A 243,793-nucleotide genomic window follows, 5' to 3' on the forward strand; every position below is an offset into this window, starting at 1 on the left:
TGCTACGATAGGCTAAGAAAGATGAGAACGGGGAAATAAACACGGGATTTGGCAATATGGTGTTAGTGTGACTTTGACAAGAAAGATTTTGTGAAGGTATGGGAGCAAAAGTCAGCTTATGTTGGGCTCATGAATGAATGAGATAAAGAGAAAGGAGATGGCAAGCACAGACAAGACAGACAAAGGGAAATTTTCCATTAAGGGAAGCAGGGGGTGGAAGGGATCAAAGGAGCGCAATTTACAATAGATGATTGTAGTGTGTTTATAAAAGAAGAAGAATTAGCCAGTAGAGTGAGAATACTGATGATGCAGGAGTATAGACAACTGCAGGAGCAATGTCCTTGACAGGCAGAGGGGATGATCTAGGTTTCACCTGGAGAGGCTGGAATGTGGGCAGTCATCCAGGTAAGAAGAGAGAAGACAAACTGTAAGGGCACACATGTAGGTAGGTTGGTAGGTATGACTGGGAGGTACAAGTTCTCTTTGATTCATTCATTTATTTTTTCTTTGAAATGGAGTCTTGCTCTATTGCCCAGGCTGGAGTGCAGTGGCACACGGCTTACTGCAACCTCTGCCTCCCGCGTCCAAGCAATTCTCATGCCTCAGCCACCTGAGTAGCTGGGATTACAGGCATGCACTACCACGCCAGGCTAATTTTTGTGTTTTTAGTAGAAATGGGGTTTCACCATGTTGGCCACGCTGGTCTCGAACTCCTGACCTCAGGTGATCTGCCCACCTTTGCCTCCCAAAGTGCTAGGATTACAAGCGTGAGCCACAGGACTTGGCCAAGTTCAATGGTTTTTTGTTGTTTGTTTTTGTTTTTGTTTTGTTTTGTTTTTTTGAGACAGAGTCTCGTTCTGTCACCCAGGCTGGAGTGCAGTGGCACGATCTTGGCTCACTGCAAGCTCTGCCTCCTGGGTTCACGCCATTCTCGTGCCTCAGCCTCCCAAGTAGCTGGGACTACGGGCACCCGCCACCACGCCCAGCTAATTTTTTTGTATTTTTTAGTAGAGACGGGGTTTCACCTTGTTAGCCAGGATGGTCTCGATCTCCTGACCTTGTGATCTGCCCGCCTCGGCCTCCCAAAGTGCTGAGATTACAGGCGTGAGCCCCCGTGCCAGGACTTTTTTTTTCTTTTTTTGGAGACATATTTTCACTCTTTCGCCCAGGCTGGCGTGCAGTGGAGCAATCTCAGCTCACTACGGCCTCCACCTCCCGGGTTGCAGCGATTCTCATGCCTCAGCCTCTGAAGTATAGGCATGTGTCACCATGGCGGCTAATTTTTGTATATATATATATTTTTTAAGTAGAGATGGGGTTTCACCATGTTGGCCAGGCTGGTCTTGATCTCCTGACCTCGTGATCTGCCCGCCTTGGCCTCCCAAAGAGCTGGGATTACAGGCGTAAGCCACCACTCCCGGCCTTGTTTCAATTTTTAAATGAAATCAGTAGTCCTTAAGCGAGAGTGAGGATGGCAAAGGTAAGGAAGGTTCTGCAAGTTCTGCAAGGTTTTGCATGTTCTGGCTTCTCCCTGCCACCTCCCTGAGCTCATGTCCTACCACTCTCCCATTTATTTTCTCCACACTAGCTGTACTTTCTTCCTTGCACTTCCTTGATCATATCAAGCACACTTCTGCCTCGGGACCTTTTTGCACATGCAGTTCCCTCTGCCCAGGATAATCTTCCTTCAAATGTCCACATGGCACATTCCCTTACATCCTCTTGTTCTCATTCAAATGCCATCTTATCAAAGAAACCTCCGAGACTGGCCCATCAAAAATACTGCCCCCTCCTCACCTCTGTCACTATCTCTTTTTCTACTGTATTCTATGTCATTATATTTATCACCTATCTGAAAAGTATATTTACTTGCTTATTTATTTTCAACTGCACCCAGAATTTAAACTTCAAGAGTACCAGAAATACGTGTTTTGAAGAGGGAGAACGAGATCTAAAATAAAAGTCTTGGAGTATGGGAGCAAAAAGGGAAATGGAGCAGGAATACCAGGCAGCTCTTAAGGCCCTACCAAGGCCAGAGACTTAAAATGCTGTATCATTTTTAAATGAGCCAATATTTAGATTTATTTATTTATTTATTTATTTATTTATTTATTTTTTAATTTTTTGTTTAGACAGAGTCTCACTCTGTCGCCCAGGCTGCAGTGCAGTGGTGCAATCTCGGCTCACTGCAAGCTCTGCCTCCCGGGTTCATGCCATTCTCCTGCCTCAGCCTCCTGAGTAGCTGGGACTACAGGCGCCCACCACCACGCCCGGCTAATTTTTTGTATTTTTAGTAGAGACAGGGTTTCACCATGTTAGCCAGGATGGTCTCGATCTCCTGACCCCAGAGTGCTGGGATTACAGGCGTGAGCCACCGCGCCTGGCCCTAGAATTATTTTTTTTTACCTGGAAGAAAGAAAATCAGCTTTATAAACAAACAGGAGAGGTTTTCTTAGGAAAAAAAAAAGCTATAAGATGCCTGATGAAATGCTTTAGGTTGTCACCCAAATGGAGTTGCAGAATATGTCCCGAAAGCCCCAAAGCCTGATATCTCAGCTAACTTCTTTGCTCCCAAGATACCTTTTCACACCCATCTCATTCACCTCCTATTAGACGCTGGTGTTTTCTTTTTAAGAAATTCAAAGGAGCAGTCTGGAACAAGGAAGAGACTTTTCTACTCTCACTGCGAAAAGCTAAACAACCTTAAAAATTTTTTTAAAGCTGCCATTACTTATAGCTTTTTGGGTCTGTCTACGTAAAGCTGAGGGTTTGCTTTATCTTTTTTAGAATGGGACACTCTTTGCTTATAATATGTCTTATTATATATAAGTTTAGTTCTATCATAGTTGTAACTAGCCTAAAAGGGTAACAAGACAGAAATTGTCTCACTTGCTGAGGGAGAAAATGTATTCTCTGGAACAAAGAGTCCCTGGTCTAGTTGGGGTGACAGTCATCTAAACAATTATAATATCTTCTGTTATAATAGCAGCTTGCAAAAAGTTCCAGAGGTGTAAGGTAATGTTCCCTTCTTCCCAGGACCTATCTTGAGTTTCCTTGCCCATGAAAGATATGCTTTTGGTGATCCTGGCCAACCCCCCTCTAATAGTTTATTAAATTAAGGCCTTGCATTTCTTTGTATGGAAGATTCAGCCTAACATTACTGATCAGCCCTCAAAGGTATACAATGTGAACAGGTTCCCAAATCTCAGGGGCCTGTAACAGCTTGAATTTTGCTCATACTATAAGTCCAGCATGGCTGGCCGCCACTCTGCTTCATGTCATCTTCTTAGAGACTCAGGATAAGCCAGCACAAACTTCCTGGGATGGGGCTGGTCAGTGACAGGGGGAAAGCAATTCAGCAAAGCACAAACTGCCCTTCAACTCTTGCGTAGATGTGATCCACATCACTTCTCATATTCCACTGGCAAAAGCAATTCTCATGCCAAGCCTGACTTGAATGGACTGGGAAAGTAGACTCTTCTCCCAGGGAGGACAAACAAGCAGACATTGGTAAACAGTAATACAGCCTACCAAAGAAACTTCCCCTGCTCTCCCCAGAAAGTTCATCACTGCTTTTTTTACATTTCTATAACTTTTGCATGACTCTATGATAACAGAGGATATTATAATTGTTTACATCACTATTGTAAGGGATAATTGGAAGGACAGTCGAGAAAGGAATGAGGTCAATAGACCCAAGTTCAGGCAAGCTGATTTATTGTCAGTCCTGCCAGGCTACCTTTGACAAAAGCAGAGGAGGCAGCCCCACTTACAGGCTATAGCAGGGTTTTATAGGGTGTAGAACTGGGTCAGGGTGAAGAAAAAATTAAAAAAGTGTGGGGGGGTCCTATGTGCCAGGTGTCTGGCCGCTTCCTGGAGATGTTTTTCTTGCCAGTTCTGTTATGCAAGGTAGACGTCTTAACTGCGTCCTGAAACAGCTGGCCTCTGGTCAAACAGTTACAGGCGGATTTGGGATGGGGGTTTTACTTTTTGGCCTTTGGGGCTTAGGTCTATGGGAGGGGTAAACAGTTCATCTGGGTAGACCCTAACATTCCAGCCTTTTAATAGATGATAGAGAAGGGGCGTTGATTTCATCAGACTGCTTCAAGTTGAGAGGGGGCGGTGACTAGGGGAAAGGCTGGAAAGTAGGGGTTGGCTTTGGTTTTGAAATTGTTGATACTCCTGGAGTAACATCATGCCCTGTATGGTTCCGTGGGCAAAAGCTCAGATACAGTTCTGTAAAAACTGGGTGAGGAGGCGTATTAAGCAAGGCCCGAAGATTAGGAGAAGAAAAAGGATTATATCCGGTACAAGGAGAGGGAGTAGCCAGGGGGCCCAGGTGCTGACAGACCAAGAGGCCCAAGAGGGCCAGGTAGAGGGGCTGCTTTCCCTGATCTTTTGGGCTCGATCTTTGAGTTTTTTAGTGCATCTTGAACTAAGCCTAACTGATTAAAATAAAAGCAGCATTCTTTGTCTAGGAAAATAGAGTCCTCCTTTGTCAGCAGTCAGTAGGTCGAGACCTCTGTGATTTTGTAAGGCGACTGCCACTAGAGAGTCTAGCTGAGCTTGTAAGGTGGATATGGAAGTTGCAAGGTCATCTATACCATCTGAAAGGCCTTTTGATAAGGTTTTATGGTAATAAGAGGAAGCTGTGACTCCTGCTACTCCTGTGCCCATGGCTGCTGTGATGCCCAGGCCTATGAGTAATGGGATAAGCTGTATGGCCCGGTGCCTGTGGTGTGGGATTTGAGTATTTAGGGTTTGGAGGGGCAGGTTTTCTCCTGGAGCTATGCCCATTTTAGGGCTGAGGAAGACCAGTGTACAGGGGCCTGTCCGGTTGGTGGGAAGACAGAGGTAGATGGAGGTGCCGCATAGAAAGAATGCACCTTGTCTAGGGAGGCAGAATTGGAAATGTATGGCAAAAAGGAAGTGTAAAATGTTGTTCTCTGAGCGCCAGGCGTGGAGGGAGGAGGCTAGAGCCGCTCCGGTTAGGGGTTGAAGGGGGTGTGTTGAGTTGAGCTGGCTAGCTCCTACTGTTGAGTTTTCTAAGTGTAGAATGAAACATTCTGTATCAATAAGTAGTCTGTTTGAAGGTGTGTTAGGCAGTGGGATTTCCATGCATTCGGAAGCGGGGACGGGGTCTAGACAAGTGCTCCACCCTGCGATTTCTATGCAGGGCCTGTGTCAGTTATTGCAGAATCCTGATGTTTCTCCCGTGACTCAGGTCTGAGGGGGGTTGGAGATTTTGAGAGTTTGTGTGGGGTTTGTTACTGTTACTGTTTGGATGCCTGTCGGGGGAGTGAGTGTCAGGGTATAGTTGCATAAGCTAGAGGAGAGGGTGCCTAGGGGGACTCCTGAGGAAAGTTCACGCTTTATGCATAGGGATGCTTGTTGGCTTAGTTTTGAGTCTGAGGTAAGTGCTCCTAAGATAACCTTGTGTTGTGAAGTATGTACGCTAAGATTAAGTTTGTAAATTTTGAGTGCATTTACTCCTCCGAAACTTTGGTAGCGGGGGTGGAGGGTTATACTGGTGAGAACCCAGTCTTTGAGGGGAACTGGGAAGGCATCCTTTGATATGGTTTCTGAGGGGTGTACACAGAACCAGCAGGCCTTGGCCAGGGAGGGGTTAGTTTGAGTATCGTATGTGCCTGTTGAATGGTGCGCTGAAGGTGAAGCTGTAGTGAGGATGAGGAGGAGGAGGGAAGAAGAAGTAAATAGATAGACAGCAAGTGTAAAGGTAAAGAATTCGGCTTCATCTGGAGTGAATTCCTGTAAATCCCCTTGAAATATAAGATCAGTGATCCAGTCAAGGAATGCCGTGAGGGTGGGATGTTCTGGGTAGGACCATGAAATGTTTTCTGTGATGCAGTGAAGGAAGAGGGTGAAACAGCAGGACGGGCAAAGACAGGACATTAAGGAGGGGCAACTACTTGTTGGTGGCTGTTATACCTGCTATAAGGAGGATTATGAGGCAAAAGTTTGCAGATACTGAGATTTTTTGTTTGAAATCCCACCCAGGAAGTGAGACAGTATATAGTCCTATGGCAAAGAGTAGAGTAAGTACGCTGATTCCTGCAAGGGCAGCGTAATAGATGATTTCCATTAATAAGGGTTTGGATACTTAATGGTAGGGGGTGACAACTTATCTGTTACGGTTCATGGGGGAAGAGTGAGGTCTTCTGGGATGGGTGTTAGGCGGAATCAAGTTGGTCCGAGAAGAGTGCTGGAGTATTTGCAGGGAACAGCTGGTTGGTTAGTTGGTGGCGGGTCAGCTGCAGGGGCCCTTTTTAACCTGGAAAGATGGTATCAAGAGTTGTGTCCTGAAAGTTTGGCTGCGGTGGGGGTAGTGAGAAGGACTTGGAAAGGGCCTTGTCACTTTGGTTTGAGACTCGTTGGAGTAAGGGTTTTTAGAAAGACATATTCTCCAGGAAGGAGTGCCTGGTCGGTGGGGCCTTGGTGGGGTTTTGGGAGGGCCTAGTCAGCTTGTTTGCGGAGAATATGACACATGAGGGAGAGTGTTGGAAGGTGCTCTCCTAATTGAGAGTTAGGAGGGGGTCTGTTTTGTGAGAGGAAAGGGCATCCATACATTAACTCAAATGGACTGAGGAAGGAGGGGGCTTTTGGACTGGCTCCGATGCGAGCCAGTGCTATGGATAAAAGGGAGGTCCAAGGTTTTTTGACCTCAAGTGTGAGTTGGGTTAACTGAGTTTGAGAATTCCGTTTGCCCGCTCGATTTCTGCGGATGACTGGGGCTGGTATGGGATATGGAGGCACCACTGAACACCAAGGGATGGGGACACCTGTTGGGTAATTTGGGAGATGAAACTAGGCCCATTGTCTGATTATATGGAGAGAGGGAGACCAAATCTAGGGAAGATTTCTGATATGAGAATTTGAGAGACTTCTGCAGCTTTTTTTGAAGGGGTAGGAAATGCTTCTACCTAACCTGAAAAAGTGTCTACGGGGGTAAGAAGATATTTAGTTTTTTTTGATGGGAGGCATGTGGGTGAAGTTTACTTGCCAGTGCTCCCTGGGAGTGTTCCTCTGAGCTGGCGTGTAGGGATGAGGAGAGGGCAAAGAGCCCCTTGGGAGGAAGTAACGAGCATATACGACAGTTTGAGGTTATGTCCTTTAGTGAGGCGAATAGATTGGGGGACGAGAAACAAGGGCGAAGGAGTAGGTACTGCCGGCGTGCATCAATATGGAAGGATTGGTGAAGAGGTGTTAGAATTTCCTTGGTTTGCTCTTGGGGAAGAATGAGCTTTTGATCTTTTATTATCCAGTCCCCTTGAAGGGAGGTTCCTTGCTGTAGTAGCAAAGCCTTTTTGGTGGGAGGGTATCTGGGTGGGACTGCTGGGGTGACAAGGACGATGGGGGCAAGGAGAGGAGAAAGGGAGGCCGTTTTCCTGCCTCATCGGCCTTTTTATTTCCTCTTGAGATTTTATCTGATCCTGTTTGATGTTCTCAACAGCGTATGACTCCTGCTTCAGTTGGGAGGTGTGTGGCCTGAAAGAGTTGTTAAGTAAGGGGGCCATTAGTAATGGGGGTTCTTTTGGTGATAAGGAATCCTCTCTTGCCAGATGGTAGCATGGGAATGAAGAATGTGATAGGCATACTTGGAGTCTGTGTATGTGTTGACCCGTTTGTCTTTGGAGAGGGTTAGGGCTCTGGTGAGAGCTATGAGTTCTGCATTCTGGGAGGAGGTTCCTGGGGGTAGGGTTTAGCCTCAATTACATGGTTTAAGGTAACTACTACGTACCCAGCAATTTTGGGAGAGCCGGGGGCTCCAGAAGAGGAGCCATCTATGAATAGTGGCCATCTGGGTTAGTGAGAGGCTCGAAGGAGATGTTAGGGAAGTGTGGCTGCAGGTGATCCAGAATGTCAGTGCAAGAATGAGTAGGAGGGGAAGAGGATATGGGGAGTAGGGATGCTGGGTTGAGGGGGGTGCTTTTGGCAAGGCTGAATTTGGGATTTTCGATAAAGAGGGCATGCAGTAACTGAATTCGGGAAGGAGAGAGGGAGCTTAACGCCTGAGAGGAGAGGAGATCCTGTAAGTTGTGAGGGCTGTGGACGGTGGTGCTTTGGCCAAATGTTACTTTCCAGAGCCAAAACGGCCGCTGCTGCTAATGCTCTAAGACAGGTTGGCCACGCTCTGACAGTGTTGTTTAATTGTTTAGAGAGGTATGCCACAGGGGCAAAGGAAGGAGGATTTCCCTTTTGTTGCCCTAAGACCCTGAGAGCTATTCCTTGGTTTTCGGTGGTATAAAAAACGAAGGGTTGGAAGATGTCAGGTAAGGACAGGGCAGGTGCAGTGACGAGAGCAGTTTGGAGTTTACAGAAACCGGGAAGTATGTTGTGTGAGGGGCTTAGGGGTTCACTGAGGGGGCCTTTGGCTGCTTCGTAGAGGGGCCGAGCCAGGAGAGCAAAGTTGGGAATCCATATTCTAAAGAAACCTGCTAGTCCTAAGAAAGAGAGAATTTCATTTTTTGAGGAAGACGGAGGCAAGGTGTTTATTAAGGTTGCTCAGGCCGGCGTCATGGCTTGGGCACCAGGGGGAGAGTTGGCCTCCTAAGTATGTTACTGTTGGGGCGGATAGTTGGGCTTTGGAGGGGGAGACCCTATATTCTTTGCTAGCAAGAAAGTTTAGAAGGGTGATGGTGTGAGTTTGAGAGTCCTCTAGGGAGGGGCTGCAAAGAAGGAGATCGTCAATGTATTAGAGAAGGTGGCTGGGGGAACAGTTTAAGGAGGTGAGGTCTTGGGCTAGAGCTTGTCCAAAGAAGTGAGGGCTGTCTCTGAAGCCTTGAGGGAGGACAGTCCATGTGAGTTGTTGTGACTGAAAAGTGTCAGAATCAGTCCAGGTGAAGGCGAAGAGGTCTTGGGAATCAGAGTGTAAGGGAATGGTGTAAGGGAATGGTGTAAGAAAGCATCCTTTAGGTCGATTGCTGTATAGTGGGTGGTGTTGGAGGGGATGAGGGTGAGAAGTGTATAGGGGTTAGGGACCACAGGGTAAATAGGGAGGACAGCCTGAATGATGGCTCAGAGGTCCTGAACGAGTCGGTATGAGCCGTCAGATTTTCTAACGGGAAGGATGGGGGTGTTATATGGAGAATGTGTTGGTCTAAGAAGACCACATGAGTAGAGCTTGTTTATAACAGGTTGGAGGCCCTTTTGGTGGGTTAGGGAGACGGGGTATTGGGGAATGTTAGGAAATTTGAAGGGATCCTTTAACAGGATTTTGATGGGGTTATGGTGTGCAGCTTCGGAAGGGGTGGTGGTATCCTACACCACTGGGTTAACGAGGGAGGAGGGAAGCAGGTACTAGGGAGAAGGGTCAGGGGCTGGACTAGTGGAGAGGAGCAGAAGGGACTCTGGTTGAGAGAGGCAGGAAAAAGTGATGGAAGCTTTGAATTTAGTTAAAAGGTCTTGGCCTAGAATGGGGGTGGGACAACCAGGCATGGTAAGGAAGGAGTGTGTAAAAACAGTATTAAACTAGAAACAAGTAAGGGACTCAGTGGTGTGTGGATGTGAGATGAATCCATCAACCCCCACGACAGAGACCTGGGAGGGATGAGTGGGTCCTGAAAATTCAGGCAAAGCCAAGTAGGTGACCCCAGTATCGATTAAAAAGGAGACTGGCTTTTACCTGCTACTAGCAGAGTTACCTGCTACTAGCAGAGTTACCCTTGGCTCTGATGCAGTGATGGCAGATGGGGCCAGGGGCCCTGGGCTCCATCAGTCTTCAGTGGCCAGGCCAAGGAGCTGCAGGAAGGTGAGTGGTTTTTCACTCTCTGCCTTGCCAGGGCTTTGAGGAGTTGGTCTGTTAGCCTGGTTGTTAAGTGGACAATCAGACTTCCAGTGGCCAGTCTGTTGGCAGGCTGGGCAAGGAGTTTTTGGTGTCCTTGGGTGAAGACATGCCCGTGCCCAGTGACCTTCTTTGCCGCACTTAAAACAAGGACTGGGGAGGTTACTGCCATTGGGTTTTTTGTGCCCTTGGGTACTATGGCTAGGCTGACAGATAGCTGCTGCCAGAAGCTGGTATTTAGCACGATCTCTTTGGGTCTTGTCTAATTTAATCTGCTCATCCCTGTTTATTGAAGACTTTGAAAACCAGGGTAAGGAGGTCTTATTGTGGGGTTTGGGGGCCATCTTCAGCTGTTTTAAGTTTGCATTGTATGTCAGGAGCAGACTGAGAGATGAAATGGGTATTAAGAACAATAGTTCCTTCCTGGGAGGTGGGGTCAATGTGGGTATATATTTGGAGGGCCTCTGTAAGGCGGGAAAGAAATTCGGCAGGGTTTTTGTTGGCTCTTTGGGAGATTTCTTTGAGCTTTTCAAAATTTACAGCTTTATGGGCTGCTTTGTTAAGGCCTATGATGAGGCAAATAATCATATGGTTACAAGATGCCCGGTCGGGGTCTGTGGGTTGGTACTTCCAGGGGGGTTCCTCCTGGGGAGCTGCAGCAGCCCCTGTGGACTTAGTAGGGTCTTGCCGATGAAGATCATCTGCATGCGCCTGTGCTGCAAGCCACACTCTTTCCTTTTCTTCTGAAAGGAGAGTAGAAGAGAGGATAATGTAGAGATCATGCCAAGTAAGTTCATAAGATTGGGTGAGATATTTAAATTCTTTGATGTAAGTGTTGGGATCAGAGGAAAAGAACCCGAGACATTTTTCAATTTGGGAGAGGTCAGAGAGGGAGAAAGGAACGTGGACGCAAATGATGCCTTCGGCTGTGGCCACCTCTTGGAGGGGAAGTATGGGGGCTGGTTGTTGGGCATGCTGAGTTTGAGAGCGGGTATGACGTGGAGATGGGGATGAATCAGAGTCAGAAGCTGGGTGGTTGGAGCCGGGGGGAAAGACAGAGGGCAGGAGCATGGGGTGGAAGGTCATGATGATGGGGCGGAGGATTATTATGTTGAAGGGGCAGGGGGAAGTCGGCAGGGTCAAAGAAGAAGGAATTGTCAGAAGGAAAGGAAGCTGAGGATGAGTCTGGCCTGGAGTGGGCAAGGAGGATTTGGAAAGCAGAACAGGACTGACAAAGGGAGGGGAGGCTACAGAGGGCAAAAAAAGGCCTGAATGTAAGGGATTTCAGACCACTTTCCATTCTGATGGCAAAAGTTGTCTAGGTCCCTGAGGAGGTTAAAATCGAATGTGCCATTTTCAGGCCATTGAGAGCCATCGTCCAATTTATACTGAGACCAGGCTGTGTTACAATAAAAGATGAGCCTTTTTGGCCAAATTTCAGAATGGAGGCCAAGGGCATTAAGGTTGTGGAGGAGACATCCGAGGGGGCCCGTCTTTGAGGGAGTGGACTCAGAGGCTCCCATGGTAGAATGAGTGAGGGAGAGGTGGAGATGGGAGACTTCGCCAGAGACTAGAACGATGGGAGAACATGTCCTCTATCCCACAGTTCAAGTCGGAGAGGTGCGATAATCCCCCGTTCAGGTGTCCCTGAAAGGGAGATACTGAGGGCCTGGAGGCCAGGAGGAGGAAACCCTTGGCCTAGCACTGGGTCTTTCAGGAAAGGAGAAGCAGACAAGGGTTCCGATGGAAGGCAGAAGTCTCCTTTACTCACCCCTGAGGCGGTCTTGGTGTCGGATGTGTTTGCCAGCAATGGAGAAGAGTAGAAGATCCCATGGATCTTTGGGCAGGTTCAGGAAGGGGGAGTTCGACCGGGGGAAGGGAGGGAAAGAAAGGGAGGTCGAATTCTACCACCTTCCCAGGTTTCGGCACCAAGATGTAAGGGATAATTGGAAGGACAGCCGAAAAAGGAATGAGGCCAATAGACCCAAGTTCAGGCAAGCTGATTTATTGTCAGTCCTGCTGGGCTACCTCTTGACAAAAGCAGAGGAGGCAGACCCACTTACAGGCTATAGCAGGGTTTTATAGGGCATAGAACTGGGTCAGGGTGAAGGAAAAAGAAAAAGGTGGGGGGTCCTTTGTGCCAGGTGTCTGACCGCTTCCTGGAGATGTTTTTCTTGCCAGTTCTGTTATGCAAGGTAGACGTCTTAACTGCATCCTGGAACAGCTGGCCTCCAGTCAAAGAGTTACAGGCAGATTTGGGGTAGGGGATTTTACTTTTTGGCCTTTGGGGCTTAGGTCTATGGGATAGGGAAACAGTCCAGTTGGGTGGACCCTAATAACTATCACCCCAACTACACCAGGGACACACTTTAAGGATGAGGACTGCCTTTTATTGTTTTGTCACTTACACAGTACCTAGGACATAGCAGATGCACTGTTGAATTAAATAGGATTGGATGGATTGATTAGGACTGGATGAATTGAATAGGATTAGGTGGATTGTATTGGACTGGACTGGAGTAAAACAGAGAATCTGGGCTGGGTGTGGTGGTTCATGCCTGTAATCCTAGCACTTTGGGAGGCCAAGGCAGGCAGATCACTTGAAGCCAGGAGTTCGAGACCAGCCTGGTCAACATGGCAAAACCCTGTCTCTACTAAAAATACAAAAATTAGCTGGGCGTGGTGGCACATGCTTGCAATCCCAGCTACTTGGGAGGCTGAGGTGGGAGAATTGCTTGAGCCCAGGAGGCAGAGATTGCAGTGAGACAAGATTGCACCACTGCACTCCAGCCTGGCGACAGAGTGAGCCTCCATCTCAAAAACAAAAACAAAAACAAAAACAAAACAACAGGGCTGGGCATGGTGGCTCACGCCTGTAATCCCAGCACTTTGGGAAGCTGAGGTGAGTGGATCACGAGGTCAGGTGGTCAAGACCAGCCTGGCCAACATGGCAAAACCCTGTCTCTACTAAAAATACAAAAATTAGCTGGGCATGGTGGTGCATGCCTGTAATCCCACCTACTTGGGAGGCTGAGAGAGAATTGCTTGAGCCTAGGAGGCGGAAGTTGTAGTGAGCCAAGATCATGCCACCGCACTCCAGCCTGGGAGACAGAGCGAGATTCCATCTCAAAAAATAAAAAATTAACAGAGTATCTTAATCCATCTGTTGGCGTGCTGTATGAATATAAGCCCGGATAGAATATAGCATAAGGCAAAATTAGTCTAGATGGGACTTAGAATGTAGAGATCTGCTTGTCCAATGATGATGCTTTACTGATGAGAAAATTAAAGCCTAGATAGAAGTGATGGCTGGTCTGACACCACATGCGGAGTCAGTAAAGAACCAGGCCTCCAGTTCCCTGGTTTCATTCTCTTTCCATCATAGCCTGAAGCCTCTTTTGTAACAACAACAACACAATCACCACCTGATGTTTATGTACTTATCCACTTATAAAATATATATTCTAAGTAAAAATATAAATTTTAAAAAATGATAAGCAAAAGCCACCCTCCCCATATCTTGCCTCCACCCCAGCTCTGGACAAATAACCACTGCTGGGCCGGGCACAGTGGCTCACGCCTATAATCCCAGCACTTTGGGAGGCTGAGACAGGTGGATCACCTGAGGTCAGGAGTTCAAGACCAGCCTGACCAACATGGAGAAATCCCCATCTCTACTAAAAATACAAATTAACCGGGTGTGGTGGCGCATGCCTGTAATCCTAGCTACTCAGGAGGCTGAGGCAGGAGAATTGCTTGAATCCGGGAGGCGGAGGTTGTGGTGAGCTGAGATCACGCCACTGCACTCCAGCCTGGGCAAAAAGAGCAAAACTCTGTCTCAAAAAAAACAAAACAAAACAAAAAACAACCATTATTGGCACCTGCTTGTGTGTCTTACAGGAATTTTCCATTCATGCACAGCATATATATATGTTGTTATTATTATTATTTTTGAGACAGTCTCGCTCTGTCACCCAGGCTGGAGTGCAGCAGCACAATTTCGGCTCACTACAACCTCCGCCTCCTGGGTTCAAGCAATTCTCCTGCCTCAGCCTCCCGAGTAGCTGGGATTACAGGTGCGAGTCACCACGCCTGGCTAATTTTTGTATTTTTAGTAGAGATGGAGTTTCACCATGTTGGTCAGGCTGGTCTCGAACTCCTGACTTCGTGATCCACCTGCCTCAGCCTCCCAAAGTGCTGGGATTACAGGCATGAGTCACCATGCCCGACCTGTGGTTATTTTTCATACAAATCATATAATACATGTGGTTATGCCCTTTGATTTTTTTACCCAGCAATATATCCTGAACACTTTTAATAGAATCCAGAGTCTACACCCTTGTTTAATGGCTGCATGATATTCCATTATAAGCACCATAATTTATATAGCTAGTTATTAGTATACATTTAAACATTTCTTGTCTTTTAATATCACAAAGGAGGCTGGGCACAGTGACTCAAGCCTATAATCCCAACACTTTGGGAGGCCAAGGTGGGCAGATCACTTGAGCCCAGGAAATCAGCCTGGGCAATATAGTGAAACCCCGTTACAAAAAAAAAAAAAAAAAAAAAAGCCAGGTATGGTGACTCGAACCTGTAGTCCCTGCTACAAGGGAAACAGGTGAGAAGATTGCTTGAGCCCCGGGAGGTCGAGGCTGCAGTGAGCCGTCATTGCACCATTGCACTCCAGCCTGGGCAACAGACTCAGTCCCTGTTTTAGAAAAATACGTATCACAAAGGATGGAAATATGTCACCAATGTATTCGAGACTCCCTCATTTATATCTCAAGCCTTCACCTCTCCCCTAGATTCTTATAGGCCCTAACTACTTGGTATCTTCACTTTTAATATCTAATAGACATCAAAAACTTACCCAGAAGAGTAGAAGATAATTCTTTTTTTTTATTATTTTTATTTTTGAGACAGAATCTCGCTCTGTCACCCAGGCTGGAGTGCAGTGGCATGATTTCGGCTCACTGCAACCTCTGCATCCCAGGTTCAAGCAACTCTCCTACCCTCAACCTCCTGAGTTAGCTGGGACTACAGGTGCGTGCCACCGCACCCAGCTAATTTTTGTATTTTTAGTAGAGACAGGGTTTCGCCATGTTGGCCAGGCTGGTCTCGAACTCCTGACTTCAGGTAATCCACCCACCTCAGCCTCCCAAAGTGCTGAGATTACAGGTGTGAGTCACTGCACTTGGCCCAGAAGAGAATTCTTGTCTATCCCCATCAAATCTTTCCTTTCTTAATATCCCTCTTTTCAATTAATGGCACCTCCATCCATCCAGTAATACAGACTAAAATATTAATATTAGCAGTCATTATTATTGCCTATCTTTTCCTCTACTCACATATCCAATTTCTCATTGGCTTCACAGTATGTCCTAAATTCCCCTACTTTCTCTGATCTGCACTGCTCTCTCCCTAGGCTAAGCTCTTCCCATGCTTCCCCTGGTCTACTGCTATCATCTCCTGGCTGGTTTGTTTCTCTGCTTCTGCTTTTAACCCTGCAGCTCCATTCACTACCAAGTAGCTAGAGTGCTCTGTTGCTTCTTTATCGTATGTACACAAGTGTATCCAATATATAAATTCTAGGTTAAGAAATTATAAAAACAAACACCAAACACCCATCATCCAGTTTAGCAAAGAGACTATCACCAATACATAATCTTTTTTTTTTTTTTTTTTGAGATGGAGTCTGTCGCCAGGCTGGAGTGCAATGGCGTGGTCTTAGCTCACTGCAACCTCCACCTCCAAGGTTCAAGTGATTCTCCTGCCTCAGTTTCCCGAGTATGGGGGATGACAGGCGCCCGCCACCATGCCTGGCTAATTTTTGTAGTTTTAGTAGAGACGGGGGTTTCATCATGTTGGCCAAGCTGGTCTTGAACTCCTGACCTTGTGATCCACCCGACTTGGCCTCCCAAAGTGCTGGGATTACAGGCGTGAGCCACTGTGCCTGGTCACCAATACATAATCTTGAAGCTCCCCTACCCCTTCACGAATGCCCTTCTTCAATCATATACCTGCCCTCCCCACAAAGGTAGCCACTTTATTGACTTTTATGCTCCTAACTCACTGTGTTTTTTACTGTTTTTACCACCTGTGTAATTTTCCCTACAACAGTAAAGTAACTAATCCTTAGTAAGATTTCTGGTTCTCAGCTCCTTCTGGACATCCACAAATTTGCTATTAGGCATAATCATCTGAATTAAGTAATGAAATGTAAGGAGAAGTGACACATATGAAAATGTAGGCTGGGCATGGTGGCTCACACCTGTAATCGCAACACTTTGGGAGGCCGAGGTGGGAGAATTGTTACTGAAACATCAGAAGTTTGGTCTGGGTCCTGCTGTTGGCTGCACAGTAAGGCAGTCACTGAGATGACGAATATTGCCAAGGAAGAAGGCTTTAATCAGGTGCAGCAGAGGCGATGGGAGCTCATCTCAAATCCACCTCCCTTAGCTACTAAAACTAGGGATTTACATAGCAGGGAAGAAATGTAACAATGTATAAGAAAACAGGAACTAGGGAGAGGCAAGGAAGCAATCATGATGAATGAGGGGTCTGGCATCTCATTGTCTGGATGTGGTCGTCTGGTGAGTTTCAGTTCTATACTTTTTGGAGAGGCCTGAAGGTCCTTTCCTGAGGAAGGAACTCAGATAAAACAAATGTAAGCTTCAAGCTTTAAGACCAGAGTCAATATCTATCTTTGTCCAAAAAACAAACAAAAAACAAAAACAAACAAAAAAACTGTTTTGGGACTATTGGGTCGGTTTCAGAATCACTTGAGGCCAAGAGTTAAAGACCAGCCTGGGCAACATAGCAATACCCTCTCTCTACAAAAAAAGACAAAAAAAAAAAATCAGTGGTGGTGTTTGTTTGCCTGTAATCCCAGCTACTGAGGAGGCTGAGGCAGGAGGATCACCTGAGCTCAGGAGATTGAGGCTGCAGTGAGCTGTGATTGTGCCACTGCACTACAGCCTGGGACACAAGAGCTAGACTCTGTCTCAAAAACAGAAAATAAAAATAAAATGTAATGATTTTAAATTAAGTTTTGAATATAGTTTCATAAAGTATATTATTCTAAATTTACAATTGAGCTTTTCTAAAAACATTCATGATACTTTTCTTTTTTCTTTTTTTTTTGAGACGGAGTCTTGCTCTGTTGTCCAGGCTGGAGTGCGGTGGCACAATCTCAGCTCACTGCAAGCTCCGCCTCCTGGGTTCACGCCATTCTCCTGCCTCAGCCTCCTGATTAACTGGGACTGCAGAAGCCCACCACCACACCCGGCTAATCTTTTGTGTTTTTAGTAGAGACGGGGTTTCATCCTGTTAGCCAGGATGGTCTCGATCTCCTGACCTCGTGATCTGCCCGCCTCCGCATCCCAAAGTGCTGGGATTGCAGGCTTGAGCCACCGCACCTGGCCACATTCAAGATACTTTTCTCTTGTCTCCTGGCTTCTAATGTTGCAGTGAAGAAGTCAGCTACAAATCTAATTGCCGTTTCTTTATGGTGAGTCATCTTTTCTCTCTGGCTGCTTTTAAAATATTCTTTTATTTTTGGTTCCCTGCAGTTTTACTTAGTTATAGTGAGGTGTGTATTTTTTTTTTTTTTTTTTTTTTTTGAGACGGAGTCTCGCTCTGTTGCCCAAGCTGGAGTGCAATGGCTCAATCTCTGCGCACTGCAAGCTCCGCTTCCCGGGTTCACGCCATTTTCCTGCCTCAGCCTCTCGAGTAGCTGGGACGACTACAGGTGCCTGCCACCATGCCCGGCTAAATTTTTTTTTGTATTTTTAGTAGAGACGGGGTTTCACAATGTTAGCCAGGATGGTCTGGATCTCCTGACCTCATGATCCGCCCACCTTGGACTCCCAAAGTGCTGGGATTACAGGCGTGGGCAACCGCGCCCGGTCGAGGTGTGGATTTTTAAAAAAAATTATCCTGCTTGAAATTTTATAGGAGTCCTTAGTCTAAGAATTGTTATCTTTTAGTAATTCTGTTCTCAGCTCTGAACATTCGTCTCTCAAAATATTTCCTCCTCCCATTCTCTCTCTGTCTTTCAAAACTCTGATTTGAGGCATGTTGGACCTCCCTTTCTATCTTCCTTGACTCTTCTTTTTTTTGAGACGTAGTTTCGCTCTTGTTGCCCAGGCTGGAGTGCAATGGCGCAGTCTCGGCTTAGTGCAACCTCTGCCTCCCGGGTTCAAGCTCCTGCCTCAGCCTCCCGAGTGGCTGGGATTACAGGCGCCCGACACCACACCCAGCTAGTTTTTTGTATTTTTAGTAGAGACGGGGTTTCGCCATGTTGGCCAGGCTGGTTCGAGCTCCTGACCTCAGGTGATCCACCCGCCTCGGCCTCCCAAAGTGCTGGGATTACAGGGGTGAGCCACCGCACCTGCCCTCTTCCTTGATTCTTTTATTTATTTATTTATTTATTTATTTATTTATTTATTTATTTATTTTTGAGACGGACTCTCACTTTGTCGCCCAGGTTGGAGTGCAGTGGCGCGATCTCGGCTCACTGCAAGCTCCGCCTCCCAGGTTCACGCCATTTTCCTGCCTCAGCCTCTCGAGTAGCTGGGACTACAGGCACCTGCCACCACGCCCAGCTATTTTTTTTTTTTTTTTGTATTTTTTAGTGGAGACGTGGTTTCACCATGTTAGTCAGGATGGTCTCCATCTCCTGACCTGGTGATCTGCCCGCCTAGGCCTCCCAAGGTGCTGGGATTACAGGCGTGAGCTACCGCACCCGGCCCTTCTTCCTTGACTCTTAACCTCTTCCTATGGTGTCTATCTCAGCCTCTCTGAGCTTCAGTTTGAATATCTTCTAGTTAACTAATAACTCTCTTCAGTTTCTAATCTGCTTGCTCATCATCGACTGAGTTTTAAACTTATATTACTCTATTATGCTTATTATGTATTTATTCATTCAATATTTATTTACTGATTTATTTACTTTTAGAGACAAGGTCTTACTCTCGTCTCCCAGGCTGGAGAGCAGTGGCATGATCAAAGCTCACTGTAACTTCGAACTTCTGACCTCACGCAATTCTCCTGCCTCAGCCTCTGGAGTAGCCGGTACCACAGGCGTGCAACACCATGTCTGGTTAATTTTTGAATTTTTTGTAGAGGTGAGATCTCACCGTGTTGCCCAGGCTGGTCTCGAACTCCTGGCTTCAAGCCATCCGCCCACCTTGGCCTCACTAATTGCTGGGGTTACAGATGTGAGCCACAGCTCCTGGCCATAAAATTTTTAATTCTAGATGACTTTTTAATCTAATCTGCTTCATAAAATTTTAGTCTTTATTTCTTAGGATGATAAGTCTTTCATATTTATTTAAACACATTAAACATATGCTGTCTGATGATTCAAATACCTGAGGTCAGCTGGGCGTGTGACTCATGCCTGTAATCCCAGGATTTTGGAGGCCAAAGTGGGTGGATCGCTTGGGGTCAGGAGTTCGAGACCAGCCTGGCCGACATGGGAGAACCCCGTCTCTTACTAAAAATACAAACAAAAAATTAGCCAGAAGTCATACCACACACATGTAATCAGAGCTACTTGGGAGGGGGAGGCAGGAGAATCGCTTGAACCCAGGAAGTGGAGGTTGTGGTGAGCGAAGATTGTGCCACTGCACTCCAGCCTGGGTGAGAGTGAGACTCTGTCTCAAAAAAAACAACAACAACAAAACAAAAAAACAAAACAAAAAAAACCTGAGGTCTTTGTGTGTTTTTTCAATTCATTGTTTCCGCTGGCTCCCATTTATGGCCACTTTTTTCCTTATATTCTGAGGGATTTGTGCTTGTGAGCTCCTTCTCCTCTGAGAATCCTTTAAGAGGATCCTTTGGGCCTTGGGTTGAACCAGCATTCTTCTTGCACTTGTTTATCCCAGTTGCCTTATAGGCACTAATAACCGAGGACGATTTAAATTAAATGTTTCCTTTGGGGTAATATGAATTAGTTTTTGCCTTCCATTGACTTCTATCAAAATTAAGACTGGCACATTTCCATACCTTCTTTTCTTCCATTAATTTATCATGAAAACTTTTATTTTTTCTCACCTATGTATTCATCCCTCTATTCATCCATCACTCCATTATGTTTTTTGGTGCATTTGAAAACACAAGTGACCCCTAAGCCCTTCAGCATACATATAATTAATCGAGTTAATATTTGTTTACAGTTTTTTTCTTTTGGGAGTATAAAATGTAAATGCAATGAAATGCAGTCTCTTTTTTTTTTTTTTTTTGATACAGTGTCTTACTCTGTCACCCAGGCTAGAGTGCAATGCCATGATCTCCGCTCACTGCAACCTCCACCTCCTGGGTTCAAGCAATTCTCCTGCCTAAGCTTCCAGAGTAGCTGGAATTACAAGTGCCCAGCACCATGCCCAGCTAATTTTTGTATTTTGTATTTTTCGTCATGTTGGCCAGGTGGGTCTCAAACTCCTGACCTCAGGTGATCTGCCCTCCTCAGCCTCCAAAGTGCTGAGATTACAGGCCTGAGCCACTGTGCCCAGACTGTTTTTTTTTTCTTGAGACAGAGTTTTATTCTGTCACCCAGGTTGAAGTGCAGTGGCATGATCTCAGCTCATTGCCACCTCCGCCTCCCAGGTTCAAGCGATTCTCCTGCCTCAGCTTCCCAAGTAGCTGGGACTACAGGTGTGCGCCACCATGCTCAGCTAATTTTTGTATTTTTTTTAGCAGAGACAGGGTTTCACCATGTTGGCCAGGCTGGTCTCAAACTCCTGACCTCAAGTGATCCGTCCACCTCAGCCTCCCGAAGTGTTGGAATTACAAGTGTAAGCCACAGCGCCCAGCCAGAATGCCCAAATCTTTTTACCTTGTAAAAGTTTGTCCTATGAAGATAATAGAACATCGACATAACCCCAGAAAGTCTTCTCATGCCCCCTCCCAGAGTCAGTCCCATGTCCCCTGCCTCCAACAACTAGAGGCATCAATTGTTCTGATGTTTTTTTGTTTTTTTTTTTTTTTGAGACGGAGTCTCTCTCTGTCGCCCAGGCTGGAGTGCAGTGGTGCGATCTCGGCTCACTGCAAGCTCCGCCTCCCGGGTTCACGCCATTCTTCTGTCTCAGCCTCCCAAGTAGCTGAGACTGCAGGCACCTGCCACCATGCCTGGCTAATTTTTTTTTTTTTTTTTTTTGGTATTTTTAGTAGAGATGGGGTTTCACCGTTTTAGCCAGGATGGTCTCAGTCTCCTCACCTTGTCACCCGCCTGCCTCAGCCTCCCAAAGTGCTGGGATTACAGGCGTGAGCCACCGTGCCTGGCAGCCTGTTCTGATTTTTTTCCTTCTTACTTTAGCTTGTTCTAGAATTTCATATAAATACAATCATACAGTCTGTGTTCTTTTGTGTGAGGTTTCTTTCATTCAGCATAATTTTTAAAAATTTGTCCATGTTGTTGTATGTATCAGTATCTCATTCCTTTTTATTGCTGGCTAGTATTCTATTGTGTATATATATACCACAGTTTGTTTATCCATTCTTGTGTTGATGAACACTTGGGCCCACTTCCAGTTTAGGGTTATTATAAACAAAGCGGCTGTGAACATTTCCATACAAGTCATTTTTTGAACATATGTTTTCATTTTTCTTGGGTAAAGACCTCAGAGTAGAGTTGCTGGGTCATAGGGTAGGATTATGTTTAATTTTATGGGAAACTGCCAGACCATCTTCCAAAGTGGTTATACTATTTTATACTTTTGTCAACACTGTATGGGAACGTCTGCTTTCTCTTTCTGCACTGTAGCTTTATTTCTCATTCACTCCTTCAGATGCATGCCTTTGAGAGCTGAGCTTTATATGGGGAGTTTCTAATCGACTCCCACATTGGGTGGGCCTGAGACTTCATTCCCTTCTTGTGTGCCCTAGGTGTCAATCAACATTTTGCTACAGTTCACTGTAATTGAGAAAATACCCTTAGGATAAAAGCCAGTTTCAGGAATATGCCTCCTAGGATTCCTGTTTTTATTTCATTTTGGCATTTGCAAATTCTTCACGTGTTTGCCAGATCTTTGAAATGTTAAAAATATATAATTATTCATAATTTTTCGTTGTTTTCCATGAAAGAGTCATTTGAGAAATCTAGTCTGCCATGCTGTCATAATGGGAAGTCTGAAGAATATACTTTTGAAAAGTAGATCAGGCCAGGCACAGTGGCCCATGCCTGCAATCCCAGCACTTTGGGAGGCCGAGGTGGGCAGATCACTTGAGGCCAGGAGTTCGAGACCAGCCTGGCCAACATGGCGAAACCCCATCTCCACTAAAATACAAAAATTAGTGGGCATGGTGGCGGGCACCTGTAATCCCAGCTACTCGGGAGGCTAAGGCAGGAGGATCACCTGAACCAGGGAGGTGGAGGTTGCAGTGAGCTGAGATCACTCCACTGCACTTCAGCCTGAGCAACAGAGCAAGACTCCGTCTCAAAAAAAAAAAAATAGATAAGATCATCTCCTACCTCTGATTAAAGTTTTCTGATGGTTTCATCTGGCACTTAGAACAAAACTTCAGCTTCCTGGCAGGGTGTGGTGGCTGACACCTGTAATCCCAGCACTTTGGGAAGCCTGGGGGGGTGGATCACCCGAGATCGGGAGTTCGAGACCAGCCTGACCAACATGGTGAAACCGCATCTCTACTAAAGATACAAAAAATTAGCCAGGAGTGGGGGCACGCGCCTCTATTCCCAGCTACTTGGGAGGCTGAGGCAGGAGAATTGCTTGAACCCAAGAGGCAGAGATTGCAGTGAGCCGAGATCATGCCATTGCACTCTAGCCTGGGTGATAGGGTGAGACTCCATCTCAAGAAAAAAACAAAACAAACAAAAAAACACAAAAAAACCTCAGCTTCCTATTTTGACCTTTATGATATGACTTATGCTTACTTCTAGGTCATCTTAAAACATTGCCCTCTTGCTACGTTCTTCTTGCTGATCCGCAAACACACTTACCTTCTCTCCATCTTGGGGCAATAATTCCTCCATGAAGCTGCCTCTGTTTCATCTTTAATGCTTCAGAGAGACTTTTACTGACTTTGCCACCAAAAGTAGACCTCCCCCGATACCACTCCTTATCCCAATAGTCTGTATTCTCATAGCTCTTATGACCATAAGAAATTGTGTTACTATTTACCTATTTATTTGTTTGTTGTCTGTCTTGCTCTCTAAGAGAATGTAAATTCTATGAGAGCAGACACTGTTTCTTTCATTTCACTGCTGTTTCCCCAGTACCTAAAATTGCACTTGTAACTTAGAAGGGACTCGATGAACAGTTGTTAAATGAATGAATTCTGTAGCGACTAACCTTGCACACATATATAACATATATTTATGAACTGTAAGTGTAGTCATGCCTGAATATGTAAATATTAATTTTTTTTTTTTTTGAGACAGTCTTGCTCTGTCACCCAGGCTGGAGTGCAGTGGTGCAATCTCAGCTCACTGCGAGCTCTGCCTCCTGGGTTCATGCCATTCTCCTGCCTCAGCCTCCCAAGTAGCTGGGACTACAGGTGCCCGCCACCACGGCTGGCTAATTTTTTTTCTTTTTTTAAGTAGAGATGGGGTTTCACCGTGTTAGCCAGGATGGTCTTGATCTCCTGATCTCATGATCCGCCTGCCTCGGCCTCCCAAAGTGCTGGGATTACAGGCATGAGCCACCGCGCCCAGCCTAAATTTTTATTTTAAAGAATAAATTGCTCTGTGTTTATGTGTCCTTTACATGGTATTATTGGAATTCTTAAAGAATTTATATGTGTATAGGCGTACCTCGAAGATGTTGCAGGCTCAGTTCCAGACCTCTGCAATAAAGATACCGCAATAAAGGGAATATTGCAATAAAGCAAGAGTCACACACATTTTTTCTTTTCCAATGCATATAAGAGTTATGTTTACACTATACCATAGTCTATTAAGTGTGTAATAGTATTATGTCTAAAAAAAACCAATATGGGCCAGGCACGGTGGCTCACGCCTGTAATCTCAGCACTCTGGGAGGCCGAGGCCTGTGGATCACCTGAGGTCAGAAGTTCAAGACCAGCCTGGTCAAACGGTGAAACCCCGTCTGTACTAAATGTGCAAAAATTAGCCAGGCATGGTGCTGGGCACCTGTAATCCCAGCTACTTGGGAGGCTGAGGCAGGAGAATGGTGTGAACCCGGGAGGCAGAGGTTGCAGTGAGCCGAGATTGCGCCATTTGCGCTTCAGCCTGGGCAACAAGACCGAAACTTCGTCTCAAAAAAACAAAACAAAGAACAATGTACAAACCTTAATTTAATAATGCTTTGTTGCTAGAAAAAATTCTGGCACAGAGACATAAAATGAGCACATGCTGTTGGAAAAATAGCATTGATAGGCTTGCTCAACACAGGTTTTCCACAGTCCTTCAATTTGTAAAAAGTGCAGTATCGCAAAGCACAATAAAGCGAAGAGCAATAAAACAAAGGTGTGGCTGCATATTACCTATGCATTGCAGAAGTTATACTAAGTATTTATTTTAAAAGGAAATGCTGGTTTTCAAAGGGTTGAGAACCACTGTCCTAAGTGTTGATGATTCTCTATCCTCCAAGCACCAACCCATATTTGTCTGACATTCTACTGGACAGCCTACCCTCAGCTATTGCATGGCATTCTAAGTTCAACATCTCCAAAACAAAACTCATGATCTGACTCCACAAAACTTCCTCCTTGTGCTTGGCTCCCAGGTGTTATGCTTTTGCCTACTATCCTCATGCCCACCATCATTTAATCAGTTGTCAAATACTATCCTTATACCTGCTTGACACCACTTGCAATTGTCTATTCCTTTTCTTCTCCATTACCATGTTGTAGTTTACATGCTCATCATCTTGCCCCTGGTACCTTGCAACATTTTCCTCTGGAGTCTTCTGCTGCCCTTATGCCACTCTTATTTACTCTGTAAATAGCATTTATAGTATGTATATCAAATAACGCACAGCCTGTTGTGGGACTTTTCAGCCTCAATAGTCGCATGAGCCAATTCCCCTAATAAATCTGTCATCTATCTATCTATCTATCTATCTATCTATCTATCTATCTATCATCTCTCTCTCCATCCATCTTTCTATTTATGTCCTACTAGTTCCGTCTCTCGAAAGGCCCATTACTAATACAGGTTTTGTTACCAGGAGTGGTACTAGATGAACAGAATTTTCTTTTTTTTGAGATGGAGTTTCACTCTTCCTGCCCAGGCTGGAGTGCAATGGCGCAATCTCTGCTCACTGCAACCTCCGCCTCCCAGCTTCAAGCGATTCTCCTGCCTCAGCCTCCCAGCTAGCTGGGATTACAGACTGCACCACTGCACCTGACTAATTTTGTATTTTTAGTGGAGATGGGGTTTCTCCATGTTGGTCAGGTTGGTCTCAAACTCTCGACCTCAGGTGATCCACTCGCCTTGGCCTCCCAAAGTGCTGGGATTACAAGCGTGAGCCACTGTGCCCCGCCGAGGAACAGAATTTTAAGGATAAGTTTCCTTAATTGGTCCGGGGGTTTCTGGAAGCGGCTCTTTAGTTTGAGTAGACCTAAAAATGCTAGGGACTCTACTTCTACTTGTACAGAGGGCACTGATAGTCCATGGCATGAACAGTTTTAGAGATACGCAAAATAAATGCATTTGATACTCATAATTTACTACTTATAAGAGGCAAAGAATTTAATGACTCTATACATAATATTCTCAAACATTTGTGGAAACACCAAGGAATATAATTGTGTCCGGAATTGGTTCCTGCCGGTGGGTTCTTGGTCTTGCTGACTTCAAGAATGAAGCTGCGGACCCTCGCGGTGAGTTTTACAGTTCTTAAAGATGGGTGTCCAGAGTTTTTTCCTTCAGATGTTCAGATGTGTCTGGAGTTTCTTCCTTTTGGTGGGTTCATGGTCTTGCTGACTTCAGGAGTGAAGCTGCAGACCTTCACAGTGAGCGTTACAATTCTTAAAAAGGGCGCATCAGAAGTTGTTCGTTCCTCCTGGTTGGTTTGTGGTCTCACCAGCTTCAGGAGTGAAGCTGCAAAGCTTTGTGGTGAGTGTTACAGCTCATAAAGGTAGTGTGGACCCAAAGAGTGAGCCGCAACCAGATTTATTGTTAAGAGCGAAAGAACAAAGAGCAAAAGAACAAAGCATCCCAAGCCTGGAAGGGGAGCAAAGCAGGAGCAGTTGCTACTGCTGGCTCAAGTGGCCAGCTTTTATTCCCTTATTTGGCCCCACCCACATCCTGCTGGTTGGTCCGTTTTTACAGAGTGCTGATTGGTGCGTTTACAAACCTTTAGCTAGACACGGAGTGCTGATTGGTGCGTTTTTACAGAGTGCTGATTGGTGTGTTTACAAACCTTTAGCTAGACACAGAGCACTGATTGGTGCATTTACAATCCTTTAGCTAGACAGAAAAGTTCTCCAAGTCACAACCCCACCCAGAAGCCCAGCCGGCTTCACCTCTCATAATGATGTTGGTTGGTTGCTCCTAGTGTCACTGGATAGAATGATGAAGGAATTGGATGATCTCCTGGAATGGATTTCCTGACTCCCAGTCCACATAAGTGACTTAAGAGTTTCTAGGTGTGTCCTGAGTCAGAATCTTCTCTCCTGTGACTACAGGTCTGAAATTGCCAAAAATCAAACACAAACCCTCATCACATGACTGGTTGAATTGCAAGGAAAGCTGAACTCTCAGCCTCACAGACTACCTACTGTTAAAGTGAGGGCATTGATTAGGAAACAGTGGAATTCTGCAAATTGTGATGAAGACCTGTAGGAAGACCCTGATGAACCTCATGAGTCTCATTGGCCAGAAGTGACCTCCCCATTTCTACTCCCACCCTCAGAGGCAGCAGTGTCCCCACACACAGTGGTATCAACCTTTCTGCTCCCTTTGAGGGGATTAACCGGAAATAGTAATGGCTTCCCCTGAAGCAGTAGCCATACAAGATAATGCTGATTCTCCTCAGGACCCAACCCCACCACCCTTTTTTGCTTCTAGAACTGTAACTAGATTCAAGTTTCATCAGGACCCTAAAGGCGAAATACCAAGTGTGAGTCAGGAGGAGGTGTGATACATTCCAAAAGGGCTACTTGAGTTTTCTAATTTATAAAGCAGAAATATGGAGAACACGTGGGGGAATGGATATTAAGGGTGTGGAATAATGGTGGAGGGAACCCACAGTTGGATCAGTCTGAAATTTATTAATATGAACCCACTAAGTAGAGATTCTGCATTTAATGTTGCAGCTCAGGAGTAAGAAAGGTGCTAACAGTTTGCTTGGCTGAAACATGGATCAAAAGACGTCCCATCAACAGCAAGTTAGAAATGGCTGATGTCCTGTGGTTTACCGTAGAGGAAGGGATTCAAAGGTTGATAATGCTAGAGTGAATTTGCCACGTGAAACCTCACCCACACTAGGAGGGCCCAGAAGACATACCTTTCACCAATGCCTTGAGAAATAGATTTGTAAGGAGAGCCCCTGAATCCCTGAAGAGCTCTGTGACTGCTCTTCTCTGTAGACCATACCTTACAGTGGGAACCGTAGTCACTTAATTGAAAAACATAAATGCAATGGTAATAATTAGATTCCAAGATGGTAGGTCCCAAGTGCTGGCACTCAATGGTCAAAGGCAATGTAGGGGTAGTTACTGTAAAAACAACAGAGGCAAGGCAACAATTGCCACCCTACCTACCTTTCTCTTTCTTAGATGGACAGAGATGACTCATGTAGTTCCTTTTATAAAAGAATCCACAGCCGGGCGTGGTGGCTCATGCCTGTAATCCCAGCACTTTGGGAGGCCGAGGCAGGCGGATCACGAGGTCAGGAGATCGAGACCATCCTGGTTAACTGGGTGAAACTCCATCTCTACTAAAAATACAAAAAAAATTAGCCGAGCATGGTGGCAGGCGCCTACAGTCCCAGCTACTTGGGAGGCTGAGGCAGGAGAATGATGTAAACCTGGGAGGCAGAGCTTGCAGTGAGCCAAGATCAAGCACTGCACTCCAGCCTGGGCGACAGAGCGAGACTCCATCTCCAAAAAAAAACAAAAAAGAATCCACGATCCCACTTCACTCTACCATCATAAACTAATCACCCTCTCATTAGGCCCTACCTCCCAACACTGTTGCATTGGAGATTAAGTTTCTAACACATGCTTTTGGAGGGACATTCAAACCTTAGCTCAGACTTAATGGAATCACTGAGTATCTGTCATGGGCCAAGTAATTTAAGCTTGGAAAACCCCCCAAAACACTACAATCCCTACTTAGTGTTGTGAAGCTCACAATCTTGTGAGAAAATGATGGTATCACAGAACGTTAGAGGTGGAAGAGACTTTTGAACTTTAATCCAGTCCAGCATTTTACAGAAGAGGAAACAGAGTAGAGGACACACCCTGAAGGCAAGTTGTAGTAGAACGGGACTAGAACCTAAATTCCCTGGTAGGAACACTAGGACACACACACACAAACACACACACTTGTGCCTGCACACACACAGAGAGTAAGAGAGTGCAATAAGTGCATACAGCCTTACTGGTTAGCCAGTAAATGAAACCCTATTTAAAAACTGGGAAATACAGCTGGGTGCAGTGGCTCACGCCTGTAATCCCAGCACATCGGGAGGCTGAGGCGGGCAGATCTCTTGAGGTCAGGAGTTCGAGACCAGCCTGGCCAACATGGTGAAAACCCATCTCTACTAAAAATACAAAAGTTAGCTGGGTGTGGTGGTGCGCACCTGTGGTCCCAGCTAATCGGGAGGGTGAGGCAGGATAATTGCTTGAACCCAGGAAGTGGAGGCTGTGGTGAGGTGAGATTGCACTCCAGCCTGGGCGACACAGTGAGACTTCGTCTCAAGACAAATAAATAAATAAATAAAATAATAAAAACTGGGAAATACCAGTGAAGTGATTGAGATCAATGTGCAACCTTGGATAAGTAACTTAAATTCTTTCTGCCTCTGTTTCCTCACTTATAGGGATGATAATGGCTACCTTTCAGGGTGTTCTGGGAAAGATCAATGATGTATGTAAAACACCCTATCAGCTAGGGATGCTTTTGGCTGCAAGGAACACAAAATCCAACTGATAGTGTTCTAAACAAATAAGGGTTGATTTTTGTCCTATTAAGAGCATGGAGGGGCTAGGCACGGTGGCTCACGCCTGTAATCCCAGCACTTTGGGAGGCCGAGTCGGGCGGATCATGAGGTCAGGAGATTGAGACCAGCCTGGCTAACAGAGTGAAACCTGGTCTCTACTAAAAATACAAAAAATTTAGCCAGGCATGGTGGCAGGCACCTGTAGTCCCAGCTATTCAGGAGGCTGAGGCAGAAGAATGGCGTGAACCTGGGAGGCAGAGCTTGTAGTGAGCTGAGATTGCGCCACTGCACTCCAGCCTAGGCGACAAAGTGAGACTCTGTCTCAAAAAAAAAAAAAAAAAAAAAAAGAGCATGGAGGTAGGTGGCTGCTGGCATTTATTAGTCCAGTGGCATGGGTCCCTGAAAGTTTCTTGGCCTTTCCTTTATGCTTGTGGCTTCATGATGTCCAAATAATGTAAAAGTTCCAGATGTCACGTTTGCATTCAAAGTAGGAATAAGAGGAAACGAAGAAAGACTCTCTAGGCACATCTATCCCTTGTCCTGGGGACAGTAGTTTCACCTAGACATGCCCCAGCAGGATTCTGCTTATGTCTCATGGACCCAGTGTCATCATGTCATTTCCCCTAGCTAGATGAAAAGCTATAGGAAGCTAAATATTTGGCTGTTAAGCCTCCGGAGTGGGGATGGCAAGGGAAAGGGGGTTGGGAATAGCTTTTTAGTAGCCAATGAATGGGACCTGCCATAAGAAACTATAATATAAGAGGCCTATTAAAGGGCAGTTTTTGGAATTTTAAGTAAACCTTTGAGGCTTGCCATGAACCTATCCAGACATTTTGACTTTCAACAATGAACTTTCATTGCAAAGAGTTAATAAGAAAGCATGAGCTTGTTTTGGTGTGCAGTTTGTAGCTCTTATCACTTACTTTTCACATTTTATGGATTTCTTGAAATTGCCCTGGGATTATGGGAATTTGGTGACTCAGGTCATGAACTCCATTATTTTGGCTTTAGCCTTCAAGGTAAAGATCTGATACTAAGCTGGTCTTTACATCTATTTTTAACATCTTGGATTTGGAGGTAAAGGCGATTGTATGGAACCCCAAAACACATTCAAGGTTGTGAAATAATGAAAATGTAAGTGGAGGCATGAAGATTCAATGTGTTCTTTATCATCCTTCGCAGCTTAAGTAAATGACTGACTATTCTCAGAGTCAAAAATAATTCAGGATTTAATTGGCAAAGGTATTTTAAGGTTCTGTCTTTTTCTATTTTTCTCCTGCCTTGGTAAAGCTATGAGTTATGTTGTAAGCACTGAGCATCTTGAAATAGTAGTTACTAAGACAACGTATTAAATTAAGAATTAATTGGATTTTTAAAAATTCTCCTGTGTGTACATACAAACATATTGGTATTATGGTTCTCATTTTACCTTGGCATAATATCCTCCTAAAGAGAAGCCCATATATCTTTGGATTCTGAAAATTATCATTTTCACACCTCCATAAGCAAATAGAATCCTTTTAACATATAAAGGATCTCCTTCCTAGGGAAAAGTTGCTTATTATATACTCGTTAGTAGGTCTCCAGGCTGGCTTCCACCAAATTTTAATAAATCATTGCATTTTCTATAAGTTGATTCCCCAGTTCCCATGATTATTTGCCAATAATGTCCAGGCATGTTTTCCGTATGCTTTCCTTAATTCATTATGAGCACATGAGATTCCTCTAAAGTGGTAAATTACGCATCTCAAATCTGAGCTCTGTAAGGGCTGGCAAGTGCTACTGATGATATGAACTACATAGTCCAGTATATTGTTGCAGTTGTCTATGGAAACAAATGTAAGCTTTCCTGTCAATGCAGAAGGTTAGGGCCAGAAGGCATCTTAAAGAGCACACAACACATCCTATTTATGTTACAAAGAATCAAAAGCATAGATTTTTGTGGGGTTTTTGTTTTGTTTTTTGTTTGTTTGGGGGACAAGGTCTCACTCCATCACCCAGGCTGGAGTGTATGATCTCAGCTCATTGCAGTCTCAACCTCCCCAGCTCAAGCAATCCTCCTACCTCAGCCTCTGGAGTAGCTGGGACCACAGGCACAGGCTACTACACCTGACTGATTTTTGTACTTTTTGTAGACATGGAGTTTCACCTTGTTGCCCAGGCTGGTCTTGAACTCCTGGGCTCAAGCAATCTGCCCACCTTGGCCTCCCAAAGTGCTGGGATTACAGGCATAAGCCACCGTGCGCCCAGCCTGCATATCTTTCAGTAGAGATAGTATGGAAATATGCTTTTCCCCATAGGCTTCATTCCCTACCTCTGCTGGATGTGAGGCACTATGCTAGATCTTAGGGATACAAAAAGGACTCCGATACGACCTTTCCCTAAAGAGCTCATGATCTTAGGAACCTGCAAGAGGAATGAGAAAGGTGAAGGGCCCTGATTTAGGTAGATGTCAACTCTGCCCATCTAAGGGAGAGAAAGGTAGGGAGGGTGGTGATTTAAATTAAATGAAGCCTCTCCTCTTGTTCATTCTGTCTTCTCTAAACAATCTTTAGCAGAAGGCAAAGTGATAGCTTTATGTTCAGAAGACTGAGAAAACAAATTTTGACTCAGCTATTTACCCATTTGCATCTCAATTTCTTTATCTGTAAAAAGGATGATAGTAATACCCATCCTCTAGAATTATGACAAGGTACATAGTAAAATAGAGCCCCTAACATGTGCGTTTTAGGGGGAGGAGAATGTACTATTCTCCAGGTGGACTTCAGTGAATTTGATTTTCCTTATGTTTATCCAGCCTAGTTTTTCTCCCTCAAACAATTTGTCCTTCAAGGCTAAGATAAAACTTCCATCAACACCCTTCCTCTTGTGCCTCTCAGATCTGGTGGCTTCCAGGGCTGCTGGCAACACAAACCCCTTAGAAATCACAAGAGTGAAGCATAGGTTAGGGGAGTGGGGTTGGGGTGGCTCAGTAGGGTGTGTGGAGTAGGGAGATGGAAAGAAGGTTGTATCTGCAATCACTGCAGGCTCCTCAGCTGTGATTGGGATGTGGCTTCCAGCTCTTCTGTCTATAAAACAGACGACTAATACAGAGCCTTCAGACTCAGCACTCGGTTTTCACTCCATCCTCACTTCTCATCTCCCACTATGAGGGCACAAACCAGGGCTTCTTTAGCATGGTTTAAGCAAGTGCCATGCCCTCCACTTAGAATAATTGGACACTTCATAATTCTTTTTTATTATAAATAATGATGATTCTCTTCATTATAGAAAGAATACATGTTATTTTTAATCAAAAAAATTGAAATACACTTTTTATTATTTTGAAGCTTCACCATCTTCTAAATGCAAGCACGTAAGTGAATTGTTGAAAGAAGTTTTGATTTTTTTTTTTTTTTTGAGACGGAGTCTCGCTCTGTTGCCAGGCTGGAGTGCAGTGGTGCAATCTCGGCTCACTGCAACCCCCACCTCCCAGGTTCAAGCAATTCTCCTGCCTCAACCTCCTGGGTAGCTAGGACTACAGGTGCCTGCCACCACACCCAGCTAACTTTTTGTATTTTTAGTAGAGACGGGGTTTTACCATGTTGGCCAGGATGGCCTTGATCTCTTGACCTCGTGATCAGCCTGCTTTGGCCTCCCAAAGTGCTGGGATTACAGGCATGAGCCAACGCGCCCGGCCGAAATATATATTTTTTTAATTAGCTTAGTGCAGTGGTGCGTGCCTGTAGTCCCAGCTACTTGGGAGCCTGAGGCAGGAGGATTGCTTGAGCCCAGTCGTTCGAGGCTACAATGAACTATGTTCTTGCCACTGTACTCTAGACTGGACAACAAACTGAGACCCTGTCTCTGAAAATAAAACATAAAAATAAATAAAGAAAAAATTAACAAAAAAGCAAAAAGTTTCTAGTTTAATGATTTGCTAAAATTAAATAGATAAATATCAATATTTCATCACCACTGTCTCATGAAAACTTTTTTTTTTTGGCTTAAGCTTTTAAGCATCACAATAATAATAGTTGTATTCGGAAGATTCATTTGCATCATGTCAGGTATGTTGGTTGGATATATATATTGTGTATATTTAGTGTGACATTATTTTTAATACCCACAAAGTTGGGAAACAGTGAATAAACATTATGTCAAGAACATTATTATTTTTTTTTTTTTGAGACGGAGTCTCCCTCTGTTGCCCAGGCTAGAGTGCAGTGGTGGGATCTCGACTCACTGCAACCTCCACCTCCCGGATTCAAGGGATTCTACTGCCTCAGCCTCCCGAGTAGCTGGGAATGTAGGTGCTTGCTACCACGCCTGGCTAATATTTTATATTTTTAGTAGAGACGGGGTTTCACTGTGTTAGCCAGGATGGTCTCAATCTCCTGACGTTGTGATCCACCCGCCTTGGCCTCCCATAGTGCTGGGATAACAGGCGTGAGCAACCATGCCGGGCAGGTCCAAGATTATTTTTAAAAGACATCTTGGGCCAGGTGCGGTGGCTCATGCCTATAATCACAGCACTTTGAGAGGCTGAGGTAGGCGGATGACGAGGTCAGGAGTTCAAGACCAGCCTGGTCAACATAGTGAAACCCCATCTCTACTAAAAATACAAAAATTAGCTGGGCATTGTGGCACATGCCTGTAGTCCCAGCTACTTGGGAGGCTGAGGCGGGAGAATGGTGTGAACCCGGGAGGCAGAGCTTACAGTGAGTGGAGATCGTGCCACTGCACTCCAGCCTGGGTGACAGAGCGAGACTCTGTCTCAAAAAAAAAAGACATCTTGGCCTGGCACGGGGGCTCATGCCTCTAATCTCAGCACTTTGGGAGGCCGAGGCAGGAGGATTGCTTGAAGCCAGGAGTTTGAGACCAGCCTAGGCAACACAGTGAGACTCAGTCTCTAAAAAAATTAAAAAATTAGCTGGGCATGCTGGCACACACCCATGGCCCCAGCGACTCAGGAGGCTGAGGAGGGAGGATCGCTTTAGCCTGGGAGGTCAAAGCTGCAGTAAGCTATGATCACACCAGTGCACTCCAGCGGGGGTGACAGAGTGAGACTCGTCTCAAAAAAAAAAAAAAAAAAAAGACATCTGAACTCACAAATCAACTCCATTGTGGAGGTGATCAAATTATAGAAGAAACATTTGCACACTTACCACTAGTTCTGTGGTCTTCTTTGTCTGTCTCTGGTGCTCCACCATATATCACTTTCTCAAGGATAAATGTGCACAGCTGAGACTTTGTCCTGCTCACACACTGAGATGTAGAATAGAGGAAATTATTCACGTGGGTCAGCTATTTGGGGCTTTTAAATGATCAGATTACTTATCTATAGAAAATTTTACCCTGAATTACCTAAATATCTGCCTTGGTGCTTTGATTCATTTTATAAGTGTACCCACAAGGGAAGATTGAGTCATAGTTAAAAGAATGTTTGTTTATCTGCTTATGTGGTACACTAAAACAGGGTGGCATCTTTATCCAAATCTGAGTTGCTTGGCAACTGAATCAGCTTTCCATTTCTAGTTAACCAGCTGTGAATGGAACCTTACAGAGTCCAAGAATCACACTAATACTCACGTATTCATGGGAGGCCTAGAACCAAGGTCAGTAACTGAGCTACAATCTCAATAGAATCTATATTTCCCGCATTTATTATTTAGAATTCATAGGCTCCCAGATTTGAAAGAGGTCTTACATGTATTGGAAAAGGCCTTACTTTTTTTTGAGATGGAGTATTGCTCTTTCGCCCAGGCTGGAGTGCGGTTGCGCGATCTTGGCTCACTGCAACCTCCGCCTCCCGAGTTCAAGTGATTTTCCTGCCTCAGCCTCCCAAGTAGCTGAGATTACAGGTGCCCACTACCACGCCTGGCTAATTCTTGTATTTTTAGTAAAGATGGGGTTTCACCATGTTGGCCAGGCTGGTCTCGAACTCCTGACCTCGTGATCTGCCCGCTTTGGCCTCCCAAAGTGCTGGGATTACAGGGGTGAGCCACCGTGCCCGGCCAGAAGAGGCCTTACATATTAATCTAAGTGCCATCCTGTAGTTAACTTCACTGTGGAGTTATGGGCCAACCTCGGCATGGACATCTGCCAATTTTAGTTCTAGCATACTCGAATTTTAACAGATGATGATGTTTCAAACTATTAACCATGTGCCTATTTCAACATTTTTTTGTTTTCTGATTTTTTAAAAGGACATCCATTATGTTTTCAGTGAAGAAAATCACTATTGCTTATTCCATCTTTGGACAGTTTTTACTCATAACAGTTATTCCTTATAATGGGACAAAATCTGTCTATTAATTCTCCCAGACAATCATAGTTTATCTCTTGGTGCCTTGTAGATCAAATGTAATACCCTTCCCATAAGACAGGTTAGCAATATGTTATCCTCATCTAAGTTTTTCATTCAGGCTAAATTTTCCCAATTTCTTCAATCAAACCTCATACATAGTGTCAAGTCCCTTCACTACTCTGATCAGTCATCTCTCAACTCAAATTCATTTTTGTGTGTTGTTTTTGAACCAGGACTCTGGAAGTAGAATGCAACCTTCCAGAAATGACAGAGTGAATTGGGACCATGTCCTAACTTGAAGAATACCATTCTCTTATGAATGCAACTCAAGATTGCATGACCTGCTTGATACAAACAATCTCTAAAGTTGATAGGTATTGGGTTTATTGAAGATGAAAACCTCTGTCACTTAAACATAGTCTCCTCCACCGTGTTCATACACTTTGGGATTTTTCTGGACCCAAAACAAGACCTTAAATTTATCCTGCTAAATTCCATTCTATTTAATTCTGTCCCTCGTATCAATATATCAAAATCTCTAGATTCTTTCCTACATATATCCTTTCTTTCAGCTTGGTGTCTTGCAAATATATGATGTGCCACACCTTTTATACATTTACCCAAGTAGATGACAAAAAAATTTAAGTAGATAACAAGGATAGTCTTATGCTAAGCCTTGAAACTTAATGCTAGTGATCCATTAATCTACCCCTTGATTATTGCCATTGAATCGGTTACTCATCCTTATGTCTAGCCCATAATCCTCTACTTCATGAGGAACAAACTATGAAGAACCTTATCAAATACCTTGCAGGAACCAGAAAAAGAGAAATAAAATATATTGGCTACCTCTTGCATTCAGTTATCTTTATATCACCTCATTTAATTAATTTGTGTTTTTTTAAACAAAGATCTAGTGAGTACTTATTATATGTCAGGTGCTATTCTAGGCTCTGGGTATATGCAGCAAAACTTCTTTTTTTTGGTATTATCATACATTCAAGTATCCTCATTTTGCAGAGTAAGAAAATGAGACTCAGAAATGTGAACTACCTCACAAAGTGAATATATACTGTAATAGCATCAGAGCCAGGATCCACACTTAACCATGTAAATTTCTTTTTCACTGATGGATTTCATCTCTGAGGTACACACCCACTGTAGCTACCTAATCCTCAACCACTTCAGTTTTTCAGCTTTTGCCTTCTATGCATAATACTTTTTTCTTTTTTCTTTTTTTTTGAGATGGAGTCTCACTCTGCCACCCAGGCTGGAGTGCAGTGGTGCGATCTCGGCTCGCTGCAAGCTCCACCTCCTGGGTTCAAGCAATTCTCCTGCCTCATCCTCCCAAGTAGCTGGGACTATAGGTGCATGCCACTGCGCCCAGCTAATTTTTGTATTTTTAGTGGAGACGGGGTTTCACCATGTTGGCCAGGCTGGGTCTCGAACTCCTGACCTCGTGATCTGTCTGCCTGGGCCTCCCAAAGTGCTGGGATTACAGGCGTGAGCCACCGCGCTCGGCCCAATTTTGTCTTTATTATAATCTTTGTCCACAAAGTTTATATCTTAACCCTAAGTAGTGAATAATGTTGGGAATTACATGCATTACAGTAAATTGATAGGAAAAATATTTGGGACAACCAGGCTACTAGTTTATAAGGAATCACTAGTCTTCCGTGTTTTCCTTGATGCAACTCATTTTCTGGTTCTATTGTTATCCCCTTACCGTGCATCCACCTCCCTCAAAATGAACAAAATCTCCCAAGGTGGGGACAGGTAAGGCAAAGCATATTCAATTTCATATCTATAAGTAATAAAATGTGCCTCAATTATAGTGAGTTATTGTCTATATCATAATCCAAAGTCATGCCTTGGAGAAGAGGATGAAGGTTAAGGATTTCCAGGGCTAGCTTTTAGTTCCCAAAGAAACATTAAAGTTGTGTTTAATGCAAAAGATACCAGCAAAGCAGTTCAGAATCTCATATATCTCTTTATTCTTTTATAAAAAATTGCTGAGACAGGATCTCACTCTGTTGTCCAGGCTGGAATGCAGTGGTGTCATCATGACTCACTGCAGCTTCAAACTCCTGGGCTCAAGTGATCTGCCCACCTCAGCCTCCCTGGGACTGCAGGCACATGCCACCAAGTCCAGCTAATTTTATTTATTTAAACTTTTTCCAGAGATGGTGGTCTCACTAGGTTGTTCAGGCTATTCTCATACTGTTGATCTCAAGCAATCCTCCTGCCTCAGCCTCCCAAAGTGCTGGGATTATAGGTGTGAGCCACCTTATGTAGCCTTATTTGTCTTTATTCTTTTAGGTGTCAAAATTCAGTTTATGTCCTTCATCTTTCTCAATTATTCTTTTTTCCCTAACAAAAATCATAATTAACTGGATTTTTTTTTTTGTTTGATGGAGTCTTGCTGTGTCACCAGGCTGGAGTGCAATGGTGTGATCTCGGCTCACTGCAACCTCTGCCTCCCGGGTTCAAGCGATTCTCCTGCCTCAGCCTCCCAAGTAGCTGGGACTACAGGCGCCCACCGCCACACCCAGCTAATTTTTGTATTTTTAGTAGAGACGGGGGTTTCACCATGTTGGCCAGGATGGTCTTGATCTCTTGGCCCACCTTGGCCTCCCAAAGTGCTGGGATTACAGGTGCCCAGCCTAACTGGATTTTTTAAAAGTAACTAAAATTTGGGTCATTTTTTTTTAGTAAAAGTAAAAGGCATAACAAAAAGGGAGCCTCCCGACCTTTTGAGTCTCTTTGTGCCTCTCAGAAACAATTGTAGATAATAGTTACCTGCATGCTCTCCACACCTAATTCTCTATGCACATATGTATATGTATGTGTATATTTTTTGGACAACTTTACATATTAGGGCAACTTGTCACATTCTTTTTAATATGTGCATTATATACTCCTGTACAAATGTAGTACTATATTTGATTTAACCAGATTCCTACTGATGGATATTTAGCTCTTTTCCAAATGTTCACAATGAAAAGCAATTATTTTAACTTAACTGATCAAAGCATACTTATAAGGCACATACTAAATGCCAAGCTGTGTTCTAAGCACTTTATAAAAGTGCGCTCATTTAATCTCTAAAATAACCCATTGAGGTAGGTTTTAATATTATCATCCCTGTTATACAGATGAGAACACCGAGGATAGAGTGAAGTAACTTGTCACTGGTCACACTGCTAGTGAAAGTCAGAATCCAACCTTGTTCTGGCTCAAGACTCCATGCCAACCTTTGGTAGGCTTTGATGCCTCTCTGTTGCTGCAACTCAGTTGTCTATTCCCAAAGTAGATCAGCTGCTAGGCATAAGGAATGAAAAATGCTTTTAGTAGCCAGCATTAGCAATGCTGTGAAAAAAACTAGGAAAGAAGATTTAAAAATTGACAGAATCGATCAAGACAGCCACTCCTATTCCACCCTACCACACCCATTCCAACAACCTCTGCAAAGATTTTTAAAAGGTAGACAGACCAAATTCCCCTGCAAATGTGACAAACTTCCCTGCAAACATGAAATTGCTTCTACCAGACACATTGAGGGAGTGGAGGTGGCAGCTCAAAGAGCTCTGGTTTTTAAATTGTGCAGAAAGACAGTACAGACACGAATGCAATTTTGTACAAAGCTTCACTGGAGTCCATGATTTTAAGTTAAGGGTAAACACAATCTAATCAAAGCCTTTTAAAATAATTTGTCTCAAGAAACCTTTTTATCAGGGCTATTTTCAGTCAGAGGAGAAACAGTTTTGTTGCTGAAAAGCTCAAAAGCCAAATGCATTAAATCCTTTTTCCCAGATGCAAAGCAATTGGTTCTCTGGTGCCAATTTTTATATTTCTTAAGAACGGTGGCCGGGCGCGGTGGCTCATGCTTGTAATCCCAGCACTTTGGGAGGCCGAGGCGGGCAGACCATGAGGTCAGGAGATCGAGACCATCCTGGCTAACATGGTGAAACCCCGTCTGTACTGAAAATACAAAAAATTAGCCGGGCGTGGTGGCGGACGCCTGTAGTCCCAGCTACTCGGGAGGCTGAGACAGGAGAATGGCGTGAACCCGGGAGGCGGAGTTTGCAGTGAGCTTAGATTGCACCACTGCACTCCAGCCTGGGTGACAGAGCGAGACTCTGTCTCAAAAACAAAAACAAACAAACAAACAAAAAACAAGAATGGCATTGCATGCTGCCAGTGATAACACTGAATACTGTTTGAATCTCAATACTGGCAATACTGTTTGAATCTCGAAAGACTTGAGAACCCTGCCAATGTTTTGGGTTTTAAACTTGAGAAAGCCCACCCTCCCATTCCCAAGGGTAAATATGAAACATAACTTTCAGTTCCTCTTTGTACATTCAATGCTAATTAGCTCAGTGCTCTAATTTTATTTCTGGACTTTGGTACAGCTGAAGCTTTGCTGGTGTATTAGTAACGACATAAATGTTTGCACATTTCTGAGAGTCTGCGGATATGAATCACCTTGAGAGAAATAGCTTTGATCACAGCGTGAGAGCTACATTTCAACAATTTCTTTACTGTGTTGATGTTATTGGTGGTAAAAAGGGAATTTGAACTTTAGAATGAAAAAACTAGAAGATAAATAAAAGAGAGGGAGCTCCTGCAAAGTATATGTAACTCTTAGATCAGGCAGTCCAAAGAGAAAAAAATCAGAAAATTAATGGCTCATTTGGGAGACACAAATTAATTTGATGATATGATAAAAGAAAAAAATAACATTTTCCTAGGTTTAGAAGAATTTACAAATAAATTTTCAGAAATGTCGAAAATCTTTGAAATGTTTCTTGACATTTCATTTGACAACCCCAGAGGTCAGACCCACTGAGGGTTCAAAGGCTGTTGGCCTCCCACTTCCATCTGATGGTCCCTCATATCTGATATGTCCCTTCCCATCTAGTGTGCTCTCATTATACCACATGAGACACACACTCCAGGAGGGGATTTGAGCTCTCAATAGCCATTTTGTTCTGCTCTTGCAAGTGAAAGATGAATCTTCACATCCAAAAATTAAATATACATCATTGCTCTGTTTGGAACGACATTTCATAAGTCTACATCTACATCACAAATACAAACTAAGAGAATAATTACCAAGGCCTGGGAAGAGTGGTGGGGTGGAGATGAAGAGAGTTTGATTAATGGGTACAAACATACAGTTAGATAGAAAGAATAAGTTCCAGTGTTCGACAGCACAGTAGGATGACTATAGTTAATAATTCATTGTGTATTTCAAAATAGCTAGAAGAGAAGATGTGAAATGTTTTCAACACAAAGAAATGATAAATGTTTCAGGCAAGATATCCTGAATACTCTGATTTGATCATTACACATTGTATGCATGTATCAAAATATCACATTTACCCATAAATATGCACAATTATATATCAATGAAAATTTTTTTTTGCCTGGGGGTAGTGGTTCACACCTGTAAGCCCAGCACTTTGTAAGCCAAGGTGGGAGGATCGCTTGAGCTTAGGAGTTCGAGACCACCCTGGGCAAAATGGCAAAATCCCATCTCTACAAAAAATACGAAAATTAACCAGGCTTGGTGGCATGTGCCTGTAGTTTGAGCTAATCAAGAGGTTGATGTGGGAGGATCATGGGTCACCTGAGCCCAGGAGGTCGAGGCTGGAGTGAGCCATGGTGGCGCCACTGCAGCCAAGCCTGGGTGACAGAGCCAGACCCTGTCTTAAAAAAAAGACAAAAGAAGCATTTGTTTTTTCTTGGTTTTATATCATCTATGTAGAAAACATGTGTGAAAGACTTTGAAATGTACCAAAAGATTACTGAGTGACTTCAATGGAAAACAGTGTTCTGCTTATGGTGTGCCCTTGGGTTATCTGGTTCTATGGAGCATGTGTCTTTCATTGTCTTTGAGCTATCTTACAACTCTGCAAGTTATAGCTAAAAGATTTTGCAAACATTTTTGTCAATAGACCTGCAAATAAGTTCCACCTGGTGGAGACACAATTGATTTATCCACCCTGCAGAAATAGCCAGTTTTGCATCTATTTGCAAATTTGTTTCATGGCTTATGTATATATCTCCTCTTTTCAAATTCCCCTTGGAATCAGTTATAAAAAAATCTTATTTTTCATTGAATTGATTTCATTTTGAGGGTTCTTTTAAAATTTCCATCAGTACATCCTTGAAGTAAGCAGAAACATTTGTGTCATCATTGTAATATTTGAATATCCAGAACAGACAGAAGACCAGAAGTTTATAGGAATAGAATTTGTTAACTTCTTACAGAACCTACAGCTAATGGAAATAGAAGGGAGAGACTCAGGGAGAAGGATGAAGGTTTGTTCAGTCTAATGGTGAACCACAGCATACCCTGCCTCCACAGCAATCTCTTTACCTCTGACTTTTATAACAGAAAAAAAAAAAGACATTTCATTAAATTTTCAAACAACGTGCAGCTAGAAAAAAATAGTTAATTGTTTGGATGATAAAACTGGGCATTCAAAAATATTTTGACTGTCTGGAAACATTGAATCACATCTCAAAGAATGAATATCACTTGGCATAGATGTAAAGTCCTACCTTTATGTTTAAAAATCCAATTACATGAGTAAAAAATGGGGGAAAATATGGTTTTTTTGCTTGTTTATTTTTTGTTTTGTATTTTTGCTTTTTTTTTGTTTTGTTTTTTTTGAGACCAAGTCTTGCTCTGTCGCCAGGCTGGAGTGCAGGGACGCGATCTCGGCTCACTGCAACCTCTAACTCCTGGGTTCAAGCAATTCTCCTGCCTCAGGCTCCTGAGTAGCTGGGACTACAGGTGCGCGCCAGCACGCCCAGCTAATTTTTGTATTTTTAGTAGAGACAGGGTGGTTTCACCATGTTGGCCAGGATGGTCTCGATCTCTTGACCTCGTGATCTGCCCTCCTCAGCCTCCCAAAGTGCTGGGATTACAGGCATGAGCCACTGCGTCCGGCCGAAAATATGGCTTAATAAAATCCCATTTGATAAGATAGAGATTTTAGCTGAATGACACTCCAAATGATCTAATATAATTTGGTTGCCATAGACTTTTTTTTTTTTTTATGGAAATGGAGTATCACTCTTGCCCAGTCTTGCCCAGGCTAGTCTCGAACTCCTGAGCTCAGGCAATCCGCTCGCCTCGGCTTCCCAAAGTGCTAGGATTAAAGGTGTGAGCCACAATGCCCAACCCTTTTTTTTTTTTTTTCTGAGACGGAGTCTCTCTGTTGCCCAGGCTGGAGTGCAGTGGTGCCATCTTTGCTCACTGCAACCTCTACCTCCCGGGTTCAAGCAATTCTCCTGCCTCAGCCTCCTACAGGCACCTGCTACCACGCCTGACTAATTTTTATATTTTTAGTAGAGACGGGGTTTCGTCATGTTGGCCAGGCTGGTCTCGAACTCCTGATCTCATATGATCCGCCCTCCTCGGCCTCCCAAAGTGCTGGGATTACAAGTATGAGTCACCGCGCCCAGCCACCGAAGATATTTGATGACAAACTCCATCCAAGCACAGCATTAGCTCCTGGTCAATCAAAACCCATGTGTTTTTTGCATTCTGTACTGAACAATTTAAGGATATACTGGCAAATACAGAACATCCAGATAAGTGCAACCAAGATATGGAAAGGGTTTTATAAACCATATCATATGAGAGTCATTGTGGAAGAAATTTTGAGTTACTGGGTTGCAAGAGATTTAGGGGAGAGAGGTAGGATGCCAGTTGAAAGAAGATTCCTACAGATCTAAACTAGGACCAAACAGTGGAATTTGCATAAAAACAAATTTTAGGTCAATATAAGGAAAAATATGGAGTTGGATCCCCTGCAGAGAGTCCCCACCAGGGCACTGCCTAGTAGAGCTGTGGGAACAGGGATAGTGCTCTCCATACCCCAGAATTATAGAGCAACCAGCAGCGTTTAATCTCCGCCTGTAAAAAACACAGGCATTGGACTCTAATCACGAGAGAAGCCAATGGGCTGTGCCCAGCAAAACCATGGGAACTGGGCTGCCCAAAACCTTGGGAGCCTACCTCTCGTACAAGTGTGCCCAGGATGTGGAGTGTGGAGTCAAGCTAGATCATCTTGCAGCTTTAAGATTTAATGTCTACCCTGCTGAGTTTCAGACTTGCATGGGGCCTGTGTTACCTCTTTCTTTTGGCTGATTTCTCCCTTTGGAATAGGAATGGTTACCCAATGCCTGTATAATCATTGTATCTTAGAAGTAAATAACTTGTTTTTTATTTTACAGGCTCACAGCTGTAAGAAACTTGGCCTTGAGTCTCAGATGAGACTTTGGACTTCAGACTTTGGGTTGATGCTGGAACAAGTTGACTTTTGGGGACTATCAAGATGGAATGATTGTATTTTGCAATGAGAGAAGAGTATGAGTTTTGGGAGGGCCAGGGGTGAAATGCTATGGTTTGAGGCTTCCAAATCTCATGTTGAAATTTGATCTCCAGTGTTGGAGGTGGGGCCTAATAGGGTGTGTTTGGGTCATGGGGGCAGATATCTCTGAATGGCTTGGTGCAGTCCTTGTGGTAATGAGTTGAGTTCTTGCTCTATCAGTTCCCATGGGAGCCTATTGTTAAAAAGTCCATCACTTCCCTCTCTTTCTCTCTCACCATGTGATCTCTGCACACATGCCAGCTCCCCTTCTCTTTCCACCATGAGTGGAACCAGCCTGAGGTCCTCACCAGAAGCTGATGCTGGTGCCATGCTTCTTGTACAGCCTGCAGAACCGTAGGCCAAATAAACCTCTTTTCTTATAAATTACCAGCCTCAGATATTCCTTTATAGCAACACAAATGGACTAAGACAAATATGTATATTTGTATAACATGAGTTCATAATTTACTTGTGATTTTTAATGTTTAAAACCCATATATGATATCATTTCTTTAATAAATTATTTTAGTTATTTGAATAATTCAACCAAGAATGATAGTCTTTTGTTAGGCACAGGAGGTATGATAGGTGGCCCAAGGGTTTTCTGCCTCACTGAACATGGTACATGTATCTTTATTAAAGGTACCTCCCCAAATTCCAAACCTGAAAAAGATGATGAACTTCTAGTCAAGAATAATCTGATTGAAGATAAAATAGAATTGTATACCTGAAGACGATCGGATTCTTGTGTCCAACCTCACTCTCAATCTAGTGGGGACTCATTCTACTCAATCTACTCTGCACTCATTCACATTTCTACCTTTGCCACAATTATTCTAGGGTACCTAGTGTCAGGATGACTGATACCATTTGGGATACTGATAATAGTGGTGTAGCAATTCCTCTACAACACTTATATACCCTGACAGTAATTTTTGGTACTGTTCAGGAAATAAAAGTCCTCACCTCCTAGGCAGTAAGGACTGGAGCTGTAGAAACATTTTCTGCCCTGGACCTTACCCCACAGTGAAGGCCTTTACTTTGCCCTATACCAGCCACTAATGTCAATGGGAGCTTTTCTGCCAAAGAGTTTCTTCTATGTAGCCCTGGCTCCAAAGTACTGTGCCAAGAATTTATTCTTGTTTTGTTTTGTTTTGTTTTTGAGACAGAGTTTCACTCTCACCCAGACTGAAGTGCAGTGGTGTGATCTTGTCTCACTGCAAGCTCCGCCTCTCAGGTTCAAGTGATTCTCCTGCCTCAGCCTCCTAAGTAGCTGGGACTACAGGTGCCCGCCACCACGCCCAGCTAATTTTTTGTACTTTTTAGTAGAGACGGGGTTTCACTGTGTTAGCCAGGATGGTCTTGATCTCCTGACCTCGTGATCCGCCTGCATTGGCCTCCCATAGTGCTGAGATTACAGGCGTGAGCCACTGTGCACAGCCAAGTATATTCTTAACCCCTCCATCAGATTACTCATGCCAATATTTTCACAGCTTAATTTTTTTAAGCCATAAAAATTGCTACTGGCTACCTTGATTTTGTTGTTGTTGGTGTTGGTGGTGGTGGTGGTTGTGGTGGTGTTATGTTAGGGAGAAAAATGACATGCAAGTGAAAAAGCAAATGGATCCATTGCAGCCTTCATGTTGAGTATGAAATGGGGGAAATTTGTTTCTAGGTGTGTAATGTAGTCAACTCTAAAAATTAATGCAAGTGGTCAGAAGTACGCTAGTAGTTATTTAAGTACTCTCCAGAAAAAAAAATAACTGATTTGCAACCTTGGTGCCCATCAACAGAGGATTAGATAAAGAAAATGTACATATACATCACGGAATACTAAGCAACCGTAAGCAAGAATGAAATCATGCCCTTTACAGCAATATGGATGCAGCTGAAGGCCATTACCCTAAGCAAATTAACACAGGAACAGAAACCAAATACCACATGTTCTCACTCGTAAGTGAGAGTTGAACACTGGGCATACACAGACACAGAGATGGGAACAACAGACACTGGGGACTACTAGACAGGGAGGGAGGGAAGTGGGGACTGAAAAACTACCTACTGGGTACTATGCTCACTCCCTAGGTGATGGGATCAGTCGTGCCTCAAACATCAGCATCACTCAATGTACCAGTGTAACAAACATGCACGTGTACCACTTGAATCTAAAATAAAATTTGCCATTTTTAAAAACTAAGAAAATAAGTGATTTGTAACATTTTCCAATTTCTGTGGTAAAAATACTTCCACGGTGGTCAATTTCAAGCTACTAAAATGAACATCGTTGAACTTGGGGTTGAGAAGAGACATGCTAATAGGCCCTTATGAGTCAAGTGAGCCCCCTCAGTTGGAAGTGGGGGCACCAATTTTGGCCGGTACTTAGGGGAAAAAATGCCTATGACATTTGACTCCTGGAGTGAATCATTTTTCATAAAAGATTCTGTAGAGTTATTTAAGGCTGGTTTGGACCTGGCACATTAAAATAAAGCAGTATTTGTTTATTTTTCCTGTCTTCTTGCCAACTATTTTGATCAGCTGTCCAAATTTACTTTCTTTCTAAAAAGTATCTTAAGAATGAGAATTGTATCTATTCTAATATTTATCTTGAAGTGCTTCCCATCATTGTGAAGTTTAATCTGTATTTTTATATCAGGAAGAAACTTTAATAACAAAGCCATGTGGTTGTAAGAAGAAATATAATTTTATATCTTTTTTTTATTTTTTGAGACGGAGTCTTGCTCTTTCACCCAGGCTGGAGTGCAAAATGGCATGATCTAGGCTCACTGCAACCTCCACCTCCCAGGTTCATGCCATTCTCCTGCCTCAGCCTCCCGAGTAGCTGGGATTACAGGCCTGCGCCACCACGTCCCACTAGTTTTTGTCTTTTTAGTAGAGACAGGGTTTCACCATGTTGGTCAGGCTGGTCTCAAACTCCTACCCTCAGGTGATTTGCCCACCTCAGCCTCCCAAAGTGCTGGGATTACAGGTGTGAGCCACCGTGCCCGGCCAATTTTGACTTTAGAATTATTCAAATACCAGTGATACTCCTTCCTCCGTAAATACACACATAGTTTGATCCCATTTAATATAATGACATCTGTTGTTTAAGGTTGATAATAATTTGGAGGTAAAGAAAAGAGTGGCAAAATCTCTTGGCTCAATATTCCATTCCCAACCCCTTCTTCCTTGCCTTCCTGAAAAGAAGCTGGAAAATTAAATTTTCCAAGAATCCTCTGTAGCTAGACTGGACAATTCCATGTTTAACAGGCCTGTCCAATACCATGCAAGTTGAAGCCTACTTAGGGATTATGAGAATGTTTTCCTGGCAAAAAGGAACCGATACAACTGTCAGCATCTTCTCTTTACCTTCTCCTTTTTTTCTGAGTTCAATGTGAGGATAATGCCTAGATCAGTGTCAGCTTAGATCATGGGGCAACTAGCATGATGATAAAAGCTAACACCATAAGATGGCAAATTAGAAAGAGAGATTAGTTGAATCCCGATAACACTGTCAAATCATTGACCATAATAGAGTGTCTACATCTAGACATTTCATTATGTGAAAAAACACCCCTCTTTCCCCTATGTTTTAAACTTTCATTGAAGTATAATTTTTATTTATTTATTTATTTGTTCTGAGACAGATTCTTGCTCTGTTGCCCAGGCTGGAGTGCAATGGCGGGATCTCGGCTTACTGCAACCTCCACCTCCCGGGTTCACGCCATTCTCCTGCCTCAGCCTCTCGATTAGCTGGGACTACAGGGGCTCGCCACCAGGCCCAGCTAATTTTTCTTATTTTTAGTAGAGACAGGGTTTCACCGTGTTAACCAGGATGATCTCAATCTCCTGACCTGCTGATCCGCCCTCCTCAGCCTCCCAAAGTGCTGGGATTACAGGTGTGAGCCACCGCGCCCGACCAATTTACATTTCATAAAATTCACCTATTGTTAAGTATACAAAGTCAGTGAGGTTTTTTGTTGTGGTGGTGGTTTTTTTTTTTCTTTTTCTTTTTCTTTTTCTTTTTTGAGAGAGTCTTGCTCTGCCGCCCAGGCTGGAGTGCAGTGGCTCAATGTCGGCTCACTGCAAGCTCCACCTCCCGGATTCATGCCATTCTCCTGCCTCAGCCTCCCGAGTAGCTGGGATTATAGGCGCCCGCCACCACGCCCGGCTAATTTTTTTGTATTTTTTTGGTAAAGACGGGGTTTCACCGTGTTAACCAGGATGGTCGCGATCTCCTGACCTCGTGATCCACCCGCCTCGGCCTCCCAAAGTGCTGGGATTACAAGCATGAGCCACCGCACCCGACCACAAAGTCAATGAGATTTATAATTTTTTTTTTTTTTTTTTTTTTTTTGAAATGGAGTCTCACTCTGTCGCCCGGGCTGGAGTGCAGTGACATGATCTTGGCGCACTGCAACCTCTGCCTCCCGGGGTCAAGCAATTGTCCCACCTCAGCCTTCCGAGTAGCTAAGACCACAGGCGTGAGCCACCACACCCGGCTAACTTTTGCATTTTTTGTGGAGACAAGGTTTCACCATGTTGGCCAGGCTGGTCTTGGACTCCTGGCCTCAAGTGATCCGCCCACCTTGGCCTCCCAAAGTGCTGGGATTACAGGTGTAAGCCACCGTGCCTGGTTAAGTTGCATAAATTTATAAAGTTGTGCAACCATCATAATCCACTTTTTCCTTCAAGTTAATTTTCAGTCAAGCCCCGTTACCACCACTGGCCCTTGGCAAACACTGATCAGCTTTGTGCCTCTAAACTTGCCTTTTCTGGAGATTCCATATAAATAGAATCATACAGCATTTAGTCTCACATCTGGTTTCTTTCATTTACAGTAATGCTTTTGAGGTTTACCTATGCTGTGACATGTACCAGTATTTTACTCCTTTTTAATATGGAATACTATTTTATTTGTATAGATATGGCTTAATATTTTTTATCCATTTGTCTATTAATTGATAATTGTGTTGTTTTCAGCTTGAGTCTATTACCAAAAATGCTGATATAAACATTCATGTATAAGTCTTGATGTGAACTTATGTTTGCATTTCTCTTGGAGAGATTCCTAGGAGTAAAATAGGGGGATCAAGTGGTACATTTATGTCTAACTTTTACAGAAATTGACAAACTTTTCCAAAATGACTGTAGTATTTTATATTCCCACCAGCAATGTATGAGAGTTGCAGTCTTTCTACATATTTGCCAATATTTCATATTATTTGTCTTTTTAAATATAGCCATTCTTAGTAAGTATATAGTGGCTTTTTTTTTTCTTTTTTTTGAGACAGAGCCTCTATCGCCCAGGTTGGAGTGCAGTGGCACAATCTTGGCTCACTGCAACCTCCGCCTCCTGGGTTCAAGTGATCCTCCCAACTCAGCCTCCCAAGTATCTGGGGCCACAGATGTGCACCACCACACCTGACTAATTTTTTGTGTTTTTGGTAAAGAGGGGCATCTGCCACGTTGCCCAGGCTGGTCCTAAGCTCCTGAGGTCAAGCGATCCGCCTGCCTTGGCCTCCCAAAGTGCTAAGATTACAGGCATGAGCCATGGCCCCAGCCTAGTGGCATCTTACTATACTTTCAATTTTAATTTCCCTAATAACTAATGATGTTAAACACTTTTCCATGTGCTTATTAGCCATTCAAATGTCTTCTTCGGTAAAATGTCTGTTCAAGTCTTTTGTCCATTTTTACTTTAAAAATTTTGTATTGATTTTTATTTTTTGAGATTGGGTATCACTCTATCACCCAGACTGGAGTCTAGTGGCGTGATCACTGCTCACTTCAGCCCTGACCTTCCAGACTCAAGTGATCCTCCCACCCTCGGCCTCCCGAGTATCTGCAACTACAGGCATGGACCACACATGCCCAGCTAATTTTTTTAAAAATGTTTTGTAGAGACAGGGTTTCCCTATGATGCCCAGGATGGTCTCAGACACTCTTGGACTCATGCACTCCTCCTGCCTTGGACTCCCAAAGTGTTGGGATTACAGATGTGAGCCACCATGCCTTGCCCAGTCCATTTTTAATTGAGTTGTTTGTCGTATTTTTGAGCTGTAAGAGGTTTTTGTTTGTTTTTGACACAAAGTCTTGCACTGTCGCCCAGGCTGGAGTGCCATGGCGCAATCTCGGCTCACTGCAACCTCTGCCTCTTGGGTTCAAGTGATTCTCCTGCTTCAGCCTCCCAAGAGGCTGGGATTACAGGTGCCCGCCACCACGCCTGGCTAATTTTTTGTATTTTTAGTAGAGACGGGGTTTCACTATGTTGGCCAGGCTGGTCTTGAACTCCTGACCTCGTGATCCGCCCACCTCAGCCTCCCAAAGTGTTGGGATTACAGGTGTGAGCCACTGCGCCTGGCCACTGTATGAGTTTTTATAGATTGTAGGTACATGTCCATGAGATATATGATTTGCAAATGTTTCTCTGTGGCTTATCTTTTTATTTTCTTAATGTTGTTTTGGAGGCACAAGTTTTTTATTTTAATGAAATCCAATTTATTGATTTATTATTTTATGGCTTGGGCTCTGTGTCATATCTGAACTCTTTGCTAACCCAAGGACATGGAGATTTACCCCCCTTTTTTTTTTTTTTTTTTTGAGATGGAGTTTACTCTGTCACCTAGGCTGGAGTGCAGTGGTACGATCTTGGCTCACTGCAACCTCTGCCTCCCAGGTTCAAGAGATTCTTCTGCCTCAGCCTCCTGAGTAGCTGGGATTACTGGTGCCCACCACCATGCCTAGCTAATTTTTGGATTTTTAGTAGAGACGGGGTTTTGCTATGTTGGCCAGGATAGTCTCGAACTCCTGACCTCAAGAGATCCACCCACCTCAGCCTCCCAAAGTGCTGGGAATACAGGCGTGAGCCACCACGCCTGGCCCCCTAGGTGTTTTCATAAAGGTTGTACCACTTCAATTCTTTTAAGGCTATGATGTCTTTTGAGCTCATTTTTGAGTATAGTGTGAGATAAGATTCCATGTTTGTTGATTTATATGTATATATATAATCTATTGAGGTATTGCTATTTTTTTGTAGTGGATATCCAGTAAGCCTCATCACTATTTGACAAAAAGACTTTCCTTTCTCCATTTGTCGTGACACCTTTGTTGACACCTTCATTTCTGCATTCTCAATTCTATTTCACTGGTCTATGGCAGAGAACACAAAATATGGCCAGTGGCCTAAATCCAGCCTACTACCTTTTTTTTTTTTTTGTAACATTTTACTAACATAGCCATTCCCATGTGTTTCCATGTGTCTGGGCTGCTTTTGCACTCTAATGGCAGAGTTAAGAAATTGTAGCAGAGACCACAATGCCTCAAATATTTACTCTACAGCCCTTTATAAAAACAGTGTGCCAACTCCTGATTTATGAACTTATCATTATGTCAATACCATACTGTCTTTATTACTGTAGTTTTATAAGTCATGACATCAGATAATGTAAATCCTCCAACTTTGTTTTTAATCAAAAGTGTTTTGGCCATCCTAGATAATACTTTGTATTGCCACATAAATTTGAAGATCAGCCTGTCAGTGTCTACAAAATAGCATGCTAGGATTTTGATAGGGATTGTGTAGAATCTATAGATTAATTAGAGGAGAATGACTATCTTGACAATACTGCTGCCCCTCTGTATTCGTGGGGGATTGGTTCCACAACAACACCCACCCCCCACTCGGCAACCCCTGAAACCCCCACATCCCCCAGCTTTTTTCCCCTGCTACCAAAATCCATGGATGCTCAAGTCCATATAAAATGCCATACTATTTGCATATAACCTCTGCAATCCTCCCCTATAGTTTAGATCATCTCTAGATTACTTATAATACTAATAAAATCTAAATGCTATGTAAATAGTTGCTATACTGTGTTGAGGGTTTTTTGTTTTGTTTTGTTTTATTTGTTTGTTTGTTTGTATTTTAAGAGATGGTGTCTTGCTTTGTTGCCCAGGCTGGAGTGCAGTGGTGAGATCATAGCTTACTGCAGCCTCAAACTCCTGGACTCAAACAGTCCTCCCACCTCAGCCTCCCAAAGTGCTGGGATACAGGTGTGACCCACTGTGCCCAGTTATTATTTTTTATTTGTATTATTTTACTGTTGTATTATTTTTAATTATTTTTTCTGAATATTTTCCATCTATAGTTGGTTGAATCATGGATGTGGAACAGGCAAATATGGAGGGCTAACTGTATTGCATCTTCCAGTTCATGAGTATGCAGTCTCTCTGTTTATTTAAAGTTTTAGTTTTTCTCAACCATGTTTACTTTTCAGTATACAAGACTTTGACGTTTTTTGTTAAATGTATTTGTAAGTATTTTATTATTTGTGATGTTATTTAAAAAGAAATTGTTGACTGGGCACAGTGGCTCACGCCTGTAATCCCAGCACTTTGGGAGGCTGAGGCGGGCAGATCACGAGGTCAGGAGATCAAGACCATCCTGGCTAACATGGTAAAACCCCGTCTCTACTAAAAATAGAAAAAAATTAGCCAGGCGTGGTGGCGAGTGCCTGTAGTCCCAGCTACTCGGGAGGCTGAGGCAGGAGAATGGTGTGAACCTGGGAGGCGGAGCTTGCAGTGAGCTGAGATCGTGCCACTGCATTCCAGCCTGCGTGACAGAGCGAGACTCTGTCAAAAAAATAAATAAAATTTAAAAAAAGAAGAAGAAATTATTTTCTTAATTTCATTTTCAGGTTTTTTATTTATTTCTACTATATGGATACATGATTGATTTTTGTATATTGATCATGTATCCTGCAAACTAGCTAACATAGTTTATTATTTCTCTTTTTTTGTGGATTTTAAAGGATTTTCTACATAGATAAATAAACACACATAAACAGTTTTACTTCTTTCTTTTCAACCTAGACTGGATGCATTTTTTGTTTTTGTTTGTTTGTTTGCTTTTTAACTTGCTGCAGTGACTAGAGAATGTATTGAAGAATATATTGTTGAACAAAAGCAGTGAGAGTGGACATCCCTGCTTTCCCCCTGATTTTAGGGGGAATGTTTTCAGTCTTTCACTATTTAATATGATTTTAGCTATAGGTTTATCCTAGATCCCTGTTATCATGTTGAGGAAATTCCCTTCTATTTCTAGTTTGTTGAGATTTTTTAATTCATATATAGGTATTGGATATTTTTCACATGTTTTTCTTCATCAGTTGAGATAGTCATGTGATTTTTGCTACTTACTATTCTATTAATATGGTATATTACATTAATTGATTTTTTTAGGTGTTGAACCAACCTTGCATTCCTGAAATACATCACACTTGTTCATGATGTATAACCTTTTTAATACACTTGAATTCTGTTCTTGAATTCATTTTTCTAATATTTTGTGAATTTTTTTTGTGTGTATGTACATGATACTGGCTATCATCTTTTCTTGTGATTGCGCTATCTGGCTTTGCTCTCAGGGTAATATTGGTCTCCTGGCATGAGTTTAAAGGTGTTCCCTCCCCTCTATTTTCTAATAGTTTGGTGAAAATTGGTATTACTTTAAGTATTTAATAAAATTCACCAATAAAGCCACTTGGACCTGAGCATTTTTTTTGTGGTAATACAGTATTTCTAATTGCTAATTAGATTTCTACTAGAAATTACTGGCACAATTTCTCTTTTTGTTTTAGGTATATTCAGATTTTCTATTTCTTCCTCAATTAGTTTTTGGAATTTGTGTCTTTCTGCAACTCTCTCCCCACCTGCCCAATTTCAAAGTTTGTCTTATTAGTTAGCATAATATTGCTTATAATATTCTTTATACCCTTTCAAATTTTGATAGAATCATTAGTGATAGCCTCTCTTTTGTTCTTAATTTTGGTAATTTGTGTTTTCTCTCTTATTTTCTTTGTCAATCTACCTAAGGGTTTGTTAGTTTTATTGTATTTTTGATTTTATCTATTTTCTCTATTTTGTAGGGGGTGGTTTCTCTGTCAGTGATTTTCATTCTAATCTTTATTATTTCCTTCTTACGCTTGCTCTGGGTTTAGTTTTCTCTTATTTTTCTAGTTTTTTAAGTTGGAATCTTAAGTTATAGATTTGTGAACTTTCTTCTTTCCTGATACTAGCTTTGCTGCAGATTTGATGATATTTCTTAATGAATTCAATTTAAAACTACCAGGTAAAACAGTGCTTATATGTAAAGTTTATACCATGGTAAGATCATTTTGACAGCTAATGTTTAAATTACAAATAATATCAAAATGCTTTGCATATCTTCTGTGCTGGCAAAAGCTAAAATAAGAAGGAAGATCTGCATTAATATGCTAATTTTCAGCAGATGTATTTTCTGATCTTAAACTCTGAGATAAGACTCTGATAGGATTCTAAAAATGCCTTTCAAGCAATGAATATGGTCTGTGTTTGTTATTTGATACCAATATTTGGCAGTACCTGTCTGTGTAAAAAGCCATTTTCAAACATGAAATACAGAAAGTCTCATTACAGATCAGCATAAACATAAGAACATTTGCAGTTGACTGATGTTAGGGAATACTAAATTTGAACGCTAATTAAGCAAAATGTCATCTCAGAAAAAGAATTGCATTCTTTTGATTAGACCTGTATTACAAAAAGTTCTTAATTATTATGATTATATTTTGAATTTCATCAATGAAAAATGCATGAAAATTTATTTTCTCATGTTATATAGATAACATCATACATAAGATCCTTGATTGCTTCTTGACCTATAAAACCTAAAATATTTATGATTTGGCACCTGACAACAAGAGTTTGCCAGCCCCTGTCTAAGATAATATCTGCCTAACAAATTAAAGGGTTACCTGATCTGGGAAATGATAACATCTCTAGCACCTCTAGAATTTTTCATACACAATGTCTGGCATTCAAAGAAAAATTACTAAGTATTTTTAGCAATAAAATCAAATTACTAAAAGCCAAGAGAAAAAAATAGACAATAGGAACAGAAAGATATGTATTATAGATACTGGAGTTATCCAATAAAAATTTTATTCAGGCAAGTATATATATATTATATATAACATATTTATACTAATATATATTATATAATAATATATAATATAACATTTATAATACTACTTATTAATTTATAATATAATTTATATTTATTAATTTATAATATAATTTATATTTATTAATTTATAATGCAATTTATATGTATTAATTTATAATACAATACAAATTATATCCCAATTTATACAATAATTTATAATGTAATTTATTAATATAAATATAACAATTATAATATAATAATATATAATGTATATTATATATATTAGCAGAATCTTTTAAAGTTTATTTCAATAATTTTGGAGAACAAGTGGTTTTTGGTTACATAAATAAATTCTTTGGTGGTGATTTCTGAGAGATTTTGGTGCACCCATCATGCAGGCAGTGTACACTGTACCTACTATGTAGTCTTTTTTTTTTTGAGACAGAGTCTCCTTCTGTTGCCCAGGCTGGAGTGCAGTGGCGCAATCTCGGCTCACTGCAATCTCCACCTCCCGGGTTCAAGCGATTCTCCTGCCTCAGCCTCCTGAGTAGCTGGGACTACAGGTGCCTGCCACCATGCCCTGCTAATTTTTTTGTATTTTTAGTAGAGGTGGGGTTTCACCGTGTTAGCCAGGCTGGTCTCGATCTCCTGACCTCATGATCCACCTGCCTCAGCCTCCCAAAGTGCTGGGATTACAGGAGTGAGCCACCGTGCCTGGCATATGTAGTCTTTTATTCCTCATCCCCATCCCACCCTTCCCCCTGAGTCCCCAAAGTCCATTATATCATTCTTATGCCTTTGCTTTTTCATAGCTTAGCTCCCACTTACAAGTGAGAATGTATGATATTTGGTATTCCATTCCTGAGTTATTACACTTAGAATAATGGGCTCCAGCTCCATCCAATTTGCTATGAATGTCATTATTTCATTCCTTTTCATGGTTGAGTAGTATTCCATGGTGTATATATACCACATTTTTTTTTTTTTTTTTGAGACAGAGTTTCGCTCTTGTTGCCCAGGCTGGAGTGCAATGGCATGATCTTGGCTCACTGCAACATCCACCTCCCAGGTTCAAGCAATTCTCCTGCCTCTGCCTCCCAAGTAGCTAGGATTACAGGCACCTGCCACCATGCCTGGCTAATTTTTGTATTTTTAGTAGAGGTGGGATTTCACCACGTTGGCCAGGCTGGTCTTGAACTTCTGACTTCAGGCGACCTGCCCACCTTGGCCTCCCAAAGTGCTGGGATTATAGGCGTGAGCCACCGCCCCTGGCCTATACCACATTTTTTTAATCCCCTCATTGGTTAATGGGCATTAGGCTGGTTCCATATTTTTGTAATTGTGAATTGTGCTGCTATAAACATGCATGTGCAAGTGTCTTTTTCAAACAAGTCATATAATGACTTGTTTCCTGTGGGTAGATACCCAGTGGTGGGATTGCTGAATCGAATGGTAGTTCTACTTTAAGTTCTTTAAGGAATCTTCATACTATTTTTCATAGTGGTTGTACTAGTTCACAGTGCCACCAGCAGGGTAAAAATGTTCCCTTTTCGCCCCATCCATGCCAACATCTATTATTTTTTAAATTTCTTAATTATAGCCATTGCTGAAGGAGTAAGGTGCTATCTCATTGTGGTTTTAATTTGCATTTCCCTGATAATTGGTGATGTTGAGCATTTTTTCTTATGTTTGTTGGCCTTCTGTGTACCTTCTTTTGAGAATTGTCTGTTCATGTCCTTTGCCTACTTTTTGATGGGATTATTTGTTTTTTTCTTGCTGATCTGTTTGAGTTCCTTGTAGATTCTGGATATTAGTTCTTTGCTGAATGCATAGTTAGTGAATATTTTTTCCCATAAGAATATATTTTTGAAAAACAGTCAAAAATAGAGAATTTTTTTCAGATAATTGGAATATATGAGAAAATTTCCCAACCATCACAAAATCTAGAAGAAAGAATAATACTTCTATTAGTAATTTGTGAAATAACACCATAATGCTCTTTTCCAACTTTTTGGTCTGCTTACCCTTTCATTATTTCTTTGCATGAGAATAATTGATAATATTATTATATATGTAGACAATAGTTGGATTATTCAGTCTTTCCTCTAATATGATTGTTCATTTCCCACATTAATAGTAATTTTGGGTGCCATTTCCTCAGAAAGCATCAGACTTTGTCAGGGTAAACTGTGTAAAATACATTAAGATACAATTGAGTACAGGGGCCGGGTGCAGTGGCTCACACCTGTAATCCCAGCACTTTGGGAGGCCAAGACGGGTGGATCACCTGAGGTCAGGAGTTCGAGACCAGCCTGACCAAGGTGGTGAAACCCCGTCTCTACTAAAAATACAAAAATTAGTCGGCCGTGGTTTTACGTGCCTGTAGTCCCCGCTACTCAGGAGGCTGAGGCAGGAGAATTGCTTGAACCCAGGAGGAGGAGGAGGTTGCAGTGAGCCAAGATTGCACCATTGCCCTCCAGCCTGGGCGGCAGAGCAAGACTCTGTCTCAACAAAAAAAAAAAAAGAAAGAAAAAAATACAGTTGAGTACATTGGGATACATAAAAATTTGTGACTTCTTACACAGACATACTCACTCTTTATGGCACTGCTATTGGTTTGTGTTCTACAAATGCAGAAATTCTTGATAAATTTTATTTTACACAATTTCCATCAGAGAAAAAAATCCATAGTTGTATGCACTGTGTAACTGAGTATATGCATGACAGGAGAGAACTTTAGTATGGATTAGATGTTCATGGGAACCAAATCTTCCATTTATAATTTTTATTTTATTTATTTTATTTAATTTTATTTTGAGACAGGGTCTCACTCTATCACCAGGCTGGAGTACAGTGGCATGATCATGGCTCACTGCAGCCTTGACCTCCTGGGCTCAGGTGATGCTCCCACCTCAGCCTCCCACGTAGCTGAGACTACAGGTGCACACCACCACACCCAGCTAATTTTTTTTTTCATTTTTTGTAAAGACAAGCTTTCGCCACGTTGCCTAGTCCAGCGTCGAACACCTGAACTCAAGCAATCTACCCACCTTGACATCCCAAAGTGTTAGGATTACAGGAGTGAGCCACCATGCCTGGCCTCATTTATAATTTTTAAATGTTTGATATTTGGAAGAATTTTCCACAGACTGTTTTTGCCTCTCTACATTTCAATCTTTATTTTTCCTCCACTATACATTTGCTCCCAGTGTTGTCTAAACTATGATATGTTCATGTAGTGATACAATCTCTGGCTCCGCACCTACGTGTCATGAGGAAGGATGATTTAGCACAGTGAACAGTAGAAATACTCCTAAAATCTACTCCCACATCAGAACAGCTACCAATAATTTATATATAAATGAAAGTGACTATAAATCACATAAATATATCCTTCTAAACCTAAATTTAATGTATCCGTAGGTCAACTTCTTCTTGGCTAGATCCCAAAATTGAATATCACCACCTTTCCTTCCTTGATAAAGCTGGCACAGGTGTGTCAAGTGATGATTTCATCAGTCCTACAAACTAGAAAAGTAGAGGAAATGTGCCTTTAGAGCAGCATTGTCAAAGAGAAATGTAATGTGAGCCATGTCAAAGAGAAATGTAATGTGAGCCACATATGTACATTTAATTTTGAAGTAGTAACATTTTAAATAAAACAGGAAAAAGACAGAAATTAATTTTAATATGCTTTATTTAGCTTAGTACATTCTAAATATTATTTCAACATGTAATCAAATTAATTTTTTGTGAAATTGATTTTTGAGATGACTTTTTTGTACAAAACCTTTGAAGGAAGTTGTAATGGAGAGAAAGTTGGAATGGAAAGAGACAATGGCCTTAACTTATTGTTGTTGAAAATATCTTATTTTTAAAAGGTTACAAAAATACATTTCTTTGCGAGTACATTGCCTGGAACCCCAGCCAGGGACTTGGAAGGAACTGAGGCAAATGAAATGTCCTGAAGCTTAAGCTTCATTAGCTAGAAGGATAAAGGAGAAACAAATATTATTGGCAAAACCGTAATTACTTTTGCACCAACCTAATAACAATCGGTATGCACTGGAGACTAGGGAGCTGAGAAGACAGAGGACAAGGATAAAAAAGAAACACTCTGCCATTTGCATTTTATCTTTCTGATGTTTGTGTTGCCTATTAAAAATTAAATTTGGGCTGGGTGTGGTGGCTCATATTTGGGAGGCTGAGGCAGGTGGATCATCTGAGGTCAAAAGTTCGAGACCAGTCTGGCCAACGTGGTGAAACCCCATCTCTACTAAAATACAATGATTAGCTGGGCATGGTGATGGGTGCCCGTAACCCCAGCTACTTGGGAGGCTGAGGCAGGAGAATCACTTGAACCCGGGATGCAGAAGTTGCAGTGAGTGGAGATTGTGCCATTGCACCCCAGCCTGGGTGACAAGAGCGAAACTCAGTCTCAAAAGATAAAAAATATAGGCCGGGCGTGGTGGCTCACTACTGTAATCCCAGCACTTAAGAAGGTCAAGGTGAGTGGATCACGAGGTCGGGAGTTCGAGACCAGTCTGGCCAGCATGGTGAAACCTCATCTGTACTAAAAATTTAAAAAAAGAAATTAGCTGGGCATGGTGGGGTGCACCTGTAATCCCTGCTACTCAGGAGGCTGAGGCAGTAGAATTGTTTGAACCCAGGAGGCGGAGGTTGCAGTGAGCAGAGATCACGCCACTGCACTCCAGCCTGGGCAACAGAGCAAGACTCTGTCTCAAAAATAATAATAATAATAATAATAAAAGTAAACGTTTTAATTGAGGCCAAATATTACAAATTGGAAATGAGTGGCGAATACATTAGGCACTAAGTGAACACTGCTAGAAGCCTAACTAAAAAAAAAGTTGACAACCAGTGAATAAAGCATCTATCCAAGAATTCTGAGGGTTATCCATAGACCCTAAATACCAAACAACTAGTAGGATAATCATTCCATTTATCATCAACCGTCAGTCTCTCTCTCCTTCACAAATATTACACTGAAATATATCTAAGTATTGCATAATTCAATTCTTAATTTAATTACATGGATACAAAAATTCTGCTAATATTAATTCAGAAAGTGGAGAACTTGAAAGTTGCGCTATGGCCCTAGCCTCATTTGTCTACTAAGCACGTAAAACGTGCCTAGTACAAATTGAGATGTGCTATAGGTGTAAAATACCTACCGTATTCAAAGATTTTGTAAAAAATTGATCTCAAAAATTAATTTCACAAAAAATTAATTTGATTACATGTTGATATAATGTTTAGAATGTACTAGGCTAAATAAAGTATATTAAAATTAATTTTATTCTTTTTCCTGGTTTTTTTTTTTTTTTTTGGAGACAGAGTCTCGCTCTGTCACCAGACTAGAGTGCAGTGGTGCAATCTCGGCTCACTACAACCTCCGTCTCCCTAGTTCAAGTAATCAAGTAATTCTCCTGCCTCACCCTCCCGAGTAGCTGAGACTACAGGTGCACGCCACCACGCCCAGCTAATTTTTGTATTTTTAGTAGAGACGAGGTTTCACCATATTGGCAAGGCTGGTCTCAAACTCCTGACCTCAGCTAATCTGCCCTTCTCGGCCTCCCAAAGTGCTGGGATTGCAGGCGTGAGCCACCGCGCTCAGCCTCTTTTTCCTGTTTTATTTAAAACGTGGCTACTTCAAAAATTAAAGGTACATGCATGGCTCACGTTACATTTCTATTTGACAATGCTGCTCTAAAGGCACATTTCCTCTGCTTTTCTAGTTTGTAGGACTGATGAAGATATCACTTGACACACCTGTGCCAGCTTTATCACTTTTCAAGAGAAAGTTAAATTCCAAAATACCAAGAGCAAAAAAACCTCCCAGAATGAGAAAATTACATATCTATCACTATAATTGAATAGATCTATTAAAGTGTTATATAATTACATTGTTTCACAAGTTTGAAATCATCTCAAGAATTCTCTTTAAAGTAATAAGTAGTTTCTCCAAATAGTTCATTCTAGTTTTTTTATTACCAACACATTTTATGCCTCTCTTAAATATCTTAAATTATATAAAATGAGAATGATGAATTTTTATAATCTTTAGAAAATAATCTTATAAGGAAAAATTTATAAGCAAGCAAAAAACAGACATACAAAATCTGATTTTTTTTAAGGAGTCAAATTCATTTATAACAGTAAGTAGTGTACTGGCTTACCCTTCAATATCAGTCTACAGATAAAAAACTTGGCTGGGTGCAGTGGCTCACACCTGTAATCCCAGCACTTTGGGAGGCCGAGGCGGGTGGATCACGAGGTCAGGAGTTCGAAACCAGCCTGACCAACATGGTGAAACTCCGTCTCTACTAAAAATACAAAAATTAGCCGGGCGTGATGGCGTGTGCCTGAATTCCAGCTACTCAGGAGGCTGAGGCAGGAGAATTGCTTGAACCTGGGAGTTGGAGATTGCAGTGAGCTGAGATCGCACCACTGCACTCCAGCCTGGGTGACAAAGCGAGACTCCATCTCAAAGACACACAAACCCTTAAGGCAAGGTGCTTCAACATATAAAAATTATGATAATATACTACATTAACAGAATGAAGGGAAAAAAGCTACATGGTCATCTCAATTGATGTAGCAAAAGAATTCTCGACAAATTCAGCACCCTTTCATGACAAAAATACACTCAACAAATTAGAAGTAGAAGAAAATGGCCAAGCGCGTTGGCTCACGCCTGTAATCCCAGCACTTTGGGAGGCTGAGGCGGGCAGATCACGAGGTCAGGTGATCGAGACCATCCTGGCTAACACGGTGAAACCCTGTATCTACTAAAAATACAAAAAAAAAAAATTAGCTGGGCCTGGTGGCGGGCGCCTGTAGTCCCAGTTACTCGGGAGGCTGAGGCAGGAGAATGGTGGGAACCCGGGAGGCAGAGATTGCAGTGAGCCGAGATCGTGCCACTGCATTCTAGCCTGGGTGACAGAGCGAGACTCCGTTTGGAAAAAAATAAAATAAAATAAAATAAATAAATAAGTAGAAGAAAACTAGATGCTGGGCATGGAGGCTTATACCTGTAATGGTAGCACTTTGGGAGGCTAATGAGGGAGGGTCACTTGAGCCCAGGAGTCTGAGACTAGCCTAGGCAACACAGTGAGACCCCATCTCTACAAAAAGTACAAAAAAAAAAAAAATCAACCCCATTTGGTGATGTGCACCTGTAGTCCCAGCTACTTGGAAAGCTGAAGCGGGAGGATCTCTTGAGCCTGGGAGGTCGAGGCTGCAGTGAGCAATGATGTTGCCACTGCACTCCAGCCTGGGCGACAGAGCTAGACCCTGTTTCAAAAACAAACCAACCAAACAAAAAAAAACAAAGAAAACTACTTCAAAATAATAAAGCCTATATATAAAAAACCAACAGCCAACATCACACACAATGAGGAAAGTCTGAAAACTTTAAGATCAGGAAAAAGACAAGTTATTTCACATCTTCTCCAGCAGTTACTATTTTCAGTTTTTTATTTATTTTTATTTTTTATTTCATTTTATTTATTTATTTATTTATTTTTTTGAGACGGAATCTCGCTCTGTCGCCCAGGCTGGAGTGCAGTGGCGCCATCTTTGCTCACTGCAAGCTCCGCCTCCCAGGTTCACGCCATTCTCCTACCTCAAACTCCCGAGTAGCTGGGACTACAGGCGCCCGCAACCACGCCCGGCTAATTTTTTGTATTTTTAGTAGAGACGGGCTTTCACCGTGTTAGCCAGGATGGTCTCGATCTCCTGACCTCGTGATCTGCCCGCCTCGGCCTCCCAAAGTGCTGGGATTACAGGCGTGAGCCACCGCGCCCGGGCTTTTTTTTTTTTTTTTTTTTTTTTTTTTTAATTTCAGCCATTCTAAAGGGTGACGTCGCACTGTGGTTGTAATTTACATTTCCCTAATGGCAGATGTGGAGCATCTTTACTTGTGCTTCATTTATGCATAGGCATCCTTAAGACACACACACAGACACACACACACACACACACAATTATGATTGTGTACAGTGTCACCATGGGAAGTATTTGCAGTCGCTGGGGATGGAAGACTTTTACGTTGTACCTTCTACTCTTCTTTATGTGCCATTGAAATTTTGTCAAAAGCATGTTAATTTTGAATTTTTAAAACAAGTTAACTTTAAAAAAAATTTCCTCCTATAGATAAAACCATCTCTATGCTTTATGAATTCTCTAATAGGGCTTCATATGCAAAATATAAGTAGAGTAGATTACTCCGATAACCACAGGGTAATCTAGGATTCAAAGGCCATTGTGTTCAATTCTAGAAAAAGTTCTCTCCTATCCATCTCTTCTTTGTAACTCCCCTAGTTCAGACGTCATCATAAGATAAGACAATGTTATTTATTTCACCTATTTCAAAACTCCATAACCCACCACTTTGATCACTTTAATAAAAAAAATGTCTGGGCGCGGTGGCTCACGCCTGTAATCCCAGCACTTTGGGAGGCCAAGGTGGGCAGATCCCCTGAAGTCAGGAGTTCCAGACCAGCTTGGCCAACAAGGCAAAACCTCTTCTCTATTAAAGATACAAAAATTATCCGGGTATGGTGGCACTTGCCTGTGGTTCCAGCCACTTGGGAGGGTGAAGCAGGAGAATTGGTTGGACCTGGGAGGTGGAGGTTGCAGTGAGACAAGATGGTGCTATTGCACTCCAGCCTAGGTAACAGCACAAGATTCTGTCTCAAAAGAAAAAAAAAAAACCTTAGAAGGGGAGCAATATAAACTTTTAATTTTAATTTCAAAATTCAACCCTCACCACAAAGGGATACCGTAACACACCTATTAGAATGCCTGACATTGGAACACTTGAACATACCAAGCGTGGGTGAGGATACAGAACAACTGGAACTCACATACAAGACTGGTGGGAATCCAAAATTGTACAACCAATTTGGAAAGCTTTTTGGCAGCTTCTTTAAAAGTTTCAGCCAGGTGCAGTGTCTCACACCTGTAATCACGGCTACTCAGGAGGCTAAGACAGGAGGATCACTTGAACCTGGGAGGTGGAAGTTGCAGTGAGCCGAGATCACACCATTGCACTCCAGCCTGGGTGACAGAGCGAGATTCTGTCTCGAAGGAAAAAAAAAAAAAAACAGTTTCAAAATACTCCTACCATATGACCCAGTTATTCCACTCCTAGGTATTTACTTGAGAGAAAGAAAAGCATACGTGCAAATACTTGTACACAAAAGTTGATAGCAGCCTTATCTGTAGTAGCTCCAGACTGGAACAATTCGCCATCAACATGTGGATGAATAAACAATATGAGATACAGCCATAAAATGGAATACTACTCAGCAACTTAAAATAATCAATATGGATAAATCTCGAAATAATAATGTGGAGTGAAAGAAATCAGCCAAAATATGAATACAAACAGTATGGTTCCCCATATATAAAATTAGAGAATGTGAAAACTAATCTATAATGACAGAAAGTGCATCAGTGGGTGCCTGGGGATGGGAGAGGGGCCACAAAGGGCATGGGAACAGGATTACAAAGAGGCTCAAGGAAACTTTTGGGGACAATGGATGTATTCATTATCGTGATGCTGGTGATGGTTTCCTAGGTGCATACAGATGTCAACACTTAAATTATCTAATTTAAATATGTACAGGTTATTATATGACAATTGTGCTTTAATAAAACCTGCTATCAAATTATGCTTTACTCATGCCTGTAATCCCAGCACTTTGGGAGGCCGAGACGGGCGGATCATGAGGTCAGGTGATCGAGACCATCCTATCTAACACGGTGAAACCCCATCTCTACTAAAAATAAAAAAAATTAGCTGGGCGTGGTGGCGGGTACCTGTGGTCCCAGCTACTCGTGAGGCTGAGGCAGGAGAATGGCGTGAACCAGGGAGGCGGAGCTTGCAGTGAGCCGAGATCGCGCCACTGCACTCCAGCCTGGGCGACAGAGTGAGACTCTGTCTCAAAAAAAAAAAAAAATTATGCTTTAATAAAACCTGAACCTTAACAATATCTGCCAAGTGTTTGACTTCCTTATATAAAATTAATAAACAAGAAGCCCTCCTAATGGCTTCAGACTATAGGACTGTGGGGTTTTTTTGTTGCTTTTGTTGTTTGAGACAGAATCTTGCCCTGTCACCCAGGCTAAAGTGCAGTGGCATGAACATGGCTTACTGCAGCCTTGACCTCCCAGACTCAAGGGCTCCTCCCACCACCGCCTCCCAGGTAGCTGGGACTACAGGCGTGTGCCACCACTCCTGGCTAATTTTTATATTTTTTGTAGAAAAAGTTTTTCTCCATACTGTCCAGGCTAGTCTCAAACTCCTAGGCTCAAGTGATCTACCCGCTTTGGTCTCCCAAAGTGCTGGGATTATAGGCATGAGCCACTGTGCCTGGACCAGGCCTGTGTTTTTTAAAATCTCTGAAGCATGAGATAATGGTGATGAGGAAGAAGTGCTGGAGATGCATGGACTGGCAGAACCCTTTTCTCCTCTCAACTGTTTCTCCTACAACCTATTGGTCAGCTAAATGCTGTAGTGTCCAAAACAGAAGCCATTAGCCACATGTGTCCGTTGAGCACTTGGAATGTGGCTAGTGAGGAGTTAAATATTTTATTTTATTTTACTCAATTCATTAATTGAACTAATTTAAAATTTAATGATAATAGCAACATGTCTAGTGGCTGCCACGTTGAACAGAACGACTATAAAGCACTTCTTGCTAGAAGTTTCTTTATCATTGTTCTGTCCCTGTCCAATTGCTATTTTATTTTATTTATTTATTTTTGGGGGCAGGGTCTGGCGATGTTGACAGACTGAAGTGCAGTGGTGCAATCATAGCTCACTACAGCCTCAACCTCCCAGGCGCAAGCAATCCTCCTCCCTCAGCCTCCCAAGTAGCTGGGATTACAGGTGTATGCTACCACACTCAGCTAATTTTTGTATTTTTTGTAGAGACAGGGTCTCACCATGTCTCCCAGGTTGATCTCAAACTTCTAACATCAAGCGATCCATCCACCTCAGCCTCCCAAAGTGCCTGGATTACAGGCGTGAGCCACACACCTGGCCCTGCTATTTTAGTTTTTTGTGTCCTCACAAAGATGTAGAGGAGACTTCTTCTATGAGGGACAAAGTGGGGGGACAGAGGGAAAAGCACACCTGAACTCCTCCACCAACTTGGACATAAACCCCTCCATCATCACGAAAGTTCTTTTGGTGGCTGGGCGCGGTAGCTCACGCCTGTAATCCCAGCACTTTGGGAGGCCGAGGCGGGTGGATCACCTGAGGTCAGGAGTTCCAGACCAGCCTGGCCAACATGGCGAAACCCCATCTCTACTAAAAATACAAAAATTAGCCAGGTGTGGTGGCTCACTCTTGTAATCCCAGCTACGTGGGAGGCTGAGGCAGGAGAATCACTTGAACCCGGGAGGCGGAAGTTGCAGTGAGCCGAGATTGCACCTCTGCACTCCAGCTTGGGTGACAGAGCAAGACTCCGTCTCAAAAAAAGAAGAAGAAGAAAAAAGAAAGTTATCTTGGCCCCTGCTGCTCTTGGTTTGCTGACCATGTTTGAACATGATAAATTTGAACCAACGTGAGAAATGAAATTTGCTGTCTGCTTACTTCCAAAGCCAAGAACTGAAGAGTGATTGAACTGCACTGACTGCCTGTCTTAAAATACACAAAGCAAATGCTACCATGAGTCAGCCAAGATCAAGCCCCGCTCCAGAATGCAGACTGTTCATCACTGCTCCAGAAACCAGGGAAAGACATCTGGGACTTCAGGCACTAGGGCTAGATTGTATGTGGAGAGTTGAAAAACTACAGAATGTACTCTTACATAATGGCTAAGGTTCCTCCACCGATAAATGCCAACTTTCCAGTGGACCACGGGAAATTGTCTATTTTGGGCCACTCCGTGGGAGGCCATGGAGCTCTTACTCATGTTGTGAAGAATCCTGGAAAGTGCAAATCTATGGCAGCATTTGCTCCAATTTGCAACCAGTTCTCTCTTTTTGGAGGGTGGAGGTGGGGATGGGGCAAAAATCTCTCAATGGATATTTGAAATCAGATCACAAAAATAAAAGGCTTATGATGCTGCCATTCTTAGAAAGTTCTATTCAGGTTCTGGTTAGACGTAATCAAGGAAATGATGATGAAACATTTCAGCAAGATAGCTACTTCCTTACACCAACTGTTTTTAGATTTCAAGAGGCTTATAATTAGTTACTTTTCTTTGCAATCTTCATTAACGACCACATCAGACTTCATGCAAAATACCTGAACGCAGGAAATATCAGACACTGAAGTCTCTTCTGAATTATATGTTAGAATAAAGGAAAATGCAGTTATTGTATTTCAAAATATGAGTTTTTATGACCCTAAAAGATCTTCATTCATAATAGAATCATCTTCAAAATAAATGTACATAATACAAACAACACAAAAAGTTCAAATATATACTCATGGTTTTAGAAAGTGTATCAACCTTCAAAATGTTTGAATGGTCCCGTCCAGTTACTTAGACTTTTCCATAGTTCCTTTATTCGTTTATTTATTTATTTATTATTTATTGAGGTGGAATTTTGCTCTTGTTGCCCAGGCTGGAGTGCAATGGTGCGTTCTTAGCTCACTGTAACCTCTGTCTCCCAGGTTCAAGCGATTCTCCAGCCTCAGTCTCCCAAGTAGCTGGGATTACAGGCATATGCCACCACACCCAGCTAATTTTTAAAAATATTTTTAGTAGAGATGGGTTTTCACCATGTTGGCCAGGCTGGTTTCAAACTCTGGACCTCAAGTGATCCGCCCGCCTTGGCCTCCCAAAGTGCTAGGATTACAGGCATGAGCCACCTCGCCCAGCCTGCTTGCTTTCTTTTCTTTTCTTTTCTTTTTTCTTTTCTTTTCTTTTCTTTTCTTTTCTTTTCTTTTCTTTTCTTTTCTTTTCTTTTCTTTTCTTTTCTTTCTTTCTTTCCGTCTCTCTCTCTCTTTCTTTCTTTCTTTATTTTTAGATACAGAGTCTCTCTCTGCCACCCAGGTTGGAGTGCAGTGGTGCGATCATAGCTCACTGTAGCCTCAACCTATAGAGCATAAGTGATCCTCCCACCTCAGCCTCCTGAGTAGCCGGGGCGACAGACACTGTGCCATTGCACCTTGCTATTTTTTTTTTTTAATTTTCTGTGGGGACAGAATCTCCCTCTGTTGCCCAGGCCAGTCTTGAACTCCTGGGTCCAAGCAATCCTCCCTCTTGGCCTCCCAAAGTGCTGGGATTATAGGGATGAGCCAACTCGCCCAGCCAATTGCTTTTTTAAAAATGTGGAGCAGATAGGTCTTACTTTACAGATTTCTTTGACGCTTTTTATAAAGTTGTAGTAAATTATTCAAGATTTGGCTGAAGATGAGTTTTGTTGCATAAAGAATGAATTTTCACTGCTGCATATGTGAGAAGTAAGAAATTAATCACTTTTTTTTTTTTTTTGAGACAGAGTCTAGCTCTGTCACCAGGCTGGAGTGCAGTTGCGTGATCTTGGCTCACTAAAACCTCCGCCTCCCAGGTTCAAGTGATTCTCCTGCCTCAGCCTCCTGAGTGGCTGGGACTACAGGCACGCCACCACACCCAGCTAATTTTTGTATTTTTAGTAGAAACGGGGTTTCACTGTGTTGGCCAGGATAGTCTCGAGCTCCTGACCTCTTGATCTGCCCGCCTCAGCCTCCCAAAGTGCTGGGATTACAGGCGTGAGCCACCGTGCCCTGCCCATCACTCTTTTTTTTTTTTAGAATCAACTTAGATTCAAGACCCTGGAATTTTTCTTCTTCATTAGGTCAGAAACCGGAAATACCAACTTTATTCCATTCTGTGCCATAGAATTATCTCTTCCCAGATACTGCCCCTCTTCCCAGGCATTTTGCAGAGGTGCCATTGAATTTGTTTCGTCACTACTAGGAGAAATCCACAGAATTGTAGTTAGGTGGCTACTGAAGTTTCAAAAATGCAGAATTTCACCCATTAATGTTTTTATTATTCTTAAAACGTGAAATTAAAAAGGTAGCCTCACCAGACTCTTTCAATTTCAATTCAAGATTACTTTCAGCGAGACCTGCCACGTGGTCATGGAAAGTCGACTTGAAAGATTTTGTTCCAGCCAGGCCCTGGTTCCATGGGCCAGTGATGCCCGCAGCCCAGCCAGCCATGCTCGCCATCCTGGCACCGTGGGCTGTCTTGGTTCTGTCTGTCCTCACTGGCCGCATAGTGCATTCTGCCTTTCCTGCTGCCTGCTCCTGGGCCTGCCTGCATGTGCACATTGCTGTGGGGCCCCCATGGGAATCCTCACCTCTTTTGTCTCAGTCACTGCGCCTCCAGTTTGCCAAGTGTCCAGCTCTTATGAATCCCTGGAAAGTAGAAGCCTGGGGAAAGAGCCAACACCAAGGAGGCCCCCAGCTCCCTTCTTCACACCACCGTTCCACTCACTATTAACAGATTTGATGGGGCCCATAGAACTTCTGAAATGCTATGAGTGAACATATGCTGTCTCTAAAGCATAGAAAACCCAGCTGCTTCTAGTACCATATGAAATCTTATTCAAAAGAACAGAAGTGGCTGGGCATGGTGGCTCATGCCTGTAATTCCAACACTTTGGAAGGTTGAGGCAGCAGGATCACTTGAGGCCAGGAGTTTGAGACCAGCCTGGGCAAAAGAGTGAGACCTCATCACTACAAAAATTAAAAAATTAGCATAGTGCATGCCAGTAGTCCTAGCTACTTGGGAGGCTGAAGTAAGAGGATTGCTTGGGCCCAGGAGTTCGAGGCTACTGTGAGGTATGATCCCACCACTGCCCTCTACCCTGGGTTACAGCATGAAACCCCATTTAAAAAAAAAAAAAGAAAAGGAAGAAAGGGAGGAAGAGAAGGAAGGAAGGAAGGAAGGCCAGGTGTGGTGGCTCATGCTTGTAATCCCAGCACTTTGAGAAGCCAAGACAGGTGGATCACTTGAGCCCAGCAGTTTGAGACTAGCCTGGCCAACATGGCAAAACTCCATCTCCACAAAAAATACAAAATTTAGCTGGGAGTGATGGCACACACTTGTAGTCCCAGTTACTCAGGAGGCTGAGGAAGGAGGATTGCTTGAGCCTAGGAGGTAGAAGCTGCAGTGAGCAAAAATTGCACCACTGCACTCCAGCCTGGGTGACAGAGTGAGACCTCATCTCAAAAATAAAATAAAATAAAAATTTAAAGGCTTTAATAAATTTTAAGAGAAAGGAAGGGAGGAAAGAGGGAGGGAGGGAATGAGAGAAGAAAGGAAGGGAAGGAAGGAAAGAAGCAAGGAAGGAAGGAAGGAGGGAAGGGAGGGAGGGATGGGGGAAGGAGGGAGGGCAGGATGGCAGAAGCTAATTAAGATATAGTTGACAAATAAAAATTGTATACAGATGCTCCTTGACTTACAGTAGGGCTATGTCCCAATAAACCCATGGTAAGTTGAAAATATTGTGAATGGAAAATGCACTTAATACCCCAGATAAACCCATGGTGAAGTCAAACATCCTAAGTCAGGACTGTCTGTGTATTTACCCAAGGTGTACAATGTGATGTTTCTATATACGTATACACTGTGAAATGGTTACATCAAGCTGGTGAACATACCCATACCTCACATACTTACTTTTTGTTGTGGAGACATTGAAGATCCAGCCTCTCAGCAATTTGCAAGTACATAATACATTATTATTAACTGTGGTCACCATGCTACACAATAGATCTCCAGGACTTGCTCCTCCTCTCTAACTGAAACTTTGTACCCTTTGACCAACATCTCTCCATGCCCCACCCTAGCCCCTGGCAACCACCATTCTACTCTCTGCTTCCCAGTTCAACCTTTTGAGATTCCATAAGCTGAGTCTTTATTGTAGACTCAGATATTCTTGTGCGAGCACTGATGAGATGACTACCCCAAAGCCGACATGGTGTAATCAAAGTGTGCATGCTGATACATTTCCTTAGTTCAGGAATTTCCCCGGTGTGATCAAGTTCTCATGTCGGCAGCTGAGAAAGCCACTGACAGCTGGGGAGCTATTTTCTCCTTTAGTCACATGATGATAGAGATAATCCTGGATGGGAAGTGTGGGGGAGAGAAGGAGGAGAATGTTCGTTGTTCTGTCCAGAATTGGTAAGGGGGCTCCTAGAGCTTCCTTTCCTGTAGACTCAGCATCTAAATAACTCGTGATGTTATCTTGTACGTTCAATGAGAAACAACTGGATCAGATCAACAAAACACTTGAGGTATCAGAAAGAAGCCTCAGGTTTTAAAAAATCAGCCTTATTTTTCTTTTGTTGTTTTTTTGTTTTTTTGAGACGGAGTCTCACTCTGTCACCCAGGCTGGAGTGCAGTGGCACGATCTCGGCTCACTGCAACCTCCGCCTCCTGGGTTCACGCCATTCTCCTGCCTCAGCCTCCCGAGTAGCTGGGACTACAGGTGCCCGCCACCATGCCCGGCTAATTTTTTGTATTTTTAGTAGAGACAGGGTTTCACCATGTTGGCCAGGATGGTCTCGACCGCCTGACCTCGTGATCTGCCTGCCTCGGCCTCCCAAAGTGCTGGGATTACAGGTGTGAGCCACCGCGCCCAGCCAGCCTTATTGTTATTTTTAAGGATCATTGCAAAAAATATTTCATCCAGATTGCATTGTTGCCAAAAACTGAGGAACCCATAACACTCAATAGAATATTGTTTTCCAAGCGTGAGGTCTGGCCAGGACAATTATTCAAAGTTAATCCCTCTTGTTTTGGTCATTAACAAAACAATGATGATGGAACTAAAACAGGCAGAAACTTGGATATCTAGAGTTGGTCTTTGTAAAACGTTTGTATGTACCCTGACTAGGAATCTCCCTGACTGGAGGGAGAGTTACTGTTTTGGAATTTTCCACTGGCTGTCTTAGAGATTCCATGGAATTTACAGGTTAATCCACTCTTTATTTTGTATATATTAAACATTATAAATATTCTGTATTTAATGCTGCTAGGTATATAATATGCACAGTATATACAATATTAAATTCATAATACACCACTGGCTTTCATTTATTGTTTAAGATTGCTTTTGGACAATCAAAGTTTCTTCTAGGCAATGCATATTTTCCCTATTTTGTCCTAAGTGTTATGTGTCACAATATTTACTTCAAGTGATATTTATTGAGAGCCGTCTATGTGCCAGGTGTGTGATATTTGGGCATTTGTTTCACTTCAGAGGGGGTTGTTAATTTCGGCTAAGTTCTGGGTAGACTTCTCCACACCTCTCAGTTTTCTTTCTTTGCCCTTGCCTGATGCCCCATTTCTAGCAATAGTGTAAAAACTTACTTCTGCCATGATTAAATGAGAGGGGCAGGATTCTACTCAATACTCACAATTTTATCTTTAAAACTGAAATCTAATGCTTTTTTTTTTTTTTTTAACGGAGTCTTGCTCTGTAGCCCAGGCCCAGGCCAGAGTGCAATGGCATGATATCTGCTCACTGCAACCTCTGCCTCCTGGGATCATGGAATTCTCCTGCCTCAGCCTCCCAAGTAGCTGTGATTACAGGCACCTGCCACCACGCCTAGCTAATTTTTGTATTTTTAGTAGAGACAGGGTTTAGCCATGTTGGCCAGGCTGGTCTCGAACTCCTGGCCTCAGGTGATCCACCCGCCTCGGCCTCCCAAAGTGCTGGGATTACAGGCATGAGCCACCACGCCCGGCCTGAAATCTAATTCTTGATTTCAACTATAGATTATGGCTTCTCTTTTAACTTACAACTACAAAATATACCACATAGAAGAGATATGAAGAGAAATGAAAGAATACACAAATACATGCTGTTAGGATGATGTGATATTTTTATCTGTTCTATATTTTCATTACTTTTAAGATTCTATATTAAAATGGAAAATAAATAAACTTGCTTTCTTACTAATAAAACCTAACCATTGGCCTTAGGCAATTTCACCCTCTGAAGCCTTCTTTATACTCAGAGTACAAGTGTTAAATATCATATTGGTAGCTTTTTCTGGATTCAAATTGGCCTACAGGTCTCTTACATTCTCTCGAATAATTTCTCTTCCTCAGACTGTCTCTAAATTTTGATGTCTGGCCTTTCTCTTATTAATTTTGCTATCAAAACCATTACCATATTTCTTCTCAATAATTGGAATTTTTATAAAAACATGTTAAATGCTTTTGGCAATCGTTTTATTTCCTACATTGTTTAAGATAAACTTGCCGGCTGGGCACGGTAGTTCACGTCTGTAATCCCAGCACTTTGGGAGGCCAAGGCGGGCAGATCATGAAGTCAGGAGATCGAGACCGTCCTGGCGAACACGGTGAAACCCTGTCTCTACTAAAAATACAAAAAATTAGCAGGGCATGGTGGCGGGTGCCTGTAGTTCCAGCTACTCGGGAGGCTGAGGCAGGAGAATGGCATAAACCCAGGAGGCAGAGCTTGCAGTGAGCTGAGATCGTGCCACTGCACTCCAGCCTGGGCGACAGAGTGAGACTGTCTCAAAACAAAACAAAACAAAAAGATAAACTTGCCTATTTCTCTATAAGTCCCGACTTTACATCTGGATTTGTTTCATTAAGCAAACTAATAAAACTATAGACTCACCACTGATTGCATATCATGAACTGTCCTTGTTCAGGAACACTATGTATAGCTGTGCGGGTGGCTTACGGATGAATGGAGGATATTTGCTAACAGGTGACAAGAGGAAGAGACACCACATGGGCTGGTAGCAGCCCTTTCCTTAGGATTGTGAAATAACATAAAAGACATTTGAGATATCTATGGCCTTGCTTTTAGGCACTTATGGGTTGATAGGGGACACTTAAAAAACAGAAAACAGAAGAAGTTTAGGATAGTACTTTCTTTCTAATTTAATGAATAAACTGTAAATTTCAAAGGTATTTAAGGAAGGAAGAGATGCAAGTGGACTGAAGCATTCAGGTACAGTTCTAAAAGTCAGTGACATTGCCGGGCGCGGTGGCTCACGCCTGTAATCCCAGCACTTTGGGAGGCCGAGGCGGGCGGATCACGAGGTCAGGAGATCGAGACCATCCCGGCTAAAACGGTGAAACCCCGTCTCTACTAAAAATACAAAAAATTAGCCGGGCGTAGTGGCGGGCGCCTGTAGTCCCAGCTACTTGGGAGGCTGAGGCAGGAGAATGGTGTGAACCCGGGAGGCGGAGCTTGCAGTGAGCCGAGATCCCGCCACTGCACTCCAGCCTGGGCGACAGAGCGAGACTCTGTCTCAAAAAAAAAAAAAAAAAAAAAGTCAGTGACATTTAAAAAAGATGATTATGTTAGTTAAGATCAGTGGTCTTATCTATTTTTAGTTACATAAATTTTATGTGGGGACAATTTTATCCACAAGGTAGATTATTAGAGACACACACAGTGGTTTGAGTGGTGTCAGGCACCTCCTTCCTCTTCTCAAATACCTTCTTCTAACCCACCCCGACTTCAATACCTGGAATCTGAGTTAAGGTACGGCCATCATAAATGGTCTTTTAAAAAAGAAGATATTTCCAAAAGGCTAAACCTACCAAACATGATCTACCCAGATGATTCTGATGAATGAGGCTGTTTGTGTCTCAGGTCAAACAGGCCCTCAGGAGAAGATCTGGAGAAGAGACCATAGAAGCCGGGATGCCATCTGATACAGCAGCCTGTGGTTTTGTTTAGTTTGGTTCAGTTATCCATGGTCATCTGTAGCCTGAAGATATTATATGGAACATTCCATAAATACACAATTTTAAATTTCAAACTGTGCTCCATTCTGAGTAGGGTGATGAAATCTCAAGCCATCCTGTTCCATCCTGTCCATTTGTGAATCATCCCTTTGCCCAGTATATTTATGCTGTCTAACAAGCTTGTCCAGCTTGGGGCCTGTGAGCCACACATAGCCTAGGATGCCTTTGAATGTGGCCCAACACAAATTCGTAAACTTTCTTAAAGTATTATGACACTTATATATATATATATAATTTTTTTTTAGCTCATCAGCTATCATTAGTATTTTATGTGTGGCCCAAGACAATTCTCCTTCTTCCACTGTGGCCCAGGGAAACCAAAAGATTGGATACCCCTGCAGTCCAAGCTATCTGCGTGTTGACATCATCGGCTCCTGCGTCCAACCATAGCCATGGTAATGACTCCATGATCCAGTGTCACTGATATGGTTTGGATCTGTGTCCCTACCCAAATCTCATGTTGAATTGTTATCCCCAGTGCTGGAGGTGGGGTTTGGTGGGAGGTAATTGGAGCATGAGGGCAGTTTCACATGGTTTGGCACCATCCTCCCTTGGTGCTGTCCTGCGATAGTGAGTTTTCGTGAGATCTGGTTGTTTAAAAGTGTGTGGCCCCTCCCTCCTCCCCTTGCTCCTGCCACTTAAGATGCCTCACTCTCCCTTTGCCTTCCACCATGATTGAAAGCTCCCTGAGGCCTCACTGGAAGCAGAAGCCGCTATGCTTCCTGTACAGCCTGTAGAACCATGAGACAATTAAACATCATTTCTTTATAAATTACCCAGTCTTGGGCATTTGTTTATAGCAATGCAAGAACAAACTGATAAAATCACTCAAAGCAGGTGACTTGTCTTCTGACATAATCATCAGAAGATGAATAGTAGCCTGACACGCCATCACAATGCCTACGTCATTCACCTCAGCTCATTAAATCCCACAGGCATTTTATCATCTCACATCACCACAAGAAGAAGAAGGGCAAGTATACTACAATGAGATATTTTAAGAGAGGGAGAAGGACTACATTTACATAACTTTTACAACAGTATATTGTTATAATTGTTCTATTTTATTATTAATTGTTATCACTGATCTCTTACTGTACTTAATTTATAAATTAAACATAATAGGTACATATGTATAGGAAAAAAAATACTGTATAGAAGCCTCAATACGAATCTGTGGTTTCAGGAATCCATTGGGGGTCTTTGAACGTATCCTTCGTGGATACGGGGGGACTACTGTACTGTATAAGCTTTATAGAATGTTGAGGTCCTGGGTCACCTCCTCTGTTGAGATTCTAGCAAAGCCCCTTACATAAAAGAGTTCATAAAAAGTTTTATTTCATATAAACAAAGGTAAAAGAGCAGTAGAATCATTCTAACCATAGGTTAAATAGGGAAAAAAGGATTTTTCCCCTGAGTCTACTGTGTTATCAGCCCTTGAGTTCAGCCTTCGCTGTTGCAATTGGAGTGTAATCCATGGGGACAAACTCAGTACAGAGGAGGTGGCTCAGAATGCAAGGACAAGGGCACAAGGTGGAAGAAGAGACCAGAATACTTTTAGCAATGACAAGGAAGGAGACATCAACTCAAAAGAAATATGCAGGACAAAGGAGATGACGGGAGAAATTTTGAGGTAGAGGGGAGAAAAGTTGAAGGAGTAGAAGTTAACACAGTTATCAGCCTCCTTGTCTGGCACATCATGAGATCATGGGCTAAGGAGAAAGGCAGGTTTGGGCTGGAATCTCAAGGGGAACTGAAAAGATTTAGAAAAGCCCAGCTACTGTCCTCTTCTTTCCAATTCCACTATTTTCTGACCTAATCCTGTACAAGAAAATGTTATCAACAAATACGTAGTCAGTGATCTTCATGTGTCTGGCCTGAGAAAATAGCAATTAACCAAACAGACCTAATCCCCATTTTCCTGGAATGTATAGGTCCAATTGGAAAATATGGACAATAAGTATCAAAGAGTTGTGAGGAAGAAGTGTTCACTGGGGGCTAGCCCTTTTGGGGAGACATCATATAGCAGACAGATGCTATGACAGGGCTAGTTAAGGGAAGAGTTCAGGCTTCAAGTTGAGGCTCGTTACTTTCCCCTCCAGACTAGCTAGTTATTTCTTAGTGGATTTCCCTGCCTCCTATCTCTTTCCAGTCCTATATACCACCACCAAACTAACCATTGCTATCATGATTATGCTCAAAAATGGTCAATAGTCCCCCAGTGCCTACTACTTAGGCTTCAAACATTTTAGGCTGAGATTGAAGGCCTCTACCAGCCAGGGCCTAACCTTCCTTCCATACCTGGCTTCCACAGCCCTCCAATCCAGCTAAACTCACAGACTGTCCTTCATACATGCCATCCTTTATTACCTCTCCACTTTTGTCCCTGCCCATCATCTTGAGGGTTTTTCCTCCACAATCCACTCTTAATGTCTCATTTCCGCATGAAGACTCAACTTTCATGTCCATCAGAAAGTGTTCTCTAATCCCCAGTCTAGAAGCAACCTTCCTTTCTTCTGAACATCCATGGAAATTTGTTCATACTTCTTTTAGAATGTTTTTTACGACATTCCTAGAACTGTGGTTATTTTTATACTCTTCACATCTTCCTACTATATTATCAACCTAAAGACAGGATTTGTGGCTCATCCACTCTTAGACTCCATAATACTTTATACTCCAATAAAAAACAGATGTAGCTAAGGAAATACTGTGCTAATGTTTGTTGAAGTTAGTGCTAAAAAAAAGTCATATGAATGGATGCTTGGAACTTCCCTGTGATCCTGCACACATTGATTCTTATGGATATATATTTTTTCTGCATTTCTGGAACACAAATGTTCTAAATGCATACATACTTCATCCATCCATCCATTCATTCATTATTTAATACAAACATATTGAATGCCCGCCATATGCAAGGTATCCACAGGATAGGGAGGGTGCTGGCTCTGGCTTTATGCAATGTACGCACTCATTGATCAATGTTTATGTCATTTTGTTTCCCTTCTTTCCAGACAAAGGGAAGCAAAGACTCACTGCACCTCATTACTGTCAGCAGAGAGCAATGTGTAATTGGAATGACCTTTGTATAAGTGCTGACCTATGGGGTCAGAATAAGCCTTATAATGTACAGAACCAACTTATGTGCAATTTTAACATCGACAGAGAATATTGGCCTTTAAGAAATTCATCTCATATTTATTGTTTGGAGATTTTACTTTCAGAAGATATCAGTTACATTTCCCCTCTTTTTTTCTCTTTTCTGCAATTATTTTCCTGGCATTCATTCAATAAAGAGCTTCAAGTCACTTTTTTAGACTGAAATAAACTTTGATGAAAATTGAAAATCAATGCTTTCCTTCTAATGACGTTAAGAGAAAAGCCTCCAATTTTGCAATTATAATCAATATATAAAGGGGAAGTGGCCACAAATATGCTGCACATCTTAAGAAGCCAAGTGGGTTTGGTTACTTTAATTTTTAAATAATCAGGACATTTAAAAAGTTGCTGTTTATAAAATACTTTTTAAAAATGTCATCACACGCACTATGAGTGCACTCAGTCTTGATGTCTCGCTAAAGCATTAGCTGTCTAGCTCCTTCTCCTCCCAGAGCCTTTATCCTCATATTGGGTCTGGGGACACACATGCCGTCTCTTGATTCCTAAGGATCCATTACCCATTTCTCTGCACAGATCTTCGGGTATCCAACCTATCTGTGCCTCCTTCAGCCAGGAGCCTCCGGATCTTTCCAGACTTCTTTGCAATACTGCCTCATGCACTGAATCCATTTCTCGCATAGCCTGGCGCTTGGCAGGCAGGCTGGCGTTCCCTGGCTCTGCCTTCCCCATCTCCCTGTCTTTTCTCCCACGGCCCATCTGCCCCTCCTTTCCTCCACCCCCTTCTCCTCTCTGCTCCCCTTTATTTCCACTCCCCACCCGCGTGGCTTTGCTCTCCCTCTCCCCCCTCAGCTCGTCTGTATTTGGAGCTCCGGAAGCTGCCGGCGACTCTCCCCTGGAGCAGCGTGACTGACACCGGCTCCTATTCAGCTGGGAGGAGGGAGAGGGGAGGAGAAGGGGAGGGCCGCGGGAGGAGGGTACGAGTGGCCGACCACGGATTTGCATTGCCGAGGACGGGACCCCAGGGCAGCGAAGCAGGTAATCCTGCAGCGGTCGGGGCCCGGCGAGGCGGGGAGGGGTCGGGGTGCAGGTGCGGGGGGCGCCTGGCGGCGGGCGCTGGCAAGTTGAGCCCGATGGGTGGGGTAGGGAAGCGGCCGGGACGCTGCGGCTGTGGCAGCAGCGCGAGGGGAATAAAGGCGGCGCGGGCGCGGGGGCCGGGGCGCGGCGACCCGGGCGCGGGGCGCGGGCGCGGGCGGACTCCCATCTGGGTCAGCGGAGCGGCGCGCCCTGCCCCCGCCTCCCCAGCTCCGGCGTCCTGGCCGCTCGGAAGGCGGGGTGCGGGCAGGAGCTGCCCGGGGTTGGCGGGCGGCCGCGGCCTCCCCACCCCAGCGCCGCCGCCCGCCCGGCCGCTCTAACTTTGGGGGGTCTCGTCCACCGGGCTGTGAGTCTTCCAGGGGGGTGGGGGTGGGAGTCATTGCGCCGGCTCTGACCAGAGCCACCTCGATCAGAAAGTGCTGGAAAGAAACAGACCTGGCTTCCCCTCTGCAGAACCTGACTTGAGGCGATGAGTCACTTCTAAAAAATGCAGAGGCAACTGAGACTGGGGGAACGGCTCGGAAAAACGGCACCCGCCGCTGGCTCTCTGACTGCTTTGGGTAGAGGGGTGTTCGTGGAAGTAGCCGCCGTATCATCACTTTTAGGGCCAAAAATCAACCTGCAGATGGCCTTTTCTTTATTCTCATCAGAGTGGTGTTCGCTGCAAGTTGTAGCAATATTTGAATGGATGCATTCTTAAAAATGAGTATGTATGGGTGACTGCATTTAGGAAGTTGAACCGGGACTAGGTCCAAACAGCCAGAGTGGAGATGAACACTTGGTAAAAACATCTAGGACCTTTGGTTTTATAGTTATGGAAATGCAGAAGCTTCTGGGACTTGAGCACTGTAGTTTACTGAGTACTCCTATTTCCTTACTGCTTCTGTAGATTTCATTGAAGCTATGTTCCTTAGAATTCTTGGTAAACTATCTAAGCCCACTTAGTGTAAAATTACAACGGTAGAGTGAACTTTAGAGAATTGGATTTATAGTTACTAGAGTCTAATTAGACTGCAAGCCTCTTGAAAGCAAGGATGGGTTGTTTGGTAGTTCCTACGGCACCAAACAGTATTTGGCTCACAGCATGTAATGGATAGACAATAAAAGTGTGTGAAATAGTTAATTCAGTACCTTAAGTGTAGATGGAGCATGACTTCTTGAATATACTGCATATTTTGCAAGGAAAGGCGACTTCTCCATGAATCCCGAAATTTAAAAAATTCTTAATAACATTACAATCAAAGTGTCATATAAATACTTCTTAAGGATAAAGAGAAAAAGAAGTTGACTATGAGAAATCAGGAAGGTGATTATCAAGGTGGTCTTTGCTAGTAGGAAGTAAGTTTTTGTTCCCCATCGTTAATGTGAGAAGTAATTTAATTTGTTGATACAGGGTAGGGTTTGGTAAACCTTTGAGTTAAGAGCTAGATAGTAAACATGTAGGTTTTGCAGGCCATATGGTCTCCTTAGCAACTACTCAGTTCCACAGTTATAGTTTGAAAGCAGCTAAAGACAATACCTAAAGGAATGGTATGTTTGTGTTTTACTTTATTTACAGACATTGAACCTTGAACTTTTCACCAGTAACAAAATATTCTTCTGTTTTTTTCCAGGCATTAAAAAATGTAAAAACTATTCTTAGCTTGAGGGAGGAGCAGAAAACACAAAAGTAAGAGAGAAGGGAATGGATTTGTCCTTCTAGTAGTAGTTTGCTACTCCCACTGATTGATTCTGTGCTAGAATCTGGAGAGGAGCCTATTGAAAGGATTAATGGGCCACATTCTCTTGAGTGCCTGTTATACCTTGGCAGTTAAGTTAAATACCCTCCAGAAAAGCATTAACTTATTTTGAGCATTATGGAGTTTTGTTTTGTTTTGAATATTTCCTAACATCTTTATTCATGAGGTTTTGTTTTGTTTTTAATTTATTATGTAACATTTTATATGTAAAAATAATACGCTAAGTCTAGGTGAGTTATGAACATTATGTTCAACTGAACACCTGTGAACCCATCACTAGGTTTATAAACTAGGGCTTAAGAACTAGATAGTTGTGAAAAGATAGCTCATAGAATGGGAGGAAATATTTAGGAATCATGTATCTGATAAGGGTCTTGTATCCACAACATATAAAGAGTTCTTACAACTCAATAATAAAAAGAAAAATAATCCAATTTAAAAATGGGCAAAGGATCTGAATAGCTATCTCCAAAGAAGATATACAAATGGCCAATAAACCCATGAAAAGATACTCAACATCATTATTCATCAGAGAAATGCAAATCAAAACCACGATGGGATACCACTTTATACTCACTAGCATGGCTATAATCAAAAAGTCAGATAATAACAAATACTGGTGAGGATGTGGAGGAATTGGAACCTTTGTACACCACCGATGGGAATATAAGATGGTGCCCTCACTTTGGAAAAGTTTGGCAGTTCTTCAAATTAAACATAAAGTTACCATATGACCTAGCAATTCCATTGTAAATATATGTCCAAGAGAAATTAAAACATATGCTCACAAAAAAACCTGTACACAGATGTTGACAGCAACACCATTTATAATAACCAAGAGGTGGAAACAAACCAAATGACTATCAGTTGATGAGTGGATAAATAAAAGGTGGTATATCCATACAGCGAGATATTATTTGGCCATAAAAAAGAGTGGAGTACTGATACATGCTACAACATCGATGAATCTTGAAAACATTATGCTAAGTGAAAGAAGCCAGTCAAAATATCACGTACTGTATGATCTATTCATTTGAAAATGTCCAGACCAAGGAAATGTATACAGCTAGAAAGTAGATTTTTTGTTGCTTAGGGCTGAAGGGGCTGGAGGTGGGTTGAGTAGGGAAGTGATAGATAAAGGTCACAGGGTTTCTTTTTGAGGTGAAACATGAAAATATCCTCTAATCGACTATAGTGATAGTCGCACGTATCTGTGAATATACTAAAAACCATTGAGTTGTACACCTTTAATGGGTGAATTGTGTGGTATGTGAATTACATCTCAATAAAATTGTTAAAGAAAATAAACAGAAAACTAGGGGAAAAAGTACTAGATTGTTAGTATCCAGTTGCATCTTTGTGTTTTTCCTCTGTGCCTGCTCTCATGTCCCTCCCAACCCTGAATTTTGTGTTAATCATTCCCTGGTTTATTGTAAAACAGTTTTATCACATGTGTATGTATTCCAAAACAATAGTGTTTAGGTTTGTTTTTTTGGTTTATGAAAAAAGGTATTTATAATCTCGCATTCTCTTTTGAGATGGAGTCTCTCTCTGTCGCCCAGGCTGGAATGGAGTGGCACAGTCTCAGCTCACTACAACCTCCGCCTCTCAGGTTCAAGAGATGCTCCCGCCTCAGCCTCCTGAGTAGCTGGGATTACAGACGCGGGCCACCATGCCTGGCTAATTTTTGCATTTTTAGTAGAGAAGGGGTTTCACCATGTTGCCCAGGCTGGTCTCAAACTCCTGACCTCAGGTAATCTGCCGTTCTCGGCCTCCCAAAGTACTGGGATTACAGGCCTGAGCCACCGCACCCAGCCTAATCTTGCATTCTTAAAATTCAACATTAGGTCATTAAGAATTACCCACATTGGGCTGGGCGTGGTGGCTCACGCCTGTAATCCCAACATTTTGGGAGGCCGAGGCGGGCGCATCACGAGGTCAGGAGATCGAGACCATCCTGGCTAACGTGGTGAAACCCCATCTCTACTAAAAAATACAAAAAATTAGCCGGGCGTGGTGGCGGGCACCTATAGTGCCAGCTACTCGGGAGGCCGAGGCAGGAGAATGGCGTGAACCCGGGAGGCGGGGCTTGCAGTGAGCCGAGATCGCGCCACTGCACTCCAGCCTGGGCGACAGAGCGAGACTCCATATCAAAAAAAAAAAAAAAAAAAAAAAGAATTACCCACGTTGTTGCATGTAGGTATGTAATATTTCTTGGCAAATATTCCATGATTTATTTCACCATTCTTGTTGACAGGCATTTGGGTTGGTTCCCATGTTTTGCTATTACAAAGAATGCTGCTTTGAAGACTTTTTTTCCATGTGTCTTGGCACACATGTGCAAGAGTTCTTCACTGTGAATGTGCCATGTATTTTAATGGGAAAAAAAAAAAAAGAAAACCTGATTCTCCTTTGACTTACACATTGATGGCATGTAACCACTTACTCATTTCCCCAAACCAAGATAAAATGATTAGATCTGACATTCTGACTTCTCATCCTATTTACATTCTAGTTGTAAAAGTATTTCCCAACGTTTTAAGAAGTGTGGAAAATCTAAAATTTCACAACTCAATTTCACAGCAGAGCCTTTTAACCCGGTCACTCACGGACATCTTCATCTCCTTATATCACCTGGGTTTAGGATGAGAGGGAGGACAACTTTATTATTACATCAAAGGAACATTACTTTAATCAAAGTACATGAATAGTTACTAAACCTCATTAAAAGTTGCCTCGTATTGTATATCCTGCGGAGTGGTCTAGTATTTCCGATGTGATTTAGTTAGGTAAGTCTGATAACAATGAGCCTTGGGCAGATCTAGATCTGTCGTTGAGTTAGGCAGTGAGTTTTGCCATTCATTCAGGATATTTCTCCTTGAACTTAGAAGGAGGAAAGCACCTTAAAGTCAGAACAAACCATTATGAGGAATTTTAAAATTACTTTTACTATTTTAAGATATATATAAAATTTACGATTTTAAACTTTTTTTTTTTTTTGAGACAGAGTCTTGCTCTGTCGCCCAGGCTGGAGTGCAGTGGCACGATCTCCTCTCACTGCAAGCTCTGCCTCCTGGGTTCAGGCCATTCTCCTGCCTCAGCCTCCCAAGTAGCTGGGACTACAGGTGCCCACCACCACGCCCGGCTAATTTTTTGTATTTTTAGTAGAGACGGGATTTCACCGTGTTAGCCAGGATGGTCTCAATCTCCTGACCTCATGATCTGCCCACCTCAGCCTCCCAAAGTGCTGGAATTACATGCGTGAGCCACCGTGCCCGGTCCGATTTTAAACATTTTTAAGCATACTATTCAGTGGCATTAAGCTCATTCTCACTGTTGTGCAACCATTATTATTGTCCATCTCCAGAACTTTTTCATCATCTGAAACTGAAACTTTGTACCCACTAAATATAACTCTGGATTCTCCTCTTCCACAATCCATGGCAACCACCATTCTACTTTCTGTCCCTGAATGTGCCTATTCTAAGTACCTTATACAATATTTGTCCTTTTGCTACATGAGCTTTGTTTGTTTGTTTTTGAGACAGTCTCGCTTTGTCACCCAGGCTGGAGTGCAGTGGCACCATCTCGGCTCGCTGCAACCTCCGCCTCCCAGGTTCAAGTGATTCTCGTGCCTCAGCCTTCCCAGTGCTGGGATTACAGGCGCTTGCCACCCCACCCAGCTAATTTTTATACTTTTAGTAGAGACAGGGTTTTGTCATGTTGGCCAGGCTGGTCTTGAACTCCTGACCTCAGGTAATGCACCTGCCTAGGTCTCCCAAAGTGCTGGGATTATAGGGATGAGCCACCACGCCCGGCCTACATGAGCTTTTATATCCAGGGGAATTCCATCTTGTTTTGTTTCTGTCTTTAGTAGACACTTTTCCCACTTTAGGAAAATAATGGCTTCTTTCACTGAGAAATTATGTGAAGGGATTGTTTCCCTTTCAGTATACAGCCCTATACAGAAAGGGACATAGGACATTGTCTGAAACCAGAAGAAGAAATTATGACTATTATGAATGGGGTCTTCATCTGCCCTGTCTAGTTAATTAGGCATCTAATAATCCTGGCTTCTCATTGAACACTTAGCCACCTGCAGAAGGTGCACTAGCCCCTAATTCTTAAAATTTCACATTTACCTGATACATGGAGGAAGTAAATAACCTTTGATGTTCCTGTTAGCCCTCAGCTTTTCAGAATGTAAAGGCCATTCTGCAATATAGAAGTCTGATCTAAAATCTCTTTTGTTTTGATGGGAAGGGGTATTCTGAGAGGCTGAAGGAGGGTTCCAAGAGGCTGAACATAGAAGGGAGGTAACCTAAATGGCAGTTCTGAAGAGGAAGATGGTTCCTGGGGAAGTTAGATGCTGGAGACACCAAAGACAGACCTGTAGTGGCCGGGCATGGTGGCTCACGCCTCTAATCCCAGCACTTTGGGAGGCCAAGGCGGGTGATCACAAGGTCAGGAGATTGAGACCATGCTGGCTAACACGGTGAAACCCCATCTCTATTAAAAATACAAAAAAAAAAAATTAGCTGGGCATGGTGGCACGTGCCTGTAGTCCCAGCTACTTGGGAGGCTGAGGCAGGAGAATCGCTTGAACCCGGGAGGCGGAGGTTGCAGTGAGCCAAGATCATGCCACTGCATTCCAGTGTGGGCAACAGAATGAGACTCCATCTCAAAACACACACACACATACACACACAAAACAGACCTGTAGTACATAGACAGCTTTGTTGTCCTATTATTATGCACAGTTTAATGAGAAAATAACCTCTGTTACTTTGCATCATTCCATTTGGAGATCCAGAGAAATTCTGGGATCCATTGGTTGACTTACTCCCCCTATGTTGAGTGACTGCTATATCCCTAGCATCTGGGGATGCAAAAATGAAGATCAGTGAAGGAAGATAGAATGAATAGAAGATGACACTTAAGCTGTAAACATAAGTCACAAAGGATCTATTCGGATGATTGTCATCATTTCCTACTTTGTTTCTATTTAGTTTTAGTCAGAGAAGAATCACTGGATTCTTGGCCGGGCACAGTGGCTCATGCCTCTAATCCCAGCACTTTGGGAGGCTGAGGCGGGCAGATCACAAGGTCAGGAGATCAAGACCATCCTAGCTAACATGGTGAAACCCCGTCTGTACTAAAAATACAAAAAAAATTAGCCAGGCGTGGTGGCAGGTGCCTGTAGTCCCAGCTACTCGGGAGGCTGAGGCAGGAGAATGGCGTGAACCCAGGAGGCAGAGCTTGCAGTGAGCCGAGATCGCGCCATTGCATTCCAGCCTGGGCAACAGAGTGAGACTCCGTCTCAAAAAAAAAAAAAAAAGAATCACTGGATTCTTATGAAAATGAATTATTTTATCCTAAGGCAACAAGAACAGTTAAATTGGACCACACTAAGAAAATGAGATGATCAGATTTTTCAGAACCAGGTAAAATAGGCTTCCAAGTGTTGCATGTATAGTTCAGTCTGGTTATAGTGTGATATACTGGAGTTGGAGGCATCCATTTGTAATCTTAGCTTCGAAGCTGCTGTGGTCTGAATGTTTATGTCCTCCCAAAATTCTTATGTTGAAATCCTCACTGCCATTGTGATGGTATTAGGAGTGGAAGGCCTTGGGAGGTGAATAGGTCATGGGGTAGAGCACTCATGAATGGATTAGTGCCCTTATGAAAGAGAACCAAGGGAGACCCTTTGCTCCTTTCGCCAAGTAAGGACACAGCAAGAAAGTGCCATCTATGAGCCAGAAAGTGGGCCTTGATCTGCATTGATCTTGGACTTCCCAACCTCCAGAACTGTGAGAAATAAATTTCTATTGTTTATAAGCTATCCAGTCTGTGGTGTTTTGTTACAGCAGCCTGAAAGAAACTAACATAGTAACCTGTGTATTACCCAAACTGTGCAAGTGATAGATCAATATGATATAAGTGTGATCTTTCCATCGAATGTATACTGTCCTGGTATTGCTACTCACCCCTCTCCAGTGGCAGGAAAACCAAATGTCTGGCCTAATGAGTTAGGTTGATTGATGGACAGTTTCAACTGATTGGTTACTTGACATGAGGTAGGCTAAATGCAGATAGTCTATCTCTCGGCAGTCATGCTAGAAGCTGTGGCTAGAGATTTTCAGGGTACAATGCAGATCCACAATTATTTAGGCAATTTTTTTTAAGTTTACATTTTTATTTCTCCTCCATTTGAATTTCTTCTCTGTTTCTTAGTACTCCTCTCTGTGTTCAAAGTTCTCACTGTAGACAACCCTTCACTCCCCCTCCTTCCATCTTGCTTCAGAACAGCCTCTCTCTTCCTTAGGAATTCACTCCCCTCAATGCCTCTTTCTGAATGGAAGGTGGACAATTATCAATTGAAAGTCTTCAGTAATTGAAAATTTTAAAAAGAGACTTGTTAATAGTGTGAGTCTCTATATAATATATAATTGGGGATGGAACTCATTTTTATGCTTCTTATTTTGGTTCAGCAATCTTTAAACTGTGTGCATTTACTATATGCAAAGGTTTGCCAAAGGTACATGTGCACAGGTGCTTTGAGAATATAAAGGTCCAAATCCTCCTCTTCCATATGTGCTTTTTTCCTAAGACTAATCTTGATGAGAATGGACCTGTAATGGAGACGCAAGTTCTCTTTCCCATCTGCTTTTCCATAATCACCTTCCTCTTGCTTTCCTTGTGAAAAGCGTATGTCTACCCCATTTTCCTAATCCATTTTACTAAATGGTTTATGTCTAACCCATTTTAGTAAATTGCTTTGCCCAAGGATGTAAAACTCTAGGGGATGGGGAGGACAAAAAAGGGGGAAATTTCTGAGTATAAATTTCGTTTCAGGGGTGAGAAAGCAAATGACTGTAATGCCTGAGCAGAGACCCTTTTGCAAATCATGTGTTTTCTAAATCTATCTTAAAAAACAAAAAGTGAAGGCCAGTCTAATCAAATAGTAAACCGATATTAAAGGATAAACTCTAAAAAAGAATGAAATTTTGACTCTCATACAAATAAAAAATAGACATTTTCAAACTTATTTAAAAAATGAGAGAGCCAGAAAGGTTTTGCAGTCAGTTCAAAGGAGATCATTTATAAGAATGCTGGAATGAATTTGCTTAATACATGTAAAACTGGCTTCTTCCACAATGGGAGAGGGAAGGTGATTGGACTTCTACAGCATAAAGTTTATTTGCATGTCTGTATGACTTGCTTTACTATCAGTTTTCTGCAACTTAACTTATATCTCTACAGGGTTGTAAAATAGCTTAGTCAAACACAATGAATGACTGAGATGACCCAGATGAATAAGTATTAGGGTACTCATGAAATTTGTCTTCTCAATTTTTCCTTACATTGACAATTAAAATAAGTTTTGATATTTCACTACCATGTGATGTTGGAGTTCAAAAAATTAAGTGACATTTCTATAACAAAATTCCTCCCATTTCCATCTCCTCATTATGTTTCCCAGCATTACATTGATAAAAACAAAAAATAAGAATTAAATTGATGCTCAACATTGACCCATTTTATTTATTTTTATTTTATTATTATTATTTTTTATTGAGATGGAGTCTTGCTCTGTCACCCAGGCTGGAGTGCAGTGGCACGATCTTGGCTCACTGCAACCTCTGCCTCCTGGGTTTAAGTGATTCTCATGCATCAGCCTCCTGGCTAGCTGGGACTACAGGCGCGAGCCACCATGCCCGGCTAATTTTTTGTACTTTTAGTAGAGATGGGGTTTTACCATGTTGGCCAGGCTGGTCTCAAACTCCTGACCTCAGGTGATCCGCCTGCCTTGGCCTCCCAAAGTGCGGGGATTACTGGCGTGAGCCACAGCGCCCAGCCACCTGGACTCATTTTAATAAGTATACACATCCACATATCCATAAAGTTATGGAAAGTAAAAGTGTTCAAAAGAGAGAGATTTCCAATAAAGTTGCTTTTTATTTACTTTTAGTAATTATTTGTCAAAATTTGTAATATTTGTGTTGTTTTCTAAGTCACATCCTACTAATAGTAACAATGGTATCAGAATAGCTTTTTTTAAAAAATGTTTTGACCATTGAATTAGAATTTAAATTTAAATAATGTTTTTGATGCAGAAAAGTATGGTAGGCTAATGAGTAAAATAGGCTAAAGCATAAAATATGTAAAATTAAGATAAACTTCTGTAGGGCAAGAAGCGTGGAAATATAAGTTCAAGGAGAAAATGGAATTATGCAAAATTTGTGACTATTAAAGACCAGCCTGTTCCAGTATTCTTTTAAAATGAGTAAGAATGAATTTCACTGGACATATAAGATAGTTTTATATGGCCATATTTACACAGTGTTGGAAGTTACATTCTTTGCAACTATTCACATTTTGGTGACAGTTGCTATATGCCAATCTAAAAATGTGCAAGAGGCTTTTACAAAATTCTTTTAGGGTATATACAAGTAAAAAAATTGAAGACTCCTGTTGTAGCTCACCCTGCTGCTATTTTCTGACCAAAAACCAAGGGTCAGTAATTGTGGCAAAACCTTTCTAGCTCAGTATTGGTAAATGAACCAATTCATTAATTGACATAGTTCTAGTGACTCCTTGTTTTACTGGATGTCCCTAAGGAAGCCATTCAAGAATTAAAGGTCTTGGCCAGGCATGGTGGCTCACGCCTGTAATCCCCACCACTTTGAGAGGCCGAGGTGGGTGGATCACGAGGTCAGGCGTTCGAGACCAGCCTGGCCAACATAGTAAAACTCTATCTCTATTAAAAATACAAAAAATGGCTGGGTGCGGTGGCTCATGCCTGTAATCCCAGCACTTTGGGAGGCCAAGGCGGGCAGATCACGAGGTCAGGAGATGGAGACCATCCTGGCTAACACGGTGAAACCCCGTCTCTACTGAAAATACAAAAAAATAGCTGGGCGTGGTGGCGAGTGCCTGTAGTCCCAGCTACTCGGGAGGCTGAGGCAGGAGAATGGTGTGAACCCAGGAGGCCGAGCTTGCAGTGAGCCCAGATGGCGCCACTGCACTCCAGCCTGGGTGACAGAGCAAGACTCCATCTCAAAAAAAAAAAAAAAATTTAGCTGGACTTGGTGGCACGCACCTGTAATCCCAGTTACTTGGGAGGCTGAGGCAGGAGAATTGCTTGAACCTGGGAGGTGGAGGTTGCAGTGAGCCAAGATCGCGCCACTGCACTCCAGCCTGGGTGACAGTGTGAGACTCCATCTCAAAAAAAAAAAAAAAAAAATTAAAAGTCTAAGTACTTATGACACGTCTCAAAAGAGGATAACAGCCATTACATTTTATTTATTTCTTTGTAGGCAGTTATATCTTTACTTTATTCATCGTTATTGTTCTCCTCTTTGGAGGCACTCACCAGAAGGTATTGTATGAGTGTATATGTATAACAGACAGACAGCACTACAGTATTCCCCACTTATCCATGGGGGATACGTTCTAAGACCCCCTGTTGATGCCTGAAAGCATGGATAGTACCAAATCCTACATATACCACGTTTTTTCCTATACATAGCTACCGTGATAAAGTTTAATATATAAGGCCGGGTGTAGTGGGGCACGCCTATAACCCCAGCACTTTGGGAGGCCGAGGCGGGTGGATCACCTGAGGTCAGGATTCGAGATCAGCCTGGCCAACATGGTGAAACCCCAACTCTACTAAAAATACAAAAATTAGCCAGGTGTGGTATAGACGCTTGTTAATCCCAGCCACTCGGGAGGCTGAGGCAGGAGAATCGTGTGAACCCAGGAGGCAAAGGTTGCAGTGAGCTGAGATTGCACCACTGCATTCCAGCCTGGGCGACAGAGTGAGACCCCATCTCAAAATTTAAAAAAGTTTAATGTATAAATTAGGCATAGTAAGAGATTAACAATAATAACTAATAATAAACTAGAACTTCATTGCAATATACCATAATAAAGGTTATGTGAATGTGGAGTCTCTCTCTCTCTCTCTCTCTCTCTCTCTCTCAAAATATCTTATTGTACTGTGCTCACCTATATTTGGACCATTGTTGACCATGGGTAACTGAAACTACAGAAAGTGAAACTGGGCAAAGGGCAACTACTCTATTTGGATCTGTAAATGTGTAGCTTTCACCAAGTTTGGAAGTTTTTGGTCATGATTTCTTCTTTTGTTTTGTTTATTTATTATTTTTATTTTTATTTAAAGCACAAAAGCATAATGTTTTGTTTTTTTGAAACAGGGTCTCACTCTGTCACTCAGGCTGGAAGGCAGTGACACAATCTTGGCTCGCTACAGCCTCGACCTCCTGGGCTCAAGTGATCCTCCTGTCTCAGCTTCCCAAGTAGCTGGGACTATAGGCTCAGGCCACCACACTCAGCTAATTTTTAAGTTTTTTGTAGAGGCGGGGTCTACCTATGTTGCCCAGGCTGGTCGTGAACTCCTGGGCTCAAGCGATCTCCCTACCCCAGCCTCTGAAAGTGCTGGGATTACAGGTGTGAGCGACCGCGCCCAGCCTGAGCAGTGGTTTATATCTACTTCAGTTTGCAAAGCCTTTGGGACCGTCCCACACATACACAGTTCAGGGACTTGTGCTGGTTCATACACAGAGCCAGGGCATCCCCTTCTTTAGCTCTCGTCTCTCTGGGATTCTCGCCACACACCTCTACCCCAAGATCCCTTTTTCCTGTTCTTCTGGAAAGACTAGATTTCTTTTAAAGTTTAAGGTGCTTATGCTGCTGTAGAGTTCTCCAAGACTTGGGGCCATCCTCAGGACAGAGTAGCGAGAGGAATAAAATACCAGGAATTCTCCCCATACTCTGTGGACCACAAGGTCCCCTGTTCCCCTACTTTTCTGTCAGTAAGCCCAGATTTCTTTTTTTTTTTTTTTGAGGCAGTCTCACTCTGTCGCCCAGGCTGGAGTGCAAGGGTGCAATCTCGGCTCACTGCAACCTCCGCCTCCTGGATTCAAGCAATTCTCCTGCCTCAGCCTCCTGCATAGCTGGGATTACAGGCCCATGCCACCACGCCTGGCTAATTTTTGTATTTTTAGTAGAGACAAGGTTTCACCATATTGGTCAGGTTGGTCTGGAACTCCTGACTTCATGATGTGCCTGCCTCGGCCTCCCAAAGTGCTGGGATTACAGGTGTGAGCAACCTCGCCCTGCCCAGGTTTCTTTAGAAAAAAAGTTTCAGGTGCCTGTGCTGCTGCTTACTGTTCTGCCACACAGTTCTGTGACTACGGCCACGCTTGGGAGAGAAAAATGCAAACAAAACCCAAAACCTGGGCTTGCCTCACACTCTTCTATTAGCCAGGGCCCCCTTTCCAGTTCCTCTGGCCAAAAAGAGGAGCTTCTGTTGGAGTGTTTGCTACCTGCACCCCCACCCAATTCTGATTTAAGGTCGACCCTGAAGAAAAAAATGAGAAAAAAACCAGCATTTTACTCCCAAATGGGTTCCCTTTTCAATTTTGATTCTTCTCAATTCATGTACTATTGTTTTGTCTTTTGGAATCAGATAGTTGCCTTTTGTATTTTGAACACAGTTTGGAGAGAGGCTGAAGTGGGCTTCTTCCTTCTTGAGTGTCCCTGGTAGCCCCTTCCTCTTTTTGAAGCTTTCTCTTGTTTCCTTTTTCTCCTCTGTTTCTTCCACACCATTCTTTTCTTTCCACTTTACCCACTTTCTCTGTTTCCCCTTTTACTTTGGGCTCCCAGGTTCAAAGAGCAAAAAAAGGAAGAACCTGTAGTTTTTTAGTGGTCAACAGCATGAGTTGAAACCCCTGATTGATTGTGTTGAAGTAATAAATTGAAGCTGGGTGTGGTGGCTCATGTCTGTAATCCCAGCACTTCGGGAGACCGAGTCAGGAGGACCGCTTGAGCCCAGGAGCTCAAGGTTGCAGTGAGCTATGATTGTGCCACTGCACTCCAGCCTGGGCAGCTGAGTGAGAACCTGTCTTGAAAAAAAAAAAAAATGGCCAGGCGCATTGCCTCACGCCTGTAATCCCAGCACTTTTGGAGGCCAAGGCAGGTGGATCACTTGAGGTCAGGAGTTCAAGACCAACCTGGCCAACATGGTGAAACCCCGTCTTTACCAAAAAATATAAAAATTTAGCTGAGTGTGGTGATGCACGCCTGTAATCCCAGCAACTCAGGAGGCTGAGGCAGGAGAATCCCTTGAACCTGGGAGGTGGAGGTTGCAGTCAGCTGAGATCCTGCCACTGCACTCCAGCCTAGGTGACAGAGCAAGACTCGGTCTCAAAAAAAAAAAAAAAAAAAAAAAATCAAAGTCAAGTGTGAAAGTAGACCCAGGAAGCTAGAGACACATGAAGAAGCAAAAGGGGGCTGGAGGAATGCTTGGGCCAAACTGATCACCTGGCTATTCCATCACACTTGGATTTGTTGGTAATTTCTATTCATAAAACTGGCCCAACACTTAAGAACTGATCTTTAGGGCTTTTCTTTTTTCATTTTCTTTTAAGAGAGTTGCTGAATCTTTTATTTAATTGCATATAATTACAATGAATGCTGGTAAATTTTGAGATTACAAGGAATTTCAACAAACCTTATTACTCGTTATCTAAGTCCATTAGTATTGCTATAAAGGATACCTGAGACTCATTTACAAAGATTAGAGGTTTGTTTGGCTGACAGTTCTGCAGGCTGTACAAGAAACATCTGTTTCTGGTAAAGGCCTCAGGCTGCTTCCATTTGTGGCAAGAGTTGAAGGGAAGCTGGAATGTGCAGATTACACGGCGAGAGAAGAAGCAGGAGGAGAGGAGAGGTGCCAGGCTCATTTTTTCCTTGCCACTCTACAGCTCACAAATGGATGCCAGCCTCTTTTTAACAACCAGCTCTCCTGGGAACGAATAGAGCAAGAATTCACTCTTGTGAGAATGGCACCAAGCCATTCATGAGGGATCTGCCCTCATGACCCAAACACCTTCCACCTCCCACCTCCCATTAGGCTCTACCTGGGGATCAGATTTCAACATAAGTTTTGCAGGGGGTCAAACAAACCAGACCATAGCACTCATCATTCCAGAGAGACAAGGCATTCTTCACATTGAAATGACAGAATTTGATAAAGTAAAACATTCCTAGTCATGAGAAGTAACTGACTATATGAAATGATAGCCTCCTTTTTTTTTTTTTTTTTTTGAGACGGAGTCTCACTCTGTCGCCACACTGGAGTGCAGTGGCATGATCTCTACTCACTGCAAGCTCTGCCTCCTGGGTTCATGCCATTCTCCTGCCTCAGCCTCCCGAGTAGCTCGAGTAGCTTGGACTGCAGGCGCCCGCCACCATGCCCAGCTAATTTTTTGTATTTTTAATAGAGACGGGGTTTCACCATGTTAGCCAGGATGGTCTTGATCTCCTGACCTTGTGATCCGCCAGCCTCGGCCTCCCCAAGTGCTGGGATTACAGGCGTGAGCAACCACGCTCAGCCCTATGATGATAGCCTCTTATGCTTTCAGTCCATGGTGCTTTTGATATCCCCCTGCTTGCAGTCTGCGGTGATTTTGCAGTGTGCTTGTTCTGTGGCCTGGTTTGAGAAGTGTGGTGTGTGAGGCTGGGCGTGGTGGCTCACGCCTGTAATCCCAGCACTTTAGGAGGCTGAGGCAGGCGAGTCACCTGAGGTCAGGCATTCGAGACCAGCCTGGCCAACATGGTGAAACCCCATCTCTACTAAAAATACAAAAATTCACCAGGTGTGGTGGCAGGCACCTATAATCCCAGCTACTCGGGAGGCTGGGGCAGAAGAATCACCTGCGCCCAGGAAGCGGATGTTGCGGTGAGCCGAGATCACGCCACTGCACTCCAGCCTGGGTGACAGAGTGAGACTCTGTCTCAAAAAAAAAGGAAGTGTGGTGTGTGAGATGTTACCATCATTGTGTCTGGAAGATAGAGGAGGTAGTAACACTTACCATGATAATTCAGGGATTGAGCACTCACTGGGTACAGAGCACAGTGATGAGTGCTGTGGACCATTCAGAGGGAAATTATAATAATGACATGTAGGCATCACTTTGTAGTTGCAAAGTTCACTTCATGGTCTCCTTTCACCTTCCCAAGAATCCTGAGGCATGTATTATTATTGGGTAGATAATACTTATGACATATTTCCAGAAGGCCCCTGAGCTTTAGGTCCCTACTCGTAACTGCCAACTGTAGGCACTTCAAATGCAGATCCTCTAACTCTGAACTCCTCTGACCTGGGCACCTCCGCTCCCTAACTCTATTTTGATTGGCACCACCTTCCCTGAAGCAAAACATCTAAGATATCCTAGCTTCTCCCTTTCCCTCCAAACCTCCAACCATTTAATCTTTTCTCAAATCTTGCCTAATCTAAACTTCCCTTAGATCTTCTTCAACCCGCTGTCACTTTATTCCCAACTCCCCTCCCGGCCCTGACTACCACCCCTTCTAACTACTCATCAGTCCCTTGTTTCTCATGCTCTGTTAGATAGCTCCTGGCGCATAATGAATGTTCCATCAATATTTACTCGTCATTCATGCTTCCATGCGTTTGCATATGGAGGCATAGGCGGTGGGATGCCTTTACTTATTTTTCTTCTTCTGAATACCATACTCTCATCTTTGAGACTTAATTTGGTTCTTATCATAACTTTGGTAGCCTCTCTACTTCCCAGGGCTCAGTTGCATGTCTACCTTTCTTGAGCTGCCTGTCCCACATGCTCCCACCACATCCCTGCACACCTCTGTTACAGTAATTCTCAAAGTGTGGGCCCTTGTACTCTGAAGAGTGCTTCTTAAAAAGGCAGATTCCTGGGAATACCCAGAACTACTGCATCAGTATTGCTGAGAGTGGGGCCCAGGAGCCTGCATTTAAGAAGGCTCACCTCTCCCCCAGTGATTCTTACGCAGATGAAAAAGAGTGGTGAGAATCAATGTTTTATTCTCTCACCTGCCTTGGCCTGTACAACTAGTTCCAGGAGTGGGGAGTATGGCCACTTGGAGCAGTATCTGGGTAGGTTTCACCACCACTTCTGACCACTGGGAGATGAGAACAGCAAAGTTACTCAGATTTAATTTTTTTTTTTTTTTGAGACGGAGTCCAGAGCTGGAGTGCAGTGGCATGATCTCGGCTCACTGCAAGGTCTGCCTTCCAGGTTCACGCCATTTTCCTGCCTCAACCTCCCGAGTAGCTGGGACTACAGGTGACCGCCACCACGCCTGGTCAACTTTTTTGTATTTTTTTGTAGAGATGGGGTTTCACTGTGTTAGCCAGGATGGTCTTGATCTCCTGACCTCGTGATCTGCCCGCTTCGGCCTCCCAAAGTGCTGGGACTACAGGCGTGAGCCACCATGCCTGGCCAGATTTAATGGTTTTTAACTGTATCTTTACAAAGAGGCACAATCCTTTTTCATTTGTTTGTTTTTAAACCTTTTTTGAGTTATAATTTTATATGCCATAAAATTGACCCAATTTAAATGTCCTAACCTACTTTCTGTCTCTATAGATTAGCCTTTCCTGGATATTTCTTATAAATGGAATCATACAATACACAGTCTTCTTGTCTGACTTTCATTTAGTGTAATGCTTTTGAAGTTCACTTGTTTTGTTTTGTAGCATGTATCAGTATTTCACTCTTTTTTATGGCTGAATAATACTCCATTATAATACATATGCCATATTTTGCTTAGGCATTCACAGGTTAATGGACATTTGGATTGTTTCCATTTTTTGGCTATTATGAACAGTGCTGCTATGACATTTGTGCACAAGTCTGTGTGTGAACATATATTTTTATTTCTCTTGAGTAAAATAGAGTGGAATGACTGGTTCATATGGCAAATATGTGCTTAACTTCTGAAGAAACTTCCAAACAGTTTAAACCAACTGTCCCATTTTCCATATTCACCAGCAATGTCTGAGGGTTCCAATTCCTTCATATTCTCACCAGCACTTTTTATTATCTGTCTTTTAGGTTATAACCATACTAGTGTGTGTGAAGTGGTATCTGATTGGAGTCTTGATTTGCATTTTCCTAATGATTACTGATGTTGAGCCCTTTCACATGTGCTCTTGGCCATTTGCCTGTCTTCTCTGGGAAGATGTCTATTTAGATATTTTGCTGACTATTAAACTGGCATATTTGCCTTCTTATTGAGTGTAAAAGTTTTTTTATATATTCTGGATACAAGGGGAGTAACACATTTACTTGATGGAGGGAGAATGGTTCACGACCCTCCTGCCCAGTCTGTAGTGGCCTGGCCAGCAGGTTCTCCATGGCTCTTCTTTTCTCAGTGCCAGCGTGTGGCCCTTAGGGGACTCCTAGAAGCAGTTCTTTGAACTCTACCTCCTCCATGGTGTAAACAAGCGCAAAGGGGCAACGTGGGGACACAGAAATAGAAAGAGCTTCCTCAACTGCATAGGTGCTTAGAAAGGGCTATAGAGGGGCCTGGGGAATGAGCTCCTCTTCAGTGAAGGGTTTCTATCTCGTGTTTAGCTAAGCGAGCTTCCACTCCATGACAGGGGAGTAGTATATGGTTTATCCTGGCCCTGGTCAGCATTCAGAGTCCTTTATTTTATGGCTCTGCCTTACTCAGCCCCATCACCCCAAGTCAGTGCACAGAGCCAGGATTCGAGATGTACTTAGCCTTCCCCATGGCCTCAGTTCTCACTGGGCTCCCTCCTGCCTCAGTAGCCCAGTTCCCTGTGGCCCAGTGCCATGGACAGCTGGCCAGCCCCCAGTGGCTGAACTGTCTACTCCTCAAGGAGATTGTGCCTTGAGGACGCAGTCTGTGTCTCATCCACCTGTGTAGCCCCAAGCCAGTACCGAATGTAGCTCAAAACACCTTTGCAGACAATTTTCTTAAGCCACTGAATGAGGAAGAAGGAATGAGTTCGTATATTGGAAATAGGAAAACTGAGACTCAGACAGATTAAGTAGTCTGTCTACTAGAAGACTCAAGACCTCCAGAATCACGTGGGTTGTCAGTGAAGGGGCTGGATCTCAAATTAAGATTCTCTAATCCCCAGAGTTCTTTTTCCACTACATTAAGTTATGAGTCCTAGCCTTTTATCTTCAGACATTTCAACTTAGAGGACAAATGCTTAAACTACGAGGCAGATCAGAGATGGTTCTGAGGGGTGATACCTCCAGAGTGGAGGGGGCAAATGGGATGGTGAGGTAATTGTACATGTGGTTTAGATGGAAATGTCAGGGAGTAAGTATTTCTTATTTCAACTTAGAGGAGGAATATTTATATATAAGGCAAATTAGGGATGGTTCTGAGGGGTGAAACCACCACAGTGGAGGGGGCAAATGGGATGGCGAGGAAATTGTATATGTGGTTTCGATAGTCGATGGAGATGTCAGGGAGTAAAGACCTCTCCAGAGATTACTCTGATTTGTGAGACACTGCAAGATCTCTTGGAGGAGCTGGGATTTGAGGATTGAAAATTAACAGTGCTAGGAAGAACCTTAGAGGCAGCAGAATCATGGCATAGGAGAGGGATAGGGTAGGACACGTTTGGGACTTGGGGAGTTGTCCCTGTGGCATGTGGGTATCTCAGGAGCATGGGGAATTGTAGCTAGAGAGCTGGGGTGAGATCTTTCTGAAGGTCAAGCTGAAGCATTTTTCTCCTGCAGTGAGACCTGATTAGAGGCCCTAGAGGAGTCAGTTGGCTAACCAGGATCTCATACATGTTTTCTCCAGTTTCATGAAACATTGAGAGTGTTCTTTTTCTTATATAACTTTCTGGTCTCAGCTATTCTGATTACACCATCTCAAAAATCAGAGACTCTTGAAACATCTTTGCAATAAAAAGAAAATGGTGCTTTTTGTTTGCTGTTTGGCGAGAAGCTGGCTCCAGAAATGCTCTATAGGAGAGTAAGCAAAAGATACGAAGGCGGGCACCTTGGCAACGTGAATGTATCTCTTAGTTAAACAGCTTCCTGGCTTGACTGAGCAGGGTTTGCTTTCAGCCCCCTCACACTACAGTAGGGCAGGAAATGTTTTTTAATCAGCCTTAGTTTTCTAGATATGAGCATTGTGCCTAGTAGACAGTGGGAACTGACTGATTGAGTGAATGAAACAAACATATTCAATGAGCCAGTTAAAAAATGAATGAATGAATACTGTGATGGTTTGTTTCTCCTATACATACCATTACCCAATTAGTAATAGTGAATCACAGGGTTACTTCTCCCAGTGCTTGGTAGTTTCCTGGGAAATAAAAGAAAGTCACTGATACGGTTACTGTAAAGAGAATTTAACAATTGGCCAGACGCAGTGGCTCACGTCTGTAATCCCAGCACTTTGGGAGACCAAGGCAGGTGGATCACATGAGGTCAGGAGTTCGAGACCACCCTGGCCAACATGGCGAAACCCTGTCTCTGCTAAAAATACAAACATTAGCCTGGCATGGTGGAGGGCGCCTGTAATTCCAGCTACTTGGGAGGCTGAGGCAGGAGAATCACTTGAACCCAGGAGGCGGAGATTGCAGTGAGCCAAGATTGTGCCATTGCACTCCAGCTTGGGTGACAGAGTGAGACTCTGTCTCAAAAAAAAAAAAAAAGAGTTTAACAATCTAGGACAGTCTGATTTGATGGTAGTTTACCAAATATTTTAAATTTTGATGGACTTACAGAGAAATTAGTCCATTGTAACTTTATTTTTTGCAGAGAGTTCACATATAAACCAGTTGCCCAGCCTCACTATGAGAAAAGGTTTGAAAGTCTCCAGTTTCCTGTCACTTCAAGTCTATTTCCTTTTTTTTTTCTTTATTTCTTCTTAAAAAAAACACTTTAAAAAATGGGATACATGTGCAGAACATGCAGGTTCGTTACATAGGTATACTTGTGTCATGGTAGTTTGCTGCACCTATTGACCCGTCCTCCAAGTTCCTCCCCTCAGTCCCCATCCCCCAATAGGCCCTGGTGTGTGTTGTTTCTCTCTTTGTGTCCATGTATTCTCAATGTTCAGCCCCTACCTATGAGTGAGAACATGGGGTATTTGGTTTTCTGTTCCTGTGTTAGTTTGCTGAGGATGATGGCTTCTAGTTTCTTCCATGTCCCTGCAAAGGACATGATCTCATTCCTTTTTACGGCTGCATAGTATTCCATGGTGTATATGTACCACATTTTCTTTATCCAGTCTATCATTGATGGGCATTTGGGTTGGTTCCATGTCTTTGTTATTGTAAATAGTGCTGCAATAAACATATGTATGCATGTGTCTTTATAGCAGAATGATTTATAATCCTTTGGGTCTATACCCAGTAATGGGATTGCTGGGTCAAATGGTATTTCTGGTTCTAGATCCTTGAGGAATCGCCATACTGTCTTCCGCAGTGGTTGAACTAATTTACCTTCCCACCAACAGCGTAAAAGTGTTCCTGTTTCTCCACAGCCTCACCAGCATCTATTGTTTCCTGACTTTTTAATAATCACCATTCTGACTAGCATGAGATGGTATCTCATTGTGGTTTTGATTAGCTTTTCTCTGATGATCAGTGATGTTGAGCTTTTTTCTTATGTTTCTTGGCCACGTAAATGTCTTCTTTTGAGAAAAGTCTATTTCCTATTTAATCTTAGATTCATGATCTTCAGAAGCCCTTGGATCTGGGTCTCTCTTGCAGAATTGGAAGAGAAACACTCACTACCATTATTTCTGTATTTTTGGCCTAGTGAGGAGAACTTTCAGCTAGCAATCAGGAAACCTGAAAGACCCACCTCTTTTATTAACATGAAAATGTTATCCAAGTAGCATTATCTCTTACTTGTTTTGTGAACTTGTTGTGAGGAATTTACAAAACCCTTTAGACAATGTGGAGTTTTAACACAATTTGAAATCCTGAAGAAAAAGGAGCCATGGAAGAGACCCAAAGGCTTACATTAGAGGGAGCAAGTGTGCTCTTTCAAGTCATGGGAGGGAGCCACTGTGGTTCCAAGTAGGAAAAACTAATCTAGCATCTTCTTTTAAATGAAAATTTCTCCTATGAAAATCTGGCTTTCAGCCTGATCTGGAATGGTGCCAGTGAGTGGGCAGGCAAAGAAAAGACAGTGAGTGGTAGCTAATTAATTAGTCAATCAAAAAGTATTTATAGTTCTCTAGGTATAGGGCACCATGCTGGACTCAGTGGGAGATGCAAAGAAGAGTAAGACCCAACCTCAGCCCCTGAAAAGCTTGCAGCCGGTCTCCTTGGGAGGCGAGGTGTACAGGTGCTGACAGGAAAGAAAGCACAAGGCAGGTTTTTAATTGGGCCGTATGTCTCACAGATGCAAAATAGGTAATCCAGGCACATAGGTTGTTATTCTAGGCTTATCACCATTGACATTGCGCCATGGAGTGTCAACATTCAGAGCATCTGTGAAAGCTGCTTTTATAACTGGTTAGAGTGAGCTAGTTAAGGGCTTAACAGACCCTTCACCAATGAGCACAAGATGGGTTGGGTGAAGAAAATATGAGGGATGAAGGAGTGCTGCTAGTTTCCAAAAATGACCCCAAAGAGATTGGGCCTTCATCCTTTGCTGTTTAGAAGCAAAAGAGTCATTGTAAAAATGTTCAGAGGGAAAATATGTGTAAATATGTTCAGAGGGAAAAATAACGAATTACATACCACAATTTTCATTTTATGGTAACCGCACATACACGTAGACTTGAGAAAACTCTTTTAAACATGTTGGAGGAATAAGTACATGGGCAGAGGAAAATGAAATGTTGGGGACAAAAATAAGGCTATACTGACCTGAAGTTTTCTGTTAGTCATTTCCATTGACCAGATCTTCTAGATGACTGCTTGACATTTCAAATATAACTATTCCCACTGACAGCAAAATGAGATGGGATGACTTAATAGCTGCAGCGAACGTTCATTATGACCATGTTCCAGACTTTCTCTACCTTTATACTTAATGGCAACCCTGTGTATAGTATACCTCCTGGCTCAGATGCAAATAGTCATAACTGTGTTAACACTGGATATCGATCACAGAAAAACTGTGATATAACACTATTGGGAGGACAAGACAAAAGGCAATACGCATGCAGGTGGTAGTGAGGACTGGGCAAGCAAAAAGTAAACCCGTGTATTTTTGGTGGCAACTCAGTAGATAATGCCCCAAACTGAAGAAAACCAAATAATACACAGAGATAGAGTCATGTTATTTAGACATAAGGGGGAAGGGAGGGTGTGATTATCAAAGAAACAGTTAAAATTATTGAAAATGGTTAGCACTTATGACACAGAATGGAAGAGGGTAGAACTATTGATTCTTTAAATTATGTGCATGTCTAGCTTTGATAAAAATAAAAATTAGCCTGGATGCCATGGCTCATGCCTATAATCCCTTTATTTTGGGAAACTGAAATGGGAGAATTGCTTGAGCCCAAGAGTTCAAGACCAGCTTGGACAACATACAGAGACACTGTCCCTGCAAAAAATGAATTTAAAAAATTAACCAGATGTAGTGGCATGCACTGTAATCCTAGTTACTAGGGAGGATCTTTGGTGGGAGGCTCCCTTGAGACCAGGAGGTGGAGGCTGCAGTGAGCTGTGATTGTGCCACTGCACTCCAGCCTGAGAAACAGTGAGACTCTGTCTCAAAACAAAAAACAAACAACCTTGAAAAGTGAGGGGAAAATTCAGATAAGAAAAAAAAAAATGACCCAAAAGGAGGATGGGTGCACTTCTCATTATAATGAAACTCAAAAGAGAATACAAAAAAATTAATTCAAAACAAGGAATTAACATTAATCTCAAGTACAGTTTTTTAAAACTGATTTTTTTTTTTTTTTTTCTGAGACAGGGTCTCATTTTTTCACTCAGGCTGGAGTGCAGTGGGGTGAACACGGCTCACTGCAGCCTCGACCTCCCAGGCTCAAGAGATCCTCCTGCCTCAGTCCTCCAAATAGCTGGGATTGTAGGCGTGTGCCACCACACCCAGCTAATTTTTCCATTTTATGTAGAGATGGGTTTCGCTGTGTTGCCCAGGCTGGTCTAGAACTCTTGGGATCCAGCGATCCACCCGCCTCTGCCTCCCAAAGTGCTAGGATTACAGGCATGAGCCACTGGCCCCGGCTCCTAAAACAAATTGTGAAAAGGAGAAAGTTGTGCGATGTTATGTTCCTTCCTCTTTTTTCCCCACACACACTCACACTCTGGTCAGGTGTTTGTGTATATCCTTTGACCTTTCCTTGCCATCGGCTTCTACTTAAATAGGATGACTAGAGAAGATCTGGGGGGACAAGTTTGAGCTGTGTCATCTAACCCAGTCTCTTCATTCTCCAGCTGTGAATCTGGCTTCTCTTTGTTCTTCACTGGGTTCTTAGAATATCTTCTTTCCTGCCATCTTGCTGTATCCCCCTATTCTGCTGGCCTCCTGAAGCAAATTCCTTGGTCTATCCCCCTGGCTCTGACTCATTCCTTACCCTGACCTTGCTGTCTGTATTTGCTTTGACTACCCTATGAGTTTCCTCAACCTAATTCTTAATTCCTGGCTGCCACCTCCTTGTCAAAACTTGGCTAAATCCACTTTGGAATGCTAAGGCGGATGGGACTGCCTGGGAAGAATTTGGAGAATCTGCAGCTCTGCTCTTTCCTCATTCTTGAGAGCCAGGCTAGTGGCTGAGGGTATATCGGGAGACAGACAGGGAGAGAGACAGAGAGAGTTTGGAGAGAAGGCGGCATGATCATCCGATCATCTTGGGCCCCATCAGTCTCCTTGGGAATGCTAACATGTCTCCTGGTATAGTCTTTCTTTTATTTATTCTTCAGTTTATCTTAGAAACTGTTCTGAAAGTTTTAAACCCAGAGACATCTCTCCAACTTCCTTGCATGAGCTGTATTTTGACCGCCTTAGGGGCTGTGGCAGGATTTCAGTCTTGCTTGTGGTGATTTTACATGGAGTGACATCTGAGTCGCTTTTCGACTGCATTCCACACCAATCTGTCCAGCCCTGCAGTTTGTGGGCTGACTCCTGTTGTCTTTCAACATACGGAGCACTATGAGATAGTGCGAGTTTGGGTCTTGTCAGGGAGTCTGATTAAGCCACAGTCAGAGACGGCAGTCCTAAGTGTGAAATGTAACAGGCCTTCTCAAGACAGCTTCATCTGTGAGCTGCTGGAGGTGGCTGGTGCCATTCTGTTGGGAATAGAGGCTTGCTAACAAAGCAAACATTTTTTTTTTCTATCGCAGGCTAGGTCTATGGTGGTAACATTTGGCAAGTTGAGTAACAGGGAACATAGATAACTGTGAACAGATGGGCAACTATTAAAAGATTTGAGGGGCTTTCATCATTTCTCAAATGGCCTTCACCCACCTACAGGATACCCAGCTCCCTTGCAAGAGGATTACGTAAAGGATTCAATTACATTTCTCTTTCCTTTTTTTTTCCTTCAATTGCGATGGAAGCACAAGCTCTGACGTGAAGAGGAAAAGAATAGATGAGAAATTTCTAATTTTGAATCCCCTTAGGATTAGATGCTGATTTCAGCTGTGCAGAGAACACTGCCCCATATTTTGCAAGAGTAACTGCTGCCAGTTTCAGGAGAGATGACTTTCCAAAATAGACAGTAAACTCCGCCCTCCATAGCTGATGACCATCTGACATTCAGACAGAATTACAGAGCTATACAAGTTTTGATAAGTATAACCTTGCTTTTGAAAAATGGCAGTGGCACGTCATCACTGTGTTTAAGCTCAAAACTGACGGACTACAAAACACATAAGAGAAATAAATGTATTGCCTGGTCCCCAGCAGAAACATAAAATATTTATCCATCTGAGAGCAATTAAATTTATTTACCCCTGCTTTAGGACAGCAGTGTCTCTGATTCAGAAGCATGCTGTTCCTCTTTTGCTCAGAGTGATGCTTGGAAGGTTCTTAAGAGGGAGAAGAATTCCAGGCACTGATTAAGAGGAGGCTTGTTGTCGTCTCTTAAGGAGCAGCAGCCTGATTTTGCCAAAAGCAACCATAAGTTGATATGGCCGGGGTTAAGGTGGCTATAAGCTAGATCTCAGGAACCTGAACAAATTAGATTGGGTTTCATTCCTCAGAGGTTGCCTTAAAGACATATAAATTCTAGGGCCAATAATCTTAATATAAGTTTATAATTTTAGTCGGTACTTACCCTATGCACACTCATTTAATTTTCTGTTTGGAAGCAGGAAGCATGGATACCCTGCCCCCTCGCCATTTTTTTTTTTCCTAGACGGAGTCTTGCTCTGTCACCCAGGCTGGAGTGCAGTGGCGTGATCTCAGCTCACTGCAACCTCCACCTCCTGGGTTCAAGCAATTCTCCTGCCTCAGTCTCCCAAGTAGTTAGGATTACAGGTGCCCGCCACCATGCCTGGCTAACTTTTTTATTTTTATTATTTTATTTTATTTATTTATTTTTGAGACAGAGTCTCACTCTGTCGCCAGGCTGGAGTGCAGTGGCACAATCTCGGCTCACTGCAACCTCTGCCTCCTGGGCTCAAGTGATTCTACTGCTTCAGCCTCCCAAGTAGCTGGGATTACAGGCGTGTGCCATCAAGCCCAGCTAATTTTTGTATTTTTAGTAGAGACGGGGTTTCACCATGTAGGCCAGGCTGGTCTCGAACTCCTGACTTCGTGATCCGCCTGCCTCAGCCTCCCAAAGTGCTGGGATTACAGGCGTGAGCCACCGCACCCAGTCACCCTGCCCCATTTTTATCCCCAGTCCTCTAATCAGCTTTAATCCCTATTTATCCCAGCCAAGAGTACTGGGTAACTGAAGATCCCTGTCTCTACAAACCACCCCACCTAAGACTAAATTTTGCTTAAACATAACCAGAAGCCTTACAAAAGGAAAATAACCATTTGTCATATTTTAAATTAAAACCCTACATTCAGAATAATTATAATTTAAAATAATTCAGCAACAGAAACACCAAAACAAACCAATCAGTAATAAGTGGAAAACAATTAGCTCTTAGAGGTGATGGCCTCTTTGCCTGCTAAATGATGCTCAGAGTCATAAACTCAGTTCTCCTGGGCAGGGTTGTTTGGTTTTATGTAATTGAGTAAACAAGGATTATCGGTAGGTTTAGTCTCCCCTGGAGAATTATACTTTAACAGAAGGAATTATTGGAAATAGTGAAAATACGCTCCCACCATTAGCAGAAGAAGAGCTGGCAATATTAATTTTTCCATATATGTTTTGTGGGCTTTTAAAAAGTTAAGTGCTGTACATAGATTGTGTCATATAACAAGGAAGCATCCACACAGGCACTTGGAAGCAGTATAAAGGGAGTGAATATTTGTGTATTACCTATTGGGCTTGTAATAATCACTAATGGAATAGAAAATAAGCTCAATATAATGCCAATTTTTTTTTGTTCCAAGTTTTAGGTTCTTTTGAATTTCACGTATTTTTCTGATATTTAGAAATACTCTGTAGGTAAATAAAAGACGCATGCACACACATTTATAGCAGCACAATTCGCAATAGCAAAGATACGGAACCAACGTTAAGTCTCCATCAACCAATGAATGGATAAAGAAAATGTGGTATATATGCACTATGAAATACTAATCAGTCAAAGAAAGGAACAAAATAATGTCATTTACACTAACTTGGATGGAGCTGGAGGCCATGTTATTCTAAGTGAAGTAGCTCAGGAATGGAAAACCAAATATCATATGTTCCTCACTTATAAGTGGGAGCTAAGCTATGAGGACGCAAAGGCATAAGAATGATATAACGGACTTTGGGGACTTGGGGAAAGGTGGGAGGGGGATGAGGGACAAAAGACTACACATTGGGTACAGTGTACACTGCTCAGATGATGGGTGTATCCAAACCTCAGAAATCACCACTAAAGAACTTATCCATGTAACCAAAAACCACTTGTACCCACCCCCAAAACTACTGAGATTAAAAAGCAACAATAATACATACAATTTCATGGTTAAAAAATAAAAATAAAGCCATCCCCAGTGATTGTGTCTTCCTCCTCGCTGTTGTTGAGACTGATGGTGTTGGTTTACTCATCCTCCCTGATGCTCACGCAGCCTCCATTTGTGCCTGTGCTTTTCTAGAATGGCCAACATGCAGGGACTGGTGGAAAGACTGGAACGAGCTGTCAGCCGCCTGGAGTCGCTGTCTGCAGAGTCCCACAGGCCCCCTGGGAACTGCGGGGAAGTCAATGGTGTCATTGCAGGTAGGGTCACAAACTGTTGTCATTCCTGGTCTTCTTGTGGGTTACTTCATTTTGTTTCCATAATTTCACTCTCAAGGAACATTTCTATTATCCTTCAGCTTCCCTACTCCTTCCATCGTATGTGACCATAACATTAACCAGAGGCAAGCAATCCCTGAAAAAGAGAAAGGAAGAAAACCTTTCAACCCACAATCCACAACAATTATCAGTATCTGTGCCTTTTAGAGACAGGGTCTCGCTCTATCACCCAGGCTGGAGTGCAGTGGTGCAATCATAGCTCACAGTGACCTCAAACTCCTGGGCTCAAGGCATCTCCCTGCCTCGGCCTCCCGAAGTGCTGGGATTACAGGTGTGAGCCACTGTGCCCAGCCTCAGTGCCTCTTAAGAGCATATTCATCTTTCTTTCATTTAGTGTTCATACTGCTGTCCCGCACTCAATGACTAAATATGTTATCTACATAATTATCAAAAAAGAAACTAATGTTCTTGATTAGAATGTAAATTGGAAGGAATTATCATTCTGTAGATTTTCATTTTAAAAAGAACAAATCACTAAATTTAGGAACTAAAGTTTTGAAGGAAGCTGGTCTTATGCAAAGGCAAATATGACTTTGATGTAACATAACTACGTCACGGTGTTTTACCTTTGCCTATTCCTAACCAACTATGCTTTTTTTTTTTTTTTTTTTTTGAGTTGGAGTCTCACTCTGTTGCCCAGGCTGGAGTGCAGTGATATGATCTGGGCTCACTACAACCTCTGCTTCCCAGATTCAAGCGATTCTCTTGCCTCAGCCTCCCGGGTAGCTGGGACTACAGGCGCCCGCCACCACGCCCAGCTAATTTTTTGTATTTTTAATAGAGACGGGGTTTCACCATGTTAGCCAAGATGGTCTCAATCTCCTGACCTCGTGATCCGCCTGCCTCGTCCTCCCAAAGTGCTGGGATTATAGGCGTGAACCACCATACCTGGCCAACCAAATATGCTTTTAAAACTATATCCTAATACCATACTGTAAAACATTTTTTAATTATATCATCAAAAATAAAAAGTTGGCTACTTCCCAAAAAGGGTACCACATATGGCAAGCTCTCCAAGTTATCTACAATAATTTTTCCAATTCCTTCTTGACTAAGGGACAAATAAAAATTACAAATAATTTACTTAATAATTTTTTTAACAAATAAAAATAAAGGACAACCAATTAAATTTGAATTTCAGATAAAGAACACTTTTTTGGGGGGTATAAGGATGTCCCAAATACTGCATGGGCTATACTGCGTGTTATGCACCTACAGCAAACATTTATTCATTGCTTCTCTGAAATTCAAATTGAACCAGGCAATCTGCATTTAATATGGCAACTCTGTTCTTGTCACATGGGCACTTCCTCCTTATCTGACCCATACTGAATCCTGTCAGGTTTTTTTGGGCTGAGAAAAGCCGTGGGGAAGAAGGGACTTCAGAAAAAGCTTTCACCAGGAAAGACCTACATTGGTGCTTCTAGAATTTCAGGCGAATTTGGACCCGTGCCTGTATTACATACCATGGGACAAAAATTACTGTGTGAGCACAAATGTGCTGGCTGGTTTATTTCCCCCCTGAACATAATGAAAATTAAAATGCTTTGAATGAATTGAAAGGGGGTGTTGTTTTAAGGAAGGCTGCCAGGAGCCTGTAAGTTTTTTTCCGCACCAACTGAGACACATCTATGATTTCATTTTAAGCCTCTTTTTGTTAACTGTATACAATTGGTATATGATTCAATAAACCTTATTTGTAAGAAAATATTTTCACCCTCTCTTCAGTAACTTTGTTTCATTATACTGTTGGCATCAGATGATTAAAGACATTTCTGTAAACTACTGACCACAAATGTGAAGCCTGTGAATACACAAAACAAAGTTAAAATCTAACTACCGGGAGACTATATAGTATTATTGAGTAAAGAAAAAAAAAATCTCAATAATTTGAACCTCACTTACTCAAAGAGGTACTAGATTGAACTTGGTACATTGTAAAAAAAAGATTTTTTCTAGGAAAATTAATAGGCTAAGTAGAATTAGAGGGTATGTAATTAAATTATTTAAATTATTTAAGTGTTTAAACAAATATTTTCTCATATAACAAATCGTTCCAAACCAGTTTATTAAAGCAAAGCTCTTCTAAAACAACTTAGCCCGTAATTTACTATCCTACTTGAAATGAAGTAGGATAATTAGTAAATTGTCTGAATGATATCCATCCTTAAAACATTTTACTAATCCTAAACAACACCATTTCCATTTCTTCTTAATTAGTAAGTTTTGACAATTTTATAAATTCTATTTTTAACAAATCCGCCGAACAACCTTTTACCTTACATGTAAACATCATTACGACAATGTTATAACAAAAGTTATTTTTTTTTTAATTTTAAAAGAAACTTGAAAATGTTTAAAATCGGGATGGACGCAGTGGCTCACGCCTGTAATCCAGCACTTTGGGAGGCCGCGGCGAGCCGATCACGAGGTCAGGAGATCAAGACCATCCTGGCTAACACGGTGAAACTCCGTCTCTACTAAAAATGAAAAAAATTAGCTGGGCGTGGTGGCGGGCGCCTGTAGTCCCAGCTACTCGGGAGGCTGAGGCAGGAAAATGGCGTGAACCCGGGAGGCGGAGCTTGCAGTGAGCCGAGATCGCGCCACTGCACTCCAGCCTGGGCGACACAGAGCAAGACTCCGTCTCAAAAAAAAGAGAAACTTTTAGAAGGAACATAATCCCTTACAAATGCATAATAGGCATAGATCAAAGGACCACTCTATTATGATACTGGTATTATGATGTGCTTTAGAAGGTGAGTGTTTTTTTCCTCTGGTGATAATCACTTAAGTTGCGCTCAACAGTTGAAGTATTTTTGCGTTTTTATAATGCGACAAACACTGTGCTAGGTGCAAGAAAATTGAAGATGAATTATACACAGTCCTAATGCTCCAGAATCTTTGGTCTCAATGCATTACTATTCATGGCCCCAAATTCTTTGATTAAGGGATGCTCAAAGGATGCAGTTTGGAGAGAAAGACAGGTCTGCCCGCAGGAGGTGTGAACAGAGTTGAACGATGAAAGGAAATTGGAAAATATTCCCTTTTATCATTGTACCTTCTGCTATGTAGAGGACTCTGTCACTTTTCTGAAACTTTCTCCCACTTTAAATACTCAGCAGAGATCCCCGCTCGGGCCTCTTCCATAGCAACAAACAGGTTTATCTGTCTCCAAACGGATCCATAAGGAGCCTTTGGGCTTGTGTCCTTTTTATGTTCCAGAAGTTGTTATATACTGTGCTGTGAACTTTAAGATAACTCAGCTTCAACGTCTAGCTTCAACATCCTGCTCGGAAGTTAGAACATACCTGCAGAGAGTGTAAATAACTTGTTTCCATCACCCTTTGGGCCTGTGGAAATGGGTAATTGGGAAAAAGAGAAAAAGAAAGACACTCTCCTAATAGTTTTGTGAGCATAGAGAAAAGGAATCCTAGATTTTGGTTAGAGTTTTCATAGTTTCTCAGTATTGTATTTCTCAATATTAGGGACATGAAATCAGGGACTTAGATTTTTTTTCTGTTAATTAAAAGGCAGGGAAGGAAATGCAGAGCACACCTGTTGGGCAGTTGCCACTTGAGCTTTGCCAGTAATTTGGCAGCTCTGAACCCAACAGGTATGGGCTCAGCAGTCAATTTCATTCCCACTATGGTTGTCCCCCCACCCCCTGGGGAGTGAAGAAGGAAGAAAATGAGTGAAATCAGCTTTCTTTTCCTCCTTGCCCAGAGTTCATTATTACCTTCTGATTGTCCTGGGTAATCTTGGTAACTGTTTGTAAGGTCATTATAGCACCTGAGCAGGTGGCTATGGAAGAAGGGCCACTGGCTTTGGATGACTCGGCTGGGTTCAGGTTTTGGATCTGCCTTTTGTTTGGTCTGTAACTCTGGCCCTGTCAGGTGCTGTGTTTGCAGCCATTTCCTCATCTGTGATGGTGCTACCTACCTCCCTGGGTCCGGAGGGAATGAAATGAAATTATGTAGCGTCTTTACTCAGGAGGATGAAAAATAGGAAAACAGTGTTTTCCTGAGCTGTTGAGAAATGTTTAATAAACATTGATGGAGATCCGGGCATGGTGGCTCACGCCTGTAATCCCAGTACCTTGGGAGGCCAAGGTGGGCCGATCACTTGAGCCCAGGAGTTGGAAACTAGCCTGACCAATATGGTGAGACCCTGTCTCTACAAAAACTACAAAAATTAACAGAGCACGGTGGCACGCATCTATGGCCTCAGCTACTTGGGAGCCTGAGGCTGGAGAATCACTTGAACCTGGGAGGAGGAGGTTGCAGTGAGCCAAGATCACGCCACTGCACTCCAGCCTGGGTGACAGTGAGACCCTGTCTCAAAAAACAAACAAACAAACAAACAAAAAAACCAAACACATTGATTGAGTGAAGGAATGACTTAGCAAATGAATTGGTGAGAATGAAATTGATGATATTAAACTTCCATATTGCCTATGGCAAGACAGTCCCAGGTTTTCTTTTTTTTTTTTTTTTCTTGAGATGGAGTCTTGCTCTGTCACTCAGGCTGGAGTGCAGTGGCGCGATCTCGACTCACTGAGATCACCTCCACCTCCCAGTTTCAAGAGATTCTCCTGCCTCAGCCTCCTGAGTAGCTGGGATTAAAGATGCCTACCACCACACCTGGCTAATTTTTGTATTTTTAGTAGAGACGGGTTTCACCATGTTGTCCAGGCTGGTCTTAAACTCCTGACCTCAGGTGATCTGCCTGCCTCGGACTCCCAAAGTGCTAGGATTACAGGTGTGAGCCACCGTGCCCGGCTAGTCCCAGGTTTTCATTCAACGGCCAGGGAATAACAAACTGCTCCTTTCCCCAAGGTGTGGCACCCTCCGTGGAAGCCTTTGACAAGCTGATGGACAGTATGGTGGCCGAGTTTTTAAAGAACAGTAGGATCCTTGCTGGGGACGTGGAGACCCATGTAAGTACTTTCCTCCCCTGTTCTCAGTAGAGAGTTTAAACTTACCAGCCCAGCCTCTGACAACGCTAACAGCCTGAGGAGATCTTTATTTATTTATTTAGTTTTTACTCTGGCTAGGCAGATGGTGGCTAAAACATTCATTTACCCATTTATTCATTTAATTGTTCCTGCAAGGCCTATGGATAGAGTATTGTCCAGCACTGCTCTGGAAGCTAGGAGCATGGGGATGAACAAGATAGGCTACATCCTGTTCTCACAGAACTTCCACTTTAGTCTGGGAAACAGATGATATATACAAATATATAAATGAATTCAGGTAGTTTTAAGTACGAAAAGAATAAGAAAGCAGAGTCATGATTTAGAGTGCTGGAAACAGGGCTATTGCTTGAGATAGGAAGGTGTATCTGAGGTGACACTGAGCAGAGATCTGATGGAGAGAGGTAGTGAGCTGTGGAGTGATGTGGGGAAGACAGTTCCAGACAGAGGGAACAGCAAGAGCGAAGGCTCAGAGCAAGCTTGGTGTGTTCCCAGCAGAACAGAAGGCCTGGGAAAAGATAAGGGAGAGGGGTAACAAGGGCTCAGAGTACAACATGCTCTTCTAGTCACAGTGAGGGACTCGGCTCTCCTTCCCACTGTGATGGGAAGCCACCCGGGGTCACCGGGCAGAGGACTCAGGGCGATTTGATTTATGCTTTTAAAAAGGTCCCCTGGCTGAGCTGACTCAGTCACCAGCCACCCTTCTTCTTTCTGTAAAATGCGGCCTGAGGATATCACCTCATATCCATTGGGATGGCTACTATCCAAAGAACAGGAATTAACAAGTACTGGTTAGGATGGGGAGAAACTGGAGCCTCTACGCACTGTTGATGGGAATGTAAAATGATGCAGGCACTGTGGAAAACAGTGTGTTGGCTCCTCAAAAAAAAAAAAAAATGGAACTACTGTAGATCCAACAATTTCACTTCTATGTATATCCCCCAAATTTAAAAGCAGCATCTCCAAGAGACACCCATGTTCATAGCAGCATTATTCACAATAGCCACGAGGTGGAAGCAACCCAAGTGTGCATTGACAGATACACTAAATGTGGTCTGTACATACAATGGAATATTATTCAGCCTTGAAAAGGAAGGAAATGCTGTTACATGCTGTAGTATGGATGAACCTTGAGGACATTATGCTAAGTGAAATAAGCCAGACACAAAAAGACAAATACTGTATGATTCCATTTATTGGCAGTGCCTAGGGCGGTCAAATTTGTGGAGACAAAGTAGAATGGTGTTTGCCAGAGGCTGGAGGGAGGAGAGAATAGGAAATTGTTCAATGAGTACAGAGTTTCAGTTTTCCAAGATTAAGAAGTTCTGGAGATTGTACAACTATGTGAATATACTTAACACTATTAAGCTGTACACTGAAAATGGTTAAGATGGTAAATTTTATGTTAAGTATATCTTACTATAATTTTGAACAAAGTACAGCCTGAGGAAAAGCAAAAACACAGAATTTGATAATCTCTGGGTTGGAAGAGAACTTTAAAGGTACCTAAGCTAGCCTGCCAGTTTTAGACACTTTTCATATTTTAAAAAATATTAGCATCATCTCCGGGGTTAGTCATTGTTTGCATTCATTTAGTGAAAATCGAATGTGATAGCCAAACCAATTAAAAACATGAAAAGAAATGTATCACTGGGTTCTTCTTTTTCTTTGGCCTTTGTTTCTCACTAAGGATTGAATTCCAAATCTGTCTACCTATAGATTTCTCAGCAATGACAGAATCCTGGCAAAACCATTTTCAGTATAGATTCACAGAAAATCTGATTCTTGAATAAAGTTGTGGTTTGGGGCTTTTCGCATATTCTCACTCATAGGTGGGAATTGAACAATGAGATCACATGGACACAGGAAGGGGAATATCACACTCTGGGGACTGTGGTGGGATGGGGGGAGGGGGGAGGGATAGCATTGGGAGATATACCTAATGCTAGATGACGAGTTAGTGGGTGCAGCGCACCAGCATGGCACATGTATACATATGTAACTAACCTGCACAATGTGCACATGTACCCTAAAACTTAAAGTATAATAAAAAAAAAAAGTTAAAAAAAGTATAAAGGGATTCTCTTTTTGCTCCCCTCCCAATTAGACATCATATGCAACACCCAACACCAGTCTCCCAGGGGATCCAGTGACTCCGGTTATGCCAGAGGCTCCAAGACTGTAATTAAATAGGTGCTTATCTCATCACATTGCAATGTATTTGTTTGCCACATCTAAGAAAAACAAAGATACTTCTCCATTTCTGTTGAAGTACCCCTTGGTGAAAGAGACAAGCCTTGATATATACGAGTTCTGGAAAAACCTGGGCACTAAGATGCATCCACGTCAAATGTATCCCACAGCACTATTGTTACTACTCTAGTCTGTTTTTTTCCTCAGTGTTTTTGTTTACAAGAAACCTTGTATGCAGCAAGAGAGTGGCTGAGCCTCTTGTATTCTGAGGCGTGATAACTCCTGAACGCTAACATACACAAAGGAATATTATCTGCAATACACTGAAAAAGATGCTTGAGTGATTGATGAACATTTTCTGTCTTGAACACTATGACAGTAATCATTGTATCATTATGGTTACTATTCATTAATGCCAACATTAGGCTTCTGAGGTACACAGTACATTATAACTCATTAGGAGTATCTCAAAAATTCTAGATAGAAGCTTTTTACAAGAGAATAATGAGACCTATAAATAAGTATATTTAACTTTGCATTTTTTAAAAAAGTAAGATTTGTATGCTGTCTTCAAATTGCACAGTAAACAGTCCCTTTAAGTTCTTTTTAGAACAGAGTGAGTTATAAAGTGTAGCTTGGTTAATATTAAGTTTTTCATCTCTTCATTCATCAGGCTGTAAACAGGATGACTCAGATGAAGGAATATTCTCAGCAATGAATATGTAATGCTTAAGAAAATTTATGTTCTCCCTAGTTTTTAAAAAATAGAGGAAAGGAAGGAAAAGAATAGAAGACAGAAGGAAGAAAGGCAAGCAAGAAAGAGAGAAAGAAAGAAACACTTGTCATCTGAAAGTTTAGACTCCAGCTCTACAACACAAAGAAAAGTACAGGCAGCTATAGTCCATCTGCCCATGACGTTAATACTTTGAACATGCCGTTTATTTTTTCTCTCGCTTACAGAACCATGTGTCATTGGCATTAAGCTTGCAGCTGTTGCCTCTCACATCAGCCAGAAGTGGGGGTTGAACTTTATTCCAAGAACACACCTGTTGCCTAGGAAAAAAGCCCTCACATACCTGATTGTACAGGATGGAAATTTGAGAGTGACACAAATGTGCATCATATTAAATCCTGTGCCTGTGCTTAAAAGTCATTTCACAGATACCAGTAAGGAATAAGGGCAGCCAAGCTATGATTTAACGTCTGTCTCGATGTGTTGGCTGCTGGTTGGGCTTAATTTACTGAACACTCAATAGCCTATTGACAGAACAGACCACAAAAAAGGGGATCTAATAGCTACAATTAGGAATCTCTGCTGAACCTAAGAGCATAACAGGTTTAGAAAAGATTAGAACTTGTAAAGCCTTCTTGTGTGCAGCCTAAACCAAAGGGCTTATTTAAACTACTCTTCAACCCAAGAAACTTGACACAGCTTGCACCCCTTTTAAAAAAGAATAGATAATTTTATGCATAATTGCATACATGCATGATTTTATAATAGATATTGGGTAAATAGAGTTCTCAATGTCAAAGAAGCAGATCCTCTAGAAACTGGGCCTATATAATACCTAGCCCTTGGTTGGACATCATTTATCCATAAATAGATTTATGTGACTTTGGGTTTTTTTTTTTTTTTCGAGACAGAGTCTTGCTCTGTTGCCCAGGCTTGAGTGCAGTGGCGTGATCTGAGCTCACTGCAACCTCCACCTCCCGGGTTCAAGCGATTCTCCTGTCTCAGCCTCCCAAGTACCTGGGATTACAGCCGCACGCCACTACGTCTGGCTAATTTTTGTATTTTTCGTAGAGACGGGGTTTTACCATGTTGGCCAGGCTGGTCTTGAACTCCTGACCTCGTGATCCACCCGCCTCAGCCTCCCAAAGTGCTGGGATTATAGGCGTGAGCCACTGCACCCGGCCATTAGGGGTTATTTTTTAACAAAGTTATCCTATTGTTAGGATTCATGGCGGAACTGATCTCAGGTCTATTTCTAATTGATGTGACAAATAGGAAGCAACTGCAAATCATAGCTTTTCCTAACCCAAGTCTTTTTTAGAGATTTCTAGAACTTACATTTTAAATGTTTGTAGGAATCTGGAATCTTTATTTCCTGTTCTTGATTGAAATGGACTTAAAAAACTGCTGTTACCACATGCTCTCACTAATAAGTGGGAGCTAAACATTGAGAACACGTGGTCACAAAGAAGGGGACAATAGACAGTGGGCCAACTGGAGGGTGGAGGGCAGAAGAAGGGTGAGGATCAGAAAGTACCTGTCAGGTGCTATGCTTATTACCTGGGCAATGAAATAATCTGTACACCAAACCTCCGCGACACAAAATTTACCTACATAACAAACCTGTATGTGTACCCCTGAACCTAAACTAGAAGTTTAAAAAAAGATATCGTTAAAAAAAATAATTTTTATTAATTATTTAAAATGAAAGAACCACAATTTGAACAAAAGGGCAATAAAATTCAACTAAACGTAACACACATAAGGCATACTATGATTAAATCACATGCTGTATAATGTTCTGTCCTTGAGTTCTTTGACTTCTATAAAGGATGAACATGATCAGAAAATTATTACAGCCTCACTTTTGATGGGTCATAGTCACTATGCTAGATATTCCTAGTCTTTACCATTTATTTAAATCATCTACAAAATAGCTTGCTCACTTTGTGCCATGCTGTTCAGTTAATGAGTTCAAAGAGTGGCAAAATGAGAAGTCTCTGTTCCTCTGACTCACACTGGCAGATTGTATTAATATTTGGATTTAGAGTGGCCCTGCTTTTGACAGCATGACCTTGAGCTAGTCCCTTCATCTGCTCCTTAACGAGGCAGGATGACATAATTTCTCAGGGCCTCTGTCTCTCAATAGCCCATGCACCTGACTCATCAGTTCTCTCAGCCTGAAAGCATGAGGGAGCTATTCGGTTTCCAAATGAAGAGCTTGCAATAGGGTGGCCTCATCACCATTATAAAGAGCATCTTCAGCCATGCCAGGGAAGATGCCCTGAGAAACAAGCAGAAGGAACCATGTCAGAAAAAGGATACACAGAGCACTAAAGACAAAACATCTTTCCACTCTCCTGTGGTATAGATGAACATCAGCCTCCTTCATCTGAAAGGACCCGGAGGCCTCTACCAGTCTGTGCTTTCTGGTCCTACGAGTTGTCACATCTTCCTTTACATGAATCTTATCTCTGAAACATATAATAGCCTTATCTCTGGAATAAATAATACAGAATATCTGCATGTTTATTTTACGGATGGTATCTTGTATTCTTTCAATTCTTTTGATTCTTGAAAATATTTATGGATCACCTGTACTCATTTTAAAAGTGACCATTTACATGTTTGGTGCTTTAGAATCTGTGTCTATCCAGGATCCCCATCCCAAAAAATCTTATCAGAAGCACCACTGTGAGGCTGACTCAGCAAACCAGCCCATTCCATGTCGTTCTCCTCACCTCCCCACTCTGCCTTCAGCCAACTTGCTCTTCCCATGAACTTCCAGTTTTCTGTTCACTGTTTTAATTTGAACATTAATTTTTATTACCACTAGATGTGGAATATCTTGGCAATTGCAAGCCCGAAGAATCTGTATGTCTTTCAGTTTCACCAAATGGCAGAGATCCAAAAAATGACTTGCATCAAGAATTCTGCCTCTAGGTTTCATCCAGGCTTTAAATGGGGCATCTTCTTTCTTACTGGCTTAGCCATTAATGATAGCCAGAATTTTTAGAGAAGGAAGCATTTAAAAGTCATCTATTCCAGTTATCCACCCCTCCACCCCCTTGCTTGCTTGCTTTTCTTCTTTTTCTTGCTTCTTTCTTCCCTTCCTTTCTTCTCCCTCTTTTCTTTCTTTTCCTTTCTTTCCATTTATTTTCATCCTTCTTTCCTTCCCTACTTCCTTCTCTCCTTTTGTTTTTTCCCTCTTTTTGTCTTCCTCCCTTCCTTCCGTCTCCCTTTCCTTTGCTTTTATTTTCTTTTACTTCCTTCCTTCCCTTCTTTTTCCTCCCTCCCTCCCTCCCTCTCTCCCCCCTCCCTCCCTCTCTCCCTTCCATCCGTCCATCTATCTGTCTTTCTATCTTCTACAGAGAAGGAAACTGCAAATTAGAGAGGCTAGGTGATGTGCGTGGTGTGTTAAAGATCTCAGCAATGCAGTGGCAGAGCCAGGAATCTAGTCTCCAGAGTCTCTGTCTGTCACCTTGGCAGGCACCTACTTTAACCTGCAGTAGGATGGCCTCATCACCATTGTAAAAAGCATCTTCAGCCATGCCAGGGAAAACACCATGAGAAGCAAACAGAAGGAACCATGTCAGAAAAAGGATTTACAGAACACCGAAGATAAAACATCTTCTCTTCTTGCTCTCTCCTTGTGGTATAGACAAACATCTGACTCCTTCGTCTAAAAGGACTGTAGGCCTCCACGTTTCTGTGCTTTCAGGTCCTACAAGTTGTCATGGCAGCTGTGTCTCCCACCACCCTTGTGGTAATTGGCTGACTGGTGAGAAGCAAGACCGCACTGACCTGCCTCCTTCCTCACTCCCTCTTTCTAGAAGAGGAGGATAGGTCTCCATGACCAGGCTTAGGCCCAGGGCAGAGGAGAGGGTGGAAGGCTACTGTGCCTCTTAGTGACCAGGAGAATGCTGCCTCCAGGACAGAACTCTGTCCCTCTAGGTCTTCATTTCTGCGCCTTTGCACTGGCGTGGGCTCGGCCTGATCATTACTATGCTGTTGGCACCAAATTTGCAGAATTCAGAAAAGTCACAGATAGATCAGCCTCTGTTACCGTGTCTTCCCAAGAACGTGGAGAAGTTTTATTCTCAGCGTAGAACACATAGTTTGCTACCAAACATGCTTTGATTCACAGCCCATCTCCTGCTAAATCTCAGGCCTTCATTGGACATCCCTGTGACTCCTTTTTTACTTAAAGTTTGTTTCTAGAGCATACAATCCTCATCTATCTCACTAAACATCCTAATTTCACAAACACACTTAGAGCTTTGGGGACCGGCCAGTAAGAAACTGGACTTGGAATCAAAACCAGACTTCGAAGGGCCACCAGGCCTGACCAACCACAGGATTGCCCATTTACTCTACCAATGAAAAAAATCACCAAGATACCTTGCTGAAACAACGAGTCAGATTCCATGAGTCTCTAAGGTTAAGATGATAAGATGATACCTGCCCTTTTTCTTTTTCCTGGACAGCAAATATGCTTTCTGCCAAACTCTTGCTTCAATGTTTTTCTTTCTGCTTTTTTAGTAATTTAATTTCTTTTCTTTTTTTTTCTCTTTTTTTCTTTCTTTTTTTTTTTGAGACAGAGTCTCACTCTGTTGCCTAGGCTGGAGTGCAGTGGTGCAATCTCAGATCACTGCAACCTCCGCCTCCCAGGTTCAAGCAATTGGCCTGCCTTAGCCTCCTGAGTAGCTGGGACTATAGACCCGCACCACCAAGCCCGGCTAATTTTTGTGTTTTTAGTAGAGACGGGGTTTCACTCTGTTGGCCAGGCTGGTCTCGAATTCCTGACCTCAAGTGATCCACCTGCCTCGGCCTCCCAAAGTGCTGGGATTACAGGCGTGAGCCACTGCACCTGGCCTGATTTAATTTTTTGAGTAAATGTTTGCATGGGTTAAAAAATTGAAGCCAGGAAAAGCACCACGTGTACTTTGTGTAGTAACGTGTACTAATGTACGTGTTCATCCCATTTCCCTCCATACCCCTGAAGGTGATGACTTTTTAAGTTTCTTATGTATCCTTCCAGTGTTTGTTTTTGAAAATACATTTATTCTTATTTTCCTTTTATTACTAAACGGTCACTTCATTATGTACACTGCTTCACACCTTGTTTTCTTCACTTAACAATATATCCAGAATCTACAATGAACTCAAACAAATTTACAAGAAAAAAACAAACAACCCCATCAAAAAGTGGGCGAAGGACATGAACAGACACTTCTCAAAAGAAGACATTTATGCAGCCAAAAAACACATGAAGAAATGCTCATCATCACTGGCCATCAGAGAAATGCAAATCAAAACCACTATGAGATATCATCTCACACCAGTTAGAATGGCTATCATTAAAAAGTCAGGAAACAACAGGTGCTGGAGAGGATGCGGAGAAATAGGAACACTTTTACACTGTTGGTGGGACTGTAAACTAGTTCAACCATTGTGGAAGTCAGTGTGGCGATTCCTCAGGGATCTAGAACTAGAAATACCATTTGACCCAGCCATCCCATTACTGGGTATATATCCAAATGAGTATAAATCATGCTGCTATAAAGACACATGCACACGTATGTTTATTGCGGCACTATTCACAATAGCAAAGACTTGGAACCAACCCAAATGTCCAACAATGATAGACTGGATTAAGAAAATGTGGCACATATACACCATGGAATACTATGCAGCCATAAAAAATGATGAGTTCATATCCTTTGTAGGGACATGGATGAAATTGGAAACCATCATTCTCAGTAAACTATCGCAAGAACAAAAAACCAAACACCGCATATTCTCACTCATAGGTGGGAATTGAACAATGAGATCACATGGACACAGGAAGGGGAATATCACACTCTGGGGACTGTGGTGGGGTCGGGGGAGGGGGGAGGGATAGCATTGGGAGATATACCTAATGCTAGATGTCACATTAGTGGGTGCAGCGCACCAGCATGGCACATGTATACATATGTAACTAACCTGCACAATGTGCACATGTACCCTAAAACTTAGAGTATAATAAAAAAAAAAAAAAAAAAAAAAAGAAGTTTACGGATAAAAAAAAAAAAAAACAAAAAAAAAACAATATATTCTAGAGATCTTTTCTGTCAGTCCATCTAGAGCTTCTTCACTGTTTTTTACGGCTTCAAAATACTCCTCTGTGTAGTTTATCACAGTTTATTTGACCAGATCCCTGTTGCTGGACATTGGGTTGTTTCTAATCTTTTGTTACAGTGCATAAGCATGTATTTTCTATATATACAAGTATATCTGAGGATAAATTCTCCAAAATGGGATTCCAGGGTGTATCAGTCAGGGTCCTGGAAGGATACTCATGGATAGATCCTGTGAGTCTCTAAGGTTAAGATGACTAAACTCTTAATCTTGGCATGGTTAAACTAAGGAATCTTTCTTTCTTTCTTTCTTTCCTTCCTTCCTTCCTTCCTTCCTTCCTTCCTTCCCTCCTTCCTTCCTTCCTTTCTTGATAGAGTCTCACTCTGTCACCCAGGCTGGAGCACAGTCATGCGATTTCGGTCACTGCAACCTCTGCCTCCTAGGTTCAAGTGATTCTCCTGCCTCAGCCTCCCAAATAACTGGGATTATAGGTGCGTGCCACCCTTCCAGCTAATTTGTTTTTTCTTTTGTGTTTTTAGTAGAGACAAGGTTTTACCATGTTGGCCAGGCTGGTCTTGAACTCCTGACTTCAAGTGGTCCACCCGCCTTGGCCTCCCAAAGTGCTGGGATTATAAGCATGAGCCACCGCGCCTGGCCCAAACAAGGGAATTTGAGGAGAGTTTAATAAAGGGACTATTTCGAAAGCTGTGAGCAGGCAGTCAGGAAACAAGAAATCATAAAGTACCCAGGACTGCCAATCACAGGAATCACTGCTACCCCAAGGTTTGGAGAGGAAGAGAGAGGGAGGCGGGTATCAGAACCTTCCGCAGAGAGACACGGCCATGCAATGGAGACCAGCAGGAAGAACCAGGGGAATAAAGGCCACCTTCTGCTTGTCTCCCTTGCTCCAGTCTCCTCTCAAGCCTTCCACTGACTGAACCCAGTGAGAATCCAGGAGCCAAGGAGCCTGTGGATGCTGATGCCATCTATGTCAGGGGTCCCCATCCCTGTTAGGAACCAGGCTGCAGAGCAGGAGGTGAGTGGCAGGCAGGTGAGCGGCCAAAGCTTCATCTGTACTTAGAGCCACTCCCCATCCCTTGCATTACTACCTGAGCTCTGCCTTCTGTCAGATCAGTGGCGGCATTAGATTCTCAGAGGAGCATAAACCCTATGGTGAACTGCGCATTCGAGGGATCTAGGTTTTGTGCTCCTTATGAGAATCTAATGCCTTATGATCTGTCACTGTCTCCCATCACCCCCAGATGGGACTGTCTAGTTACAGGAAAATAAGCTCAGGGCTCCCACAGATTCTACATTGTGGTGAGTTGTATAATTATTTCATTATATATTACAATATAATAATAGAAATAAAGTGCACAATAAGTGTAATGCACTTGAGTCATCCCCAAACCATCCTCCTGCTCTGTCTGTGGAAAAATTGTCTTCCATGAAATTGACCCTTGGTGCCAAAAAGGTTGGGGACCACTGGTCTAGTGGTTGGCCTGGAGCACAGAGCAGGGTGCAGCAGGGTAGAGAGTGGGTCTAGAGCAGCAGAACAGGGATAGGCGGGATGCTGGGTGAAGGGAAGGGCATTGTGCTTTTGAGATCTGTTGTAAATTGCCTTCCATGGGGATATGCCTGTTATACTTTCATCAGCAATGGATGAGTGTGTCTGTTTCCCCAAACTCACCTACAGAGGGGGATGTCAGTGGAGTTTTGCCAATCTGATGGGTGACAAACAGTATTTCTGTGTCGTTTTCAATTTGTATTTTTCTTATGATGAGTGAGGTTGAGCACTTTTTCATATGTTTAAGGGTCACAGGCTGGGCGTGGTGGCTCATGCCTGTAATCTCAGCACTTTGGGAGGCTGAGGCGGGAGGATCATGAGGTCAAAAGATCAAGACCAGTCTGGCCAACACGGTGAAACCCTGTCTCTACTAAAAATACAAAAATTAGCTGGGCATGGTGGCACATGCCTGTAATCCCAGCTACTCAGGAGGCTGAGGCAGGAGAATAGCTTGAATCTGGGAGGTGGAGTTTGCAGTGAACAGAGATCACGCCACTGCACTCGGTCCAACCTGGGCAACAGAGCACGACTCCGTCTCAAAGAAAAAAGGGTCACATATCACTTTTGCTGTGAGTTGTTTATGCATTTCTTTAGTCCATAGGCGGGAGCAAGAAAGTCATTGGTTTATTATTGATTTGTAGAGAACTTTACATGTTGGGGATATTAGCCTCTGTCTGTGGTGAGAGATACAAATATTTTTCCCCATTGTCACTATGGCATTATGACTAGATTATAACATTGCTGGCCAGGCGTGGTGGCTCAGGCCTGTAATCCCAGTGCTTTGGGAGGCCAAGGTGGGCGGATCACAAGGTCAGGAGTTCAAGACCAGCTTGGCCAACATGGTGAAACCCCGTCTCTACTAAAAATACAAAAATTAGCTGGGCGTGGAGGTGGGTGCCTGTAATCCCAGCTACTCGGGAGGCTGAGGCAGGAGAATTGCCCCAACCCAGGAGGTGGAGGTTGCAGTGGGCCGAGATCGTGCCACTGCACTCCAACCTGGGCGAAAGAACGAGATTCCATCTCGAAAAACAAACAAAAAAAGAATTGCTTATGTTGGTTTTTTTGTTTGCTTGTTTGACCATCCAGAAGTGTTTTTTTTTTTTTTTTTTTTTTTGAGACGGAATCTTTGTCTGTTGCCCAGGCTGGAGTGCAGTGGCACGATCCTGGCTCACTGCAAGCTCTGCCTCTCAGGTTCATGCCATTCTCCTGTCTCAGCCTCCTGAGTAGCTGGGACTACAGGCGCCCACAACCACGTCCAGCTAATTTTTTTGTATTTTTAGTAGAGACGGGGTTTCACAGTGTTAGCCAGGATGGTCTCAATCTCCTGACCTTGTGATCCGCCCACCTCGGCCTCCCAAAGTGCTGGGATTATAGGTGTGAGCCACCGCACCCGGCCCAGAAGTTTTTTTATGTAGTAGAATTTATTATAAACATATCTTTTTTTTTTATGGCTTCTAGAATGTGAGTTGTCATTTAAAAGGCTTTTTCTGCCGGGCGCGGTGGCTCACGCCTATAATCCCAGCACTTTGGGAGGCCAAGGTGGGCAGATGACGATGTCAGGAGTTCAAGACCAGCCTGACCAACATGGTGAAACCCCGTCTCTACTAAAAACACAAAAATTAGCCGGGCGTGGTAGTGCACACCTGTAATCCCAGCTACTTGGGAGGCTGGGGCAGGAGAATCGCTTGAACCCAGGAGCCGGAGGTTGCAATGAATCAAGATTGTGCCATTGCACTCCAGCCTGGGCTACAGAGCGAGACTCTGTCTTAAAAAAATAAAGAGAGAGAGAAAAAAGAGAGAGAGAAAAAAAAGGCTTTTTCTTCTAACACTTTCATGGCTTTATTTTTGACACATAAATTTGATCCACATTTGAGTTTATCTTGGTGAATGACGTTAAGGCATGGATCCAACTGTTTTTTTTTTTTCCAGATAGGTTCCTGCAGTTCCCATCACTATCATTAATCAGTCCATTTCCCCCATGGATCGAAATGCTGCCTTTATCACATGCTAAACACCTGTATATCTTCAGGTCTGTTTTTGGACTTTCTGTTCATTCCATTGTGCTGTTCATGTCTCAGTTCCAACTGCTTTAGTCACTGAGGATTTAGAGCAGCAGTAGTCAACCTTTTTGGCACCAGGGACCGATTTCCTGGAAAACAGTTTTTCTGTGGACCGGGGAGAGGGATTGCACTTTATTTCTATTGTTATTATATACTCATCAGAAGATAGAATCAGTGAGAGCCCTGAGCTTATTTTCCTGCAACTAGACGGTCCCATTTAGGGGTAATGGGAGACAGTGACAGATCATCAGGCATTATATTCTCGTAAGGAGCACACAACCTAGATCCCTCGCGTGCAGTGTTCACAATAGGGTTCATGCTCCTATGAGAATCTAATGCCATTGCTGATCTCACAGGTGGTGGAGCTCGGGCGGTAATGCAAGCGATGGGGAGTGGCTATAAATATAGACGAAGCTCCAGTCACTTGCTTGCTGGCTTGCTCACTGCTCACCTCCTGCTGTGCACCCCACTTCCTAACAGGCCATGGACCAGTACCAGTCTGTGTGTCCTGGGGGTTGGGGACCCCTGATTCAGAGTATGTTTCATGTGTAATAGAGTTAATTCCCCCCATAGGTCTTCCTATCCAGAGTTCTCCTGGATGGTCTTGCTTGTCTTTGCTTTTTTATTTAAAATCAGCTTGTCTGTTTCCAGAAGAAAAATGTTGGAGTTTTTATTGGAATCGGTTAAAATTATAAGTTAGTATTAAAATGTTCACATGTGTGTGATGTTGAGTCTTCCTCTCCAAAATCAGGATATGTCTCTCCATTGATTCAAGTCCACTTTTGTATCCTTCAGGAGTAGGATTAAGTTTTTCTGCAGAGTTTTGGCATGATTCTTGAGTTTATTTTGGAGGACAGGGGCTGTTATTTTTAGTAAATGGGCTAATTTTGTCTGTGTATTTTTGAATTGGTTGTTCGTATATGTGAAAGCTGCTGATTTCTGTGTGTTAATTTGTGTCTGGCTACCTTTCTGAAGTTCACTTTTGTTGTTGTTTATTGGAGCTTTTCAGTTGATTATTCAGCACTTTTTCAGTATATAGTTATTTGCAAGTAGTAATTACTGACCTCTTCCTTTTTATACCTTTCATGTCTTTTTATTTACTATTACCTTTAAGACAGTATTTTAAAAATGTTGACAGAGGCTTATCTTTTAGCAGGAATGTCAGCCCATTAAGTATGATGCTTGTTTTGGGCTGAAAACAAACTGTGTGTGGTGTGTGTGTGTGTGTGTGTGTGTGTGTGTGGTCATTTTAATGTTCAATTCTGTATCTCCCATTTTTTTATTATACTTTAAGTTCTAGGGTACATGTGCACAACATGCAGGTTTGTTACATATGTACTCATGTGCCGTGTTGGTTTGCTGCACCCATTAACTCGTCATTTATATTACGTATTTCTCCTAATGCTATCCCTCCCACATCCCCCCACCCCATGACAGGCCCTAGTGTGTGATGTTCCCCGCCCTGTGTCCAAGTGTTCTCTTTGTTCAGTTCCCACCTATGAGTGAGAACATGCAATGTTTAGTTTTCTGTCCTTGCAATAGTTTGCTCAGAATGATGGTTTCCAGCTTCATCCGTGTCGCTACAAAGGACATGAACTCATCCTTTTTTATGGCTGCATAGTATTCCATGGTGTCTCCCATTTTTAAGCAAGAAGATTGTTGAATTTTTTTCAAAGGTCTTTTTCAGCATCTATAGATGCTAAAAATATAACTTTTCTTCTTAGATCTTTTAATAAATTACATTAATATATTAGTATTTCTTCATATTGAGTCATTCTTATATTTTAGGAGGCTATTTAGTTATATCGAAGTGACCATTCTAAACTTTATCTCATGTTTCTTTCAAGATGTTTAAGGAATTTCACAGTGGCAAAGAGAAATACGAAATTTTCTGAGTTATGTAAACTAATTTGTTCAAGGAAAACATGCTGCCTTTGAAAAATCCTTATGTACTTTCAAGCTTTATTATTAATATATTATTAAATATCAAGTGCATTTTAAAATACTTTTTAAATCTTAAGACCATTGTATGTACACAGTACATAGGCTTATTTCAGATCCTCTGTCCAAATGAAAACAAAATTGTCGTTTTTACTTTGAGACAGGGTCTCACTCCTTTCGCCCAGGCTGGAGTGCAGTAGCAAGATCAAGGCTCACTGCAGCCTCAACTTCCTGGGGTCAGGTGATTCTCCCACCTCAGCCTCCTGAATAGCTGGGACTACAGGTGCACACCACCACGCTCAGCTAATTTTTCATATTTTTAGTAGAGACAGCGTTTCACCATGTTGCTCAGGCTGGTCTTGAACTCCTAGGCTCAAGCAATCCTCCCACCTTGGCCTCCCAAAGTGTTGGGATTACAGGAGCGAGCCACGGTGCCTGGCCTTAAAAATATACATTTCCTATCATAGATTCATAGTTAAACTACGGCCAACAGATTTGAAATGTGTAACTGTTGAAAACAAAAGTTCAAATTAACTTTAAAATGCATTTTTTTCTGTTATGTACGTAACCTACACTTTTCAAATTTAAAATTAAAAAAAAAACAGCAACAATAACATGTAGGAATTGTAATGAACTCTTGTTGCGTTCACTTCTTTGCATAACTCGTTATTGCCTGTACAAACAAATTAAGCAGGAAGAGGAAGAACCTCCACAATGACATTAGCCTTTCCTGGCCTGTTTTCAGTAGTTGATACTTTAGGGGCAATTAAATTCTTTGGTCGAGTAAGTCAGGCAAAGCTGAATCCTCACTGGAGTTGCTGAATCTGAAAGAGATTCCTCTACTCCTTAGAGCTCATGATATAATGATTGGAATATTGCACTAGGGGAAGGAAACCTGGGTTTCACCTCCAAGTTGACCATGAACTTAGTGTGCAGCTGTGGATGGGGTTCTTAATTCTCTGGGTCTTTGAATCTGCACATGATGATGTTCGCCGCCAGGAAACCTGTGGAGCACCTGCCCTGATTCTTCCTTTCTGTTCTGTGTTCGCTGACATAAGCAAAACGGAACAGACAACATGTGCAGGGGTGAATTTGTGAGCATGCCCAGGGCTGCTGTGCTTGGGGTGAATCACATTACCCTTGGGTACCTCTTCACTTGCATCTGGGAAAAAACTGATTGAGTCTCACATGCATGATATTCCTCTGTGGAAATGCATGGCATGTATCTACAGCTCAGTCCATGCCAGAAGTTCCTGAGAGCTGGCTGGGTGTGGTGGTTCAGGCCTGTAATCCCAGCATTTTTAGAGGCCAAGTGGGGGGAATTGCTTGAGGCCAGGAGTTCAAGACCAGCCTAAGCAATATAGTGAGACCCCATCACTATTTTTTTTTTTTGAGACAGAATATCACTCTTTCACCCAGGCTGGAGTGCAGTGGCAGCATCTTGGCTTACTGCAACCTCTTCCTCCTGGGTTCAAGCGATCCTCGTGCCTCAGCCTCCCGAGTAGCTGGAACTACAGATGTGCGCCACCATGCCAGGCTAATTTTTCTGCGTTTAGTAGAGATGGAGTTTCACCATGTTGACCAGGCTGGTCTCAAACTCCTGACCTCAAGTAATCCACCGCCTCGACCTCCCAAAGTGCTGGGATTACAGGCATGAGCCACTGGCCCCGGCTGGCCCCATCACTATTAAAAAAATAAAACTCTTGAGAGTAACCAGCAACTTTCTTCCTAACATTTTCTCCTCAAAAATACCCTTTCATTAGCTGAGCATGGTGGCACGCACCTGTAGCCCTGGCTTCTCGGGAGACTGAAGCGGGAGGATCATTTTAGCCCAGGAGTTCTAGGCTGCAGTGGGCCACTATCACGGTATTGCACTCCAGCCTGGGTGACAGAGGAGGCTCTGTCCTAAAAAAAGAAGAAAAAAATATGCTTTTAGAGGATTGTTTCCAATGTCCTGAATTAATCATGTTACTGAATACTGCAGAATATATGTTCTTTGTCTTGCCTCTTGCCTTGACGCCTCTTTTCCCTACTTGCCGTCTTTCTAAAACTGTGCCCATAATTGGAAATTTGTTGTTGTTTTCTATCTAGACTTCGAGATAACTCTGTTGTTTGCCTGGAGGCTGCTTCAGCAATACTTTTGTACAAAAGGAATGACCTCTTTACATACTGATTTCGTTTAGCTTATCTTGTTATTTCTATTCATGCACCCATTCCCACAAAACACACAGACACACACACACACACACACGTGCGCACGTGCACTCCCTCCACTCATCTATGAATTCCTCATGATATTGTATTGGCTACATGTAAGAAAAAACAGTCTCAGTCAAATGTATGGGCACACTGGCTGAAGCATCACTCTGATTCTAGGGAATGTGTTTGCAGATTTATTATATTACTATGCATAAAGCAAGTACAAAATATGTTTTCCAACCTTCAGTATTTTTTTCCTTTTCTGGTTGTCTTTACATTGTGGTTTAACACTGTTAGTTTTAAAACATGCCAGATTTTACATACACACACATATGTTATAACATATTACACACCAAGTCTTTTTCATGTATCAAATATAAGATGTTTTAGTGATGTAAAAGAGAACTCACATGTGTTTGCAATACAAATCCTTTCCCTTTTAGAAAACCCTTTTAAAAAAATATTTTAAATAGTGAGGTACTTGGAATGCTGATACTTGACTTTCAATTGCTTTAGTTAAAACAAATTCATATACAGGTAAAGTAGCATGATTTATAACTTTGGGCCCACCTGTTGAGAGTTGGGGTTTATTACAAGGTTCCAGAATTATGCTCTTTTCTTCCAGCCCTGTCTCTGTCTAGCACTGTGCCCATAATAGCTAGTAAGTGTTTTCTAAATACATAAGTGAAAACAAGTATTTAAATGGATGAATCAAATTATTAAGGAAGAATGGAATCAATGGACAGATGAATTTACTGTGGCGGACAGCTTGAATCAAGCCAAACCTAGACCAGTAGTTAAAAAACAAATCATCAGCTAGGCGTGGTGGCTCACGCCTGTAATCCCAGCATTTTGGGAGGCCGAGGCAGGCAGATCACGAGGTCAAGAGATAGAGACCATCCTGGCCAACATGGTGAAACTTGGTTTCTACTAAAAATACAAAAATTAACTGGGTGTGGTGGCATGCTAGGACCTGTAGACCCAGCTACTCGAGAGGCTGGGGCAGGAGAATCGCTTGATTCCGGAAGGCAGAGGTTGCAGTGAGCCGAGATCGCGCCACTGCACTCCAGCCTGGCGACAGAGCAAGACTCTGTCTCAAAAAAAAAAAAAAAAAAAGTCATCATGGCCCAGGTTTTAAGTCATGAAATTAGCAAGTGAAATATTGAGAAACATAGACTATTATCAACACCTGTGAAAAGAAGGGGAAAAATACGTAGACTATTAGATTGCCATGTCTCTGTAGATTTTTGTTTCTCTCTCTCCACACACACACACACACACACACACACACACACACACACAACACGAGTCCTGATTTTATCACAGCTGTGACAGTTTATCCAGTACCCGCCTCATTCCCTTCATTCTCGTTGCTCTTTTGTAGTTGAGGAAAGTGAGCCATTGAAAGACTGGGGCTCTGAGGCAATATAAGAAAGTGAGACTAAGATACATAAGTAACCTGAAAATTCACCAATATATTGACTTATAATCACTGACAATAGAAACACCTTTAGCTCCACCTGAGACAAGATATTTATGTGAACCTTACTGTAAGTATTTTATCTTATTATTTATCTATTTGGAGACAGAGCCTTACTCCGCCACCCAGGCTGGAGTGCAGTGGCACAATCTCAGCTCACTGCAACCTCCACCTCCCAGGTTCAAGCAATTCTCCTGCCTCAGCCTCCTAAGTAGCTGAGATTACAGGCATGTGCCACCACACCCAGCTAGTTTTTGTATTTTTAGTAGAGAGGGGGTTTCACCACGTTGGCCAGGCTGGTCTTGAACTCCTGACCTCAGGTGATCCACCCATCTCGGCCTCCGAAAGTGCTTGGATTGTAGGCGTGAGCCACCACGCCTGGCCTCTATAAATATTTTAAACTGAAGGTCAGGTTAAGAAATAGAATTTCGTTTGGTTTTCCAGTTTGGATTGGGTTGTGGCATGTTGCTTCCCCCTCAATTGTTTTCAAAATGATAGCGATCGGGCAAGAAATGACTTTGGAGTCTGAAAGGGTAAGTTGGGAAATTAAACTTTTGGTGGGGACTTTACTGTGTATTTCTAATAATCAAATCTCCCTGGTTTCAAGAGTCTTTGACCGTATTTATATCATTGTAAACATCTGGATGGAAAGTGAAAAATTCAGTTGATTATCTCAATATATACAAATACAGGCAGTCCCAAACTTCTCAGTGAGATCCCCTCTCCCCAAAGCTCATTTGTAAATTATTTCTTAGAAACTTGGAAGACATTCTCCCATAGACATTTCCCATAGACCATGGGTGGTTGGGCTCCCATGGAAAGATATCGAACAGCACCGCCGCACGTGCTGTGCACAGAGGCTGCAGCTCGAAAACTATTCACTAACGGTTTGTACCATGAGATAAGTACAGAAATTATGCGTTACACTTTGAAAACTTGTATAGCAGTGCAACAGAGGAATTGTCTGCTAAATCTAGTAATTGAAATAACTTAGACTTGTACTATACTTCGTATTTCAGTTTTTTTAATTTCATTTTTCTAGTACTGCATTTTTACTTATTTTACAAAGGTATCAGTCTGTGATAGATGAGACATTATGAAGAAAAACCTTCCCTATAGGTTACTGAGCAGTACTTACATAATGCAAAATACTAAAACATTTATTTTACCATGCTTTTAGTTAAATGAGACAAGAAAACAATAACATGAAATGAAAAATAGTCATCTGTTATGAATGCTGACACCTAGGGGAATGTGAGTTTAATTAGAGAAAGTCAAAGACATAAATAGGGATTTCTATGTGTATTTTCAGCTGACTTTGGGTCTGATTCCTTTCTACTTTAGATACCAAACAAGATTTTTCTTTTTTCTTTATATGAGTATATAGTTATGCTGCTTTGGTGCTTAGCAACCATTATTGGGGTTACCTTGGAATTCACGAGTGGGACAAAAAGACAGGAAAAGAGATTTTCTGAGGATAACCGAGTAGGAATTGAAAGAAAGAAGAGTAGGGAGGTGGCATATGCACTTAAGAGAGATTTGTCTTGTTAAAAATAAATTCTGGAGGGATATTCATTGAATTACTGACGGTGGTCACCCTTGTGGGGTGGGATTATTGAGTGTTTTTACAGTTTAAACATCCATGTCTTTTGAACTTTTTACAACAAGCATGTGTTGCTGTTATCATCAGAAGAGGGGAAAAGGAATATTTGGTGCTAGAATAAAAATGCTTGGAATCAAGATACTGCCTGAAAGGCAGTTCATCTAGCAGCAAAAAACAAAGTAAAGAGAAAATGTGGGCATCAGCTGGTGTGACCAATCCTGCACAGCTTGGCTGCAGGGCACCCTAGTGGTCAGGGGTCCCAGCTGCCTGGGAATCCACGGGGAATGAGGAACCAGTGTTTAGCAAGCACCTTTCATGGTTGAGCGGTCATAGTGAGTTCTCAATGCAGGTGAGTTAATATTGGGTGGACCTGGTTCATGAATGACCAAATCTGGTTCTTAGCTTTTTAATTTAAGAGGCAGAGTCTCCCTCTGTCACCCAGGCTGGAGTGTGGTGGCATGATCATAGTTCACTGCAGCCTCAAACTCCTGGGCTCAAGAGATCCTCCCACCTCAGTCTCCCAAGTAACTGCGACCACAGGCAGCTAATTAAAAAAAAAAAAAAAAAAGTTTGTAGAGACAGGGGGATCTCACTATGTTTCCCATACTGGTATTGAACTCCTGGTCTCAAGCAGTCCTCCCACCATGGCCTCCCAAAATACTGGCATTAGAGATTTGAGCCATCGTGACTGGCCCTTAGCTAAATTTTACAGTCACTAGAGATTAACTTTCTTTTCTTGCCTTATTTTCGTTTTCCATATTAGTAAGAGAGGCAATTTTTTAAAAGGGGAAGGAAAACTAGTATTTGTGGAGGGTCTGCTAGGTATCAGGCCCTGGGCACAGCTATCAACAAACATTACTTCCTTAATCATTAGGAGAACTTTGTTTTTCTGAGACGGAGTCTTGCTCTGTCGCTCAGGCTGGAGTGCAGTGGCGTGATCTTGGCTCACTGCAACCTCCACCACCTGGGTTCAAGCAATTGTCCTGCCCCAGCCTCCGGCGTAGCTGGGATTACAGGCACTCGCCATCATGCCTGGCTAACTTTTGTATTTTTGAAGAGACTGGGTTTCACCATGTTGGCCAGGCTGGTCTTGAACTTCTGACCTCAGGTGATCCACCTGCCTTAGCCTCCCAAAGTGCTGGGATTACAGGCTTGAGCTACCACACCTGGCCAAGAGTTTTTAATGTATCTTTCGAGGTAATGAAACCATGCCTCAGAAAGGTTGGGTAAGTTGGGAATGGCTATGTGTGTAGTAAGGGGTAGAGTTGAATTCGATCCCAGGCCTATCTGAAGTTCATGCTTGTGGTTTCTCTACTACATCACACTGCTTTACAGTAATTTCAGTCCTTCATTATTAAGCAGTAATTACTGAGCTTCTGTTGTAACAAAGGCCCTTCTATATAGGCACCTACTGGCTTAGTCCTCTGGAATATATCTTCTATGTGGCGCCACAAGGCATGTATACATGCATGAAAGCTTGGATAAGAATATGACTTAAATAACACAAAATGAAAGGATAATGCCGTAATGCTTAGTGTCACAGTGGATTCTAATATAAGGAGTACCTTGTTGTCTCTGATTTTTCTGAGCGGCCTTAGTAGCCAAGTGTCCTTTATTTGTGAAAACCCAAGATTCATCAACCATGAAGGATTTGCTGGTTCTCTAAGTCAAAAGATTTGGCTTAAATATGTTGATAAAGTGCTTCAGATTCCTTAAGTGATAGAAAAACAAGTTAGAGAATTTGGAGAGGAGCCAATCTGCCAAGTGGTTTGTGGCTATACAGTGATTGAATTTGAAAATGCAGTTTATTCAGGAGAATGGTTTTGTTCAGAATATAAACTTCTAACAATATTCATGCCTGTCAGAAAAGCAAATGGATTTGAACATGCAATGGTGTTTTCTTTCTTTTCCTATTCCCATACTGTTTTAAATTCTTTCCAGTCTTTGATCTTTTAAAATATAAATTGCAATAATAAATTATTTAGAAGAGTTCAGTGTTGGGCTTTTTAAGTTACAATGATTGGTCTTACATTATAGATTTTGCAGACTTTTCTGCACATACTGTTTCTGTAACCTGCTTATTTAACTTAGACCATGTCTTCTGGGTCTCTTTCCATGTCAATGAGTTGAAGTCTACATTATCTTTTTTTTTTTTTGAGACAAAGTCACTCTGTTGCCCAGGCTGGACTGCAGGGGTGCGATCTCAGCTCACTGCAACCTCCGTTTCCCAGGTTCAAGAGATTCTCCTGCCTCAGCCTTCCGAGGACCTGGGATTACAGACACCCACCACCACGCCAGGCTAATTTTTGTATGTTTAGTAAAGACAGGGTTTCACTATGTTGGCCAGGCTGGTCTCGAACTCCTGACCTCAAGTGATCCACCCGCCTTGGGCTCCCAAAGTGTTGGGATTACAGGCGTGAGCCACAGCGCCCGGCCTACGTCATCATTTTTAATGACTGTATAGTATTTCTTCACGTGTTACACCGTAATTGATTCAAACAATCAAAATTATATGTAGATGAAGTAATGTATGTATGAGAATTTAGGGCTTGGACTAAGGTGACACAAGTGAACATTGCAGGGTGTGACCTAAAGAGAGAGCACCTCTTAAATTCCATACCATGGGCTCCTTGCTAGCTCTACCCTGGTCCTATCCCTGCAAGGATGGTTATCTAGTAGTATTTATAATCATTTAAAAAATTAGTGTCATTTGACTTGTTTTCAGTTTTGACCCTATTGTAAACCAAATTGCAGTTAAAAGCCTTGTGCAATTATTTTATTATTATTATTTTTTTTTTGAGACACAGTTTCATTCTTGTTGCCCAGGCTGGAGTGCAATGGTGCCATCTCAGCTCACTGCAACCTCCGCCTCTTGGGTTCAAGTGATTCTCGTGCCTCAGCCTCCCAGCTAGCTGGGATTACAGGTGCCCACCACCATGCTTGGCTAATTTTTTGTATTTTTTAGTAGAGGCGGGGTTTCGCCATGTTGACCAGGCTGGTCTGAAACTCCTGACCTCAGGTGATCCACCCACCTCGGCCTCCCAAAGTGTTGGGATTACAAGCATGAGCCACCATGCCCGGCCAATTATTTTATAGTTATATAATTATTTTCTCAAGGAAAATTCCTACAATTAGAAATTCCTGGCCAATGGCAAGTGGTCCCTAATATTTATTGCCAAATTATTCTCCCACATATATGTTGTACTGATTCATACTCTCACAGTGTCTTAAATGCTTTAGGCTATTTGGTGATAATTATGAACTAGGAAAATAAGAGTTTTAGGGAAATGGTGCATGATTTGAATGCACATTAATATTCATGACATTGATTGTTTAAAAATACTTTGCCGTCTGCTGAACAAGCAGGAAAATAAAAACAACCCACAGAAATCATCCTTTTTGCAAAAGAAAACCATTTATCAGTTCTACCTTTTTTTTTTTTTTAAGACTGGGTCTTGCTCTGTCACCCAGGCTGGAGTGCAGTGGCACGATCTCGGCTCACTGCAAGCTCCGCCTCCCAGGTTCACGCCATTCTCCTGCCTCAGCCTCCCGAGTAGCTGGGACTACAGGCGCCCACCACCACAGCCGGCAAATTTTTGGTATTTTTAGTAGAGACGGGGTTTCACCATTTTAGCCAGGATGGTCTCTATCTCCTGACCTCATGATCCGCCTGTCTCGGCCCCCAAAGTGCTGGAAATACAGGCGTGAGCCACCACGCCCGGCTCCAATTCTGCCTTTGATCTATTTGATGTACCAAGAAATTTGTTTAAATTGCCTCTTTGGGGTTGGATATGACATATTTTGGATGGGGTTGGTGGGGCATTGAGGTCACCTTAACTGAAACCAGTAATGCAGCTGAAATGTATGATAGAAGATTCTAGGTCTGGATGTAGAAAAGACACATTGGAGCTGTTTCTTATTGTCAGAGCTGTGCACTGATGTAAATACTTTTGTGAGCTGGAGGTTGCCAGGGCAACAGTCCTATTAATGAAGAATAAACCTCATTTATTATCAGTGCCAGAATAATTATTTTTTAAATAAATGTACCCAGTGGTCTAACACTGACATTCTCAATCTACCTACTCATCTTTCCTTCCCAGATTGCAAAACTATTTAGCCTTATTCAATAAGCATGCCTCCTTTCTCCGCCAATGAGAGTAAAATCATTGAAAAAAATCAGTAAAATGTAAGGGCATTAAAAATGCTAATTTTTAACAATTACCTAATATAAAATTATTGCCCTTTTGATTTGTGCTTTGGCTAAGGTAGAGCCTGAAATCAACTGTGATTTGGTTGGTATTTGAGCAGGCCAGAGTCTTTAAATTAACTTGTCTTTACGATTTAATGGAATATTGCCAACATATTCGTTAAGTAAGTGGAGTGTGACATTACTGCTTCCTTCCTCCCATCAGACTGTAAATTTAGACTCCGTTTTATTGTGCACACATGGACACTTCAGAAAGGCAGCTGTGGCTGAGTTGTAGCCTTTATTAAATCTCTTGTCTTGAGGAGCCCGAGAATTGTGTTAAGGGAGACAGTGGTTCCAAATGACTGAGGACCAAGCAGGGTACGTTCTGGATTTTAGAGGAAAGGAAATCTTCTATCCAAAAAAAAAAAATAATAATAATAACATTTCCCTTTTCATTTTCTTTTTTGTGAAAATGTTTCTTGTGTTTTGTCAAGCTGAGCAAATGGGAAAACTTACCTTTTCAACCATGGGTCATATCAACAAACCTCCTGTCCAGGTTGGGTGTTTGCTGTCTGCTCCACACAGTTCACACCTTATCACTTGTTACTCACATGCACTAATGATTCTGTGTTCCTGTCTTGTTTCCCCTGATTTATATCTAATTTAGCATCTCAGCACATAGTAGGTATTCAGAAAATACTTTTTTTTTTTTTGAGACAGAGTCTCGCTCTGTCACCCAGGCTGGAGTGCAGTGGTGTGATCTCTGGTCACTGCAACTTCCGCCTCCCGGGTTCAAGCGATTCTCCTGCCTCAGCCTCTCGAGTAGCTGGGATTACAGGAACCCGCCACCACGCTCAGCTAATTTTTGTATTTTTAGTAGAGACGGGGTTTCTCCATATTGACCAGGCTGCTCTCAAACTCCTGACCGCAGGTGATCCACCAGCCTCAGCATCCCTAAGTGCTGGGATTACAGGCGTGAGCCACCACGCCCTGCCCAGAAAATACTTTTTGATTATAAAATTGTGTAATAAGTTTCTGTTTCACTCAGGTCTTTTCAATAGATTTTTTTCTGATAATGAAAAAAAATGTTTGACATAGGAAAAATAGACAATCCATATTTGAAAAAGAGAACAAAAACCATTCAGAATCCCACTACTTGAAGGTAACTTCCACTGATACCATGGCATGTTTATTTCATAAGGACATTATTTGAAAGTCTAAAAAACCCAATCATTGTACAGTCTGTTTTCTCCTTGATACGATAGAATCACAACGTAATCTGTGCTGACTGTGTGTGTAGGGCAAGTGGCACCTGCCAAGCCCTAGCAGGGTATAGGTATTTCAGATGAGATATTAAAATGCCGACTAATGATGGGACCAGTCACAGACCAAGAAAAGCTGGCCCTTCTGTCTCACCATGGCAATTTCAGATTCAACCACAAATAGCAGGCAATCTGATTTCTCATTTCTTAACTCTTCGCGTTAGACTGTGTTACTGACAAAACAGATTTTACCCTCAGAATAAGTTTTCGCACAAGCAGACGTATATGTTTCTTTGTCGATGGCACTTCTGGCTTACTTCTTTGTGCCACTTCCTAATGGCACACTGGGAAGAGAGTAATTTCCCAAACTTATCAGGCAAAATAGGAAAAAGGCCATGGGAACCCAACAAGTCATAGCAAAGAAACATTCCGTACTTCTTTATTTTATTCTTGGCTATGACAGCACAAAGGGGGCAGTTTGGATGTTGGTTTAATGCCCCACTCCATCTCTATGACACCTCCAACCATCCCCAAATAAATATGCTAAAAATAACAATAATAAGCACAAAGAATAAAATCGTATGTAGTTAGTATAAGCATCTTTAGAGGACTTTGCTATTTTTCATAAGCAGAAGCAATCCAAGTAAAACAGCGCACTTATCAGAGAGTTTCTTAGTGACTTCCCATATCACAGTTTCACTGTCCTTTCCCCCAGATAACTGTCTCTGAGCCCCTCTCACATAAGTATTTATCACACTCACCCTCACCTCACCCGTAGTCTCCCTACATATGTCAGTTCATGGGGAGATGAACTGGAATGGAAGTTCCATAACATTGCCTGAATAAGTCCTTTCTAGTTTTAAAAAAAAGTGGAGGAGGGGGCCACATATTTTAACTCACAGGACTGATAGCAAAAGTTGGGAAGATACAGGGATGTTATGGTTTCTCCATCAACTACTTATAAATCAACATTGGTTGGGTTTAACTTTTAATAATTTATACTCCGTTCAAATCCTCACCATGTTGTTCCATTCATTCTTCCATCTGCTCAGCAGATCTTGAGCACCTGTTGTGTGGCAGGCAATGGGCAGGGTGGAAACTGAGATTTGAAGGTGAGGTGGGACTTTGAAGTAGAGACTTGGAAGAATGCTAGAGGGAGCAGACTAGGACAAAACCAATGATGGCATGGAACACTACTGATGACTTTGTAGAACTTCTCTATTGAGGTCTAGATGGTGTAGACTAAGGAACTGCCTTTTTCCTGCCTTTCCATTATTGATTTGTTGCATGATTGGTATCACTTGGAACTGTGTATCGGGAAAAGACAAATGCCTATGAAATCCATCTGCGTCTTGTTTTTGAGGATGGTCATATGCCCCATCTGTTGTTCTTTGAGCCCTCACCAGTAAAGTCAGCTCCCGTAATTAATTTTCAGTCACGTTGCCTTGACCACAGTGAACGGAATCCTTATCAAACGGTTAATACATGTAAGTTGTCTGCTATATGCAAAACCCCATGCTAGGCTCAGCAGAGGATACAGAAGAAGGGAACAGGAAATCTTGGCTCTTTAGGGATGGAGAGTGTCATTGAGGAAGCAGTGAAGACACTATTCCCACAAAGTTAACCCACAGTGGTAATTAGTACGGGATTAGGGAGAGGGCAGTAGGCTCAGGTCAGTAGACCCAACTCTAATCCTACATTTGTCCACCAATCTTGGGAAATTCACTAACCTCTCCAGGTCTTGATTGCTTTTTTGGAGAGGCGGAGACCTGTCTCTGGGTAAATAAATATATTTATTGTCCCAGGGCTCTTTCTCTTTTTATTCTTTTTTTTTTTTTTTTTTCCTTGCCCAGGCTGGATTGCCATGGCGTGATCACGGCTCACTGCAGCCTCAGCCTCCTGGGCTCAAGCAACCCTCCCACCTCAGCCTCCCACCTCAGCCTCCCACCTCAGCCTCCCGAGTAGCTGGAACCACAGGCAGGTGCCACCATGCCTGGCTAATTTTTTAATTTTTATAGAGACAGGGTTTTACCATGTTGCCCAGGCTGGTCTCAAACTCCTGGGCTGAAGAGATCCACCCACCTCAGCTTCCCAAAGTACTGGGATTACGGGCATGAGCCACTGCGTCCGGCTCAGGGCTCCTTCAAGCAGATCCCTGGGATGCATGGGAGACCACCGTGACTGGAGCAGAGGGTACTTGGAGAGGAGTCGTGGCCGTGACGCTAGAAGATGAGGGTCCAGTTGTACAGGGCTTTGGAGGCCAGGCAAAATTCTAGACTCATCCAAGCCTTTTATAAGAAATGAGAGCTCTTGAAGTGATTATAAAAACATAAGTGTCCAGGCGCTGGCTGAGTAGGGATGTGATGAGGCATTCTGTCCTCGGCCTGCAGCCTCTGCTCCCAAACACCATTAGCACATTTTTACCCTGGGGTCTTGTTTTCTTTCCTTTCACTCTTCTTTTGTAATCTCCCATTATCATGGCTGCCCTGTGCTCAGCAGAGAGGCAAAGTGCTCATGTGGCTTCTTTATAAATACTTTTGGGTGGTGATAGTTCCCATGACTGGCTTAACTCTGCTCACTTGTCTTCTTCCATTAGGTAAGTGGTAGTAGCTCTGAAGTCAGTCTTGCTGATATGTTTCAAAAGAACATTGGCTTGACGCAATTATATCCAGCTCTCATGATCTGCATTGTTTTCATTTTCTTTTGCCAAACTTTTCCGTTTTCTATGCTTCAAGTCTCTCTCTGGGCAATAAAAGAGAACTTGGAAAGAATCAGGATTTAGGAATTCTTGCTTCAGCTTTGACACTTGGGCAGAGAGCTTTATTTTTTCTAGACATTCATCCCGTCACTTAAAAAAAATGCAAGGATTGAACGAAATGAGCCCCTTCGGATGGTATGAGTGCATGGTTTTGTTACAGTAGGTTGTTAGTCAGACATGAGCAGGGCAGGAGAGCCCCCGCTCCAGGAATGTCAGGCCACCATCAAGTGATGGTCCAGAGGTTGTTAACTGTCTCGCTAAAATAATAATTGGTCTCAGCTGGCACCAAGGAACGGCAATCTCCCAATAAATAGGAAAAACCTGAAACTAGTGATAAGGCCCTGATAAGATCTAAGCTTATAAGGAGACTCAAGCATGAGCACTAAGAGGCAAAATGGTGGAGTTTAACTGGTATATGACCTTCCTCTAGGAATGCTCTACTGGTAAGGAAAAAAAAAAAATGCCTCAAGCGAGCATGCGCACAACTTAAATTACACACTGTGTGTGGTCCCTCCCAAGGGCTGGCAGGTGTGCATATGGACAGCCCACCCCGAGGGAAGAATCAGGAGAAGAGATACAGACCCAGGAAGAATGCTAACATGTAGAACCCCAAATCAAAGGGCAGATCACACACTTGAAACTCTCAAGTCACCCGCTTGGCCCTCTTCCAAGTGTACTTTACCTCCTTTCATTCCTGCTCTAAACTTTTTTTTTTTTTTGAGACAGAGTCTCGCTCTGTCGCCCAGGCTGGAGTGCAGTGGTGCAATCTCAGCTCACTGCACTCTCCGCCTCCCGGGTTCATGCTGTTCTCCTGCCTCAGCCTCCCAAGCAGCTGGGACTACAGGCGCCCACCACCATGCCCGGCTAATTTTTTGTATTTTTAGTAGAGATGGGGTTTCACCATATTAGCCAGAATGGTCTTGATCTCCTGACCTTGTGATCTGCCCTCCTCGGCCTCCCAAAGTGCTGGGATTACAGGCGTGAGCCACCGCGCCCAGCCTAAACTTTTTAATAAACTTTCCCTCCTGCTCTCAAACTTGCCTCAGTGTCTCTCTCTGCCTGTGCCCCTCGGTTGAATTCTTTCTTATGAGGAAGCAAGAACTGTGTGGTTGCTGCTGACTTGTACAGATTTGCTGCTGCTAACAGTTTTGTAGTGGATGGCCTCTGAGCTGTTTTGTTAATTCATCTGCTAATGAAAATGGAATAGAAACGAAAGACAGAATATATGAGGTATCATTTAGGCCAGTGGTTTTGAAAGTGCAGTGTCCAGACTTGAAGCATCAGCCTCACCTGAGAACTTGTAGAAATGCGAATTCTCGGGCCAACCCAAATCTACCGAATCAGAAACTCCGGAGATGCGACTCAACAATCAGTTTTAAGAAAGCCTCCAGTTGATTCTGATGGACACACAGAACCACTGATTCAAGCCTTCTGCGAGGTGCATAATATGTCAACTCAGATATCTTTCTTATTCTGAAAAGATACAGAAACGGGGTTGGTGCTTATGTTCATGTTTACAAAATCAAGCATCTTCAGTCTTGTTTTAAGCAAAATCATGAAATGGGTGAAATTTGTCTTTAGCATTCTATTACCTCTTTTTGGGGCTCATTTCTTGTCTCAATTTCATCTGTCAGGTTCTTCTTTACCTCTTCATTGGCAGAAACTCTAGGGACTTTTCCTTTAGGGTAGAGTAGAGGACCCTAAACAACAAATCTGAAAACACAGTGTCTCTAATTATGAAAAACAGGGCATCAGTAGACCAACTGGGGAGGTATGTGAGGATGGCATTGGCAGTAGGGCCTGCAAATTGCACTGAGTACACAGATGCCCATTCTTCCATCTTTAGAGGAAGAGGGGCCCCTTCCCTTTGCTGTCTGGTTCTCAAGAAGAGGGCTGATGCAGTTTCAGAAGGATCTGGAAATGCCTTTAGCACAAGCATCCAGGGTGGATGCTTTTGCCATCTTCCAAGTATTGCCTGTGGCCTTTCCCCCCGTTGTGCCTGTTCATTTTGCCATCCACATGGGACTTTGCAGCCTGTAGTTCTTCCAGTGAAACAATGCAAAGCTTTGATGAGTATCCAGAAATCAACTGGGCTTCCCTAGGGAGCCAGCTGTCTTTCCTGAGGGGATTAGATGGAAATAAGTCATATTTCACTAGTGTCTGCTGGCTCCCAAGGATGGTTTTAAACTGATTTCTGAAATTCATTCCCCTGTTCTTCATCCTAAGACCACACGGCAATAGATGTTCCACCAGCCTATCTGAGAACCCCGGTTGCTGGTGTGATAACTGATAAAGTTCAAACAGAATGCACAGACTTGACTTTGTCAAAATTATCCCTTTCCTCTCTGCACACACATGCTCACAGGCAGATAGATGCACATGTTCACCCACAAAGGTTGCCCAGGCTTTCTGAGCCCTGCACACATGTGATGGACAAACTCAGCAAAACCCCTCGATTATTTGTCGTTACTGAAAACCCCTACGTTTGGCTTTTTCTTTCACAGTGTTTTGAACTGCCTGAGTGAGCCAAATTCTCCCTTTGAAGTTACCAGACTCAGCAGGTTCGGTAAAATTGCTCCTAAATAGGATGCTGTCTGGTTGAAGGGACTCATGGAACTTTCCAGAAGGAAGAAGCAAGAGGATCGGAAGTTGGAATGAAAGTCCTTTGACATGTCGACCGATAAGGTTAAAAACGAATGTAGATTAGAGTCTGCTAATTATGCCCAGAGTTCCAGGAAGCTGAAAGAAGTACACAGTCAAATTCTCAGAAAGGTTTTGTCTACATAAGCAAAATGGAAGGGAGAGTTGAAGCAGATATCTCAATATTGGGCCATTCTCCACCCCAACCTCAACTTCTATTGTTCCCATGAAACACCATTTGGAGGAAGAGACTAATTAATGAAATTGGCCATCTTTGCTCATCAGACCTGCCAGAAAATTGCTCTATTAGCAACAGGCTAAATGTTGTTACTAGAGAAAGTAAAAAGGCTAATGATCATGCTCATCTTGGGATAACTACAAAAATATTGTTAATGCCACCTCTGAGCTACAATTTTAACTGCAGAAGTCAGACCATCTGAATTACTGTTTCCACAGCAACTACAATTCAGTCGGCTCTGCAAGGCTTGTCATAGATGAGGACGTTACCTCTATATTATCGTTGCTGGGGAAAAGTGCACTTATTTTATTTATAGCCAAGCTGTGCAAAGTTGTATTTTGTAGTCTTTTATTTGGAAATGTGGTCATTAGAGACCGACAAAAGTCCTTCTGAATCACTGAAATATATGTTTTGATACAAGGAAAAATACTGCATAGCTCAGAGCTTCCCATTCATAATGTCATAATGGCCTCCAGGGCAGTGAGATTTGAAAGCCCTCTATTCTTCCCTAATGAATATTCAAAATTTGAGATCTTGAGCAGTATATCCCAGCAATCAGGCTACCAGGATAAAGAGAAAGAAGATGGTGTACTCCAAAATGGCTTTGAGAAAAACATACACTAATTTAAACAGTCAAGAGACTTATATCTGTTGTGTTAATGATGATTGAATTTGTGATTTTAAATGTAAATAGTCTACAAATCTTGGTTTGATTTCAAGCATTTTCTTCTCAGTGGGAAAAAATACCCTTGGATGAGAAGTGACAAGGAATGTTAGAAACAAGAATAAGGTGTTCGTTCATTTCATTTATGTTTTGGAACATTTGTCAGATGCCAAAACGTTAATACGAAGTGGTTTGACAAAAACTAGTCATTTTCCAGTTAACACATGTACCTTACAGAAAATTATCTGATATTGACACGGGGATGAAATTAACCTAATCCTCCTGTTATTTTGTTGTTTTGGTATCTGTTTTTGAAAATGTATTAAGCTAGTTCTTGCCTATTTACTAGAGAAGTCAGTCACATCCAAGATTGCAGAGAGATAGAAACTGCCCATAAACAGATGTGGAGCTAAAAAGAAGGAGATTAAAAATGAAATTATGTATAGAAGAATATAAACTCATGACCAAATAAAACCGAATCACAGAATTTTTCCCTCCCCACAAAGGAGCAAAAAAAAAAAAAAAGAAAGAATTAAAGAAAAACACCTCACTAGTAGTAAGCAAACAAAAAACCCATAACCTAAAGCAATACATTTTAGTAACTGGTGGCTGAGTGGCTTTTGATTTCTAACCCTGTCCCCAAAACGCCTTAAAGACATTCCTTAGGGGAAACGAAATCAGGAAAGGAGAATATGAAGCAAGAAAAAAACACCATGGACTGCTTCTGTTTATAGATGTAAAGCCCTCATGTCTAGGTTTTGAATCAGAGAAATGATCTAAAGTCGGAAGGGACCACTCCATCCGAATGGCATGTGTTCCAAGAATGGGGAGTGAATCCTGGTTTGGGGCATTTAGCAAATTCCCAGAAGAATGAGCAGCACTTGAAGACACAAATAAAGACTGGACATCACCTCAGCCAAATTCTTCCTCTCCCTGTTCTAGCAGGCCTTAAAGAATAGAGAGCAGAAAGCATTTAGCCCCCAGATTCTGGCTTGAAAGGGCAAAGAAGCTGATCTCCAATATGATGGCAAGGAATCACCCACATTTTATCAGAAAAATTAAAATATGTGCAAGATGGAAAGAGCCAATGTGGCAGCTACAAGTAATGTGTCAGAAAGGAGGCTAGCATGCAAAGTAGAAAGACAGGGGCTTACCCTTGAAGAAAATAGTATTTAAGGAACAGAAACAGGTTCCTCAATAAGAAGATAACTTGTACTCTTAGAATTTAACAAGATTATAAAAAGTATTTTTAAAATAGCCTAAAGACAAGGTGATAAAACAAGAATGAAATGAAAAAGGAAATTTAAAGTCTGACAAATCAAGAATTAAATACATTAATGCAAAAAAGATATGTAAATTAGAAATGATAACATATATGAGACCTGTTGAAAATTTGTTTACTAACAATAGAAAAAGTATTCTTATAATCACAGAGAATGCAGATAACAAACAAGGAGATTAAAGACAGAGAGACTCTAAAAGATATTAAGACATTCAAATATTCTACACTATGAGGATAATAATTGGGTCCCTGAATAGAGACTCTAACAAAAGGAACAGAAGAGACACTGAAAGATGTGATAAAATTTCCCAGAAATGAAGAAAGGACTAAACCTATTCCAGGAAATATACTATGGAATGTTCAAAACGCAAACATATCTTAGTGAAGCTATTAAACCTCAAGGATAAAGAAATAATTCTTGAGATATCAAATCAGAATAAGTCAATTTCCTACAAGGGAGAAAAAAATCAAGCTAGTCTCAGATGTCACCATTGCCACATCTGGGGCCACGCTCTCTGAAAATGGAGAGAGAAAGTGACCCAAGGATATTATATCCCATCAAGATCTTGTTAAAATATAAAGACAACAGGGAGACGTGCTTCAACCTGAAAGAACTAAAAAACAACTGAGAGCTTGTTGAAGAAAATACACAATAATGAATGCCTGGCCAGTTAAAAAAAAATAAAATTAACTCAGAAACGGAGAAGTTATGATGAGAATCATTAGGTTTGCATAAATGCAGAACTAATACTTAACAACTGTGTACACTAATACTACAGATTGAATATTATTGCTATCAGTTTGGAGAAAATAAAAATAATAACTAAAAACCATGGAAGATAGGGATCAGAGATGGAAAAAGTGTAAGTACTTATGTTCTCATCTTTCCCAGCAAGAAGTCAGTCAATACTATCTAGAATTATAACATGTCATTTTAGAGTGCAAATACATAATTATCCCAGTCTCAACATTTTATAATCTTTTTTTTAACCTTAGAATGATCTTTTAGGACATAAAAACTATTATGGTGCAGAAACTTTTCTTTGAAGTTTAACAGTTCTTTTTCATTTACATCTCTACGATTCAATCATAACTAAAATGTATGCTTTTTAAGTCTCTCTGCATATATTCTTAAAAGGAGGTTACAATGATGTTCATTTAATGATTATTTCTAGGTTGTGAGGCATTATTTTAAAACTCTAATCTTTGCTGGGTGTGGTGGCTCATGCCTGTAATCCCAGCACTTTGGGAGACCAAGACAGGAGGATCGCTTGAGCACAAGAGTTTGAGACCAGCCTGGACAACATAGCAAGAACTTACCTCTACTAAAAAATTCAAAAGTTAGCCGAGTGTGGTGGTGTGCGCCTGTGGCCCCAACTACTCAGGAGGCTGAGGCAGGAGGATTGCTTGAGCCCAAGAGTTGGAGGCTTCCGTGAACCAAGATTGCACCACTGCACTGCAGCCTGGGTGACAGAGTGAGACCATGTCTCTAAAACAAACAGACAAAAAAAGAAAAACAAACAAAACAACAAAAAAAAAAACCCTGTAATCTTTGAAACCTTTTTTTTTTTCTTTTTTTGAGACGTAGTCTCCCTCTGTCACCCAGTCTGAAGTCTGAAGCGCAGTAGCACAATCTCGGCTCACTGCAGCCTCTGCCACCCAAGTTCACATGATTCTCCTGCCTCAGCCTCCCAAATAGCTGGGACTACAGGCATGCACCACCATGCATGGGTAATTTTTGTGTTTTTAGTAGAGACAGGGTTTCACCATGTTGGCCAATCTGGTCTTGAACTGCTGACCTCAGGTGATCCACCCACTTTGGCCTCCCAAAGTGCTGAGATTACAGGCATGAGCCGCCATGCCTTGCCTAATCTTTGAAACTTTCTGCATTTAAAAAAAAACTATTCCAAGTCAGTATGCTTTATCTTACAAGAATAACTGCATGAATTTTCTTAAAAACTAGAAAAAAATGCCAAAATGGTTAATCCTGGGTGATCTGGATATTTTTTCTTGGTACACTTCTGTAATTTTTTTAATTTAAAAAATTAACAAGGCCAGGCGTGGTGGCTCACACCTGTGATCCCAGCACTTTGGGAGGCCAAGGTGGGCGGATCATGAGGTCAGGAGATCGAGACCATCCTGGCGAACACTGTGAAACCCCGTCTCTACTAAAAATACAAAAAAATTAGCCAGGCGTGGTGGCGGGCGCCTGTAGTCCCAGCTACTCGGGGGGCTGAGGCAGGAGAATGGCATGAACCTGGGGGGCGGAGCTTGCAGTGAGCTGAGATCGCACCATTGCACTCCAGCCTGGGCAACAGGGCGAGACTCCGTCTCAAAAAAAAAAAAAAAAAAAAAAAAAAAAAAATTAACATAACAAAAAAAGAAAAAAGAACCAAAAAAACCCACAAAAATTAACAAATTAGTTGAATGAGTCAAGGGTGAAGGTAAGAGAATATGTGTTTGAGGCCATTCCTGCTTACACGTCTCCTTGTGGGGTGTTGAGTCCAGGTGGGGCCCCCTCTACCAGGGCCCAAATGGCACTGACATCTCTCCTGGGCCCATCTTAATGATTAGAAGCCACTGGCTTTCAGTGAGCATATCTAAATGGTGATGGCTTAAGGGACAATTCTCTTTCCTCTAGAAGGTGTAGAATAGAATGTGGGCACAGTGTGAAAGAGGGTAAGAGAGAGACAGGCTTTGAAAACAAGTGCACTTTGGGGCTCAAACATTTTTTAACAGCTTTATTGAAATATAATTCACATGTCATAATATTCATCTTTTTGAAGTGTATGATTCAGTATATTCACCAAGTTTTGAAACCATCATCACTATTTCCCGAACATTTTCACCACCCCCAAAAGAAACCCCATACCCATTAGCAGTTCACTCCCCATTCCTCCCTCCCAGCAGCCCCAGCACCCACTGCTCTGTAGTGGTTTCTGTCTCTATAGATTTGCTTCTCCTGGACATTTTATATAAATGGGATCATACAAATGTACTCTTTTGCGACTGACTTCATTCACTCAGCGTAATGTTTTCAAGGGTCACCTATGTCGTAGCAGGTGTCAGTACCTTGTCTCTTTTTCATGCTGAATAATATTCTGTGGTATGGATATATCACATTTTGTTTATTGGTTCATGAGTTGATGGATATTCGGGTTGTTCCCATGTTTTGGTTATTATATGATGCTGTTACGAACATTCATTTACAAGTTTTTGTGTGAAGATATATTTTCATTTTTCTTGGGTATATACCTACGGGTGGAATTGCCAGATTATATGGTAACAATTTTTAGGAGTCAAACATTGAAACTGCCATCTTCCTCTTTGTTCCCAGGCAGAAATGGTGCACAGTGCTTTCCAGGCCCAGCGGGCTTTCCTTCTGATGGCCTCTCAGTACCAACAACCCCACGAGGTAAGAGAGTGTCCTGAGAGGGAAGGTGTCCCAGGGTATGCGCAGTGTAAGATGGAAAACAAGGAGGCAACAGAAGCATTTATTATAGTCGACCTCCTAAAAATGAGACTTACAGCACGTGTATGTTCTGTCTCTAATCTGGATCATGGTATAGAACAATTCTTCTCTCTCCTAATCTCATTAATAGTAGACAAGTTTTTTTTTTTTAAGTATGCCATTTGCGAAAAAAAAAAGAAAGAAAAAAAGCAATGTGTCTTCTTACTACTAATATATCATTATGGCCAAATTCTTACTGTAACAAATGGACATTACCAGTTTAAAAGGTGAGTTGACTTGTGTGATCTTTATACTAGTCTCACAACCTTTTTATAATCAAGGAAATGTTTATAACTAATTTTTAGCTCAGATTTTGAGCTGCTTTGTTACCAAAGACTGTTCACATCTATGATCATCTCTAACCTCCATGTATGGATTTTATTAGCTCCTATTTCCTAAGTAGCGTAGATGGGCTAAATTGGTGGTTAAGTGTTTTGTGTTTATGGGTCGTCTACGGAGCTTCATTGCAGTTTCTGGTTCATCAGGCCTGGATTGTGTCCCAAGATTCTGCTTTTTAATAAGCTCCTGCGTGATGCCCATGCTGCTGATCCTCATTCTCAAAACACCAAAATTGGAAAGAGTTTTCATGACTCTATAAGAACTTAGGTATAGTCCATCTCGCCTTTCTCTTCCACCATAAATATGAATGAACTTTTCTTAGGTTAAAGATATTTAGAGGTGTTAGAGGATCTGATGCTAACTGCAACAATATTACCAATGTAGTAATTTTAACAACTTTTAATCTATTGTAAAATTACCAAGTAAGGCCCATGGTAAATTTTAATACAGAAGGAATCAAATTGTGAGAACAGATGTTAAGAGCAAATTAATGGTTGGCGGAGGTCCGTCTCATTCCCCAGGCCCTGAAAATTTTCGATTCTCTAAACCAAAGCGTGATCACCACCTGCCCAAACTACTGACATTGTATCATGCAAATAACTGCATTCCCTCTACCAAGGGTTCATAATAACAACTTTTGACAATGCTGATTGTGTCACGAATGAAATTATTCATTAAAAAGTAGTGGCACTACCAGCATACTTTGTTTTATCAGAAAAAAATAAAAATTGTTATTTTGGCTAAATATTCTGCATCCGAAGTTTAAGAACATTTATATAAATAAAAAATAAATTGAGCATATGTTATGACACAATAGCTTAAATGTAATAACTCACTTTGAATTATGAAACAAACTCCTGAAATTGAAAATTTTGAGCTAAGAATCCTGGGAATCCAGAACTTTGACCTTCAGGGGATGACACTCAGCTCCATAAAGAGGCAAGACCAGAGACCTGAGACCCTCCCTGGAACGGACATTCCCAGCCATGCTTGTGCAGTAGAATCACCTGCAAAATTTTAAAAAATACCAGTACCTGGGTCCCAACCCAAGGGACTGTGACTTCATTGGTCTGAGGAGTGGCCTGTGCTTTGAGATTTCTATGGGCTTCACGGGTGATTCTGACTTTCAACCAGAGCTGTCAGCCCCCACCCAAGATGGATATATCACCTCCCTCCACGTGAAAGGAGTTAGCTCACAGCCTAGGTAGGAGGCTCTGTAGAGATGAAAATATTCCGTGTTCCACCATGGATGCATTTTCCTCCTTGCTCTTCTCAATCTCTGCTTTGCAGAAGAGCAAAATGAAACTGGGAAATCACAAAGCGATGTGTTGTAGATTCAGCCTTAGCCTGCCTTTTCTGTGAAGTGGGAGGAGAGGTGGTCCAATTGAGATTCTCAGGTAGAAGAAGAACTGTGACTTTCCTCACTGGGTTACCACTCCATCCCTTCCCTAAGCCTCAGAACAAGAGGCCTCTCCAATGGCTTTGCAGGCCTTAGACAAAAAAGCCACTCACTAAATATTGAATGAAAATGTAAGTGAATGAACAATGGATGAATGCATTGGGTCTGTGGCATTCCAGCATGAGCCATAGTCAGGGACACTGTGTGGCCTAGCATGTGGCTGTGCAGATTCTTGGGTCATATCTACAGTTTCCCTTTCTTACTCTACTGCATTCTTTTTTTTCTTTTCTTTCTTTAAAGATGGGTTCTTGCTCTTGCTCTGTCACCAAGGCTAGAGTGCAGTGGTGCAATCCTAACTCATTGTAGTCTCAAATTCATGGCCTCAAGTGATCCTCCCACCTCAGCCTCCTGAGTTGTTATTACAGGCATGAACCGCTGTGCCTGGCTCTATTGAATTCTTGATAAAGGGGAGGGAAACTGGTTCCCAGGGAGGCATGCACTGGAAACGTCTGGCAGCACTTACCACAGTGCTCCATGTGCAATAAGGCCTGGACCAGGACCAGGAAAATGCAGAGCAGGCTTATGATGCCTACCTCCCTTCCTGGCCCTTCTCTCTACTTCCCTTTCCTCTTTATTCAGAACACCGTCCTACTACTTCCACCTGACAGAAAAGCAGACCTGAGTGATCACCACGTGTTGTTCAGAACCCCTGTCCACTCCAGTGGGGATGGTACAGGCTCAAGAGGCTGAAGAAGAGACCCAGAACCAGCAGAAAAGACCTGAAGTTTATTGGGGACTTGCATACAGGGGAGAGAGTCCAGTAGCAGAGGGCTGGACAGGAGAACTACAACCACTTGCGAAAGGCGTGTAATTTATATAGCATTTTCATGTAACATCCTCCCTCTAACAACCTCCACCTGGTAACCTTCATTTAACCTAAAACAAAAGGCCTCCCTCCCCCATATGGCCAGTGTTCCACAGCGTTCCCTGGGAAGCCCCAGGGGCTCAAATGTTCCTCATAGAAGAGCAATGGATCTCCAGGTTGGCCACTCCCAGATTCCTTAGTTGCAGACTCTGAACACACATTCAGGTGGATCTGCCGTACAAGATCACTCTCAGGGTATGCTCAAGTCATTGCTGTCAACTGCGTCTGTCATACACAATCGCCACAGTGGTGAAAACAGTCTATGGCCAGACCTTGATCCACCCAGTATGCATTCTAGAAGATGCATCTTAAAGATCAGTATCATAATGCAGATCGTATTTTCTCATAGGAACAATTATTATAACCATTTGTGTCTTACTGTCCTCCTTCTTTCAGGAGGAAGAGAATTAACTGCTGTAATTTCAGCTCTCAGTGACATACAACAGTGATTCTCCAACTTTAGCGTGCATGACAGTTCCCTGGAGGGTTGTCAGAACTCAGACTGCTGGGCCCCACTTACAGAGCTTCCAATTCAGTAGGTCTTGGTTGAGTCCCAAGACTCTGCGGTTCTAAAATGTTCCCAGGTGATGTGATACTCCTCGTCCAGAGACCACACTTTGGATCCTGTGCTGTATGGATGGCTCTCACTGTTACAATTGAAGCTCAGATTTATTTCAGGTGCTTCAGAATTTCATTTCCAACGGTCTCTAGACCACTGCTTCTCAAACTTCAGTATTCATTTGAATCATCTGGAGATCTTGTTAAAGTGCAGAGTCTGATTCAGTTGGTCTCAAGTGGGGTGCAAGAGTCTGTAGTTCTAACAGGCTCCCCGGCGATGCTGGTGCTGCTGATTTCTCACTACACATTGAGCAGCAAGACTTTAGTCATTGCCATCCACAATCCCAACAAGCACAGAATCCCTTGGTAGTCAAATCTCGAATTCATATTCTCTTCTCCTACCATTTCTGTAGCAAAGTAGGCCGTGTTATGCTGCAGTAACAAACATCTCTAAAATCTTAGTGATGGACAACTGCAGAGGTTTATTTCTTGTGCGCACTATATAGCTATCTGTTGCAAGTCAGCTTAGTATCTAGTAGATGAGTTACTAAATAATGACTCATATAATTATTTACTTAGTGTTGTAACAGGGCTCTGAGAGAAAAGAGTATAGAATTAATCTTTAATAGGAGTTTTGGGCATTGGGGAGGGAAGATCTTTCAGGGCTGGAGAACCTTCCAGGGAGTCCCTTGGATCCTGCTAATGAATGCAAGTGACCACTCTTGCTGCCACAGCATAAGGCAAAACTAAACCAACATGAGTGGTCGGTTGTGGCTCACGTCAGCCTTGTGAGACCCTGAGAGAGAACCTAGCTCTGCCTTGGCCCAGAATTCTGATCTACAGAAACTGTGAGATGATAAATGGATATTGTTTTAAGCCACTGAGTTTGTGGTAATTTGTAACACAGCAATAGAAAACTAATAGGGATTCTCTCAATTCCCTTGTTGCTGAACTCTAAGGTAATGAATTTTTAAAAACTTTTTGTGGGTACATAGTAGGCATATGTATTTATGGGGTTCATGAAATGATTCGATACAGGCATGCTATACATAATAACCACATCACGGGGAATGGGGTATCCATCCCCTCAAATATTTATCCTTTGTGTTGCAAGCAACCCAATTATACTCTTAACGTTTGTTTGTTTTTTTGGGACGGAATCTTGCTCTGTCACCCAGGCTGGAGTGCAGTGGCGCTACCTTGGCTCACGGCAACTTCAGCCTCCTAGCTTCAAGCAATTCTCCTGCCTCAGCCTCCTGAGTAGCTGGGATTATAGGCACACGCCACCACACCAAGCTAATTTTTCTATTTTTTAGAAGAGATGAGGTTTCACTATGTTGGTCAGGCTGGTCTTGAACTCCTGAACTCGTGATCCGCCCGCCTCGGCCTCCCAAAGTGCTGGAATTACAGGCATGAGCCACAGCACCCGGCCTACTCTTCGTTATTTTAAAATGTGCAATTATTATTGACTACAGTCACCCTGTTATGCTATCAAATAGTAGGCCTTATTCATTCTTTCTAACTACTATTTTCTTACCCATTAACCATCCCCACCTCCCCGCCTCAGCTCCCCCACTACCCTTCCCAGCCTTTGGTAACCATCCTTCTACTCTGTATGTCAATGATTTCAATTATTTTAATTTTTAGATCCCATAAATAAGTGAGAACATGCAATGTTTGCCTTTCTGTGCCTGGCTTATTTCACGTAACATAACAATCTCCAGTTCTATCCATGTTGAATTTTTTTTTTTAATAAGACCACAGGCCATAGACCACAATGTGCCCTTCAGTTCCTCCACCTTCACCCTTCCATCTATCCTGGCAGAAGCCGGATAAAGGATTCATTGACAGCCCTGATTGACAATGGTGACCCCCAATTTCAAATTTCCTTTCTCACTTTGGCAATGAGGAAACAGGTCTCTTGCATTCTCTAATACTAGGACATTTCAACATTTCAGCCTTGACCCACAGAAAAAAGGATATTTTACTTTACCACCCAGTTTCACAAAACAGTATTCTTACCATGTGCGCTGCATTCTGACATTTTTCTTCTAGTCTATGCTGTGCTGTGGTCATCACCCACTGAACTGATCTTAAGATGCACTAGTGGTCACACCTTGCAGTTCAGAAGCACCTTTCTCATTGATTTATTACATGCTCATGACACAAAACACATTATAAAATATTTGCAAAGCATCTCAGCTTTTCTTGTCTCCCCTTGTTGTATTTTACATAAATAACCTTTGAGCAAAAGAATGGCCCAGTTCTTACAGCACTTCTTATAGTCTAGAATTTGTCAAGCCCATCCTCTTCCAGTTGATGGAAGGATTCTCACATGGAAAATGGCCAAGAAGCCCCCACCCTGGCTTGCTCAACTATTCATTTACTTTTACAGCAGGTGAGCATAGAGGAAGTATGTTATTTCTAGTTCTCAAACGTAAAAAACAATATTCAGTGATACATTAATAATCCAGCCCCAGGATGTAGACCTGGACCCATTCCTTTATTCACTGTCCAGAGTCCTTTTTGCAGACCCTACATGTAAGAGCCACACTACACGTCATTTATAAGAGTTGTATGTCAAAATAAAATTGTAGAAAGTGTTGAGTTGACATGAACAAGTGTTTTTTGGCCTGAGGCCACCTCACCTCACCTCACCTGGGAGAGATGAGAAAACAAGAGTGTTAACAATTTTAACCATGGGTGACTCCAAAACTCTCGCCCGAGCTGCAGAGGTAACCTTTTGTAAACCACGCATCTGATGCCTTGATGGGCACCACCCCAAGGAAGACTATCATTCGGGGAATTCCTGGGAGGTCTCCCACTGATGTCCCACCAGTCTAACCCTGAGTAGTTTGCAGGAGCAGAAGAGAAGCACCCGGAGGGTGGAGAACTATAGCTGAGGGGCCATAAGTACAGCAGGCTTTCTGCTGCCTTCACACTTTCCCTATTTTCTCCAGCATTTCTCGTGCTGCTAAGACCTGACAGTGAAATGATCTCTGTGTGTGTGTGTGTCTGTGTGTGTCTGTGTGTGTGTGTGTGTCTGTGTGTGTGTGTATTTGCATGGAATCAATATGTACCTGCACATAGAGAAAAAATTAATCTTAAGTTTTTCAACTTCAGGGAAGATGATTTATGGTCATTGGCTGCCTGGTAGGTTTTATTCTATCTAGGAAGTCTGAGTTCTGTATTCCTCCATAAGGGGGAGAGAGAGAGACAGAGAGCGCGTTTCTACTATCCTCCCTCTCGTTTTCTTGTCTTTATTTGAACTTGTACTTTAAAGGGAAATAGTGCCTTCCTGTGCATAAAGCAGGCATCTAAAACTGATTCTCTTTCCTTTCATTGTTTATACAATCTGAAAAATTAGATGGAGAAGGAAGGTTAGTGAACCTTCTTGGCCGTTCCTCCATCTCTGAGTGAATGCACATGCCCAGCACAGTCCTCCGCTCAGCACTTTCTCCATAAGGATTTTCTAAGGCATGGAGCAGTCATCAAATTTGTTAATAATTTGTTCACATTAAACTAAGCAAAAAAGCCTAGCGGCAGTGATCTTAGGACTTAAGCTAATTATTTAGATGCATGAGAGATCCAGATTATTAGTGGGCATAAATATGTTCAGGATTTTAATAAAACATATTAATTTGTGAGGGTTGTCAAGAGCAGAAACTTTGGACTTGGGCCTACTTGGATTTGAATTTCACATTTTCTACTCATTAGCTCTGCTAATCCAAATGCGAGAAAAACGAATTCATCTATGTCTTCTAAGTTTGAGAATCTTCTATCTTTTTCTCGGTATCTACTGGAGAATTAACTTGGTAATCCACTGACCCACTCTAACCAAACCAACTTGTCAAGTTACCCACTTGGGGGAAGGCAGTTAAACTTTCTAAGCCCGTGTTTTCTTGTCTTTAAAATAGGGATAACAAATAATTCCTATCTCAAAGGGTTATTGTGAGGATTAAATGAGAAAAAGCAGGCGAGGGTCATGTGACTGACTAGAAAAGTTCATTATTAGTCAGTGTTGTCTGACTGCTTTAGCAAAAAGTCCCCAAATCTCAAAGGCTTAACAGAAGAGATTTTTTTTCTTGTTCACATAAGGTCTGCTCCAGTGTTTTTGGTTGCCATTCTTCCACATGGTAGTTCAGGGTCCAGGCTTCTTCCATCTTGGGGCACCCAACTCCTCTAATTCCTCAGCCATTGAATTGGAAAAGAGAATGCAGGAAGGTTTTATGGGCTGGGCTTGGAAATGGCCTATGTCACCTCACCTTCATTCAGTCTTCTGGTCATTCCTAGCTGCAAAGGAGACTGGGGAATTTAACCCACCTCTATGCCTGGAAGGAAGAAGTAACAGATTTGGTGAGCATTTGGCCAGTCCACCAGAGTGAGTCACTTGGTTTGGCTAAAATGAGCTCTTTCTCTGTGGAAATGTATTGTCTTTCCAAAAACTCATAGGGATTTTCCAGACTAATACCCCATTTCTCTAGCTGTCCAGGGAAAGACAAGAAAGACTTTGAAATCTAACAGCTGAATTTTTATTGCACTTGGGTATAAATAGATGTATCTATGTATGTATGCGATATTTCAAAATTTCTTTTAACTACAGTGAGTTTATACTTTTTCCCTATAAAATGTTTTACCATAACGATAAGGTGTCAAGTTATTGTCCAGTATTTTAAAATGCCAAACAAAGTAATCATGTGACTGATCTCAGAGCATACCTTGGGTAAATTACTTGGTGCTAGTGGCAGGTCTAGAAATTGCAAAGGAAAAGCAAACGAAGGAACACAGAGCCAAACTCCCAAGTGTTTCTTAAGTCCATGCCCAGAAAATGTCATAGCATTGCTCAATCAGAATTGCTGAATCTTCCTGAAAGATTTGGCCATGATTAGTGCTGCTAAGTTCTGTTGTCAAGGGCCATATGACAGATAACATAATGCAATAAAGTAATTCTGGCCCTAATGTAAAATGAAATGTCTATTTTGAAATATTGCTATGAAGTTGGGTTTTTCTTAATACAAAGGCATGAAGAAAATATTCTGTTGAGTAACTACTGTTAATTATATGTGCACAGCAAGGATTTTTAATGGGTTTTTAAATATCGGTTTCATTGATCTTGGAAGTAGAAAAAAGCTACAAGAGAAGTAAAAGGTAAAAAAGTTAGGCCGGGCACGGTGGCTCAAGCCTGTAATCCCAGCACTTTGGGAGTCCGAGGCGGGCGGATCGCGAGGTCAGGAGATCGAGACCATCCTGGCTAACACAGTGAAACCCGTCTCTACTAAAAATACAAAAATTTAGCCAGGCATAGTGGCGGGTGCCTGTAGTCCCAGCTACTCAGGAGGCTGAGGCAGGAGAATGGCATGAACCCGGGAGGTGGAGCTTGCAGTGAGCCGAGATTGCGCCACTGCACTCCAGCCTGGGCAACAGAGCCAGACTCCGTCTCAAAAAAAAAAAAAAAGGTTTCATTCTTTGTATCACGCTTAGTTATGTTTCAGTTTAGCCATTTAGCCGTGGTATTTCCCAGTGGTCTGGATTGACAGTTTCAGGAAGGAGTAGCACCTTAGAATCTAAACCAGTGACTCACTTTATGAGCTTTTCCAAATTACCTCGATAGTCTCACTTCATAAATATGCGTAAGTTTCTGCTCTGTTAATAGTGCTGAATGGGCCGGGCGCGGTGGCTCACGCCTGTAATCCCAGCACTTTGGGAGGCCGAGGCGGGCGGATCACGAGGTCAGGAGATCGAGACCATCCCGGCTAAAATGGTGAAACCCCGTCTCTACTAAAAATACAAAAAATTAGCCGGGCGTAGTGGCGGGCGCCTGTAGTCCCAGCTACTTGGGAGGCTGAGGCAGGAGAATGGCGTGAACCCGGGAGGCGGAGCTTGCAGTGAGCCGAGATCCCGCCACTGCACTCCAGCCTGGGCGACAGAGCGAGACTCCGTCTCAAAAAAAAAAAAAAAAAAAATAGTGCTGAATGGGTTGGCTCTCTTCACTACCAACACAAAAGCACCCAAAGGCAATATATGCTTTTAATTTCTGGAGAAGTGTATTAGTTTAAGTTCAACTAAAATATCTGCTTAAATATAATTTATGTAGTATAGGTAAAAACCAATTGCATTCTGATACTTACAAGATTGCTTTTATGTAAACAGCAGCTTTCTGAGTAGCAGAAGGTGGAGAAGTGAGGCAAAAAGAAGGCTTTTTTCCTTTTCCTATGAGCCTTCCAATGGCAAGAGAATTACCTTGGTAATTACATGGTGGCTAGCATGTGACGGCTACTGCCCGTGCTGGATGTAGATGCTGGTTAACACACAATAAAACACCAAGGAAGGAAGGAGAGGCAGGGGTTTGTGTGATATCATCAGGGTTTGCTTGAGTTGACAGCCTGAAGCTACCCAGTCAGGGCTGAATCCCAACAGGAAAGCTAATCATTAGTTTATCAGGATGCAGAGAGGGAGGTAATCAGAAAAGAGAGTAATTCTGTCATTCTTCTGCCCAGACTGTTTGCTTTAGCAACATAAAGCTGTGGGTGAGCCTGTGAGCTGTGACTATGAGTTGGTAGCTTTATAGGTATTTAGAAACCCAGGACTGTGGAGGCAGAAGGGATTTGCTAAGATCCTGTCCTGTTGGAACATCACTCATGGTGACCTTTTTTTTTTTTTAATCTGATAAGGCACATTAGCTCATCTCTCTTTGTATAAGACATGAATTAGATAATGAATGGCTGCCCAAAGGAAGTGAGGTGGTTATCACACCCTGGGGATTCAAGAGATTATCTGAGGGGTAAAGGTTAATAAAGAAGGATAATATCCTTTGTTTGATCAACTGTTCCATACTAAGTTCGTTAGAATTCCAGACTGCCTTGATGGCAAATGCTACATAAATGATAAAACTGTGTATGTACTAATATTTGACTAGGGAATTTTTTATTCTCCATTTAGTTAAATATTGAGGTCACTTTGTGTTTTTAATAAAATAATTATCAACGATCTATCATTTTACACTGTGAAGCTCAATATTTGCTTGCTTAGCCACCATCAATCTGATATAAAAAGTGTAAGAGTTGCAAGTTTTTCTCTCATGACCTGAATCAAAAAGTAATTTAGAAAGAGGTCACTGTGTCATTCAACAAATCTTTTTAAAAGCCAAACATATTTTGACCTTTTATTTGGATTTGCTACTTGTTAATTGTTTCAGCAGCCTTAACTTAGATCCTCTTTGCAGAACATAGCTTCTGTCATCTGTACAAAGCTGTATATGTGAAAATTGAAGGCAAGGAGAAGGTAATTCCAGCTGGCATTCCAGTCTGGATCTGCTGTCATAAATTACTTAGCAGAGGGCATGGTTCGTTACTTTTTATGGTCATGTTCTATATTTGTATGTGCTGGGGGGTGGATCACATGACAAAACCATCATTTGATATTAGTGTTTATGTGCACCAACCAGTGAGGGCTCGATTGAAGCTTCACTGTGCAGTACTTTTAATTTGTATATTTAGCTCTTAATTGAAAATGCAGGCACTTCCATAAGTACTAAAACTACAAATAATCTAAATAAATTTTATATAATTGTCTTTAGGAGAAGACAAACTGCTGTAAACCAAGCTAATTGAAATACACTCTGCCTTCCAGAGATTTGAAAACAAAATTTTGAACTAGCTAGTCAACATTGCCAGAATAATAAAGACCAAAGTTTACCATTTTCCATTTTTTAGCCCCTCCCCTGATTAGCTGATGTCTGTTTATTTAAGAGGAAAGACATTTTTCAAACTAATCAAGACAGAGGAAAAAAACAGTCTTTTTTTTTTTTTTTTTTTTTTTTTGTTCTATTCTCCAAATCCGTTCCCCTAGTGCAGCTTCATGCTTAAGTTTATAGTGGCAAACACCTCGAAAATGTCCTTCTTGTTTGATATTTTTTTCCCATAACTAAACAGGAAAAAAAAAATGGGCATGTCAGGTTTTGGTTCATCCACTGCTTTGAGAACTAGTGTTTCCATATCTGGAATCGTTTGTTAGATAAATTTGCCTGTAAGTAGTTGCTTCAGATCTTTGTCAGGCCTTGTTCATCTTACATACTGCAGCCCTCTTTAATTTCCTCAACTCCATTAATTTATTTTTCAGGCTTTTCTTTCACTAAGTATTTATCGCATGCCTACTCTATAGTAGTCAGAGCACTTAGCACGTCTGCATCTATTATTTCATTTGTATGAGAACATACTTTGGAAAATAAGGTCGGGATGATGTTATTTGAACTTCCTCAGCACCTATGTAGTAGTCTCTGTCAAACAACAAGTAACTTCTGAAATAACTGTTATTTTAGAAACACTTCTACTGTTATTTTTTTGTGCATATTTTCCATCCCCTCAACAAGATTTGCAGAGCCTCAGGGATCTTTAGAGTTGATATCTCTTTGCTTTTCTGACATATTGTGGTCTTCACAATATTTTTTATTAGATGCCAAGTTTGATGAGAAGAGAGGCTCGGGTTCCGAGTCACTTGTTTTGTTTGAGGAATAAAAGCTAGGTTCGGCCAGGCACAGTAACTCACACCTGCAATCCCAGCACTTTGGGAGGCCGAGGCGGGCGGATCACAAGGTCAGGAGTTTGAGACCAGCCTGACCAACATAGTGAAACCCCGTCTCTACTAAAAATACAAAAATTAGCTGGATGTGGTGACGTGCGCCTGTAATCCCAGCTACTCAGGAGGCTGAGGCAGGAGAATCACTTGAACCTGGGAGGCGGAGGTTGCAGTGAGCTGAGATCGCACCACTGCACTTCAGCCTGCGCAGCAGAGCAAGACTCCATCTCAAAAAAAAAAAAAAAGAAAGAAAAGCTAGGTTCATGGATTACAGTGGTTCAGGGAAGGGAACTGAGTGAAGGAGGGACATTGTCGTTTGGTGATGCTGTTATCTTTTACTGAAAAGGAACTTGATATTTGGAGGTGTATTTGGTAAGGACTTAGTTATCAATTGACAGCATAACTGGTAACATGTAAGTCCTGGATCAGCCTTGAAAGAGTATTCCTTATGGGAAATGGGAAGATTAGAGAAGAACAAGCGAGATAGTGTTGGTGAGGCATTTCATTTCAAAGGTTTGTTTCTCTTACACCCCCTTTTACTAAATGAATGCCTTGGAAGGGACCACGGAATGGTTCATTTCTAGATGTGTGGCGCTAACGATGAGAAATGACGGCAACCAGATTTGGGTGACAGATGTCGCTCAAGCCTTCAATGATTATAGAATATAGGTTCTGGGAAGAATGTGCTGATTAAATTCACATGGGCTGTGGAGATCCAGCTGGCCTGATATTTAAATGCTGCTGAAAAATGTTCCAATTAGATGGATTCTTCCCTGTGCAGAGTTTTCATGTAAATTGTGGAAAACGGTACTTTCTTCAGGCAATGAAATTGTTGTGAATGTCCAATGTCAGTCCTCTGAAGATGGTAATTATGCAGCTTGAACTACAGAAACTGCAGCGCAGAAGAACTTCAGGGTTTATCCTGTCTCTGTGCAGATGGAATCTCTATATAGAATAATGACCAACACATCACACAAATTGGATTTAAATGACTTGAACAACAGGAGTCCCATCATTTTCTTTGGCTGAATATCCTATAGTTGAATGTGTACAGGATTCCTCTTGGATAGTCATAATTGGATTATATTTCCCATACGAGCAGGGTTGTAATTTGAAGCTTCATATTTTACCAGCTTGACAGCAAATTAAGCACAGACAGGACAAACTATACATCATACAAACCAAGATACAACTAAAATCTTTCTGATTATTTAAAATGGGAAAATGTGGCTCCATGTCCTGTAAAGTGGTTAAAATACAGTGTTTACGTTGATTATAAGAGTTGCTAATGAATTCTAACTGCAGTACAGCTCATAAAAAAGTCTATATCATAACTTACCTATCTGAAGCTGATGATGGATGGCCATAGTAAATAATCATCAATAATAATTTTATTTGACTCTTTAGAATTTGAAATGTCTTTTCATAGAAAAGCACTGGACCACCCATATTTTTAAAATGTTTTTTGTGATTAAGTGAGAGCTCTTGTCTTTTCCTCTCTTGACAGCATTTCTCTGGCCTGGACAGATATGTTCAAAATCATTCTGTAATTCTCTAATACCACGCTTGAGATTGGATTATCTTTTTCAGAAGTAACAATCAAAGAATCACAGCATTCTGAGGCTGTACCCAGGAGTGCACTGGGGAGGGCTCCCTTGGCACTGGTCTTTTCATTCAACTTTTCTTTGTTCTGCCATCTCCCAAGGCTTAAATGGGAAAAGGAGAAAGACGAGAACAACGGGAAGTATGTGAGGAGAGAGGATAGAGAAAGATAATCCTATCCCTGTGGCTTGTCAGTTAGAATGAGGGAGGGAGTTGTGAGCTGATCATGTGGCTATGCACCTTAGAACTTTTTCCCACAATACTTCTCTGAACTGCTTTGGTCTTATTTTCTTACTTCTTTTTTTTTTTTTTTTTTTTTTTTTGAGATGGAATCTCGCTCTGCTGCCCAGGCTGGAGTGCAGTGGCGCAATCTCGGCTCACTGCAACCTCTGCCTCTCGGGTTCAAGTGATCCTCCTGCCTCAGCCTCCCGAGTAGCTGGGACTACAGGTGTGTAGCCACTCCCAGCTAATTTTTTGTATTTTTAGTAGAGACGGGGTTTCACCATGTTGGCCAGAATGGTCTCAATCTCCTGACCTCAGGTGATCTGCCCGGCCTTTCGGCCTCCCAAAGTGCTGGGATTACAGGCGTGAGCCACCGTGCCCGGCCTTATTTTCTTCTTTCTTTCTCCATCTTTTGCAGCCTCCAAGGCAGGGAAGCTGAAGTGTAGGTGTTAATTAGTAGCAAGGCAGTAATGAAAAGAGTGTAACTGTGAGATGCAGGGCTGCCTGCGCTGTTACAGCATGTCATCCGGCCACTTTCATTTCCTTGACTTATTTTTGCACCTTTATTTTGAGTCAGGTTACCCTAAACTTAGTTGTTTCCTTTACATTGACTATCTGTGTCCAGTGCTCATAACGAGTGCTCAACAGGAGACAAAATGAATAAACCATCCAAAACCAGCCAGACCCCAGATATTTAAGATGATTAAGATCTTTTCCCAAGATCACTTATTAAATGAGTCTCTGAAAACCTCCTCTTGTCTTTCTGTCTGTGGAAAGTCAACCCTAATTACTTTTTACAGTAAGAGAAACTCAAGGAGTCTGGAAGAGGGTTTCCTCCCCATATTTAGGGGATGCACAGAGGAGATTCATACTTAACAAGATCATCATTGAAACCTCCCCATAATTATGTCCTGACCTATCGATTGCTTGTGAAAAAACTATTGTTCCCATGTATATAAGGAATAGCATAGATCTTTGTGATTAATTTTGGGGGAAGATCTATTTTTCTTGAAAAGAAACTGTGATTTAAATGTAATCCTGTCATTTAGGTTGTTTCATGTAACTGTTAGTTTCTTCTTAATGATTACAATTTTTAACTTTGCTTCTGTTCTTTGTTTAGTTGTTCAGGTATGTCCTAAACAGAGTTTTAACTTATATAATTACTAACTTTACTTCTTGCATTTTCCACTTTTCATATATATGAAATATATATAATATATATAAATATATTAATTATATATCATTAATAATAATTATGTATAATATATAAAATTTTATGTTGCTTGGGTCATAAACATTTACTCTTTTAGATAGGCTGTATCTATTGCAATCCTATAATGACCCCTCGGTTGCTTTTTTTCCTTGAGACAAGGTCTTGCTCTGTTACCCAAGCTGGAGTGCAGTAGCGTGATCTTAGCTAACTGCAACCACCGCCTCCCAGGCTCAAATGATCCTCCCGCCTCAGCCTCTCGAGTAGCTGGGACCACAGACGTGCACCACTACACCTACTTTTTTTTTTTTTTTTTTTTGTATTTTTAGTAGAGACAGGGTCTCACTAGGTTGGCCAGGCTGGTCTCAAACTCCTGAGCTTAAGCAATCCACCCGCCTCAGCCTCTCAAAGTGCTGAGATTACAGGCGTGAGTCACCGCACTGGGCCTCTCAATTACTTTTTATTCAGAATACTTTTTTAATCTGATAACATTATAAATATCCCTTTTCGTGTTGTTGTGACCTCCTACCTTCCCTAGGACCTTATCTAATCAATCATTTCCTTCTTTCTCTCCCTACTGGATCCTTCTGTTTAGTCTACAAGCCAAATGAGTTTTCTCTGTTTAAAAAAACCAAACCAAACAAAACAAAAACAACTTCCTTCACTGCCTAAAATGTCTCTGTCCTCCTCTTTACTGCCAGCCTTCTTAGGAACACTCTGTCCTCCCTGATGTCATGTCCTCACTTCCCTGTCACTTTTTAATCTCCTGTCCTCTGTCTTTCCTCCTTATCATTTGACCAAAAAAGACTTTCCCAGTGCCCTGCTTGCTTCTTAATTGTCCTCATTCCATTCAGCCTCCTTGAAGAATTTTTACTGCTGACCATCACCCTCCTCAAAGTTTTTCCTTCTCTTGGGTAATAACACTATGCTTTCTGTCTGTTTTACTTCATTTCTTGCTCTGACTTCTCTTCTTCCCTCTATCCCTTAAGTGTACATATTCCTTTAAGATTCATTCTATGTCATCAGAAGAGGACTTTCTCAAACCTGGTCTCTCCCCTGTCAGTTTCATCCGTTCCCATGGTGGGGTCCGTCACTCATCTGCTGGTGGTGCCCACTGTACGTCTCCAGCTGAAGGCTCTTGCTCCACGGCCCTGGGCATGGGTGTCCTCCAGGAGCTCAAATGCAGTGCGTCTGTACCACACACACACCTGTACGTGTGTGTACACACACGTCTGTACCACACACACCTCCTCCAAATGCTGGGCTCCCTCATTCTTTCTCCCAGTTGATGGAACCTCAAGCCACACTGTCTCTTGAACCAGAACTCCTAAGTCCTTGTGACCCCTCCTTTCCTCCACGCCTCACATCCAGCTGATCTCTGAGTCCTGATGATGCCCTAACCAGGAGAATCTATGGGATGTGAAAACTTCACTTCATTCCCATTTGCTCTAATTTGGAAAGGAAGGGAGGATGAGAGTGAAGAAGAGGAGAAGGGAGGACGGAAGTAAAAATGAAAGAAGGAAAAGAGGCAAGGAGGAAGGAAAAAAGGAGGGAAAAAAGGAAGGGGTAGAAGAGAGAAAGGAAGAAGAGAAAAAGATCTGCTTTTTAATTTTTTTTTTTTTTTTTTTTTTGAGACAGAGTCTCACTTTGTCGCCCAGGCTAGAGTGCAGTGGCACGATCTCGGCTCACTGCCAGCTCCGCCTGCCGGGTTCACGCCATTCTCCTGCCTCAGCCTCCCGAGTAGCTGGGACTACAGTCACCCGCCACCACACCCGGCTAATTTTTTGTATTTTTTTTTAGTAGACATGGGGTTTCACCATGTTAGCCAGGATGATCTCGATCTCCTGACCTCGTGATCCGCCCACCTCGGCCTCCCAAAGTGCTGGGATTACAGGTGTGAGCCACCGCGCCCAGCTTAATTTTTTTAATATAAGGGTATTACAAGCTTGCTTTTTAAAAATCTGTGAAATGAAGAAAAGAGAAGAAAAACAATCCCACCACTCTCTGACAGACACTACAGTATGGCCTCTTCAACCAGTCTCTGTCTCAAAGCTTCCGCTCCTCCAGCCTGTCTTCCATTCTTATCATCGTAACTGTTGCTACAAAACAAACCAAACAAGCAGAAAACAAAGCAAATCAGGAATGCTGCCATAATCCGTTGCCTATGCAATCAGTTCCAGACTACAGAGGATGACAGTCAAGGCCCTTTGCAACTTATTTCAGCCTCTGAGTCCTCTCCTCCAAAACTTCTCCCCCACAGCAAATCCATTATCCCAATCACATTGGACAACACAAGTGCTATGAACATGTATAATGTGACTATGCAAGGGCCCAAAATGTCCATCCTTCTCTTCCTAATCTGTATATTTTTCATTTTAACAGGTGTAGTGTATTCCATAATTTGATTAGCTAGGCTTGGAGACACCAAGAACTGCTTTCTCTAAAGCTCAAAGGCCAACGAGGGCAAAAGATAAACCTAAACCTGGTATATTGTAATAAGGGCATTGTAATAAGTATTGAGCTGTTGGGGGGCCCTAGGTAGCAGTCCTGAACACTGCATAGGGATTGGGGAGTTGGAGAAGAGGTCACAAGGAAGGGGCCCCTTGAACTGGGACTTGCAAGAGAAGCAGGATTCATGCATGAGAAATTGCGCCTGACAAATGGAAGCGCCTGAAGTGTCTTTGCTCTGGTATTCACACAAACAGATTCAATCTCAGTCCATTCTCCCCCACCCCATCTGCCAAGATGACTTGGTGCTAAATGTGGTTTTTTTGGTTTTTTTTTTTTTTTTTTTGAGACAGAGTTTGCTCTTTTTGCCCAGGCTGGAGTGCAATGGCACAATCTCGGCTCACTGCAACCTCCGCCTCCTGATTTCAAGTGATTCTCCTGCCTCAGCCTCCTGCCTGAGTAGCTGGGATTACAGGTGCACACCACCACACCTGGCTAATTTTGTATTTTTTTTTTTTTTTTTTTTTTTTTTAGTAGAGACAGGGTTTCACCGTGTTGGCCAGGCTGGTCTAGAACTCCTGACCTCAGGTGACCTCGGCTTCTCAAAGTGCTGGGATTACAGGTGTGAGCCACTGCACCCAGCATAAATATGTATGTTTTTTAAACAAGATTGTTGAATTTTATTTTTTAATCCAGTCAATTACTTTCTAATTCTTTTTAATAAGCAAGTTTAGGCTGTTCACATGTGCTTTTTGATATGTTATTTGTCCTGAAGCCCAAGTAAATGTATGTTTATTGTAGTCGTTCTTGCTTTTTCTTTTAATTTCTGTGGTTTTTATGGCAGATTTTAAACTCTATCTCTTTCTGAACTTGGCCAAAGGATAACCTTAAGTAGGCTGATGTTAACATTTTAACAATAATATATTCCAGAAAAACCATTTTAACTGCTTCTATTTATTTCAATTAACTAAGTAAACTTGGATTCTTTTCTAGGAAACAAAAAAAACTTTTGTTCATCTTCAGCTGTTCATTATTTGTAATTATTATCTGAGATCCTTTTTGAGATTCTGCTAATACCTGATAGTTCCAAGAATTTACTTGCTAATTTACTAACCATTTCCATTATATTCTATTAATCTTTGCATAACATTCTGATTCATTTGTTTCTCAAGTATGTCCTTATAAATCTCTGTCTAGTTTTGTTTCCTACAGTGGCAAAATGGATACATTTCTATGTGACACACTTTTCATATTTTTAATTGGTCAATTTTTCTAAGTCTGAAAATATCCTTCTCTGCCTTCAAAGAGCAAAATGACCCTGGGCAAGTACCTTCTCTTGGCCTTGTCATAGCTTTTCCACCCCATCCTCCCCTCCTCCAAAGTCTAAGGAGAGAAATCTAATTAGTATTCCATGTCATTAAATACCAGCTCTCTTTACCTGTGATCACTTTAAAGCTTTGCCTTGGCCTTTCTATTTCTTTAAGGTGACAGACATGCATATGTAGGGGAGTTCGGGCATGGGAAGTCACCCACCACTGAGTGAGTGGCTTTCTCTGGATTCTCATGATGTTCGTGCCAAAATTCTATTTCAGTTCAATAAATTTTCTGTTATCTCTGTTCCTAATTTTATACTCATCACGATCCTTTCCTTTCTGTCCTTCAAAGCTTGAGCTTCCTTATTCTGTTTTGTAGGTGTATTCGTCAGCTAGGGCTGCTGGAACAAAATAACACAAAGTTAGTGGCTTAAACAACAGAAGCCTATTCTTTCATAGTTCTGGAGGTTAGAAGTCAAGGCGTAGGCTGGGCGCGGTGGCTCACGCCTGTAATCCCAGCACATGATCTGGCCGAGGTGGGAGATCGAGACCATCCTGGCCAACATGGTGAAACCCCGTCTCTACTAAAAATACAAAAAATTAGCCGGGCATGGTGGCGTGCGCCTGTAGTCCCAGCTACTCGGGAGGCTGAGGCAGGAGAATCGCTTGAACCTGGGAGGCAGAAGTTGCAGTAAGCCGAGATCGCGCCACTGCACTGCAGCCTGGTGAGAGAGCGAGACTCCATCTCAAAAAAAAAAAAAAAAAAAAAAAAAAAAAAAAGTCTAGGCATGGGCAAGGCCACGCTCCCTCAGATGGCCCAAGGGAAGAATCTCTTCTGAGACTCCCTCCTGACTTCTTGAGGGTTGCTGGTAATCTGGTGTTTCGTGGCTTGTAAATGCATCATACTCCGTCTTTATGTTCACGTGGTTTCTCCCTGTGTGTCTGTCTCTGTGTCTACATTTCCCCTTTCCATAGGGACACCTAGTCGTACAGGACCAGGGGCCCTCCCTACTGCAGTACGACCTCATCTTAACCAATTACATCTGCAACAACCCTATTTCCAAATAAGGTCACATTCTGAAGTACTTAGGGTAAGGACATCATCATATGAATTAGTGGGGGGACACCACTCAGCCCGTAACACTAGATTTGTCAGGCATTGTTCTATTGTTATTATCTGTGTAATGCAGGCGTCATTTGGGCCAGTTGTTTAGCGTGTCCTGGCTTACGCCATCACATATTCCTCTGTACCAATAACTGCTTCTTCTCTCTCTCTCTTTGGAAGCTTTCATCGTGAGCCCATTCAGACCTGCTCAGGTGGAGAGTTCCAGGCCCATTTGCCCCTTTAAGTTGCAAAAGTGTGTTTTCATAGGAGTCAGGCTGCCAGTTGGTGGGGTTTCATTTATTCGATTTCTTTATTGTTTATGAAGCCTATCATACTGTGTTTGTTGTGTCTTGTTTTCTTATTTTCTAAAATCTTACAGATAACAATACAAGGAGGGATTACCATCTGTAAAACTCCTTCCCAAAAGTGCAGGGTACATAGATAGCATTCAGCAATTTTCTTGATTTCTTTTTTTTCCTCCATTGTTTTCCTGTCTAATTTTTGTGGACAGTCATATGAAAATCTCGGTGACTTCCTGAGACTTCACGTGCACACGTAGAACTGACGTAAAAATGAAGGAGCGGCATTGGTGTGCATTTGGTCACACTCCAGGGAGACATACCCAGATTAGACCAACTCCTCAGGGTGCAGACAAGGTGACGTCAAAGGACACAGTTGGACTGGGATTCATTCTTACAATGGGATAAGGCAGGGCTTAGGCCCCTGTGAGAAAGAACCAAGTACTGGTTCCTAAAGGAAAGGTATGAAAGACGGGAATGCAAACCCTCATGGAGCCCCAGGGCCCCTTGATAGAGAATTCTCACATGCCCAGCTCCACCACTGTGCCACAAAGCCTTCCAGAAGCCCAACCATCAAGGCTGCTGAGAGATTCCTCTCCCCGGCGTGGCTGACAGGGGTGTTTTCCCCGGCATGGCTGACGGGGTTGTTTTCACACCAGGAGCCACCAGCCCACTGCTCAGTGATAAGGAGCACTCATGAACTCTGCACACGAGCACCCTGAAAAAACCCAGAGGAGCTTGCCCTGGATAGAGCCCCATAGGTTCTCTCCTGTGTGCTTCTTGTCTGTTTCTGGTCACTTCTGCTTGGAGTTGTGTGAGTCCAGTGAGAAGAGTCCCAGAGAGCAGAGTGGCAACTGCTACACTCCCAAGCTTATGTCCTTGGTCTGCCAGCCTGAGATGAGAACTATTTTTGCAGACCAAAATGAAAGACCACGGACTCCCTTTTTTGTTTTTTCTTTGCAGACCAAAATCAAAGACGGATGGACTCTATTTTTTTGGCAGACCGAAATCAAAGATGATGGGCTCCATTCATTTCCTTTCCAGAGCTCTTCCCTGATAGCGAAGATGTTGTGGGCAGAGAAAGATAGAAAAGAATCATTTCCATAGCAGTTGCACGAGTCTGCGTCTGTGTATTCAGTGCTTGGGTGGCTCCCCCTTCTCACGCAAGGCCTTGTCACAAGCTCCTGTGTCATGAATTGTTGGAACCTGCAGCCTGGCTCAAATGACCACAGGGGTGCCTCTTTGTCAGACATACGCTGTGCATCTGGCGGCATCATGAGGGTAATGTGATATGGCTCACAATTTTAATTTTAACAAAAAAATACATCTGTCAGACTCATTTCAGCTGACAGGATAAATATCATATTTCATTGCCAGTTTGTAAACACCTCACTTTTCATCTCTATCTGACATGTTTCCTGGGTGGTTTACAAATTGAAAAATCAAATGGAATACATTTGGGGCCGAGCATGTATGCTATGTCAGTCAAGTCTGAGGGTAGTGTTTATATGGAGCCGGGTCCGTGCAAGCAATACAGAGGTGGCTGACCAGGAAATGTGACAGTGGCAGATTTGTCTTATGTAGAATTGCCTATAGTAAGAAAACCCAGTAGAGAAAGTGGTTTTGAGACCATTCGGCAGCTGCTTTGGACACCTGGAGCCATTTCTTTTACAGATGAAGATGCATTGTGTCATTGTCTCAGGATCCTCGTCCTGTTGCTTCTCTGGCCACAAATTGTTCTTTACCAAAGATGATTTTATTTCACTGTCTTTGAAAATCATTCTTTATAGGTAGAATATGAAGATTCTCTGAAATGATTCCAAAATGCCAAACTCAAACACTATTGTCCGATTTCTTTACTTGCAACAAGAGAGTAGAAGGGACAGTATTTGTTTTGTGATGTTGGGGCGTTCATCAGGGAGAGAATTTGAGATAAGTAGAATAGCAAATAGAAATAGTGAAATAACTAGATTCCCAGTCCTGGGTTTTTTTTTTCTCAGTCCTGTTATAAACAGTACTGATGGCATTTTATGTGAATATTTATGAGGGACCTTTTAATTAAAGGATCTCAAAATTCTCTTATCACCTGTTAGTTAATTTTCACAATGTCATGCTAGAGTGCGTGCATAGTAATGTTATATGCCAAGTACAGATGGAGAGATCAAAGCCTGCAGATGTTCAGTTACAGAACTTGCCAAGAACCTGCAGTGATCAACTGGGCTTTTTCCAGCCTGGGGCACCAGCCTCTGGTTACCGGTGCCACCCGGCTTTCCCCAGCTTGGTAACCAGTGAGAATCAGGTCTAGGGCTAGCTGGAAAACGACAGGAATGGTGACTTTGGACTCACCCCAACCCTTTCCTGCCATGTGAACTCCCACCTCCCACCCACTCATCTTCCTTTCTTGTCAGTCTGTTTATTACTCTGAGCTGATTTCCACTGACCCCAGAAAAGGATTAATTGATAACTACAGGGGTTAGTAATTATTGACAAGGTCACACTTTTCCAAAAAATATATGCATTTTCAAATGGAAATCTAAATGCCAGCCAGGTCTTCCCCAGGCTTGGCTTCCTGCTGTCCTGCTTCAAATACTCTTTTCCTTCATTGTTAGGAACGAGAGATGCATAAGAACCTTCTACAGAAGTAGCCCTCAAACTACCTCTCCATGGCAGGCTCTGCCAAGCCACCACTTAGCGCAGAGGCTTCTGAGGATGAGGAGGGGAAGGATGGAATGGAAGAAGGACATCCTGTTTGTGTTCCCACAATCCACAGCACTATAACTCTCAAAGGGTGAAACAGTGAACATTGGGTGTACCAATTCTGAAAGCCTAAAGTCCCTCATACACAACAATCACCTATAATATATTTGTGGCCAAACATGTTCTAAAATCCAGTAAAATAAGCCAGGCATGGTGGCATGCACCTGTAGTCCCAGCTATCTGGGAGGCTGAGGTCGGAGGACCCCTTGAGTCTTGGAGTTTGAGGCCAGACTGGGCAACATAGCAAGACCCCATCTCTCAAAAAAATACGTTAAACAAACCAATGAGATAGAAAAACTCTGCAAAATCTTGGGAAGTAGAATTCAAGGAAGTTGTGACAGTTGATAATTTAAGCTCAAGCAAATTTTCTCAAGGGAAAAACCTAGATAAATAATTGACAGTGGGTCAGGTGTGGGGGCTCATGCCTGTAATCCCAGCACTGGGAGGCTAAGGCGGGTGGGTAGTTTAAGCCCAGGAATTCAAGACCAGCCTGGGCAACACGACAAAACCCTGTCTCTACTAAAAATACAAAAAAATTAGCCCGGCATGGTGGCGTGCACCTGTAGTCCCAGCTACTCGGGAGGCTGAGGTGGGAGGATCACTGGAGCCCAGGAGGTCCAGGCTGCAGTAAGCCAAGATCACACCACTGCACTCCAGACTGGGTGACTGAGCAAGACCCTGTCTCAAAAAATAAATAAATAAGTAAATAACTGACAGTGTTGAAGCATGGCCAGGATATCATAAGACAATCGAGATTATTCTTTAGAAATCAGCCTCAAAATACCATTGATTAGATGTTTAAAGCCTAGGGATCTAAACATGTTTTCTCTTACCCACTGTTACTGTAATCCAAAGGCCAACTGAAGTCACCCTTCCACTTAGGATCCAGTAAGATGTGCTGGAACCCTCATTCCGTGTCCTGTGGACATGCCAGGATATCTGGAAGTGCTCACACAACACACCGTCACGGTCACCCCCGGCTTCCAGGCCCAGCCACTGCAGAGGACTCAGCTGTGTCTTTTCTGCTCATGGAGCCCTGCAGTTCTCCTTGATTGCATTGGCAGGAGGCAGTTGCAGTTTTAATAGCAACCTCCAAGCAAGGAACTCAGAATCATCCTCTGTGTCCCCCACTGCCATCACTTTTCTTGCTCACCTCATTCATTAACTCAGCACTTAATTGCTGAGCACGTACTATGTGCCAGGTGCTGAAGATACTGAAGAAAAGAAGCCATCCTCGTGCCTGCTGGAAGCCCTGTCCCTTACCTGCCTTTCGGAGCCATCTCCTTCTCCCATCCCCCTTGCTGTGGACGTCCCCAGTCGCTTATCAAGCCCCTGAGAAACACTCCCAATTGGTATCTGCTCTGACTTGGTGCTGTCCCCCTTTCCCTGCCTCTGACTCTCTCCTCCCTGACAGGTCAGTTATTCTAAACTTCCAACTAGGCCACTGCTCTGCATTAAATCCTCTCAGAGCTCCCCAAGAGCAAATGCCTGTCTGGCTCAGCAGCCTCATCACCCAGAATGCCACCAGGTGGGTTTGTTTGTTTGTTTGTTTGTTTGTTTGTTTTTGAGATGGAGTTTTGCTCTTGTCGCCCAAGCTGGAGTGCAGAGGCACCATCTTGGCTCACTGCAACCTCCGCCTCCCGGGTTCAAGCGATTCTCCTGCCTCAGCTTCCTGAGTAGCTGGGATTACAGGCACCCGCCACCACGCCCGGCTAATTTTTGTATTTTCAGTAGAGACGGGGGTTTCACCATGTTGGCCAGGCTGGTCTCGAACTTCTGGCCTCAGGTGATCCACCCACCTTGGCCTCCCAAAGTGCTGGGATTTCAGACATGAGCCACCGCACCTGGCCCAGTTTTTTTTGTTTTGTTTTGTTTTGAGACAGGGTCTTACACTGTTACCTAGGCCGGAGTGCAGTGGTGCCATCATGGCTCACTGCAGCCTCAAACTCCTGGGCTCAAGTGATCCTCCCACCTCAGCCTGCCTAGTAGCTGGGACTACAGGTGTGTGCCACTATGCCTAGCTAGTTTTGTTTGTTTGTTTGTTTGTTTTGTAGAGACAGAGTCTTGCTTTGTTGCCCAGGCTGATCTCTAACTCCTGGGCTCAAGTGATCCTCCCGCCTCAGCCTCTCAAGTAGCAGGGACACCCACTTAGTTTTATTTTAATTTTTGTAGAGATGAAGTCTCACTATACTGTCCTGGCTGGTCCTGAACTCCTGGACTCAAGTGATCCTCCCACCTCGGCCTTCCAAAGAGCTGAGATTACAGGCATGAGCCACCACATCCAACCTGATTCTTACTCCATGCCATTCAGGAAAATTTGTTGTTTCCTGAGCATAGCTTGGCTTTGTGCTCTTTTTGGTATCTTTTTCTGCTGTTCTCTCAGCCTTCCCCTTCAGATTTCTTCTCATCCATAAGTAATAAGCAAACACCTCCCTTCTGGATTGTCCTACCTGGTGCAACCCACAGTCAGACCAGCAGCCTCACAAGCCCTCGATGGCTTGGTCCCACAGCCCCACTGTAACCATTTGTTCCTGTGACCATCTCATTCATCTTTGAATAGCTCAGGGCCAGGAAAATGGTAATTGTGATAAATTAGTCATTTATTGTAATTCTTCAGTGAATTTCACATCTTGGTTTTAAAAAAAAACACACTCATATCACAAGCCCACATTCAGCTCAGAGACAAATGTTAAATCGGCCTCAACCTCAGTTTCCTCTGCTGAAAAATGAGGATAATAATACTGAATTACAAAGTCACTAAGAGAATTAGCATCTATCTTTGTGGAAGCCATAGTTTCAATCACATCAGAGCATCTCCTTATAGAGCTGCAGTTTGTGTTAGTTCTGTTGTCATCAAAGTTTGCACGCGAAGTTAGCACACTTGGTCTTGAATTATACCCTCTGGACATCTAAGGGATTCATGAACATGAACATGGTGCACCTGCTGCTTCATATCTGTTCCACGAGGTGGATATTCTCTCAGTTAATAAGGGGCAGAGTCAAGACTAAAATCCAAGACTGACTCTGATGCCCATGCTGTGTGGAAACTCCACTGTGCTGAGGGGTCTGTGCTGGCAGGACGTCCTACCATTACCCGTTTTGCCTTTGGCCCACTCCGGCAAACACAGGAAAATACCTCCACCAGAAAGTCTACAAACTAACTTTCCTTCCAAAATTAATAAAATTGATGGCCACCATGAGCCACAGAGAAACTACCTTTAAAGAAAATCAGGCTGCGTGCAGTGGCTCACGCCTGTAATTCCAACACTTTGGGAGGCTAAGGCGGGCACATCACGAGGTCAGGAGTTCAAGACCAGCCTGGTCAACATGGTGAAACCCCATCTCTACTAAAAATACAAAAATAAGCCGGGTGTGGTGGCACGCGCCTATAAGCCCAGCTACTCAGGAGGCTGAGGCAGGAGAATTGCTTGAGCCTGGTAGGCGGAGGCTGCAGTGAGCCGAGATCATGCTACTGCACTCCAGCCTGGGCAACAGAGCAAGACTCTGTCTCAGAAAACAAACAAAACAAAAGAAAAAACAAAAGAAAATCAGAATACAGTAACTACCATTCAGTACAGTTTCCAACAAGCAACAGTGTTAAGTCCTCAGAGTCCCACATGGTGCCCCAAAGGGTGTTGAATGACCAAATGTCCCACAGTTGGCATTACCCAGTGTCAGCTACCATCACAGGGAGAGTTAAGTTGCTACTACACTCTTCCATGCACCTCTCTGCTTGCCTGTTTGGATTAGCTTCTTGAAATGTGTTGCCTTGCCCCTTACTACCTAGGGTTTTGCATCCATTCTCTCATTTAACAAACACTAGCTGAGATTCTATTTGCCAGATCCCAGTCTGGAGCTGGGAAAACTGTAGTGAGCAAAACAGATCTGCCCTCCTGGAGTTTGTAATCTAGTAGGTCCATCATGATAGTTGTGCCATTTAGCCAGATCTTGAGTTCTCCACTGGGGTGCTAACGTCCTCCAAAAGGGCATTTTGGAAATGCTTGAGGTTGTCAAATACAGGAGGTTTCTTTTGGCATTTGGTGGGCAGATGCCACAAGCTCAGCAACACACAACACAATGCATTATCCCTCCTCTTACTTGACTGTCACCCACTGTGTATGCATGTAAGTGAAAAACATTTTTAATCATCTGAGCTTAGAACCTAATTTCATTCCATAGTCTATATTAATATGCATAGTAATTTTAATATATATCCTAAATTACCCTGGAATGCAGCTGCAGTGCAAATTGAGGGAAGATGACACTTTATTTTGTTCTGAACTTTTACCATATGTTATTTTCCATGTCAGAAAATGGCATCTCCAGATATCTCCAAAAGACTTCTTGTATTTGATTTGCTAAAACACTCATCTGTATGAGTCCACATCTGTGGCTATCTCTTTCTGCAGGATTCTATGTGCAGTTGCAACTTTGAGACTACATCATATCTTCCTGGTGTTGTTGTGGCCAAGCATTTATGTCTTGAAATTACTTTCCTTTTATTTCCCCTTTATTTTACAATTAGACACCATATGGATTTCTTAAAGTGATGTGTACATGTAGTTTATATTATCTGTGAATTTCTTTCAGGCTAGAAAAGAGGATTATAAAACACTTGCAATTTTAAAATGGAGTATTGGGTTGGGTGGGGTGTAAGTCACAAAGCTAGATGTTCCTGCCATGGCAACAGCACGCCTTTGCGGGCAGAGGTCCTGCCCATGAGTTTTCGGTTGTAGTCCTAAGATTCTGCATGGGTCCAATCAGAACAAACAGAATGAGAGCCTTGGAGAAGGATCCTGGAGGCCTCCTATTAGGCCAGGATTGCTGGAGTTTGGGGACTTTGAGAAGTCCTGGAAGAGAGACTGGGGCAGCCAGGGCAGCAGGGGGTACCCAAAGGGCTTGGAAAGTGGCTGTTTGCCAACCACTATAAAGGATCATGGCGCCTTAACAGCTGGTGAAGCTGCCCTTGTGCCCTTTGGCTGAATGTCAGCTATAAGCTCAGCCCTCCTGCTGACATGTCTGTTTCCCGTGCAAGTAAACTCTTCAGGCTGTGCCCATAGCTCCACTGGGTAAACCACAGGACGTGTGCTACTAAAAGAAATCTGTTTCTCTTTCATTCTTCTTCTGCCTTGAGCCGGTAGAAACTCAGTGTCATTAACATCATGTCCCAGAAATGTGAGTTTCTGATCCTGGGGTTCTTCTAGCACCCTTGCATTGAACTTGAACAGCTTTTCCCAAGGACTGTCCCCCAACGCCCCCGAGATTGTCAGGGTGCCCCATCTGTTCTCCACCTTTTCCAGTATGTCCCAGAGTCATGTAAGTAAATTGCCTGAGATTCTCAAAAAGAGATGACCTAAGTTTCCACCCCATTCTAAAGGGCCTGCATTGTAAGCATGTCCTTCTTACCGCATATCGTGGGCACCATGTTCTCAGTTCTTTCATCAGCTACAGTGTTTAACTCAGCAATAATTATTCCATTTCGTCCAGCTATCCATGATATGCTTTTTCTTCAGTATTTGAGGTCAGTAAAATTGCTTGAATAATTACAATAATAGCAGCTGTCATTTTTAGTCCTCTATTGTGTGTCAGACATGATGCACATATTGTCTTATGTAATCGTCATCAGAACCTTACAGATGACATAGGAAGAATACTGGGGCTCAGACTAGTGTGAACGATACGGTTTAAACCCAGATGTTTCCTGTTCCGAAGCCAATGCTTTTTTTGTTTTGCCTAAGAGTATTAGCTGTGGGAGCGAGACATATCTGGGTCCAAATCTCAGTTCTAGCCAGATGATCTTGGGCAAGTTACTAAGTATTTCTTGATCTTGTTCCCTCACTCATAAAACAGGGATAATAATGCTAATGTTTCCACCAAAGTTTTATGATGTTTACATAATATATAGAATACAAAGTACAGTGCGTGATTTATAGTAAGCAATCAGTAAATTTTCATTTCTTCCCTCCCCGCAAACTGATCTTAAGATGATAGTCATCCCACAGGACTCTCAGATTTCTGCGGGCTTCCTCGCATGACCTGCTGATGAGGACCAAATAAATCCCATTGTCTATCCAGTTCAGCTGCTCTTGGCCCCAGCCTTGTCCCTGTGTTTATTCTGGAAGGAGTACTTAATGTGCCAGGAGGAAGGAAAGGGTTTGACCTTACTGGTCTTTGCAGGAACTGTGTTCTGTACTTTGCAGTACCCATGTGCGATGCTGGAAAGGTACATCTTAGAAACGCAGAGAAATCTTCTATAATCAACCATGGGAAATGGTTGTCTATTTTTTCTCTCTATAAATTTCCCAACTTCTTGTGATGTTTGCCAGTGGTGGGGTGCATGTATTTTGATTTTAACTTTGTATTTTGGGGTCACCAAAAAAAATCAAAACACAAATAAGTCTATGGGCTGGAAGTCAGAAGGAGCAGAACTGAGGGAAGGTAACTGAAAGAGAAAAACAAGATTGGTGAGGCACCAGAGGGTCTAGCAGGAACATGGAACTGCAGCTGGCAGGCTTTATTCTGTGCTGCCGATCAGCAGCAGGCATATTATATCCTGGACTATGTGCCGGCGTCCAAAGTGGCTGGAATTGAAAGTGAACTTTAGCCTATGCGTGGCTGAATTCAGGTCAGCCAGTTGGGGGGAAAAGCAGCTTTTATCCCTGTCCACTTCCTGATTTCTCCTCATTGATGTTCCATACTCCGTTCTGATCAGCTGCTAGCATGTGACAGGCTGGCTGGATCAAACAGCATCAACCAAATGTTCAGTCAAACGTTGTAGTCAGCTAAATATTTTCACATAAGCCTTTTTTACATTAATAAAATCTCCCCTCCTCCTCTGACCCCTTTGTACTGCTTCACTCCTTTTTTTCATAGTACGATATCCCTAATATGTCTGTTGTTTACTGTCTGTTTACTGCTTGTAAACCCCAAAGGAAAGACCCATTTTCCCCACTTATGTATCGCAAGTCCCTAGGACTATGCCTGGCACCTAGTAGGTGCTCAATAAATATTGTAACAGATAAAAAGAACAAGAAAACATGAGGTCAGAGTTAGTGGATATCAGGCAGAAAAAAATGTTTATGAAGGAAAACAGAGGAGGACATAAAAGACAATATCTGATCATTTTCTTCACGTGTGAATAAAAAATCTGTATCAAAACAAGATAAACTATTACCTTCTTTAGAGAGGTACATTTTATTTCCGATTTACCCAGATCACATTGGACTTTTCAGAAGCTTAATTTTTATTTGTCACTTCAGTGTTAGTTTGTGTATTCATTCACTTGTTCATTCATGCCTGTTACATGACACTATGTTTAGTATAAAAATGCAAGCTAGACCACCAGCATCCACTCATATAACCCAAATAAGCCACTTAAATAGTGCACCTCTCTCTCACCTCAATTTGTTAAGATATGATAGAGATGAAACCAAGGCTAAAGGTTGTTTCTCTCTACAGGCCAACAAGTTTTAGGATATAATGAGTAATTGACCTGGGAAATTAAACAAAAATAATTTCACCGCCAACCACAGACTGTACCCATAATGGAGGCTGGCTGTCTCACAGACTTTTGCTGCTGGCCAGAGTGAATGACTCAGCACAAGTCAACCCCAGGAGAGAAACAATACAGAGCTCACCCCTGGCTGATTGAGGGCCAGAAGCGCCATTCTTGTAGGTGAGGAACAGAGCATGTATACACTGTGTTGTTCTGAATTGGAACTGAATTGTACTGAATACAGGAACATATAGCACATTTATGAATCATGTGTACTGGATTGAAAATGTGAGAAGATGCTCCCAAGCAAAGACACACTGAGGAGTGGAGACCAGAAAGGAACTGAGCTGAGGAGGGGGCAAAAAAAAAAAAAAAGCAAGCCCATTGCAGCTGCACTGCAGATATTACTCATCAGTTGTGGCCCCTGGGAACACCTGGTTGAGGGCAGCCGAAACAGTACGTCTAAATCGGAATTCCTGGTCTTTGCGCTAAAGCCTGCTCCTTCTGCCATTTCCCCCATCTCAGTTGATGGCGACTCCATCCTTCTAGTTGTTCAGGTCAGAGACCAAGGAGTCATTCCTGACTCCTCATTTGCTTTGATACCCCACATCCGGTCTAAAATCTACTTTTCACAATCTCCACTACATTCACTCTGGCCTGAGCTGCCTTCATCTCTTGTCGGAATTATTGCAGTAGTCTCGAATACGATGTCCCTAGTTCTGCGTTTACCCTCCAATAATCTATTCTCAATACAGCAGCCAGAGCGATCCTTAGAAAAGAAAACCACATCATGTTATTCCTCTGCTCAAAACTCCATGGTGATCTCCGCTTTATTCAGGATAAAAGCCAAAATCCTTTCAGCAGCTCCCATGATTGGTGCCCCAACACCCTGTCATTTTCTGTCTGACTTCAAACCCTGGCCCTTTCTCCCTCAGTCGCTCCATTCCAGCTACATGGTTCTGCTTGCTCCTTAAACACTGGAGGCACATTCCTACCTCATGATCTTTGTAGTGGCCGTTTCCTCTCTCTGGGGAGCCCTTCCTCCAGATGTCTACATGGCTAATGCCACTTCCAGATATTTATTCAAATGTCACCTTCTCAATGAGACCTGTGCTGGCCATCCTATTTTAAGTGGGAACCCACCCCCCATATATATTTCTGATCCTCCTCACTAGGTTCTACCTTTTTCCCTCTATGGTTTTTAACAGTTAACATGCTATATAATTTAGTTATTTATATAATTATTTATCTGCGTCTCTCTCCCCCTGTGATGGTTAATTTTATGTGTCGACTTGGCTGGGCCCTGGGGTGTCCAGATATTTGGTGGAGTATTATTCTGGGTGTTTTTGGATGAGATTAACATTTAAATTGGTAGACTGAGTAAAGTAGATTGCGCTTCCAAATCAGTTGGAGTGCCTCATCCAATCAGTTGAAGGCCTGAATAGAACAAAAGTCTGACCCTCCCTTAAGTAAGAGAGAATTCTTACCGACAGCCTTTGAGCTGGGAAATTGGGTTTTTTGTTTTGTTTTGTCCCCTGCCTTTGGACTCGAATTGAAAGATCGTTGGCTCTTCCTGGATCTCCAGCCTGCCAGCCTTCAGACTTGGACTGGAACTTACACCATTGGCTCTCCTGGGTCTCCAGCCAGCTGACTGCAGATCTTGGGACTTGTCAGCCTCCATAATCACATGGGCCAGATCCTTGTCATAAATAAATAAATAAACATATCCTATTCATTGTGTTTCCCTGGAGAACCCTGACTAATACATGCCCCTTGCCACTTAAACAAAAGAGGGCAGGGACATCAGAGTGCTGTCTGTATTGTTTACTGCTGTACCCCAGCACCTGGACCAGCTCTGGCACATAAAAGTCACCAGTATATATTTATTGAATAAATGAAGAAACAAATGAACCAGCAGGTAACAAAATAACTCTCTTTACCGATAATAGTGAGCACAATTATCTCATTTTATTACACAGTCATGATTTATAAGCTTTACATCTAAGAACTGAGTCAAAAATCAAAGAATGGTCCTTCCAGCACATGCCTCATAGAAAGTAGTTCTGGTTGTACATCACGTTTCATGCTGGATTTATACACACCGTTAGCCACACTTTCCCTTTGGGGTCAATGTCAAAATCCAGGCTCAGCAGTCTACAAGCACTGATAAGGCTTGGAGTCCATGGGATTTATGGCATATGGAGCTATGGGACTCCTCTGGACTTGGAAGTGACCAAAAATCCCCCTTGGACGACAAAGAAGCATCTCAGCTCAAGACTCGAAGATGAAAGTTCATTGGCCGTGAGTGTGTGCTGCAAAAGAAAAAGACTGCAATTTAGTGGCTTTTTTCCTTAAAAAGCCTGCTTTTTCACACAAGTTTAGGTGTGTGAAAGAGAAAGCAAGAAAATACAGAGAAAGAGACAGGAAAGAGACTGTAACTGTCAATGGTGGGAGTTGTTAGAAGTGGGGACAGGGCTGGCCAACAAATGACCTGCAGAAAAGACAGCAACAGAGGACAGAATCCCAGTGCAGTGGGGGGATAGCTATGCCAGCAGCCCATCCAGAGATGTTTATAGCTCCTGAAAGCAACTGCTGTGCATGCGTGTGTGGGTGGGGGGGGGGGGTAAGTCAGGGAAAACAGGCTGCTTTACCTCTGTTAAATGCCCTTGAAAGCATCTCCATGGTTATAAGTGAGACAACCAGAGAGGAAGGGGCAAATGAATACACAGTGAGCAGCCCAGCAGGCCTCCATGAAACCCTGAAGCTACCCCACAGGCCTCTTATAGCAGCATCTCCCTGGGTCTATTCACAGAATACCAGTTCCTTAGAAAACTGTGGGTGAAATTAAAAGCTCCGTGGATCAAAAAGCTTGAAAAACATCAGGTTACGCAAAGTTAAACAGGTTTCTTTAGTATCTTGTTCAGTATTCTGAAGTGAATTGTGGGCCACCAAAAGAGGGGGCGCCATATGCAGAAGCCTCCCAACCCTGTTGACCAGGAAGCACGGCTCATGTTGAGCTACTCACCAAATGAGCTAGTGCTCTATGGGATGCATTGCTCTGTTTTGTTTTTTTTTCTTTCTTTCTTTTTTTGTAAAGATGCAGTCTCACTCTATTGCCCAGGCTGGTCTCAAACTCCTGGGTTCAAGCCATCTGCCCACCTCAGCCTCCCAAAGTGCTGAGAATACAGGTGTGAGCCGCCACTCCCAGCTGTTTGCTCCTGAGAATAACAAACAATGGAATCTTAGGAAGATGATGTTACCCTTAAAAGAGAAAGCAGTTTCCGATTAAGGATCACTGGAGCTAAGTATCAGTGGCTCGGTACAATAATGGCTCATCTACCCTGTGGGATATCTTAACACTCACAGGGGAGTTGTTGAAATTCTTTGCATCTGCTGAGTTTGAGGTGGAAACTGTAGATTTACATCATTTCAGCCACGTTCTACATAAATGAATCTCAGAGAAAAGATCTGGCCATCCCTCTACCATGGGCCACTTAAGAGGAGAGAGACAGTGACCCAGCAAATTCAGTTGACTGGGCTGGGAACTTCAAATGGTGGATTTGGTAGTTTAAACTGAGATTTATCATTTGAAAGTAGAGACAACAGATGAAAACCTATCAGCGTGGTATTTGGCATATAGTCAATGCACATCAAATGTTGACAGAATGAAAAATGAATTGCAGTTCAGAAGAATTTTTTTCTTGCTATTTCAAAGAACTAATTTCTGATCACTATACATTGTCATAGATTTTATAAAGCTGATGAATTCGATTGGTTTCAGCAGTTTTCTCCAATTTTTGTCCCTAGGGATTACTAGTGAAGTCCCTCTGGGTTTAAGTAAAGCTCAAGTGAGACCCTCTGCTCCTCAGCTTTTATGTGCAGAATCTCACAAAGTGAAATTATAGGTGATTATAAAATTCATCGCTGTCAGAAGCCAGATGATACCTCCCTGATAGGGTAAGAGTTGGTATCTTCTCAGCTGAACCAGTAAGCTGAAATAAGAACAAAATACAAAATGAGATTCTTCTTAGCCACCTGATCTGTTCTGTTATACTTACTGTAGACAACTAGGTTAAGCTTTGGTTTTCAACTTAATTTTCTCTCCAAAACGTCTGGTTTCTCTCTGCAGCAATTTTGTATGTCGTTATTTGTCATTGCCTAGTATTGATCCACTACTTCCTTCCTGGATCTCAAATAATTCAGCTAATCCCATGCCCCTGCCATGAATCCAGCATTTTCTGGAACTCATGTTGTCAAGTTCCCTTATACAAGGGAAATACACTAGAGCTTCCTCTGTCTCCCATATTCATTAGTTGGCTGCACACTGATGCATGAATGGAAAAGATATGTTTTCTCTGACTGGACTGTTAGCTTTTTGCACTACCAGTCAAGTATCTATCAGAACAACTGTAATGAAAACTATAAATCTCAACCTGAGGGAACAGTTAATGTGAAGGGTTTTCTTGTTTGTTTATTTTGTTCTGTTTTTATGGTCTCCCAAGCCCTGGTGTGGCATTAAGATTCAGGATATGAGCTATTGTGAGGCTATTGTAACATCGTGGGTCATTGTGTTAAACGTTTACATTTCCATTCAACTTGACTTTTCCTCTCACATAACCTATCCTTCGGAAAAGTGTCAGACATTGACAGCATAGAGAAAATTGTGGCCCACACATCATGTCAACAGAACTGTGTTCTTGTTCTGATGTATAACTTGTAGGTTTTAGAGTGAGCACTCTCTCAAATTCTGCAGCACAAAATCTAGAAATGATGAGATGGGAATCACATCTGTGAACAATGGCAAAGACAAAGAATAGTAAGTGGGAAGTGACAAAAAAACGTGTCTACTGTTCATTGTGTCAGTGGCCCCAAAATCCTAGAGAAGACTTTGAATGATTCTGACAAGTTAAAATATGTTGGTAATGACAACGTAGATTATTATCTATCTGAAGGATACAAAAATGACTTCAGAGAAGGCATTTTACCCTATGATTTGCTGAACACTTTTGCAGAAAAGACATTGTATTAAAAATGCCCAATTTGCAACTGCAAGTGTATTGTTCTACCTTTATAGAGCAGTAGAACAATCTCATGTCAAACTTCAGGGCTGCCCCGGAGGTCTTATTTAAATAGTTCTATGTCCCAGGCTCCAGATCTCTTCCTTTCTCCTGAAGATGTCAGTAAAGGGGCATCGTAATGATGATCCTGGGCCCCCATTAAACATTAAATTAAATTATAAATGGGAGCCTGTCATCATTATTATGTTTTTCTGTATGTCTAAAATAGCTTGTTTTATTTTATTTTATTTATTTTATTTATTTATATTTTTTTGAGATGGAGTCTTGCTCTGTCGCCCAGGCTGGAGTGCAGTGGCACGATCTCTGCTCACCGCAAGCTCCGCCTCCTGGGTTCACGCCATTCTCCTGCCTCAGCCTCCTGATTAGCTGGGATTACAGGCGCCCGCCACCACGCCCAGATAATTTTTTTGTATCTTTAGTAGAGGTGGGGTTTCACTGTGTTAGCCAGGATGGTCTCAATCTCCTGACCTCGTGATCCGCCCTCCTCGGCCTCCCAAAGTGCTGTGATTACAGGCGTGAGCCACCACGCCCGGCCAGCTTGCTTTAAAAACAAAAACTATTACTGAAAAAAAAAATGTGCCAATGAGATTGTTGAAAGATTAGCATTAAAAATTAAAATAAGGGCTTTAAAGTGGTGGCTCACGCCTGTAATCCCAGCAATTTTAGAGGCTGAACCGGGCAGATCATTTGAGGTCAGGAGTTTGAAACCAGCCTGGCCAACATGGTGAAACCCCGTCTCTACTAAAAATACAAAAATTAGCCAGGCGTGGTGGCACACGCCTGTAATCCCAGCAACTCAGGAGGCTGAGGCAGGAGAATCGCTTGAACCCAGAAGGTGGACGTTGCAGTGAGCTGAGATCATGCCATTGCACTCCAGCCTGGGTGACAGAGCAAGACTCCATCTCAAAAAAAAAAAAAAAAAAAAAATTAAAGTAGGAGTTTATGCATGTTAAAAAGCTTCTCCCTGAGATACCACGACAACGTAACTATCCAAAGCAATGCATCCTCTGAAAGACCAAGTCACCAGGTTTTATATTCTTGAAGAATGATTTTTAGATAATATAAGCAAATATAGCTCCGGCACGGTGGCTCACGCCTGTAATCCCAGACTTTGAGAGGCTGGGGTGGGAGGATTGCTTGAGCCCAGGAGTTCAAGACCAGCCTGGGCACAACATACGGAGACCCAGTCTCCTCAAAAAATCAAAAACTTAGCCAGGGCTGGTGGCACATGCCTGTGGTTCCAGCCACCTGGGAGGGTGAGGCTGGAGGATCTCTTGAGCCTGGGAGATTGAGGTTGCAGTGAGCCAAGATTGCACCACTGCACTCCAGCCTGGGTGACAGAGTGAGACCCTGTCATAAATAAATAAATAAATAAATAAATAAATAAAAGCAAATATAGTATATAAGGAATATAAGGAACATAAAGTTTAGCAACCCTAAAATAAGGAATATATATGAACCATCAAGTCTTATAAAGATGTAAAAATATTTCCCAAGGAATCTGTTATTATTCAATATAATGGCAACTGTTGTAAAATCATGTACATGAGTGGTGCTCACTAGGTTTTGCAAACATTTTAAATTGTTTAAATTGTACAAGTGTTTTTGAAAATATCTCCATGGACGTATTCTGAAATCTCCAAAATGTTCCTGGACAGTAAAAAATTTTTATTTAATGGGACTCAACAAGAAGGGAGCTAGCCTAGGGAAATACCTACAATTGCACCAAAGCAAAAGTTAACTCAGTTGAACATTTCTGATTTGTAAAAAATTGCTGCTGACTTTAAATGGTGAAAATAATTGCTTCAATTATTAGAATGTGTCCAAATATATATGTGTGTGTCCAAATATATATATATATATATATATATATATATATATATATATATATTTGGAGACGGAGTCTTGCTGTGTTGCCAGGCTGGAGTGCAGTGGCACGATCTCGGCTTACTGCAAGCTCCGCCTCCCGGGTTCAAGCGATTCTCCTGCCTCAGCCTCCCGAAATACTGTTCCTGATTTGGATAACCTTTGCTTGAGAAAACTTTATTCTTCTTCACCTGTATAATTTATTCTGGCAACTTCCGAATGTGTTTTCCTAAAGCTTCTTCCCTGATTGGAAGGAGGTTTAATATTTTGTGACACATGCAAACTTAACAGCCCCTATGTGAAATATTTTCTACTTTTGAAGGTGTGAAACTGGTTAAAATGTTTTAAAACTTTTCCCTTAATTGCAAAGGAAATGTATGTACATGTTAGAAGATTTAGAATATATAGATAAGCCAATAAAATTAAATAACAGTTCTATGTTGACACTTTTTGATGTATATCTTTCCATACATTTTCTGTGCTGTGCACTCACACACATACACACATGCATCCAAATGGAATAAACTAGTGAAACTTTACACAAAAACACATAAGCCAAAGTAATAATGATTAATATTTGGTAGTGTGGTTTACTAATACATACTGCTTGATATGAGCTTTCTTGGAATTTTAAATGTAGGTGGAACCCAAACCTTTTTCAAAATTTTACTTTAATGCTTTTAAGTTTGAGTTGTAGTGGTAATGCAAATGTCATTACCTTGAAATCATTCTTTCTCAAATGATAGAGTTCTCACAATACACGCCAGGAACGTACTGATGGGATTTTATTTGTGTGCTTGTTTGTTTTCATTGAACTGTTTGAATTAAACTCTTAGAATCATTCTTATGGTTTGAATCGCCATTACTTAAAAAGTAATTATTATTATTTCTGAAAATATCTCCAGTAATTACATCTACACTTGATCTTAGCCAAAAGGCCGAGAAGCAATGAATAATTACATCTACGGGAAAAAAAATGAACACCAACTTTTAGCACTACTTTTTTTCCATGTGGTGGAATGCAGAATGTTTATTGTTTACTTATGTTTTACGTCTGTATTTTTCAGTGTTTCACGAAGAGCATATATTGATTTTTATAATCAGAAAAAGAAATTCGTTAAAAAGAAGTAACAATGACTGAACCATTTTCCACCTGATACAGAACTACATGAGAACCATGGGTTCCAGAAATAACAGGCCTATTTTGTTTTGCTCAGTGATACATCTTTGAGGTCAAACTCCCAGAGTTTGTGCCGTCTCTTACAAAACAGCCTGAGTGGGAATCTGGTTTTCCTTTTTGGGTAAAGTTTCTACAAAGCTTGCTGATAAAACTCATCTTACTTTTGCAAAACAATTCCCTTACTTTGGGAGCCAAACAGAGATGAAGCTGATAACAGGACTCAGTTCTTCAACTTTAAAGCAGAAGCTAGGGTCATAAAGACATGGAGTCCTAAAATACTCTTCCAAAGTACAGTCGCATCCAGCTAAGATAACCCTTGGAAACGTTTGCTGAAAACATGCAGTTTGTTCATGCATCTCTTCCATGTTGGTCCTTTCCACCTTCTGTCACAAGCCACAGAAACTAGGGGAAGGCCAGGGAGCAGGTTCAGCTCATCTTCACCTGAATTCTGAGAAATTATTGAGAATCAAAGAAACCTCAGTGAGACGTTAACAAAAAGTAATCTGAGTGACATCTATGTAAAAGTCATTGCAAAGCACACTAGCTGCTAGACATATCTGGGGAGCTACCACCAATGCACTCCCTTGACAGAAAACCAGGACACCTCTTAGATGAGCTCCTTCTTTAGTGGAAAACCCTTATGTAATTTTAATTGACATCAATGCAAATCAGCCTGTATTGATTGAGTGTGCCTAATATACGCTTAATACTGAAACAAGTTGAAGTACCTCTCATAGACCCCCCATTGACTTTTCGTCTGACATCCCACACAACCAGCTCCAGCTTTGATGGAAGTCACACCATCACTCTAATGTTCTCTTCTATTTTTGATTCCTGCCTTGAAAGTCAGGATGAACTGGTGAAGATAAGACTTCTTTAAAGTACAGGAGAAATCTATTGGCACAGAATAAAAGCACTAATGTTTATTAGAGTTGTGCAAATAGCTGTTGTACTTAGTTCTGTCAACATTGCTTTTTTTTTTAATGATGACAATTCTTCACATAATTGCCAAGCTAAAGCAAAAGAAAACTTTCTCAATCTTTATGATGCTTTCATCAGATAACCAATATAAAGTATCTTCCAGAAGACTCTGTCTCCTCAGACTTTAGAGTTTGTTCTAGGGAAGTTAGAGATAAACAAAGATGGCCTTAATAAATCTCTCTAATGTTATAAATATACAGTTTCTGGTTCTTTTTCCCCTTGGGGCAGTGGGCCAGGTATCATCAACAATACAGATATTCTGGCCTTTCTCAAAAATGTCATTACATTAAGAACATTATGACTTAGCAAATTGTTGGAGAAAATTAGGAAGCTTTTTTTAGTAGTTCTGCCATCATTAAAAATCAGCTGCCTTCTGGGGAAACTGATGCCACACCTTTGATCAGGTGTTGTATTTGGACTGAAAACAATCCCCCAAAGAAGGAGATGTTTGCTTTCTAAAGAATGAAGCTCCAGGGAGGGTATTTAAAACTGATTTTTGGCAGCCATTAACAAACAAGCATGACATAATTGTATTTGGGGCCAGGAGTGTTTAGAGGGGTTTTTGTTTGTTCTATTGTTGAGAATTTGGAGGTAAGGAGTCCCTGAACTGCCATTACCCCTGCATTGGTTTGCTAGGGCTGCCCTAACAAAGTACCACAGACAGGTAGATTAGAAACAACAGAAATTCCTCACAGTTCTGGAGGCTGGAAGTCCAGGATCAAGGTGACGGCAGGGTTGGTCTCTCCCCACGCCTCCTCTGTGTGTGTCTCTGTCTTCATCTCCTCTTCTTATAAAGACACCAGTCAGGCCGGGTGCCATAGCTCACACCTGTAATACCAATACTTTGGGAGGCCGAGGCGGGCAGATCACAGGTTGAGACCAGCCTGGCCAACATGGCGAAACCAAAACCCCGTCTCTTCTAACAATACAAAAATTAGCTGGGTGTGGTGGCGTGTGTCTGTAATCCCAGCTACTTGGGAGGCTGAGGCAGGAGAATTGCTTGAACCTGGAAGGTGGAGGTTGCAGTGAGCCAAGATCGTGCCGGTGCACTCCAGCCTAGGCGACAAGAGCAAAACTCTATCTCAAAAAAAAAAAAAAAAAAAAAGACACCAGTCATATTGGATTGAAGCCCACCCTAATGACCTCATTTTAATTTAATCATTTCTTTAAAGACCCTATCTTCAAATATGGTTGCATTCCCACCATATTTAAGATCCTTTCTCCAAATATGGTACTGGGGGTTAAGGCTTTAGCATATGAATTTGGTTGGGGGGCAGGTGCACAGAGTGCAGTCCCTAACAACTCTGATTCAAGGTCTTTTCACCAAATCCATAAGCCCTTTGCTTTGTAGTTGTCAGAAGGGAAAGAGAGGAGACAGGAAGATATTCATGGCTTTTCCACAAGAGCTGACTAGCTTCTGCAGCAAATGTTTTTGTTTTTCCCCTCCTTCAGTAATGGATAGCTAAAAAGTCCACTGGGAACCTTGAGAGCACTTTGCTTTCTTTCCCTGTATTTCTTTGTTTCCCCCAAACAGAAGTGTGCCTCTGTCCCTCAGCATATGTCAGTTAGGAAACCACTCTCCTTGTGTTTGCATATAAGGGATGGGAAAGAGCTAGTCAGTGAACTCGGCCAATCAGAGGCTTTGTAACTGGCAGATACCTTGGAGAAAACCAGCCACCTGTTGTGCACCCACAGTATACCTGACCCTTTACCAAGCATGACATGTTCTCTCATTTACTCCTCCTAACATACCTGTGAAGCAGGTACTGTTGTCAACCCTAGCTTGCAGATGGGACAAGGGAATCTTGGACAAGTGTGGTAATTGGTGTAAAGTCCCAGAGCTGAGTACACTGTGGAGCAAGGATTTGAACCCAAGAAGTCTCATTCTAGAACCTTTGCTCTTAATCTCTTCTAACACCTTTCCCTAGTCTTATTGGTAGAGAAGAAACCTGTATGTAGAGAACTAACCATATTTTTCTCAGCACCCAGTATCGAGAATTGTCTCAGGGCCTCCCCGAAGACCTAGCTTCCAGTTCCAGCTCCACTAATCATTGCTAGCTGGTCTTGACATAGTCAATTAACCTCTCTGAGCTCGTATTCCATATGTAAAATAGGAGAATTGGATTACGGCCATGTTTCTCAAACTTTTAGGCTAGATCCATAAAAAGAAATACATTTTATTTGGCAACCCAGTACACACACAAACACACACACACACACTTCATAACCAAAACAAGTGTTTAATACCAAAATATCCATCCTTATTACATGTGAATGCCCTCTGATATTTTCTATTCTAATCTATTTTCATGATTTTTAAATATTAATTGTGACCTATTCTATTGGATTTGTCAAAAAGCTGAACTAGGTGACCCAGTTTAGACTCCTGGAATCCTAAAATCCTGTTAATCTATATAGATGTCTGTTTGGAGCTTCTCATATCTTGAATGCATATTTATTTTAAACAAATGAATATCACATATTACAGGGGACAACATCCTTTTTACCTCTGGTATGAGTTAACTGCATCATGGAAATAATAATAATTACTTCTATTTATTGTGTACCTCCCATGTGCCAGGGCTTTAAAATGCAGTATCTCCTGTAGCCTGTAGGTGGTAGGTATTCTCTCTGATTTATAGATGAGGAAACTAAGGATCTGATTAAGTAATTTGCTCAAGGCCCCATAGGCACCAAAGCTGTTTGAACCAAGGCCATTCTAATTCCAAAGCCCTTACATTCAACATTCTTTTCAGAGGAGGGTATATAAAGGGGTTTAGAAGGAGAGGTAAAGTCTAAAAGCTACCGCAGCTGCACATAATTTATTTCCTAATAGTTTGCTGTCCGTGGCAGAAATGACTGCCCTCTGGGGTGTGAAGCCACCGCTGCAGCAATGATTGAAATCACCTGGGAAGCTTAAACAATCGCCCTGCCCTCACCCAGGCCACCCCCGGACCCGTTAAATCAGAATTGCTAGGGGTGGAACCCAGGCCTTAGTGGTTTTTAAAAACCCCAAGGTGGTTCTAATATGTAGCCAAGGCTGGGAACCATTGCTCTGAAATCTCAGAAATTAAAGAGCTGTAAGGAGCTTTTCTATTTTACCTCCTGCAAACAAGATTTACTAAAATACTGCTTAAAGCTCTTTAACTGCTTCCACAGAGCTGAAGTACAGGACCTTTGCTGTTTCTTTGGAGCACACACAAAAATCTGATAAACAACCTTGTATCTGCTTTTCAACACACCTAGAGAAATTAGAGAATGCTAAGGATGTAGATGAGGAGATGTTTAAAGCAACTGTGGTATTCTGGAGAATCTAGCTCCGAGATACTTTATAACTCAGCTCATGTCATTTTGTTTTTCATTTCTTATTTTTACTTATTTACATATTTTTTCAGACAGAGTCTCACTCTGGCACCAGGCTGGAGTACAGTGGTGAGTCACAGCTCACTGCATCTCAAATTCCTGGGTAATTCTAACTCTCCCAGGATTGGAGTCTCCTGAGTAGCTGGAACTACAGGAGCACACCACCACAGCCACTTCATTTTTCACATTTTTTTTTGTAGAAGTGGGGTCTTGCTGTGTTGTCTGGGCTGGTCTTGAACTCCTGGCCCCAAGCGATCTTCCCGCCTAAGCCTCCCAAAATGTTGGAATTACAGGTATGAGCCACCACGCCCAGCCAGCTCATCTAATTCTGAAAGTTATTTTTGTATGAATGGAGAAGTCGGTTGCTGAATTAGCAGAATTGAGTGTGACCTGTAGCCATAGGCGAAGTGGACTGGGGACAATGTAGAATGCCAACAAAGACTAAAGTCACTGTAAATATGATAAGCCATCACATTTTCTTAAAAAGGGCTGGGTGTGGTGGCTCACAGCTGTAATCCCAGTACTTTGGGAGGCCGAGGTGGGTGGATCATTTGAGGTCAGGAGTTCAAGACCAACCTGGCCAACCCCACCTCTGCTAAAAATAAAATTATCTGGGCGTGGTGGCAGCCACCCGTTGTCCCAGCTACTCAGGAGGCTGAGGCAGGAGAATTGCTTGAACCTGGGAGGCGGAGGTCGCAGTGAGCCAATATCGCGCCACTGCACTCCAGCCTGGGACAGAGTGAGACTCCATCTCAAAAAAAAAAAAGGGTTGCGGGGGAGGCCTCAGTGAAAGATTTCCACTTTTTCACATGGATTATGGCAACTGTGGTGAAACCAGGAAGCCTCTCCCAAAGCATTTTCCACAGGAATAGGATGAAGTCATTTTACTAACCTTCCGGTCTTACCCAAATTTATACCAGGATTATTGCAGTGTGTGATCTATTTGCCATTTGAAATATAAATGATCAACACTCAATTTCACTGTCTTCCATGAAGGAGTCTTCAAAATGGGGGCTGTGCCATACTGCTGGGTTTTTTCCACATCTCAAGCCACAGCATTAATAATGTTAAAAATATCTGCAATTTTCATACTTCAGACAGTAAAAGCACGGCATTACCATAACCAAGAACAAATGCATGCTGTTCTCAAAGATGATTATATGTTTCTTTTAGACCCCTTAACAGACGGCAGGTCCTGAATTCTCCTGCTTAGGCCAACATGGATAGAGGTGCTATGCGTCTGCTCTGTCTGTAGTAAAAGCCCCCGATGTTTGACTGCTTACAGAATGACGTGGCCGCACTTCTGAAACCCATATCGGAAAAGATTCAGGAAATCCAAACTTTCAGAGAGAGAAACCGGGGGAGTAACATGTTTAATCATCTTTCGGCCGTCAGCGAAAGCATCCCTGCCCTTGGATGGATAGCTGTGGTGAGTCCAGGTGCAATGTTGCCTCTTCACCTCATCACACGTTTGGAGTATTTAGGAGAACTAGTAGCTTAGCTACCTTCACGCTCCTTGCACTGAAGGAAGCTTCTTCCTGGGCTGAATGCATCCACTTTCTCCTACCCTGTTTAAAGTTCAAGCTTTCTGTTCTGAGATACTGTAGAAAGTGTTTTTATCAACCTTTACAGAGCAACATGTGCCTCCCACTTTCAAGTCCACGCGTCTCCATTGCTTTTCTTCTTCTTTAAGGCATTTTCTTTCTTATCCTATTTTTTTTTCCTTCTATGCTTGGGTGACGGTCCTGTTTTCTCAGTCTCCCAAACCTGGTCCTTATGTCAAGGAGATGAATGACGCTGCCACCTTTTACACTAACAGGGTCTTAAAGGACTACAAACACAGGTACGTACCTTCCTTTACTCACCAAATTTTCAGTTGATTACTTGTTAGACATTTGTCCCTAAAACTCAGTCCAGTTAACTACTGATTCCTTTCCAAGGCTCTACACTAATGTACTATAAACTTTAAAGGAAAATCTAATCTTTGCAGATAAAGTCAAGTGGAAAGTGGAATCAATTATCCAGATAATATATGGGTTTTAGAAAGTCTGCCTCAGTTCTCTCATAATGAATAAACTCTCCCCACTTGAATGCATGTCACTATCTTATGTATTCCCACAATAATCAGAGAGCTTGGTGATGGAACAACCCTATATGGTACAGAACCTTTACATGCATCAAAGTAGAGTTGGAGGGTGAGCTATAGAAGAGAGGAGGAATCAGGAAATGAAGTGTGAATCAAGAACAGAAATGAGGTGAAACAACAAACCAGAGCAGTGAGAAGGAAACCAGAGACTCAGTTAATATGAAATACAACTGGGGTGTACGCAGAGACACCTGGAAGACTAGCAGCCATTCAGAGTGCTGCTGAAAGTATAGATGAGTCTAAACCAAGGGGCTTTGCCTGGTGAACCAGCGTGAAAGGACCTTGCGTTCGACAGCACAAGTAATAGATCCCAGAGTAACTTAAACTGGAGTCAGAATAGAAAATAGGCCCAAACGGAGACATGGCAGAGCTGAAGAAATATCCAGGAAAATGTGTCCTAAACTATTTAAAGGATATCATGAGATTCCAACCCCTCTGATAAGGTCGTGCCTTGTACTCTAAACAGCTGGCTAAATGTGATGTGGCTGGTGCCTAGGAACTAAGGGAAGGGATGAGGCAAATATAAGAGCAACAAGGTTCTACCTGCTTCTGGCCCTGGACTCAAGAGTGGATCTCCCTCTGAGCTCTTAGATGGCAGCAACAGAAGTGACCATTGGTCAGCAAATGCAGAGGCACCTGGGGACGTCTCATGTGTTGACCCAGACTGTTCAGGTGGAAGGAAATTAAAGAACCTGCATTATTGGATTATTGCTTCAATTCACCTTCTTTTTTTTTTTTTGAGATGGAGTCTCACTCTGTTGCCAGGCTGGAGTACAGTGGTGCGATCTTGGCATCTTGGCTCACTGCAACCTCTGCCTCCCGGGTTCAAGCGATTCTCCTGCCTCAGCCTCCCAAGTAGCTGGGACTATAGGTGCGCACCACCACGCCCAGCTAATTTTTGTATATTTAGTAGAGACGGAGTTTCACCATATTGGCCAGATGGTCTCAATCTCTTGACCTCGTGATCCGCCCACCTCAGCCTCCCAAAGTGTTGGGATTGTAGGCATGAGCCACTGTGCCTGGCCTCAATTCACTCCTTTATTTTACTAATGCAGATCTGAAAATTAGAACCAGAAGAAAAGGGTCTACAACAATATAAGACAAATTTTATATGGAATATAGAAAAATTGCATAAAATACATAAATAAATACCTAGTATACTTCCAGGCCATTAATTAATATTACATATTCAAAATTTTCATCACTTTTTTTGTAGATTTTTTTATTTTTAAAAATATTGAGTAGATACAAAAGAATATTTATAAAATACACACGAGATGTTAAGGATTACAATATAAAAAAATACCTATACATCCATCCCTCAAGTTAAGAACTATGTAACAATATTTTTTTACTATAAAAAGCAGACCAGGTGTGGTGGCTCACTCCTGTAATCCCAGCACTGTGGAAGGCTGAGACAGGTGGATCACTTGAGGTCAGGAGTTCATGACCAGCCTGGCCAACATGGTGAAACCCTGTCTCTACTAAAAATACAAAAAGCCGAGCGTGGTGGTGGGCACCTGTAATCCCAGCTACTCAGGAGGCTGAGGCAGGAGAATCACTTGAACCCGGGAGGCGGAGGTTGCAGTGAGCTGAGATTGTGCCACTGCACTCCAGCCTGGGTGACAAAGTGAGACTCCATCTCAAAAAAAAAAGGAGCCATATCCAGCAATTCCACTCCTAGGTGTATTTCCAAAAGAACTGAAAACATATGTTCACCCAAAATCTTGTACACAATATTCATTGCAGCATTATTCATAATAGCCAATAGATGAGAACAACCCAAATGTTCATCAGCTCATGAATGGATAAATAAAACATGGTATATCCACACAATAGAATATTATTTGGCCATAAAAAAAAAGAATGAAGTATTGATACTTCATTCTTTTATTCGGGCAGCAGCATGGATGAACCTTGAAAATATTGTGCTAAGTGAAAGAAGCCAGGCACAAAGACTACATATTGTATGATTACATTTATGTGAAATTCCAGGATAGTCAAATCTATAGAAAGAGAAAGTAGATTAACAGTTGCCTAGGGCTGGAGAAATTTAGGGAAAACTTAAACTTTTTAAAATTTAAGTTTTTTTTTAAGTTTTTAGTTTAAGTTTTTAGTAATGATTCCCTTTTGGGGAGTAATTGCTAATGGGTGTAGGGTTTCTTTTGGGGGGTGATGAATTATGTTCTAAAATTGATTGTGGTGGTGATTGCTCAACTGAGTGATAACTCTGCTGAGCTAAACTATGGAATTGCACACTGGAAATGGTTGAAGTGTATGGGATGTGAATTGTATTTCAATAAAGCTGTTTTATTTCAAAAAACAAAAAGAAAAACAAACAGCCATTGTATTCCCCTCACAGAATTTAGTCGTTCCATGTTGCTTTTGGGAAGAGGAGCTTTAGCAGACAGAACGCCGAATTCCAGGGTCTTCAGTGCGCCTCTTTTCCTCTTAGGGGCTCTGCCCACCCCGAGAAAACTTTGGTTAAAACAGTTGTGCTCAGTTACAGACTTTTTGCATCAAGGCAATTGTGCCCAATGATATGCCTCCAAATGTTGCCGTGTTGTATTAGAGACTTTAGAACTGTGCGGCACGCATGAGAAAGGCATCAGAAATGCAAGATGGTCTGTTCTTCTGACATAAAAATAACATTTCAGAAAAGAGCAAGTTTCAATTCCCAAACCTGGATATCATATGACAGCATGAACATACACCCATGGTGACTTCTTTTGTTCCAGATATACAGACACACACCTACACATGCCAGTTCAGGACAGCTCAAGCACTACCTAGGTTTCTGCCTTTTTACCTTCCACCCTTGGAGACTATTTTAATTAGTATCTCAGTTCATCAGCTCCTGTCCTTCTCCCAGTCCCTCCTTGAGTATATGTTGGGGCTGTGGGTGTGAGGGGTTCTCCCCAGGTAGCAGCATAGTCAAAAGGGTTGGGCTTTTCTACATGCTTTTTGTTCACAAAGAGGGTTCAGTATTTGCCCCTCAGTGTTAACTCTAGCAATTAAGTAGAAAATGTACTTCCAGTAGTACCAAAGATGACTCAGTTAAGCTCAGTGGACTACCTCAAGACTGTACAAGAAGCCGAAGAAATGCAGCTGGAAGTGCAAATGCATTCGTTTTACTGCTAGGAGTAGTCAAAGCACTCCCAGGTCACCCTTGAGCTTCTGAAAGCGGACTAAGCAGCATACTCCACACCATGCAACACCCATTTACCGGTGGACTCAAGCCCGTGGTGCCGTCTCTGTGTCGCAGTCATTTGTGCGTCACTGCTGCCCACTGGGCAGTAGGACCGTAGGTAGAGGAGTAGAAAGGCAGACTTCCTTGAGGTTTAAACAGGACTGTGAGCAGTGAAATCTGTATCTGTGCAACGCTTACCACCAGCTTGACTGCTCATTGGCTGTTTTTCTCTTTCTTTTTTATTTTTTTTGATACAGAGTCTCGCTCTGTCACCTAGGCTGGAGTGCAGTGACACGATCTCAGCTCACTGCAATCTCTGCCTCCCGGGTTCAAGCAGTTCTCCTGCCTCAGCCTCCTGAGTAGCTGGGACTACAGGCATGCACCACCACACCCAGCTAATTTTTTTGCATTTTTAGTGGAGACGGAGTTTCGCCATGTTGGTCAGGCTGGTCTCAAACTCCTAACCGCAAATGATCTACTCACCTTGGCCTCCGAAAGTACTGAGATTATAGGCGTAAGCCACCCCGCCCGGCCTGGTTCTTTCAATATATGAATACAGCAAGTCATTTATTTTAGCTTTATAGAGGTGTGGTCTCTCTGAGTCATAATCATTAAAATTCACATTCCCCTACCATAGCTTCTTCCAGAGTATATGAAAACTGAAGATAGGTTTGCAGCTCCTAATGTGTATTTGGGTCCTGCTCAATTTGTTACCCCTTAAAGACTGATTTCAGGTAAAAGGGCACCATACTCTTAGTCCTTATTACAAGTTTTGCTAGAACGTTCTTCAAGTCAAAATAATACTGCATTGGTTAAAAAAAAAAAAGAATTTGCCCATATAGACTTGAATTTCATCCACTGTTAAATTTTTTAATGGAAAATATACTGAATCAGACATGGTGGCTCATGCCTGTAATCCCAGCTCTTTGGGAGGCTGAGGAGGGAAGATACCTTGAGGCCAGGAGTTCGAGACCAGCCTGGGCAACATAGTGAGACCTCCATCCCTACAAAAAAATTTAAAAATTATCTGGGCATGGTGGCGCACATGTAGCTGTAGTCCCAGCTACTTGGAAGGCTGAGGTGGGAGGATCACTTGAGCCCAGGAGGTTGAGGCTACAGCAAGCTATGATCTCACCATTGCACTCCAGCCTGGGTGACAGAGCAAGACCCTGTCTCTAAAAAAAAAAAAGAGAAGAAAGTATATTGAATGTCAACATGCTATTTCTATAATGTCCACAAACATACATGTGTGTTGTATGTACATACACATATAAACATAGACATATGTGTGTACATTTATATTGAAGTAATGTTCATGCTCTAATAATAGCTATGTGTATACTGCTTCCTATGTGCTAGGCACTGTACTAAGACCCTTATAAGACCCTACAGACTTAGGAAACTAACAAGAGAGACCGTTGGAGCTACACTTAGTTTTTGAGTTTTGACTGTGAAGGTGAGGTAAAGCGACAATGAGATTTTTCATACATTTGATGAATATATCAGTACATCTAAAAATGTAGAACAAAACCACACTCACATTTTTTCTATTTGTGGAGTGAATAATTGTGACTTCAGTTCCCAATTTCACTCCTTCTAAATGGCATGCCTTAATACAATAGGATTCTAAACATGCTGGTGGTACTTTAGGGCTTTTCAAGGAAAACAAAATATGTCTAGAGACAAGTCATTATTACAAGAGCTTTAATAATAGAGATTTCCATTCATGATTATCTTCAGATTAATGGCCCAGGAACATAATTAAATTTTTCTTAACTCAAATGTCATTATTTTTGCATTTACCTTGACTTCTATAAGTGAGAAAAAATATATTATAGGTAAAAATTGCCGAAAGGAAATGCAACTATTTTTACCTATCTATAAGTTTAATATTTCTAACAATTCTTTCAATCTTGTATGTTAATCCCATTATAAAAGGTAAGCATTTTACTAGCCCTTGGTTCAATAAAATAGAGATAAAAATACTGGTGATGCCTTGCCTGGTTTGTATTGTCATTCAAAGTATTAAATTAAGGGAATTTAAGTAAATGTCCCTTTAGAAGTAAGGGGTGTTACCTGTTTGTAAGAGATCAATTTTCTTCCTATACCAACTTCTTTGTCAGTCATAATGGCTAAAATTCTCCAATTTGGTTATACTTTTAACCAAATAATTCAACAGAATTATTAGAAAATGAACCCAATGACTTTTTTTTTCTTTTTAATACCATTCTCATTCCTGGGAGTATATTGTCTCTCATTTTGCATCAGAAGCAGTGCAGAAAGAAACAGTCTCCCCTCCACGCCCCCGTCACGTGAGGGCTGACTGGGACAGTGCAAGGACACCCTACTCAAGTCAGCTTAGCTCTGTCGGGTCCCCTCTCTGTGGTACCTCTGCTCCATACCCGGAGCTCAGGGCATCCGGCCACCTGCCGCCTCCCCTCAGGAGAGTACTGGGCCAGCTTCCTCCCAGGGTTCCCTTCTGAAGCCCTTCACGGTGCCTGGGTTGCAAGGACGATTGCTCCGGGCTCCAGGGCCCCTAGTCACTAGATAACCATGTGCCCCCACAATTTTTTTAAAATTTTATTTTAGATCCTAACTCTGCTTTCTTCAACCCTCTTTCACAACAAAGTGATTTGCGTCATGTGGATTGGGTGAAGTCATATTTGAACATTTGGAGTGAACTTCAAGCATACATCAAGGAACACCACACCACGGGCCTCACATGGAGCAAAACAGTGAGTACGAGGCCTTCCTCCACGTGTGTAAAAAAAGGCCATGACTATATATACACCCTGTGGCCCAGTAATCTCACACCTTAAAACTTACCTCAAGGAAAATGTAAGATTAAATGTCCATGTGGAGGGCCAGGCGCGGTGGCTCACGCCTGTAATCCCAGCACTTTGGGAGGCTGAGCTGGGCAGATCATTGAGGTCAGGAGTTCAAGACCAGCCTGGCAAACATGACAAAACACTGTCTCTACTAAAAATATAAAAATTAGCCAGGCATGGTAACGCACTTCTGTAATTCCAGCTACTCAGGAGGCTGAGGCATGAGAATTGCTTGAACCCAGGAGGCAGAGGCTGCAGTGAGCCGAGATTGCACCATTGCACTCCAGCCTGGGCGACAGAGCAAAACTCTGTCCAAAAAAAGCCCATGTAGAAACGGTTTATGGAAATGTCATTTGTTGTAGGAGAAATTTCGGAGCTCCCTACATAACATAGAAAAGAAATAGAAAAGAAAATGGCTGGCAGGGCGCAGTGGCTCTCACGCCTGTAATCCCAGCACTTTGGGAGGCCGAGGTGGGCAGATCACCTGAGGTCAGGAGTTTGAGACCAGCCTGGTCAACATAGTGAAACCCCATCTCTACTAAAAATACTAAAATTAGCTGGGTGTGGTGGCACATGCCTGTAATCCCAGCTGCTTGGGAGGCTGAGGCAGGAGAATCACTTAACTCGGGAGGCAGACGTTGCAGTGAGCTTAGATCGTGCCACTGCACTCCAGCCTGGGCCACAGAGTGAGACTTCATCTCAAACAAACAGCAACAACAACAAAAAAGGAAATGGCTAAGTCGTCCATGGTAAGAATGCAATGAAACACTCTACAGCCATTAAAATGCTTTACCAGTTAATGTTAAGTGATAAAGTCAATTGCAAAAGTTTATGAGTATTAAGATGATGTATATGTTAAGAAATTGCGTGATAGAGGCTGGGCACGGTGACTGTAATCCTAGCACTTTGGGAGGCCAAGGTGAGTGGATCACCCGCGGTCAGGAGTTCGAGACCAGCCTGTCCAACATGGCAAAACCCCATCTCTGCTAAAAATACAAAAAACAGCCGAGCGTGGTGGTGCACGCCATAATCCCAGCTACTCAGGAGGCTGAGGCAAGAGAATCGCTTGAATCCGGGAGGCGGAGATTGCAGTGAGCCAAGATAGTGCCACTGTACTTCAGCCTGGGTGACAGAGCAAGACTCTGTCTCAAAAAAAAAAAAAATGTGTGATAGAAATTGAAGGGAACAAGAAGGTTTGAAGACAGGTGTACATGGAAAGCTATGCAGCCATAAAATAGAACAAAATCATGTCCTTTGCAGCAACATGGAAGCTGCTAGAGACCACTATCCTAAGCTAATTAACTCAGGAACAGAATGCCAATACCGTGTGTTCCCACTTACAAGTGGAAGCTAAATAATGGGTACACGTGGACATAAAGACGGGAAAAACAGACACTGAGGACTGCTAGAGATAGGATGGAGGGAGGAGTCCAAGGACTGAAAAACTACTTACTGGGTACTGTGCCTACTACCTGGGTGACGGGATCATTCACACCCCCAAACCTCAGCATCATACAATATACCCACGTAACAAACCTGCACATGTATCCCCTGAACCTAAAGTAAAGGTTGAAATTATTCCAAAAAAAAGAGAACAAGATAGATGTCATTTTAATGAGGTGGAATTATGATTAAAATGTCCTTTAAATGTTCTTAACTTCTCTTTTAGTGTTCTAAAGTGTATTGAATAGTATTTTTGAGTACCTAGGCGATCCTAGGACTTTGGTATCTTAGTAGCAGCATAAGATCACAGCCTGTGTCTGTTCCCACTTTAATTCCCATGTGAGATGTTGCGCTGACCTTTGCCCCTTTCAGCTTTATCTCTCACATCCTCTCCCATGTCTCACCGTGTGTTCCAGCAACCCCTCACTCCTTGTGGTATCCTGAACAAAGCCAGTGCTTGGATTGCACCAAATGAAATTGATGTTGTTTCAAAATTTACCGAACTCATATTGTGTAACCTTTATTGCAATGTCCTGAACCTATATCCTGCTGTATAACCTAATTTCCCCCGGGGAGGTACCCCTACCTCTTCTGCAAGACTCACCTCACACATCACCTCTTTAAGAAACTTCCATTGATCTCCATCAGCTCCCCATCTGGGTTGACTGGCTCTGCTCTCTGTCTGCCTCCTTTGCATCTTGAGTATACCTCAGTCATATCCTTAGCATGTGGAATGGTGCTTTACTGTGTGCTTTTGGGACTCTCCCACTAGATTGGAAACTCATCTCTTGTCTCCAGCCCCTAGTATAGTGCCTGGCACAGAGTAAGTGCTCAGTAAATGGTTTGAACTAAATGATCATGAGGGGACTCTTAGAATGTTTCTTGCCCTTTTGAATCTCTGCACTTGCTTTTCATGGAAACTCCTTTCCATTAGAAATTAATGTTACAGTGGACTTAAGGGACTTGAGGGAAAGGTTGGGAGGGGGCTGAGGGATAAAAGACTACAAATTGGGTACAGTGTATACTGCTCAGGTGATGGATGCACCAAAATCTCACAAATTACCACTAAAGAACTTACTCGTGTAACCAAACGCCATCTCTTCACCAAAAACATATGGAAATCAAAATAAAATAAAGAAATTAATGTTAACTTGAATGAAACAGCTTCTTTGTGAATTCCATTCAGAGGTAAAACTCACTGTCCTGAAAGCAGTACCCCAGCACCCAACCCTCCATGCTGGATGTCCCTGTCAGTATAGTAAGCAGGCTTCATGCCAAAGGAGAGTTTGTGGTTTTTCAAGAGAGTGTGGGGCCTTCTACATTTGTTTTCCAACACTTTTACAAATGTTAACACGACCCTTCAAGACTGATGTTTCTTTTTATATTCTACTTCGCCTATTTTCTCCATAGCACTGAAATGCACAGTGCAAGATACAACTAAGCGGATTGTTTTTTTTTTCCTAACCACAACATTGTGACTTTTGAGAAGAGAATTCAAAAACATGTGAAGGGTTTTAATAAGTAAGGGTATGTGTGGATATGGATGGGTGTTTATGTAGACTAATTGGAATTATTTTTTATCGATTTCCAATGAGATAGTGTTTTGTTGTACAGCCATGTATCATAAAGAGAAAGTGTCACATCTTTGCCATGGTGATAGATCATTATTAGAGAACAGTAAAATGAAAATCAGGAGCCCTTGGCTCTATTATTATTTCATGGTAGATAAAGGCCAGAGGAATGAGAATCCATTTATGGAAAATAGTGTCAACAAATGCTAGCCTGTTAATTCTCTAATGGTGCCCATGGAAAATGAATAGAAAATTACTTTTAAATGGTTTGAATACCTTTAATGCAATGTGCAAAGCTGAGTAATTGTGTTTATGAATATAAAAGAGAATTGATTATTAATTACAGAAAAATATAAATGTAGTTGTCTTCCTTTGTTCTAAAGTGAATACTTATTATGTTCAAGCTTCACAAAACAATACTTGCTCTTACTATGTACAACACATTCAGATATTTTATTTTTTATTTCATTTTTTATAAAATTCTGGCTGAGACCCAATAAATTGATTTCATGACCCCACTAGTGAGTCATATCTCACATTTTTTAAAATGTGTTATAAGCTAGGTGTGGTGGCTCACGCCTGTAATCCCAGCACTTTGGAAGGCTGAGGCAGGTGGATCACCTGTGGTCAGGAGTTTGAGACCAGCCTGGCCAACATAGCAAAACACTGTCTCTACTAAAAATACAAAAATTAGCCAGGCATGGTGGCGGGCACCTGTAATCCCAGCTACTTGGGAGGCTGAGGCAAGAGAATCGCTTGAACCCGGGAGGCAGTGGTTGTAGTGAGCCGAGATCGTGCCACTGCCCTTCAGCCTGGGCAACAAGAGTGAGACTTGGTCTCAAAATAAATAAATAAATAAATAAATAGTTATAAAACGTGTTACATTTATACAAAATAAATATGATCCATAGAGCACATCAGGCATCATGGATTGCCATGACAGCTGTTATTTATATTATACATATTATGTGCTCACATAATATGCCAGGGGAATATTCTATTCAAAATGGTAAAAGCAAAGCATCTACTTCACTTCTCTAATGGAAGAGAAAATGATAAAGTTTTGGTCAGATATTAAAAATGATTAAAAATCTTTTGTCAAGCTTTAAAACATATGCCTAGAAATATATTTCCTGATTTTTTATCTTATTCTTCCAAGGTTTGGGCAGCTATTAAAAAGTATATTATAACAATTATATTTTTGAATTTTAAAATCAAATTTCTTTTAAATTATTAAAAACGACTTAAAGATTCCAAAGCATAGTCCATAGCATAAATCAAGCTAATTTCTCCTCTCTGACTGTGGCCTGTCGACATTCCAGCAAAATGGAGGATAAACAGTTATAGCCAGAGTTGCAGCATTCTTGCAGAGAAGAGAAAAGGACTCCTAGAATCATCTGATTGAATGGTCTTTGGGAGGAAAAAATAAAGCAAGACCATTTCATTTGTTTGCCCACTGATCACAACTCTGTAAAAACTATGTATTTATAAAATGATAAATATCATGAAAGACTATAGAAAGATGTGGTGTTGATGTTTGTGGACACCACAGTATTCAGAGATTTTTTTTTTAATTTAATTTTTTTGTTTTTTTGAGACAGGGTCTCACTGTGACACCCAGGCTGGAATGCAGTGGCACAATCATGGCTCACTGCAACCTTGACCTCTTGGACTCTAATGATCCTCCTGCCTCAGCCTCCCGAGCAGCTGGGACTACAGGCCTGCACCACCACACCTGGCTAATTTTTTTATTTTTTGTAGAGACAGAGTTTTGCCATGTTGCCCAGGGTGGTCTAGAACGCCTCAGCTCAAGGAATTTGCCCACCTCGGCCTCAGAAAGTGCTGGGATTACAGGCGTGAGCCACCACATCCAGCCCAGAGGTTTTTCAAAAAAACCCATTCCATCTTAACAGACACAGTCCATTGCACAAAACTCCTACTTGCACCGTGAAAAGTTTATGACGACTTAACATCTCAAGTACTTTCAGTAATTGTTGTTTTTTTCTATTTTCAAATTGGATTTTGAGATTTGCACTCTGTGGGGTTTTTAGTGACTGACAGCCTGCTGTTTGAGACCTGGACTGTCCAAGGGCACGTGGCTCTACAAAATCATCCTTCCCTGAGTTAACAGTTGGAGCTGAAAGTCCCTGATCCCATCTCCTAACCTCTGCCTCCAGACCGCAGCTGTGTCAGGCAACTGCTGCCCTGTTCAGTTGTCAGGGTGAAATGCCAAACTTTGAGACCAGCGATTTGAAGAGAGTCTACGTGTGTGTGCAAGTGTGCCGGGTGGGGTGGGGTGAGTTGGGTGGGAGGAGGCAGCTGTGGAATAATCTGTCTGGAATGTCTTCTTACATTTACCATGGTAAATGGAATCTTGTCATTTCTATGAGCTTTTTTCCAACTTATTAAGACAGCTGTCAACTAGAAAGACCCCACACCAGAAACTAACTTGCTGTTTTCAGTTAGTTTCATCCTTGGGACTGGACCTCTTTTTCATATGAGTTTGTGTCATTTCCTCAGTGCTAAGTTTCAAATGCACTTCGTTGAACAAATTGATCTTTTGGCACAAACCCATTAGCAGCACTGTTACTTAGGATCCCTCGCAGTTGGTCAGAGCTGTAATATTCCTTGGCATTTCCTTCAAATCAGATAACTAAAGTCGAAAGACTAAGGCCTAGTCTTTACCCTTATAATTATTGAAATAATTGACTTTTTTCCTACAAAACTCTTCATTTCTGTGAATCTATAAATGCAGACTATTATCCTGTTCTAAAAACAGACTATTATCTGTTCAGAAAATTCTGCTCAGATAAAGGTCATGTAAAGAATTCTATGATTAGGAGAAATGTGATTATTTTATTAACTTTCGGTTGTTAAACTTGTTGACATATTTCTGTCCTTTCCTATATTTCTGAATTACTTTAGCTTTGGGATCAAATAAGATATAATTATTTGTAGAGTAGAATAAAACTGCACATGGATGAATGTATATACAGTCTTATGTAATAGTGATGTAGTTCTATTTTTTTTGTTGTTACTGTTTTTTGTTTTGTTTTGTTTTTTTGATACAGAGTTTCGCTCTGATGCCCAGGCTGGAGTACAGTGGCACGATTGCAGCTCACTGCAGCCTTGACCTCCTGAACTCAAGCAGTCCTCCTGCCTCAGCCTCCTAAGTAGCTGAGGCTACAGGCGTGCACCAACATGCCTGGCTAATTTTTATATTTTTTTTGTAGAGACGTGATTTCACCACGTTGCCCAGGCTGGTCTCAAACTCCTGGGCTCAAGTGATCCGCCTGCCTTGGCCTCCCTAAGTGCTAGGATGATAAGCATGGTAGGATGATAAGCTGCACCCAGCCAATGTAATTCTTAATAATACGGGTTTTAAAAATCCATCCTATACACTATCATCCATCCTAGCCTCTCCTGAACCTCCAGGAAAATGCAAGTCGTTGGTGGTGGTTACAATTATAGACAAGGTGGCGTTTCATTTTTCCCAAAGCAAAATGCTTTAGGATCACTTCTTTTCCTCCAGGTAGATATTTCTTTTCTTTCTGTTTCTTGGTGTAAAGGCCAAATGTCTGTTAACAAAGTGAAAGTTTAATAGCTTACTTTTGATCAAATTAAAACTCAGCCAGAGGGTATCCCGACTTATTATAAATAATGTAGACTCTGTGGCATGTCATTAACTATGAATATGTATGCCTTGTACGTTTTCAAGTCTTCAGGCCTCTTTACCTTCCTCTTGCTATTTACAAGAGAAAACTGTTCTTAAGCTTTTATATCCAAATTTTCATTTAGAACTTGTACCAAACCCACACCTTAGGGGTATTAATCAAAGTGAATGGGCAGCGCCTCAGATGATGTGTTGGTTGTCTGATGACAAAGCTCACTGTTCTCTATGGCTCTTCCCACGGAGTGGCCCTGGCCAGTGTACCTGACCACAGCTGCGTCGTTCTACTTAGTTCAGTTTGGGCTTCTAGGTCCCTTCTGGGGCTCTGGGTGGCCAGTTACTCTTATTCTCTTATGGAAGGGTTCCACATTGCTCAACAGGGGTTAGAAGTGTCATCAACTGGCTGGGCGCAGTGGCTCATGCCTGTAATCCCGGCATTTTGAGAGGCCGAGGCGGGCAGATCATGAGGTCAGGAGATCGAGACCATCCTGGCTAACACGGTAAAACCCTGTCTCTACTAAAAATACAAAAAAAAAAATTAGCCGCACAAGGTGGCGGGTGCCTGTAGTCCCAGCTACCGGGAGGCTGAGGCAGGAGAATGGCATGAACCTGGGAGGCGGAGCTTGCAGTGAGCCAAGATGGCACCACTGCACTCCAGCCTGGGCCACAGAGCGAGACTCCGTCTCAGAAAAAAAAAAGAAGTGTCATCAACTAACAAAGAAGCCTCAAATGCACAGGTAGATAGTAAAGTTAGGTTGGAAGTGGCTGTGAGTTCAGCCTGACAGAGACCACATAATTAAACCAATATGGCTTAAGCATCTACTATGCACTGAGTTCTGGGCAAGGGGCTAAGAATACAAAGATGGGTAGATGGCATTGTGGACACGATTCCTGTCCACGGAAACGCGCATTCTAGCTGAAGAAGATGAGCAATGCACCATGATAGAACAGGGGGAGCAGTGTGCTAGGGAATCCACACAAGGCATGACGCTTGCATAGACCAGGACCACGTGGAAGATACGGCCCATCCTGTAGTGCAGCATGGTTCTGGGGCCAACAGCAACCTGGGCACTTGTTAGAAAGCTCAGGCCCCTTGATTGGGCGCGGTACCTCAAGCCTGTAATCCCAGCACTTTGGGAGGCTGAGGCGGGTAGATCACCTAAGGTCAGGAGTTCGAGACCAGTGTTGCCAACATGGTGAAAACCTGTCTCTACTAAAAATACAAAAATTAGCTGGGCGTGGTGGTGCAGACCTGTAATCCCAGCTACTCAGGAGGCTGAGGCAGGAGAATCGCTTGAACCTGGGAGGTGGAGGTTGCAGTCAGCCTGCATTGCACCACGGGACTCTAGCCTGGGCGACAGAGCAAGACTCTGTCTCAAAAAAGACAAAAAGGAAAGAAAAAAAAAGAAATCTCAGGCTCTCAGGCCCCACCTCAGCCCTCCCAAATCACAACCTACTTTTCAACAGGATTCCCAGGTAATTTATATGCATAGTGAAGTTCGAAAAGCACTGCTCTACTGTATTTAAGTTGGGCCAAAGGAGTTGTTATAGGGAAATCATTCACTTTTACACGTTCATTTATTTAGTAATTCACTTCCTTGGTAACTACTTATTGGCTACTTACCATGTACCAAGCACACACCAGGCATTATATTTATACTACAGTTCTTCCGTGAAGCAGCAGGGTTTTTATTATGATGCATAAATAAATAACAGCAATACAAAGCTAGGTTGGAAAATAAGCCTTGTGAATTAGACTCCTTCCTGGGTGGGCACGAAGAGCCACAAAAGGGCTGACACTTGATTTGGATCTTGACGGTGAGCAGGAGTTCCCTAGGCAAACAGTAAAGGGAAGGGCAGTTTTGGGGCAGAGAATTCAGCATATGTACGTAAGACATGAACAATGTACTTTGAGAGAAAGGCTGGTGGTTTTGCAGAGCTGAATGTGGCAAAAGGTGAGGCCAGAAAGGCAGGTTGGGGCCAGATGGTGAAATCCTTATGCATTATGCTAAGAAGGTGGGGCTATGTAGTGTTTGAAGTTGTTTCCTTTGCCATAGGTTTTGTTGTTTGTTTTTTGTTTTTGAGACAGAGTCTCACTCTGTCGCCAGGCTGGAGTGCAGTGGCACGATCTCGGCTCATTGCAACCTCCGCATTCTGGGTTCAGGTGATTCTCCTGCCTCAGCCTCCAGAGTAGCCGGTACTACAGCCATATGCCACCATGCCTGGCTGATACCTCAGGTGATCCACTCGCCTTGGCCTCCCAAAGTGCTGGGATTACAGGTGTGAGCCACCGTACCCAGCCTGCATGGGTTCTTAAGCAGAAAGCAACACACTGTGAATAATGACTTAGGAATTGCATAAGATAGATGGAGAGGGGAAGAGATTAGAGGCCCTGATACGTGTTGGGAGACTTTAGTGGATGGCTAGAGGGTGAGGTAGTTAGTATGTGACCTAGAGTGTGACAATGGCAATGCAAAGAGATGGAGTAGCCACTGAGTTGGAGGACAAGGGACATAAAATCTAACACAAAATTTCCAATCTGGAAGTCTGGGAGAGAATCGTGGTAATATAAAAATAGGGAAATCGCAAGGAGGAGCTGGTAGAGAAGGAAGAAAAATCTTCACCTGGGGTTTCACTGCATTGTGTTTGAGGTGCGGGAGGTATAGGAGAGACATCCAAACACGTGGAGTCAGGAGGTGAGATTTAGATCTGGAATTCACTGAAGGGGGAGACCCCGATGTACGTGTTGGGAGTCATCTACCTAGAAAAGACCGGCAAATAAATAAGATGGTTAAAAAAGAGAGAGTGAGATCAAGGATAAAACCTTGGAAAACACTATTATTTCAAGAATGGGGTAAACTAATCAAGGAGACAAGAGATAGGAGAACTAGAAGAATGGAGAGTCTCAAAGCTATAGGGAAAACAGGCTGGCCAGTGATACCAACTGTAGTAAGCTGTGGTGAATAAGGATTGGACAAAGGCTGTCATCAGCCATGTTTACCATGTTATTAGTAACCTTCCAAGAGCAGTTTCTGGAGGACTGGAGGCAGATGCAGTTTTACAGAATTAAGGAGTAAAATGTTTTTGTAATCAAAGTACTTTGGGAGGTTGAGGCGGTTGGATCACAAGGTCAAGAGATCAAGACCATCCTGGCCAACATGATGAAACCCCGTCTCTACTAAAAATACAAAAATTAGCTGGGCGTGGTGACGCATGCCTGTAGTCCCAGCTACTCAGGAGGCTGAGGCAGGAGAGAATGGCTTGAACCCAGGAGGCAGAGGTTGCAGTGAGCTGAGATCGCGCCACTGCACTCCAGCCTGGTGACAGAGAAAGACTCTGTCTCAAAAAAAAAAAAAAAAAAAAAAGGAGTAAGAAGTTTTCCTGTAATGATCTCTTGATTATTTCTGGACCAGTTGTCTAATTTGATGGATTATTTCTTATGGCTTCAATTTCTGCCTTTTGAAATTTGGGGTATTTGTGAATTTTCATTTTAATCTGTGCTATATCTTCAATAGAATAGGTGAAAAATAGTCAAATATCTCCAATTTCACACACAGTCATTAAGAGCTATACTGTGAAGCTCTAAGTAAATGTGTTCTATTTAGAACTGTTTTTATTATCTCATAAATACCTTTGAGTTTTAGTGTCAGTTGATAATGATGCAGGGAAGGTGAACCCCAAAAGTGGGGCTTAGCCAGGAGGGTTCTTGGCTTTGCCCAGGCGAGAATTCAAGGGTGAGCCAGCGGTGTTAGACAGCAGCTTCTATGGCAGCAGCAATGTGCAGCAGCAGCAGGGGTACCATAGGAACTGTGCCCAGAGTAGCAGCTCAGGGACCATTCTGCCATTATATTTATATTCACTTTTAATTATAGGCAAATTAAGGGGGAAGTTATTCAGAAAGTTCTAGAAAAGAGGTGATAACTTCCAGGTCATTGCCATGGAAAGGGGTAGTTAGTAACTTCCAGGTGTTGCCATGGCAGTGGTCAACTGACATGGCCCTGGTGGGCATGTCTTCTGGAGAGGTGCTTTCACCTCTTTCCCCCATTGCAGCGAGTCTTCAGTCTGGTTTGGCATTCAAGTCCTGCCCAGCCCCAGTCAAGCCTGCCTCATACCTTAATAAGAATCTATAAATATTTTAGAGTATTTCTTTTCTTTTCTTTTCTTTTTTTTTTTTTTTTTGAGTTGGAGTTTCGCTCTTGTCACCCAGGCTGGAGTTCAGTGGTGGCATGATCTTGGCTCACTGCAACCTCTGCCTTTCGTGTTCAAGCGATTCTCCTGCCTCAGCCTCCCGAGTAGCTGGGACTACAGGTGCGCGCCACCACACCTGGCTACTTTTTGTACTTTTTTTAAAAATAGAAATGGGGTTTCACCATGTTGGCCAGGCTGGTCTCGAAATCCTAACCTCAGGTGATCCTCCCGCCTTGGCCTCCCAAAGTGCTGGGATTACAGGCATGAGCCACCACACCTGGCCATTTTAGAGTATTAAATCTTTCTCTCCATCAATCAAAATAGTAGTAGCTTTTAAAGCTGCCTACTTTAATGGTCAGTATTATTTTATTTACCAGAACTTTTTCATAATCAAGAATTCAAAGCTCTCTAAAATAAGGGCTAGCAAGTTAATATACATTTATTGAACCTGCGAGGCGGTTGAACCTGTGAGGCGGAGGCTGCAGTGAGCGTAGATCACACACTGCACTCCTGCACTCCAGCCTGGGTGACAGAGCAAGATTCCATCTCAAAAAAAAAAAAGAAAGAAAAAAGAAGCTTCTCCAACCTCTGCTTATCACCATGCCCACCACAAGCTGGAAGTTATCCTTCCATCCTCAGCGGCTGCATAGCACTTCTTATACTCTCCATTTCTTTTGTGTTGCTTAGCATTTCCTACCTTATATGGCAGTTATTTTCTCATTCAGTAACATGTTTATGAAGCACTTAACCATGTTTCAGGCACTGTGCCACATTGAAACATGGAATTCCCTCCTAAGAGAGTTCCAAAAACCCTACGAAAGGAGGAAAGACACATTTTGGTTGAGGCTTGAAGGCTGTTTTCCAGATAGTCAGTTGGGCAAGAGCCTTCCAAACTAGACACGCCCTGAGCAAAGACTCAAAGTCTGGGAGCCAAGTGCCTGCCACGTCTGGGAACACAGAAGTATCCTCTCTTCCTAAACTATGAGCTCATTGAATGCAGGCTCCATTTCCAGTTCAGCCTGAGATCAGTAGCAGTGACTGGTACCCTGGTTCTGGGACAGCAGTGACTTGAAAACAGATAGGATTCAAACACATTTGCTAAATCCACTGTATTCATTTGTCATCACAATGAAATTTCCAAAGCGTTAGTCCATTAACTATAGATCATGTCTGTTTTTCAAAAGCTGCATGAAAATGTGTCTTTTTTTTTTTTTTAATGATGGAGTCTCGCTCTGTCGCCCAACCTGGAGTGCAGTGGTGTGAACTCAGCTCACTGCAACCTCCACCTCCCGGGTTCAAGCTATTCTCCTGCCTCAGCCTCAAGAGCGGCTGGGATTACAGGCACGCACCACCATACCTGACTAATTTTTGTATTTTTAGTAGAGACAGCGTTTCACCATGTTGGCCAGGCTGGTCTCAAACTCCTGACCTCAGGTGATCCAACCTTCTGTGCCTCCCAAAGTGCTGGGATTACAGGCGTCAGCCACCGCACCCAGCCAAAATGTGTCTTTCCTTCTGTCCAGTGATAGGAATGGAATGGACAATGCATTTTATTCAGGAACACCCATCAACCGCCCACACCTCCTCTGCTCCTGTCCCTTGTCACCCACTGCCTTTCATTCTCAGTTGGTATAAACTCAGGAAACAGAAGGTAGTATTAACTTAAGCAAAAACTGTTTTCTTAAAAAGGGAAATGGGGGAAGGTGCAGATTATCTTCTAAAGGTAAAACAAACCCTTCATAAAACAGAACACACAGGCTGGGCGTAGTGGCTCCCGCCTGTAATTCCAGCACTTTGGGAGGCTGAGGCAGGCAGATCCCCTGAGGTCAGGAGTTCGAGACCAGCCTGGCCAACATGGTGAAACCCCGTCTCTACTAAAAATACAAAATTAGCCGGGCATGGTGGCGCATGCCTATAGTCCCAGCTACCCGGGAGGCTGAGGCAGGAGAATCGCTGGAACCCAGGAGGCGGAGATTGCAGTGAGCTGAGATCATGCTACTGCACTCCAGCCTGGGCGACAGAGCAAGACTCTGTCTCAAAAAAAAAAAAAAAAAAAAAAGAACACATAGGCAAGCCCTGGCCACGGTTTATTGGTCCAGTCTGCACCCTTGATGCAAACTAAGCATCCCTAAATAAACAAAATGCATATATAATATGGAGCCAAAGGTAACTAATCTTTCTAACAGCTATTGTTTTGCCTTAACCCCCACCTCTACTATCTACTAAGTATAGATAATTGGAGAAAGTACAGTCGTTTCTGTATGCCCCTGAAATCTGAAAGAAAAAAACCTGAATTTAGTGGTAGTTCAGACTTAGGCCCTTCTGGCCAAATGAAGTAGCTGTCCAGCTAATTCAAGCCACATGTCCCTCTTGGTCTTTATATAACTGTTGGGCCTCTTGAGTTTGTTTCTTTGATGAGTATACTCTGCTATCTTTAACCCTGGAAAGTTTTCCCATGGAAAATTTAATTTTATCTTTCCTTTTTTATGAGAAATTGTATTCTCAAGCTGGCAGACAAGAAGAAAAGACAATCTGGAAATTCCAGATTTGATCTAAATGTCAGCAAAGCCAAACTAATAATTATGGCCACATATCAAGGCAATTTATGCAGAATATATGGATCACTTGAGCATATTAGATTGTGTTCATTATATTCTTTTTCATTTTTGTTCTCTTTCTTTTTTTTTTTTTTTTTGAGACAAAGTCTTGCTCTGTCGCCCAGGCTGGAGTGCAGTGGCACGATCTCGGCTCGCTGCAGTCTCGCCTCCCGGGATCAAGCGATTCTTGTGCCTCAGCTTTCTGAGTAGCTGGGATTACAGGTTGTGCCACCATGCCTGGCTAATTTTTATATATTTTGTAGAGATGAGGTTTCACCATGTTGGCCTGTTGGCCAGGCTGGTCTCGAACTCCTGACCTCAAGCGATCCACCTGCCTTGGCCTCCCAAAGTGCTAGGATTACAGGCGTGAGCCACTGTGCCTGGCCATGTGTTCATTATATTCTTCTGGACTCTACTCTGAGGGCTTGGTCTGCTTTTATCAAAAATTTTTACTTTGAGCATGTAGAAAAGAAATCACCACCTATGTTTTTAGAAGGGCCACATCTGGGTATACAGGTAGCAGTTTGAGTACCCATACAGGCATTCTGTTTTTGACTTCAGTACACTATTTAATAAATTACCTGAGATATTCAACCCTTTATTGTAAAATAGGCTTGGTGTTAGAAGGTTTTGCCCAACCGTGGACTAATGTAAGTGTTCTGAACACGTTTACGTTAGCCTAGGCTAAGCCACGAGGTTCAATAGATTAGGTGTATTAAATGCATATTTGACTATTACAATATTTTCAACTTATAATAGGTTTATGGGACGAAACCCCATTATAAGTCAAGGAGCATCTGCATAAATTAGAGAAAAACAAACATAAAGACACTAAGTTACTGGTTTACAGGTACTAATATAGACAGCACATGTTATTCCCAGGCTGTTTTCTGATTTTAAGCTGTTGTTACTTCTCTAAAGCAACTTTGCTTTCTGCTCTGTCTTTTTTTCATGTACTGCCAAAGCTCAGATCTTTCCAGGTCATCAAAGGAATGACATACAGGGACCACAGGAGGGTGGGAGGAGTGGAGAATCATGAAACCATCAGAAATCATCGACGAAACCATGAGATCTGAGTTTTTTGACCTTTCCCCTGGTCTTTGTATCTTGGGATAAGGGTGTTTGGAGCTTTGCCTCTGAAGAAAACGGATCCAAATGGGCCCCACAATTCCTTCATATTTGTGGGACTGTCTTTTTATTTTGACTGTATTTAAGTACCGTTAGTACTTTCATGGAAATCTGAAATTCCAGTAGTGTTCTGTTTTCCCCAAATTGACTTTTTAAAAATTATTAATAAACATATATTTAAAATATTATACAGCACTTCACTGTGGTATTATTAACAATTCTGTGTTCTTGGAAAGGCCCCCAGAAACTTTGTTTTTATTGACAGAAGTCTCAAAATTCTAAGAAGTGGAGCCGGGTGCAGTGGCTCACGCCTGTAATCCCAGCACTTTGGGAGGCCAAGGCAGGAGGATCACTTAAGCCCAGGAGTTTGAAACCAGCCTGGGCAATGTGGTGAGACCCCATCTCTACAAAAAAAAAATTTTTTTAATTCCAATAAATGATAAAAATAAGAGAATGGAGACAAAAGTCATAAATTCAATTCAGTTACACTCACATTATACAGGATGATCATCTTTTAGTTTTATGTGCACCTTTTTACTTGACTATAGTTGTCTTCTAATAAAAGTGTGCTATAAATATGAATGTAAAATTTGCAAGTTATTATGGAAATTAACAAATTTGGAAAGGTGTCAGTTTCACTAAGTTATTGATCAATGTACATCTTGCATAAAATAGAAAGAAATTAGTTTTGACATTGAAAATATAAACACACTCTGTCTGGGCGTGGTGGCTCACGCCTGTAATCCCAACACTTTGGGAGGCCAAGGCAGGCGGATCACGAGGTCAGGAGATCGAGACCATCCTGGCTAACATGGTAAAACCCCATCTCTACTAAAAATACAAAAAACTAGCCGGGCATGGTGGCAGGCGCCTGTAGTCCCAGCTACTCAGGAGGCTGAGGCAGGAGAATGGCGTGAACCTGGGAGGCGGAGCTTGCAGTGAGCCGAGATCACGCCACTGCACTCCGGCCTGGGCAACAGAGCAAGACTCCGTCTCAAAAAAAAAAAATATATATATATATATATATGTATAAACACACCCTACAGTATGAATTTGTGAAGGAAGACCATCTGATTTATGTGTATAAAACATTAGGTCTGTTCTAAAACTGGTAGTTCTTTCTTTTAATCACTCCCTCCTATTATGCTATATGAGAGGCTTATCATGTTCATGTTTTATGTTCCATATTACACAAGGCCATTTGGGATTCTTTGTCTTTGGAAAAATTGATAAAGAGTATTTTATTAAAATATTCAGTTGTCACTTTGGGAGGCCAAGGTGGGAGGCTCTCTTGAGCCCAGGAGTTCGAGACCAGCTTGGGCAACATAGTGAGACCAAAAAAAAAAAAAGTTCCATTGTAAAGCATTGTTAGTCTCTATAGTTGTAGCATGAAGATGTAAGTGTACTTGTGATTGAAATGGCTTTGTGATTTTGAAACTGCTTTTAGTTTTTGAGACAGGGTCTCTGTCTCCCAGCTAGAGTGCAGTGGTGCCATCATAGCTCACTGCAGCTCAATCTCCCGGGATCAAGCAATCCTCCCACCTCAGCCTCCCAGCTCCCAGGTAGCTGAGACCACAGGCACATAACCACCACACCCGGCTAATTTTTTTACTTTTAGTAGAGACAGGATCTCACTATGTTGCCTGTGCTGATCTCTAACTCCTGAGCTCAAGTGGCCCTTCCACCTCAGCCTCCCAAAGTACTGGGATTACTTTACTTTACTGGGATGAGCTACTGCACTGGGCCTAACCTGCTTTTAAAGTGTATGATTGGAGACCTATAAGTTGTCACTGCTACCTAGAGATCATTAATGGTAAGCCGGGTGGTTATTGGGCCAGGATAGTTCAGAGATGGGCAGTTAAAGAGAATCTAACTGACAAACAAAAGGGAGTGTGTGTTTGTGTCCATGAAGGACAGTTCGAGGAGGGGCTCATAAAGGAAGGATGAGGGAGAGGAAATACCCATGAACAGTGCCACGGCATGTCAGCTGTTTCATTTTGTGGCTTTATGTACAATCTTCACAAATATGTAAAGACAGGTGGCTCACAACAGTACTACCACTAAGCTAGCTCTGTGGAAGAAACATCTTAACAAAAATTGTTCTGTGAGCAACATAATCCACCTGTTCCAAGAGACTGTCAGGTGATATTTTTTTCATTTTTTTGGTCTCCCACTTTTTTTTTTTTCAGTTTGAGAGCAGGTACTGTTTATTAACTGACCAGCTTAGAAAAATAATCATGGTAGACACCTTAGTTCATTCTTCTAATAAGCCTGTTGATCTGGTCCTCCCTGTTGCCAGCATCTCCACCTTCTACAAAATGGGTGGTCTTTTTCTTCATTCTGCCTCGTGGAGAAGATAATTTGAAGGGCCACAGGAAGTTATTTGCTTCTTTGAAGTGTTTTCCAATGGTATAGATCTCATGAATCAGATCCTCCCTGCAGATGATGCCATATTTACCGAGAGATTGAGCCATCAAAGCCTCATCTGTCAAAGCAATTCGCTTCTTACTGATTTTGCCATAACCACACTTATGGATTAGTTCATTTACTGACTTCAGAATTGGGTACCCCCATGCAGTGTATGGCTCTACAATCCTCAGCATGTTAACTGAAGCCTTGTTGAGCTTCACAAAGGTTCTGTTGAAGATTTGACGAAGGGAAGAAGCTGCAACACCTTTCAGACCTTTGGGCTCACACCATTGATACCTCTGATCCTGATGACAAACGCCAATTTGGGTTCTGCAGGTACATAGAAGTTGCCAGCTTTTCTTGCCATCCTCGCCATTTGAATTTCAGTTCTGTACATCTGCCTATATTCCTTGTGATAGTGCTTCGCTTTTTCATAGATAAGCTTCTTCCTTGCCTTTCAAAGCATCTTTTGGACAAACTTCTTTCTCAGGTGCTTGATCTTCAGCTCTGCGAAATTCCTTCGCTTTTTCTTAAGCATTTCTGGCACAGCAGGAACCTTCTTCTTCTCTTCTACACCTTCCATGGTTCCAGCCAGAAAAAGAGTGGTCTCTGCTTGTTAAAAATGGGTAAGAACACTAATAGGTTGTCTGACCTGTACTTAAAGTTGGAGATCAATGTCGTCTATATACATTCCCCCCATGCTTAAAGCCCTTCAGCTTCTCCTTTTAGGATAAAGATACCTGCAAATCACCCAGACCGTCCTGAGGAGAGCTGGTCACTTCCACCTTTGCACCCCAGCATCCCTCATGCATGTGATGTGTGGTTCATATCACACTTCATCTACAATTACTTCTTTGTGCATTTGTCACCTCCACTAGATTATGAGCTTCTTAAAAAACAGAACGTATGCCTGTTTCCTCATCAAGTACCCCATTCCCAGCAAGGTAGCCCTTGGTAAATGTTTGTTTAGTAGACTGACAAAGCAGCCTTAGTTATTCAATTCACTTTTAATCCAACTATTAAGAGTTAGATTCTACTCAAACCAAATTCTCTACTACCTCTATTGTTGGGTTTGAAAATCTTTTTTTTTTTTTTTTTTTTTTTGGAGGCAGAGTCTCACTCTATCCCCCAGGCAGGAGTGCAGTGGCACGATCTGGGATCACTGCAACCTCCGCCTCCCGAGTTCAAGTGATTCTCCTGCCTCAGCCTCCTGAGTAGCTGGGATTACAGGTGTGTGCCACCATGCCTGGCTAATTTTTGTATTTTTAGTAGAGACAGGGTTTCACCATGTTGGCCAGGCTGGTCTCGAACTCCTGACCTCAGGTGATCCGCCAGCCTCGGCCTCCCAAAGTGCTGGGATTACAGGCGTGAGCCACCGCGCCCAGCTGGGTTTGAAAATCTTAGAGTTTAGGTAGGGTGCAGTGGCTCACGCCTGTAATCCCAACACTTTGGGAGGCCGAGGTGGGTGAATCATTTGAGGCCAGGGGTTTGAGACCAGTCTGGCCAACATAGTGAAACCCCTTCTCTACTAAAAATTCAAAAAAATTAGCCAGGCGTGGTGGCAGGCACCTGTAATCCCAGCTACTGGGAGGCTGAGGCAGGAGAAATCACTTGAACCCAGGAGGTAGAGGTTGCAGTGAGCTGAGATCACGCCACTGCACTCCAGCCTGGGCGACTGAGCGATACTAAAAAAAAAAACACACACACACAAAAAAAACTGGAAGTGTTGGCCAGGCGTGGTGGCTCACGCCTGTAATCCCAGCACTTTGGGAGGCTGAGGCAGGCATAACACCTGAGGTCGGGAGTTCAAGACTAGCCTGACCAACATGGAGAAACCCTGTCTCTACTAAAAATACAAAAAATTAGCTGGGCGTGGTGGTGCACTCCTGTAATCCCAGCTACTCGGGAGGCTGAGGCGGGAGAATCACTTGAACCCGGGAGGTGAAGGTTGCGGTGAGCCGAGATCACACCATCGCACTCCAGCCTGGGCAACAAGAGCAAAACTCCATCTCAACACCCCCCACCAAAAAAAAAAAAAAAAAAAAGAACTTGGAAGTGTTTTCCCTTTCATAATAAAATCTAAAGTAATAAAGCGATTAGTATTTCAAGAAGTAACATTTAATGAAAACAAATTTTGATGTACATTAGTATAGAACTATATTAAATAGAGTATACTTATATATAGTATATGTATCCAAAAAAATCACAAACCTTCCACACACTGCATATTGGTTTCATTATTTTATAGCTACAGTTCATATATTTAAAAATAGAGGAGGCAGCTGTTCCCAGGACAGCTGAAATTAACTTAGAGTAAGGGATTTGCAGTACAGTAGCTTTTTAAAAAGTCTTTGTGCCAATTTAAAAAAAGTATATAATTGAATATCTGCTCTCAAAATTAATCTTAATAGACCTTAAATGCAGCATTTTTCGGCGTTGTGCTGTGTTCTTGCAACAGAAGTGAACTTTTGTACTCTGAATATGGGCATTTAAAATCATAGATGTGCAGCTTTTCTTTCTTTTTTTTTTTTTTTGAAATGGAGTCTCCCTCTGTCACCAGGCTGAAGTACAGTGGCGTGATCTCGGCTCACTGCAACCTCTGCCTCCTGGGTTCAAGCGATTCTCCTGCCTCAGCCTTCTAAGTAGCTGGGACAACAGGCGTGTGCACCATGCCGAGCTAATTTTTGTATTTTTAGTAGAGATGGGATTTCACCCTGTTGGCCAGGATGGTCTTGATCTCCTGACCTCGTGATCCACCCACCTCGGCCTCCCAAAGTACTGTGATTACAGGCGTGAGCCACTGCGCCCAGCCTCATTTTTTTAAGTTGTAAACCATTGTTACAATGACTCCAATAGAACGTACTTTTTCATTATTCCCAGTCTGAGGCGCTAAGATACTTAAGTGACTCATTTCATCAACGTAACAAAGTTGTTTTTTAAAAAAGCATTTGTGTATGGATCACTGCTCCTTAACTAAGGTTAAGTCTGTCTCCCTTCAGGCTCCTAGGCCAGGATACCTCCATTCAGTTCTCAACTTCACTTTCCTGTCCATGTGGCTTTGTGCAAGTTACATGACATCAGAATCCTGTAGGTCCTGGAAGCTTTTAGATGTATGATTCTACATTGTAGAAATAAAATGAAACTAACTGTTAGGATAAAACATACTATAAAAGAATTTGTTATTAAGAAAAGCCTTCTTTTGAGAAGGACCAGAAATATTCTGATAATTTACAAGTAAACATCTCTTATTTGGTGTCTTTGTTGAATTCTCCATGTGCAGATCCAACCATATAGCTTGTGTTCATTCTGCAGAGGCACGAATGCAGTCTGCAGGCTATGGCTGCAGTTTCTCAAGACTGTCACTGGTAAATGGTAGGGAAGAGAACCCTGTCATGTCTTACCCATCTCAGTCAGGTTCCTGGGCAGGTACTGTTAGTTCAGAGGCTCTTCCTAGCCCTCGTTCTTGGCACCGCCTACACAAGGTTTGCCCATCTGGGAGCGATCCTTTTGTATCTCTAGACTGATCTAACTCAGATTGTAAAGGATACAAAATCTGCCCTCCGCCCGTGCCCCCTCTCCTGTGGGCTCTGCTGTCCCACAGAGCCTGTTCTCCCACAGTTGCCCACTGGGATTGAGAAGTAGTGGATCACTCGATGGGCACCCAAGGCTGCAGGCTCTGATCTGATCCTTTCCTTCTCATCCAGTCTAGACAACCTGGTACATTACCTCTGCCATGAGAGTCTAACTTTAAAATGAAATCACCCTGAGGGGTCGTGTTTTTCAATCTCTAGTCTCCAGAAGACAGGTCACAACCCTATCTCAGAACAACTTGAGCCCTAGACGGAGAGTCAAGATCTGGGTACATGTACCCCCCTACTGCAACCAGTGAGTACGCAGGAAAAATGAACCAGGCAAGAGGCCAGTTTCTAGAAGCAGGGCACAGAGTCACAACAAAACCAGCATCCAGGGTGACTTAATTGTCAAAGCACAAGACATCTTATATTCCCATAGGATCAAGACTGGTTCCAGAGGTGCTGTAGGAGCTCAGTCAACTGCTAAAAGTCACTGGGGGATGGAACAAGGGGTTGTGGAGATAAAAACTGAGCCAGATATTGCACCACTTCCCAATACTTCTGTCGTATTTATTCTAGCCGGAGGCCCACAGGCTGCGCTACATATGAGTCAAGGTAGCCCAGACCTTCCTTTAATTTGGCTAATGACTTTTTTTTTTTTTTTTTGAGATGGAATCTCACTCTTGTCACCCAGGCTGGAGTGCAGTGGCGCAATCTCGGCTCACTGCAACCTCTGCCTCCCAGGTTCAAGCGATTCTCCTGCCTCAGCCTCCTGAGTAGCTGGGATTACAGGTGCCCACCACCACGCCAGGCTAATTTTTGTATTTTTGGTAGAGACGGGGTTTCGCCATGTTGGTCAGGCTGGTCTTGAACTCCTGACCTCAGGTGATCTTCTGCCTCGGCCTCCCAAAGTGCTGGGATTATAGGCGTGAGCCACCGTGACTGGCCATGACTTTTTTTTTTTAAGTCCAAATATAGCATAAAAGATTTCCCTGAAGAAGGCTTTAGAATCAAGGAGATATGTGATTCAATAATGTCTTTACCATTGACTGGCCATTTAATATTGAATTTAAACAGCCTTTCTGATTTCCTGCCGTATTTTTGTTAAAGAGATATTTCAGTACAGTCCCAGTAATATGGTTGTCATAATTAAGATTAATTTCAACACATAGGAAAGAATGTTTATTCCCAAATTTGTCTACAGATTGGAATCACCTAGGGAAGGTCCAAAAATACAGATGCCTATGTTGCTACCTCCTCCACCCACAAGAGTATTTCTGTGACACAGCCTAGTCGTCTTTGGAATTTTTGGCCTCCCAAAGTGCTGGGATTACAGGCGTGAGCCACCACACCCAGCTAATTTTTGTATTTTTAGTAGAGACAGTGTTTCACCATGTTGGCCAGGCTGGTCTTGAACTCCTGACCTCAGGTGATCCACCCAGCCCAGCCACCCAAAGTGCTGGGACTACATACAGGTGTGAGCCTCCGCGCCCAGCCTTCTCTCTGTTTTTTCTTGGGACATCTGAAGACAGTGTCAGGCTGTGATTCCACTTGTGGCCAGACATAAGAGAATATAGAAAGTTCTCCTGTCATGTGCTGTAATCTCCCACAGAATGAGAAGAGACGGAGGCAAAGATAAGTGACTTTGCAAGGGGCAGCTCACGGAGATCCAGTGAAGGGAACATCTAATCAGTTTGATTTCGAGTCCACTGTACGGTAAAGCACCTGAATGCTAATTGAAAAGTAACCTTGGAAACAAGAGCCCGGTATTGTGCTCTTGCTGGGGCCGATATGGGAATAAGCCAGGACATACAAAGGATTAGACCAAGATGGAGTTTCAACTGGTCCTGAGTTCCCTTATTTTTTGGCTTTTATTTTCAACTTTGTAGCATTAAATGCTTTGTCTCGCGTTCCTGGGCCAGCCATCTGAATGTATCAAAGTTCCAAAAAGTTGAATATGTGGCTTTTTAGTTTCAGTGTCCTTTAATGGCTCTTGGAGAGAGAGTCTCTGAATTCTGAGAGCTAGGGAACCATCTAAATCATTTTAAGATTTAGAAGCCAGCATCATCTTCCCTTTACACAAAATAGGACTATAAAGCTGCAGTGTTTCAGATGTTGGGGGAAGGGGCTGTCCCTTCACCGGCTGTATGAGTTATGATGTGCTTATGAGTAAAAGTAATACTTCGTGGTTCTCAGTGTCTGAGGACTAGAATACTGTTTGATGTCCAAAGCTTATATTATACTCTCTTTCTGATTCAGAGCAAATTCTCAAATTTTATCCCAGTAACATAGAAAACATTTCAAATACTGGTGAGAAAAATGGTCAGTCTCAGGAACTGTGAAATCATTTTCTACTTGACCTAAGAAACCTGATGGAATTAGGCTGCTCTTTCTTAGAAACAAAGACTATTGCAAATTAAATCTTCAGGAGATGAGCCCTCCAGCCTGCAGGGTTTCTAAAACATGCATTCTGAATAAGACAATTATATTTTATTTTCAGGGTAATTCTACACTTAATAGGAATTATATAAGTGCTTTGAAAATAGCGTGTTGTGTTGTTTTGTTTTGTTTTGCTTTGAGACAGGGTCTCACTCTCTGTTTTCCAGGCTGGGGTACAGTGGCGTGATCTCAACTCACTGCAACCTCTGCCTCCCAGGCTTAGGTGATCCTCCCACCTCAGCCTCCGCAGTAGCTGGGACTACAGGCATGCATCACCATGCTCAGCTAATTTTTTGTATTTTTTGTAGAGACAGGGTCTCACTTTGTTGCCCAGGCTGGTTTCAAACTCCTGGCTCAAGTGATCCAAGCGATCTACCCTTCTCGGCTTCCCAAAGTGCTAGGATTACAGGCATGAGCCACCATGCCCGAGCCAGCATGTTTTGTTTTGTTTTGTTTTTAACTGAAAACTACTACAGATTAAGAATCGCTGATTTTGATACTGCATAATACTAAATTGTTTATGACAATAAGGATATTCTGTTTTCATTAATATTTGGCACTTACGTAATGTTTTACCTTTCATATTTGATATTGAAAATTGATGAGTCCAAGCCACATTTCCATTACTCGCAATTTTTTAAGCTTCGTGACTATTTAATTTGTTTATAGTTCCCTATTATAGGTATACAGTTCTACTTGAGGGTTCAAAAGTAAAACAGGGCCGGGCACAGTGGCTTACACCTGTAATCCCAGCACTTTGGGAGGCTGAGGCGGGTGGATAATCTTGAGGTCAGGAGTTCGAGACCAGCCTGACCAACATGGCAAAACCCTGTGTCTACTAAAGATATAAAAATTAGCTGGGCTTGGTGGTGCATGTTTTTAATCCCAGCTACTCAACAGGCTGAGGCAGGAGAATTGCTTGAACCTGGGAGACTGATGTTGTAGGGAGCCGAGATCATGCCACTGCACTCCAGCCTGGGCAACAGAACAAGACTCCATCTCAAAATTAAATAAAAGTAAAACAGTATATAGGCCAAGTTTGTGGTATATGTGTGTTTCTATCCTACCAGTTTTAAGTTCTGTGAAAATATCACAGATATACAATATTTTGGATATTTTCCAAAATATTAAAACTGGTACTTTGGGAGGCCAGGGCAGGAGGATTACTTAAAGCCAGGAGTTCAAGACCAGCCTGGGCAACATAGTGAGACCTCATCTCTCAAAAAAAAAAAAAATTAAAAATTAGCCAGTTAGAGTGGCACATGCCTGTTGTCCCAGCTATTCAGGAGGCTAAGCCAGGAGAATCGCTTGCGCCCAGGAGTTTGGGGCTGCAGTGAGCTATGTTCACGCCACTGCACACAGCCTGGGCAGTAGAGTGAGACCCTGTCTCCTTAAAAAAAAGCAAAACTGAACTAAAGCAAGTCTCTCTCTTGTCTATCACGTCTTATTGCCATTTGAATTTGTTAGGCTTTCATACTGAAAACAAAGGTTGTGCTTTACATAGCAGTGAAAATAAGAATAACCATAGCTCTTGGATCAGGAAGAATCTAATTTTCAGTTGGTTCACTAACAGCCAACATTTGATGAAAAGTCATGTGGATCCTGGACCCTCATTACCTTCGGGTTTGACAAGCATCCCGGTCACATATGCTCCTTGTTTGGGGGTCAGTTTGCAGCAGGCATATTTGGAAAATCAGGTCCAGAGAGTTTCTGTATCTCTCTCTTTCACTGCTTAAAAAGGTTCGGAAACATCCAATCACCACTGAATATTTTTACCCTTCCCCACACCCCATTGGTGGTCACAGTTTCCAGTGTCTCAAAAGAGCTAATCGTTTTATCAATTGGATCACTTTTTTCTTGTGATTCTAAATTGGCCAAGGCCCAGTGTCATTTAGATCCTGAGCCTTGGACCTGGACTTGGGAGTATGGCTCGTTTGCCTCTGATTTGGCAGCAGGGCTCATTGCCGCACAGATCCTACTGATGGGGCCACACAGCTAAGTCATGTTCCACTTTCCCAAGCTGGAGCTGCCATGGTTCAGATCCTCCCAAACAGACCCATGATGCACAGGTGTGCCCTCTGGGAGCCTTTGCTCAGGCTTCAACCCCACTCTCTCATTGGCAGCAGGTTTCGACTCTCTCGGGCAAAATCCCAGCAAGGGCGCAGTCTCAATGCAATGCAATGCCCTGTCTTCTGTCTTCTCAGGGTCCTGTAGCATCCACAGTATCAGCGTTTTCTGTCCTCTCCTCTGGGCCTGGCCTTCCTCCACCCCCTCCTCCTCTGCCTCCTCCAGGGCCACCTCCACTTTTCGAGAATGAAGGCAAAAAAGAGGAATCTTCTCCTTCACGCTCAGCTTTATTTGCCCAACTTAACCAGGGAGAAGCAATTACAAAAGGTGAGAGAGAAAAGAAGACCTTGAAGCTGCCTCCCTTTCCCTCTGGCTCCCAGACACAAAAGAGCCGCTGGAGCCCCAGTGATGGATACATCACTCCATCCCTGCCTCCAGCATGCAGGGAGAGGGGGAACTGGTGCTGGGAAGACAGGAGCCTGCCATGTTCCTTATGTCCATGCAGACGGGCTCAGGGGGTCACTGTGTAGACCAGAAAGAAGTATTCAGAGACTCTGGGTTCTAAATGGACCACTGTGCTGCATCCTTGCTTTAGACCCCAGTACTTCCACATCATTGTCCACAACCAAGGCATCAAGATCAAGTGAAATAAAAATAAAAATGGCAGGCTGGGCATGGTGGCTCACACCTGTAATCACAGCACTTTGGGAGGCCAAGGCAGGCCTATTGCTTGAGCCCAGGAGTTCAAGACCAGCCTGGGCAACATAGTGAGACCCCATCTTTACCAAAAATAAACAGAAATTAGCTGGGCATTGTGGCACACACCTGCAGTTCTAGCTACTAAGGAATCTGAGGTGGGAGGATCGCTTGAGCCCAGGAGGTGGGGGCTGCGGTGAGCTGAGATCGCACCACTGCACTCCAGCCTGGGTGACAGAGTGAGACCTTGTCTCTAAATAAATAAAAGTGGCAAACATTAGCTCCTCTGTCCTGAAGCAGTGTACAGGCTTGTCAAAGAATTATATCCCACTATACTGGGCTTGGAGCTAAGAATCCAAAATTCTAAATTTTTCTCTGGCTCCAACTGGTTCTGCTGTGCCTTGTGAAACTCATTTGCAAAGTAAAGGAATGGATTCGTAAAGTCAATTCCATATCCTGATATATACTCACTGGAATGCCCTAACCTTTTAGGCTGTGTCTGGAGAATGATTTAGCCGTAAGAGAAGAAGTAAGACATGATCCTTTTTCGTGAGGTGGTTTGCTCTTTGCAGAATTTTTATCTATCATTTTATCTCCCAACAGAAGAGGTTCCTCAAATTAAAAAAAAAAAAAAAAATACTTGGCTGGTGCAGTGGCTCACGCCTGTAATCCCAGCACTTTGGGAGGCCAAGGAGGGTGGATCACCTGAGGTCAGGAGTTCAAAGACCAGCGTGGCCAACATGGTGAAACCCCATCTCTACTAAAAATACAAAAATTAGCTAAGCGTGTGGTGGTGCATGCCTGTAATCCCAGCTACTTGGGAGGCTGAGGCAGGAGAATCGCTTGAACCCAGGAGGCAGAGGTTGCAGTGAGCCGAGATCACGCCACTGCACTCCAGCCTAGGTGACAGAGCGAGACTCCATTTAAAAAACAACAACAACAACAACAACTTACAGTGCTTCTGTCAACTCTCAACTTGTACAGGACTCAGCTCCTGCATCCTGACTTGGAGAAAGCACTAGACTGTTTTGAAAGTGGCCTTACCAAAAGTTCTTGTGCTCTTTATTTACATCATGTTGATCTAGCAAGTTAGAGACATTTCCCTTTGCATAAAATAAATGTGTCCATGTGTGTTGTCCTCCTAGGGCTCCGCCATGTCACAGATGACCAGAAGACATACAAAAATCCCAGCCTGCGGGCTCAAGGAGGGCAAACTCAATCTCCCACCAAAAGTCACACTCCAAGTCCCACATCTCCTAAATCTTATCCTTCTCAAAAACATGCCCCAGTGTTGGAGTTGGAAGGAAAGAAATGGAGAGTGGTAAGTGAAGCATTTTAACCTTTATTTTCCTGACATGCGCCAATGAAAGGACCAACAGCCAAACCATTTACCAAGATCTGAAGGATTTCTTTTTTTTAATTTTTGTATTGGTACATAACATTTGTATATATTTATGGGGTACCTGTGATATTTTGTTACATGCGTAGAATGTGTAATGATCGGCACTTTGGGGGTTTGAGGTGGGAGGATCACCTGAGGTCAGGAGTTCGAGACCAGCCTGGCCAACATGGTGAAACCCTATCTCTACTAAAAATACAAAAATTAGCCGGGCATGGTGGCACGTGCCTGTAATCCCAGCTACTTGAGAGGCTGAGACAGGAGAATCACTTGAACCCGAGAGGTGGAGGTTGCAGCGAGCCGAGATCACGCCACTGCACTCCAGCCTGGGTGACAGAGTGAGACTCTGTCTCAAAAAAAAAGAATGGGTAATGATCAAGTCAGGATATTTAGGGTGTCCATTACCTTGAGTATTTATCATTTCTATGTGATGGAAGCATTTCAAGGCCTCTTTTCTAGCTATTTTGAAATATTTAAGACAGTGTTGTTAACTATATTTACCCTACTCTGCTGTCGAATTAGAATTTATTCCTTCTGACTATATGTTCGTACCCATTAACCACCAAGGTGAAGTGACAGAGGCAAAAACCACTGGCTAGAGTAGAAACCAGGGTGTTTCTGAATGCTTCCATAAACTTTATTTTCACAGGTTCTCATGCATTCTTTTCTTCAACTTTTTAAATTATTTTGTGAGTGGTGGTAAAATAGACGTAGCATAAAATGGACTGTTCACCATGTTTAACTGTCCAGCTCAGTGGCATTAAGTCTGTTCATATGGTTGTGCTGCCATCACCACCACCCACTACAGAACTCTTTTCATCTTGCAGAACCAAAAATCTGTACCCTTAACCAATAGCTCCCTGTTTCTCCCCCTGCACCCCTCCCAGCCCCTGGCAATTACCATTCTACTTTCTGTCTCTATGAATTTAGCTATTCTTTCTATAAGCTTTTAATCAGGCAGCAAGACAGACCGTTAATATATGGAACTGGGAAGTCTGTGCCCCACTCTGATGTGCTGTGAGATGTTTCGTTCAGTCCCATGGATGGAGGGATTGATACCTCTGTACCCTACTGCTGCCACCCCCCACTGCCCGGGCTAAGTGTGTGAGCAGGACATAGACACTTCAAATGGTAATGAAAGCTGGTGTCTCCTGCTGATCTGGAGGGCTTCCCTAAAGATGAAGGACCAAAGTCCCTGGAGAGTTGTCATCGCCTTGAAAACACAAGGGCTTAGACCACTGCTGTGACCCTTCACCAGCCTGTTTGCCCAACTCCTGTTTGACACAGCAGGTTTTGCTGCATCATCAAGTCCAGACTTGGCATCAAGGCCTCAACAAAAAGCTCTCACATCCCTGCTCCAGCCTCCCACCTGCTAGGGTGCCTGATACCTGATGTTTACAAAGAGATACTGACTTGCTTCCAAGAAGTGGTTCCGTTTTTCCCATCCTAACAATGACAGAGTAAGACCTGTGGTTTCATCTATAAGGAGATGGTTCCAAAAGAATATATTGCAAAGCCATACTTCATGCTGAGCTCGTACTAATTTCAGTGTGCAGTGGTTTCTGTTTATATATGCTGATGTTTAATATTTGTATTTGTCTTAATTCTAGGAGTACCAAGAGGACAGGAATGACCTTGTGATTTCAGAGACTGAGCTGAAACAAGTGGCTTACATTTTCAAATGCGAAAAATCAACTATTCAGATAAAAGGGAAAGTAAACTCCATTATAATTGGTAGGGCAGAATTATGGCTCTATGGTTATTATGATGTTTTATAAACAAGCTGTATGTATTTAGTGGAGTTGGTTTTTTGTTGTGTTTTTTCTCCCCACAGACAACTGTAAAAAACTCGGCCTGGTGTTTGACAATGTGGTGGGCATTGTGGAAGTGATCAACTCCCAGGACATTCAAATCCAGGTAAGCAGAGCCTTTCCAACCATGCTGTAATAAGCAGAGCCTTTCCAACCACGCTGTAATAAGCAGAGCCTTTCCAACCACGCTGTAGTAAGCAGCCTTTCCAACCACGCTGTAATAAGCAGCCTTTCCAACCACACTGTAAGCTGCGGCCTTGCACAGACCATCCACTCTGCCTCCAAGAAGCAGCCTTGCAGCCAGTCGCGGTGGCTCACGCCCGTAACCCTAGCACTTTGGGAGGCCGAGGTGGGCGGATCACGAGGTCAGGAGATTGAGACCATCCTGGCTAACACAGTGAAACCCTGTCTCTACTAAAAATACGAAAACAAAATTAGCTGGGCATGGTGGCAGGCGCCTGTAGTCCCAGCTACTCTGGAGGCTGAGGCGGGAGAATGGCGTGAACCCAGGAGGTGGAGCTTGCAGTGAGCGAGCCAAGATCGCGCCACTGCACTCCAGCCTGGGCGACAGAGCAAGACTCCATCTCAAAAAAAAAAAAAAAAAAAAAAGAAGGAGCCTTGCTCCCCCATGGCCACCTAAAATACTCCTATTCTTGTTCCCTCTGGACACAGCTCTATCATCACCTCCTTGGTAGACCCCTCTCTTACTTCTCAGTGTTAGTTCTTTCTTTTCAATCTCTTCTAACAGATCCCATTTTGTGTTTCCATTACTGGCATACCATCTCAATTTCAAGTACAGCTAACTGGCCAGGCATGGTGGCTCACGCCTGTAATCCCAACACTTTGGGAGGCCAAGGCGGGTGGATCACCTGAGGTCAGGAGTTTGAGACCAGCCTAGCTAACATGGTGAAACCCTGTCTATATTGAAAACACAAAAATTAGCCGGGTGGGGTGGTGGGTGCCTGTAATCCCAGCTACTTGGGAGGCTGAGACAGGAGAATCACTTGAACCTGGGAGGCAGAGGTTGCAGTGAACTGAGATTGTGCCACTGCACTCCAGCCTGGGCAACAGAGAGAGACTCTGTCTCAAAAAAAAAAAAAGAAAAGAAAAAAAGGACAGCTATGTAATCTTTATAGCCCCAGAAACTTGCACAGTACCTGCACATAGTAGGCGTCCAGTAAATGTTTGATGGGTATATGATTTGAGTGAATCAACTAATGCATAAATAAAAGTACTGTGAGACTCTCCTAGTATGATTAGCCCCATTCCAAAGAGAACTTTTTTCTCAGGAAAAATTGGTCCTAGATCATGAAGAGGAAAAGTTTTTCTAAAGAATCAGTGAGATCATCAGAAAAACAACTTGAGAAGTAGGGTTGGAGTTGAATTTGCAAAACAGAAGAAAATCTGTGAATTAAAATATATAATAATTTTGATTTAGCCACATGGAATTTTATGATATGCCAAAATCTAAAGGACTTCTTGGTTTTGGCCAATTATAACTTCTATCTTTTTTTTTTTTTGAGACAGAGTCTCGCTCTGTGGCCCAGGCTGGAGTGCAGTGGCCCAGGCCAGGCGCAATCTCGGCACACTACAACCTGCACCTCCCAGGTTCAAGTGATTCTCATATGCCTCAGCCCCCTGAGTAGCTGGGATTACAGGTGACCACCACCATGGCCCAGCTAATTTTTTGAATATTTAATAGAGACAGGGTTTCGCCATATTGGGCAGGCTGGTCTCAAACTCCTGACCTCAAGTGGTCCACCTGCCTCGGCCTCCCAAAGTGCTGGGATTACAGTCATGAGCCACAGCACCCAGCCCCAGTTTAGTATTTCTGATCACTACATTTATCCATTTAATAACACTGCTTTCTCTCCAAACTATTACGCATGCAAATTTTAAGGAGGTTGCTCATCTTCAGAAAAAGCCCGGTACTTCAAGGATGATCATGGTTCATAGAAACCTAATGAGACCACACTTTCTGAAGAGCTATTTTGGATGGTGGGAGTTCCTATGTAAAGAAACATGCTTTTTCCCACTTTACATTATTTTTAATTTTAAAAAACTAGAAGTAACAGCAGTGAAGTAATATTTGATGGCAGAGGTGAGGGTACATGTTTAGCCATAGTCATGCAATCATAGTGTGTCACAGTTGAAAAGTATCTTGGAAAGAATGCAACCTAACACACATACCACAAACACACCTTAATTTTAGAGAGTTTATTTCAAGCTCCCTTTCATTCGTACAGAAATTAAGCTTAGGTAGCAATGGTGAAACCATATATAAGCAGTTAGCATTTTTTTTAATGTAAATACATCACATCTGAAATACACAACCAAGTAAATTAAGTATAAAATGTGAAAATGGGAAGTTCTAAATATTCATCATGTTTTTGGAGGGAGAAAAAAATCTTAAACCAAGAAGAAACAGAGGAAATTTTCAAACAGATAGGCAGATATGTCTACCTAAAAATTTAAAACTTCTGAATTCCATTCAGTGGAATACTGTGTAACCATTTTTTTTGTATTATACTTTAAGTTCTAGGGTACATGTGCACAATGTGCAGGTTTGTTACATATGTATACATGTGCCATGTTGGTGTGCTGCACCCATTAACTAGTCATTTACATTAGGTATATCTCCTAATGCTATCCCTCCCCCTCCCCCAACCTCACAACAGTCCCCAGAGTGTGATGTTCCCCTTCCTGTGTCCAAATGTTCTCATTGTTCAATACCTATGAGTGAGAACATGCGGTGTTTGGTTTTTTGTCCTTGCGATAGTTTGCTGAGAATGATGGTTTCCAGCTTCATCCATGTCCCTACAAAGGACATGAACTCATCCTTTTTTATGGCTGTATAGTATTCCATGGTGTGTATGTGCCACATTTTCTTAATCCAGTCTATCATTGTTGGACATTTGGGTTGGTTCCAAGTCTTTGCTATTGCGAATAGTGCCGCAATAAACATATGTGTGCATGTGTCTTTATAGCAGCATGATTTATAATCCTTTGGGTATATACCCAGTAATGGGATGGCAGGGTCAAATGGTATTTCTAGTTATAGATCCTTGAGGAATCACCACGCTGTCTTCCACAATGGTTGAACTAGTTTACAGTCCCACCAACAGTGTAAAAGTGTTCCTATTTCTCCACATCCTCTCCAGCACCTGTTGTTTCCTGACTTTTTAATGACCGCCATGCTAACTGGTATGAGATTGTATCTCACTGTGGTTTTGATTTGCATTTCTCTGATGGCCAGTGATGATGATGCATTTTTTCATGTGTCTGTTGGCTGCATAAATGTCCTCATTTGAGAAGTGTCTGTTCATATCCTTTGCCCACTTTTTGATGGGGTTGTTTGTTTTTTTCTTGTAAATTTGTTTGAGTTCTTTGTAGATTCTGGATATTAGCCCTTTGTCAGATGAGTAGATTGCAAAAATTTTCTCCCGTTCTGTAGGTTGCCTGTTCGCTCTGATGGTAGTTTCTTTTGCTGTGCAGAAGCTCTTTAGTTTAATTAGATCCCATTTGTCAATTTTGGCTTTTGTTGCCATTGCTTTTGGTGTTTTAGACATGAAGTCCTCGCCCATGCCTATGTCCTGAATGATATAAAAACTCTCAATAAATTAGGTATTGATGGGACGTATCTCAAAATAATAAGAGCTGTTTATGACAAACCCACAGGCAATATCATATTGAATGGGCAAAAACTGGAAGCACTCCCTTCGAAAACTGGCACAAGACAGGGATGCCCTTTCTCACTACTCCTATTCAACATAGTGTTGGAAGTTCTGGCCAGGGGAGTCAGGCAGGAGAAGGAAATAAAGGGTATTCAATTAGGAAAAGAGGAAGTCAAATTGTCCCTGTTTGCAGATGACATGATTGTATATCTAGGAAACCCCATCGTCTCAGCCCAAAATCTCTTTAAGCTGATAGGCAACTTCAGCAAAGTCTCAGGATACAAAATCAATGTGCAAAAATCACAAGCATTCTTATACACCAATAACAGACAAACAGAGAGCCAAATCATGAGTGAACTCCCATTCACAATTGCTTCAAAGAGAATAAAATACCTAGGAATCCAACTTACAAAGGATGTGAAGGACCTCTTCAAGGAGAACTATAAGCCACTGTAACCATTTTTTAAAGTGATCTATAAATACATTTATTGTACTTTATTAGGAGAAAATAACAGTCTTATACCATTATGTAGAGCATGATTTCATTCTTCTAAATGTACTCATGTAAACACATATATATGCACACATAGATCTATAGATATATCTATATCTGATAATCCTAGGTAAGTCAGAAGAGATATACTACATTTCATAACTGAATTGAGTGTCTGTGGAACTCCTATAGCAGAAATCACACTTCATTTGAAACTTCAAAATTCCCATTAAAATTCTGCAGCAATGAAGACGCATAGAAAAAAAAAGAAAGAAAAAGAAAATAAAGTCAGAAACAAGAAGAGAATTCCTCCTGTCATTGCTTCTTGTTCAATAATGCATTGAAAGTTCTAACTGACCGGGCACGGTGGCTCACGCCTGTAATCCCAGCATTTTGGGAGGCCAAGGTGGGCAAATCACGAGGTCCGGAGATTGAGACCATCCTGGCTAACACAGTGAAACCCTGTCTCTACTAAAAATACAAAAAATAAACCAGGCGTGGTGGCGGGTGCCCATAGTCCCAGCTACTCAGGAGGCTGAGGCAGGAGAATGGCATGAACCCGGGAGGCAGAGCTTGCAGTGAGCTGAGATCGCGCCACTGCACTTCAGCCTGGGCAACAGAGTGAGACTCTGTCTCAAAAAAAAAAAAAAAAGTTCTAACCTATGCAGTAAGATAATGATTGAGAGAGATAAAACTGGAAAAGGAAGAGACAAAAATGCCCTTATTTCCCAACAAAATAAGTGCCTTTATATAAAACCCAAGAGATTCAAGAAACTATAAAACTAAAAAAACATTCAGCAAGATGGTAGGGTATAATATGAACATGCAAAAATCAATAGCATTTCTTTCTACCACAAATAAGTTTTAGAAAATGCAATAGAGGCCGAGCGTGGTGGCTCATGCCTGTAATCCCAGCACTTAGGGAGGCTGAGGCGGGCAGATCATGAGGTCAGGAGATTGAGATCATCTTGGCTAACACGGTGAAACCCCATTTCTACTAAAAAATACAAAAAAATAGCTCGTCATGGTGCAGGCGCCTGTAGTCTCAGCTACTCAGGAGGCTGAGGCCGGAGAATCGCTTGAACCTGGGAGGCGGAGGTTGCAGTGAGCCAAGATCCCGCCACTGCACTCCAGCCTGGCAACAGAGCTAGATTCTGTCTCAAAAAAAAAAAGAAAGAAAGAAAGAAAAGAAAAGAAAATGCAATAGAAAATAAGGTTGAAACAGCTATTTTGTTGCTAGGTGCAACAAAACTGTGAGGTACCTAGCAAAAAAAGCAAACAGAAATGGGAGATAGTTACAAAGAATGCAAGAGTGATGTTGTAAGTAAATGGACAGGAAGACATCATTATCAGTGGTCTCAGCTATTTAATGTGAGTTTAATGAAATTCACCTCAAAATCTCAACAGAGTTTTAAATGAAAAATGGTCTTAAAATTCATTTGGAAAACAAATGGACAAGAATAGCTAAACAGTGTGAAAGATGAATAAGGTGAAGGGACTTGCATGCCTGATATTGACTCATTGTAAAGTGCTATATTGTTAGTGATATACAAAAACAGATAAATGAAGCAGACTAGCGAGCCCTGAAATCAATAGATGCATAGATGGAAATTTGTATTTTAGGACAATTGATTATCCATGTGGGAAAAAAATACACTGAATTCTACCTCACATCATACATAAAAGTAAAATGCTAATTGTGAAAAATAAATACTTTTAAACTTTGATAATAACATGTAGAAGAAAAATTTTATGCCTCAGAGTAGGAAATAAATTAATTAGGGTCAAAAAGCACAAACCATAAAGAAAGTACTGGTCATTTTAACTACATTAAAATTTAAATTATATGTTTAACAGAAGACATCATATGAAGCTGAAAGACAAGCCATGGACTGAAGAAAGATATTTGCAAGGCAGATAATAGAAAAGGATTTGTATCTAGAATTTATAAAGAACTTAAATCAATAAGAAAAAGGCTGCTGGGCGCGGTGGCTCACGCCTGTAATCCCAGAACTTTGGGAGGCCAAGGTGGGTGGATCACCTGAAGTCGGGAGTTCGAGACCAGCCTGACCAACATGGAGAAGTCCCGTCTCTACTGAAAATACAAAATTAGCCGGGCATGGTGACGCATGCCTATAATTCCAGATACTCAGGAGGCTGAAGCAGGAGAATTGCTTGAACCCAGCAGGCAGAGGTTGTGGTGAGCCAAGAATCGTGCCATTGTACTCCAGCCTGGGCAACAAGAGCGAAACTCCATCTTCAAAAAAAAAGAAAGAAAGAAAGAAAAAGGCTAACAATCTGATAGAAAAATGGGCACAGAATATTAAGGCAATTCAGACAAAAAAGAAAGTGGTTGATAAATATATGAAAATATGTATAACCTACCTAACTAGTAGAAGTATAGATGCCAGTTAATACCACAATTAGTGATGTCTTCTCACACTCACCCATTCTGCATTCAGACTGTCCTTACTTTGCGTGGTGCTAGGTTAACTGAATCTTATGCCTACAGGAACTACAATTTGAGGATTGCCTATATACTAAAGTCTGATGCTATAGGATTGCTAAGGAAGTGAAACAATGAGAACCCTGATACATCAGTGTTGGGGGAGTAAATCTGTGACATTCACTGCAATGCAAATTGGCAGCATCTAAGAAAGTCACATTCATAGTCTGTGACTGAGTAATTTCACTCTTAGTGTATACACTAAAGAAGCCCCAGCACGTGTGCCAAGGAGACAAATGTAAAAATGTTTATTGCAATATCATTCATAATGGCAATAAAAACAATTTAAATGTCCACCAGTTGGTAAGTTAATAAATAAATCCTCCCAATAGGATACTAGTTGGTAGTTTAACTCGTATAGCAGCTAAAATGAACCAGCCGGGTGCAGTGGCTCACACCTGTAATCCCAGCACTTTGGGAGGCCAAGGCAGGTGGATCACCTGAGGTCAGGAGTTCGAGACAGAGGTGGAGGTTGCAGTGAGCTGAGATGGCGCCATTGCACTCTAGCCTGAGTGACAGAGCAAGACTCTATCTCAAAATAAATAAATAAATAAATAAATTTAGAAAAGACATCTAGAAATTACCAAAACATTACTGCAGACACATTATTAAATATACATATATGTGCTGTATTATTATTTGTAGTAGAGCCCTATGTGTACCTGACCTTGAACTACCCCTGCCTTTTTTTTTTTTTTTTTTTTTTTTTTTGCACTGGGGCTCAATTCCAACTCAGTGTTCAGTTTCTATGGAGAGAGAGGAGGAAACAGAGAACTAGAGTGACCTGGCCAGACTCCCCACAAGGAATTCTTTACATCACTCGCACCATCAATAAAAGTTGCTCTTGGTTTGCAATCCAGCCTTTTCTCCACGGTGAAAGAAGAGATGTCTTTATCGCTTTAATTACCATGACAAGAAGGAAAATTATAGAGTTGTAATATGGTCTTTGGGGGAACAGTCCGCCCTTATGGAGATTTTGGGGGTATGTCTGAAAACTGATTGTTAGAAGAGAAATTTAAAACCGATCAGAATTTTTATAGCACTTCGATATTTATAAACAATACAAAGAATCGCCTCCTCTTTTGTATGATCCTACTTATCTATATAATGAGTGTCCTGAGCCAAGCCCCCAGTTTTGTCTCCTGAAATGAATACATTTCAAAATACCTAGACATTCATCTCATGTAAGCCTCAAATTCAGCCACTGAGATTTTTATCTAGCAAAGGACTTATGTGAAAAGAATGGTAGTGTTTCTTATTTAAGTTCAGGAAAAATCTACTCAGTTTTTACTCAAGAATAGTTTTACTTGTAAGTGACAACATTAGAACTTGTTTTAATCCTAGTTTCATAGAGATTTGTCAAAAGTAAAATTTCAAGCAAATGAATATGAATGCATCTTGTTTCTTTTATCATGAAATCAAATACATGTTTTGAATCTACTAACAGGGTTGTGAGGCTTTTTCTGAACATCTAGCTGCTGTTTCCAAATTAATCTCTTAATTTTGTCTCAGGAAAGAGACACTGAGGTTTGAGAATCCACTTGTGTGGTCTTTTCATTCTGTCCCTGAGTGACACCTATCCTATTCTGCCTGAAGACTTTGCCATTAACTCACCTCCCCAGCTTTGACCCAGTGAATTCTAATGCTTGGTTAAGCCCAAGCTAAAGCCAAGAGGAATTGAGATTGTATTTATTCGAGGGCATTGTTATTTCTGTTTCTTTGCTTTGGTCCCAGGTATTTTTTCCTATTTCAGGTAATGGGGAGAGTGCCAACAATTTCCATTAATAAGACAGAAGGTTGCCACATATACCTCAGTGAAGATGCATTAGACTGTGAGATCGTGAGCGCCAAGTCATCTGAAATGAACATACTTATCCCTCAGGATGGTGATTATGTAAGTACCTTTCAAAAGGCTGTCAAGAATTTTTCTGGAGCCTTCATTATTAACATTCTTAGAGATTGATTAATCAGCTACCAACCTGCGAGCTTTATTTGTAGCATAATTCACAGGCAGGCGAGGAATTCAGGGAGCTGTCTTCCACATCTCTTCCCGCCTATTAGCTTCTTGACTGTACTCACTCCTGGATTTCCGATTCTCAAGGTAGTGTACTAATAATTCATTTAATGGACCAGCGTTTATCAAATAGCACAGCATGCATCTGAGTTCGTATTAGGTAGGACTAAATATTTTCCTTTGCTCTGGTGGAGGTAAACAGGAAAGAAGGAGAAATAAATACTTAGGGGAAAAAATGTGAGGACAGAGAAAAGACAGTAAGTAGGGCTATTTGTGCAGCTATGCTTAAGTGAGAGGTTAAGTGTAAGAATCGGGAAGTTTTATGAAAATGCCAGTTCCCAAATCTTCCAGCTGGAGGTTGGATTCAGGAGGCCTAGAGTAAGGCCCAGGAATCCAGATTTTTAACTGGCATGTATCCCTTAAGTCCATCCAATGGCCCTTCTGAGAAACACTAGCCTAAAAGACTTGGCCACTATTTATTTTCTCAGCTTTCTCTCCTCAACAAAGCACTTTCTCAAAGAACCATACACGTATTCTCACACTTTGAAAAGGGAGTATGAATAAATAAGTACATTTCCTGGTTCATGAAGTGTGATGGATCTGCTAGTTGCTACTTGAAAGTGAGGAAATAAATACAGAGAAGGCCAAGCATGGTGGCTTACCCCTGTAATGCCAGCACTTTGGGAGGCAGAGGCGGGCAGATCACTTGAGGTCAGGAGTTTGAGACCAGCCTGGCCAACACGGCAAAAGCCCGTCTCTACTAAAAATACAAAAATTAGCCGTGTGAATCCCAGCTACTCGGGAGGCTGAGGCAGGAGAATTACTTGAACCCGAGAGGCGGAGGTTGCAGTGAGCTGAGATTGTGCCATTGCATTCCAGCCGGGGCGACAGAGTGAGACTCAGTCACAAACAAACAAACAAACAAAAACAGGGAAAATTCCCTCTAAGTCTGCCTGTGCAGGGAGCCAGTGAACCAGGGAAGGATGGGAGAAAACATAACTTAGCAGGCAAAACATCTGGAAGAGGAGCTCCCTCAGCCTAAGGGGTCAATTGCCAGGGCCTACACAGCAATCAACACACAGGTTGATCTCCTTGAGCAGACGGTGTGACTGCTGCCACATTCTCCCTTCCCCACCTGGCAGTAAGTTCGTCAGCTCTGCTCAGCCACGTGTCATACATTACAGGCCAGAATTCATCATTTCAGTTTAAAAAAACAAAACTCTGCAAGCCTCAGGCCATGCTTTACTAGTAAGTGTGTATGGACAGTCTAACCCTGAGATACAGAAGAGTCCTCTCTTGGGCCCTCCACCTAAAAAAATTCCTGAAGAGCTGATGCCAACAGCTTCAGAGTAGGAGAGTCAAAAATTGGAGGGAGCCCTGGCCTTTGCAGCTGTTTAAGCAGAAGGAAGGCTCAGCTGCATGGGACTGGATCTGCTAAGAAAAGCAGTGGGATTTGGATGAACACTGCAGACTAATGAAGCTGGAATCTATGGGCGTGGGACCCAGGCACCTGTAACTGTTAAAGCTTCCCAGGTGATTCCAGTGGGGAGCCAACATTGAAATCCACCGGCCTAAAGGATGAGTGTAAATCAAAACCTGAGCGTTCATGCTAAAAACCAAGGTCTTGGCCGCGTGCTGTGGCTCACGCCTGTAAATGCCAGCACTTTGGGAGGCCGAGGCGGGCAGATCACGAGCTCAGGAGATCAAGACCATCCTGGCTAACACAGTGAAACCCCATCTCTACTAAAAATACAAAAAATTAGCTGGGCGTGGTGGCACACGCCTGTAGTCCCAGCTACTCAGGAGGCTGAAGAAGGAGAGTCACTTGAACCTGGGAGGCAGAGGTTGCAGTGAGCTGAGATCACGCCACTGCACTCCAGCCTGGGCAACACAGCAAGACTCCATCTCAAAAAAAAAAAAAAAACAAGATCTTGCCTCTTACAGGTCAATTACCTTGTGGCCCTCTTCACATGTTCTCGGTTGGAGCTGGTAGGGAACAACACAGAGGACCTGCCATGGGCATTATGGTGTGGGAATGGATGGAGGAGATGATTCGTCCTGAAAGAAATTGGTCTCCCAGAGAAGACTCGTTAGCATATTACTAACCCCTCACAGCCAGGAACAGATTTGGGACAGCTGTTGTGCAATTACTATCAAAGAGGTGCCTTCATCTGGCACATTCTCTACTTGGCCTGGTTCTTGAGAACAAACACCAAGCCTCATCTACCCATCCAGAAGAGCCCCAGAAGGAATATTGGCTGCACAAACACACACGTTATTCAGATTGTGGGTTCTTTACTTCAAGATTTTTCCATTGCAGATTTTACTCAAGAAGAATACATCACTCATTATAGCATGGGCTTTGCCTTTTATTTTATTTATTTGTTTGTTTGTTTGTCTGAGACAGGGTCTTGCTCTGTTGACCAGGCTGGAGTGCAGTGGTGCGATCATGGCTCACTGCAACCTCGACCCCCCGGGCTCAATCGATCTTCCTGCCTCAGCCTCTCAAGTAGCTGGGACTACAGGCGTGTGCCACCACACCCTGCTAATTTTTGTATGTTTTGTAGAAACAGTGTCCCTGAGGATAGGCAGAGACAATGGAGAGGGTGGGATTACCATCCCCACTCCTGGGAATCCTTCCCTGCAACTCTGCCAAAAGAGATACCAAATCAGAGTGGCTCTTCAGCAGCACTACACTGTGTAAGGCTTGTCCTTATACAGTGGGGTCTCGCTATGTTGCCCAGGCTGGTCCCGAACTTCTGGGCTCAGAGGATCTGCTGGCATCAGCCTCACAAAGTGCTGGGATTACAGGTGTCAGCCACCGTGCCTGGCCCAGGCCTTTCCTTTTGAATGAATGAATGGCTTCATCCCAAAGAAACAGTTGGATCCTACATCTAGGAAGATAGGTACCCATGTGTGTTCCATGGAAACACCACAGCTCATGATCATGGGCATCAGCTTATCAGACACATGAGGTTTCAATGAGCACCGCATGGACTGGAAGTCCGAGGAGGCCCAGAAGACAGGTCCAAGGCCTCCTTGCCTTAGAGAGGTTTTCTATCTTCTTCTGAAGGTCTCTGTCCTTCTTCCTTGCCTTGGAGGAGGTCTTCTATCCTCTTCTGAAATGACTGGAGAATCACTGTCTGGGAAAGCAGAGTGTTGACTTAGACTACTTTTATTTTGACTATTCTCTATTATTCTTTGTCTGTACGTGTGTGTACGTGTATTTTCCAATGGGAGAAGTAGAGTGCCTTGGTGAAGGGTAACCAACGTGTATATAACCCTAGGCTCATTTTTACAATTTATCAAAGAGTAGAGAGCTACCTCTGGGATAAAACCTTTCTACTCCATGTGATTGGAACCAGCAGCATTGGCATCACCTGGGAGCTTGTTGGAAATGCAGATTCTCATTCCATTCCCCAGACCTACTGAATCAGAATCTGCATTTTCATAAGATCCTGAATCAGAATCTGCATTTTTTTTTTCTGAGACAGAGTTTTGCTCTTGTTGCCCAGGCTGGAGTGCAATGGCGCAATCTCGGCTCACCACAAGCTCTGCCTCATGGGTTCAAGTGATTCTCCTGCCTCAGCCTCCCGAGTAGCTGGGATTACAGTCATGCGCCACCACGCCCGGCTAATTTTGTATTTTTAGTAGACACGGGGTTTCTCCATGTTGGTCAGGCTGGTCTCGAACTCCCAACCTCAGGTGATCCACCCACCTTGGCCTCCCAAAGTCCTAGGATTACAGGCATGAGCCACAGAGCCCAGCCAGAGAGAATCTGCATTTTAATAAGATCCTGGGTCAGAATCTGCATTTTATTATTATTATTATTATTTTATTTTATTTTATTTTTTGGAGATGGAGTTTTCACTTTTGTTGCCCAGGCTGGAGTCCAGTGGCATGATCTCGGCTGACCGCAACCTCTGCCTCCTGGGTTCAAGCGATTCTCCTGCTTCAGCCTCCCGAGTAGCTGAGACTACAGGCGCATGCCACCATTCCTGGCTAATTTTTTGTATTTTTTTAGTAGAGATAGGGTTTCACCATGTTGGCCAGGCTGGTCTCGAACTCCTGACCTCAGGTGATCCCCCTGCCTTGGCCTCCCAAAGTTCTGAGATTACAGGCTTAAGCCACTGCACCCGGCCAGAATCTGCATTTTCATAAGATCCCAGTTGATTCATGTGCATGTTAAAGTTTAGTGGAGAGTAGTAGGTAAGATAGAGCGCAGATTTGAATTCTAGCTGCGCTGTTACTGGCCACATCATTTGGGGCCAGTTGCTTACTCTCAGGCCTCTGTTTCCTACAGATGGCATCCCCAAGAACTCCTAGCTCATAGGGTTATTATAGGAGATCTGCTGAGTTCATCTATCTCCAGTGCTTAGAAGGATGCCTGGTTCATTCTAAATGATGCTTTTAGCTTTAATGATGATACTGGCTTGAAGTCACAGAACTGACACATGACATACACAAGTCTCCACGTGACAAAGACCTCCCCATGACGCAGCTTGCAATTCGATCGAATTTCTTTGCCTATCATGTGGCACAAATCAGCCTCACCATCTGTTTGCAAAAGGAAGCCTTAGTTTAAATAACTTTGTTGTAGTTTAAATAACTTTGTTGTTCTTGCCTTTTTCCAGAGAGAATTTCCCATTCCTGAACAGTTCAAGACAGCATGGGATGGATCCAAGTTAATCACTGAACCTGCAGAAATTATGGCCTAACTTCCTGAGAGACCGAACCCCCTCACCTGAATCCCCCTCTATCAAACAAACAAAAAAGCAGCAGTAAAGAGCTAGAAGTTGCAGTAGCCCCTACTGCTTTAGCTTTGGCCTCCAACGATTCTGTGCTATAGATACAGCACTGTTTCTGGCACGCCTCGTGGGCATTTTGAAATATTTAACGTTTCCTCATGATTTGCCTTTGTGTGTGATTTTAGTTCCACATGATGACTTGTGAACATTAGGGATTTAAAGGAAAAAAAAAAAGAATTCTGTTCCCCTCATATCATGAACACAGTAACTGATAGGTAAAAAGACTGCATGATTCACTTTTACACTTATATTTCATTGCTAGTTAAAAAATAAAACCTTTGAGAATCTAAGATGTACATTTTTACCTTTTAGGCAATTTCAATATAATGTAGAAGTAGTAGTGTGCCCTGAAAAATGTACACGTTTTTTCTTATTGTTACCACATGTTCACCTTTATCAGCGTGGATACTGTCAGCATGAGTACATATTTCAACCCACGCTTGTAAAAGACATAAGAGTTTATAAAGGACCAAATTCAGTTCCTTGGTCCTTGGAAGACCTATATTCTCTGTAGTTACTGAAAACCGAAAGTCAATTCTAATTATTCATCTTACATATTTTTCCACCATGTCATTTGAAAACTTGCTTTTCTTCTGCATAAGAGATTCTTATGCCAAAAACATTAAACAGAAGAAATCATTTTTTTTGCTATGTAATACCTCGCAACTTTGCTCTAAAATCAAGCTCAGTTATTATTTTCCAAGTTTGAACATGTTAAATATCAGATGCCTTGTAAATTATGTCTTTAACGTTTTCTTATAGACTAATTTCCTCTTTTCCACCTGCCAGACTTGCTAACCAAGCTCGAAAATGAACATGAAAAAGCCATACATGTATTATTTCTCCTAAAACCTAAGGCATTATCTGTTGGTTTGGCTTGCTGCTCCTATTTTGTAGTCTTGATAGTAGATGCTTCTTCAGCGTAAGAGTAGCTATGATATTCCTTTTTATCTTTTCAGTACATAGTGCTGAAAAATCTGCAACTTCTTGGATCATATTTAATGAATTATAGTATAATGCTTGCAGGCCCAGTACAAGCATATATATTGTGCCTCTTACAGCCTTTGGAATACATTGTTTCCATTTTTTAAATATCTTCTATATCCATATAGTATTCAAATTATTAATGCTCATGTACCAAGGTTTTGCTATAAAAGTTTTGTCTGTATGAATAATGTGGCTTTAGTAAATAATCATTTTTCAACTGTAAACTTATTCTGAAATAAAGTAAAATTCTAATTGTTTAAATACTGTGATGAATTCTGGATGTTAAAATGATTTCTTTTCTACTTTGATTTGCTCCTTGCTCATGTGTCAGACTTAGAAAAGACAGCTGACTCCTTCGGGTTGAATTAGAGAATTTATCCAGCATGCCATCAGCTTCCCTGATGAATGATGTCTCCTTTGAGATAGATATCAGATAAAGCCATTTGCAATTGGATTTACTGTCAGAAAATTCTAGAATTCAGTTTTGTAAATCAAGTCCTCTTTACTGAGAAAATCCTGCTCGCAGATCTTTGTTAATGTAAACATCCCAGAACATAAGTGATTTTATAAATACCATATATACCTTATAAACATATAACTATAAATAGCATAATAAATGTATAAGTAAACTCCTAAAAGAAAAAAACTGAGAACATCCTAAAATGGATATATTATATACCCATAATATAGTGATAATTTTGTATTGAGAAATAAATCCACCCATAATTCTTAGAATCTGTCAGCTTGCCTCATACTTGACATCAGTCTTTCAGCATGCCTCACCATATGTATTGAAAATCTGGACTTGAGGCTCAACGATTACTTTACCAGCCCTGTATCCCTTAAGCCAGGGATCCCCAACCCCCGAGCTGTGGACTGGTAGCTGGTCCGTGGCCTGTTAGGAACTGGGCGGCAAAGCAGAAGATGAAGGGCTGGCGAGCCAGAATTGTCACCTGAGTTCCACCTCCTGCCAGATCAGCCACAGCGTTAGATTCTCATAGGAGTGTGAACCCTGGTGTGAACTGTGCACGCGAGGGATCTAGGTTGCGTGGTCCTTATGAGCACCTAAGGCCTGATGATCTGAGGTGGAACAGTTTCATCTCGAAATTATGCACCACCCCCCCACCCTGTCTGTGGAAAAGTTGTCTTCCACAAAACCGGTCCCTGGTGCAAAAAGCTTGGGGACCACTGCCTTAAACCATCTACTTAAGTAACATAAGAGTAGGTTGAATTTGTTGAAAAACCTTTGGCAATGTATAAGCAATTACCAAAAACAATGCTGCATCACCAGTGTGCCTTGTTTCTTGCACCATTTGAATTCCTGTGTTACCAGTGCTGTGACCTAATTAATATTGTAAACGCATTAAGAAATCTGTACTTAGCACAATTGCTGTCACATCCATTCCCAAAAAGTCAAAATGAAAATCAGTGTCAGGGCCGGGCGTGGTGTCTCACGCCTGTAATCCCAGTACTCTGGGAGACCGAGGTGGGCAGATCACTTGAGGTCAGGAGT

At 42.4% G+C, this 243,793-nt stretch overlaps 1 protein-coding gene, 1 long non-coding RNA gene and 2 pseudogenes across 4 annotated transcripts, besides 3 other annotated features; 2 read left to right on the forward strand and 2 right to left on the reverse strand.

The window, feature by feature from the left end:
• Positions 25,590-26,789: an enhancer, noted in NCBI's record as "BRD4-independent group 4 enhancer chr6:17341060-17342259 (GRCh37/hg19 assembly coordinates)". NCBI's record gives its function as "activates an origin of replication core promoter dependent on BRD2, P300/CBP, MED14 and CDK7 cofactors, and independent of BRD4, by STARR-seq in HCT116 cells {active_cell/tissue: HCT116}" and the evidence as "EXISTENCE:reporter gene assay evidence [ECO:0000049][PMID:35650434]".
• Positions 25,965-26,165: a silencer, noted in NCBI's record as "peak5700 fragment used in MPRA reporter construct". NCBI's record gives its function as "represses an SCP1 promoter by STARR-seq MPRAs in K562 erythroleukemia cells {active_cell/tissue: K562}" and the evidence as "EXISTENCE:reporter gene assay evidence [ECO:0000049][PMID:32103011]".
• On the forward strand, positions 66,248-66,788 carry ESDP1 (ESD pseudogene 1; annotated as a pseudogene).
• On the forward strand, positions 78,356-242,541 carry CAP2 (cyclase associated actin cytoskeleton regulatory protein 2). 3 transcript variants are annotated; one of them, NM_006366.3, is made up of 13 exons: positions 78,356-78,507; positions 106,316-106,437; positions 111,351-111,451; positions 147,757-147,834; positions 191,930-192,073; positions 192,402-192,487; positions 198,610-198,715; positions 224,030-224,219; positions 225,734-225,909; positions 227,598-227,721; positions 227,822-227,904; positions 236,225-236,365; positions 241,120-242,541. In NM_006366.3, the coding sequence occupies exons 2-13, from the start codon at positions 106,317-106,319 to the stop codon at positions 241,201-241,203; spliced, it is 1,434 nt and encodes a 477-aa protein (NP_006357.1). In that variant the 5' UTR covers positions 78,356-78,507; position 106,316; the 3' UTR covers positions 241,204-242,541. The 3 variants fall into 3 exon arrangements, with proteins under 3 accessions (NP_006357.1, NP_001350463.1, NP_001350462.1); NM_001363534.2 differs by lacking the exon at positions 147,757-147,834; NM_001363533.2 differs by lacking the exons at positions 191,930-192,073; positions 192,402-192,487; positions 198,610-198,715.
• Positions 102,579-102,873: a silencer, noted in NCBI's record as "tiled region #1209; HepG2 Repressive non-DNase unmatched - State 23:Low". NCBI's record gives its function as "represses a minimal TATA promoter and a strong SV40 promoter by Sharpr-MPRA in HepG2 cells {active_cell/tissue: HepG2}" and the evidence as "EXISTENCE:reporter gene assay evidence [ECO:0000049][PMID:27701403]".
• Positions 186,121-196,026, reverse strand: LOC101928491 (uncharacterized). Its single transcript, NR_110855.1, has 4 exons — positions 195,866-196,026; positions 193,334-193,454; positions 187,975-188,109; positions 186,121-186,748 (listed from the first exon to the last, which is right to left on the reverse strand). It is a non-coding gene; the product is annotated as an uncharacterized LOC101928491 (long non-coding RNA).
• Positions 215,589-216,218, reverse strand: RPL7P26 (ribosomal protein L7 pseudogene 26; annotated as a pseudogene).
• Positions 242,542-243,793: the final 1,252 nt, after the last annotated feature.

The sequence above is a fragment of the Homo sapiens genome, chromosome 6 (assembly GCF_000001405.40).
Source record: "Homo sapiens chromosome 6, GRCh38.p14 Primary Assembly".
NCBI lineage: Eukaryota > Metazoa > Chordata > Mammalia > Primates > Hominidae > Homo > Homo sapiens.

What these genes read in the sequence shown, in the direction of transcription:
- CAP2 (NM_006366.3), top strand. Translation starts at nt 106,317, where the DNA reads ATGGCCAACATGCAGGGACTGGTGGAAAGACTGGAACGAGCTGTCAGC. An exon ending in CCCTTGGATGGATAGCTGTG is followed by an intron (nt 192,074 to 192,401) that starts GTGAGTCCAGGT and finishes CTGTTTTCTCAG; the next exon opens with TCTCCCAAACCTGGTCCTTA. An exon ending in GGGAGAAGCAATTACAAAAG is followed by an intron (nt 224,220 to 225,733) that starts GTGAGAGAGAAA and finishes TTGTCCTCCTAG; the next exon opens with GGCTCCGCCATGTCACAGAT.